This window comes from Halichoerus grypus, chromosome 2 (genome assembly GCF_964656455.1).
Source record: "Halichoerus grypus chromosome 2, mHalGry1.hap1.1, whole genome shotgun sequence".
In the NCBI taxonomy this organism is placed as follows: domain Eukaryota; kingdom Metazoa; phylum Chordata; class Mammalia; order Carnivora; family Phocidae; genus Halichoerus; species Halichoerus grypus.
Genome location: NC_135713.1, coordinates 14,917,124 through 15,205,481, shown reverse-complemented (window position 1 = coordinate 15,205,481; position 288,358 = coordinate 14,917,124). Strand labels below are relative to the sequence as shown.

At 35.6% G+C, this 288,358-nt stretch overlaps 1 long non-coding RNA gene, 1 other non-coding gene and 3 pseudogenes across 2 annotated transcripts; 1 reads left to right on the top strand and 4 right to left on the bottom strand.

Annotated features, from left to right (window-relative positions):
* Positions 1-30,756: 30,756 nt before the first annotated feature.
* LOC118546096 (U4 spliceosomal RNA) lies at positions 30,757-30,878 on the bottom strand (annotated as a pseudogene).
* A 16,303-nt stretch (positions 30,879-47,181) lies between these two features.
* Positions 47,182-239,850, bottom strand: LOC118546092 (uncharacterized). Its single transcript, XR_004922433.2, has 4 exons — positions 239,571-239,850; positions 204,314-204,418; positions 123,242-123,334; positions 47,182-47,317 (listed from the first exon to the last, which is right to left on the bottom strand). It is a non-coding gene; the product is annotated as an uncharacterized LOC118546092 (long non-coding RNA).
* Positions 69,924-70,060, top strand: LOC144381213 (U4 spliceosomal RNA). The gene has a single exon (XR_013446106.1). It is a non-coding gene; the product is annotated as a U4 spliceosomal RNA (small nuclear RNA).
* On the bottom strand, positions 98,099-108,098 carry LOC118546094 (keratin, type II cytoskeletal 8 pseudogene; annotated as a pseudogene).
* On the bottom strand, positions 215,629-216,956 carry LOC118546091 (SWI/SNF-related matrix-associated actin-dependent regulator of chromatin subfamily E member 1 pseudogene; annotated as a pseudogene).
* Positions 239,851-288,358: the final 48,508 nt, after the last annotated feature.

The window sequence follows — 288,358 nt, the reverse complement described above, 5'->3', positions numbered from 1 at the left end:
AAAGCTTGTTTTTACTCTATGACAACTCCTGTGGGTGTCCAGGAACTCAACTCATGTGGGGGCAAATCCTTGAAATACCTTGTGGCATTTTCTAAGAGATATTTTAACAGAGGTCCATTTAGAAATAAATACAGAGGGTGATTAGTCTTGAAAGATTACTGTTAATTAAATAGGCAACAGTGAGGGGCACCTGGGTGGCTCAGTCCATTAAGCGTCTGCCTTTAGCTCAGGTCATGACCTCAGGATCCTGGGATTGAGCCCCATTGGGCTCCCTGTTCAGTTGGGAGTTTCCTTCTCCCTCTACCCCTTTCCACCACTTGTGCGTGCCCTCTCTCTCTCAAATAAATAAATACATAAATAAAACCTTTTAAAAATAAATAAATGAATAAATGAACAACAATGAAATATCAACGTCAGGAAGAACTGTGCATTGGTTTGGGTTGGGTGTGGTGTTCACAGAAGTGACCATGAGTGGATGTACAGTAGTGTTTCTATTTCCCATGAGTGGAATATAGTCTCAGATGGTGTGTAACAGTCTGTCAATTCTGACTCTATTTCTTTTCAACATGATCTTCTGGTACCTACTATCTTACTTCATTCACATTCTTCTCCAATGTAATCCAACATCTCCTTCCCTACACTTTCTTCAGCAGGTTTCTCTTATTTAGTTTTAGTGAGAGTGGGGGGATACATAGGATTATTATTTGCTTACCCTTTATGCTTTCTAGTTTTATTGTTAAGGTCTAATCTCTTTTCCTGACATCTCTGAGAACTTTGACTTTCTCTAGATTCAGTTTTGTCAGAGTCTCTTTTCATATCCTCATAATTCATATTTTTATTATTCTAGATACTATATTTGTGCCTCTGAATGGTTAAGAGAAGATTATCACTGAGTTGAAAAGAGGAAAACCCAAAGACTGATATTTCTAGCTCTATTACTAATAAATTATGTGTAAATAATACACAGATTTCTCAGAAAACAAAACAAAACAAACAAAAAATGACATTATTCAAGAGTGTATCTGAAGGAAAATATCTTACATAGGTTAAAATTTTAATTATGAGATAACTTATTTAAGTGTTTTCTGGATTATCTATGTATTACTTTATGTAATTAATATTTATTAAGGACCTATTATATGCTAAGTCTTGTGGATACAGTAATAAAAAGACAATAAAGGAGTCCGTTCCCATGGAGCTTACTTTTGATTAAAGGAGACTTAAAAATAAGTAAACAAAGATTATAAGTAGCTTCATTAGAGGTAAGTATAATGGAGAAAATAAAAGAAAGTAATAAGGGGTGACTGGAGGAAGGATCATTTGGATTATGTGGTCAAAGAACTGAGGTTAAGACAACCCTGGAGCTAGAATTTGAATGCAAGGGAAAGTGAGAAAATTATTCTCTGGATAGAGGAAATAGTAACTAAAAAGTCTTCAAGGAAAAAACAGTTTAGTTTTTGTACTAGCTTGCTATGACTGCCATAATAAAGTACCACACATTGGTGGGCTTAAATAATAGAAATGTAGTGTTTAGCAGTCTGGCTGCTAGAAGTCTGAGAACAAAGTGTTGGTAGGGTTGCTTCCTTCTGAGAGCTCTGAGGAAGAATCCATTCCAGGACTCCCCTAACTTCTGGTAATTTGCAAGCAATCTCTTGTGTTCCTTCACTTGTAGAAGTTCCTTCACTCATTCTGCCTTCATTTTCACATCTCATTCTCCCTGTATGCATGTCGATGTCCAAATTCTCCCCTTCATATAAGGACACCAGTCATATTGGATTGGGGACCCACCTTGTTCCATAATGATTTCATCTTAACTTAAGTAATAATACCTGCAACAATTCTGTTTCCAAATAAGTTAATATTCTGAGGTTCCAGGAGTTGGAGTTTCAAGGTATGAATTTTATGGGGACATAGTCATACCCACTAAAGATTGTGTAAAGTAAGCTTTTGCTGTAAAATAAAACATCCCAAAACATAGTGGCTTTAAACAATAACCATTTATCTCACCCATGATTTTATTTGTTGGCAATTAGATCTGGAATCAGTTGGTGGCTTAACTAGGTTCTTTCATGCATTTGTGTTCAGCTGATGGTTTAATGGAGCTGCTCTGCTTCTAGAGTTTGGCTGGTTATCAGTTGATGTGGCAAGTACAACTAGGCTAAGTGTCTTTTATCACCCACCAGGGTAACCCAGAGTTATTCACACGTTGGCATCAGGTCCCAAGAGTAGCAAAAGAGAATGCCCAGTGTGCAAGTGCTTTCCAAACCTCTGCTTATTTTAATTTACTAATGTCTCATTGGCCAAAGCAAGCCATGCCCAAGTTCAATGGGTCAGGAATTAGATTCCAACTCTTGGGAAGAGGATCTGCAACATGATATGACAAAGGTCATGATGCAAGAATATGACAAATTTGTGGCCATTTTTATAATTGACCACAGATTATCTCAAGACCGGAAATAAGATTTGTATGAATATCTACCTGTTTCAGTGGAATCATTTTTTAATTTGGTAATGTAAAAATAAATTTAATATTTTCATTGTGTATGTGAAAAAAGTGAAAACAGAAATGATTAAAAAAAAAGCCAAAAATTAATTCCCCCATCCTTGCTTCCATAACCCTGTCTCCCTGTGACCATGGGAGATGAATTTCATTATCTGCACATTTTTCTCCATGCAATGCACATAATTTATAATATACGTGGTATCAACCATTTTTCCAAGCCAGACTCAAAAGTTTAAGATTCTCTCAGTACGATGACAGAATTATAGATGCAATCAGTGGCTCTCAGTCATACTAGCTCACATTTGAACAGGTTTTGGCTATTTATCTTTATCCTCTTTTAACCTCAATTAATTACCACAAAAGAATCTGCTTATAAATTTGCCCCTTTACTCTAAAAGTATTACATTAAGAGTTGAGGGTTACATATTTAATTGACTTAGTTCTTAGCTTCAAAAAGAGGATTCAAATTCTTTTTCCATGTAATGTACTAATTTCCATTGCACTAATTTCCAATGTTTTTTTGCTTATCAATGACCCAGTATCTACCCATTCCCTCATATTTCTAAGAGTAGCCTGATTCCTTGCTAGAGAATTATATTTTCCCTTTTGAGGAGACTTTGAATGCCCTCACATAAATAAGAGGTGAGAGTTAAATTAGATCTATCTGACTCATTGCCTTGGGATTTTCAATCTTGAGATAAATGATCTAATGATGAAGCAAATAAAACAGAAGTTCATTACTTGTGGAAGCTCCCTAATGGGATTATTGAGTAATTTCTTATTCATAGCCCTCAGAGCTGCCTAATGTTGTCTTTTGTTAATCCTGGTTCTCCAGTCTCTCTGATTCTGCAAAATACCTATTTTTCTAACCAATTGTTTTTCTCCTCAAGTTAACCAGGATAAATTTCCATTACTCATGTACTCTTACAAACTAAATGATTAGGGTTTACTTATTAGGAAAATGTAATGCCTATGAAAATTCTACTTCTTCTGTCATGTTGAATAATATAAAATTATATTTAAATAATAATTAATTTTGAGTGAAAACATACTCATTATAGAAAATGTAAACATCATCTGGTCTTGTTTTTACTTCCAGTTTCATGAAAAACCTACTGACTTGTTTTAAAATTTCAACTATCATGATTAGAAATTTCCATAAGAATATAAAAATATAACCTCCAAGTCATTATTTCTATTTCCTGTCACACTGTCTACACTGTATAGTCTTTACACTGAATAATGTAATTGTGTTGAATATTTGAGCAACTAATGGGGATGATTTGAGAATCAGTATGCTATAGGCAGAGGGAACTGAGGCAGATAAAAAAGTTATATTTGATATGAAAATGCCTAGGTTGGGAAATGGAAAGTTTTTATTATAAAGTGATGTAGCAAAGAAATAATTTTGATTAAAAGGGAAAAAACGACTAGACATTTTCATATACCATAAAAATATCTCTAAGGCATTTTAAAGACTTTAAATAATTTTTTTTGCCATTTAATAAATAGTGACCAGGAAATCAAGTACATATGTTAATAGTTAATAAAGTCTATCAAAATGTCAAAAGAGTTGTAAAAAAAAACCAACCTAAAGATAATTTTAAGATAGCAATATAGAAAAATCTGCATATGTATTTAATTGTTTTGTGATGTTATTTTTGTCTGCATTTGACTTCTCTATTTTCTTTTTTTTTCCTTTCCTTTTCTTTTTTTTTTTTTAGAGATTGAAATTGAGCAGGAGTGTGTGTGCAAGCCGGGGGTGAGGGGAGAAGCAGAGGGAGAGGAGAGAGAGAATCTTAAGCAAGCTCCATGCCCAGGGTAGAATCCAATGTGAGCTCAATCTCATAGATCTGAGATCATGATCTGAGCCAAAATTAAGAGTCGAACACTTAACCAACTGAGCCACCCAGGCACCACCTGACCTCTCTATTTCTAAAATGTTGTATGTGTAACAAATAGTTATATGATGTTTATCCAATAAAAGGTGTATGTAGCCAGCATTGATGGGGTACTGCTCAGGTGCTAGCTGTTGGTCCTTAGCATGTATGTCATTGTACTAATTTCCAATGCTAACATGTGCATTTCTTTGCTAAAGTCTTCATTTGGTGGCAGAAATCTGCCTTACCCATGCATACAACAGGTCAGAAATGCCAGAAAAAAATTTTTTTTGAACATGCCTTAACCTATGATCAGTGAAGAAATATCCTTACTTTCTTCACCCACTGGATGGAGAAACTCCAAGGCACATACTCTGGTTTTCTGGCAAGATTAAATCCCAGTCATTCATGGTGCTATTTTCCTCGGTACTACATTGTTGTTAACTACCTGTACCTCCCTTTCCACTTCATGTGTCCTCTACCTTTGGGGGTTTCTTGGGATGACTTCCAAAGTAAATTAATTGCACTTGAATCTTTGTCTCAAGATCTGCTCCTGGGCAAAACTAAATTCAGATGAAAGGGAAATGTTTTATACTATTTGATTTAATCTTTCCAATAATTGTTTGCCATACATAATAGAAATATGTAACATTTATTTAGTATATTATAATTTACACAGAACATTCCTTATATTGTGGCATTTGATACTAATTTTTTCATTGCTCCTCTTTGTAATGCATGCACTCATAAAACTAACTTTCCTCGTAATTTTCCAAAATTGCAGTTCCATCCTCCTATGTTTTTGTTCATGTGGTTCACTGTGACATGAATATTCATCTCTGTTACGTTCAGTCCCAAATTTCAGTTCATTCTTTATGATTTTATTCAGGCAGAAGTAGATTACTAAACCATTTTTTCAGTACTTGTTAGTGTATGAATCTACTGGAATATCTTGTAGTTGAGTTAAATCAAGTTAAAGGCAAGGTATAATTTATATATTTTTTTATTACATCTAGCAGATTCTAGGTCATTAGTCAATAATTTCAGGTGGGCCAAGCTTTAGTTCCTGAGTTCACTATTAGAATTTTGGTTTGTTAACTTTACTTTTAATACTTTTAATTTATTAATTTTTTATTGTACATTCTCATAAGATTTTCAGTCCTATGTAGCACAGGTCAGATATTATTGTAAAGACTGTTTATGTACATTACATCCTCAGTAGATGAAGGCTTCTAAAGAACAAAGACCGCAAAAATTTAAAAAATAGAAAGTGAGAATTTTTCTGCTTGCATGCTTGACTCTAGAAATGTAATATTATATATTTATAAAGAAGTGAGGGATGTCGAGAAACAGATTTGAAATATGTAGCTTGGGAACTTGGAGTAAAATTTAGAATGTTGGCCTTTATTTCCATATAATTTAAAAGGAGTATCTTCCAATTATCCATGATATAAAATGCCACACTTTAATTCCAGACTTAGTGACTACCGATTTTTAGTTGACCTCTGGGCCATTTACCATTTCATATCTAATTTGAAAATATTTATAATGAACATAAAAACCTATTAGTGCACAATTCAGGCAACTCTAAATTACTAAAGTAGTTTTCAATGAATTTAATATAAGTATATTTTAGAGTTATATATATATAAGGACCAGTAATTCAAAATTGAAAGAATGCTCTTTCCAAGACATTTTCTGAAGTGGCCAGTCTTATTTATATTGGCAATCAGTTTCACCTGATCACCTTAGCAGTTGTAATAGCTGTCTGCTGAGCAGTGGTAGAAACAATAAAATTGTCTTTTTTAAATCAAAATAATTACTTAGAAGGCTGGATCACTTGTTCATGTGGTTCAATGCACCTTAATTCCTGGCCAAGGTGTGAAATAATTAGGGGTAAATTCCAGCCCAACCTTGGCCCTTGTATGGGCCATATCAGAAAGGGGTACTCTTTTCAATTTGTGCAAATATGCTTTGATTTCCATTCTTCCCATAATAATAACAATTTTTTTTTTTAATTTGCAAGAAGGTATAATGAATAACATGGAAGCAGGGGTCGCTTCAGGAGATACTCAAGAATGAGTCAACATTCTGTAAGGAAATCTAAAAATAAAGCTAAAGAGAAATTCTGCCTACTATAGTCGTAGGGAAATACATGGATTCACAATGTCAAATACCTGCAAGGCAGAGAGACTAAGTCTTCAACTGCGAATGGAACACTTATATTATCTAACATCTCCAGCAGACAAATATAAGACACTTTAACAAATTACATCAGTTCCTGAAATTAAAGATAAGAGAAACTATAATATAAGAAAATGAAAACATTTTCTACCTAGGTCTAAGCTCCTCATCTTAAGGCCAAGCAAAAAGAAATGAGTGCAATGAAGTGAGACTCTGTTGGGAAGTCAGGTTATTACTTCTTCCAAAGCTTCAGGTTATTTATAATCAAAAAACACATCTACTTGGAGATTTAAAAAAAAAAAAAAAAGTCAGTCAACCATGTACTCGGGAAGATAGAGAGGTAGTGTACTATTTAAGATATTCTTAATGATGTGGAAAACTGATATAAAAATTTTCTGATTTGTGTGTTTTATTAATTTGTTCTAATATGTTCTTTTTTGGTAACCTGTAGATGAGTTCATTTTATGTTTAGATCTCCCACGACACATTGTTCACGTTTTTTTGTGAACTATATTTAATTTTTAACTTAATCAAAAGCCAATAATATTTTTAAAAATATGAAAATTATATAAAATAGGGGCACCTAGCTGGCTCAGTTAGAAGAGCATGAGATTCTTGATCTTGAGGTCATGGGTTCTAGCCCATGTTGGGTGTAGAGATTACTTAAATTAAAAAAAAAAAAAAACCTTCAAAACAATTTTAAAAATAACGTAAAATATAAGATGTCTGAAGACATTGTTAAACCCACACTTCTGCTTTCTAAGGCTTACTTTCAGGACACTAATGTGAAAAAAAGGTTTCTTCCAAGAACTAAAAGGTATTTTGCAATCACTTCTCATTTAAATTGTTATTAAACATATGCTAACACTGAAGGGATTTTATATTGAGTTGAAAATTAATAAATGGTAAAATTGGATGAAACTATTTTTCTTGACTAAAACGTAAATCTTTCTACACTTGAAAGGTACTTCAAAAAAATCTTAGTTTTCCAACTACATGGTAACTACAAATTGAAACAGGAAAAAAACAACAAAAAAAACCTAGAGATGTGCATTTTTGACCAGCCATTTTTGACTTACCTTTAATATATAGATACATCTTATCCTTAATAATAACTCCTTCCTAAATTTCCCATATTGAAAATTAGAGTCCATTATGTTTTATCTTATAATTGATCATAATTCAGTTAGAAAGAAATTAAATATTTAGTAAAAAGGTGGAAAAGTTATTAAAAATCCTGTAGCAACTCATCACTAAAAATATAACTTTTCTAGTGTTGAAAACAAGACACCAGGTCCAAAATGGAGTCACTTATGCTAAGCCCCATTATCACCAATCCAAAACAGTTTAATTGTGGTTTCTATTCTCCCAGAAACTTAATTTTAAACCAGTCAATAGGGAATCGCCTGGACAGCACTAGTTAGGTCATCTGCCTCATAGACCACTGCCAGTCTGCAAAGGAAAATAACCTTGCAACAACCAACTTGCTTTTTGCTTAATAAAATTTCCTTGCCCCACTCTCTTCTGCTTATAAATATCTTTCATTTTGTACAGCTCCTCAGAGTTCCTCTCTATCTGCTGGATGGGATGCTGCCCGATTTGAACTGATTTTTGCTCAAATAAATTCTTAATATTTTTAATATGCCTCAGTTTATCTTTTAACACAAAATGGAAATGACCTACATTGAACGATGTTTTCCCGTTATTTATAAAGAGGCACTATAAAATCAGTAAACCGTAAGTTAGAATTTGATCAATATGGAACTATAAACATTGTCTTTGCATTTACCTGGGGAAATAATACAAAATGTGATACAGGGCGAAGTAGAGATGTGTTGCCTACATATTAAATCACCACCACCAACAACAAAATGATTGAAAATGAAACTTTGGAGATACAATTTTAAGTGTTGGAAAAACATTTAATAAATGGAAATTAAGACATTGAGAGTAGAAACACAAGTAAAAATAAAAGGTCATATGTTATAAAAGCTGGAAGGACCATCCACTTTGAATGTGTTTCGGTAGGAGAGGTTCATGCTAGTTGGCATAATCAGAAGAAACTTCATGAAGAAATTGAGACTTGTTTTAAATTTGGAAGAATGGATAACAATAAAAGATATTAGAAAAATAAAACAAGAAAGAAAGAGGATCTGTGAACTATAAGTCCTGGAATTGGAGTGATTGGGGATTTTCTTTCAGACTGATAAGGATCCACCACAAGCAGAAGATGCGTTATTTACCTTCCTTCCCTAAAAGAAAGAGAAAGACACCCACAGTCAAATCTAACCACACAGAAGGCCAGAAGCTATTAGCAAATAAAAAAAAGAAATATCCAATTAATAGTAATTCAAGAGTTTAATAAAACCAATGCCAAAAAAGAGTTATTTCAAACTAAATTCAGAGAATGTGTAACACCCCAAAAAATATAGTAAAGGAAATGGAAAAAGAATAATTTAAATTAAATATAATATCTTGAAAGAGGTAAAACTAAATCAACTAGATACATGAACTAAGTATTTGAAAATTTTATGATTTTTAAAATAAAAAAAAGTATTGTTGGACACTCTGGTTTAAAAAAAGGAACACTTCTAAAGAATAAATTTGCTGGCAAGAGATAATGGACAGGAATTTTACAGAAGGGGATAAAAAGTTTTAGGGAACAATTTGGCCATATCTAGTGAAACTGAAGATGCACATTTCACACAGATGCTAGGTATTAGAATATTCATAGCAACTTTGTTTATAAAAACAAAGCACTTGAACCAAAGAAACTCTCCCTTGTCATTTGAATAGATAAATAAATTATGGATATTCATAAAATACTGAGTGTATTAGCACAAAAACACTTTAAGTGGAAAACACAAGTAATCAAAGAGACATGCAAACTTATCCATATGAATTTTTCAACACTCGAAATTATACGATACAAAGCTTAAGGATAGATACATATTTGGTGAAAGAGAAAAAGGCCTGACTAATAGAGAATAAAGTGGTTATTACTGAGGGTGGGAAAATGCAATCAGATATTGGCAAACTGGATATTTCAAAATTCTTTCCTTATTCTGAATTGTGGATATGATGTATTTAATTAATAAAGCAAATCTGGAGCTACAAAAAGATGAAATAAACTTTGATTACACATTTAATATACATCAAGAGATATCTAATATAAAAATAATGAATTGAAATTATATTTAGAAGGTGTATGAAGATAGATTATAAAAAGTTATATAAACTAAATGAAAAATGAGGGAATGATAGAATAGGAAATTTATTGTTAAATAAATCAAATATCTAATGATCAGGAGAAAATTGCCCATATTCCTAAATCTGAAAAAAAATGGAAAAATGAGGTATACTTTCTTACCTATAAGAATGAGAAATAAGATACTGACTTCTTTCAACAATTATAGGAAAAGGAGGAAGAAATATGAAACATTAAAGTAACTTGAGAAAGCCATCCAGCACTATTTCATTTAACTATACATCCACAAAACATGAGAGTCAGTATTATTACTCCTGGGAATCAAATCTAAAGAAATAAATTTGCTGGGTCATAATGAAAATGAGATACAGCACATCGTGCTTTGTTTTTTGTTTTGTTTGTGTTTTGTTTTGCACAGATTCTGGAATCCATTACTTGCTATTTGTGCTTGGAAAATTTACTTAGCATCTGGGTTTCTCAGTTTCCTTATCTGTCAAATAATTGTGGTACTTTTTGAAACAATTATGTCATTTTAGTGTTATTGAGAAGAATATCTAAGAAGATATATATCTAAGAAGATATCAAACATATACACAAGGTTGTTAATGTTGATCCTAGAAATGGGAAGTTTGTCTGTAAAAATGTGGGTGTTAATGATGTTTAGAAAACACAGTATGTGTGAATCTGTAGCATTCACAAATGTTATACATTCCAATATGATCTGTGCTTATATATACATGTGAAGTGATGAATAAAGGGATTGTCACTAAGAACGAAAAAGGTAAAAACAATTAACAACTCTAAAACAAAGAAATAAAAGTTTAAAATTTTAAGATATGGAAGAAGATCCAAGTAAAACAATAAACACAGATCTACTTTGTTGAGTGATGTGTTTATGATGTTATATTTTAAAAAAATCTCTTTAGGTTGCTACATTCTTTTCATTTACTCTAGTTTACTAACATAGTCTCTCCCCCACCCCCGATGGCTTCTTAACACATCTCAGTCTAATCAAGTAAACACATCATTTAAGTGCTACTTATATTACTCCTTCAGAAAGACTTCTCTGACTTTTTCATGCAAAGTTTTTTTTCTTCATTTTTTTATGACCTCATTTTTAGAAGAAATTTTCAAAAGAATTATTAAGAAAGAAACTAAAACAAATAAAAATTGCTATTACCAAACAAGTGGTAATTGTCTAAAGTGTGCTGGAATGGACTCATAATGCCTTGTGAGGCATTAAATTTTCAAGATTTCATGTTGGTAGTTGCAACTCAGTCATAAATGAGTTTATTTGTTTTCTAAGGCTGCTGTAACAAAGAACAACAAACTGACTGGTTTAAACAACAGAAATCTATTGTGTCACAATTCTGGAGGCTAGAAGTCTGAACTGGAGTCGTTGGAAGGGCTAGACTCTTCTGAAGGTGCTGGGGAAAATTTGGTCCAGGCCACTCTCCTAGGCTCCGGTAGTTCCTTGGTTTGTGGTAGTATAATTCCAATCCTCACGTTCTCTCTGTGTAACTATTTGTCTCTGATGAAGTTTAAAGCAATTTTGGAAAACCATCCATCAATATTTTATTAAATTATAAATCTGTTACCCAGTCACTAGGCTCTTGTCCCAGATGCACCTAAGAATTGGAGACGAGAGACCAGAATGGGGAGATAGAGTTTATTGAGTTGGTAAGTACAGGACACTTTCAAGAGTGAAAGTGGGCCACTACCTGGGCAAGAGTGGCAACGGCCCCGAGTAGCTCTGGCTTCACCCTTTGAAGCCTGGTTTGTGTACCTGTAAATGAGGCTTTGATTGACAGCTGGTGGTTATATAACGTTTGGCCTCTGCACATGCCTCCCTCCATCATGCATTCTGTTATAATTGTATTTATCTATGTATTGTATATTTATGAGTGTCTAATGAACTTCTGTTGTGACCGTAAAGGTAGTGAAGGACAAGTTGCACCTTTTGTGCACATGCTCAGATCTTAGAAGTCCCCTTGTTGCTTTTAAGCCAGTTTTGTGGCTAGGCTTTTCCTGATCTGCTAGCCCTTAGACGTGATTCTGAAGGTATGGCTGTTAACCTTAAGGGGTGGGTCAGTAACTGCTTTATCCCTCCTCACCCATGCCTAACTACCTAAAAATCCATTAAACATAAGACTGTAATCTCATTCTTGGGAATCAAAGGTTTCCGAGGAACACCATTTATATTGGATTAGGATCCACCCTAATGATCTCGTTTTTACTTGATTACCTCTGCAAATACTCTATCGCCAAAAAAAAAGGTCACATTCTGATGTCCTTGAGGTAAGGACTTCAACATATCTTTTGGGGAACACACAGTTCAACCTTTAACAATGAAAATATTTATACCAGGGAAATTGGCAAATTTTACACATAATGGCTTCTTTCCTAAAGCCAATTATATTTACCAGCATGCTACAGGTGTATGTATTATATGTAATAAATAGACTTTATTAAGCATTTGCTTTTCTCTTGGGAAGATAACATGAGAAACAGAGAATGAAGTAAGTATTAAGAATGCAAAGCCACTCTCCTGACAATAGTTAAGGGTACTTTTTTTTGAGGTGTACTTGGGGCATCAGATCTCCCTTGCTTAGATAATTCTCACACAATTCCTTTGTACCTATGACCTTCTATTCTAATTTTCAGATAATTATGTTTTATTTTTAAACATTAACTGGTCCTGAATTTTAAGAATTTACTTACCTGTTTTTGTTTGTTTATTTGTTTTGTTTTGTTGTTCTAACCATCTTAAGCTTTTGAGACAGAGTCCAGTGAAATTTATTAAGCTTGGAAATAATAATGATGGGCTAGCGTAATAGAATAAAATAGAATTAGCATAAGTCAGCATAGCAATAAAGTATGGCATTACTAATTAGATTTATATTTGTATTGCTACTCATTTTGAACTAAAATAAATTTTTAACTAAATGTTTACAAAATAAGTTGTTGATGTGTTAGAATCAACGCAATCCTCCTTTCCCCCAAAAGGCATTATTTCCAGGTCATTAATTGAAAAAGTGTCACTTTCTTTGACTTCTTTCAAATTTTGTAGTTGTGAAAAGTTTAAACCTTTTAACATTGATCATACTGAAAAAGATTGCATTTTCTAGATTTCTTTTTGAAATATACATATGAAGTAGTTAAGTTGGAGGGATACTTTATTTATGAAAATATTGCTTATACACTGTTTCTAAAGACCTCCAACTAAGGAGTGATTGACACAAAATCCATTGTTTGTTAAACTATGAGGAGAAAGGAAGACAAGGAATAAAATATATATTCTCCTATGGAGAATGAAATTAAGTATGACTGCTAAAGTTTCCTAGTGGGCAGAAAATAAAAATAATTTCCTAGTATGTATGTGTTTCCTTCCCCATTTCTTTTCTTCACACCCATCTTTCAATGGATAGGGAACTTGTTTTTCTTTTATTTGTGGAGAAATCTATATTTTGAAATGAATCCCTTGGAAGTGAGAGTATATAAAAATGTGTTAGTAAATTTACAAATAGGACAAATAATTTATTCACCTAATAAATATTGAATAAGCATCTTCCGTTTGCTAGTCCCTGTGCTAGTTCTGTACATACCAAAATAAATTAGATCATCTTGTCTATGAGAAACATACCATCAATCTATAAAAATAGACAACCAAACTATTACAATATTACATATAAAGCAATAAGTGCAATCAGACACAGTAAATTTTATAATTTTTATATATTGAATAAAGCCAAGGATTCAAAATAAAGCAAAGAAATTAAAAACTAGATGTCTCTTAACTAAATCAAAAATGAAGATTTAAGGCGATTACCATGGTGTGGGTCATGGCATTTATTCTTCTGAAAAACATTTTAATAAGTGATGTCCTGTTAAAATTATTTCCCTTAGATAGCATTTTAATTCACTTGGGCTTCTCAGTTTTGTACTCTAAAAATGCAGCACACAATGCAAAATATTTCATAAAATCATGATTTTTTTTTGTAGTAAAACATTTTTTTCCCAACTGCAAGAAACAGAGATGGACTCAGAGAGTATAAAGTAAAAATGTTTTATAATAAGTGTATCCATAAAAGGAAACTGGAAAGCCATAATCAGAAAACACCATCTCTAGAAAATAGGTGAGTGCTCTTTCTTGTTCTCTCTTTTATCTCTCCCCTTCTCTCTCCTTCTCATTTTTATGAGATTCTCAACAGTTCTCTACTGAAATTGCAATTTCTCCCTGCACTCCCACTTAGTTGTCCTCTCTTTACTCAGCCTCCCTGATATTCATTGTCTGTGCTTCTTCCTACCTATAGCTTGCACCCACCTGTAATGGCTGTACTGTCCTCTCAAGCAATCAAGACCATTCCATTCCATCTCTCACTGCCAGGACATGTCCCCTTTAGATCATTGGTCAGATTTCGGGAAAGGGGACTGGATTTATCCAGGTTCAAGCACTGTGACACGTTTCAGTATTTCATCATGTTTCTGGACTGAACAGCCTTCATTATCATGGAACATGGGTCTGAGAACTAGTAGATACATTCTGAATACATTGAAGTGTGATTTTACCTTAGAAATGTAAGAATATCTATAATACTATCAGCAGAAACTTAATTTTTTACATTCCAAGATATGTTTAGGGAACTTCAAAAGAGTTGTATTTGAGAGAGCATGCATTCTTGTATTTAAAAGTTTCTACAGGACCATCAAATCTGTAGGAGTGGACCTACGTTTATAACTGATCCAAAGATTCACTGAGAACCTATGTTCTTTATACCAGTTTAGTTAGCTTTAGAGACTATAAAGAAGGCAAAGTGACTCAGAGAAAAAGGGTTTCATTTTGATGTCCCACAACATGTCAAGCATACTTTCCCAAGCACTTTATCCTGCTGGCCCCCTCTCATCAAAAAGAGACAAGCCTGAAGCAAGTGCAGACTACTTCAGCTCAGGGAAGTCTCTTCTCCATTCTAGACTTCTTTACATACCATGGTTTTCACATGTTCCCTATGGGTCCATGTGCCAAGGCCAAATTTGCCAGTGCATCCTGAGTCTGGAGGTCAAACTTCAGACAATTAACTAGGTACCTGAACAAGTTTAAGAACCAGCTGACATGGATGGAACTAGAGGTTATTATGCTAAGCGAAATAAGTCAATCAGAGAAAGACATGTATCACATGACCTCACTGATATGAGGAATTCTTAATCTCAGGAAACAAACTGAAGGTTGCTGGAGTGGTGGGGGGTGGGAGGGATGGGGTGGCTGGGTGATAGACATTGGGGAGGCTTTGTGCTATGGTGAGCGCTGTGAATTGTGTAAGACTGATGAATCACAGACCTGTACCTCTGAAACAAATAATACATTATATGTTAAAAAAAGAGGAAGAAGAAGAAGAAGAAGAAGAAGGAGGAGGAGGAGGAGGAGGAGGAGAAGAAGATAGCAGGAAGGGAAAAATGAAGGGCGGGAAATCTGAGGGGGGAGACGAACCATGAGAGACTATGGACTCTGAGAAACAAACTGAGGGTTCTAGAGCGGAGGGGTGTTGGGGGATGGGTTAGCCTGGTGATGGGTATTAAAGAGGGCACATATTGAATGGAGCACTGGGTGTTATATGCAAACAATGAATCATGGAACACTCCATCAAAAACTAATGATGTAATGTATGGTGATTAACATAACATAATAAAATAAAATTTTAAAAAAACAGCTGAAATCACTAAATCCAGGATTTCTGTAATGATGAATGGATAGACTTCATGGATTTTTTGAACCCCTTAAAAAAATACTTGTACAAAGGTCTGGGTATATGTCCATTTACCTGGGGAAAGAATAAAAACTTCCATCAAACTTTCATGGTGCAAAGAAAAAAAAAAAAAAATTAGAATCTACATTACATGCTGCAGGAGTTGACTTAAAGGTTTATATTAGACAGTCTTAAAGGAGCCAAGAGCAAACTCAGAAGTCCACAGTGCTTATTAGACATTGCTTTCTAAAAGAAACAGTCCAAAATAGTAACTAGCCAACACTTCTTATTTAACAGATAACTAGTGCAATGGATCAAAATCCCTCTAGAGTTAACACTGCTGTGTTCAATATAAATGTGATTTAATTGTACATTAGAAGTATTTGCCTATGTTTTAGACATTTTATTTCTATAAATCTTCCTTTTTCCTCTGAAGGTAATGTCTGTTTGACAGTAAATTCAACCCTTAATCACAAAAGGCTCGTTAATATTTACTTCTATGCTCATATTGAAGCATGATTTAATAATGATATTTGTATCTTTAGAATTCTCTAGCCTCCTGTCAAAAAGACCATGTCTATCATGTTGATTTGTTTCTAACATCCACAGGTTAATGATCAGAGACAACACAGGCAGTACAACTTCTAGTATCTTTTGTTGCAATTATTTTCATTGAGGACTATTAAGCAAAACAGATTTTGTCTATTTGAGTTGCCTGTAAATACATAACTCATTATTCTTCAATTGACTAAACTCATTTGGGAAAATTTACAAAGATAAAGCCTGACAAAAATGATTGATCACCTTTTTTCATAGAAGACATGTTGATGTATTTCAAGAAGAGAAGACATGTATATTATATCGAGCGTGTTTGTTATTTAGGAAATCTTTTAAATTATTTTTTAATGGACTAACACATTTTAATTAAAAATAAATTATTAATAGCTATCAAAGCCTTGTAAACTACTTATATATCCAAAGTTCATAACATTTCCTTTTTTTTTTAAGATTTTATTTACTTATTTGAGAGGGGACGAGAGGGAGAGAGAGAGCATGAGCAGGGGGAGGGAGAAGCAGACTCCCCACTGAGCAGGGAGTCTGACCCGGGGCTGGATCCCAGGACCTGGAAATCATGACCCGAGCTGAAGACAGACACTTAAAGAACTGAGCCATGCAGGGGCCTCAATAACATCTCCATCTAAATAGACATGTTGAGAGTCTAAAGTAGAGCATTTTATATTTTTGGATAAGTTTTATTTCAAATAGGTGTGTACATATGAGTGTTTTAGCAAACTATAATTCATTGAGTAATTTCTACAGAGAGAGTTGTCCTACTATTCCATTTGACCAAAATTTGGATGTAGACTTTTTCTAAATTTATAAATGACAAATTAGAAAACACATTCACAAAAATGAATTCAACATGCATGTGGAAGAGTCTTTAGGATGTGATTTGGTTATTTTATAAATCAATGTATTTTTTTTTTAATTTATTTATTTACTTGAGAGAGAGAGAGAGAGTGAGCAGGGATGGGGGTGGGGCAGAGGGAGAGGGAAGGAGAATCTCAAGCAGACTTCTTGCTGAGCTCAGAGCCTGACGTGGGGCTTGATCCCAGGACCGTGAGATCATGACCTGAGCCAAAACCAAGAGTCAGACCCTCAACCAACTGAGCCACCGAGATGACCCTAAATCAATATATTTTTAAATTTATTTTTACTATTCTTTTTTTTTAATTTTATTTATTTATTTGAGAGAGAGAGATTATGCACGAGTAGGGGGAGGGGCAGAGGGAGAGGGAGAAGCAGACTCCCCACCGAGCAGGGAGCCTGATGGGGGGTTTGATCCCAGGGCCCTGAGATCATGACCTGAGCTGAAGGTAGCTGCTTAACCGACTGAGCCACCCAGGCACCCCTCTTTTTATAATTCTTAAAATCCGTAGCCATTTTCTAAATTTTGATGTTTGTAATATATGCAATACCAGACATTACAGCAGAGACTACTTGATTATATTTAATATAAATAAATTAAAAAGTAAATTAATTTTCAATATTTCATGTGCCAAGCCCTGTGCCATATAACACCAGGCTTAAGAAGAAACCATGCCATATGGGCTCTTTCCAGATTTAACACACCCTGCTTTACAATGGTGCATTCATTGAGCTGAAGGTAGCTGCTTAACCGACTTAAAGATGATAAAGTTTAAACACATCCAATCGGAATTTTTAATACACTGCCAACTTCTACTTGAGTTGTGTATGTTAATAATACATATTCAAATATGAAATATATCACTGTGTAAGAGAGGAACTTTTCAATCAGGTATTACTTCAACAAATATTTTTGCATATTTACTACCTAAATGTTTTAGACTTTAGCATCACAGTGAGAAGAGCAGTCCATGTCTTCACAGAACATGTAGGCTAATGGGTGATACAGTTAAAATAAGAAATACACAAATACATAAAATAATTATAAATTTGGGTAAGAATTAGACCTAAAACAAACAAAAAGATACAAGCTAATATGAAAGCGAAAAAAAAAAAAAAATCATCATCAAATGGAGTGGTCTATAAGAAAGCTTTATCTGCGGTAACAGCCTGTGTGGTTGCACTCAGACACTGATTTTTCACTCATGAGCTTGCAAACTGGCAGTGACTTGGTTAGAAGTATATTGAGCCAATCAGGCTTCTTTAGGACTTTGGCCCTGAGCTGTTTTGAGCAACGGAAATATTTACTGGGGTGCCACACTAAGGTTATCGAGTATCTTAACAAATGGCATAGTATCCATTCTTTTGAATTCATCTTAGTCCTGAGTCTTAGTCTTATTCTGAGTCTTATAAGGTCTGTGTAAATAATAGCAGTTGTCAAATTTTTTTACACACAATCACAAGCACCAGTTCACTTTTCTAATCCTACAAATTTCATAATTTCCAGGATCTCTACTTTCCCTTTTATCTTTTCTTGTTCATAGGCCAGTTTTGAGTGTGTGTGTGCGCTCATATTTTTTGTAGCATTTTATCATAGAAAGCTAATCAACCAACACTCATTGCCAACATTTTATTAATTTCCAGGTTTAGTAGATATAATAGGTTTGGATGTTATAGCTAAATTTGACTCCTGGTAAAAATTTATCTTTGGTCAGATTTGGTAAATCAAAGAAACTACTAATTAAAAGGTAGAGTACTAAAGCCAGGGACACCCCAGACTTAGCTAGGGTGGCATATTAGGTGAGCCCATGGAAACCAGTCACTCTTAATGAGTACTCATGAAGCACTTATTCCCTTGGTATTGCCTAAGCTCGTGCTAAATTTTACTATGAAAAATGTCTAGTCCAGACAGCTTTCCATGTTTCTGACTCTCTCTTCTAGATGGCAGTAATGTCTTACATGGAAATGTACTTTATGTTGTTCATAAAATATTAATACAAATGCCTGGAGGTAGCTAGTTTGACTCAGTAGTCTAGAGCTCTTTTGGCCAGATGACTCATTGGCCACATTTGACCTATGCCCTTCTACTTCTTAACTTTTTTAACATTCCTTTTGCAAAAAATCATTATTCAAAATACAAAGGAGAAGAAGGTAAGGTAAACTTTAATAAAAATTTTGAAAACAAAATTTTAACCTTATTATTGATAACAATGAAGTTGATACTACTAAGAAGAAATTTTATACCATGATAAATGTGGGGTACAATGATTTTTCTTCAAGATACTGACTTTGAAGAATATTCATTACAATACTGACAGCTAAGTCTGAATTTGACTTTTAACCATTGAGTAATTCCTGAGAAATATTTAGATGGTACACCTCAAACTGACAGAAACTCTCTCTTATACTTTTGTATTTATGCTTAGTACCATGTACCTGGTACAGTGCTAGGCCCCATCAAACAATTGTTGATTGGTTGGACAATAAAGAATTTACTTTGAAAGGAAGACAGCACAGCCATGTGCTTCTGAAAGTCTTGAACAACTTTAAAATCCCCTTAGCAGGCTTTTTATTGAAAACTCTCAGGGCATTTGTAGAAAGGACAACGGACAAGTGCTGTCCAGCCCTTATGCCTTTAGCAATGCTCCTTACTGAGTGCACTTTTACTGCACTCTTTTCTATTTCTATGATTTTGGAGCTGGTGAGCTGGGAAGTTGGGGGGTGAGGGGCTTTCAATGCCATGGCTTTGAGAAAAGTCTTGAGTCCCTGAAAGTCATCATCCCAGTTGTGTCTCTCATTAGCTGGGGGCCTCAGGCCACTTATTCTTAGCTCCCATAACTCTGAGCCTCAGTTTACCTAACTGTTAAAGATGGATAATCACATCTACTTCATAGGATTATAAGAATTAAATGTCTCAGACCTTTTATATGTCTTCCCTTGTGTTTTTCTCTTTCCTATTTACTTATTTATTTATTTATGGAGAGCAGGGTGAGCAGGAGAGAAAATAGGGGTTTTTGAAGTGAAGAGGGAATGAGTTTCTTCATCTGAAAAGGAGTCATTATTGAACAAACAACCCCCACAGGGCTGACTCATCACTCTTCTTAGGGAACTCACCTTCCAGAGTTGTGAAGAGACCTCAAGTACTTGGCAGAGCTAATATTTAGGGAGAGAAGGGCATCCACTTAAGCTTCAGCCACCTCAGTCTTATTCTAATCCCGCATACCATCATCTTAAGAATGTCTTTCCAATGGGGCTCACAGCCCTCCTCTACATCATGGTCACTGTGCTCTTCCATTAGATGCCCTAGTGAAGCCAAATTGCTTCCTGATAGAGCAAGCCTGCTGTATGGTCAACCACAACTAAGATACACTCTCTAACAGCTCCAGTTCTGATCAGAAACCAGACTGGAAAATCACACTTGTGCCTGCTCTGTCTAAGCCTAGTTTTGCTCAGGGCGCTTTACTTGATGGCTGGAACTGGCTTGGAGAGTGGCCTGGGTAAAGTGAAGAGTCACTGAGACAGCTCAGGTGGACTGTCAAGCTCATATCCTTTCAGGTAAAGTAGGTACTGCTGATAATGCCCAAAGACTTCAAACATGGTAGGTTTGGCTTTGATATAGTCCACCAATGATTCAGTGACCTCCACTGCCATCAAGCTTCAGGCATTCAAGACCCTCCATAATCTACCCCAATTGACCTTCCTTTTCTATTAGAAATAAAGCTCCTTAAAGGAAGGGGTTTCTTATCTTTTCATCATTGTAGCTCAATTGCCTACATTAGCATGTGGGATACTATAGGTAGTCAATCAGTACTTTTATTTTTATTTTTTATTTTTTTTAAAGATTTTATTTATTTGACAGAGAGAGAGACAGCGAGAGAGGGAACACAAGCAGGGGGAGTGGGATAGGGAGAAGCAGGCTTCCCACGGAGTGGGGAGCCCGATGCCGGATTCGATTCCAGGACCTCGGGATCATAACCTGAGCCAAAGGCAGACGCTTAACAACTGAGCCACCCAGGCGCCCCATCAGTATTTTTAAAAATGAGAAAAAGGAGAAAGGAAAGAAATAAAAAAGCAAAAAGAAAAAATATTAAAAAAAACAAATACATGATTGAATTAAATTATTTCAAAGTGTATATGGAAAAAATAGGTTAAAACATTTTAACACTTTTTGAAAATACTATTTTAAAAAAGTAAATATAGATTGAATTTTCCATGTATTAGAGCACATTACATAAATATAATTGAAATGATATGGCATAAGCTAAAAACTAACCATGTAAATAGCCAGAATTGAGAAATCCCAAAATAACATTGTATAATGTTTACAATAAAAGAAATTGTATTAATGTATATAAAAAACATTTCTGTTTTGAATGGATGAGAAGACAAGAATGACTCAAAAAAAAAAAAAATCAAAGGAACTAAAATTCCTATGCTTACGTTCTTCTGCCAAATTTCTATCTTGAAGAAGATTGTTTGGGGTGGGGGCGGAGTGAATCTCGAAAATCTTCTGGAGTCTCACTGCAGGAGAGTGGAAAAATTTCTCAACTATACAACCATGGGTATAAAATACGTGTTCCTTTTCTGACCAAAAATTATATCAGGAAGAAAAGAATATAATGCCCAAAGAAGGGGGGGAACCCCAAAACTGAACAAATAAATTAAAGAAATGCTACTCTGAAACTGTAAGTGTATAAATCATTTTTCATGCTTTCTCTAGTATGATAATTATATATAAAATAAATTACATGCATTGTGGTTATTTTTTTTAGTTTCTATCAATTGAATAATATTACTACAAATCCAATACATTTTAAAATATATGGCTTTAGGTGTCCAATTTAAAAGAATATGTATTTGAAAAATATTATTTGAATGAATTAAAACCTGAAGAAAAAAGAAACTGATAGAAAGACTAATAGAGATCTTGTATATAAGACTGAATTGACATTCCAGGTTTAATTTTGTTTTGATAGTTTCATCTTCGCATTAAAAGTCATTCTAATTTCCTTGGTTGAAAAGACAGCTAAAAGGGAACTGAGCCACAAACTTCCCAATTTGATTGTCTTAATCATTGTTTTTAATTTAAATTAAACTGAATGGCTAGAATAGAGATTTGTAATGAAATTTGTCTGATCATGGGCACCGCTCTTTCTAATCCTATAAAAAGAAAGAATGAGACTTAATTTCTCTTAATATAGACACCAGATAAAGACTTGTACTTCCTTTTAGCTATATTACTGCACAGAAAGCATTCAAATTTTGACTTAAAACTTATCTATTGTATACTATTAATTAGGACTTAATGTGCAGGTTCATTAAGGATATGCAACCACTGGATTTATTTTGGCTTTTATTTCAATTGCAGTAGCTATAATATAAAATCTATTATCCTGCACTTTTTAAAATTACAATATGTCCTTATGTAGTTTAAGTTAAAAAATGATCAGGAATGCATGTAATGTTCCTATTGGTAATAACTGGTTATACAAATCCAATTTTATCTCAAATATTCATAAAGGTAGGTTCATATTTTAAATCTCATTAAATTAAAAATTAAAAGACACAAAATTATCAACCAAGAAAAATGGTTTTTATTCTCTAGTTTCATCTTGATAATAGACATTTATTGTTCACTTTCTGTTTTAAATTATAGTGTGCTGACTTGAATCTGACAATAGGCTTTATTTAGTTTAGTATGTGTTTCCAGAGGTAACTGTAACATTCTTTAATACCTACTAAGATAGTTTCTCATATGATGAAACCCTTATTCCTAGATCTGTACGCTATGAACCAGGTGCTGACGCAGAGGTTTTAAAAGTGGAAATTAGGGGTGCCTGGGTGGCTCAGTCGTTAAGCATCTGGCTTTGGCTCAGGTCATGATCCCAGGGTCCTGGGATAGAGCCCCACATCAGGCTCCCTGCTCAGTGGGAAGCCTGCTTCTTCCTCTCCCACTCTCCCTGCTTATGTTCCTTCTCTCTCTGTCAAAATAAATAAATAAAATCTTTAAAAAAAAAGAAGCGGAAATTAAAAAAAAAAAAAAAAAAATCCTGATTGGAATTCAGGTAAAACCATCCTGCACAATTTTAACAACATACAAACAGGCAAGGTTATAAATGCAATACAATTGCAGCAAAGTGGGATAATTATATCAAGAAAGACTGTTGTCCTGTTGTATTGATTCCTATCAAATTTGTCACTAGATACTAAACTTTATGGGGTGGTCATTGTCAGTCACTTTAATTCCCGGTTTAAATAAGTGACTGCATTATCATTTTCAATTACATTGACATTATTCATTGTCAGGGACATCTTTGGAGGAAAATAAACCTATATCTCTAATATTCCTTTTCTGGAATTGAAGAAGTGGAGTCAGGTCATGGGAGGTGTTCTATCAACTGTGAATAGGGCACAAACCTGAGGATTACTAATTATAGATGAAATTTCAAGAACTTCTTGGAGTTGAAAACATTTGATTCTTTTTGTTGTTTCATCAGTTTTTTTAACTCAAAACTGAGGAAAAAGCAAAATAATAATGAGAGACCATTAACACTAAGCACAGTGTTCTCAACCGCCAGAGTTAAATACAGGGAAATTTTTGAAATATATTAATATAAGAAATAAACTTGGTGTATGATAAAAAACTGATTATTTAAAATAAAGGTTTGGGGGCGCCTGGGTGGCTCAGATGGTTAAGCGTCTGCCTTCGGCTCAGGTCATGATCCCAGGGTCCTGGGATCGAGTCCCACATTGGGCTCCCTGCTCCTTGGGAGCCTGCTTCTCCCTCTGCCTCTCTCTCTCTGTCTCTCATGAATAAATAAATAAAATCTTAAAAAAAATAAAAAATAAAAAATAAAAAAAAGATAAAAAATAAAATAAAGGTTTAACAGCAACAAACAGCATTTTTAAAAAGCACTCCTTTTTAAGGGACTTTCAAAGAAAATCCAACTATCTCACTTCTTAAATGGTGAAATTAAAGCTCAGAATTTAAGGGGTACTTGGCTGGCTCAGTTGGTTGAGCATGTGGCTCTTGATCTCAGAGTATGAGTTTGAGCCCAATATTGGGTCTAGAGATTACTTAAAAATAAAATCTTAAAAAAAAAAAAAACCTCAGAATTTAAGACATGTACATCCATGTTCTTTCTACTGTATCATATAACAGTGACATTAGGTTGCTTGCTATTCTGCAGTATATTAATACTAAATTTCACATTGGCTAAATACCATTTCTTTGATAACTGAATCAGCTTACAATGTTTTCTTTGAAAGTCTACCCAGTTTGTGTAAACAATATTGGACAGATCAGTAATGCATGATAGAGTATGGATATATATGTATCTCCATATATAATGTCTCCATCTTTATATATCTATTTACAGTCATAAATTCTATTTACTACTTATAAAATTCTGCTGGTCCTTGATCTTGGAGGGATGGTAATTACTTTTAACTGGATGTGGGGTAGAATTTTTAGATAGATTGACCTGGACAAAAATTTGATTATTCTTATAGCTAAAAATGTAAAAATGACCGAACAAATTCAGAATCTACCCAAGATATATTCAAGAGTTGAGGAAAGAATAAGACATGGAGCAAATTAGAAGGCAGTGATTAGAGAAAACTAAGCCTCTTTTACATATTGCCCTGCCCTTGATCCATTCTATACACTATTTATATTTCTATGGACAATCTTAGATGACTAGAAATTAGATTATTTTATGAAAGCTTCCATAATGGTTACTGTTATTTGGTAAGTTAATGTCCCTAAGGAAGAAATAGATATTTGTCTCTGTTTTCATTTTACAGGGAAGCATTTTCACCTATAGCACTACTAAGTTATTAACTTTTATAATTACCCATTTTTCTTGGATATTAAGGATTAATAAGCAATCTTCTAAGAGAGAGAAAGTGGAAGAAAGTTCAAGATGCCCAGAGTCCAAACTTCCTTTTTAGTTGGGGTCTTGTGAGATGGCATTAAAGAAGGGAGAAAAGCATTTCTCTTTTCTCTGGTTCCTTCTCTTGTTAAGAAAAATGTTTCTTCTTCTAGGGGCTCCTGGGTGGCTTAGTCCATTTAAGTGGCCGACTCTTGATTTCAGCTCCAGTCATGATCTTAGGGTCCTGGGACTGAGCCGCCCCCCTCTCATTGAGCTCCACCTTCAGCAGGGAGTCTGCTTGAGGATTCTCTCTCCCTCTCCTTCTACCCCTCCCCCCAATGCTCACTCTTTCTCTTTCAAAAAAAAAAAAAAAGTTTCTCTTTCTGAGGAAGTATCTCTGGAGCTTATTCCAGTGCAGAAACTGCTGTTCTGATGGCCAAAATTAAGTGTTCTTTATTTTGTCCAGCTTTGAGTCATCTTCAGCAAGTATCACTCTTCCATATCAATTGTTCTGATTCCAATAAACAAGCCCCCATCTTCATCTGTGAAAGTCCTTGTGGAAGCTGTACTCAAAGAATCATATTGTTTGGATTGTTTTGGTTTTCAATTGGTTGCTCCAGGCAAGCTTCTGGAAACTGATACTTTAAAAATCCAGATCGTGATAATCTGAGCAATTTCCTTCATCTCAGACTTTTGCTGTGTTTTCTCACATGAATGAAATAAACAAACAGATTTTGTATTAAAAGTATCAAACTGACAACTTCCATAATTATATATACATTCTATATGAATGTCTTTGCTAACATGTAGCCAGATTGTGAGTTAAATTTAGCTTAATTTAAATTAAGACAATTTTTTCAAGGTTTGAAATAAGATTTTTTTAATTCATATGTGATACAATAAAAAATTATCCCAGATAATCATTCTCAAAAGTTGCAAATGTGTTCTGATGGATAGAATATGTTTATGTTTCAATGCTTTGTGTATTAAATATTGAAGTGTTGCCTCCAATACTCTCTATGGGTTTATATTTTGCTTGATTGTTCAACTTTATATGTGAAAATAGCCTCATAAACATAAAGACCCTAAATTTTGCAAATTCTGATATAATCTCACTTTATTAATGTATTTGAAAAGATTAACAAAAACTATTTTGTAAACAACTAATCATCTACAATGCCATCCTCTTTACTGTTTTGAATTTTCTATTTTCCTCTGTAGTTAATCTGAACTAGGCCCACACAAGTTTCCTTTATAATCAAATGTCCCTTGTTATGGGGAATTTTTTATCTTCTCTACATACCTGCATTATATTATTTCCACCTAATTCCACTCTTTGCTAAACATGATTTAATCAGATGTCTTAAAATCCTGAATTTACACTTAATAAAGAATTTTTTTCTTACTTGATAATTATTGCTTCATTCAAATTAAAATAAACAACCTATTACTTCAGAAAGTGTGGTGGACAACATATCGTATGGAACCTGACATTGTACACTGTCCCAGATGAAGCCTCTTCACTCTGGCTGTGGGGCTGTCTTACATGTATGGTGATTTTACTTAAGACCACAGTCCCATATGTTGCATAATTATAGCTCCACAGATAATAGAATCTGGCCAGTATGACTTGTCTCCGTAATGCTTTAACACACTCTGGGTTACAAAGACCATATCCTGTACTTATACCTATAAAAATTTAAACAAAGTGCTACATTTGCAATTACAGATTAAAATACATTGTGATCACTCATAGCTTTTGCTCTTACTTAGAAAAACAAGGAATTTGAAGAACACAGTTTGTATCGCAAAATTATAATTAAATCTGCAAAATATACGACATAAATTTTTAAGTATATTAATGTGTTTTTCTAAGTCGTCATCTTCTTCTTCTTCTTCTTCTTCTTTTTGGCATACAATTAGTGGCTTTTGGACTTTTTTTTTTTTTAAGATTCTATTTAATTTGGTGGAGAGAGTAAGAGAGCACAAGCAGGGGGAGCCCCAGAAGGAGAGGGAGAAGCAGGCTCCCCGCTAAGCAGGGAGTCCAAAGTGGGACTCGATCCCAGGACCCTGGGATCATGACCTGAGCCAAAGGCAAACGCTTAACCGACTGAGCCACCCAGGCGCCCTGCTTTTGGACTATTTGTAACATTCACCATTACTTTTGGAAGCAAAATTCACATTTGTACATTATTTAAAGCATCATTTCATTTTGTTTTATATCATGTTTATGAATCTCTGAATCTGTGTAAGTTTGTGTCTATGTAGGTCTGTACTTGTACTTGTGTGTCTGGGTATATGTTTGTATGTCTGTGTGTGTATTAGAATTACTTAAAATAGATACCAGATAAGGATATACACATTCAATTACTAAAAGAAAAAACATAAATTTAATGATGAAAGCTAAAATAGTGCTCAAAAATAAACTTTAAAATGCTTAAAAAAGTATTTGTATTCTCAGTTCCCTTTATAAAAAACATTCCCAGAATAACTATTTTCCTTTTTTAGTGGCTATTGTATATTTCTTGATAGAATGAACAAAATAACACCATTATTCTATGTTGAAATTTGTTTTAAACTAGAATATATCAAATGATAATAATTTCCTCAGAATCATTTGGAAAGCAAACATCCAATATAGGTACTTTATGAATATCACCACCCATTTGCTTTTCTCTTTCCTTCAAGTTGAAATTTGTGTGGCAACTAAAAGCCTGAAAACTAATGGGATTTGCACTGTGGTTGGTACATCAGAGCACTGCTTTTAGAATTGACATTCTGTGGGAAATGAAGTAAAACCTATTATGCAACAAATTATACAATTTAAATAAAGAAGCAGCTGACCATCACAAGGATTTTATGTGAGAATCATAGCAAACTGCACAACTTTACGGAATCAGATTTCCAATGGATTTGTTATCAGCTGTGGGAGATTCACAGTGGCAATTCAATTACCACTACTTATAGGGAGTAATTGGCATTATTCAATGATTCATAAATCAGGAAGCATTCCATCTAGCAAATAGAAAGGAGGTCCACAAAGCTGTAGAAAAGGAAAAGTTTTTAAAGGCAGAAAGGAGGTGAAAAAAGGAAATGATTAGCAAAAAATGCATTGTTTTAAGCATGGTCATTTTCCAAAGGGGAATGGAAAGGTCTCAGGGGATTACCTCCTAGTGTTGATCAGGTAATTCCAGGTTGACTGGTTAAAGATTCCTGGGAGAAGCTGAAACTGCAATTAGGTTAAGCATTAAGTCTTGGTTTGCTGATGTGGGGCTTAGCAAAACTGACACCATTTAGAGACTGTCATCTCCTTTTTAACATCATGCATGGATGGCCAGAAAATAATCTTGGAAAAGACAAATAGTGTAGGCCTCAGAAAAACTGTGTGTTATCAGTTTGGGACTTGAAAGGGTAACATTCTAAAGAGCAAGATTATTAAGGGCCCCCGGATGGCTCAGTTGTTAAGCATCTGCCTTCGGCTGGGGTCATGATCCTGGCGTACTGGGATCAAGCCCCACATGGGGCTCCCTGCTCCGTGGGAAGCCTGCTTCTCCCTCTCCCACTCTCCCTGTTTGTGTTCCCTCTCTTGCTGTGTCTCCCTCTATCAAATAAATAAATAAAATCTTAAAAAAAAAAGCAAGGTTATTAATCCAAAGCCTCAGAAGTAATAAATAATTACTTCAGTCAAAGCAGTCTGAACTAAGTGAAGTTAAGGTAAAGGGGAAAGACAACACCAGAAAGGAAAGAAGGAAACATAACCTGAAGGGAATTGCACATTATGGCCAAGTGCTTAGACTCTGCTTTTACAACAACTGGGAAACGCAAAGCTAAGTCACTTCTTTAGATTGAGAAATTTAACAGGATCTTTGTCCCTTTAAAATTTTTCAATCTGATCTCCTACTCTGTAATGGAGCAAGACAGGCAATAATTCCAGTCTCATAAGGCCTTCCATCTCTGGAAACCATTTTCTTCAATTTTTGCACAAAAACTAGCCAACTCCTGTCTGCACTCATCTCTATCTTGTAATAACCAATAATAGTCACTATACACTATTATTTTCAGGTTTTGAAATCACTTCACCAAAATCCAGAGGTTTCAGAGGCTTCAGTTTTACCTTTTTTTTTCAGTTTCCTAACACGAATCTCCAAGTTTTCAAAATTCAATTTTATTTTTTTTCTTGTCTGCCATCTCCCAAATACCATGCCATATAGTTTAGGTTTTTGGCAATGCGTGAACCCAATAGTATGCTAATAAATATTTAACAACCAGATATCCATAAAATAAAATAAAACAAACATAAAAGCTTTGATTTGTGAATATTTCTTTGGTGTTAATACTTTTACCATGGATATTTGAGACTATGCTCCATCTATCAATGAATGCAGAGTTGAGCTCTCTTGATGCATCAGTAGGAGGCCCAATATGAGACAAACTTTTGGTATATTTTTTTTACAACTTTCTGTATTAGTAAAGGTAATAATACACACAATTCTAATCTAGGTTGTATTTGCTGCTTGAAATGGTCCTATTAGTTTCACATCTTTTAAAATACAACTTTGCAGTTCCTCCGGGTGTGTTTCTTAGCCATTTAAACTCACTTACTTTGACCAAGAGAATGTGCCAGTTCTGAGCGTCTGTCTCAAGAATCATTGTACTTTTATTCTCTACTTTATACCTATGCCTTCACTTTGAGAGCAAGCTCAGACCAGCCAGCTGAGGGATTTTAGAAACATGAGGAAGACAGTTGAGACATCAGCCATGAAGAAGCATGGACCCCCAGCTCTCAGAAGCCACCACCCAGAAACAGTAGCAAACCTAGCTGGGACCAAATTCAGCCCAGGTGAGTTGAACCACACTGTCTCTGTATAGACCACACATTTGACCCATTACAGATGGCCAACAATCCCAAATGTGATATCCATATCACACACTACAGTGGTCTAGAACTGAAGCTTAATTTTATTTCTCTCTTTCTGTACACACACACACCTCAAGCACTTTCTTGACAATTTGAGGAAGTTTATGTTTGTTAAAAGTTGACTATCGGGGCGCCTGGGTGGCTCAGTTGGTTAAGCGACTGCCTTCGGCTCAGGTCATGACCCTGGAGTCCCGGGATCGAGTCCCGCATCGGGCTCCCTGCTCAGCAGGGAGTCTGCTTCTCCCTCTCCCGCTCCCCCCTCTCATGCTCTCTGTCTCCCATTCTCTCTCTCAGATAAATAAAAAAAAAATTGACTATCAACAAATCTTATTATTTAATGCATTTGAACAATATTTCTATCAGATATTTCTTTTTCTTTTTTCTCCATATCTATACTACTGACTGTTAACTGAAGTAATGGCCTAATTTCTCAGCATCAACCTGGCTCCTTTCATTGCCTTGCCACTTATTTTCTTCTTATAACTTTGTCCTAAACTTATTCGGTGACGTTCAAATGTTCTTTCCAAATAAGGAAGCAAATTTATTAATGGAAACCCCTCTTTCAAGTACCTCTTCAGGTTCAGTTTGCAGGTGCTCAGTGAAGAAACAAACAATAAACAAATTAACAAACTTCCCTTTCAAAGAAATTTACTTTTTAGGACATAGCCATAGATACACATGGGTTTTTGTCTTTGCACAATTTCACCAATTTTCCTTGCTATTTTTTTAATTTTTTTTTAATTTTTAAGTTTTTTTAATTTAAATTCAATTAGCCAAGGTATAGTACATCATTAGTTTTTGATATAGTGTTCAATGATTCATTGGTTGAATATATTACCCAGTGCTCATCATATCACGTGCCCTCTTTAATGCCCATCACCCAGTTACACCATCCTCCCACCCACCTCCCTTTCTGCAACCCTCAGTTTGTTTCCCAGAGTCAAGAGTCTCATATGGTTTGTCTTCCTCTCTGATTTCTTCCCATTCAGTCCTCCCCCCAACCCCTATTGTTCTCTGTTCTACTAAAGTTCCTTTAATAATAGTCTTATATGGAACACTAATCTTTGAGAAAAGTTTTCAATTAGCAATAATCGCGCCTCGGATAAACCTCATTGGCTACGATACTGCCACTGCGCAAAGCTGGAACACTAATCTTTGAAAATTGTGAAATGCCTCAAGAGTTTGCATTAGACAATGTGGTGATCAGACCCCAAGGTGACTTCTAATAATCCTTGTCTTTGGTATTGACACTTTTGTGGGATTCCCTCTCACTGAGTGTGGGCCAGATCTGTGATTTACTTGTAACCAACAGTATATGCAAACAGGATGGCTTGACACTCCCTTCACTTCTTGATGGCAAAGGTGGTAGGAAGTCACTCCCATCATTACCTTTTATAAGACTCAAACTTGCTAGTAAATCTATCTATCATATCTATCTATCATCTATCTATCAATCTATCTATCATCTATCTATCAATCTATCTATCCATCTGTCAGTTGTGGGAGAGTCTTGTGTTGTATGAATGGAGGTCTTTGTCCTTGGATTCCCCCACCAGAAGATTTACATGGGGATCTGTGCTCCAATGAAGACAGCCAGAAGGAAAGTAGTAAGCACAAAGCAATTTACTAAAGCAAAAGTACACTCTCAGGGTGGGAGAGTGGGCAGGTTCTGGTTGATGGAACCAGACCCTAGGTTATTTTGGGATTGGATATTATTGGGTCTCTCTGGACTGGGAGGAGGTCTGACATACAGTGGGGTGGTCTCAAATGAAGGCCCTTCCAATCGTTTGGGAAACTCCTACAGGTTGGGAAGGGGAGTTTTTGACTCAACGAGGTTTGTAACCCAACCGTCCAGGCAGCCTTTCTCCCTCCACCTGGGAGGGGCTATGCCCTCAAAGCAAATGCATTAAAATGAGTGTAGGGGCTACCCTGGGGCAGAGGTGGAAGAGGAGAGCACATGCTCTGCACCTGAGCTCTTTGGTCTGTCAGCCCCAAGGTCTCGGAAACCACACGGTCAGGATATTGTGCCCTCCAGCTTTTAATAGGTAGCTTACTTATCACCTTTCTTGCCTCCAGTTCATGTTTCTGTCATTCACCTTCAAGAACTTGGGACTCTGCCCCTGGGCATTCTTTCCACTGCTTATATCTTTCTTCTACCTAGTCTATATCTATCTATCTATCTATCTATCTATCTATCTATCTATCATCTATCATCTATCATCTATCTATCATCTATCTATTGGTTTGTTTATAACTTCCCTTTAATGTCTTTGAAGACGCAAGCTGCCATGAATGCTGTCAAAAATAATAAGAACAAGAAAGAAGATCATTCTCTAGTAGATCTTTCAAACAGAAACTTCAATTCTGGCTAACACATTCATAGCAGCATTGTGAGACCCTAGCTAATATGCCTGGATTTCTAACCCATAAGTTTGAGAAAATAAATGGGGTTGTTTGAAACTGCTAAGTTTGAGGTAATTTGTTATGAAGCATAGAGAACTAATCACAGCATGTCTCCTCCCAGAGAGAAAGAATATATTTTAGTTAACTTTGATGAAGTCCAGAAAACAATTATCCTACCATCATCCTTTTTAACAAACCCCCATCCTCATAACTTTCTGCAGGTTCTTTAATTATATTGACTTAATTATGTTTTCAAAGAGTTTGTTTTTTCTTCACATTTCTGATATTTCAAATATTTTATTTTGGTTATTAAAAGTTTATACAAGCTTAGTATTTTTTCACACTCATTTTGTAATAAGATATTTTATGATTGATAGTTTTACTAACAAATGCATGAAAAGGAAATGGCAATTTATAAATTGTAATTCTAAGTTAATTTCCAATTTAGAAAACAGAAATTGGTTGTTACAGTAAAGTCACAATTTGGGGGATATACAATATTGTTTCATTTTTAATTTTCTGCTCATATAGTTGATATAAAATCACTTAATTGGCCATTGAATTTTAAATGTGTGTGTGTATAAATAGCAGAGCTAGAGTGAACCTATGTCTAACTCTAAAACCCATGGTCTTAGACATTAGTGCTATTTTATCATCCTTATATTTACATTCTTTGTCATGAGTATGATAGAATTAATGTTATCTATTAATATTAATTAAATTTGTATTCAACTATTTTAATTAAATCTGATTATGGTTATTATTTATTTAAATAATAGTTATTGAGCAGCTACTATATATTTTTTTTTTTTTTAAGGATTTATTCATTTGAGAGAAGGAGAGGGAGAGAGAGAGGGGAGGGGCAGACAGAGAGAATCTTCAAGCAGACTGTCTGCTGAGCAGGGAGTCAGCTGTGGGGCAGATCCCACAACCCATGAGATCATGACCTAAGGGGAAGCCAAGAGCCAACACTCAAATGACTGAGCAACTGAGGCACTGCAGAGCTATCACTGTGTTAATACTGTGCTGGGGGTGGAGAGATAAGCAAAAAAGATTGGTTTCCTGCTCTTATAAAACTTAACACTGTATGGTGATCAAAGATAGCCACGTTAATCAAATAGTCATTCTAAAAAATGGTTTACAAATTGGTATATAAAAGCTAAAGGAAAACATCTGTGGTTCATTGATAAACCATGTGTTGTTTAAAGTACATTGCTCTGAGTTGTCTGACTCTGATTTTGGTTCAAAGAGGATTCTGGGCTTTCTTTATCTTTGAGCCACTTTGTGGTTATCCAAGTGCTAGATAACTGATGCACTTGCAAATAAATGTCTGTAGACATGCAAATAAATTCTGCCCAGTGGAGAGACTAACCTTTTCTTCCCACTCCTCTGTTCTACTTCCTCACCTGATGGAAAAATGGCAGCCAGCCATTTACAAATTTACTTCAGTAAACTTTGTTTGGCAATCTGTGTTTTACCAAGCCCTCCACATGATTCTGATGAACAGATACGTTTGGGAACCATTTCATAGGTGATAGAGGCTTCACATTTGTGTTTTGATGGAATTTGGAAATTAGACCTAAATTGTACTAAGAAGAGTTAGTGGGGAGTGATAACGTGGCTGTCAGGAATAAAAACAATTGGAACTATTCTGGCTTAAAAGAGGAGAGGAGATAAGATAACTATGGGGGGGGGGGGTAGTAATATAGTTAAGGGTTAGTTGCTTGATGTTTGTTGTTGCTTTTTTAAACAGATATTTAAGGATAGTTAAAGGCAATAGGAAAGGATCTAGTCTGGAGAAAAAGTCTGAATATAAAATAAAATAAATGTATTATAACTTAAAAATATTCTTAAGAAGACTGAAGAAGATAAAGTCCAAAGTAAATATTTTCAAGTTCACCATTAGAAGAGAATTGCTATTTGCTTTTAGTGAAGATTTGGCAAAGTTTTCTGTAAAGTGTAAGTATTTTATGCCTTGAGGAGCAGTCTTTGTTAAAACTAGTCAACTTTGCCATTTCATCACGAAAGCAGACATCAACAAGTAAGAGAATGGGCATTGCTGTGCTTCAATAAAACTCTTACTTGCCAAAGTAGGCAGCAGGGTCATTTTTGGCCCATGAGCTAAGTTTCCAGCCATTGCTTAAATGGAACAGGAACAAAAGAGTAGAAGATACTGAGCTATAAGAATGCTCTTGTGTTGGTATATTTGTAGAATAAAGATGGAAGGGGTTGGCTTTTTCTGATTGTTACCATAATATCTGTAATTTAGGTGACAAAACAATCTATTGATCTTCTGTTTTGAGAGAGTGATTACAGGAGAACAGGACATATTTAAAAGTAATCAAAGCATGAGTTGATCTGAAAAAATTAGGAGAATTTCTTGGTGTGTTGAGGGTAATCTGAGATTTGTAATCAAAACTTTGCCTGCTCTGTTCAAACTTTCTCTAATAACTCTCGTCTGGAAAAAATAGAAAGTTGAGTTCAGTAGAGTTAGAGTGTTGCAAGTTAAGTGAAAACAAAACAAAAGGTAAAAAGGGGCAAAGGGCTTTTACAGTATTTTCAATGCTGTTATTGAGCTTGTGATCTGTAAAGTCTATGCTACACAGGAAGAGAAGAAAACCCTCCCGAATTACGAAGTATAGAATACCAATGGACCTAATGTGTCCATAAAGTAGAAAGACCGTTCTAGTGGTATAAAACTGAATAAAAGAACCTCATTTAAAGTGAAGTCAGAAAAAAAAAAAAATAATGAAATCGGGAGGCCAGAGAGGGGGCTCTCATGCCCTACAAATTCTCATTAACTGCAGTCCCCTACAGGAAGAGACATTGCATTCCCAACAGCAAAAAACCTACTTCACTACTTTAGCAAGAAGGAAGAATTTCTTCTTGCTCAGCAACAAACTCAGCCAGTTAGAAAATTCCACAACTCAGCCAATGAGAAACCATTACTACCCAGAACTCTCACTTTCCTCGATGGACTTTCAAAGCAGCCCCTCCCAACCTCCTCCTTTTCTTTATAAAGCAGCAGTTCCTCTCCTTTGATCTCAGGGCTTACCTATGGTTTGCTGTAGCTTACGTGTCCCAAATTGCAATTCCTCTGCTATTCCTCAGTAAACCTATTCCACTGGTAAAATAACTGGCTATTTTACTTTTAAGGTTGACAGTGGTAAACACTGTGAAAAAGTGAAAAGCTTGTGAGTTCCAGAGAAATAATTCTAAGGGGGCAAAGACAGCTACATTAAAATTATCTATGAATGTTTTAATTTATTTTTATTTGGAGGATAATTTAAATTTTATTTTGACTGTGTTTTACATGATTTAAGTAACCATCTTTTATTTTATTTATTTTCTTAAAGATTTTATTTATTCATTTGAGAAAGAGTGAGAGAGAGCAGAAGCCGGGGTGGAGGAGAGGCCGAGGGAGAAGCAGACTCCCTGCTAAGCAGGGAGCCAGATGCAGTACTTGATCTCAGGACTCTGGGATCCTGACCTGAGCCGAATGAAGGCAGGCACTTAACCAGCTGAGCCCTAGTGATCATCTTTTAACCAAATATTGCCAAGCTATTTTTGTATCCTTTGATACATGTTTAAGATTACGTTGGGCACCTTCAAATAGCCGTGCTAATAGGAAAAAAAAAATCAGTCATACTCAAATCATGAATGAAGCTTTTGCCATGAGTGAAATATAAGTAGTGAGAGGTCATACTGTACTAATGAAAGTTTCATGGAAGTTTCATTAGAGAAAAGAAGTGAAAAATTAAGAAATCACACATTGACTAGGCTTCTTTAACTCAAAATAATCTGAAGCTTAATGATTTATCTTTGATTAAGCAACATAAGCATTATATTAAATTTTAATTTAAAATGCATTATTTTTGTAGATTTGTTTGTATTAGTATGATTATATGTGTTAATATGGCAATGTTCTGATGGTTATTTGGTTAAAGATTGTTGCTATTTGCTTACACATATCCCAGTAATGTAATTAAAATGATTTAACTAAAAAAGGGGGACAAGTTTGAACAATGATGTTACAGGTGATGCAAACATTTTAGGTAATTTAAAAATATCAAATGTTAGTTCAGATGATGATAATTATGGGTCATATAGTGAAGATGCACATTTTTATGTAAATTAGAAAATAAACCTTAAAATAACTCAAGCTGGCTTCGTTTGGTGCATGCCACCGTTCTTGGCTACATTCAAATCCCTTTGGAATGCAAAAAGCCCTAATGAAAGCTATGATTAACTAGTTACATAGTTCATAACCGAGGTCTAATTATAAGTTTAGACATCTCCTTGCCTAACAAAGAAAAAGTCATTGCTGCTGACAGCTACATAAGCTGTAAAAGCTGGGAAATGTCTAAGTAAGGGCATTTAAAACAGCCGTGACATTGTCAAGGTAAAACCCTGCCGTTTCTCTTAGGTGAGGTGAGAGAAGATGTATCATTAAGTACACAACAAGACACATCTTTATGTGCGAATTCACCAATTCTCATAGGTAGTAAAATTATAACTGCCAATTTTTTAAACAAAGCCTACAACTCTTGGAGTTTTAAATAGAAAGTAATGCATTGCAATCACAAAACATTCACAAAACTTTTCTTGGGAAAAACTGTCTTCACACTGTTTTTTATTTCTTTGTATGATATAACTACACTCCTCCAGTTTGCAAAGACAGCTACATTAAAGAGCAGAATCTAAAGGTGTCTCTGTGGCAGTTTGATAAGGTAAAAATAGTTTATAACATTAAACATTAGGTGTTAAATTCCAAACTTCTGATTGAAAGACATAGAGTGAAATTTAATAAAATTTTGTATCTGTCTTTATATCTAATTATATATATATATAATGTTATATAGGTATAATTGTATATTTTATAGTCAGAGATAGCCAATAGTCAAAATATGTTTTGTAATCAAATATATATATATGATAGTACTCATATATATAAATTATATATATCAATTGACTATTATGTACAATACATGATTATTTGATAATATTTGCCTATAAAATATAATCATAAAACTAAATATATAAAGAGAGAGTATGATAACTTTATTGTTTGGTTTTTGTGTTAAATTTTATCACTTAAAAAAACAAATTAAGAAATAAGAAGCCCTAAGATTGAAATGGTTTTACTTTAGAGCTTTTGATAAATTCACTCTGTAAAATAAATTAGCAATTTGTAGAGGTTTTCCACTATGTGGCTTGATTTATACATTCATTCAGGAAATGAATATGTAACAGTTAATATGCAGCGGCACTACCTTAGGCCTGTTGTTCAAGGTTGTGGAACAAAATAGACAGAACCTCATGAGCCTTTCAGTCCAGAGGGAGCATTCATTGGCCAATGAAAAATGTCAACCAAAGATAGCCTTTATTTTACTAATACTAAAATGCATCTTTTTGGTTTTGTTTTGCATTTTAACATCTCTGAACTTAGGATTCATCGTCTGTTTAATAGTGCCTTTCTGTTACTATGGTCCAGGAAGCCATTTTTTAGTAGTCAAAATAGAAGTAATTACCACTCTCTGCCTGTGGGCACATTTGGTCGGGCAGTTCATATATCACTATTAGTGGAATCATGTTTTGCATGACAAAATTTCTCAGTCCTTAGGGGAAAGGAATTCACAGACATAGCAGTGCCTCTCATATTAATTAATGTAATTAATTAGTCTAATTAACTAACATAAAGGAAAGGGGATTTCCCTTCAACTTATAAGTATGAGCAAGAGATGCATGTAAGGATCCGGGGAAGAGAGCAGGACTGGAATTGGCTTAAGTTGACAGGAAGTAGAAATAATGAGGCAGTCCTATTTGGTGTAGACACAAGCTCATGTAAGAGCACATATAGCTGTTATTGCTGGTGGTAGGTCTTGAAAGGTAACTCCACAGACATTTCTGTACACAAGATATACAGGATTATTTAAAGAAGGAAGAGGAGTCCTGATTATTGATCACTTCTGCCGAAATTAAGAAAGTGCCAACACCAAACTTGCAAAATGTGAGCCAGTGGTTTCATTTAAAATCCAGGAAACAACGATAAAGAAATCTTTGGAAAAATAAAAGATTTCTTTTTTCTCTGCATTTGTCAATTCTCTAATAGCATTCCATGGAAAACATGGACATCACTAACTGTGAATCAAAAAACAAAAAATTGGACTGTGAATTCAAGGAAGGCTTAGGGATACCTGCACCAGTTTATTTTGCTTATAGTTATGATTTTTTTATATGTACAAAAGTCATAAATGTTGAATAAAATTCAAACCGTTCTTTTAGAAACTTTAAAATCAAAATTATGAGTGATACAAAAACAATAATTCATAGTGTGAAAAAGTTGCTGCTTTCCTAGCAGTATATAAAATAATTCTGGTCCTTCTAGTCAGATAGGAACATAATGAAATACATTATAATTAAAACATCTGCTTAAAGGAAACAAAGTAAGGGATAAAACTGTAAATTAGGGAATGCTTTGTAAAGATTGTCTGGTGACATTTCTGATGAAGTGACATTTATTTTTGAGATTTGAGAAATTAGAATAGTTTGCTTTGCAAATACATGTTTACTATAGAATGATCCAATTGAGCCATTTCTGAGGGAAAAGGGGCACTCTTAGTAATTATGCTGGGATTGTATACAGAAAACCAGTGACTATGGTCACAGTAAACAAAGTGTGGGGGGAAACAAAGGGAAGGGAGAAGAAAATGTAAAATAATGAGGAAAAGGTTGGCATATAGGAGCAACTTAACTGCTGTTGTAACATTTAATAAGATCGGGTGAGAGGAATTGCTGCCAATGGATTTAGCAATAATTATTGAAAAAAATATATGTATGGTAGAAGCTGCCTCCAGCCAGTTGTGGACAGATAAGTTAAAGGCAGATTCAGAAGTTGAGAGACTGTGGGTGGTGATTCTTTCAAGAAGTATGCCCATGAAGGGAATGAGAGAAATGAGGGGGAAGATGGAAAGCATCTCAGAATCAAGAGGGAGAATCATATTTATTATTGCTATTATTTATTTTATTTTAATGATAATGTCCCAGAAAGAATCTATATTCTTGAGTAAGAGGTACACAAGATACATTAGGAAGGGAGAACTTGATTTAATATATGATAGCAAGAAGCAAATCTCTTGAGAAAGTGACAAAATTCAGGTATAAAAGCTGGGATTGCTTTCAGATTGCTGAGACACATTGTGGTATCTGAGAGTGAGATATCACCTTGCAGACCTCCAACTGCCAAAACCATGATTTAACAACAGGGTGGTAAGGACAAAATTAGAATACAAAAAGGAACAGAGAGAGAGAGAGAGAGAGAGAGAAAGAGAAAAAGAAGGAAAGAAGGAAGGAACAAAGGAACGAAGGAGCTATAGTAATAGCTACCTCTCACAAATTGATTGCATCAATATAGATTGGATCTGATTCAGTGGTTAAGAGTGAAATAACCAGAAAACTGCAAAGTCAACTTATTTTAACAATCTTTATCACTAAATTGCAGTGCACTAACTTATTTAGGTTAAGAATGATCTATTTCAAAACAGTTGCTATTATTTTTGCTTGAGATGGAAGTTAATCATTTGTGGAAGCTCATCATACAGCCTTTTTGTACTGAATCTGATATTGTTCAAAATTAATTATTGACTTTTCTGATTTAGAAAGTTGAAGAGTGATAGGCAAACACTATAGATTTTTAGAAATGTTCTTTTTTTCCCTGTGGTTAACAGGAAAATATTCAAGAGGATCTGGTTATGTAGAAAGGTTCTCAGAGTATCTATTGTCTGGAAATAAGACAGTAATGCAGAAAGATATCTTTCCTGCTGTTTTCAATCAGGCTTCTCTCAGTATTGTAATAAAAATAAGACAGTAATGATTGTTATATATACAAATAAAACCCCTCAGATTGTAATCATGGAAATGAATATTGACTTGTCAAACCATAGCCCATGCTACCATATATGACGGTGGGAGATTGTAGAGTTTACAATGTACCATGACTAAGTGAAATTCAATTTAATTGGAAATATGTGTAAATTTTATTATATTTTATGAATATTTGAACTGATAATGATGAAGACTTTTGACCTCACCAGAATTAAATTATAACAGCTGTGATGTCTCAATCCCAACCCATGTCAAATGAACCCAACACTTAGAACATCTGTTCTGCAATAAAAGAAGGCTAATTGCCTCAATCTCAATGACATTCGAGTAGAATTGCCAGATTCCAACAGAGAGCAAAGAAAGGAAAAGCAAGTTGGAAGAATTAGTATTCACTAAAGCAAAAGCCTTCATTTTTTTCTAAGAGAAAAATGTTTAAGAATTCTGCAGTGAACTACTTTATAATTTTAAAATGTTTAAACATAGTTGGAGTATTTGTTTTCTAAATAAGTATATGAATGAATGAATGAATGAATGAATGACCCAGCATGGCTTCTGGCATTTCTCAAGTTAGACTCCCAGGGTTGGGGCACAAACCCCTATCTAAATATAAACATGTAGACATTAGGACAAGTTCTGCTTTATTTTCAAACTCTTGCCACAAATCTATTTTTGATACATAGACTTTCACCAGGTTACTCTTCCCCTATCTCACTCACTAGCCTTGAGGAAAAGTGAATCATCTGTAGCTCAGCATAGAAGAAGCTTTGTGATCTAACTTAAGGTGTTCATTCCAGATTGTTTGCATCACATCACATTCCAGTGCATGGGCTCTGGATTCTGGACTTCCTATCATTAGTCTGTATGCATCATACTTTCTCCTGTCCCATGCTTTCTTCTAAAGTTAGTTTATTTGCTATCCAAAACTCTCATAATATGCATCACTTTCTACTAACAGAATTCTCCTCAACCTCTTTCCCCACAGCCTAATTGTGGTCATTCACATCTTCTATCCCATGTATTATATGCCTAAAGTTCCACTTACAACTTCTTACTGTAATTATACACAATAATTACTTCTGTCTCTCCTGGTTGAATTTAGTCTTCTCTTGAACAGAAACTGTGGTATTCCATTGTATAACCTTAGCACCTAGCACACAAACATGCATTCAATGGACAAGCATTTGTTTATTACATGAATGAATTCAATTGAGAAGTATCTTTGTGTGGTGGAAAAAGCATACATATTTTGGTGTTAGATCATCCTGGATTAAAGTTTCCACTCTATCAGTGATCAGTTCTGCTATATTATATAAGAAAGGTAGTTTCTGATTCACAAGTATTGATTCATCTCCAAACCTGGATTAATAATGAATGGGACTTGGTAAGTTACTGGAAATCAGGATAATGTTGTTTAATGTAACAAATAATGCCTCAAGCATAAGGAAAATAAGTAAACATTATTTTTTCCTCTATTTCCATTACTAATGTCAACTTGGCCTACTAAGGGAAAAAAAAAAAGAACTTTAAAGGGAAATTTGACCTCTCAAAAATGAATGGATAGAATTAGGTGACCAGTATCCCTCTCCAGGGTTGCCTTAACTTGTGATTATTAAATCATTACTTTAGAATCTGTTAAAAAGACAGTTATAATTCCTCATTTAATAGAACTAAAATATTTATAAAGTAAGACACTTGTTAAGTTTCCAATCTTAAAAGATTAAAATGCCTTTAAACTTATGGATATTGAAAACAAATCTTTAGGCTCTTTTGGTTTATAATCTACTTTAAGAGCCTCTAATATATCAATAATAATGTACAAAAATAATAGTATATGATATGAGATTGATTTTATAAGGAAAAAAGTTAACTTCTACATTGAGTTTGATAAGAATTGATTAACAATGTAAAATCTTTGCCACACTAACACTTTTGCAAGACTTTTAAAGTCGGAGGCAAGACAGAACTTTGGCCTAGCATATGATGTGGCTGTTTATAAATAATTTTCCTCACTGTTGGGTGCCAATAGACTCAGGACCACTCAGCCAAAAAATTACAAAATTACTACCTTTTGTGATCATTTTTGTCATTTAGGTTTTTAGAGAACCTGCAGCAAATACAACTGCTATTTTGACAAAAACATGTGTTTGGCAGAAGCCACCATCTTAGATTTGGAACACAGAGTTTTTGAATTGATTCCTTAATTTTTTTTTTTTTTAAATTTCCAAAATAGGTAATGATTGCTATGGATGACTGAAAATGTTCTATAAAGTTTCTTGGAAAAAAAAAAAAAATTGTAGATTTTTTTGGGAAGTGGTTTTGTTTTTCTGTAATTTTTACAGAAAGAAAATTCACTGATAAAAATATATTTCTATGTTAAATATATAGTTACCATATAAATCAGCAATTCCACTCCTAGATATCTACTCAAGAGAAATAAAAATATACATGTCAACATAAAAGTTGTACACAAAGGTCCATAGGAGTATTATTCATAATTTTCAAGAAATGGAAAAAACCCAAATGTTCAATTGATGAATGTATAAACAGAATGTGATGTATACATACAATAGAATATTATTTGCAATAAAAAGAAATGGAATACCAATACACACTACAAAATAATGGTATGTGAAGGGAGCCAGTCATAAACAACTACATAAAATTCTATTCATATAAAATTTCCTGATTTTGTTTACATAAAATTGACAATTCTATAGAGACAAAATGTCAAGTTATAGTTGCCAGAGATTAGAGATTAGCGAGGAGAGAAGGGAATGACTGATAACAGCTATGAAATTTCTTTTTGATAATGATGGAAAAGTTCTAAATTAGATTGTGTTAATGACTGCACAACTCTAAATATACTAAAAAGCATTGAATTGTATACTTAAAACAGGTGAATTACATTATGCAAATTACATCTCAATAAAGCTGTTTAAATATATATATCTTTCAAAGTTTAAAGGGGTTTAGTATATTGAGTAGTAAAACTGTTTTATATTTTAACAAAAAATCTTAAGAAATTAATATTAGCTTTGAAAGATAACAGTAAGTCATCTGCTTAGACATCTTTATTCTAAAATATTCAAGGTTTAATATTTTTCATGAATCTATCCTCATGAATATTAAAACATAACCCCTACAAATAAAAACTAGTGACTAATTTGAAAGATATAGAAGTTTAAGAGCTTTAAATTTTATTTAAATTTTCCTATAAACTACTTAAGTTTTTTTTTAATACATAATGAGGTTATTTCTAAGTAGGTTTTTGCTTCATTGGAGTAATTGTTAAACAAATGAAATTCAAAGAAATAAAATTGGCTATCAAAAAAATGTTTGCATTCCAATGGAATCTGTATCCAACCACATTTCTTTAAAGATTTTCATTTGCTCTGGCATCACTCTTGTACTCCTTATTCTATGGCAATCTGGCTTTGTTCCTATCCCATCACTAAAGTTTATGGCTATATAATCACGGACAGCTTACTAGGTCCATTCAAGACCAAATGTTTTCAGTTTTAGCTGGAGACATATTGGTATCATCTCTGGCGGGAACTGTGACATATTTTATTTCCTAGGAGGTCACTTCTGTGGCTTCAGCTAGTTCTAATTGTCGGTTATCTGAGGAAAGCTCAATTTCAAGACCACTGAGCTTAACGACTGTATTCAGGTTGGACACTGAGTGCACCGTGTTTTTCTGGTCCTGTAGTTTTTAACCCCATAACAGAGGCTTTCCTCCATAACAATGATCTGTTTAACTCATTAACCTGAATTTACCTTACTCTTATTTCCATACAACCAAATTATGTGTCCTTGTCCACATTCCTTCCCTTGTTGGTTTCCTACCCACTTTTTCTGTTCGTAACAACTTATCCACTGTTCACCTTCCCTAATTTAAAATGTATTTTATGAGTAATCATTCTCACACCAGAATTACTAATGACTGAAATGTCCCAACATATGGCACATAGGACTCCCAGGTTATGATAACCAATGAACTAGAAAAAGAAAGTTTTCTTTCAACAGAATCTATGTGCAAATCTCGATCCAATAAAATTCACCTGAGCTTTCAAGAGAAAGGACTCTGTGGTGTAAAGCTGACTTATTGTGACTACTTTCTGGCTAAGCTCTCTATGGGGTTTTCACATAGAATGAGTTATCAAGTAAAAATAAATAAACAAATATGTATATATTTGTCAATATTTTGTCAATAATTTCTGTGGAACTGGTAGCACAGTGTCTTGAAAACACTGGTTCACCCAGGCAAGAGAGATGTATTTCTCCCTCTCTTCAGATGGAGCATGTTATTTCACTTTAATGATGCTAATGCATTAGGGGGAGAAAAAGACTGGTCACTTTAGAGTTTATGCTGCACAGCAAGGAAATGTTGGTACATACCTACAGTGTTTAAACAGGAGCCAGATTAGGGATAGCCTTAAGTAATAGAGGATCAGCATTTAAGCAAAATACTTTCAGAATTTCATAAAATAGTTAGAAGGTAGTTTTTTATTTATTTTTATTTTTTTAATTATGTTATATTAATCACCATATATTACATCATTAGTTTTTGATGTAGTGTTCCATGATTCATTGTTTGTGCATAACACCCAGTGCTCCATGCAGAACGTGCCCTCTTTAATACCCATCACCGGGCTAACCCATCCCCCCACCCCCCGCCCCTCTAGAACCCTCAGTTTGTTTCTCAGAGTCCATAGTCTCTCATGGTTCATCTCCCCCACCGATTTCCCCCCCTTCATTCTGAGAGGGGAGTTTCATAGTAGCCTTTGGGTTTAAACAGAGAGCAACAATTACACTTCAAAGAATAGGTTTCTGACTCTGGGTCTTGAGGTCTTTTTAAAAACCTACCTTCATGGGGCGCCTGGGTGACTTAATCGGTTAAGCATCTGTCTTCAGCTCAGGTCATGATCCCCGGCTCCCTGCTCAACGGGGAGTCTGCTTCTCCCTCTCCCTCTGCATCTCCACCACCACTTGTGTTGCTCTCTGTTTAAACCCAAAGGCTAGTATGAACAGGGATTCATAGAAACTCCACTCTCACCCATGAGAACTGCATTATCTGTTGTAATCTCAAATTGGGAAGCTATCCACTTCCTTACCCGACACAAGTCACAGTGAGTTTTAATAGCATTCTTTAGCCTCTCTCAAAACACGAAACTCCCTCTCTCTCTCTCCCTCTCTCTTTCTCTCTTTTTCCTTTTATTTATAGCATCTGGTCACAAAACAAAATTCAAGTACTCTTCTTTGGCAAGATTTTATGATCTCTTGGTCACTATGACTCATTTCCTTAGGTTTTGAAAACTGACTTACTTTCTCTCTACCTAAACAATACACACTGTCTTGCATTTGTGCTTCAGTGATTATTTGGATGATTTATCTATTTTAATCATTTCTTATTGAAGTAACAACCTCCAAATACAGTTACAAAAACACAACTTCTTTGTTTTTTTGTTTTGTTTTGAGATTGCAGATGAGCTATAGCTTTTCTGCAATCTTCTCATCTCTAAGGAGTTCTTGTACTTTAATGCAGGCCAAAAGGCTGCCCACACCTGGGATGTGCTGTTCTCATGGTCCTAGTACAGGAACAGAATGAAACAGAACCAAATCATGTAAGTTCATTGAATGCTTCAGTACATATCTGGAGAAAATTATGTCTGCTTGCATACCATAGGTCAATGTATGGTTAAGCACAAGTCAGTAAAGTATACTCAGTCTCCAAGGAAGCATGGCATGGGTTGGAAGAGAACAAAGAACTGAACAGTTAGTACATTCTACCATAATTCCACCCTCTTGGCCAAAAACATCTGCTTTTTCTTAGTGCAATTAAACCCATCCTCTCTGAGAGATTCCAAGTGCCTCATCCAATTATTGTAATCAGACTTAAAATTTGGAGCTGATGATCTGCCTCAGGTCAGGATGCAGTTTTATTTGATCCAACATCTGTGAGCTGAAAAATAAGATACTGTTTTTTTACATCACACGCATGCACACAGGGTCACACCACAGAATGGTGGAACAGTAATAAGACAATGATAATAAATTATCACATCTGGAAAAGAGGAAAAAATAGACACGTACAATTCACTGGTCAATAGCAGTTCTGAAGACAAGGCAAACGTTGTAAGTCCCCCTTTCTTGAAATACGGAATATCCCTTGATGACGTTCTTGTTTACTCTAGGAGGGACTCCCGGAGGCATTGTTCTCCAGGGCTCTGCTCTGTGGAAAGTCATTCCTTTTTTATAAGCCTCCTGGGATACTTTTGAAGAGAAAAGAAGACTATTAACTTTTAGGGGATTATGCAGTATTCTAAGCATGTTTCTTGTACTTCGGAATTTTGGAACTCAAAGGTCATATTTTCATTTCAAGCAGTCACAATTTTCCTTAATCTAGACTGGTAGGATTTTAGGCAATACAACACACTCAATTTAAAAAAAAATATCTTATTAATTGATTCAACTCCAAATGTTTATATATAGATGCCTCTCTCTATCTGATTAGAAATACCTTGAGTTTCTCAGGCTTCCATGGGATAATATCCTTGCTGTCTTTCCTGTAGCTATTCTGTTTAACTGAACAGAATTTCCAAGTGCAAAGTGATTCTAACTATATATTTTAACAAAGGGTATGATGACCACAGCATCCTTGACTTTATATTTATTTTTAAAAATATTTTTATCAATCCTTTCACTGGCTAGAATTGAGAAAGAGTTGTTTCTTCAAATCCTTATAGTCCTGATACTCTTCTCGTTTTCTTTTTAAAATTTTGTTTGTAAGCAGATTTTTCTTTTCCTGGGCCAATCTAACTTTTGCAGTATTTATCCAGTGCAGCTAATAATAAACAATTCATGCCGCCCGTATTCTCTATTGGATAAAACTTCATTTCCCAAGTAATAAATTTATTTGACAATTTTTCTGTCTTGCAAGTTATTATAGGTGATAGTCATACCCAATGTTTTTCTTATGCATAATGTGGTTGCAAACTTCAATAGCATTTTCCTCATGAGTTGGTATCTAGAACAAAAGCTTATGTCATATATTTGAGGTGTTTGCTGTAGCAGCTTGCTTTTGTTGTACACATTTTTTTTTTAGTCAGCTCTTGCTTTAGAAACAAACAACACTAATATTTTAGGACTTACACAGACAAGTATGTTTTTATTGTTTACATTAACTGATGACTGCAGATGAGATGTTCCTTGTCTGGCTTCTGTTGGTAATGCATGGCTTCACTGGCCTTCTCATTCCAGAATTCATGCTGAAGGAGAAATCCTCATTTAGGACCTGTTATATACATGGCAGAGGGCAGACTTTCAAGATGCAGCAACAGAGAGCATGTAATATATTTCATTGGTCTACATTCCCCTGGTCAGTGAAGTCTTGTGCTTAAAGTCAATTGGCAATATGTTTTACTTATAGAGAAACATGGCATAACGTAGAGAAAAATTATTGTGAATCACAATTTAATATCCCTCACCATTTCTTATGGGTTGAATTGTGTTCCCCCAAAATTCATATATTGAAATCTTAATCCCCAGTACCTCAGAATGTGATGGTGTTTGGAGATAAGGCTTTGAAAGAGAAAATTAAGTTAAAATGAGATCATTAGGGTGGGCCCTATTCCAATATCACTGGTATTCTTATAGGAACAGGGAATTTAAACACAGACATACCCACAGGGAGAATGCCATGTATCAGTCTGCTCAGGCTGCCATGACAAATGGCTTAAACAATAGAAATGTGGTCTATCACAGTTCCAAAGGCAGGGAGACCCAGATCAAGGCACTAGCAGATTCAGTCTTTCTGGCTGGCAGTCATCTGCCTTCTTGCTGAGTCCAAGCATGTCTTTTTTGCTTCTCACCAGCCCGACCTTATGACCTCATTTAACTTTAAAATCATATCCATAAAGTCCCCATCTCTAATGACAGTCACACTGGAGTTTAGGACCTCAACATGAATGGAGCTGAGGGCCACAGTTCAATCCATAACATACTGCATGAAGATGCACACAGAAGACAGACATCTATCTACAAGCTGGAGAGAGAGGCCTCTGTGACAGATCTCTACCATCTCTATCTCATACATCTAGCATCCAAAACTGTGAGAAAATGCTTCTGTGTTGTTTAAGCCACCCAGTCTGTGGTACTTTGTTATGGAAGCCCTCGCAAACTCATACACCACCCAAGGCCACCTCATTCTCCCCTGCCTCAGTCATAGTTCCATAGAGACTGCCCCCTTATGCAAACACAGGATATTCTCATTGCAGGACACAGCTCAAGTCGGAAATTCCACATTTCAATATATAGCCTCTAACAATACATTTATGTTCCTCCAGCTCTGTTTCTCTGTTACTTTCATCACATGGTACTTGCTTTATAATCTTTCAAGACCTCCAGAATATTGATTATTTTGTATCATATGTAAAACACTGAATGCTCATCTATTAACTTTCTTTCCTAATTAAACAAATTTATTTAGTGCAACATGAATCTCAAAGCAAGGAAACATCTGGTTCCTTCCTCCCTTGCCCCTCCATTGCACTTTAATATTCTTAATATGGCCAATATGGTTTAGTTATAGTGATATTTGTAAGGCTAGAATTCTACTTAAATTGCTTTAAGTAAAAGTGGATGATTAAAAGAAATCTTAGGGCGCCTGGGTGGCTCAGTTGGTTAAGCGACTGCCTTCGGCTCAGGTCATGATCCCAGGGTTCTGGGATCGAGTCCCACATCGGGCTCCCTGCTCTGCGGGGAGCCTGCTTCTCCCTCTCCCACTCCCCCTGCTTGTGTTCCCTCTCTCGCTATGTCTCTCTCTGTCAAATAAATAAATAAAATCTTTAAAAAAAATAAAAAATAAAAAATAAAAGAAATCTTATAGAATGTAAGAAGTAGAGTACCACCTTCCTCCGACTGAGTGGAGATCTAGCCACCTGAACTGGAGTTGTCATAAGTTCCCCATTAACACATATTTTCCTCCTCTTTTCATTTGTTTTCTCTTAGCCCTGTTAAATTAATTAAACAAGGAGCCCATTACACTGAGGTAGTTCTAATGCTGAGGAGGCCTACATCAGCAAACCAAAATCAAAGCCTCTAAGTGCCTCAAGGTCACAAAACCTTAGAACAACCAATCACAGATGGCCAACTAGACGTTGAGCTATAGCCAATCAATCATTCCCTAACTCTGCTTTCATCTTCTCTCCTTGTCTTTCCCAGGTCCTGTCACTGGAGTTTGTCTAACCACTTGCAGCTTGGCACTACCCTCCTCACATTGTTTTTTGCTCAAATAAGCTCTTAAAGTTTTAATATGTCTCAGTTTATCTTTAAAAGCCCATATTAGCATATACAATTCAAATTGAGACTGATCAAGACAGGGTTTTGTCAGTTCCATTTACTGTTGTTTTCCAGTTTCTAGAACTCCATGAGGAATTTGTAGGTGCTAAATATAAGTGAATACAATGCGGGAAGAATACAGGGATAGCCACGGGCATGGCCCATGACAAATGTAACTGAAAGTTTCCAGTTGAGAGAAAAAGTCAGTGCTGACTATTGACCAGGATCAGAGAGCCTAAGGCCATCTTGCTGGCTGACCTACTAGGTAATAGCTTTTTATTTCACTGTATTGTTCCTTGCCCTTGCCTTGAAGTTAAAAGCTAAATGAGGAGGAGAAACACGAAGGTATAAAGGACATTTACTCATCTCTCCCTAGTGCAAGGAGCCAGTGTATAGTGTTGCGGAAATATAAATTAAAACAAAATCTCCTCTCCAACCCAGAAAACTTCCTCACAAAAGTAGAAAAGAAATGAAATGTTTTATTATTGAATAATACTTAGACTAGAGTACAATGCATATCACAGGCAATTTGCCAAAAGATTGCAAAGACCAAATAAAATCATACCCGTTTATATAGCCAAGCAGATGTAACACATTACGTACATGTGATAAGGATTTGACAGACCATTTGTCACACATAAATCATCCTAAATTCACATGTTAATTGGAGTGATCACCTGCTAGGTATTTGGCATTGTACAAAGGAAGCACAAACTTTTCATATTTTTATGACAGGAAATATGTTTGCAATCTGGAGTGAGTTGCCTACATAATTTAGACTCCAGCTCTCCCACAGAAACTGGGAAATAGGGACACTATCTTCCTTGATAATGACATTTCAAAGAGATGGCTCCCAGGTCATTTCAAAGACATTCCTGGATCCCAAAACTGAGGCTTACTTAGCTTTTCAAAAGATTGACATACATGTGCCCCTTCGAATCACTGTGTTTGTATTCTTTGGATAAATACCTAGTAGTGCAATTGCTGGGTTGTTGCGTAGCTCTATTTTTAACTTTCTTTTTTTTTTTTTTCTAAAGATTTTATTTATTTATTTGACAGAGAGAGAGACAGTGAGAGAGGGAACACAAGCAGGGGGAGCGGGAGAGGGAGAAGCAGGCTTCCCGCGGAGCAGGGAGCCCGATGCGGGGCTCGATCCCAGAACCCTGGGATCATGACCTGAGCCGAAGGCAGACGCCTAACGACTGAGCCACCCAGGCACCCCTCTATTTTTAACTTTCTGAGGAACCTCTGTACTGTCTTCCAGAGTGGCTGCATTCCCATCAACAGCATAAGAGGTTTGCATTCCCACCAACAGTGTAGGAGGGTTCCCCTTTTTCCACATCCCCACCAACATCTGTCGTTTCCTGACTTGTTAATTTTAGCCATTCTGACTGGTGTGAGGTGGAATCTCATTGTGGTTTTGATTTGTATTTCCCTGATGCTAAGGGATGTTGAACATATTTTCAGGTGTCTGTTGGCCATTTGTATGTCTTCTTTGGAGAAATGTCTATTCATGTCTTCTGCCCATTTCTTGATTAGATTATTTGTTTTTTGGGTGTTGAGTTTGATAAGTTCTTTATAGATTTTGGACACTCGCCCTTTATCTGATAAGACATTTGCAAATATCTTCTCCCATTCTGCTTGTTGTCTTTTAGTTTTGTCAACTGTTTCCTTTGCTGTGCAAAAGGTTTTATCTCGATGAAGTCCCAATAGTTCACTTTTGCTTTTGTTTCCTTTGTCTTTTTGATAGCTTAGATCTTGAAGAAGCATCCCTGAGCCGATGCCCCAGGGGTTCCTGTTGGCTCCAACTGTTGTTTTGACTCAGAGCAGACCCAAATTTAAGAGATGATCTGTTCCATTCTAAATATATGACTTAGGTCATATCATTTCTCTTTACTCTCATTCACATATTGTTTTCAATAACAAAGGTTTTGCTTCCCCAGTTCTGACTAATTTTCAGAATAAAATGGAATGTGAAAAGAACCTGGAGTTAAATTAAAAAAAAAAAAAAAAAAGATTTACATACAGTCCCAATAGTTTATTTTTGCCTTTTTTTCCCTTGCCGCAGGAGACTTATCCAGTAAGCAATTGCTACAGCTGATGTCAAAGAGGTTACTGCCTTTGTTTTTCTCTAGGATTTTGATGATTTTCTATTTCACATTTAGTCTTTTATCCATTTTGTATTTATTTTTGTGTATGGTGTAAGAAAGGGGTTCAGTTTCATTCTTTTGCATGTAGCTGTCCAGTTTTCCCAACACCATTTGCTGAAGAGACCGTCTTTTTCCCATTGGATACTTTTTCCTGCTTTGTCAAAGACTGATTGCCCATATAGTTGTGAGTTCATTTCTGAGTTTTCCATTCTGTTCATTGATCTATGTGCCCGTTTTTGGGCCAGTACCATACTGTACTGATCACAACAACATTGTAACTTGAAGTCCAGAATTGTGAGACAGGAAGCAGTCAAAATCCTAGAGGAGAGCATAGGCAGTAACCTCTTTGACATTGGCTATAGCAACTTCTCACTACATATGTCTCCTGAGGCAAGGAAAACAAAAGCAAAAATAAACTGTTGGGACTTCATCAAAATAAAAACCTTCTGCACAGCAAAGGAAACAAAACTAAAAGACAACTTATGGAATGGGAAAAGATATTTGCAAATGACATATCCAATAAAAGGTTAGTATCCAAAATATATAAAGAACTTATAAAACTCAACACCCCCCCAAAAAATAATCCAATTAAAAGGTGGGCAGAAGAAATGAATAGACACTTTCCCAAAGAAGACATGCAGATGGCTAACAGACACATGAAAAGATGATCCATATCACTCATCATCAGGGAAATACAAATCAAAACTACAGTGAGCTATCACCTCACACCTGTCAGATGGCTAAAATTAACAACACAAGAAACAACAGGTGTTGGTGAGGATGCAGAGAAAGGGAAACTGTTGGTGGGAGTGCAAACTGGTGCAGCCATTCTGGAAAATAATATGGAGGTGCCTCAAAAAGTTAAAAATAGAGCTACCCTATGAGCCAGCAATTGTACTACTAGGTATTTACCCAAAGGATACAAAAAGTACTCAAAGGGATATATGCACCCCGATATTTATAGCAGCATTATGAGCAAGAGCCAAATTATGGAAAGAGCCCAAGTGTCCATTGACAGATGAACGGATAATAAACACACACACACACACACACACACACGCAGTGAAATACTACTCAGCCATAAAAAAGAATGAAATCTTGCCATTTGCAATGACATGGATGGAGCTAGAGAGGATTATGCTAAGCAAAATAAGTCAGAGAGACAAATACCATATGATTTCCCTCATATGTGGAATTTAAGAAACAAAACAGATGAACATAGGAAAAAAAGAGAGAGAGAGAGTGGCAAACCAGAAAACAGACTCAATAGAGAACAAACTGAGGGTTGCTGGAGGGGTGGTAGGTGGGGGAATGGGTTATGGGTGATGGAGATTAAGGAGGGCACTTGTGATGAACTGTATGTTAACTAATTGGAATTTAAATAAAAACTTGAAAAAAAGAAATAGAATAAAGTAGGACGGAAAAGAAAAGATTTACATACAATTTAAAGAGACAAAGAAAGATTTTACAAGTTCCCTAAGAAAAATGCTCCAAAGAAGGGAGGGGAGGAGTGTTTTTCCTTACTTTCAACAGGGCTGATTAAGCTTCCTATTTTTAATTTGTATTGACCATTAAGGATAACAGCCTCAAGCTGTGGAAAGGGTTGAGAGGTTATATTAGAGCAAATTCAAAAGGTCACAGCTCTGAATTGATGACCTGGGACTAGTCACTTTTGGTTACCGTGTTTATGACCTAAATTACTGTATAACATTTTATTTCTTATTAATAACTCAAGAAATCATGAAGCTTGCAGGAGTTTTCATGTGGGAATAGGAGAAAAAGTATAGTCAAAGAATAGAGTTGCGGGACAGTGAGTAAAAAAAAAAGATGCTTTTAGAATTATACCTTTTATATGTTTTTATAATTATATTAACTATAGTACCCGTGTGTGCATGTACACACACACACACACACACACACACACACACACTATTTCAGAACATTTTGTCAGGACCTAATGAAGAGTGTGTGCCACCCAGGGGAAACTGGTTTCTATATTTTTAACTGCTTAGTTTTACCAAATGCAGCCATAATTTTAAAAAATTATGTCATTGAAAAGCAGGTTAAGTGTATAAAAGTATGAAGACAAAGAAGAAATAATGTGCATTATTAGTAAACCCCATGTTAACTATTTTTTTTCTTCAATGCTAGGGAGAATGAATCTTTTTTTCTTCTAGAAGGGAGAAGCTATATTTGTGTCTTGTCCCACTCCCCTTGCTGATGCCACCCTACAGAGCAAGACATTTATTCCTACTTAAAGAGAAAAATCAGAGGTCATAAATGTGACAGCTAATCTTCATATCTTCATATTGTGGACCCCCAATATACATATTTTAACCCCTCATGATATATTTCTATGCAATCACACTAAAGTGTATACACACACACACACACACACACACACACACACACACATGCACTGAGTTATACTATGCTGTTTTTTGGTGTTAAGGTAGGTAGCTGTTCAGTCATATTGTCTCTATGAGACAAAGCCACACTGAATAAGAAAGTGCTCTCTATTGAGAGACTCTATAGAGCTGACTATTCATCGAAATAGACAAGTAGAAACCAACCTTTGGGATCACAATAATACTTTCCAAACCACAATACAGACTGGTGGCTCTGCTTGGAAGTCAGATAACTCCATACTTCTTTGCAGTGGAACTTGGTGATAAGCATGTAGAAAATGCTTAAGGCAAATGAGGAAATGGGGTCTTGACCCCCAGCTCAGTTTAATTTTAAAATGTTAATTCACCGCCTTATAAAGGAGACACAGACTCACTTGACTGGAACATGGGCCACAGTTACCATTTTTATCACAACTCAACTCCCACATTCAAGCTCAAGAATATGATTCTTATACTTTATTTCTACATGCAGTTTCCTGATTGTGTTAGTCCTCAAACTCTTAGTTGTTTTGCACTCCAACTGCTTCTGTAACTGTTAGTTCCACATGAAACAGGTGCATCAAGAAGAAAACAACACTTTTGAACACAATCTGCTTTAATTACTAGAATATTGTCTCCTCTACCAAGGACAATTTTATTTGCATGAGCCTGTCTTGGAATTGTCAGGGATGATGGCAATCACCTAATTCCACATCTTCTACAGTGCAGTTCCTCTCCAGCTTCTGGTTATTCCCAATGCAGGAAAAATCTCCAAGCCCCAAAGCCTCCCTTACCTAGAGATTGCTTTGGGTTTCAGCATACAGATGATTTACTTTGGGAAGTTTTCCCTGACTCCTCAAGGTTAATTTATGAACCCCTCATAAGTACTATCTGCTATATTTCTTTAGTAAAATCCTGCTTTACAATTAGCTCTTTCTTTCAGTGTTGCCTGCTAGACGGATTTCAGATTCTATAAATAAGGACATTTGTTGATCTTGTTCTTTATGATAATCTGCTTCCAGCACAATGTCCCTCCTATAATAGATGATTAATAAATATTTTGACTTGGTCAATGAATAGTACTATAACCTCAAATGTGACAAATCTTTTGAAGATAGTATTGAAGTCCAAGGGTCAAAATTCTTTCTGAATTTTGTACCAAGAATAGTGTCTTTACACAGATGGCATGATTACTTGTATATTAATAATGTTTTCTATTTTAGGTTGGATTCTTGGAAGATTAGAATTAAACATTTGATTCACACATGAAATATGATTGTACCCACCTTATTGATGGGCCCATTTTAAACCTTACCCTTGTTTAGTTTTCTTTTTAAAATTTCTCCTTTATAATTCTCACATTTCTCTAGTTATCTTGACATTAATAAATATTGCACATCACCATGAAGTGCCTGAAATTGATATTGAAATAAATTCGGAGTATGTTTTAAAAACTTAGAAAAAACCATAATGCCAGAAATAATGCATTGACTTTTTTCCATACAGAAAAACTAGTCCGTTTCCTCTTAAAATGTAGAATTATTTATGAAGGTTTTTACATTGTTCCAAGGAAAATACTGAAACTAAAACTGAATAAAAGTTAAAATTGACCTTTGCAAAAGACATGAGCTAGATTTTGCTAACAAAAGGGAAAAAATCCTGTTTTTAGTTTTTTCTTAATTTTTTAAAAAGTTTTTATTTAAATTCCAGTTAGCACACAGTGCAATTTTAGTTTCTGGTGTACAATGTAGTGATTCAACACTTCCTTACAATACCCGGTGCTCATCACAGCATATGCACTCCTTAATCCCCATCACCTATTTCACCCATCCCCCCACCCACCTCCCTTCTGGTAACCATCAGTTTGTTCTCTGTAGCTAAGAGTCTGTTTTTTGTTTTGCCTCTCTTTTATTTCCCTATGTTAATTTGTTTTGTTTCTTAAATTCCATATATGAGTGTAATAATATGGTATTTGTCTTTCTCTGCCTGACTTATTTCACTTAGCATACTCTCTAGCTTCATTCATATCATTGCAAATAGCAAGATTTCATTCTTTTTTATGGCTAATATTCCATTTTCTGTGTGTGTGTGTACCACATCTTCCTTATTCATTCATCAATGGACACTTGGGCAGTTTCCATAATTTGGCTGTTATACATAATGCTGCTATAAACATAGGGTGCATGTATCCCTTTGAATTAGTACTTTTGTACCCTTTGGGTAAATACCTAGAAGTGCAATTGCTGGATTGTAGGGTCGTAGGGTAGTTCTGTTTTTGACTTTTTGAGGAACTTCCATATTATTTTCCAGAACGGCTGCACCGATTTGCATTCCCACCAACAGTGAAGAGGGTTCCTTTTTCCCATATCTTCACCAACACCTGTTGTTTCTTGTGTTGTTAATTTTAGCCATTCTGACAGGTATGAGGTGATATCTCATTGTAGTTTTGATTTGCATTTCCCTGATGATTAGTGATGTTAAGCATCTTTTCATGTGTCTGTTGGCCATCTGGATGTCTTCATTGGAGAAATGTCTGTTCATGTCTCCTTCCCTTTTTTAATTGGATTACTCATATTTTCAGTGTTGAATTTTATAAGTTCTTTATATATTTTGGATACTAACCTTTTATTGGATATGTCATTTGCAAATATTTTCTCCCATTCTATAGGTTGCCTTTTAGTTTTGTTGATTGTTTCTTTTGCTGTGTAGAAGCTTTTTATTTTGATAAAGTGCCAATATTTTATTTTTGCTTTTGTTTCCCTTGCCTCAAGAGACATATCTAGAAAGAAGTTGCTCGGGCCAAAGTCAAAGAGGTTACTGCTTGTCTTCTCTTCCAGGATTTATATGGTGTCAGGTCTCACATTTAGGTATTTAATTCATTTTGAATTTATCTATGTGTAGAGTGTAAGTGGTCCAGTTTCATTATTTGCATGTTGCTGTCCAGTTTTCCCAACGTCTTTTGTTGAAGAGACTTTTCCCCATTGGATATTCTTCCCTGCTTTGTTGAAGATTAACTGACTGTATAATTATGGGTTCATTTCTTCTATTCTTTTCTATTGATCTATGTGTCTATTTCTGTTCTAGTACCATACTGTTTTGATTGCTATAGCTTTGTAATATAACTTGAAGTCTGGAATTATAATGCCTCTAGCATTGTTTTTCTTTTTCAAGATTGCTCTGGCTATTTAGGGTCTTTTGTGGTTCCATAAAAAGCTTAGGATTGTTTGTTCTAGTTCTGTGAAAAATGCTGTTGGTATTTTTATAGGGATTGCATTAAATGTGTAGATTACATTGAATAGTATAGACATTTTAACAATATTTGTTCTTCTAATCCATGAGCATGGAAAGTTTTTACATTTCTTTGTGTCATCTCCAATTTCTTTCATCAGTGTTCTATGGTTTTCAGATTACAAGTCTTTCACATCTTTGGTGAGGTTTATTCCTAGGTATCTATCTTATGGGTTTTGGTGCAATTGTAAATGGGATTGATTCCTTAATTTTTCTTTCTGCTGCTTCATTGTTGGTGTATAGAAATGCAACAGATATCTACATTGATTTTGTATCCTACAATTTTACTGTATTCGTGTATCAGTTCTAGCAATTTTTTGGTGGAGACTTTCAGGTTTTCTGTATAGAGTATCATGTCATCTGCAAATAGTGAAAGTTTGACTTCTTCCTTACTGATTTGGATCCTTTTATTTCTTTCTGTTGTCTGATTGCTGTGGCTAAGACTTCTGGTACTATGTTAAATAACTGGTGGGAATGGAAATCCCTATTTTGTTCCAGACTGTTGAGGAAAAACTCTCAGTTTTTACCCATTGAGGATGATATTGGCTGTGGATTTTTAATATATGACGTTTATTATGTTGATGTATGTTCTCTCTAAACCTACGTTTTATTGAGGGTTTTAGTGTGGATAGATGTTGTATTAGTCAAATGTTTTTTCTGCATCTATTGAAATGATCATACGGTTCTTATCCTTTCTATTAATGTTATGTATCACATTGATTGACTTGTGAATATTGCAGATAATCTTCCTGCCCTAGAATATCCTGCACAATCAGCTAAAAAATAGAAAAAAAAAAAAGTACTAGTAAGAAAAAAATAGTGTTTTGATATGGTATATGGCATAACAAGGGATAGCTTTTTTAGACTATTGTGACTTCAGGAGAAATTTAAAATTTAAAGTGATAGTATGTGTGCATATATATGTACATGTGTGTGTTTTTCAATAATTTCATAAGCTGTTAAAGTATTTTTGTCTTGCTAATCATGATGAGAAGAAGATTCCTGTTCATGTATCTCTATTTTGCTTTGCTTATTTCCAGATATGACGTCTCTTTAGCCACTAGATTTCAAAAGGTAAGTAATCTCCTGGCAAAGTATTTCCTATGACACACAAGATCTTTAGTAGTTCCCAAAATAGCCCAAATTTCAATGAGGAAAACATACTTCATTGATTTTTCATTTTGTGTGAATTTTCAATAGCTGTTGTTTTATGTATGTTTTAATGTAATTTCTGTGACCATAGAGTGAATTGGGGGATGATAAGGAAAGTCATTTACAGTTTTTCAGCCTGGAAGTGTCTTATTCTTTAAAACAACAAATGGAAGGTCAAAGAAAGACTTCACATTGCCTAATTACTATTTATTTGTTATTATTATTATTATTATTATTATTATTGTTATTTTTCTAGAGGGAGGGAGAGAGAGAGAGAGAGGAGAGGGGAGGGGCAGAGGGAGAGTATGAGAGGGAATCTTAAGCATGCTAGGCATGGAGCCCAATGTGGGGTTTGATCTCACATCACTGAGATCATGATCTGAGCTGAAATCAAGAGTCAGATGCTTAACTGACTGAGCCACCCAGGTGCTCCACTTAGTTACTATTTAAAACAAAACACTTTTTTAAAGATTATTTGACAGAGAGAGAGAGAGAGAGAGAGCTCAAGCAGGGGGAGGGGCAGAGGGAGAAGGAGAGAATCTCAAGCAGACTCCCCACTGAGTGTTGAGCCCAATGTGGGGCTTTGATCTCATTGAGCCAAAATCAAGAGTCAGATACTTAATTGACTGAGCCACCCAGGCACCCTTAAAACAAAATATTAAAAGTCAGTTGCATTACACAACATTGCCTAGTATGCATTCACTGTAATAGCTCTTTCTTTCACATATCTGACTGTGTTAAGCTAAAATCATCACATAAGTTATTTTCTTGTTTTCAATACATAATAAGAACTTAAAAAAAATAAATAAATGAGGGGCGCCTGGGTGGCTCAGTTGGTTAAGTGTCTGCCTTTGGCTCAGGCCATGATCTCAGGGTCCTGGGATCAAGCCTGGAGTCAGGCTCTCTGCTTGGTGGGGAGTCTGCTTCTCCCTCAGCCCCTCTCCCTTGCTCATGCTCTTTCTCTCTCTCTCTCTCAAATAAATAAATAAAATCTTAAAAAAATAAAGAAATAAAAATAAATGATATAGCAGTGAGCACACCGCACGCCCAAATTATGGTTCGTATTACCATTCTTCAATGAAAGGAACTAGTGCTTCTTAGAGAAAGATCTGATTCTAGGACTGGTGTTAGAATATACAAGATAAGTAAAAAATATTTTATAATAACTGTAAGGAAGTGCTAGAATACACACACTAATGGAGATATGTCAGAAGGACAGAGATACCAACCAAGAGAATTGCTAATGGCAAAAGAAGGAAAAATTTGAGCAGGAAAATTTATAAAAATCATATTGGGTTAACCCAATGTATAAAATAAACATCCCTAAGTCTATATTGTTATAAATGGATGAATAAACAAATAGGGGAGAATAGACTAATCTCCTGTGCAGAGAATTACAACCAATTTATGACAATCATCCTCAGGGAGGTGGCACATAACTCCCTACTCTTGAAGTGTGGCCTGCAAAGTGGTTTCCTTCCTAATAATACAGTATGGAAAGGGAGAACAAGATCTAACTACTGTGGAGAAACCTGACAAACCTCATCAAAGCAATAATGGTTAACATTGGTCATGATAATTCCTCTTGATAGTATACACCTTTGAGATGATGTGATAAGAATGACATTTTCCTCTGTGCCCTTCCTCCCCTAAAATCCCATGACCACAGTCTAATGATAAAAAGAACATCAGACAAATCCCAGTTGAAGAATATTCTACAAAACAACTGACTAGTAGTCCTCAAAACATAAAGTTATCAAAAACAAGCAAAATCTGAAGAACTGTCATAGCCAAGATGGGCCTAAGGAGACATGACTAACCATGTGTGGTATCCTGGATGGGATCCTGGAAGAGAGAATGAACATTAGGTTAACGATAAGAAAATAGGAATAAAGTATGGACTTTAGTTAATAAAAACATATTAATATTGATTCATTAATTGTGATATACATTCCCGGTAGTAAAATGTTAACAATAGAAGAAGCTGGGTATATAGTATCTGGGAACTTTCTATACTATCTTTATCATTTTTGTGTGAATCTAAAACTCTAAAATAAGAAGTTTATAAAAATATAAATGATGAGATGGCATTTAGAATTATACATTATGTGTTGAGCTCTTAAGATTGGTTACTGTGGGCTACGAAAAACAGGCATTTTCAATATGACATAATAGTTTGGGTTTATTTAAACTTAAAATTATTAATAGAACAAAACAAAATGCTCAAAATGATTTATGATCTATACTAAAGATAAAATATGTGATAATACAAATTCATCAAATTAAAAAAAATAAGATAAAAAAAGAGATTTTTGACAGCCATTTTCAAAATGAAAATTAGAGACAGATAGACATGGTACAACTGGGCAGAGATACATAAGAGATTAAATGGCCAGCCCCAAGCTGGATTTGATATTGGTTTGTTAAAAATGTCAATACTCTATCTGCCCTGGATTGAAGAAGATGAGGCAGAGTACATATAGACCTACTAACATTTTTTTTTTTTTTAAGATTTTATTTATTTGACAGAGAGAGAGACAGCGAGAGCAAGAACACAAGCAGGGGGAGTGGGAAAGGGAGAAGCAGGCTTCCCGGCGAGCCAGGAGCCCGATGCGGGGCTTGATCCCAGGACCCTGGGATCATGACCTGAGCCGAAGGCAGACGCTTGACGACTGAGCCACCCAGGCGCCCCTAGACCTACTAACATTTTAACATCATAAATAAAAGTTTTACAAAGTTGGAAAATAAAAGAAGATCCACAGGGTGCCTGGGTGGCTCAGTTGGTTAAGTGACTGCCTTTGGCTCAGGTCATGATCCTGGAGTCCCAGGATCAAGTCCCACATCGGGCTCCCTGCTCGCCGGGGAGTCTGCTTCTCCCTCCGACCCTCCTCCCTCTCATGCTCTCTGTCTCTCATTCTCTCTCTCTCAAATAAATAAAATCTTGAAAAAAAAAAAAGAAGATCCACATTTCAGCATGAAAACTATGGAAAAATCATTTTTTTTAAATTGTCAATTTTTTAAATGATAATTTATATAACCTTAACACAACAAATTAATTTGAAATCAAATTGGTCTCTTCTTGACAATGAATTCTACTCTCATTTCAAAGCTTTGTCTCCGATAAAAATAGGAAAAAATAGGGGCGCCTGGGTGGCTCAGTTGTTAAGCGTCTGCCTTCGGCTCAGGTCATGATCCCAGGGTCCTGGGATCGAGCCCCACATTGGGCTCCCTGCTCAGCGGGAAGCCTGCTTCTCCCTCTCCCCCTCCCCCTGCTTGTGTTCCTTCTCTCACTGTGTCTCTCTCTGTCAAATGAATAAATAAATAAAATCTTAAAAAAAAAAAAAAAATAGGAAAAAATAGTGTTCCATAGGATTTTGTGAGGATTCGTAGTGCCTGGCTAGATAAGATTTAATAAACACATGCCTCACTGGATGAGACTAATTGCAAAGCAAAGAAGGAGTGTCCAGAAAACTGGGCTCCCTTTAAGGTTTCCTGGCTGAAAACAGCCGGATCCTCGTTGCAACTCAATACACTCATCCAGGGAGTAAATGGTTGACTTAGAAGAGACATTTATCTTTGGAGGTCATGCACTCGGCACACTCCCTGTCTGCACACCCATCAGGAGCTCAGCTTGTTCTATTCACACAATACTCCTTAGACCACTGTCCTGATTATTACAGTTTCACATTCCTTCTTGTTTTTCTTATTCCCTTGTTGTATTGTTAATCCTCACAATAAAGGTGGAGGCAGAATCTGGCTCAGGACCTTTCACCACTAGAGCCTCTGGTCCCCACACCCTCTCCTTGCTCCTACTAAGGTGTCTGGAGTAATCTTTTCATTCGCTGCCTCAGGGTTTGTTGGCCAAACCCGATAGTATTTGAAGTTACTTCCAAAGCAGAGTACCACGATCCTTCTGAACCTTCGCACAATTATTGAGTTTACGTACACTCCTTTATGGAGACTTTAATGAAGGTCATCATGTATTTGGAAGGAAAGATTATATCATAAAAATTTAGAAATAAAAGCTTACTGCATAGTTGTCCTTGTGCTTTGGTTGTGGAAATAGATTGCACATAGTAAAATTTGACATTAAGGCTATGTCCTTTACTTGCATGTCTTGCATAAAGTGAGAAAAAAATAACGCACTCCAACTAGTCAGCTAGTCATAACACCTTGGCTATTGTAAATACACTTTTACCTACTTTATTCAGAACAAGTGTGGGTAACTACAGAAACTGAGAAAAATCTCAACTGTTTTTTTTGGTTTTTGGTTTTTGGTTTTCCTGTGAACTGTTTTTCTCTTATATTGGGATTTTTTGTCATGGCACAAAGGAAGGTGAAGTTGATTATTTTGTGCCACAGCAAACTAGCATAGTGACCCAAGCAAACTGTCAAGGGCTCTTTCTATAGACTATTTCCCACAGTTTGCAAAATATATAAATATATATGTATATATACATATATATATATATTTTAAGATTTTATTTATTTATTTGACTGAGAGAGACAGCAAGAGAGGGAACACAAGCAGGGGGAGTGGGAGAGGGAGAAGCAGACTCCCCGCTGAGCAGGGAGCCCAATGCGGGGCTCGATCCCAGGACCCTGGGATCATGACCTGAGCCTAAGACAGATGCTTAACGACTGAGCCACCCAGGTGCCCATATATATATATATATATATATATTTTTTTTTTTTTTTTTTTTACAGAGAGATACACTTAAATGTATGGGCATTAATATAAATGAGTACTTAATGCAGAGTAGGGGTGAATTGGTCTTTATCATTTTCACTTTGTGACTCCTTTTATGTCTCATAGTTTTTATTGAACAATTTGTAACATTTGGTATGATTCTCAGGATAACAAAATTAGCAGTAGGTTTAAGGAAAATGTAACTGATTTCTGTCTGTGCTAGGAATCAGAGGATAGCAGCCCTCTACCACCGTTTTGAAGGAAACGACAGTCAGGGTAGAAGGGTTCATGTGGAAAATGGAGAAGAACGGTCTTCCTACAAGGTAATGTTAAATCAGGACAATTACAAAGTAAAAGCCACTAAACATCCTACTGTATTTGCTCAGTGGGTCCTCAGTTGGTTTCAGAAGCCCTGAGATTATTTTTTGTGTGTACATCTCCCTGCCACTCATCTGATTTGCATCCATAGAATAATCCTTTCCATCTTTATTTTTTAAGATTTTTATTTATTTATTTGAGAGAGAGAGAGATAACAAGAGAGAGCACAAGCAGGGGTGGCAGGAGAGGGAGAAGCAGGCTCGCCGCTGAGCAGGGAGCTTGATGCGGGGCTCCATCCCAGGACCCTGGGATCATGACCTAAGCTGAAGGCAGACGCTTAACCGACTGAGCCACTCAGGTGGCCCAATCCTTTCCTTCTTTAGTGAAAACTGAAAAAAAAATATATATATATATTGCTTCCCTTTTAAGCTTTTGAACTAAGTTTGAAAATCTTTTTTAAAATTTCTACTTATAGTTATTTAAACAACTTTTAGGTGACCTTTGAATAATGTTTGGTTCGTTTATGATCTAATAAGTTTCTTGCTAGGTTAGGATTCTAAGCACACTACCTCCACTCTCAAGTTTTTGCCACCTAGACTTACTTTAAGGAATAATTTCATTTTTTATGTACTAATTTAAATTATATAGATTATTTGTTATTATTTGACCAATTTGACCAAATCAGCAATTTCATATGGTTCAGCTAAAATTTCCAATTACTCAAGTGTCCCATATCTTTTTTTTTTCCAAGTGCCCCATATCTAATAGACAGTTAAATACTGCCCTGTGCATTCTGAGTTAATTAATCTTGGTCTTTATTGAGAGAGCCTCAAGAATCAAAACTGTGCGCAAACAATGAATCATGGAACACTACATCAAAAACTAATGATGTAATATATGGTGATTAACATAACATAAAAAAAAAAAAAATCTAAACTTTGTCTAATGAGCTTGAGAGAAGTACTTCTCTCCCAGAGAGGTTAAAGGGTGACTTTAAGTGATTGAGGGGAGGAACAGAGGAGGCTTATACACCTCACTTAATCTGCCCTTAGTTCCTGACTAGGTGTTTCGACTAGAGACAAACACATGTGTTTGAGAACCTATACAATTTCAAGCGATCCCCTGTATACCATTTTCATTTTTGTAAAAACCTATTTTACAGAGCAGGACCATAATAACAGGACACAAACTGAACGGGATGAGACTCCACTCCTGGAAAGTAAGGTATCTGTGTGAACTTGATCTAGCCTAGGAAAAAGCAAAAGAGAACATTAATTCTTTTTACAGAGAGCTGTTGATAAAATATTAATGGCAAAAGAGGGGCAGCAGAGAAGTATAGGCAGAACAGCTCAGTTTATGATCCTGATAGAAAACAGTGTCTTCTGGACTGACTACAGTTCAGCTTCAGAGATAAGCTGTAATAGTCTACACGAAAGGGAAGTGATACGGAGAAACAGAAGGTCAGACAAGAGGCCTGGAACCTTCATGCTGTTCTCCTCCTAAAATTCTCCTTGCTCCAAATGATATCAAGATCATGCTAAATTCTTAAGAAATAAATACTACAATCTCAACATTTAAAGGAAACTTCATCTTGTCTAGAATTCTGGATACAGATAGAAGCTCAGAGTGTGGAGATTTCTGCCTGAGGACTGTCTGCTTGTTTTTCTATTTTTTCTCTTTTCTCTCACTGATATAAGGTAACTGATGAAAGAAAGGAAGAAAATAAAGAGAGAGAGAGAGAAAGAAGAAAGAAAGAAAGAAAGAAAGAAAGAAAGAAAGAAAGAAAGAAAGAAAGAAAGAAAGAAAAGAAAGAAAGAAAGAAAGAAAGAAAAACACTGCTGTAAATTTAGTCTGAGGTTTATATTGTGACAAGATAATGGGGCACCAGACCCTAATCCTGTTGAAGAAGGAAGAGAGTGCATAGTAATCATCAAATATTTTGGGAAGTGCAGCAAGAGTCCAAATGGGTATCAGTTCAATTCTAGACCAGTTATTTAAAAAAAGGGAAAAAATGACAAAATGTTGAGGAGAAACAAAAAGTAAGGCACATCTCCATTAATCTCAAAGTGACCACTGGAAAGTGTAGAAGATATAAAGTTATTCTTTATTTTTATTTTTTTTTTAAAGATTTTATTTATTTATTTGACAGAGAGAGAAATAGCGAGAGCAGGAACACAAGCAGGGGGAGTGGGAGAGGGAGAAGCAGGCTTCCCATGGAGCAGGGAGCCTGATGCGGGGCTTGATCCCAGGACCCTGGGATCATGACCTGAGCTGAAGGCAGACGCTTAACGACTGAGCCACCCAGGCGCCCAAAGTTATTCTTTAAAAAGCGTTTAAAGCCAACAAGATTTATAAACTTAGAAAGATAGAATAAATATTTCTCAAAGGCTTTCTTGCTTTTTATTAAAATGAGAAAGAGAAGGAAGAATTAGAAACATGACTGAATATGAAGAGAATTTCACTCACTGCAGTAAGGAAGAAACTACATTTAATATATTAGAGTGGTTTATTCCTTGGACAGAAACTTCTAGAATTAATTCCTGTTAGAATATCTCCTCTGCATAACCTTAATACATTAGTTGAAATTTCTGATACCAGAACTGGAGACAAGAACAAGCACTAAAAGTACATAACTCTCCCAAACAGTTATAAAAGAGTTAACATCTCTGTATGCTCATCTCTTTTCTTTACATTGTCTCGACTTAATGTACATTTTATTTACTGTTGAACAAATCTTATCTTAGGAACTATATGTACACCTTTTAAGAGCAACAACTGAGCTTTATATTTCTTCCACAGTTTATTGACCATAATAGAACCTTCTTAAACTTTTCTGAAAAGCAATTTATTTTTATCTCTATAATGCTTTCTATAAATAACCAGTAGGTTACTGCTAATAATATAATGTTGACATCAATTATAGCAGGAAGTTTACTTTATCTTATTAATAAATAGTTACAAGATTCTTAAAAATGAAGTAACAGATTGGAGTGCTCTTCAAGGGACTTGAACATTGGTATAAACATTTAGCAAGATTTTTTGGAATTCTAATGCTTTTCCAGATCATTTATCTTCATCCTAATCCATGAAAATTATGCATCAAGATGATTATAGGTACTAGAGGCAATTACATGTGCCTAACCTATTAAGAGTACTCTAAATTCCACATAAATTAAGTCTCTTTCAAAGTGTTAATTAACTAAATGTATGAAAACTTGATTATAATTTGGCCTCTGGCATTTTGAAAATTATTAATCCCCTTAAATTATCTTCCCTTATTACTTCCCTTTTACTGAAATTCTCTAAATACAGTAAAAGTATAATTCATATCACCACCACCAACAAAAAAAAGACAATTTGCCTCTCTTGGATTTGGAAATTACACAGTTGCTTTCAACTAATAGTACTTACCGTCCAAGAAAATCAGTTAATGACCCAAAGCCAAATTTTAGGAAAACAGTGTATGAGACTTTTAAAGTGGAACTTATTTTCACAAAAAGGAAAGCACTGTTTATTTCCAAATTCACAATTATGAATTTTGGTCATACATTATGGTTTGAAAAAATTTCCCTAGGAAGGAATGTGAGAAGGTTTAGCTAATGGCAACTTACAGGAATATCTTTTCTCTTTTATAAAAGGAGATTCTGGGGAAATAGACCCTACATTCTCTCCATTATAGCTCTTCAATTTATGAGCAAGGCCATAAATTATCCCCCACTTAAGTAAGGGCACATTAAATAAGCATTAAATAATGAGGAGAGGGGGTAGTTTCTTTTCTTTTTTTGTTGAGTACTTGAATGATCTACACCTGACAATTCAGATTAATTGCATATTTGGTATATTTCTATCTCTATCCATAATTGAAAGCATCAGTGTAACTTTCACAAGTCAGTTACATATGATTAGAGTCATATTCAGGGGTGCCTGGGTGGCTCAGTCGGTTAAGCTTCCAACTTTTGGTTTTGGCTCAGGCTGTGATCACACAGTTGTGGGATCGAGCCCCGCATCGGACTTCACACTCAGTGTGGTGTCTGCTTGAGATTCTCTCCCTCTGCTCCTCCCTCACTTGCATGCTCTCTCTCTCTCTCAAAATAAATAAAATCTTAAAAAAAGAATTATATTCAAATCATATTATGTGATCCCTTTAAATTTGTTTCTATTTGTTTTTAATTTTTGAAAGATTTTATTTATTTATTTGACAGAGAGAGAGAGAAAACGAGCAGAGGGAAGGACAGAGGGAGAAACAGACTCCCCACTGAGCAGGGAGCCTGATGAGGGACTTGATCCCAGGACCCTGTGATTATGACCTAAGCCAAAGGCAGATGCTTAACTGACTGAGCCACACAGAAGCCCCTTAAATTTGTTTTTAAATGTCCATTTTTAATTCTTACATTAATTTATATTTGCTGTAGACATTTGGCAAATCATGTGAGGTCCAAATAAGAATACAGAATACCCATAAATTCAATGACCCAGAAATAACACTTCTAACAACTGTTGTTAGTTGAATGTCTTCCCTGAAAAGAGCTATTGAAGCCCTCACTCTCAGTACCTGTGAGTGTGACCTTATTTGGACATAGGGTTTTTGCAGGTGTCATCAACATGAGGTCATTTTGGATTATGGTGGCCCCCAGACACAAAGGAGAGCATCCTCTGAAGATGAAGACAGAAATTTGGAGTGACATGTCTACAAGCCCATGAACTCCAAGGATTACTAGCAACCACCAGAAACTAGGAAGAGGTCAGGAAGGATTCTTCCTTAGGATTCAGAGGGGTATGGGCCTATAGACCCTTTAATTTCAGACTTTTAACCTCCAGAACTATGAGAGAATCAATTTCTGTTGTCTTAAGCCACCTAGTTTAGGGTACTTTGTTACAGGAGCCCTAAGAAGCTGATACTTAGTGCATGCCCTGCTGAACACTTATGGACACTATTATCAATGCTATTTCATAACTTGATGTGTTTATACATTGCTATAGACAGAATGTTTGTGTCCCAAATGTTGAAATCTAATCCCAGTGTGATGGCATTTGGAGGTCAGACCTTTATGAGTTTATTAGGTCATCAGGGTAAAGCCTTCATGAATGGGATTAGTGCCTTGTAAAAGAGACCCCAGAGAGCTCCCTTTCCCCTTCTTCCATGTGAGGACATCAGACCAGGCACCAAATCTGCTAGTGCCTTATCTTGGACTTTCCAGCTTCCAGAATGAGAAAAATGAATTTCTGTTGTTTATACATCATCCAGCTATGGTATTCCATTATAGCAGTGGAATGGACTAAGATGTAGGTATATCATAAATACTAGTTTAGGTCATCAAGTGTTTTCTGTAGAAATAAGTATTCATGATGACTACTTTTAAATAAAGAGGTCATCCTGTGGTTATATGGGCATTATCCATTCATAGAATTTTAAGATTTTTTTCTTTTGTATGGTACTTTATTAAGTAGATTTTTTTATTATTATGTTATGTTAATCACCATACATTACACCATTACTTTTTGATGTAGTGTTCCATGATTCATTGTTTGCATATAACACCCAGTGCTCCATGCAGAACGTGCCCTCTTTAATACCCATCACCAGGCTAACCCATCCCCCCACCCCACTCCCCTCTAGAACCCTCAGTTTGTTTTTCAGAGTCCATAGACTCCCATGGTTCGCCTCCCCCTCTGATTTACCCCCCTTCATTCTTCCCCGCTTGCTATCTTCTTCTTCTTCTTTTTTTTTTTTTTTTAACATATAATGTATTATTTGTTTCACAGGTACAGGTCTGTGATTCAACAGTCTTACACAATTCACAGCACTCACCATAGCCCACACCCTCCCCAATGTCTATCACCCAGCCACTCCAGCCCTCCCACCCCCCACCACTCCAGCACCCCTCAGTTTGTTTCCTGAGATTTTAAGTATTTTTTTTTAATATTGAAGAATGAGTCTTAATATTTGGGGAACTACTTAAAGCCTAATTAAATTGAAAAATATTGATTATTTCATTATTGACAAGTACATTTGGCTTTGGAATTAAATTTAGTCATAGTAGCATGTTCAAATTTATTGTAGCTGATTAATTATACCTTCTTGGATTATTTTATTTTATTTAGAAATTGTTGATTATTCCATCTTTCCAATTCTGAAAGAAGTTTATTAAAATATCTGACTATAATTATAATTTATTGACATTTACATATCAAAAATATTTTACATATTATCCCCTTTATGCATTTTCTTTTTTTTTTTAAAGATTTTATTTATTTTTCAACAGAGAGAGAGAGACAGCGAGAGAGGGAACACAAGCAGGGGGAGTGGGAGAGAGAGAAGCAGGCTTCCCGCTGAGCAGGGAGCCTGATGTGGGACTCGATCCCAGGACCCTGGGATCATAACCTGAGCTGAAGGCAGACGCTTAACGACTGAGCCACCCAGGCGCCCCATCCCTTTATGCATTTTCTATGTAGTTTTATGCATATATGATGTGATGCATATCTCCTTTCTAAATCATGCTTAAAATTATATAATTTTAAGTTATATAACATCTATCTTGGACACTTTTTTTTAAATGTTTATGCTTTCTTTAGTATTTCATTTCGGTATCGTAGCCAAGGAGGTTTATCCGAGGCACGATTATTGCTAATTGAAAGCATTTCATTTCTTAAAGTTCCTGTAAATAATATAAAAATGAGACTTTTTAAAACTATCTGACAGGGGTGCCTGGATGGTTCAGTCTATTAAGTGTCTGCCTTTTGCTCAAGTCATAATCTCAGGGTCCTGGGATCGAGCCCCACAGCAGGCTCTCTGCTCAGCAGGGAGCCTGCTTCTCCCTCTGCCTGCCGCTCTGCCTACTTCTACTTCTGCTTACTTTTTCTCTCTCTCGGCCAAATAAATAAAATCTTAAAAACAAAACAAAACTATCTGACATAACTTTTTTAGGGGATTTTAACAAGGAGTACTTATATCTTATGTCACATTATTGTTTTTTGCTTATTTTAGGTTTATTATTGTCTTCTGTTATACCGTATTATTGTTGATTTGATCAACTTGCTATTTATGTCATCTCTCTCTCTCTCTCTCTCTCTCTCTCTCTCTATATATATATATATATATAGGTAATTTCTCCTATATATTTCTTTCTAATTTGCATACTTTCCTTTCCCAATGGTCATGATGAAATATATTTCTACATTACTATAAGCAAAAGAGACATAATATCTTCCCCTACCTTTACTCTCCCCAGCACACCCCAAACCACCACATAAAATGAGCTATTTCTTTTTTTTTTTAAAGATTTTATTTATTTATTTGACAGAGAAAGACATAGCAAGAAAGGGAACACAAGCAGGGGGAGCAGGAGAGGGAGAAGCAGGCTTCTGGCCGAGCAGGGAGCCCAATGCGGGGCTCGATCCCAGGACCCTGGGATCATGACCTGAGCTGAAGGCAGACGCTTAACAACTGAGCCACCCAGGCGCCCCTAAAATGAGCTATTTCAAATGCTTCTCTTCAACACCTATTTACAAAGCAATTTTTAAGTTAATTTTCTTTCTCTATTTCCTCTTCCCATATCCCATAATTCTAAGGTTTGGCTACAATACTAAGTAAAACAATTAGCTCTCAGCCTTAACTAGGCTTTACCTGATGATATGTCTCCTCTTTTTTATATGTTAATTTGTTAGTTACACAATTCTATTCTTCCTAGCACTGCCTATTTCCAGTATCTCTATTGTTATGGATTGAATGTTTATATCCTCTCAGCCAAATTCCTATGTTGAAGCCCTAAACCCCTAATGTGGCTGTCTTTAGAGATGGGGACTTTAAGAAAGTAGGTAAATGGGGTCCTAAGACTGGGGCCTTGATCTGATAGGTGTAGTGTCCTTAAAAGAAAACACACCTGGGGTGCCTGGGTGGCTCAGTCAGTTAAGCCTCCGACTCTTGATTTCGGCTCCGGTCATGATCTCAGGGTCCTGAGTTGGAGCCCTGTGTTGGCTTTGTGCTGGCAGCTGGTTGTGGAGGCTGCTTAAGATTCTCTCTCTACCTGTCCCTCCACATCTCCCCAGAAGACACACCTGAGAGCTCTCTTTCTCCAACCAACAGTACACCAAAGGAAGGCAACTTGAAAACAAGCAAAAAGGTGGCTGTCTTGAAGACAAAAAAATAGCTCTCACCAGAAACTGGCCTTGCTAGACCTTGATCTGGGGCCCAGTAACCTCTAGAACGGTGAGAAAATAAATTTCTGTTGCTTTAGCTACCTAGTCTGTGTGTGTGTGTGTTGTTTTTTTTTTTTTTTTTTTTTTTTTTCCCTTATGGCAGCCCTAGGAAACTAACACATCTATGTTCCAGGCTCTGTTAAAAAAAAAAAAAAAAAAAAAATCAGAGGACTGCTAGCTAGGCACAGGATGCTTCTATTTGAATTCTTTATCCTTTTTACCTCTTCGTTTAAGATGTTCTCCTTTCAAATTTCCATTGTTATTAATAAAGCCAATCTGCATATGCAGGCCTATCTTTGAGGAAAAAAAACTTCTTCTAATATTAGAGCTACCTTGATTCCACTTTCTGGAATACTTTTTATTAAGGTTTCCTGATTCTGGCTTCCAAAACTCTAATGTTTTGTTTTTTCTTCAGGATTGTTCTGGCTTTAATATATTCACTCCTTGTTCATCTAGTTCAAGGGTTGATAATCTACAGCTCAAGGGTCAAATCCGGCTCCCTGCCTGTTTGTGTCAATAAAGTTTTATTAGAACATAATCATGCTCATTCATTCTAGTCTTATCTATGACTTCCCCAGGGTTGTGTAGTCATGAGAAAGACCTCATTGCCAGGAGGGGCTAAAATATTTATTATTTGGCTTTTTACTGAGATATTTTCAACCTCTGATTAAAATCACTAATTAAATTGTGTTCAGTGCAAACAGAATAATCGTTACGAAATGAATTTCCAAAGCTCTCAGAAAGCTCTTATTATTTTAATTTAATGTTGTTGTTTTTCATCTGGTCCTATTTCACCATGTGCTGATATTACTGTCTGAAGATCCACTTATAATTTCTCTCTTCATCTGATAGCCCTCTTAAATGTCTCATTCTATTTTTTTGCCTACCCATGATGTTAGTCAACTTTGAGGTTCAGGTGAAATTGGTCAGGTAGCTTTACTGGCAACAGACATTGAAGCAGATGGGGATGTTGTGTGCATCAGATGCTGGTGATATGTTAGATAGTCGGACAAAAGGAGAATTTCTAAACGGATCTAAGATAGGTGAAAAATTAGTAGTACGTTGTAGGGTTTTGGGAATTCATAATTTGTGGTGGGAGAGCATACATTTCTGGAAGTCGTAAAGGACTTTACTGTCTCTTTCATGAACGTGGTGTTGACTGTAGTCTCCTTCCTTTATTTCTGAAGTTTCTTTGAAAATCTGAATGTAACATTGATGTTTATAGAGTATTACATATAAGGCTTTGGACTTTCCTCCTTGGTTACAACTGGTCAAATCACTCCTTAATGTATTGCCACAATATATAAGACAGGCAGTGTCCATAGCAAACAGTAGCATACATTTTATTTATTTATTTATTTATTTATTTATTTATTTGCAGAGAGAGACACAGTGAGAGAGGTAACACAAGCAGGGGGGAATGGGAGAGGGAGAAGCAGGCTTCCCGCCGAGCAGAGAGCCCGATGTGGGGCTCAATCTCAGGATGCCGGGATCATGCATGACCTGAGCCGAAGGCAGATGCTTAACGACTGAGCCACCCAGGCGCCCCAGTAGCATACATTTTAAATCAAGATATGTATGGTCAGGTTTTACGGAGTGTGAAAAATGCATGGAAGCAGAAGTGGGATATCATTTAAAAATATGAGAACTGAGGGCGCCTGGGTGGCTCAGTCGGTTAAGCGACTGCCTTCAGCTCAGGTCATGATCCTGGAGTCCCTGGATCTAGTCCCGCATCAGGCTCCCTGCTCGGCACGGAGTCTGCTTCTCCCTCTGACCCTCCCCCCTCTCATGTGCTCTCTCTCATTCTCTCTCTCTCAAATAAATAAATAAAATCTAAAAAAAATATATATATATATATATATATATGAGAACTGACACATTGAAGAGGGAGAGGTGGTTCTAGAAGGATGATTATCTCACTTTTATGTTTCTTTCCTTAACTTCTATCTGTAAGTCAGCTACAGAATTCCTGAACTAGTAGAGAAGCTGTTGGGAGCAGGTGGAAATGAAGAATTGGTGCACATTGGACTATCTGAGTATTTGGACAGACAGGGTGAGTGCATTTTCTTTGGTGTGAATGTAGAACTGGACCAGATATCCTTAGTGCAATGATCAGAATCCCACAATTCCTAAAGAGCACTTGACCTAAAGAGCTCCATGGATCCCAGACAAAGAAGGTACACCAATCTGTGTGTGTGATTATACATCAATCTGCTCATGATCTCCAGGCTCCCAAAGCATCTCCAGGATCCTGTTAACACTGTGGTTCAGGGGCGCCTGGGTGGCTCAGTTGGTTAAGCGACTGCCTTCGGCTCAGGTCATGACCCCAGGGTCCTGGGATGGAGACCCGCATCGGGCTCACTGCTCGGCCAGAAGCCTGCTTCTCCCTCTCCCACTCCCCCTGCTTGGGTTCCCTCTCATGCTGTCTCTCTCTCTCTCTCTCTCTGTCAATTAAATAAATAAATAAAATCTTTAAAAACAAAAACAAAAACAAAAAAACTGTGGTTCAAATTCCACCTTAACTCTTAGCCTGAGTTAGCATAAGGCTTTGAAAAAATATATATATATTGTAAACACAATGTAAGGCTAGCTTTAGGCTAAATACCGGGGATCCAAAAGAAAAATAAAATAAAATTTAAAAAGATACAAATGTGACCTAGAGGTAGCACAGGGAAAAGACATACATCTAGAGTCACTTTTCAATGTCCTATAATATGTGCTGCAGTAAATGTTTGCTTAGGTGTTATCAGAGCATCAACTCAGGGCTTGATCAAGTTAGTAACTTTGCTGAGAAAAAAAAATCCAGTGGTTTCATCTATTTTATTTAATTTTCTTTGCCTAGGTTTAAAAGCCATGATAAATTCTCAACTACACGAAGTCTGTCTTTCTAATAGAATAGAATTTAAAATCTGTCACCATGTATTATTCAAAATTTTATTTATTTTTCTTTTTATTTGATCTTGATGGCAAATTTCTGAGGGAAACGTCATATCCTACAATCTTTACTATCACCTCAGAAAACAAAACAGATCAATATATCAATTATAATTCACTAAATTATCTGTAAAGCAGCTCTGAACAAAGGATCCAGTAAAGTTAGCTTTTGTAGTATTAGAGAAATTATGGGCAGAAATAAAAAGGAAATTTCTATGACTGCCTGGAAAGCCAGAATTTTATTTAACTTTATGTTACTGGGTGAGACAGATCACATTACCCTTTTAAGTAAATTAAATTCTCATGTCTTGATTTGTACAAACTAACAGAAAAAAAGATGGGATTATTTTGATGGCTTTTTTTTTCCTGCCTAGAAGGAATGAATCATTGAAAGTATGAGATCAAAAAGAAATATTGCAAATAGAATTTGTAAAGAATAGAAATAATAGGGCCATTGTTTCCATAAACTAGTGGAAAACACTCTTTAAATGTTATGAAGTTCTCAGTAGTTTTAAAAATAAAGTGAAAACTAAATCATATTGACTTCATAGCCTGCAGTGGAAAAACACTGAGCCTTAAATATTAACATTTGGTGCCTTTTCTTGTCCTATTAATGTTACAATGAAGACCAACTTCAACTAATCTGTCTTTACACAGTTCAATTTTACAGTATAATTCCAGACAAATGGACTAAAATAAACTAAATATCTGTACACCAACTTCTTCTCAGCAATGATTTATTTCTCTAATAAAAAGTCACCAGTATCCTCTATTTTGAACAAATATGATATAAATAACATAAAGTACGAAAAACGAAAAAAAGGAAAAAGGCCAACATATTGTATATAGGAAATGGTTTTGGTATCATAGGTCTAAGATCTGAGGGATTGAAGTTCATTTCAATCTACACTTGGGTGAATTGGCCCAAGAACCCTGGGGGTAAAACAAAAACTTATTACTGCTAGAAAATGGAATTGGCTGCACTATTTCATTTTAGTGAGAATTTGTTAGACATGATAAAGTATACACCATAAATGATTGTGCTATCCTGATTATCAAGACTGTAGTTCTGGTTGTTCTTTAAAATTGTAAAACAAACAGAATTATGTGTTCCTTCTATTCAATAGCATTTCTGTTATAAAATCATATTAAATTTGGATTATACTGTTTTGCATTATCATGCATTTTCATCGTCACATATATATAAGCAAAATAGGAGTAGGATGTTTGCCAATTTGTTTCAGTCAGTATTCATATTTTAATTAATATTTTTCTCTCTCTACCACTTGGTATAACATATGCATAACACGTTCATACAAATAAATGAAATATAGGTATATTAGTTTTCTATGGCTGCCGTAACAAATTGCCACAAACTTGTCTAAAACAATGTATATTTATTACCTCACATTTCTGACACAGTATTAGCAGCTAAAATCTAGAATGCAGGTCCACATTCCTTGTGGAAGACTCCATTTACATTCTTATTTCCTTGATGGCTGACAAGTGAGGGCCCTTCTCAGCTCCTAGAAGCCACCAACGTTGCTCAGCTTGTGGCCCCCATCTTCATCTTCAAATACACAATGGTGAGTTGAATCCTTCTCTCACTTCAAATCTCCTCTCCTGCCTCTTCTTCCATCTTTGTATTTCTTTTACTGAGTCTTCTGCATTCGTCTTCCACTTTTATGAGCCCATGAGATTACTTATATTGAACCCATGAAAAAATCCAGGATAATCTTCTGCCTTAATTCTATCTGCAAAGTTAATTGTGTCATTTCAAGTAACATATTCGCAGGTTTCAGGGATTAGGGTGTGGACATCTGAGAGAGGGGCATTATCTTGCCTACCACAACAACTTTCTTGAAATTGTTAAGACTTCTTGAGAATCTAGCTTTAGATTAAAGAAAGGGAAGTTTGTCTTTTAATCACATTCTTTTAACAAGCAATTTGGGCAAGTTGCTTACTTTTCCAGAGGCTCAATTTGTATACTGATACAGATTTATAATCTACCTCTTAATGTGGGTTTGAATATATTAAGTACTTTCAAAGTCTTAAGCACAAGATGGCAGCACAAAGGAGAAATAATCATTTTTTCCATCCCACCTATTCTCAATCTCTTTCTTTCTCATTCCTTAATGTGTGTTGTCCCCAGAAAATAGTATTTTCCTCTTCCTTTTTTTTTTAATCTAACAAATTATTCTGTCTAAATTCATTAATTCACAAGGCTGGCTGGCCTCTACTAAATGGCACACAATTAGGTGCAATTTGATATCAAGCTGAACACATAATTTAACCTCCATCTTCCGCATCTATCTACCTCCTGCATTTGATGCTTAGTGAACGACATTCATCCCATGACCAAGGCTATCCTTGACATTTTCCCCTCCATCACCAGTCTCAGCCAGTTGTTAAATTTCCATAGATGCTACCAAGTAAGCTCTTTTTAAATCTGTGCATTTCTATGACTGTTGTCTTATACTGGACTTTATCCTGGTTGTCTAAACTCTTACTATTATTGCTCACTAACACAAATAAATTTAAATGATGCTTTTTAGTACTTGAGTTGTTTGACTTCTCAGGATTATTCAACACTTTTGACCATTCTGTCCTCCGAACACTCACTCTTGGCCTCCGTGTACCAAGATATCCTGCTTCCTTCATCTATCATGCTGTGCTCTTGTGATGGTTATTTTATGTGTCAACTTGGCTACATTATGATGCCAAGATTTTGGTAAAACACCAGTCTAGATGTTGCTGTAAAGGCTTTTTTTTTTTTTTTTTTTTTTAGATGTAATTAACATTGACAACCAGTTGACTTTGAGTAAAGCAGATTACTCTCCACAGTATGGGTGAGCATCATCCAAAACAAGAGAAATTTCCTATTGCGAAAGCAATTCTGTTTTCAGTCTTCGAACTAAGACTGCAAAATCCACTCTGACCTGAATCTCCAGCCTGCTGGCCATAATACAGATTTTAAACTTGCCAGCTTGCAAAATTTGCTTGCATCATTTTTTAATTAGTCATTTTATTTTATTTTATTTTTGAATATATTTGCTTGAGTTGATTTCTTCTATCATCTATCATCTATCTATCCAAAATAACCTAAATACAGAAATATATATTGTTATAGAATAAGATACATTAATTTCCCCAAGTAGGAAAAGAGACAAAGCTGGCTATACCATCTAGAGAAAAATAAATATAGTCTTAAAAGTTAAAAAGAAATTTTTTTTCTCATTTTTTCTCTCATTTCAATCACCAATTCCCATTCCTGTTGATTTGAACACCAAAATATCTAAAAATTCTTTACCTCTCCCATCACTTCTGACATAATCATTGTCTATCCTAGTCCAAGCTTTTAACAACTTGTTCTACATTCATTCATTATTCTTCTCCTTTAATTTATCTTTCCTTCTATAGTATCTCTTTGACTTCAGAGAAAATCCTAATTCTTCCCAGCCTGTTTTTCCAGCTTCATTCCTTACTATTTCTCCTGTCCCATTCTACTAATTCAGTCATTGTTCTTTATCCTCTTCTTAAGGTTTGCTTATGCTCTACCCTTTGCCTGGGACACTCTTTTTTCCCCTCCACCTACTTCACTTCTACTGAAATTTGTATCTCACTGTACACTTACATGTTTAGATCAGTCTTTAGGTTATTCTGTCATGCTCATTGTATTAATTTCTGTTCATTTTTAGCATTCATCAGACTTCATCTCACTAACTCAGTATTTCTCTGCCCTTTTAGACTATAAACCTCACAAGGCCAGGGGTTGAGTTGGCCTTATTCTCGCCTGTATTCCTGTGGCTAGCACAGATAACTACATATGTTTGGCGCTCAATGCACTTTTGTTCAAGAATGAGATAATACATGCATGAGTGTGTTTCTCTCGATTTCTTCTATGTTGATTCTCTTCAATTTCGTCTTTGCTCTGTTATTAGAGTCACTGTCCTGACTATAAAATTTAACTTATCAACCCCCTTATTAAAATAATTCTATGGCTCTCCATCAATTTATTTTTTTAACATTATTTATATATTTATTTATTTATTTGAGAGAGAGAGAGAGCACGCATGAGCAGGAAGAGGGGAAGATAGAGAAGGAGAAGCAGGCTTTCTGCGAAGCAGGGAGCCCGACGTGGTGCTCGATCCCAGGACTCCGGGATAATGACCTGAGCCAAAGGCAGACACTTAACTGATTGAGTCACTCACACGCCCCTCTCCATCAATTTAAGAATAAAGTTTGCCTAGCTTACTATGGCACATTTGACCCTTCATGGTTTAACTTAGGAGAAGAAATATATATTTAAATAATAAAGAGCCCTACAGCTTCATTTATTATTTTTTTTTAATTTTAAGATTTACTTATTTATTTTAGAGAGAGAGAGAAAGAGAAAGAGCAGAGGGGCAGAGGGAGAGGGAGAAGAAGAGAAACAGACTCCCTGCTGAGCATGGAGCCCGAACTAGGGCTTGATTCCAAGATCCATGAGATCATGACCTGAGCTGAAATCAAGAGTCAGGTGCTTAACCAACTGAGCCACCCAGGGGTACTTTTACAGCTCCATCTTTTACCTTGTAATTCCAATAAGGATAAAGCAGACAAAAGAAATGACAGAATTGAAATTATGAAAGTAGCAGGTTTCTTAATAGATTCCTCTGAACTTGAACAGCTTTCCTGGGCACTGAGGACCCAGAAAAGTTCCCAGATCTGAGGAATCATAGAGTAGAGGTAGTTTTTTTTGTCTTATTTCCTTTGTCTTTAACTTTTCTTCTCTATCTTGCACAGCCCTCAATACTTACCTGGCCCTGTCTACACACCATCACCTCCTGCCTTCTTTTATCACACTGCTGCCTGAACACAGCAGAGCCAGTTCTTGCCCTAGCTATCTCTTCTTCATTAGTACCAAACTGATTTTAGTTGCTCAAATTCACCATATTGTCATTCATTCAACAAATATTAATCAGATACTTACTTCATATCAGATAATTTTGTATGCTTGAGATACTTTAGCAAATAAGAGATCCCTCCTAACTTGCATTCTAGTATCATTCATAAATATCTTACCTGGACTAATATCTTTTAATAAGATACAATTTCCCCAATTCTGTATGGATAACCCAATACCACCTTCAAAACTCAGCTTAAATATGATCTCTCATGGGATATCTTGCACATCTGTTCTTTCAGTTTGATGCAGAACATTATTACAACACATAATATGCAAAACTGTAATTACTGAATTACCTTTCCATCCAAGACTATGATCCTTCTGTGTGAAGACTTTGTTATCATCATCGTCATATCTACAAGCTCCATTCCTGCCTCAGATGAGGCTTTTTCTTAAAATTATAGACAACACTAAATCACCTTTAAGCTCTACATTTATTCCTGATCACAGTCACGGAGAAGAGAGAGTGGTACAGATAGCTTGGGTAATAGACTACTAAGGGAAACGTTAAAAATGTTGTTGTTGTTGTTGATGTTGTTGTTGTTGTTGTTTGAGGGATAATAGTAATAGAAGTGTCTTTAATAAGACTGAAGCATGTGTTTTTAATAGACCTAATTTGAACAGACCTTAATTTGAGACTATAAAGAAGAATTTTCCTTTTACACCTCATCTCTCAAAATCTTTTTTTGTTTTTTTCTTTCCCCTATGGATGCTTACATTGGTATTTTTTTTAATTTTTTTATTGTTATGTTAATCCCCATACATTACATCATTAGTTTTAGATATAGTGTTCCATGATTCATTGTTTGTGCATAACACCCAGTGCTCCATGCAGAACGTGCCCTCCTCAATACCCATCACCAGGCTAACCCATCCTCTCACCCCCCTCCCCTCTAGAACCCTCAGTTTGTTTTTCAGAGTCCATCGTCTCTCATGGTTCGTCTACCCCTCCGATTTCCCCCCCTTCATTCTTCCCCTCCTGCTACATTCTTCTTTTTTTTTTCTTTCTTAACATATATTGCATTATTTGTTTCAGAGGTACAGATCTGAGATTCAACAGTCTTGCACAATTCACAGCGCTTACCAGAGCACATACCCTCCCCAGTGTCCATCACCCAGTCACCCCATCCCTCCCACCCCACCCCCCACTCCAGCAACCCTCAGTTTGTTTCCTGAGATTAAGAATTCCTCATATCAGTGAGGTCATGCTTACATTGGTATTTTTATCATAGACAATTAGTTCTTTTTATAGACTTATAGACATAATAGTTGTGATTTCTTCTCATGTTTGAAGGCTGAATGAAAGACTAACTCCCTAGACATTTCCTAATGAGCAGGGAGATATATACATAAAATTTTCCTTTAGCTGACTCAGTTTCATAAGTTCACATCTTCATTTTTTGGTCTCATCTAGCAGATTAAGGTATAAATCAGCATAATAGAGTGGGCAGGAAGTGGATGAGTAATTTCAAGAGGGTTTCACTTTTATCTTCCCCAACGGTAGAATTAATCCATTCATCACCAGCTAAATTTTCTATGTCTACTATCAAAATATGGTTCAACTGGTAAACCCAAATAATGAAATCCATATTTCAGAATCTGGCAAAATTGTGTGTAGTTTAAGAATAAGAATTGACTCACTTTAGCTCAGCAATATCCATGGTTGAGGTCATTTTTTTCCTACCTGTTTTGTGTAAAATAAACAAATATAAATGGCCAACTAGTTTCCCACCACTAGTGAAAGTACACAAAACTATTAGTGCTTTGCCCTGGTGATTATCCATCTCAAAATAAAAACGTAGTTGAGTAACAAAGTTGACCTGTTGATACTAAGAACATATCTACATCACAAATAGCATAGCTGTTAAAAACACAGAGTCAAACTGACTGGGTCCAAATCCTGGCTCTACCCCATATAAACTGTGTCTCCTTGGGCTTAGTTTCTTCACCTATAAAATTATGAGATTAGTGAAAACTCTATGGTAGAATAAAGTGAGGATTAAATGAAATAATTGATGGGAAGTTTACAGCACAGTGCTTGTAACAGAAAAATACACAATAAATATAGAACTTTATGATGTAAACTATGAATATTAAAACCGAATTGAAGTGAACTTGTTTATTCTGCCTAATCCTCCAATATATACTGGTGAAGTGACATCTCCTTTTTTTGTCATTTCCAGACTTTGCTAATAAGGACCCAATAACTGTTGATATTAAATGTCTGTATGAGATCCTTTAGAGGAAAAAACAAATCTTATTAATGGTGATATAACCTACTTATATATAGTTATCCATCCTGGTCTAACTAAAGCAATCTAGATTAATGTCTGTTTTCATGGTATGATAATAGCATCTTTTTATATTCTAAATATGATTTTATTTGGATGACAAATTATATGATCACACTAATTTTAAAAGACATAGAATCATATTAACATTCTCTAAGCTCTCAATTAATTTTCCTTTTGTTCTAGCATATATTCCACAGATAGATTTAAACAAACTATAAGAAAAATCTGTTTAATAATCAACAATTCAATTGGTCATGTGACTGCTTACGTGGAATTGCCTCCAAATTATGACCTATTACATTATTATTGGCAGTCTAATTTCCATAAGATTCCAAATCAAATATTCCGAGTCAACATAGTTCCAACTCATGAACCAACAACCCACAAAAAAAATTTCATTAATGCCATTCCACTAATAGGGGAAGCATTTTTGTTTGTTTGTTTTAATAACAGTGACCTGGATAAAGGGAGATATTTCAGAATTACATTTCTATGATAATAAGGCTAACATATTAATGTCAAAAGCCCTATATCTAGGGTTGTTTTATTTATTTTTTTTATTTTTTAATTTTTTTTAAATTTTTTTATTGTTATGTTAATCCCCATACATTACATCATTAGTTTTAGATATAGTGTTCCATGATTCATTGTTTGTGCATAACACCCAGTGCTCCATGCAGAACGTGCCCTCCTCAATACCCATCACCAGGCTAACCCATCCTCCCAACCCCCTCCCCTCTAGAACCCTCAGTTTGTTTTTCAGAGTCCATTGTCTCTCATGGTTCTTCTCCCCCTCCGATTTCCCCCCCTTCATTCTTCCCCTCCTACTACATTCTTCTTCTTCTTTTTTTCTTTCTTAACATATATTGCATTATTTGTTTCAGAGGTACAGATCTGAGATTCAACAGTCTTGCACAATTCACAGCGCTTACCAGATTTTTTTTTTTTTTTTTAAAGATTTTATTTATTTATTTGACAGAGAGATAGCGAGAGCAGGAACACAAGCAGGGGGGAGTGGGAGAGAGGGAGAAGTGGGCTTCCTGCCGAGCAGGGACCCCGATGTGGGACTTGATCCCAGGACCCTGGAATCATGACCTGAGCTGAAGGCAGACGCTTAACGACTGAGCCACCCAGGCGCCCTATTTTTTAATTTTTTTTAAAGATTTTTTATTTATTTGACAGAGAGAGACACAGAGAGAGAGAGAACACAAGCAGGGAGAGTGGGAGAGGGAGAAGCAGGCTTCCCGCAGAGCAGGAAGCCCGATGTGGGGCTCGATCCCAGGACCCTGGGATCACGACCTGAGCCGAAGGCAGACACTTAACGACTGAGCCACCCAGGCGCCCCTCTAGGGTTGTTTTAAATTCATGGGTTACATTGCTATTGCTATTAATGAAATCCTCATGTTTTCTTAAGAAAATTAGATGATTGTATTATGTATTTATGTGCATAAATGCACGTTTCATGTTTTAAACTGGGGAGTTAGAGGATTATGATCTATGCTGGGAGGCAATTCTCCATGGTTCTCTTGCATTTCTGCATATCATATGACCAGAGACACTGATAGACTTTTTCTAGACTATATTTCTTGGATGTTTATATAATGACTAGCTTTATAAGACAGAGATAGTGTCTCCCTCTAGAGCAGAGAACAAGTATCTTAAAGTTTAATAAAGACAAGGTCTACCCTCTGGCAAAGTTTGGGAAGATTTGATGGCATCTCATTAAAAGTTTGGTGTGTCCTAACCTCAGGGTTTCTCAGCTATGATGCAAATAATACTTGGAGCATCCATCTACACCACCTGCATAGCTTCCATGGGATTTGTGGTGCTTGGGAACAGCATGAATATGAAGCTCATGTTGCCTCTTCTTCTTTTTTTTTTTTTTTTTTTTTTTTTTTTAAGATTTTATTTATTTATTTGACAGAGGGAGACACAGCAAGAGAGGGAACACAAGCAGGGGGAATGGGAGAGGGAGAAGCAGGCTTCCCACCGAGCAGGGAGCCCAATGCGAGGCTCAATCCCAGGACCCAGTGATCATGACCTGAGCTGAAGGCTGACGCTTACCGACTGAGCCACCCAGGCGCCCCAATGTTGCCTCTTCTAATATAGTAATACAGTCCATTGTCCCTGACCCAGGAGTCTTGAATTTTGGAAACTGCAGTACTTGATTAGCTTACAAATCAGTAAGTTTCTCTCCATTGAGTCATAATAAGAAACATATTAATATTATGTATGTGACATTTAAATTTTTATGACAAGTACATTTACATATTCCTAGGGATACACACAACACAAACATATCTGTGTGTGTGTATTTGCAATATATACTTTTAAATAAGTTATATTATTTATAAATGAGTTCTATTCCACAACTAAAAAAGTAGGAATTATGATCTTATATAAATATTATAAGAAATAATTTTGATTAGATAACAGTGATTTTTTTTCTTTAAGGTCTAGCACAAATACAATTTACTAACAGCATTCTGAATAATTTCCTGTAATAAGCTTAAAAAAGAGGGCACCTGGGTGGCTCAGTTGGTTAGGCGACTGCCTTCGGCTCAGGTCATGATCCTGGAGTCCCGGGATCGAGTCCCACATCGGGCTCCCTGCTCAGCAGGGAGTCTGCTTCTCCCTCTGACCCTCCTCCCTCTCATGCTCTCTGTCTCTCATTCTCTCTCTCGCAAATAAATAAAAAAAAAAAAAAAAAAAAAAAAAAAGAAAATCCAGACACCTTCCCATGAATTTATCACCATGCTATTAATGGATAGAGAAATTCCATGAAGCAATTTAAAGAGAATCAGGAAAGTCTATAAACTAAAAAAGATATATTTTGTTAGAGACATTTAAAAAAGAAACTTGAATGTTAAAATCTTAATTTTCACAAGGATATTTAATTGTCCTTATTAAATTTTCTCTTACATTATATACTCTGCCACTTGTACTACAAACTGTTGCCATTTCTTTACCAATGCTTATACCATTAGTCTGTACCAATTCTTAGGCTAATATATACCCTTGCATGCTTTTAACTCTCAAATGTCACTTCAAATTTTGGCAGACATACCTCTCTGGTATGTTAATATAAAATTATAATTCCAAATATTGGGTTTAACCTTGGCATTAGATTTAATGAAGAAAGAAAGAAAGAAGAAAGAAAGAAAGAAAGAAAGAAAGAAAGAAAGAAAGAAAGAAAGAAAGAAAAAGAAAGGGGAGGAAGGAAGGAAGGAAAGAAGAAAGGAAGGTAGGAAGGCAGGAAGGTAGGAAGGCAGGAAGGTAGGAAGGCAGGAAGGTAGGAAGGAAGAAAAGAAGTTGTTGAAACAATTTATTTTGCAATCTCAAAGTACTGGGTTAGCTTTTACTCTTTGTTTAGAACCAGAAAACATGGAAAAAGCTTGAGAAATTAGAAATTATTTATATAACACCATAAAAGTAAAATTACCCTTACATGTTCTGAATCTTCTCATCAAAATTAAATTGATTCTTATTTATTAAATTGTGTAAAGGTCTCCTGCTTATTCAGAGTTTTCAGTAATAGCTTTATTCTAAGGATTATCCGGTAAATGGAAGAGGGATATCCTTTACCATTCCTTCCAACAATTGTGGGTTCTACTTCCCTTCCTTTTGAAGCTAGCTAGCAATGTGACAGCCTTCAACCAATAGAAAGGATCTAAAAGGATGCTCTGTAACTTCTGACGCTGGGTCTTAAGAGATCTACATCCTCTGCTATCAGCTTTCTTGGAATGCTCCATTTAAAAAACTCCACCATGCTGTGAGGAAGCCCAAATAGCAACATAGAGAAGTCTTAAAAGCCCAGGGAAAGTGAGGAGTTTAGATCTACAACCCTTTTCAACTGAGAGTCACCAGGCTTTCCTGCTGTAAGAACCAGGTGAGCTAACAAGCCAAGATTAAGAACCAATTCCTGGTCATGTGATTTGGGCCATTTAGGACCGTCTAGCTCCATTGTGGCCACTGCAGTCAAAGCCATGGGAAGCAGTGAGGAGCCATCCCTGTCAGGCCCTGTCTGAACTATAAAATCATGACAAATGCTTGTGGACACTTGAGGTCAATGGCTACCAAATGTTTATGGAAAGGTGTATATGTGAGCCACTTATGATCTTTGTTGCACATTTCCTTTTTTTGTTTTTTGGTTTTGTTTTTTTTTGTTTTTTCTTTTATAACCCTTTAAAAAATGTAAAACTTCTTTTCACTCACAGGTAATACATAAAGAACCTATAAGCAGAGTTTGACCCATGGGTCATAGTTTGCCCTCCCCTGCTTTAAGCCACTAAATTTTAAGGTTGTTTGTTACGCAGCAATACATAGCCCAAACAGACTATATCATGTAACCTTTGGATTATTTATGTTCTAAATGATGCACTTGTTAAAATGTTTCTTGTAGAGAATTGATTATATTCACCTGAAGATCTAAACTGAATTTTCATAGCAGATTCAATATTATCACCCACTTCAATCAAATCACTCCCACTTTTTCCTCATTCACCAAATAAAAATATTAAAACAATATAAATTCTTTTACTGGTTAAAGATGCTTTACCCTTTCAACAAAAATTTGTTGAAATTAATAAATAAGAAAATAAATACGAAATATATAAATAAGAAAAATAACTTGTTATCCTAATAGATTTATTCTAACCATAATGCTGCATATCATTTTTTCACCAATCTTCAACACAGCATTTTTCTCTTTTGATTTTAATCATTTAGATATGTATATTTTTAAACTATTATCAGTAGATGCTCACCACTTTTGCTTGTCCTCTTTTGTATGCTATCTCTGTTAAGGACATCACCATCCTTGATTTTCTCAAGCTGGAAACATAAGGGTTAATTATCCTCAACACTTCTCTCTAACTCCATATAGTCAAATCATTTTTGTTTAGCTAGATATGATTTATAATTATTCTTCTCCATCATCCCAACTGCCATTGACTTTCATTTAATCCTTCATTATTTTGAACCGAATTTTTGATATATATTATCTCTGGCCACCAATGTAGATGCAACACAGAAATTCATGGGAACTTGCCTTAAAATTCTTAATATTAACTAATGGAAATTCCAGTCCTTATTTATTAGACATGGCTAAGACCAACTATACATTGAATAGATTCAATATCCCTTGCATGCAGGAAACTCTTTTTCTCTTTTCTTTTTTCTTTAATTAAGATTTTATTTATTTATTATTTGAGAGAGAGAGGGAGAGAGGTTGAGAGAACGAGTGGGAGGAGGGGCAGAGGGAGAAGCAGACTCCCTGTGGAGCAGGGAGCCCAATGTGGGACTCAATCCCAGGACCCTGGGCTCATGACCTCAGATGAAAGCAGACGCTTAACAGACTGAGCCACCCAGGCGCCCTCTTCTTCCCTTTCTTTTTCCATCATCCTTGTTATAACTTGAGAGTCTGTTTATCAGCTACTCACTTTTATCTACCATCTCTCTCATATCATCCAGGAAGTCCTTAGACATTAGGCAATGACAACCATTTTTTTTTCTTTACTTAAATTTCTCTAGATAAAAGTATAAATACCTACTACTTTTTATTTTGTCCCAATCTATAAATCCATTACCTTTAAAATAACTCCCAGCTAATTAATTGCCTTTTTAGTATGTAGACATTATCCAGTCACCACAAATCCCTGTTGCCTAAGGTATAAAGTCCTACTCTGTAGCTCAAACTGCATGCTTTTTATTGAATTGTCCCCAATGTAGCTTAACAATTAAATCAATTAGTCTTCTCTGATTGATTCTTAAACATCAACCATAATTACCTCTTTAATATACCTCAAGTAAGACATTTTCTTTCAATCTACTAGCCTTTGCACAAACTGATTCATTTCCCCCCCCCTTTCTCCACTTAACCAATCCTGATTCAGTCTAAATTTCACCTCCTTTTATAAACTGTCAAGACACATGTGAGCAGAATTAGTTGCTCCATTAGCTTTGTTTCCACAATATTCTTTGCATTTCTTATATAAACTCTATATTCTGATTAGATTTTGATTTCCTCAGGGAAAATGGCAGTGTAGTATTTACAGATGTTTGCACTGATTATTATTCACAGGTTCTCTCTCAGTGGAAGAACCAATACAAGTTGTTTTTTTTTTTTTTTTTTTCCCCTCAAATATCAACTTGCTTTGGTCAAGTTGTTAAAAAAGAACACTGCAAAAAAAAAAAAAAAAGAACACTGCATTTTTACTGATGTCCTATAAAAGTGGAGTTAATAAATAAAATAAACCTCTTTTTACACTAAAGTCAAAAATAAAATAAAATATACAGTGAAATACTCAGGGATTCTTTCCTCATAAAGATTCTCTGTTTATACTAATGAAAGTCAAATACACCTCAAACTTGATTTTTTTTTCATTCAAACGTAATCAGATTTTACCTGACATCACTGGATACCTGTATGATTTCTGTTATTATAAGGTAATTTTAAGAAATTACAAAATCACTGCAAATCAATAATCTGCATACTGTTGTAGGGAGAATTCTAAACCGTTTCCTTGATATCCTTCCGCTGATGATACACTGTATAATCCTCTCCTCTTCAGTGTGTCAGTGTGGGGGGAATGTGACCTGCTTCTAACAGTAGAATATGGCAAGGTGTTTGGATATTATGCCCATGATTAAGTCTTACATTGCATAAAACTGTTATCAGAATAGAGACAGAGAATCTCCTGCTGACCTGGAAGAAGTAATCCAGCATGCTGTGAATTGCCTATGAAGAGGGCCACATAGCAAAGAACTGCAACTGACCTTTATTTTTACTTATTTATTTATTTTTTTTAGAGGGAGAATGTGCATGCAAGCAGGGTGGGGGGAGGCAGAGAGAGAGGGAGAGAGAGAATCTTAAGCAGGCTACAGGCTCAGTAAGGAGCTTGAGGCACGGCTCGATTTCATGACCCTGAGATCATGACCTGTGCTGTAAATCAAGCCAGACACTTAACCAGCTTAGCCACCCCCACACTCCTGAAGTTGACCTTTAGATGTTGAGGGCTATAGTCAAGCAGCCAGAAGGAAAAGAATTTTCCTAACAACCTGAGTGGAACTGGAAACAGATTATTTTCCAGTTGAGCCTGCAGATGAGAATGCAGCTCAGTCGGCCACTTTATGACAACCATGTGTGACCTTAAGCAAAGGACCAGCTAAGCTGTTCCTGGATTCCTTACCCACACATAGTATGAGATGATACATGTATATTGTTTTAGGGCACTAAAATCTTAGCAATTTGTTACGCAGTTTTAGAAAACTAAGAGCAGTAATAGGATTCTAATACATATGCTCTTGGATGCTAAAGTCAGGTGAAGTGCCCTTCTTTAGATTTCACCTAATCTAGAATTTTTTCAATGCTGCAGTATAGGAACTTCAGGATACATGGAATCCCAGAAACTATTCAAAGATTACTTCGATGACCTTTCATCCCCGCTCAAAATGTTATTTAAATAAATTCATATTTGACCACATTCCTTTCAGTTTCCTGCTTATAAGATTCCCCCCTTTTCCTTTGTTTTATTGCTTTTGACCCCTCATTGCTGAAGCTTATTTACTCTAAAGCTAAGTGATCCTAGCCATAGATTCACATAAGCATGTTCTTTATAAAATATGCAAGAGTAAAGATTTTAGCCACAATTGTTTAAGAATGGTGTCTCTCCATAACTTTGGCCACTAGGCTTCACAGTCCCCTCTTGCAGGTGATTTTAAAATGGCTACAGTTATTTTTGGGATCCAGCTGTGGGAAGATGATTTGGGGCACAGTTAGTATTTAGCCCGATATATTTATGATCAGAGTAGCTTCCATATATTTTAAAGTTATTGCCAAACTTCCTTATGTTGGAATGTCCTCCAGAAACATTTTTATGGCCTGGACTTTTGACTCATACAAAGTGGTGAAAGAAAGGTTTGTACAATGGAGGCTTATACCACTCATTCTCTTAATTTTATCAGAGAAGAAGCTGCTTTCACAATACTTAAATTTGTTGACTCTTGCTACCTTGTAATTTTTAATATATTTTTATTTCAAGTTCATCTAGCTGCCAATTTGGATTTTTTTTTTTTAAGTGTAATGAGATTATCTGCCTACTATAAAGCTGTTCGGGCATTGCATTATGGGAATAAAACCACTTTAAGCATTCTAAAATGTATTTTCAAAATTTGAGAGATGAAACCCACACAAATGAAATGCTAAAGATTATTCCAAACGTTGATATGGCTCAAATATGTCTTTCAACTGCAATTCTAAAAGACATCTTGTAATCTTTAATAAAACCCATGAGAAATAACAGATGCCTGATTTGGACACTTTATGAAAGGTATCTCTTTTGTTGGCTTTATATTTGTTTATTGAAGAACAGAAAAATTTAGGTTAAAAATAAGTGGAATATGAAGCAATAATGATAAATATAAGCAGTAAAATAGGAAATATTTTGATATTAAGAAGTAAATTGTAACAAAAAATAGGTAATATTAAGTACAGTAATTCATTAAGAAGAAGAGATAAATTCTAAAAATAATTAATGTATAAGGTCTGGGTTTTGAGAATCCATTTATCTAAAATGATTAATCATAAAAACATATAACAAAATTTAAAATGCATTGTTCATTGGGTGTACCGATACCAACGGCAGTAACATAAAACTAATAAAATGTTATCCCCATAAAGATATTAAAGACAAAGTAGTTAATGAGTGAAAACTTAAAATTAGTCACTGAAGAAGAAATTTTAAAAGACCCTGAAATCTTACAGTTCATAAGTCAAAAATGTTTGATAAGGATTTCCCCAAATTTAACAACTCTAAAAAATTACATGACATAAAAATTATTTGAGACCCAAAGCTACTTTTCTAAACAATAATATTAACAATAAAAAATATGTCAAGTGTACCAAAGGAAAGACTTTTCTCTTTCCTTTAAAAAAAAATATAAAACATTTTCATATTAGGAGGTGATCACAGTGTGTAGTTAACAATATTATAAAAAAAGTAATATAGAGGCATGTCAGGCAGTTCATTAATAAAAATATGCTATTTTTTCTAGCTTTTGAATGTATGAGCCTCTTAAAATTTTAATGTGTTGTGATTTCTTTTCTCATATAAAATATATAGTCACTTTCATAATACTTGTATAGCTTTTTCTTAAAATAGTCCTCTTATATACCCTTGGAATCTATACCAACTTTGGTGTAGAAAGTGAAACCAAATGTTTTCCTTATAACTGCATGTTTTTTTCTGGTAGGAGGCAGTGGATGTTTTTCTGTTCACACTTTGAGCAAATACAGTTAGGAGTAAGGACATTCAGTCTGGGATTCATTCCCTCCTTCCAAGGCAGGTCAACTGTTTTCCAGCAATCACATTACACAGACACAGGGACAGTGTTGTTCAAAAACAAAAGTTTTTGAATAGAGGGTTCTGAAGGGAACTTCACAAGTTTTTAATATTCCATCTGTTGCAATAACATGAAAGGGAATGGATGACAGGGTGAGACAATGATTTACTTGAGCATAATACATAACAGTCATTGTTGGGATTATTTTTTTGTTATTTTTCTTTCTTTCTCTCTCTCTTTCTAAAGGAGGAGAATAAGTAAATTTCTGGTGAATGCTAGGGAAGCTTCATGTCTCTGAGGTGAATTTTGCAAAAATTCTCTTGAATCATTGATACCCTTAATTTAGTGCTAATGGATATGCTAGAGAATTCTGTGAAACATGCCATCAGAAAAGTCAGACCCAATTTCTGAAGAAGCTATTGATGCATGAGTTCTTGAAGAAATAGAGAAGGCAACAGTTTGTTAGTGTTTACTGATTTCATGGTATTCACTAGTTTCAGCCAGATTTTGATTCAAAAGGAAATATTTACAATGACTTCTTTGGCTGTTTTCATCGGTATATAGTTTACATGTGATAAAGTTCACCTGCTGACGTGTACAGTTCACTGATTTTAAGTAAATTTATGGAATGATGCAAGCATGATCATAATTTAGCAACACTTCCCCATCACACACTCTCCCCCCAACCATGTCTTAGCCTTCATCAGCCATAGGCAGCAACTAGTCTACTATCTTTCCTGATAGATTTTCTTATTTTGGATACTTCATATATAGAGAGAATCATGCAATGTCATCTTTTGTGACTTCTTTCACTTATCATAATGTTTATCCTCACTGTAACATATATCAGTTCTGCATTCATTCTATTGCCAAATAATATTCTAATGTATAGATATGTCACAATTTATTAATTAATCAGTTAATGGACATTTGGGCTTTCCAATTTTCAACAAGAATAATGCTAGAAAGTTCCAACAAAAGTGTGGAGGCAAAAAAAAAAATAATGCTGCTATGAACATTTATACACATATGTTTGTGCAGACATATGTTGTCTTGTCTATTGGGTAGATGCTTAGGATTAGAATTGCTGTATTACATGGCAACTCTATTTTTAAACTGCCAGTTTTCCAAAGTAGCTTGCACCAATTTATTCTTCCACCTGCAACATATGTGGGTTCCAATTTCTCTCCATCCATGTCAACACTTGTTACTGTCTGTGTTAGAGTTCTCTAGATTAACAGAACTGAGAGGCTATAAAAGGTGGTTTATTATGAGGAATTTGTTCACACAATTATAGGAGCTGAAAAACCCTACGATCAGCTCTCTGCAAGCTGAAGACGCAGGATAAGCTGTGATATAATCCAGTCTGAGTTTCAAGATCTGGAAACAAGGGGAGCTCATGATGTAAATCCCAGTCCATGAACAGGGGAAAAAGAAATGTCCTAGCTCAACAGTGAGTCAGGAAAAAAAGGGACCAATTCCAACTTCCTCTGCTTTTTGATCTATTCAGGCCCTCAATGGGTTGGATTATGCCTACTTATAGTGGAGAGGGCAATCTGCTTTATTGAGACTATTGATTCAAATACTAATCTCATACAGAAACACCTTTACAAACACAATCAGAAATTAAGTTTAACCAGATAGCTGGGCATCCCTGATCCAGTCAAGTAGAAACATAAAAGTAACTATAACATTGTCTCAATTTTATAGCCATTCTGGTGAATGTGAAGTAGTATATCACTGTGGTTTTTAGTTGCCCCACCTTAAGTAATGTTGGGCACCTTTTCATGTGCTTACTGGCCTTTTGTACATTTTTGGATAAATATCTATTAAAATACTCTGACATTTTAAATTGGATTATTTATCTTTTTATTACGGAGTACAATACTTTAATATTTTTATTAATAGACTATATATTTTTAGAACAGTTGAAGGTTTACTGAAAAATTGAGCCAATAGAACAGAGAATTCCCATATATTCCTACCTCCCCTTGCAGTTTCCTTTATTATTAATACCTTATCTTAGTATGATAATTCTGTTACCATTAATAAAGAAATATTGATACATTATTATTCACTAAAGCCCATCATTTATTTGGACTTCTTTTTAAAATATTTTTTCCTAATGTACGCAATTTTTGACATCAAAATTAAAGTAAATTTTTCAACCATTTTCTTTTCCTGTGGTTTCCCCACAACTTCATCACAAAGAAGGGAGCAGAATATATTTCTAAAGATAATAATGTCAACAGGACTTTTAATATATTTGGATATAGACCTATAGCAAATGAAGTTTGAGCTTTGTGGTCACTTTCATGAACCCCTCCCTCCCAATGCCCTGAGTGAAGCTCTAGCAGTGGGTTCATGTGATCATAATTTTTTTTTTAACTTAGAAAAGTTAGATACATACATATTTTTATAAAGAAGACTCCAAGACCCCCAAAAGTTGGATGAGGCCCCCCCAAATTCTTTATTATTCTATAATGTATGACAACACCAAATAGGTTTGGCATCAAATTTGCCATTGTGCATTAAAGATTTCCAGTTACCTATATTAACTGGCAGTAAAGGTAAGGGATTCCAATCAGAGAAAGCCCATGATGTGGGGCTCAAAAAAGAGTCATAGGAAAATATGTCATCTTTAATTATCCCTAAGGGGAAATGCCATATGCTTAGGAGAAAATGGAGAACAGGACAGCATCAGATGCACTCTGCTTGTTTGGGTCATTCTGATTCTGTTTGAATATTATCACTTCTTATGATTAATATTAGTCCTCTAAGGAATAAAGGCCCTTCATATTTAATATCTATCAATACATTTTTTATCAGGTCTTTTGAGCACATTTTTTCTTACATTATTCATGTCTACTCAAAGACTCTTGTGAGAAATTCCTCCTGAGTCTTAGTTTAAGAAAGTATAATGCTATAGGGCATATAATTTTATTTTTATCTTATGAATATGGCCAACTGTATGAATTATAAAATTTCTGAGATGGTTGCTAGACCAACTGTCCTAACCCTTGTTTGCTCACCTTCTGCATCTAGATTTACAGTATGTTATTTTATTTCATATGATAAGCTTTTTCAAGGCACCTTAAAATATATTTTAGAATATATTGGCATGACATAAATAGAAGTGTGGTATAAAAAACATAGATAATAATTAAATAATGAATACAAATGAAATTAAGTCATGGAATAAACCTAGCTTTATGGGTATGTCTCACTAGTTTTCTGGCATAGTTTAGAAGTTGAGAAAATTTACCTTAACTCTATTTTGCTATTTAAAATAAAGCTTCTTTTTTAGTGAGAAATCCGTGCTATTTCACATTCTAGAATTTGTTTTACCTAAATACTACTTCCATTTCACCCAAGTTCTATAACCTTGATTTTTATTTCTTGATTGGTTGATTGATAATTTATTGTTTTCACATATTAAGATCTTTTCACTACAACTCAAGACTCACCTGTCCAGCACTAGGATTGATCTTGAATCAATCCTGAGGAATATTTAAAGCATTTTGCCTATATATTTAGTATGTCTTGATTTGCTTATGTTTTCAAAAATCTATCAGTATATCTAACATTGTTATATTAGCACTCTCTGTTTTCTTAAAGTTTTTCTTGATTTTGTAACTCATTTAGTTTGTGCAGAAATTGAAGGCATCTCCTTAATTCAACCCTTCTTGGTGCCTTGTTCCACCCTTACCAAAACACTCACTCTAAACTAGATTGTTTCCCATACTCCCAGCCAGACATTAGATGGTTTATACAAAGCTTAATCCCAAGAGGTTCCCTACCTAGAATACCTTGTTTGTCCTGTCTAGAAATGAGTTGTTGTCTTGTGTTCATTGAGTCCTTAAAGACCTGCCCCCAAAATAGATTAGTGCTATTGGTCCCAGCTTTCCCATCTCCATCGACCCAAGCCACTAGGTTACAATAAGCCCAAAGAATTATGACACTGTCACCAACTTGTTCTCTTTCTTGAGGCGAATAAGCAAATAATGGAATTTATTCCAATTGTATAAATTTCTGTTTTGAAATGAGAGAGTGTTTCCATGTAGGATGGCAAAGAACATTCACAAGTTTAGGGAAACTTGATGTTTCATCTCAAAACTCTAGTTAAGGGGCCATGGAGTTCATCAAGTTACAGGAAACATCCTGATCGTCTTTTTGTCATTGTTTTTGTTTTCCATTTTTTAGGACAGAAAGATGATGAGAAATATTTTTCTGAAACTCAGACTCTCTCTTCAAAAAGTAGAACTGTAATAGCAATGATCTAGTCCAAGTTCTTCTTAGCTTTTCTGTTAAACATGCACATTTGTCCATGAGAGCTCTGCTTCTGTGGAATCTTTGTATCTTTTACACAAGAAATTTGGAAATGCTCTCACCACCAAATGTTTCCACAATTTAGACACTTTTTAAATTCTATATCAAACATTGATTTTTCAGAGAGAAAATAGCATCACTAGAGGCTTACTTATTACTGTCAGGTCAGATTTGTGTGTTTTTACACCAATGACGAAAAATCAGGGACCCTGTATTTTAGAGACAGTGATGAGTCCTAGGAATAAAAACACTCTTGCCCATGAAGGCAGATGTGCTACAAGTAATAGATGACAATATTTCAAGACTGAGCAAATACCATGGAGTGGAGATTGATAGATACAAAACCTGTAACAGGCAGATCCTTTAGAGAGTTTATGTATTGAACATTCCATAGCATTTTTATATTACAGATTGCTACAGTCATCATATTAGTCTGCTGCTATTATGGAAAACTTTCATAATTAATCATCAGAAACTATGCTAATAAATAGAAGAGGGAAAAGGATATTTTCTTCAAGGTTGTGAAATATATGATAGCATGGTAAATACTGGAATGGCCACAGACCTGAAAACAATGTCGTGTCATGACCATGATTTGTTTCTGGGTGTTCCATCATAAACACTGCCCTTTACACTTTGCACAGTGTACTTTGCACAGTCTACTTTTAGTAACAAAATTAGTACTTGTTGTGATATATTAAATCTTAAAAAGTTGAAGACCCAGGAGCATGCAAAATAAATTGTAAGACCTAAATAAATAATTTGTTAGTCGAGAGACCTGGTAATATTGCAAAAGCAAGCATCAGTGGTCTAATTCAGCAGTGGTGTATTTCTTGCTCGTAACGAGTACAGTCTGAGTTTGGTATCACTTTGTAAATTTTTTTCCAGGAATTCAGCTGCTTCTACCATATTGCTTCTCCATCTCAAGACATGGGCTCTTGGACAGCACAGGAGCCTGAGAGAGCACTTAGAATGCTCACATATTTTCTTAAACAAATCATCCTAAAAATGACACAGTTTACTTTTTTTTTTCTTTTTTTTTGACACAGTTTACTTTTGCTTACATCCCATTGGTAAGTACTGGGCAAGTGTCCCACTAACTACAAGGGGGCTTAGAAATGTGGGCCACACAGATGCACAGAAAGCTGAGAGCTAGAAATATCAATGATACTCCCAGACAGAAACCTGAGATGGTTTTCTAAGTGAGGTCCTGTTGATAATATGGTATCAATTCTGTCTAAGATATTGCTATTTTTGCTATCATGTTTTTAGATTTTATTTTGTATTATAATACATTTTTTTTTTTTTTTTGGTCAATCCTGCCAGGGACTGAACTATTCCCTGATTGAAATATATATTAACTTCTAGGTCCCTACGTTTAGAGAAATTAATTTACTTATATAAGAAATCGTAAGATAACCTATGAGTGTAATACATGCTATCCAGATGTCAGCATTTTCTGTGTAATTTCTACAGAAAACATGCTTTCTCACTGTACTTTCCCACCCATGGATTGCACAGAGATGGGACAGAATTAGGTATATAACAAAAAGGCAGTGATGGATAAGATTTAAAACCAGTCTGAAGCAACAGTTATTTCACTCTGCAGTATAATTTCCTCACCTCACCCCTACCACCAAAACAAAGGCTGCTAAAATTCAGCAATTCTACAATTCTGTCCAAGCATTAACTATGGATTGCACTGAGATACTTACATTAATTTCCTAGCCAAAGTTCTGCTTTCCTGATCACTGGTCAGTCATTCTCTCTGAACATAAAATAGAAAGAGATTTAACATTTTTAATACCATCAAGAAACATATAACTTTCATTCTTCTTAAATTGAATCCTTTTATAGTGTTCCATATCAGGAATCCACAAGGTTACTTAAATTGAATAAGGTTCTTTAGGGAAAAAATAATCCGTTATATAAATTTTTTAGTTTTTATTTCTCTTGTTTTTTCATGACTATAATATTAGGGCTAAACTTATTTGATTAATCCAAGCACACAAATTTTTATTTCTATTTAATTATGGTGTCAAGCATTTTAGGTTTAACAGTGTTTTAGGATTTAAAAACTGAGTAAAAACTTTACTTTTCAAAAATCATTAAATATTAATTTAGAAATATCTCTATATTGGGGCGCCTGGGTGCCTCAGTTGGTTAAGCAACTGCCTTCGGCTCAGGTCATGATCCTAGGATCCTAGGATCAAGCCCCACATCCAGCTCCTTGCTCAGCTGGGAGCTTGCTTCTTCCTCTCCCTCTTCCTGCTACCCCGTCTGCTTATGCTCTCTCTCTCTCTGCCAAATAAATAAATAAAATTAAAAAAAAGGAAATATCTCTATATCCAAGGAAATTTTGCTTTTAAATTGATGCATAACCAAATTTTGCTACAAAAAGCATATCATGATACATTGAACCATGCTCTAGTTTCAATTTGGAAAATAACCTTGGGGGGAAGAAATGGGGAGATGATATTGGCAGAGCCATCTGAAGCTTTATTTGGGAAAGGACATTTAAATTGGCTTTTAGTTGTGGGCATCGGCAAGAAGGGGTAGCCAGGGCAGTAGACTCCCCACAAGGGTAGGTTGAGCACTGGGACTGAGCCTCTCAGGTGGGTCTCCTCTTCCCAACGCTCCCCTGCACAGCTCCTTCCCTCTATGGCGTCCACAGAAGCAGGAAGGCTGAGAGAGACCACAGAGGCTGTTCACCTGAAGAGGACATCAGACGACTCGGACACCAGCCTCCCATTGCGGATGTCTATCTTCTTCACAACCGCAGCGTGGGAGTAGCTGACGCGGCTGAAGGAACCGGAGTGAACCTGGGCCAGAAGGAGCTCAGGCTACAGGTGAGGCCAGGGCTCATGAGGCCCCCGTAGGCTGAGCTCAGTCCACCTGAGTGCAGCTGATGGCTTTAGTATGGATACTCATGTTCTGCATCCCAGACTCCAGTCGGGTCTCCTCACCCTCTAGTGGCTTGTGGTAGGTGGCGATCTCCATATCCAGGGCCAGGGTGACGTTCAGAAGCTCCTGGTACTGGCACAGTTGCCGTGCCGGGTCCTGCTTGGCTCGCTGAGGAGGCGACCTCTATCTCGGCCAGCTTGGCATTGGCGTCCTTAACAGCCAGCTACCTGTGCTGCTCAGTCAGCATCACCGATGGCTGCCTCCAGGGAAGCCCTCTGGCCTTTGAGGTCCTCAGTCTCATCCTGGCGTTGGCTAATATTCTGGTTCATCTAAAAAATCTCTGTCTCTCTGCGATAGAGGTCATCCCGGTGCTTCCTAACCAATGTCTGCAGCTCCTAGTACTTGATCTGGTACATGGTCTTGGCCTCAGGCCGGCTGCGGTTGGTGATGTCCTCCTACTGGTCCTTTGCCTCTACAATGATGCCGTCCATGTCCATGTCTATGGACAGCACCATGGACGTGTCAGAGATCCGGGACTGCATCTCACGGATCTCCTCTTCATATATGTGCCTTCAGCTGATCTCATAGGTCAGCCCTTCCAGGCAGGATTCCAGCTCTACCTTCATCCACATCCTTCTTGATGAGGACAAATTCATTCTCCATGAATGCATGCTCTTTGATCTCCTCGTCTACTTATTCTTGAAGTCCTCCACCAGCCCTTGGAAGTTGCCAAGCTCCATCTCTGGCTTCAGCCTTTCCTGGCCCAGTGTGTCCAGCTGCAGCCAAAGGTTGTTGATGTAGCTCTGGAGCATGTTGTCCATGTTGCTCTGAGCTGTTTTCTGCTGCTACAGGAAGCTGCACTTGGTCTCCAGAATTTTGTTCTGCTGCTACAGATGCCATACTTTATCGATGAAGGAGACAAACTTGTTGAGGGTCTTGATCTTCTCCTTCTCCTGAGTATGCACAGCCTGGATGTTGGGGTCCACCTCCAGCTTAAGGGGGCTGAGAAGGCTCTGGTTCACTGAGACAGCTGTGATGCCCCCCATACCCCTGGCCTCACCATATCCCCCAACCATCTCATGCTGGTGCCCAAGCCACCCCGAAGCTGCCGCTCCTGCCCACCTGGGAGAAGGCTGAGGAGCTGATGTGGGGGCCAAGTATGCACGTCCACAAGCAGCTACTGAAGGCCTAGGGTCAGAGGTGGACACCTTGTAGGACTTCCAGGTCACCCTGATGGATGTGGTGAAGGCTGGAGTAGAGGCAAATAAGCTCAACCTGACAGAGGTTTGAGAAAGAGTCAAGAAGCTGCTTCTAGGTCAACTTTGGAAAAATTTTGAGCAATAGATATCAACATTATAAGTGATTTTTTTTTAAATTTAGTAAAAATTTAAATTAAAATATACTCTTTTATAACTGAATTTTTCTTAGTTAATTTTGGACTTGGAGTAATTGTATTGCACATTATTTAGCACCTTTTTATATATTTTACTGTTCTTTATTACTTTGGGTTTTCTAATACCACCTTTAAGTTTAAAAACAATAAAATCAAGTCTGATATTAATGTTCTAAATTTTCGTTCCGTGACCATTGATTTCTCCAATCCTTTATCCTGTAACTTATCTATTTGTATGTAAAAGTTTTCAGAGGACTCAGACTGTAAAATACAACACTACATGTGTCCAGAGTTTTAGAAGTAGTTTATGTGTAAAACAATGGTGATGTCAGTTGCTGATTTGGCAAAACTAGTTGTTAATAAATTTATCAATCTCTTTGCAAAAAAAAAAGCTGAATTATAAACAAATTGATGCAATCACTTAATGTTTATGGTAGTACACTGTTGAAAAGGCATGTTTCCCCCCACGTCTTTGTGTCCATTTTTTATTAACACTGACTCCTCCCATGCATTTTACCAAGTGAGGAAGCATTTATTTTAATGCTAGATCTGAGAGGCAGAAATGGGAATGCAGATTAATGTTAGCAATATCTACCTTCCTGAAGAAAATGAGATCCTTTTTTTATTTTAACTCCTTATGCGATAGGTAATATAGGGGCATCCTTCTCTAGAGATGTTTGTGATTGTTCACATCTGCTTATAACTGGTAACATAATACTAGTATTAGTAAACCCAGTTACCTCTTTCTAACACAGGGTAAGCATCAATAAAGGTGACCCATTGCCATGGATCTTGGAAATATCTCTATTGATCTCAAATTTGAATAAGGTCTTTTCCTTGAAAAACTGAGATTTCTGCTGGAATTTTAGAAGTGTATTTATTTGTTCTTTCTGATATGCTACTATAAATGATTAATTTATTAATGGCATTTTTGAAAATATTATCTGAATGAACTTTTCACTGATAATTATTATAGGTGATTTTTTCAACAAAAAATTTTAGGATATAAAGAAAACTTAGAAATGTCTTGAATACACCTCAGATTTTATAGAATGATTTTCTTTTCAGGGGATTCATTTTATATTGCATATATTACACTCACGGAAACATATACTAAGTTTGGCAAAAATTATTAAATGTTATGAAAATCTATAAAATTATTGAGGATTTAATGCATTTATTTTCTTATACAAAACCATTGATGATAGATACAGATACAAGCATGTGTTTTTTAACTAAATATGCTTTGTTTCTATGCTATTTCCTTACACTGGGTAATTTAAATATAAATATTTTAAGAATGAGAATATTTATCACAAATATTTTTTTTTTTTTTTAAAGATTTTATTTATTTATTTGAGACAGAGAGAATGAGAGAGAGAGAGAGCACATGAGAGGGGGGAGGGTCAGGGAGAAGCAGGCTCCCTGCCGAGCAGGGAGCCCGACGCGGGACTCGATCCAGGGACTCCAGGATCATGACCTGAGCCGAAGGCAGTCGCTTAACCAACTGAGCCACCCAGGCGCCCTATTTACCACAAATATTAATGAGCAAATATTTTTAAAAACTTTTCCAAAAGTAAAAACCTGAAATGCGCAAATGTGCAGCTTTATCCACAAGTTGTTGTACCAGTTGTAACAGTAGTAAATAGTTGCTGTTAAACCAACCGTTACGGATATTGAATCAAACTGCCAAAATGTCCTACACTTAGAGTATATTGTTGGATTTAGTCTGCCAATATTTTTAGAGTTTAGTTTCACATTTGTTCGTAAGTGTTATTATACTGTAATTACTTTATTTCAAACTGTCTTATTAGTTTCTGGTATAAAAGTTTTTGCTAGCTTTATAAAGTGACAAGGAGCAGGATTTCTCTCTTTCAACTATCTGGAATGATTTATAAAATTTTGGAATTACTTGCACCTTAAATGGTTGATAAAACCTCGTGATAAGATCATCTAAGCTGTATGTGTATGTTTGATTACTAATACAATTTATTTAATTGTAATAGGCTTATCACATTCAGGTTTTCTATTTCTTTTTTCATCTGTTTTTGAAAGTTTTTTTTTTTTTTTTTAATAGATATGTGTCTGTTAGATCTACATTTTCAAATGTTGGCATAATTTGTTTATATCCTCTCTTTTTAAAAAAAAAAATATTTTATTTCTTTACTTGAGAGAGACAGAGAGAGCAAGTGGGAGAGAGAGCACAAGCTGGGGTGGTGGTGGGGGGAGAAGGGGCAGAGGGAGAAGCAGATTCCGCACTGAGTTGGGAGCCCGATCCAGGGCTCCATCCCAGGACCCTGGAATCATGACCTGAGCCAAAGGCAGACATTTAACCGACTGAGCCACCCAGGCACCCCTATATTCTCTTTTATTATTCCTGACTTAGTTTTTGTAGCTTTGTTCTCTGTCTCTGCCTCTCTCTGTCTCTTATCTCATAAAAAGTATGCTTGTCTTATAAATTCATCTCAATTTCCAATATTAAAAAAATATATAAGGATAATATTAGCCAACATATTTTTATTTTGTAGAAAGTTGTGAGATAGTAGGATAAAGGGCCAAGCAACATTTGCAGATAAAAGGTGAATGCAAACCTCATACAAATTGTTAATCCTATAAATAGATGAATAGATGATAGATCAGATAGAATTTAAAAATATAATAAACTTGAAGTTAGAGTAATGTAGTTTTAAGCTACTTTAAATCAGTTTTATGACAATTAGCTTGATAATGTTCCTTTACTAAGATAATTATGTACATTTTACACGGGAACTCACTCCTGTATCCTAAACACTTCAGCAAAGATAAATGCATTTTTTAAATAAATTCTATTATTAATCTATGGAATTTTATCTTTCCATAAATTAAGTTGGTGATATTTCACTTAAGTAAGTAGATGTTTCCACCAGCTTCTCAGTAGGAATAGAGCTAGGACTAAGAATAAGGACTCTGTTTTACCAGATGATCAGGAATGTGCTAGAATTCCTTCGGGTCATGAAGATCATTTAACTCTTAAAGGGGATTGGCTTTGTTTTCTTTTAGAGTCTTTATTTTTATGTCTAGCACAGGAGGGTTGAAGAGGGTGAAAAACATGGCTTTCTGTTTAACAATCAGTTAGTTCACCATTCAAAATCATTTTGTTCCATTTTCTTCAGGCAATGATAGGCCTGAAAGAAATGTAGGGTTTTCCACCAAACTACCTTTATTGAATAGTTGGAATGATTGACAACTCAAAAAACTTTTTTCAAATATAGTAATTAACAGCAGTAATCCTTCCACACAGATGATCTGCTATCAAAAGCATCACAAAAAGGCATCCCAAACTTGAAATGATGGCTTAGGTAAGTAAGGTATGAAAGTCAGAACAAGCCAGGCACTTTATCTCTCAAATTTTAATGATGGAGAAAACACACTTTGAGCTTTCCTTGAGAAATAGCAAAACCTTAAAAGAAAATTTTAAAAAAAGAAAACTTTGAGATGGTTCTCAACAGATATGGGATGGTTATGCTCAAAATACTCTATCTTATGTGATTAAATATTTCAAAATAAATAATGAAGCAAGTTCCCTTTTGTCTGAAGTCTTTATTTGTCCCCATGTTATTGGCTTTCCTTTTTCTTTCCTTTCTTTTTCTTTGGGATTTGCCAAGATGTCTGTTTGCCATTTTACTAAAGTTATCATCATTTTGTTTTTCCATATACTGTCACATGGACAAACTCTTTTATTTCTGTGTGGACCTTATAATCATTACAGTTTAGGAAATTAATTTACCTTTTTACATGATGAAAAAAAAGAACTCTTCTCTTTCTATTAGGCCAACATTCTACTGCACTGAATGCTTGCACTTTCAAAATACAAGTTAAACTGTTCTTTATTTACATGGCTGTTTAAATGATGCATGGTATTACATATTGAAGTTTGTGGTGAAATTAATTGCATGTTTCTAAATATGTGACTGCTCTATCACTTTCACTCCTGTAAAAATGAGATGTTGATTTTTACCAAATTTCCCTTGGTATTAAATCTTTAGCATAAATGAATATAATTGCTTTCTCATCTAATAGAGCTATCTCCATAATACAGAAGATATTCTTTGGTGTTAAAGTAATGTCATCTAGTGAACTTGGTCTAACACCTCTTTTCAGTAAACTCTGACAAATTTAAGTTTTGGTGCAAGTAGGCTGTTTCAATTTCTTTCTCTTCTTTCAGTATTTTGCTGTAGTTGCTGAATAGTTTCTTAGCAAGGAAAGAAAAAGGATTAACTTGACTAAAACCCAGTTAAAATGCAAATGAAATGAATTTCTGGGCAATAAAGCATGCATTAAGCTGTAACTCTAATGAGCATAATAGTAAAAAGTCCCTGGAATATTTTATGCACCTCTATCTATTTCATCTTTATGTTCATTTAGATGTAAGTCTTCCGATAATTTTAGAGGTTTTGCATTCTGCTTGCCACAAACATGATTAACAGGTTTATTGCTCCGTTTTCTCCAGAGATGGCTTCAAACCTACTTAATTTCACTCTCCTGAAACCAAACCACGAAGCCCAAAAAGATTCTTATCTGACTTCTAAGATTTATGCTTATTTCATAGGGATGACTGAAATTCAATATTAACGGCAGTATGTAATATACAATAGTTAAGTGTAGTTAAGAGGCTCTGACGTTTGTTTTGCGATGAAATATTTAAAACAAAAGAAATTTAATGTTTGTGTTATATTGGTGTGTTAATTATTAGGGTAGAGATAAGAGGGAATGATTTCTTTACGGAAACAGAGACACTAGTTCCTCTTATCAGCCTGCAGATGGAGGATAGCCTATCCAGGAGGGCTGCAGAGGAGGGGTCATTTTGGTGATAGATTTTGCTGAGTTAGGTATTCCTTTTGTTGAGCTAAGCCCAAGTTTAAGCAAATGTAACTAGGTCGTTTCTTTTACCTTGTTAGGCTTATTCACAATGTTCTCAAAAGCCTTTTAAAAATTCAGAGGATTTTAATATATTATCCTATAAAATAATTGTATAATCTATTATTATAATAGATCATAAAAGAGTATGGTTATTATAGAGTAAGTACTATTCCAGAATCATAAAATGTTAATAAGTGTTCAAGGTCAAGAAAATATAGCATAGGTTGAGAGTTAAGTCTATAGAAGCTGGTACATTACGAGTTGAAATAGCTGCAAAAGATTCATGAAGTCTATTCTATGCCAAGAACAGTATCCCTGAAACTAATTTAAATGATTAGTTTTACTTTTTTCATGTTCATCCGTTAGAAAGCATATGGTATAGCCTCAATGATTACAGCAATATAAAAGGACCATTTGCTACTCATGGCAATGTTGTGACTATGAGATATAGGGTCAAATAGAACAAAAGAAAAGCAGTCTTAAAACTAAAAGCCATAGAAATGTATTATTTAATGTGCATTATCCACTTTCCATACAGTATGCTTTTTGATACTGAAAGAAGGTATTTTGGCCTCAACTCTATGTTCCCATATTAGATATATAGAGTTGGTGGGGCAAATGAGTTACTGAGTAGGTGGCCCTCTCTACTAATCCTATTTGATCGACTATCTCTGGACTCTTTCTTTCCAAAGCCAGATTATTAACTTTGCCAATGGCCCCACAAATGAAAGAGCCTTCATCAAGTATATGCTCTGTCCTCTAGGAAATACAAAATGCAGTGCTGCCTGGTGACTCAGAAAGCACTTTAAATACTGAGGAAATGTAACTCTTTTACTGTCCTATTTAAATTATTCTTTCTACAGTTAAAATTGAACTGTTATTCTATCATAAAATATGTACCTGTATACTCATTTGCATTCATAGAGTCGTGGAGTCCTTAATCTTCACTTCCTTGAAACAATTAATTCTATTCCAGTCATGCTCTGGGTACTGCTCTTTCCTGCCATCCCTATCTGGCTCCGCCTCCACATTCTTTTTGAGTTCTTCCCTATTATTAAAGAGAACAGAAACAACATGAATATGCACTTCCTGTGCTTATCTGAGGCAGCAGTGCTCTGCCTCCATGAGATGTTTCTTCTTCTAATTTGTAATGTAGTATTTATTCATTAAGGTAATGTACTATTTCAGTCATTCATGGTGGTGGTCGACAGTCTACATTCTTGCAGAACTGTGTAGATAGATTATTGGCTCTGACACAAGAAGTTTAGGTCACTTGACTAAACACCACCATTATCGTTCGGCTGTCCAACACTTTTCCCTCTCACATCCATGTGTGTATAAATCACCCTGTATTTGTTAGAGAACTTCTATCTTCATTGAGTAGGATATTCTTCTAGTAAACCTTCAGTCATGGTGCCAACATCCTGGCCGACATCACCCACCTCTGTGATCAATTCAGGGATGAGCACATGATTGGTGGCTTGATCAAACACTTCCTAGTAGCTATTCTACTACAAAGGGAAGGGATAATTTTTTCTTTGTTTTGATGTAATTTATTTGTATAACCCAATATCAGAATAAGAAGTCTTTGTTCTCATATTATTTTTTCTATCTAGAAAAATAGCATAAAACACACTGTTGGTTTGAAAGTACCTAGGAGGTAATGGGAAATAGGTCCTGTATTCAGAGGGAGGGAGAGATGGAAGAAAGAGGTAGGCCACCCCATATTGGTAGGTTGCAGGTTTAACAAGCAAGGGAACTTACATACAAGGCTTGTCTTGGATGGCAGTAAGACAAATAGATCTCCCCACCTGCCTTCCAAATCTTAAAAGTTTATATAGAAGTCTTAACTGGGTTCAGTCACATATACTGTCCATATGGTCTTAATACCACATCACTATCACAAGGCTATGTCCTTGGAGCACTTTTCTGGGAGCAAGGAAAGCAAGCAGAACCCACATTCCAAGGATAGGGTCAGGGTGAGGAGCCTCCAATTGCCCACAGCCAGCTCAAGGGTCAACTAGCTGTCACTTCCTCTTCAAAATCTCCTTCAACACTCTACCCCTCATGACTGGCTCTTATAATCCCACATGCCCCCTTTTCCAAAATGTGTCTTGAGCAGTCAGCAAAGGGATTCATTAGCATAGAGGTGGCTATCTGGCTACATTGGAGGCACATGCAAGAGAAAACTTGGATTAAGACAATGACTTCCAAAATTAGTGACAACTTTTTCAACCAAGATCCAGGATCTGAACCACTGATTTATTAAATTCCCTAGGCTGGGGGTTGGATCACTCATGGCTTTCATATGTATCCTTATGTGATTTAATAAAGATAATAAATTAGCAGACTCATCAAGTAAGAATAGACAATATTAGGTTAGGGTGATGGCACAGGTGTCACATTGTGAGCCCATCCTGTTTTGGAGGACAGCTTTTCTCATTAGAGGCATTTCAGTGTTCAATAAGGACAGCCTTTGTTGGCTATTACTCAAAGTTTGATGAGTAAATTTGGTAAGGGTTTTGTATGTGCTATAACATCTTCTACGCCAATGGAGGGAACAAAGATGGCGGCCAAATGATCATACCAGTGAAAGACACAATGTGCCTACCTGGCTTTAAAGAGAAAGCTTGACAGCCATTGTTATTGTGGAGCAGATTCCACCTCTGTGTCCAGGAAGAACCGAGGGTGTGATGGTCCAACCACTCAGGTGCAAACCACATTTTGTGCTGCACAAGCATTGGATTCCATTTAGAGCTACCAAATAAGTATCTGGAAAGTGCAACCAGGCGGTGCCAAATGAGTCAGTTTCCCTTAACGTGACAGAATGACTACACAGTTTCAGGGATATCCATCCCATGTTTCCAGTACAATTGGGTTGATTCTGTTCAGAGGGATTTTTCTGTTCCCAAAAGAGGAGTTCCCAAGGTGCTCAAATATCCATGACATGGAGTAAGCCATTCCCAAACCTGAGCATAGCCACCCAAGGTTCCAATGGCATTATTTCCAGGACCTTTTTAGTCAGCAATTTGATAGACTGCCTTTATAGTTTGTCTGGCAGAGAAAGAACACTCATGTCCAGTGTTATTAATACTATGTGCTAATGGCGAGCTTTCTGGATCAGTATTGGTAACACCACATGAACTAAGAGTACTAGCCCTAACTTATTCTTCTTTAACATACTATTTAAGGGCCTTCTGGTCCTTTCCTTAGAGAGGAGATACCCACCATGGCAATTCTGAGGAGCTAGAGAGAGGCAACATTTGCCTCCATATCCAAAAGTTCGATAGATCATTTTCTTGGGCATGTGAGTGGGCCCACTGTAGGAAGGTATTTCCATCAGGTGATAGAACATCACAGGAGCAGCAGAAGTCTAAAGCCAAAACGACATATTTGATAGAAACTTGCATGGGGAGGTCTTCCTCTTCTACAAGAATTACACTTGTGGCCTGATCTTTAGATGGTGATGTGGCTGCAGCTTTAGGAACTGACCCATATGTGCATACCAACATTGTTGGCCGGGGTGGGGGTGGGGGGGGAATGAAGAGATGTCAGGCATGAAGAGATGGACTGGGGGCAGGATATGCCAGACCAGGACCCCAACATTCTCCTTTCTTTTGATGGTGCATGTTTCATTCCAAGCATCGCTTGTTTCAACAGGTCTGGCTATAGCAGGACAACAAGATGTGAGTGGATACTGAGTAGTTTCCCCTCATCCAGGAGTCAGAAGTAACTCACCCATCTTGGCAGGACAACCCATTGCAATGCCAGTCGATAATTCCTTTTCCAAGGGTGATGACACTTGGGTGTTCTCAGCAGCATAGCATGTTGATCCATGTTGAACTGAGGCAATGGCTGTCCTTTGTGTCTTCCACACCTTTATGGTGTTGTGTGCCTCGGCAAGGGTCCCCGGTCTAGTATATGGGGCAAGCGGGCCCTGCTGGTCGATCATTCAAATGCATTAAAGCCTGGGACAGTACTTTTGTCTGCCCAGCCAAGGTGGTTTTACCTGTTAACAATTTAATTTACTGCTTTAATATTCCATTTCTCCTTTCAACCAACCCTGCTACTTGTGGGTTATAGGGGAAATGGAACCTGCATTCCATGGCATGCTATTTTGCCTAGTCTTACACATTATGACCTTTAAAATGTAATTCCTGATCACTGTGTATTCGATGAGGGTATCCACACACAGTGTTCAGTTTCTCTAGTCCCCTAATGGTAGCAGACTAGTTAGCACGAAGGCAGGGGAAAACTTGGGTTAGGTTAGATGTTAGTGTCCACAACCAAGGCATATTTAGAGACCTCACTCAGAGGGAAGAGGCCAATATAATTAATTTGCCAATCCCACACCAGCTGGGAACTCCAATGGATAGCCCCAGATTCTTTTGGCAGTTGCCTTGGGTGTTGTTTAGAATACACTAGACACGCTTACTGCATTAACCAAAATACTGTACTTCAAGGACAATCCAGCATTGTTGGCAATATGCCATCTTACATGTGCACTGTGATGGTCACTCTTTCTATGCATCCAATCTGCAATATCTACTTCAGGGTCAGTAGATAGACTCATACTTGAGCTAAGGCATCAGCACCCTAATAACCAGGGGATGTCCAGTGCCTTATGAGCTGGGACATGAAAATGTGAGCACTGCCTTAGTCTCTTGTAGATGGACCCAAATGTCTTTGCAGATATCTTGCCCCCATAAGGGCTTATTTATGATCATCCACCCCTTGGCTTTCTATTGCCCAAGCCTGAGGGCTAATCCTCTTAGAGCTGCTTAACTCTCAGCATATAGGGTTAACAGCCAGGGCTCATAAGTAGTCACCAGGAACACTGCTCTGAGCTCAGCGCATTGGCTGCGGCACTTGTCGCTATGTGAGAAGCTCTACATAAAGGAGTACCATGCACACTACTAGAAACTGTTGCTCTACGGGGGTGTAGGGTTTCCGCCCCCTTCCAGAGCTGAGACCAAAGTCCCAGGGTCACTTGCGCTTTGCTAATCACAGCTTCTGGGACAACAGGGTCTTGCCCAACCACATAACTCCCCAAAACTTCATGGTGGTGTCTGGGCCTTGAATTTTCTGTGGGTTCACTGCCCATCCTCTCCCTCTCAAATGCTCCAGCAAAGCCTGCAAGCTCCACCTCATACCTGCAGCAGAGGCAATCTTCACATGTTAAATATGATATGATCAATATAATGGGCCCATTTTACTGATGTGGGGACAGAGAACAGGATCGGTCACAGGCTACCATCATATGATGTATGGTAGAATTATGCAGGTAACCTCGGGGGAACACTGAAAAGGTCCATTGTTATCCCTTCATGTGAAGACAAATTGATCTTGTGACTCAGTGCATAATGAAAACGGCATTTGTTAAGTCCAACACAGCATGATACACTCCTAGGACCATGGTCAAGGCACCTAAGATGGTGGCAATGTCCGGCACAGTCATACAGATGGGGAGAGGGCACTACCTTATTAGTTCTTGGTAGTCCACTGTCAGCCACCATGAGCCATCTGTTTCTTTTATTATCCAGACCAAGCTGTTGCAGTTCTTGGATGGTTTCCCTTATGTCCTCTAGGCAGTTTATATTATTTGTCAGTAACCACTCTACACAGGATTATTGGTTTTCAGTTGGTGCTTCCCCTCAGCACTGGTTTAACGACTCTAACCCAGAGGCAGAATTCACCAATAGAGGTTTGCAGAATTTGACCTTGTGGGATATCAATGTCCAATATGTTCTCTGGTCTTGCAGAGATAAAAACACATTACTGGGGGGATGCCCAATTTTTGGTGTCAAAAAGACCTTCCTGACTATAACTGTTTATCCTCTGTAAGCACCAATGTCACTGAGGGGGCCAGAAAGCTTCTGAAAGTCACCATGTATTAGACTACATTCAGCTCCAGGATCCACCAGAGCTATCACCTTTGTGCCCTCACCTGGAGACAATCTTGAACTGCATCCTATATGCAGGGTGTGGGAGGCACCTACCCTGAATGGGACTATATCCCTGAGACCTCTGTGGGAGCAGGTGGGGCATCAGGGACGATAGGGGCAGGTGAGGAAGGTCTGAACTGTTTTTCAGGTTTTAAGGCTTTTCACAGGCCAACCGACACAGTGTTGGCTTGTTGGTCATCTCTTCATGTAGGGTCACTGTAGCAATGAGGTCAAACCACAGTTTTTTCTGGGTTATTTTTGCCAGACCCTTTACAAGTGATTGGGATAACCTAGATCAACAATGGATCGCTCAACATTGTAAATATCTGTCCCACAACCGGGCTCAGCGTGGATACCAGCATCCCATATTGCCTCTTGGGGGTTAATAGGATAATCTTGGCTCTCATTCTTGCTGTGATTATGGCCCAATCAGGGCTTCAGAGGTGTAAACATCCTGCTTCATTCTCAACTCCCTAAAAATGTGTTGTGCCTCCTTTATATATTTCCAGGGAGATCCCACATGCTCAGGGAGATCCCCCTCATTGGGCCATGCCTCATAGCAGGCTAGAACAATCCATTCCATAAGGGAGCAAGTATCTTGAATCCCCCAAGCACCATGCAGGTGCTGCCGGAGGGCAGGGTGTGTAGAGATCTTTCTCACTTTCTCTGCCTCTTATTCGGTCAGAGAAATACCATCACCTCCAGTATCCCACAGCTGCCCTAACTGAGCCTGGATACTTGCCCTGGCCTTTTCTCTGGCAATTAGCAGCTATATCAATAATCAGTGGGAGTATATTCTCTCATCGTGAATGTTTCCTAAACTGAGGTCTGTCCCACTGGCTGGGGTTGCTATTGCTGTGCTTTTGTTTTCCTTATAGATCTGGGGTAGGAGGGCACAGGACGCTCTATCCCTCTCACTATTAATTACCACAACATCCTCCTCTTCGCTCTCATCACTTTCCTGGAGATTCCACTTCTTAGCGTCCCAGTCAGGCTTAATCACAGGTTCTATGACCTCACTCCCTGGCATATGTGCCCTCCTAGCTTTGCAAAACTGTACACTAAGGTCTCTGACTTGTCATCGTTCCCACCCAACTTGTCTGCCAGCTCTGAAGCTAACAGAGTAGTTGGATACCTGCACGTCCTTCTCTAACTTCAGCTTTTCTTCCAATTTGCTAACTCAAGGGTCAGCCTCTAGTTGGGCATAGGTGGCTGCCGATCTACCCACTGTAGAGGTCAGCCCATTGTGGCAGCCATGTATTTCTCTTCTTTGCTGCAGGGTGCTATGTGTAGTTTCCTCCAACAAGTGGATCAAACTGGCTGGTGTTGTCAGGCATCCCCATACTCACGCTGTGGTCCACATATCTGACATAAAGACCACACCTCCCAATGGCCAACTCGGGGTCTCCCCAACAGATGCCTCATTCCCAAGGCCCATTTATTTGGTCTCCTGGCCAGTTTGCCAAATGTTGATTCACAAAAAGAAATTTCCCAGGTATAATCTGAAACTGACTCTGGAGAGGGTAAGGGATAGCTAAAGAGAAAGACCACTCCAGATTGGTAGGTGGCAGGTTGAATAAGCAAGGAAACTTACATATGAGGCTTGACTTGGGCAGCTGCAAGATGAATAGATCACGGGGCACCTGGGTGGCTCAGTCATTAAGCGTCTGCCTTCAGCTCAGGTCATGATCCCAGGGTCCTGGGATCGAGCCCCACATCGGGCTCCCTGCTCAGCGGGAAGCCTGCTTCTCCCTCTCCTACCCCCCCTGCTTGTGTTCCTGCTCTTGCTATTTCTCTGTCAAATAAATAAATAAATCTTAGAAAAAAAATATATGGGGGCACCTGGGTGGCTCAGTCGTTAAGCGTCTGCCTTCGGCTCAGGTCATGATCCCAGGGTCCTGGGATCGAGCCCCGCATCGGGCTCCCCGCTCCGCGGGAAGCCTGCTTCTCCCTCTCCCACTCCCCCTGCTTGTGTTCCCTCTCTCGCTGTCTCTCTCTCTCAAATAAATAAATAAAATCTTTAAAAAAAAAAAAAAGAAAAAAAATATATGAGTAGATCGCTGCATACCCACCCACCCACCCACCAGAATCTTTAAAAAGTTTGTATACAGGCCTTAGCTGGGTTCAGTCACAAATACCATCCAGATAGGCTCAACACTACTTCACTATCTCAAGGCTATGTCCTTGGGGCAGCTTCTGGGAGCAGGGAAGGCAAGCAGAACCCAAATTCTAAGGGGGAGCGGGGTTGGTGAGGAGCCTCTGATTGCCCAGGTCCAGCTAGCAAGTCAACTAGTGGTCATGTCCTCTCAATGACCTCCTCTAACACATACAGTTTTATTTAATAGTGTACCTGTTACACTTTGGAACGTTAATTTAATATGTTTTAAGAAGGAGTACAGGTTATAATTATTAACATAAAAATTGATGCACACAGTTTGAAATAAAATATATCTCAAGAGGAGTTAAGGAATGTATGAGAGTGAAGGAATGTATGATACTTTTCTCATAAACAGATAAAATATTACTTAAAATTAAGATATGGATCATTCTTTCAATTAATGAAAACAGGGTGATAGTTGTAACAATTTGATAAATTCACTGTTTTACTACTAACTTTTTCCTTGCAGCACACTATTTTCCAGGTATTTGAGATTTTGAATGAACACTAGATGTATTCAAGCCAATTATTTAGGACTTGATCATACTGGCTAAAATAAATGTTAGCTGGAATGGATTCAAAATATTACAACAACAACAACTTATCATCCTGGCGATTCATAAAAAATTTTAATCAATATAATTCCTCTATAACTAATGGGAGGAAGCTAAATTTAATTTAGAGATCCTTTTTTAAATATCTGATACAGCTTATCATGTTAATATATGCTTATTATGCTAATATATGGAATATAAAGCCTAAGAAATGTATTTAACTCAAGATTCCTTTTTTTAAAAGATTGTTTATTTGAGAGAGAGAGAGAGCAGAGAGAGCAAGAATGGGAGTAGAGGGAGAGGGGAAAAGGGAAAAGGAGAAGCAGGCTTCCTGCTGGGCAGGGAGCTCATGCAGTTTGATCCCAGGACCCCGGAATCATGACCTGAGCTGAAGGCAGAGGTTTAACCAACTGAGCCACCCAGGCGCCCCTAACTCAAAATCCCTTATGAAACAACACCATTGCAATGAGCAAGGAATCACATCACCATTAAAAACAGGAAGCTTGCTGGGCTCTGTCTCATAGTGCCAATGATCACAGGGGCTCCAACGTTGTCACTGCTGCCCTTTACCTTCTCTTTTTCACAACTGTCTTTTCTTCCTCCAAGTCCCAGCCTTCTACACAGAAAAGACCACCGTGTCCTAATTGCAGGCATCTCCAACTTTAATGCTTTTAGCTGGAATCTTCTTGGATTTGCATCAAATGGGAAATGGAATCTTTGCTCCTTGAAAACCACAACATGGGGTGGATGACAGTCCTCGACAGGGGCTCATCTTCCCCCGAATGTGCCTGGACTGTGTGAAAGGTCACTCAAATGAGGGAGTGACACAAGGGTGTGGATGTCAGGGAAGCCACTCATGGATGTGGATGACGTAAGCAAGTTCTCAGTCCTCTGCGGGTAAGGATGTTGCGGGGCACCAACATATACAACCATGCCCCAAAGGGCAAAAAGGTGGGCTGTGTTCTCTGGCTGTGCTACCACTCCTGAGAGAGAAATTTAGACTGAAAAAGAGTAGTTGAGAGGCTTCAAATGTACAATGTGAGAAAGTGTGAGTTGTATATTAGTGGATAATGATGAAATCTAACAGTGAACACTTTGAAGGAAAGAGAGAAGAAACGGAACTTAAACTTATTTAAATCACATAATAATTGTCAAATGGAATGCATTTGTTTGAAAAAAATTATTTTAATATGTGATAATAACACTCAGGGTAGAGAATCCAGGTTACCCTGGTTGCTTTTCCAACTCCTGTTACCCATGCTTCTCACCTGCACTCACCTCCCCTCACTGTTTCCCATGGGACTCGGCCAACACTGGCCGATGCTTCCTCTCTATGGAATGTGTCTTCTTCTAATGTTAATGTACTTTTGTTCTTTGTGTTAATATGTCACATGGCTGTATGAATGGTGGCAGTCTATATTTTAGATTCTAGCCGAAATATATGTGGGTTAGTAGCTAGAAGGTTGACAGGTTAAGTCACCTGACTGAACAACATCATGGCAATGGGCCATGAAAGCCTATCCTTAGACAGGTTTCACAGCAATGTGAATTGCTATTTAATGAGAATAAAAGAATAAAAATATTATTCTGATACCCCACAGGAATTTACATTTATTTAGGATAATCTTACATTGAAAAATATTCCAATTCCAACTGATACTGGGTCTGAAGTGAATGATAAATGTCCCCACTCTATCCTCATTATAAATAAGGCTGAGGCAGATTTGCCTCATTGTTGTGAAAGAGGGAAAGACGTTCTTTTCTTTGCTTGACCTACATAGAACAGTTATATGCTAAAAGACCAAATTAGGTCTGGTGAGGACTTCTCAATAATAAACAATTTTTGAAATTTTAATGATAAGATATAAATCGTGGTTTACAGGATTTTCAAGAGAACAGATTACTTCTAACTGTTAATCATATAATGTTTTGCCTCTAAAGCAGGATGGATTATTTTATTTTATGAGCAAATTCATCAAGGATGTTGCAGCTGCTAAAAATTTGCTCCTTCTCTAGGCATTTCTCTTTTGTCCATAACTTTACACTGATTAAATTTAAGTACGTCCTCTCCCACCAGTTGTAAGATCTGATTCTGTCCTTTAGTCCTCTGAATATTGAGAGGCTTAACTCTTGTCTAACATTACTCACTCACAAAATGAAAATTCAAATTAGTAGTTTGGCTGGACTCCTCTATCTGTTAACATAATATTGCTGGAGAATATACCCTACTCATTAAACCTTACTGCCATCATCCAAGCTTCCTGCTAAGGCCCTTCTTTTGTTCTGTTACTTCCCATCTTTCTTCCAGAGATCTCGTTCATGTGTTTGTGGACGCTATACTTTTTTAATGAACTCTTCAATGCAGCCATCATTCTTCACTTTTCTTCACAAGTACTTGTAATATACCCCTCAGAGAGATCTTTAATGATGCATTTATATAAGTGGACCATTCCACCCCATCCCAAATAGAGACTGCCTTGGGATGAGCTTTACAAATTTTACAAAGTGGTGCACATCGATCATAGTCAGCATGGGGTAGCCCAAATTCAATTCTTGGTTCTGCAATATAGAACTCTTTGACTTACACGCCACCTGTAGGAGACCCCTCTTGCACCATTTCTGGTCCTTTCTTCCTCAGTCATCTCTTGTTGCAGATGTGACCACAGTAATAGCTCTGCATGACTGTGACCTACTGCCCCAGTCACCACCTGGCACGCCACACTGTGCTTCAGTGTCACAAACTTCTTGTTCCAGAATATCTTTTGGCATCACTGTGAGAACTTGCTTGGTGTCCACACATGCACACTCTGAGATTGTGAGGTCTTCATGCCATGCAGGATGAAACTTGGATGAATAGGAAATGAGAACCAGAGGACAGACAAATCCTGCTCCTTTCTGTTCTCCAAATGAAAGTCTTGAGATGATTTTATGCAGTTTCATTGGAACTGTGTAACGCTGTGAACAGCTCAAACTATATCCTTGACCCTTACACCATGAAATTATACATCCAAGTAAAGTAATAGCACACATGTCATTCAGTTTAAGTTCTACTTAGTAGGTAACCTATGCAAAGACAGTATCAGAAATGGTCCTAGAAAGCAGATCCTCAGGATAAGAGTTTGTACCTGAATTAGTAACAAGCAAAAGAGCAATGAGGTTGTCTGTGAAGGAGGTGTGTGGTGATACACCTGGCATTCGATGCCATCACAACTAGTGTGGCTTTTCCCTGTGCTTACACAGGGTGGTATAAGGAGGAAAGTGAACCATTGTGATGCCCATTTACTGTGCACTTGGCCAGTATGGGAGAAATAAATATAAAGATGGCAGGCTGGCTTCAGTTAGCTTACTGAAAGCCTCAGAAATGAAAAACGTTAGGCTAGAAGCAGCAAAATTCAACTAAATGAGAAAGCCGTAAGAATTGTTTTAAGTTTTTATTTAAATTCCAGTTAGTTAACATACAGTGTAATATTAGTTTCAGGTGTACAATTTAGTGATTCGACACTTCCATACAACACCCGGTGCTCATCCCAGCAAGTGCCCTCCTTAATCCCCATCACCTATTTCACCCATCCCCCACCCACCGCCCCTCTGGTGACCAGCAGTTTGTTCTCTTGAGTTAAGAGTCTGTTTCTAGGTTTGCCTCTCTTTTTTTTTTTTTTTTTTCTTTTCCTATGTTCATCTGTTTTGTTTCTTAAATTCCACATATGAGTGAAATCTTATGGTATTTTTCTTTCTCTGACTGACTCACTTCACCAGCATAATATCTTCTAGCTCCATCCATGTCATTGCAAATGGCAAGATTTCATTCTTTTTTATGAAAGCCATAATATTCTTTAAGGTAACTTTTAGCAGATACTCATCTTCTATAGTCATGGAGAAGTCTGTGCTGAAAATCAGGCCCAGCTTCAGAATATAAGTGTACTTGGCATGTAAAGTTTTGGCAGATCTCTTATGTCAAAGTCAGGCTACCTTGGAAAAGAAATAAGACTCAAACCTGGAATAGGCATATGGATGACAATCCCAAGACTCTTAAATTCCAAGTGTCCCTTGAACACTCAAGAGTATTCAAAATATGCACATTTAAATCAGGGTAATGAAGGACTGTATTCTTTGAGGGATTAAGGTCTATATATCCCTAATAGGAAGTAACCCTGGCCAGGCAAATTACCGACCAAGATTTAGGGTAATCTAGAACCTGTGGTGGAGGCAAATGGAGATGACAGATATTAATTACAGCCTGTAACCAGCTGAAATGTTGAGGAATGTAGCTTGCTGAAAGTTTTTTGGTTATTGCATATGGCTACTACCTTTGAAAAGACGCTGTGGTTAATTAAACTTTTACTTTCACTCTTGTAAAATAATTGTGAACCTCTTATTCTCATTAAAATGGTATCCAGATGTTGTACCATGGGAGCCTACTATAATAAAGGAAACATGCAGGTCCTAGTGGTACAGGGGCTAAACTGCATCAGACACCTCAAATACAGCATTTCATATATACTTTGCCTTACCTGTCTTGTGACAGCTACCCCAGTTATCTTGTTTTGCCCTAGCTAGTCCTTTCTGGACACAGGGCAACCTGGCTGCACCTGACTTTTTGCCAGTTCAGCGTGAGTCTCACCTAATTTCCTAGATCTCACCCTTGATGCTGTTACAGGAACTCCTAGATATCCACTCCTATATTTCCTTGGAGGGTAGAGGAGTTAATGGCAAGACGATATGTCTTTTACCAATGGAGGAGCAGAGCCAGTGGATAAATCCTTCTCCCTTTCTTTCCCAGGATCAGTGTCCCTGAGATGTATTTTACCATGGTACCTGCCTGTGGTTGGGACAATTGCTCACTTACAGTGGCATCCATTTTGATAAAGTGATCTTATATTGGGCCACCCTCCTCTTGTCCTTTAGTCTCCTGGTTATTCCTTATGTTCTCTGGGATTCTGATTAGTGAGATGACAGCACCAGAGATGTTTGCCTCAGATTCCACTTTCTGAGAAACTCAGGTCAAGATATAATTTAATAAATACAATTAAATACATTACCTTAAATTAGCAAATAATACTAGTGTGTAGAGAAGATATTAAATCCAAATTTGTCTAATTTTTTTTATAATTAAGTTTTTGTAAGCAACTCTGCTGTTTCTGATTTCCTAATATGCTGCTCCCTTCTCTGAAGACTAATTTGAAAATAATTGTCAAACAACCCTTTGTTGCAATAACTGTACTAGCAAAAAATGTATCCAAAGGATTTACTCTAAGGAGCATACAAACCATTTTATAATTGTGATTCTTATCTCATTATGTATGATAGGAGGCAAACATCAGAAACAGATGTATAGAGTCAAGATAAATAATTTAAATAAATTATGATACACAGAAAGGATGAGATGTTATATAATAATTGAAATTCACTATCTGGGAGTATACGTAATTATCTGTAATATGTTCCCAGGAGAAAGTTTGTTAAAACTTGGATATAGTGTGTGACTTTCATTTTAGAAATATACCAAAATATTAATAATAGGTACTTATGATTTTTGTACAATATTTTATTGTTTCAGAAATGCTTTTTTATGTTTTTCCGTTTTGTATGGTAAAATCATTACTTCTAAATCAGATAAGTAAATTCCTTATTACCATAAATCATCTGATCCTTATATTTGTGTGACATTTTATCTTTGAATACTTCAGTATTTTTTATAATAAATGATTATCTCTTTACATATTTCACATTAAATAAATGTCCATGACCTTCATTAACCAAGTGGTCGCCAAATATTTTTTTTTTTCTTATCAAGTAATTCAAAACAGACTGAATCATAGAGCTCCAAAAACATTGGTATATAGTTTAACCAACATTTCCCAGAATCCATAATGGAAAACAAGTGGCATATTATAAGCCTACAACAACAAGTTGGCATATTCTAGAAATATGTATGCAAAGATTATTAAAATATAAGGAATAATATCAAGACATTGGTTTTACATTTACTTTTCATATATCTATCTGTCTATCTAATCTTCCACATGGCTACTAGGAGACAACTTTGTAGGAAATTAGATATAGTGTTGTTCAGGGACAAAATAGAAAAAGAGAGGTACGTTTTTGATTTGCTGAAATCACATGTATAAAACATGCAAACTAGATTTAAAAAGGTTACTCACTTAATTGCCGTATCTTCCACACCAAGATTATGGTAGGGAGGTTGCTTTAGCACATACCTTAGTTTCTACTTTGTAGGGAACTATCTACATGCCTTCAACTACCAAGGGTAAAGTCCAGTGATAGAGATTAAGGTCAGTTTGCAGAAATTATAATGATTGCATTCAACTGTGTTTGCTAGCATCTTTCTAGCTTTTTCTCAGCCAATAAGAAAACCACAATTAATAGCTGCCTAGACCTTTGACACATTATTTTTAGAAATGTCATGGTCAATAGCAACCAAACCCAGATAGAACATTTCTTGATGCTTCCTGAAGCTCAGGCAATAGGAGAGTTAACTGACAATGGATCTGAAAACCAATATTACGTGCTTAAAACAGTTAATACAGAAATATGTATCTTTTGTGTAAATATCTTAAAAAGACAAGCCAACTGAAGAAGTTACCACATTTGGCATTGATTGACATTTCAATACTACCTACTAGATTAGCAGAACCTTAACCCCTGCTATCTTTTCTCATGGACTTTTGAAGTTCAGACGCCTGACCAAGTATACACTTTAAGATTGGCATCATTAAAAAAAAAAAATGTATCCCTGGGTAATATATTATCAAAACAGAAGAGTGAAAGCTCTAACCTTAGTTTCCTAAGTAGGATCACAGATTACAATATAATATTCTAACCAATCTGATTAGGTTTAGTGTTTTTGTTTTTAAGATTTTATTTATTTATTTGAGAGAGAGAGGGGGAGAGAGAGCACAAGTGAGGTGAGGGGCAGAGGGAGAAGCAGACACCCCGCTGAGCAGGGAGCCCAGTGGAAGGCTTGATCCCAGGACTCCAGGATCATGACCTGAGCTAAAGGTAGATGCTTAACTGACTGAGCTACCCAGGCGCCCTGAATAGGTTTAGTTTAGTTAAGAGAGCCATAGTTTGGTTGTAGAGAATTGAGGGGTTTTTTTCGTTTTTTTAACCCACTAAAAGAAAAAAAAAAAAAATTCACATGTATTTCTGAAATGGGGCTATATTTCTGAAATGGGTGCAACACTTTATTTGGAATGTCTATGATTAGAACAATCAGTCACAAATCCCCAGCAATTGTAAGTAATAGTATTAACAACAACAAGCTCCCAGAATTAAGCTAAGTGATTTTCAATATTTAAGACTATTAACAATCTTGTTAAAAATGTTGGCTCTATAAATCTAGAGTAGGGCCTAGGAAACTATCTTTTAATCAGGAAAACAAGTAACTCTTTTTATATAAGTAGCTTAAAGATATCGTAAAGAAAATTAGACCTAAGTTATTTTTTTGTGTATGGTTCCCAATTTACTATGATTATATTTTTCTTAACCAGATTGAAAATATTAATCTCTATTTGCATTCACAGGTTACTTTTAGCATAATGTTTGGAGAGGTGTGTAACGCTATATGGCTATTTATTATTATAACTCATCATCTATGTATTATACTTATAATTACCCAAAGTGCATGTACATATAATGGTATTTTTCTAAAGTAGAGCTGATAGCGACTCTGCCAGGTTCATAAGGCAGAGGCCAACCTCACTTTTCATATAAAAATAAAAGTATAGGAACCTTAAATAATATACTTATAACTTCACTTACTTTTTACTACAGGGAACTATATTGTTAAAACAAAACCAGCTTATGTTACTGTGGTTTTATGTCTTCAATTATTAGATTCACACAAATCTTGGTTATTTGTGTGAGGGTGGGTGCTATATCCCTAACACCTAGAACTATGCCTGGTAACAACAAAAAATAAAAAGAAAGAATAAAAGTAAGAAAACAGAATTTAAAGGAAAGAAGTGTATCTATATGTGTAATGATAAAAGCAAAATTTTCCCCCCAAAGGAGAAAGATATTCAGTGTACCTCATGTGTTTAAGTATAGTTATATCTTCTTATCCAAAAGTATTTTCCTATACTTAAACACCCTCAGATACCTATTTATTTTCCATTATAATCCATTATGAAGCACTTTTCTTACCCTACAGTGAATTTGAATTAAAGTGCCATATGCTGTTCTGAAGAGCTTGTTTCTAGAAAGTATTTGCTACAATTATGGGCACCCTTTTCAATTTGTGTTGCCACTCCTATAGTAGAACTGGAGGCAAACCACATAAATGTGATTTTATGTGTTCATGTATGTATGTGTGTGTGTTTTATTGACCTATATCTGTACCTTTGTATATGATTAATATTTTACCTATATCAAAGACGTGTTTCTAAAGTCATCAACTTATTTTGTTCAAATGATTAATCAAATAAAATGAAATAGAAATGTAGATATATTTTAATAATCATGTTCATAATTTTAGAACATTAATTCTAACTCTTTATGTGTAAAAGAACAGCATAAAAATATACGTTTGAAGACATGTAAAATTTGAATTCACTATTCATCTTCTGCAATAACAAACTGGATTCTGTAGGAATTTTTCAAACATTCCTTGGTGTGCGTGCGTAAGTGTGTGTGTAAATTAATTTTCCCATTTGATTTTAAACAGGGAATATTGTGTTGTCATTCATTTGCTATTACACAGTCCCAAATCACCCTGAGTTATTTTTTTCTTTCCTGAAAAATTTTAGCAGATGCTCCTTCATAGTAAGAGGAGTTATATTAACATTGTTATGCTTAAAAACTATTTATGAGCCAAACTGTGGAAAGAGCCAAGATGTCCATCGACAGATGAATGAATAAAGAAGAGGTGGTATATATATACAATGGAATATTATGCAGCCATCAGAAGGAATGAAATCTTGCCATTTGCAATGACGTGGATGGAACTGGAGGGTATTATGCTGAGTGAAATAAGTCAATCAGAGAAAGACATGTATCATATGACCTCACTGATATGAGGAATTCTTAATCTCAGGAAACAAACTGAGGGTTGCTGGAGTGGTGGGGGGTGGGAGGGATGGGGGTGCTGGGTGATAGACGTTGGGGAGGGTATGTGCTATGGTGAGCACTGTGAATTGTGCAAGACTGTTGAATCACAGATCTATACCTCTGAAACAAATAATACATTATATGTTGAAAAAAAAAAAAAGAAGAAGAAGATAGCAGGAGGGGAAGAATGAAGGGGGGGGAAATCGGAGGGGGAGACGAACCATGAGAAACTATGGACTCTGAAAAACAAACTGAGGGTTCTAGAGGGGAGGGGGGTGGGGGGATGGGTTAGCCTCGTGATGGGTATTAAAGAGGGCACGTACTGAATGGAACACTGGGTGTTATGCACAAACAGTGAATCATGGAACACTACATCAAAAACTAATGATGTAATGTATGGTGATTAGCATAACATAAGAAAGAAAAGAAAGAAAGAAAGAAAGAAAGAAAGAAAGAAAGAAAGAAAGAAAGAAAGAAAGAAAGAAACCTAAAAAAAAAAAAACTATTTATGAGTCTTGGAAAACATTTACTTAGGGTAAGGAGAATGGCTTTTGGGATTTCATCTTATTGAATTTATATATTTTTTTAATCCACATAATCCAAATGTTTCACAACTTCATGATTCAAAGCTTTTAAAACAACTCCTATGAGTGTTTTGTCTCAGAGTATAAATATTTTTGTAGAGCAGATATTAAATGTGCAGTACAGTTGAATAAATGTTTTATCTGGAGACTGTGTGTACCTGTAAATACATTTCTAGTCATGGGCTGAATTAAAGTAATTTGGAGTGGGCAGGGGAAAAGAGAAGAATTATACAGATTTGTACTACAGAAGGGTGGTCCATTGAATTAATTCCTATGCCCTCTTCAAATCCACAGGCTGTCCTCCCAACACTTATTCAGTAGCTAAGGAATTAGGTACTGCCTTACCTCAATATTTGAATGATCCTCTCTTCTCCAGAAACACAGGGGGACTTTTCCTTATTAGGAGTAATCAGAGCTGTCAATCCCAAAGTCTTGTGACTTAAACAAGAAGAGAACTGTTATTTTTAAGTGAAAGGATATTTCTTACATGCATCCCTGAAAGAGAGTTTCCAACTCGTTACCAGACTGACATGACCCCGCTCCTTGGTGAGTTACCCATAGAGGCTACAACACGTGACGTTTTTGCACAAATAATCTTTATTTGCAGCAAATAAGGAGATGACAGGGAATAATTTCCAAAGTCATGACTCCCTGAGCAAGGTGAGTGGGTTCTTTTAATTTAGGGTTTAGGATGAATATTTAGAAAGGGGAACTTTGTCATCGCATGTAAAGGTGGGCGTAAGTTTATGCAGGCATATTTAGAAAACACACCTGTAGTGCACCCTGTGCATCCTCTGTTACGTTAGTAAAGCTTGTGGTCCTCTTAGGGCAGAGACTTTAACATTATAATGAAGCAGAGGTAACTTCAGACACATCTTGGTTCATGTATGCAAATGTTGAGTTGGTGACTGGGCTGGAGCTGGTTTAGGCTGGCTTAGGCTGGCCAGTTCTTGGTCTGCCAGTAGATAGCCTGGGGCTAATCTGTGGCCTAAAACCATTTGGACTGAGGAATGTAGGGCCTTGCTAGTTACAGGCTAGAACCACATCAGTTGACCTTCAATCAGTTGACCTTCACTCCTGCAGAGACTGCTAGTGTATTTGTTAGTGGGGCCTAAAAAGAGACAAGAGCTGTTTAGGGAGAAATAGTTCTCTAAAAAACAAGCTTTACATTTTCTGTAGTTTTACCCTTATTAATTCTGTTGGGCATGGTTTCAGTGCCTCAACTCTAATAGTATCTTTTTGTGTACTTTTTATTGCTTCTAATAAAGTAGAAATTTGCTGGTACTAAAGAGCCATGGCTATATAGTCAATAGATTATTCTTCCAATGGCTAACAATTAAAGAGCTAGTGGTAAAATGAGATTTGTAAAAATATGAAATAGAAGGTAAATTCCTGTATTGCCTGCTGTCTTTTATTGTGAAGTTAAACACTGATTTAAAATATGGCGAAGTATGGGGTGCCTGGCTGACTCAGTGGATGGAGCATGCAACTCGATCTCAGGGTTTTAAGTTCAAGTCCCACACTGGGTGTAGAGATTACTTAAAAATAAAATCTTAAAAATATTCAAGTTAAAAAAAATAAGAGGTAGAAGGGTGTTTTGTCCCTCCTCTGTGTCTCCCTCTGACAGCTACTAAAGTAAAATTAATATAAAACACCATTAAAAATAACATAGACATTTCAATTAACTAATGTGAAATATGGAATGAAAATGATATTATTTAATATTTTTCTATCCCAAGCTAGATGGACTATACCATATATATTTAAGACAAGAAAAGGGAAGGGGATAGTCACCAAGAAGAAAATGTATGAAAAATGTTCAGAAGAACTATTATTTTGATAAACTAAAACTATTAAGGCAAACAGTTCTTAATTTTTTCCCAAATTGTAAAAAGCTTCAAAAATGAGCAAAAGTTTATTCAATGTCCTGTCTACTGTACTCTTTTAAATTATCTCTGCTTTTCACTGTCTTTAGAAATGCAAATCATGACCAGTGGTATTCAGTGGATTATTGCCCTATGAATACTAACACATTTTGTATTAATTTGTAAATTTATTTTTATTTTTATTTTTTAAGATTTTATTTATCTGAGAGAGAGAAAGAGCAAGGGGCGGGGGCGGGAGTTGTGCCGAGGGAGAAGTAGACTCCCCACTGAGCATGGAGCCCCACTGCAGGTCCTCAAGGACCCTAAGATCATGATCTGAGTCAAAGGCAGACACTTAGCTGACTGAGCCACCCAGGTGCCCCCATAAATTTATTTTAATGCCACTAATGGGGTGTGTGTATGTGTGTGTGTGTTTTGAAATTGCCTTTGAACCAATTGTAATATCTTCCTGGTTCCTTCATTCATAAGTTAAATAAAATATTTGACATTTATTCAACTTCTATAAAAATTATTATTTTACTTTTTATCTTTAACAAATATCATAGACCACATAGACATTGTAAAGTAATCTTTATTATGATAAAACCACAAAAAGATATGACAAATGATCTGGAAGAGTATAGGAAAGAAATTAAATAATACCAAAAAAACTGTAGTGATATAAACTGCAGTGGAAGCCCACAGAATTGAACCAATAACACTGAAGTCAGAGTCAGTGACATGGAGAATACCTTGAGAAAGTAATGATGCAGAAAAGGAGGAAAGCATTAAATAGAATAAATGAGATATTTGGAGTGGAAAAATTTTTAATAAATAGAGATATCACTGAATTTTAGAATGGAATTAAGTAAATAGGCCAACAATATTTAAAGAATATTAATAATAAAGAGGAAGTTTTCTGCTGTTCAGAGACAGAAATCACATCTCTTGTGTGAGGAAAAAAATCAGAGTGACCTGAGTTTTCACTGGGGAAAAAAAAAAAAAAAAACAGCAAAAGACAATAAAAGAGAAGTTAAGAGAGTGATGTAAAATATAGAGAAATTATTAAATTTCAGAAGAAAATGATAACAGTTTCCCCAATGAAAGTAATGATTTGAGGATATAAGTGCAGATGTCAATGGAGTCAGCCCAGGACAGAGGAGCTAAGATAATTAAACAAAGTAACTCCCTGACAGATGACTGGATATGCCAACCAAGATCTTCGCGGTATCAATATCTGTGCAGAAGAAAGCAGACTTAAACAAATGGGCCACATATACACCTGTGGCTAGGAAACAGGCCACGTATACACCCCCAAAAGAACTAAGAGGTACTCACAGGAAAGTGTGGGGTGATCAATTTAAGATCAGCAGCTGATAGGGTGAAGGCCTTTGCATACTCCAATCCATGGAAGTGGGTGAAGGAAACTTGGGGATATAGTAAATATGACAACTAGCAGGACTTTTCAAGACAGGACTGAAGACAAAAGACAGAAAATCAAGTTCAACCTAAGCAGGACAAGGACCATAAGGGCAAAAGAAATGGAACTTTCAAATAAAAGAGGATAGAAAGAGAAGAGGACCTCTCACAGTGCATTGAGCTGTCCCTTTGAGTATTGATGAGCCCAACAGAGGCAGCTCTAGCATTGTGGAATTGAAAGTCTATCCTTACCCGCACCACTTCCTCCTGCTACAACATATTTCTTCTAAAATTTGGGAACATCAAGTCCCTGTGAAATAAACAACAGAAAAGGATTGCATTTAAATCCCATAAAGATTTTCTTTTGTTAGAGAAATGTAATTAAAACAAAATCTCTCCCCAACCCCCAAACCTCTCCAAGGGTAAAAGAGAAAGAAAATAATTTCATTATTGAAGAAACATTAAGCCAGGATGTGAAGCACATCCGGGCAATCTGCTCAGAGAAGGCAAGGCAGAAGGAAACCTCACCCTTTTATATCGTCAAACAGCTGCAACCCATTACACACATGTCCTCAAGATGAACAATAACTAATCCTAAAGTAAGAGGACTTGACAGCACATTTTGCCACCCATAGGTCCTCTTGGATTTTGGGTAATCTGGGTTGACCATCTGCATTAAGTAATTGGCCTTATGCAAGGGAAAAAATACAAACAAAATGCAGTACTGTAAGTTGGAGCAAGGCTCCCACAGAAATCAGGAACTGAGAGATAGGGTCTCTATCTCCCTTGATGATTACGTATCAAAGAGATGATTCTAAGTTCTTGAAGAAGACATTCCTGTGTTCTAAAGCTGGGAAGAGGTTTATTTAGCTTTTAAAAGGTTTGCATACATTTCAAAGACACAGAGAAAATGATCAAAGAAAAAAGAGGAGGGGAATATCTTCCCTTTATTCACCTGGGAGAATGAAGTGTCTTTTTCTGTTGTTGTTTGTTTGTTTTCTTAGAGCTTTCTACCTCCTACTCAATTTTTAAATCCAAACAGCAATCACCTACATGTAGAGAATCAATGATAAATGGGTGTCATCTAGGATTTTTTTTTAAATAACTACATTTTCCAAAACATACAAACAAAAATGATGAACGTAATGTCACTGTTTTACATTTTTACAATACTTTTCAATGCCTGGCTTAACAGAAAATTGCTGCATTGTCATGCAGAAGAATTTGAAGAAAAATACATGTATTGTATATGCTATATATTAGAATGGGGTGGCATGTTTGTCTGGCCTTGGATTTTGGCAAATGTCAGGTTGGGGACCCAGGCTTCAGTGCCAGAAGCCCAAACTGCTGCCCCTTGTGGCTCCTGGAAGGCTAGATTGAAGCCCATGCAGGTGTGGTTTACCCCCACGTTCTGGTCTCAGTGTTCCCTACCCTACACAGTCTTTAGGCCTACCCTCGGAATCAAGTCTGGGGCTCCCAGGTGAGTCACCACTGTGACTCTGGGAGGAGGGATGGGGAGGCACGGTGTCCAAAGCATTGGGATTCACGTGTGGTGTGAGCCAGACTCTTTACAGGCAAGTCTTGGGAGGAGGGGCCTTCAGAAGCAGAGGCAACCAGGTATTTCTCATCCCAGGACTCTCCTGTTAGCCTAACAGAGTTCCTAAGAGCCCATGAGATTGGGCTTCCACTGGGAAGAGGAAAAATAAAAGCTGTATATTATATAATATATATGATATAATACTATATAATGGATAGTGAAGGTGGTTCTCTTGATTACAAAAACAAAACAAAACAAAAACAACACACGGACAAGTTATTTAAGCCAGAATAGGTGTTGTATCCAGGATAGGACCATGAGAAAATAGGGTAGATGTGTGGGTTCGTGAATAGGAGGAAATAAGGAGAAAAATTGTTTTCCTCTAGGTATTTGAGTGTCTGGAATGCTCCTCTAATTTTGTTCAAATGCAAAGAATTTTAAAACTAATCACAATGTACTACACTGTGCTAGATTGTTTTCCCAGGGTACTGATAAATGTAAGTGTTTAGCCGATAATCAGAATGGCAGTTCACATCCAGAGACTCTTCTGCTGTTCACAGCCAAGAAGATAGGGGGATACATGAAGTGGAAAGAAACTGGCATTGACCTTAATACACACTTGGAGGTTTCCAAATAGATCCAGGATCACATCAGACTGGGGGCAATGATTAACTGTAGAATTTCTTGATTTGGCTTCCAGGTGGTTCTCCAGTGGATGAGGGGGAGAGTCTTCCTAGGAGCAAATCTCCCAACCGATTGATTTTTTCCAAGTTTCTTTCTGCCATTATTCTATCTTCCTTATGAAATCTCAATGATCAATAACATATATTTCTGGGGCGCCTGGGTGGCTCAGTTGGTTAAGCAACTGCCTTCGGCTCGGGTCATGATCCCGGAGTCCTGGGATCGAGTCCCACATCGGGCTCCCGGCTCAGCGGGGAGCCTGCTTCTCCCTCTGACCCTCTCCCCTCTCATGCTGTTTCTCTGTCTCTCTTTCTCTCAAATAAATAAATAAATAAAATCTTTAAAAAAAAAAAAAAAAACATATATTTCTGTTTTCTCTTCAGTATGTTATAATGAATAGGTCTTGAAACAGACCACTACTAAACACATTTTAAAGACTAATATTCAATTTTTACATCAGAGACTGTGTATCTGTGTGGGTATGCAGTTATGTGTGCAGAAATACAATTTTTACACTTTGACATAAAAACACAACAATTTATATACCTCTAGAGAGGAAGATGACATCACTTTAAAGAAAATAATGAAAGCAAGTGTCTTAAAATTTTCAAGATGGGACATATAATTACCATTGTCATCCACTAGAAATATTATTGATAGATATAATTTGTTTACTTTGGAAACTGGGCAGTGGTTATGGAATTTAATGTAGGGGAAAATATTTCAGAAACAGACAAGAGGCATTAAATATTACAGTGTTTAACAGTGAAGTACTCAATATCCTAACTATATAGTGATTAACACTTCCAAAAATCATCATTGCAAAGTGACATTTCTCATTACATGTTGGCTTCCGTGTATGTGTATTTCACAGAATATAATATACTGATTATCCTAGTTAGACTACTCTCAAATTATATTTAGTTTTATATCTTTATTTAGCCAACATTTAATAAAATGTTTTAATTTACACAGTTAATTTGAAAATATCACTCCACTCAAAATAAAAAAAAAAAAGCCATATAAAAAAATAGAAACTATGTTTGATCCTATCATGTAGATACAACCATTGTTAATAGTCTGCTATTTTCCCTTTGGGTAAAGTTTACATGCAGTGCCAATTGCATTTTATGAGAATTGACTTATGCCAATTTTTATTAGTATATTATAAAGTCTCAATCACCTCTCTAGGCACAAAATTCAAAATAATGTGAATCCCCGCAAATTAAAATTTCATTAAAATTAATTAATTTTGAAATTGTCAGCCTCAACAAATTGCAAAATTTTTTAGATGTTGCCATGTTACACCACTACTTAAGCTGAAATAGAGAAACACCCGGCTTTGTAGGACAAACCTTGAATTAGGGAAGGTTTGAATTGAGCCAAGTATTCAGACTTGCATTTCTCACAAACATGCCACATTCCTGAGTATATTTCCATTTCTTTGCTTACATGTATAGACTATGAGGTTCCCAGTGGAACCTCAGTCAAATCTCCCTGAAGATCTCCTGAGACTTACCAAGTATTTATTTTTTTAAAAATTTTTATAGTGCATAAGAAGGTATACTTTAAAACTATGACTATTATCCAACTTACATCAAAAATGATTATAGATATTTTAACAAGGTAGTAGATATCATAAAGTATTTAACACAATATCTGTGAAGACTCACTTTTTTCTAGAAATGCTACTTCCTTGTTTTTACTATTTATATTGCAGAATACAGGGTGATGTGTCCATTGAACTTGCCTCAAGTGATGTAATAGAGTTGTGATTTTGGATGGCTTTGTGATCCACAGTTTACAGTCTCATTGGAGGTAATAAATAGTCTCAAAACACCATTTACAAAAACTACCTGTTAGTGAGCAAAGAGCTTGGCTATTGGTCCTAGTAAACCTGTTAGAAAAAGAAAAAAAAAAAAAAAGGCAGCTATGCTTTGTTGCACTGAATTGCTTTGACATGTGAACAAATCCTATCATCAACTGATGGATGAAAAAAGTATAATGTCAACATGTCACTTGACATTTTCATAGCAAAGGAAAAAGGATCGAAAATATACACAAAAATCCTCCAGTGGAGTTTGTTTTCTGGTATCTGAAGTAATGTTCATGTTATTATGCTTTAAATTATGTACACATATTTCTTGTGCTTTAAAGAAGCATATTCAAAGTGTATTCCAGCTTAAGGAAGTAAGTCTTACTGCAATTTGACAAGGTGCTGATCTGTTCCATCATCTGTTTTTTTCACTTTACACGATGGCATGAGCGTTTTCTTCTGTGACAACCTGATTTTTGTAACAACACCACTACTACTATGGCTGGCTCCTACCTCTGTCATCACCCTTCTCCCTCAGTTCAGGATAAAGACACTGAGGTACAGGGATATACAATGTGTCAAGGTAACATATCTAGTAAGTAGTGAACCCCAAGATTTCAGTTCATGTGAGAACTCTCAGTCATAATTACTAACAGTGTCTCACTAATGACTCCTAAAATTCTCCTATAAAGATGTACCATAATTCATTTGAATGGATATTTAGATATTTTTTCAAATTAACCTTTTGTAAATAATAATATAATATATAATTATACATAATATATCATATATATACATAGCATATAGCCTTTCTTTTGTTTCCCTTTTTTTAAGTGAAACCAAGTTAATGCAGATTTATATTCCAGGATGATAAGCTTTATCTCTATAATAATGTTTATGTATTTTACTTAATATATGGTTTCTTTTAAAGTGATAAATTCTCACCCCATGCTGAATGCTATTTTTGATGAAATATGTGCAAATGGTTTATTTTATATACTTGTGAAAATAACACTGATTGCAGACTAAGCACTTTAAATATGATAAGCATCTTACTGCAAAAACAGGAGATGTGGAGTCAAAATACTTCACAAAGTAAGCATAAGAGCTGGAAATTAAATAGGTAGAAAATTCATATTCTTTTTATACACGTTAGATTTTTGAGCCCACATTGGTCTTAAGCATTTTGACAAAGTACAACATAAAGGATGATTAAAACTCTCCACAGTGTAGGTATAGAGGGTACATACCTCAATCTCATAGAAGCCATCTATAAAAAACCTTCAGTGAATATCATTCTCAATGGGGAAAAACAGAGCTTTTCCTCTGATGTCAGGAACACAGCAGGGATGTCCACTATTACCACTGCTATTCAACATAGTACTAAAAGCCCTAGCCTCAGCAATCAGACAAAAACAACAAAAAAAATAAAAGGCATCTGAATCGGCAAAGAAGTCACACTCTCACTCTTTGTAGATGACACGATACTTTATGTGGAAAACCCAATAGACTCCACCCCAAAACTGCTAGAACTCATACAGGAATTCAGTAAAGTGGCAGAATATAAAATCAATGCACAGAAATCAGTTACAGTTCTATACACCAACAAGATCGAAGAAAGAGAAATTAAGGAGTCGATCCCATTTACAATTGCACCCCAAACCTAAGATACCTAGGAATAAATCTAACCAAAGAGGCAAAGAATCTGTACTGAGAAAACCATAGAATACTCATGAAAGAAATTGAGGAAGACACAAAGAAATGGAAAAACGTTCCATGCTCATGGATTAGAAGAACAAATATTGTGAAAATGTCAACGCTACCTGGAGCAATCTACACATTCACTGCAATCTCTATCAAAATACCATCAACTTTTTTCACAGAACTGGAACAAATAATCCTAAAATTTGTATGGAACCAGAAAAGACCCCGAATAGCCAAAGGAATGTTGAAAAAGAAAACCAAAGCTGGTGGAATCACAATTCCAGACTTTGAGCTCCATTAGAAAGCTGTCATCATCAAGACGGTATGGTACTGGCACAAAAACAGACACATAGATCATTGTGTCTTAACAAAACACACCTTTGATGTTGTTTTTTGATGTGTTAAAAAAATTTATTATTAAGTTTTAAACAATGGCTTTATTATGTCTGTACCCTCATTATTCAAAAGACAAAATGATATAAAAATGTACAAAGATGTAGACAATTTTATTAAGAATAAAAATGTATAACTGTAAGTTTATAGATTTTAGTAATAATGTAACTTTTTTGTCTACACACACACAGAGACACACAGATACACACACGCACAGCCAGGTATAATTTGTACTCTCTAACCTTTTTGAATATTTTTCATCATTCTCCTATTCATTCATTTTGTGCATGTTTCTATTTCTTGCCTCCATCTTATTTTTTTCTGTTCCAATTCTAATCTCTCCAATTTCTGCACATATTTTTTAATTTTTGTATGAATTTTTGAAGTTTCTCTGAATTCTTTCAGAACAGATGGAGTATAAATCGAAGTTTAACTCTGATGGAGGAGTTGTCAATCACTGTCTCCATTCTGAAAGTCTCAAGACTAATTCTGTTGCATCAATTACAGGTGCAGGTGGAGGTATGAGTTACCCATCACCCTTCCATTAGGTTTGCAGGATACAACTCCCTCTTACTTGATAATAAGGGGACCCTGGGGTATTGTGTGAGGAAGCAAGTATCCCAATGGTGAGAAAAATGGTAGGACAGGAGGTATCATGAACACTATGTATTCAGATAATGAGCTGCTGATGCTTAGAAAGAAAGCACAGCTAGCCCAGTCCTTGAATTTTGGCAGTGTCTTTTTCTTGTGGGAATAAGATTTGGGAGATTTATGTGTGCTGACTCGGCCATCGCTTTGCTCCTGGGCTATCAAATACCAGACTCTACATGATTATTTGCCATCCTTTCTTCTTGTGACAACATCTTGCTTCTCCCAATATTTAAACCCTAGAAGTTAGCAAGAAGAAATATATATATACATTCATATTTCTACAGAAGTAAATAATGGGGGGGGAAGGATATATAAGTCACTATAGCAATACAGTCTGAATGTACCGTATTTTACAGAGCTGTCATTTGTCACTATAAAACAATCATCTTCTAATCCCACCTCACATTAATTTCTCATACAAACTTCAATATTGGGGATTTCAAGAGATATATGGATATTTTCATTTGGGAACTCAAAGAATGAGACATTATTTTCTATATAATAATGTTTTTTTTTCTTGTTCATGTACCGTATGAGCTCTGTATACCTTAGAAAGATGTCGTTCCCCTGTGCCTTGCCCAAACACAATCCCATTCCCTTTGTGATGAACCAAAACAAATTACAATATTCCATAAATCCTTTAATCATTATTTCCTCTGGGACCAAAATAAAGCGTGCTGGCTGGATACGTGTCTTTTAAGAGATGTAAACACTAGGGGCGCCTGGGTGGCTCAGTCGTTAAGCGTCTGCCTTCGGCTCAGGTCACGATCCCAGAGTCCTGGGATCGAGTCCCACATCGGGCTCCCTGCTCCGCGGGAAGCCTGCTTCTCCCTCTGCCGCTCCCTGCCACTCTGCCTGCCTGTGATTCCTCTCTCTCTCTCTGTGTCAAATAAATAAATAAAATCTTTAAAAAAAAAAAAAAAAAAGAGATGTAAACACTGTAAAAACACTATTTCATATGCTCAGTGGAATTGACTTGAGTGATCATAGTAAACCAGAAACCTGAAAGAACCTCAAAGTTATAATTAAAAAATACATTTGCAAATTCTATTAAGTTAATTTGTTCTCATGGTTGTGTCATTGATCACATTATCAGAACCTTATCTATCAAAGGACAAGGCAAGGTCACCAACTGCAAAGACTACCAACACAAACATTTGTCTGCATATGAAAACTTTCCAGTATAGATTATGTGCAAACAATGGATTTCAGTGGAATTCCCACAGAGCTGCCCTGTGGCAATCATGGGTCAAATGCAAGCCCAAAACAGATCCCATGCTGTAATAACAGGATGGCACAGATCTTTAGTTAATGTTGGCTTTCATCCTGCCCCCAGGTTCCCATATGGATGTATGTGGAGGCAAAGCTGTCAGTTATATTCATGTTAATGAGAAATCCGAGATGAAACATACACTAACTTTTTTCCTTTGCTTCTCTATATCACAACTGAAAAAGCAAATTCTATCACTAAACAGAGAACTTATGAACTAACAATGAAAGTGATGAAAAATAATCAGCTTATAATTTTACATAGGGCATTATAAAATGTATTAAACAGGTATTACTCTTGTTTTTTAAAGAATGTTACATTTAAAATGCAAAAATGTAACAGAGTTTTAGTTCTTTACATGAAAAATGTTAAAATCTCTCTTCCCTAACCCATTTATGGGACATGAGATTTGACAAATTTTTTACTAGAATGTTACATAACGACGATACTCTAGCTTCCCATAACAATTACACAAAACCTGGTTTTAGCATTATGGTCTTTGTTTAAATGTTACGAGTCTTGTGACAATTGTCTGTAGGCGCATCTTGACACGGTACTTTTGAAGACACTATGAGTTGTGTTGTTTCGGGTCCCTATATGAACATCTCACTCAGACTTTATTACTCCATGAAAACGCTGTCTTTCCCTAAAAGTTTGGTAAGCACCTTTTAGACTCCTGAAACTCAGCATGTTTATGTTCTTGCTTTCCCTGTCACGGAACCTAGCACAAAGATCTCTGTTCATTTCCAGTTCCTCCTCTCGGGCTAGGTTCTTTGGAAGAGTTATTTTCTTCTCACTCCATAGCTTTTTTTTAAATCATCATTGGATTTTTGCCTCAATTGCTCTATGATTTTATTATAATTGTACCTTCTGTTACATGCTTCCTCAAACAGTTTGACTGTATGCTCACTCTTTGCTGGTATTATCTCATTTATTTATTTATTTTTTATTATGTTATGTTAGTCACCATACATTACATCATTAGTCTTTGATGTAGTGTTCCATGATTCATTGTTTGTGTATAACACTCAGTGCTCCATTCAGTATGTGCCCTCTTTAATACCCATCACCAGGCTAACCCATCCTCCCACCCCCCTCCCCTCTAGAACTCTCAGTTTGTTTCTCAGATTCCATAGTCTCTCATGGTTCGTCTCCCCCTCCGATACCCCCCCTTCCTTTTTTCCCTTCCTGCTATCTTTTTCTTCTTTCTTTTTTTTTTTTTTTTTAACATGTAATGTATTATTTGTTTCAGAGGTACAGGTCTGTGCTTCAACAGTCTTACACAATTCACAGTGCTCACCATAGCACATATCCTCCCAAAATCTATAAAGAACTTATCAAACTCAACACGCAAAGAACAAATGACCCAATCAAGAAATGGGCAGAAGACATGAACAGACATTTTTCCAAAGAAGACATCCAAATGGCCAACAGACACATGAAAAAGTGCTCAACATCACTCGGCATCAGGGAAATCCAAATCAAAACCTCAATGAGATACCACCTGACACCAGCCAGAATGGCTAAAATTAACAAGTCAGGAAACAACAGATGTTGGTGGGGATGTGGAGAAAGGGGAACCCTCCTACACTATTGGTGGGAATGCAAGCTGGTGCAGCCACTCTGGAAAACAGTATGGAGGTTCCTCAAAAAGTTGAAAATAGAGCTACCATATGACCCAGGAATTGCACTACTGGGTGTTTACCCCAAAGATACAAATGTAGGGATCCGAAGGGGTACATGCACCCCAATGTTTATAGCAGCAATGGCCACAATAGCCAAACTATGGAAAGAGCCAAGATGTCCATCGACAGATGAATGGATAAAGAAGATGTGGTATGTATACACACACAAACACACACACACACACACACACACACACACACACACACACACACAATGGAATATTATGCAGCCATCAAAAGGAATGAAATCTTGCCATTTGCAATGACATGGATGGAACTGGAGGGTATTATGCTGAGTGAAATAAGTCAATCAGAGAAGGACATGTATCATATGATCTCACTGATTTGAGGAATTCTTAATCTCAGGAAACAAACTGAGGGTTGCTGGAGTGGTGGGGGTGGGAGGGATCGGGTGGTGGTGTGATAAACATTGGGGAGGGTATTATCTCATTTAATCCACAAAGCATTGCTTTGCTACAACTATTATTATTTAGGTATTTATATTATATACATTTTAGAGGAAATTGGTGGTAGCAAAGTTAAGTAATTTGTCTGGGATTGCATGGCTAATGTTGCTTAGGTCTCTGGCTGGATTCAAAAGCTGTGACCCTAGATAGTGCTCAAACTCTACTGGAAGTCAGGAAAATAGCATACATTCTGTTGTAAAGGAGAAACCTGCTCATTTTCTCCCTCCCTCTTCCCCTTCCTTTCCTTTATCTCTTTCTTTTTTACCTTTCTTGTTCTTTCATGTTTCCTCCTTTCTTTCAAGAAATCTTATTGAACCAACATTCATATTATGTGTCATCACCGTAAGTCCTGGAGGAAGAGTAGATGACAGAGAATGAACTAGGAGACTGGGTGTTTCCACAAAAGAGAAAGGCCTATTTCACCCTATTCATCCTCATCTTCAAATAGGAAAGTTAAAACTTAATACACATCCTCTTATAATTTCTTTAATTTTGCATTTCTAAAGTATGGCAAACAGCTTTTCTGTTTTACCTTTGAGGGCATTTTGGTATTTATGAAACAGTTTTAGAAGATCTAGGTAAAGAAATCAAAGATCTAACCTTGCAGTGAAAACATTTCCCATGTGGACATGTCTAACTTACAACATAGCAGCCAGTGAATTACATGGTGGCTAGAATTTTTGGTTGTCATATGACCCTTGCCATTCTTATCTTTTTACCCCAAGCCTAGACTGTAAAATGTTCAAGTGTCATGAAGGCTTATTGAGTAACAGGAGAGCTATAGGTTTAATGTTCCATTTGTGGCCTATTCCTTCTGCAAAATTCTGACAAATGTGGCTAAAGGACCTTGCCCTACATTAATATCTCTGGTTGAAAATGCACTGTCATCTTGTGATTATGCATAAGCTCTTGGTTGCTGTTTTCTCTCCCTCTCATTTTCTTTGTTACTTACTTTGTTTCAGAAAGCATTATTTTTGAAAATTGTTCCTTCAGAATTTCATTTAGCTACTGACAGCTCATCTCTAATTTTTAGATTCCTTCTTAGTAGTGATAATGTGTCTTCCTGGATATTAATGAGAATATTCCTTTGAGTGTCATTTCACAATTTAAAAATTAGTGGCCTGCTGCACATGCCTAATCTCTTCATTCAAAACATTGACTCAATGTTGTGTATTTTTTGGCTCTCTCCAGCCTTTGGCACACTATTTTGTATTTTTAACATGGGATTTTTATCCCCTTGAAATTGTACATAACTGACAAAAATGATATCCAAATACATTTATATTTTTTACAATATATCTGATAAAAATCTATGATTACTTATATATGTATCATTAAAGTGATCTATTTTATTGAACTCTGTGTAAGGGTCATAATAGTTACAGTAATAAATATTTATTGAGTTTTTATAATTTTTATAAAGTTTTAAGTGTTTGTGTTTATTAACTCGTGTGTTAAGCCTGCGGTGTAGGTCTTACACCTGGTTACATTTTACTGATGAGGATTGAGTCAGAAAGAGATTAAATAGAGAGAAAGTCCCAAGTTGGTAAGTCAGAGACCTGGTTCTAATAGGCTCCACCTCACTGCTACACTATGCTGGGTCTTAAGGCACTGAGTTATCCTACTCCAAGACATACGCTTACTCTACACAGTGTGTTGCCACACTGAGTGAAGTCAGTCACTAGCTTAAACTAACTTCTGAAAATTCCATGTTGCAAATGATTTAAGGAAAGAAAAGAACACCACTATTCTCATTTCAGAAATGTTAAGTGCTCAGTTTGCTTCCAGATAGCAGATACATAGGATCATATGTAAACATGACTACATAGAATACTTGCTTAGTTAGATCTTCCTTTGTAATTCTGTAAGATTTTTGCATTGAATCTTTCTTTTTTCTTTAACGTTAATGATTTTTTACCTCAGGAAAGGCTTGACGAGATTAAAATAGATATATGGCTCCACAGAGGAAGTTTCTATAGTAACAGAAAATACATAGAAGAGAGAAGCACCAAAATGTAACATTCAATTCACACTGAAAGATGCATTTATTCTATTTATAAATCTAATACCATGTTGGATTCAATGTTAATTCCCAGCTTCAACAGTCTATAGTTAATTTGTCTTAAAAGCCGATATATTGTTGGTTCTTGAAAGATAACTGATGTGAATACATTTTCATTTTCTACCATGAAAGGGAAATGTGGAAAACTAAAAGAAACAATGTTGAGACATGCATTTACATTCTTCATAAGGCTCTCTTAACACCCCTGCTGAGCCATCTATCCTCCCCACCCCTCATCCCCTACTTCCCCTCACTCATACATCAAGCTCAGAAGGAGTCTACTTTAAAGAAAAAAAAAAAAAAAAAAAAAAGGAGTCTACCTTCCCTTCTGCCCTTAAGCACTCTGCCTATGAGGACATTTAAGCTCATTTACCACATTTCTGACCAGATATGCAAGATTCTTTTCCTTGCAGAGCACTTACACATCCTAGTTTGACCCAATCTTACACTCCTTTTTTTCCTCAAATAATCCTTCTATTTTCTGGAACTTAAAATCTGTCATAACTACAATTATTAAAGTGATCTCCATCTGTTTTATAAATCCCCCTTTAACTTTTGCTTTAATTAGAACCTAGTTATGCCCTAAGAGCAAAAATTCCCTTTTTTTGAAGTCTTAGCTGGTGTGTGTGTGTGTGTGTGTGTGTGTGTGTGTGTGTGTGTGTGTTCATTCTCCATGTGGCTGAAGATGGCATAGGTAAATTCCTTACAATGCATTGCTACTTCTTGGATATTTTTCGTCTTCAAGAACACCACTCTCTTTGAGACTATACTTGAAACTATGTATGGACTACCTCTCTTTGCTGTACTAATTAACAATCTTTCCAGGGATTTCTTCATTTTATAAAATATTTTCTCTCTTGATTTACTGTCTTTATCTTTATTTCTCCTGCACACTTGGATTACAATTAGGAATGCCTCCATAATTGGTCCAACATGTGATCTTATATACGTAATACTCTCCTCTAAATTTGTTCTCTTGATCTTCCACATCTCAGTTAAGGACCTTATCATTTATCTAGTGAGATCACAATCTGGGAGCCTTCCCTGACTCTTCCTTTACTTACACCTCATTACTTACTCATCAGCAAGTCCTGTAATAGGTAGACATGTAGACGCTTTTAGCCCATTTTAAGCAGTTTGTATTTTATTCTGAATATGATTATAATCCACTGGAAATTTTTGAATAGGGAAAAGGATTTGACTTGTTAATCCATAGAGAATTGACTGAAGTGGAACCCTCATGGAAGCAGGAAGAATTCAGGGAGGTTATTTCAATATCAAAGTGAAGTAAGATATTAGTACAGATTTGGGTAGATTTCAGTAAAATAGGTGAGAACTGGATGCCCTTCCAGATGTCCATTCCAATCTGGCCATCTGGGTTCTCATGACAATCCTCAAATACAAGGAGCTCACTCTTTCTTTAGGGCTTGCCAGTTTGTTGTTCTCTTGCCTTTGAGATATTCCCTAGTTCTTTTGCAGGGCATCAAGGCACTTCATACAGTCTGTTCAACATCTCCTCAGAGAAGCCATCTTAATACACCTTTAAATACTCCCCATCTGTCACAGTCTGTTTCACAACCTGATTTTACTTTATCCCACATATATGATATATGTAACATATACATATAAAATACATCAATCATATACATGTGTGTATACACACCCTTATATATTATTAATATTATTATGTAATGTATTTATTTCTTTCATGCCATTTACAATCAAATGACTCATAAACTCTGGACTTCTGATTGTCTTTTCAATCACGAATCTTTAGCACCTACAACATTGACTAAATAAATGGAAGGTTTGTCAAATTTAGAGCTTGGAGAAAAGGGTAGAATATATTCAAGTGGGTGTAATTTATACCAATTTATTTTTATTTTTATTTTTTTTAAGATTTTATTTATTTATTTGACAGAGAGAGACACAGCGAGAGAGGGAACACAAGCAGGGGGAGTGGGGGAGGGAGAAGCAGGCTTCCCGCGGAGCAGGGAGCCCGATGTGGAGCTCGATCCCAGGACCCTGGGACCATGACCTGAGCTGAAGGCAGACGTTTAATGACTGAGCCACCCAGGCGCCCCCCAATTTATTTTTTTATAGGTAAAAAAGCATAGACCTGGAGAAAAATAACCAAAATATTTAAGACTGTCACCAAGTCATTTCATAGTGAGGCCTAAAATAAATTTTCAGTTCCAAATCTATACTACTTTACAACGCATTAAGCAGATGGACATTTTATATATGTTTCAATGGGAAGACAATTGGCCATGAAATGAGATGCATCTGTCTCAAAACTCTGTAACCATCTTTTATTTCAACTATGAGATCTTGGGAAAATCATTTAAATATTTTGAGTTTTAGTTCTTCAATCTGTTAAATGACAGTAACAGAATTTCCCTTGCAAATTGGTGGCAGGATTTACCAACTTTCTATGGGAAGTGCCTAATAGTGGACACATGTCACAACAAACTTAAGCGATAGTTTTACGGTGGTGTTGGTGGGGCTGATGGAGTTGCTCTTGATTATCACTGCTACTTTGAGCCCAATTTGAAATGGTCAAATGTTTTTATTTACAGTAGCCCCTCCTCCCCCCCGATCCACAATTTCATCTTCCTTGGTTTTTGTTACCCACAGTCAACTGTGGTCGAGAAGCAGATAATCGTTTCCAATGTACTGCAGAAGGCCAGTTGTGGCCTAACACTACATCGCAATGCCTGCGTCATTCACCTCACTTCATCACATCACGTAGATATTTTATCATCTTGCATTATCACAAAAAGAAGAAAGGTGAGTAATAAGATATTGTGAGAGAGAAAGAGAGAGACCACATTCACATAGCTTTTATTACAATATATGGTTATAATCATTCTATTTTACTATTAGTTATTGTTGTTGATCTCTTACTGTGCCTAATTTACAAATTAAACTTTATCACAGGCATGTATGCATAGGAGATAACATAGCATATGTAGGTTTCACTACTGTCCACGGTTTTCAGGCGTCCACTGGGGGTCTTAGAATACATCCCTTGTGGATGAAAGGGACAAGTGTAGTTAGCTCTCTAATAATGGACCATACTTCTCAGCATGGCTATCTTGTAAAATTGTGCCGGGAATGAATGACATATTACTCATAGAAAAAGCAGTTTCTGTTTTATTATGAATAAAATATGTTTCTATTTATAAAAAAAAAGATTGTATCTTTGCTTCTAAGTCAAATAATCCTTCTGTCAAGAATTTAATCAAATCATATTCATCCCTTTTCATTTGAATTTTATGCTATGGATTTATTCAATCATATTAATATCTAGTCTATTATTATCTAATTCTGACTTTTTTCACTAACAAATAAATTGCTTAAGAGTATATATACATATATATATATATATATATATATATATGTTTTTTTTTCACAATTTCAGATGTGGAATTTAATTTAAATTCATCTCAGATTATTTTTCCTGGAAGTATCTCCTGTACAACATATTTAGGGCATTTGTTTTAGCGTTCGTGGTGCAGAGCTCTCCCCACACAACCCCAGCTGTCAGAAAGCAGCCATGTCATTGTGTGTGAGTGTTGTCTGACAGCCTAATGGATAAATGACATAATTAAACAATTTTATTATATTAAAGATTTGTGACTAAAGTGTTTTAGGGTTATTTTATTCCCTATAGTAAATGATATATTTTAGAAACTTGGAGTTGATGTTCCTTGTTTAACCTGTCAATTTTAGTTCCGAAATCTACAGTGGTCAGAAGCCAACACCATAAGCATAGCTCTTTACATATTTTGTACATTTTTTCTTGAATTAATAACTTCCGGGATTTGATCACACACTCGTGCCTAACTTAAAAATATTGATTACGGATATTGGATTTCTCATTAAAGATATCCTTAAGAGGGAGTCAAGTTAAATATAGCCTGTGATTGACATTCTTCATTAAAAACTCCTCTATTTCTTTTTATTCTCTGGAACTACATAGCTTTCTTCTCCTTCAAACCTCACAACTAACTCTTCTGATTGGCTTTCTCTTCCTCTTCCTTAAAGATTCAGTGTTCTTTTCTTATGTTCTTTATTATCTGCATTCCCTCCCGCCTCCAGAAATTATATTTGGGCTTGAATGTTTAATAGTCACCTCTCTGTGGGTGAAAAATTGTACAATAATAGGAAGACTAGGTTTTACTTCCATCTCAAAATATTTTCCAGTGCTCCATATATGAATAACTCTTGTTGAGAAGGGATGAAGTCCAAAGAAAATTTCCGGGAGCAAAACAATTACCACCACAGCATAAGAAAAATTACCCTAAGCATTCCTGTCCACTGGTAAAGTAGTACTGCTGGTAAATTCAGGAAGCAGATGCTTTTGTTATCTGTTATCAATGTGTGTGCATTCCTTTAGTAAACTCTCTCTTCTGAGGACACAAACATATGTATGTATATGTGCATATATACATATATTATCATGCATGTATTCATTATCTATTAAATACACATTCATACTCATACTGCATTTCATTAAATTTAGGATGCCATTGATTTTAAGTTGTGCCATTGTTTTATTTATCATTATAAGTATCAATGTATAATATTAATAAATATTTATTATCAATTATAACATTAAATTATAATATGAATACATAATAATATACTACATTATGTAATATGGCATATATACACACTACATATATTATATGTACATATATGTAATATATATACATATTTATATATATATTATATATAAATACTAAACTATGTATGTTAGTGTAGATAATTCTACATATATAAACACTATATACATATATACTATCAATATATATAAATACTATATATTCTATTTCCACAGACAGTTGGGAATTCTACAAGCACTGGACATTTTTCTGGCTGGAGGTTTTTTGTTTTGTTTTGTTTCGTTTTGTTTTTTTAACAGGAGCTTGGGAAGATGGGATGATGGAATTAGGTAACAGATAAAAGAGCTATGTAGCAAGTCAAAGTATATACTATTTCGTGGAAAGATGGAATTCTATGCAGTGTATTGGGGAGGAGGATGGAGGGAGAAGCTGATGTCTTTCAGCAAGATACTGGAAAAATTAAAGGATGTCACAATACATGTAAAGTCAGAAAGAGAGAGAAATAGTACAGACAGATTTAGACCTTGAAATAATTACTTAGGTTATGGTAAAACGACACTGGATGGATATTATATTCATTTTCTATTGCTGAGGTAGCCAATTCTCACAAATTTATTGGCTGAAAGCAACACAAATTAATTATTTCACGGTTCTGATGTTCAGAAATTCCAGGTGAATCCAGGTGGGCTCAACTAGTACCTCTGCTCAGGGTCTCTCAAGATTAAAATCAAGGAATCGTCTGGCCTAGAGTTTATCTGGTAGCTCTGAAGAAGCTACTTTCACGAAAATTCGGGTTGTTGGCAGAATTCAATTCAAAGCAGTTGTAGGACTGAGGTCCTGTTCCTTTGCTGGCTGTCCACTGGGAGTTGTTCTCAGCCATTTGCATTACCTCATTTATGGTCTCCATCTTCTTAGTCAGCAACAGCAGTCACTCCCCTCCTGCCTTATCATTCTCACCTCCTGCAGGAGAAAGTTCTCTGCTTTTAAGGATCATGAAATTAGATTGGGCCCAAGGGAATTGTCCCTATCTTTTAAGTTCCATAAACCTAATGGCAATCTTCAAAGTACCCCCTACATATTTGGAAGGACCATTCTGCCTATCATGTGTATATACATCATGCCAAAATTGTAGAACCAGAATTTACTGAAAAATGCTAGTCTAGCTTGACGTTAACACAATGAATTTGAGTGCTTTATTTCTTCTCATCACTCTGTCATTTGAGTCCCCTCCTCATTCCCTAATGCTAATATAACTGAAATTATAATTTTCTGTCTTCTACACTTCATTTTGCTCTCAGGAAGACTGGAGGTAGCATCTTGTAGAATATGAATCATGTTTGCATATTTGCCTGAAGGGAAACCATGCCCTCAACCCACACTCTATTTACATAACTATTAGAGTTCTGCACTTTGGGGATGTTTGTCATTAAATAGCACTAGTGCATTGATAGAATATATCAGCACCTTTGCATTTTTGTTTGGTAAGTTCTTACACACTTGTGGAGCTAAATGAAAAATATATTTTTAAAAATTTGGCATATGTTTATTCATTTTTGAACAAATACTTATATACAGCACCTGTCATGGTTTCTACCCTGCTCTAGCTATAGAAGGTTCAGCAGTTAGATAGATAATGTGTCTGGTCATTTGGAATTTACATTTTAGATATCAATTTTTGATAGATTAAAGTGGTGAGGGAGAACAAAAAGTTTTTTTTTTTGGGGCGCCTGGGTGGCTCAGTTGGTTAAGCGACTGCCTTCGGCTCAGGTCATGATCCTGGAGTCCCTGGATCGAGTCCCACATCGGGCTCCCTGCTCAGCGGGGAGTCTGCTTCTCCCTCTGACCCTCCCCCCTCTCATGCTCTCTGTATCTCATTCTCTCTCTCAAATAAATAAATAAAATCTTTAAAAAAAAAAAAACATTTAAAAAAAAAAAAAAAAGTTTTTTTTTTTTTTTTTTTACTTCTTAAAAATCAAATGTTTGATGTACCAGCTAATAAGTAAAATTAGTTTTAGAAGCACTGCTTTTTTAAAAGTGCAATTAAAGAAAAAAATTGGCAGTTTTCCCTCCACTAGCATTTCAGAGGCTATTGACTTATTGCTTGAGGCTACAAGTAGCAATTTAATGATGCTGAAGGTATTTTGTTGTGGCAATTAAATTATATCAGTCTAATTGGTGTCTATTTAATATTTTCACCCAGGGTTTTACATACTGGTGGAGGAGCCTAGGTCATGAGCCATAGTATAATATCACAGGTAAGTCTTTAAAGAAGAACAATGTTGGATGGCACATGCTACCATATATCAAGCTTTATAATTCAACAATAATTTTAAGAATTTGCATTGGTATAAGGGTAAAGAGATTTTTTATTTTTATTTATTTTTTTTTTATTTTTTAAGATTTTATTTATTTATCTGAGAGAGACAGCACAAGCAGGGAGGGAGGGGGAGGGAAAAGCAGACTCCCCTGCTTAGCAGGGAGCCTGCCTGATGCAGGGCTTGATCCCAGGACCCTGGGATGATGAACTGAGCTGAAGGCAGATGCTTAATCGACTGAGCCACCCAGGTGCGCCAGATTTTTAAAAATCAGAACTATTAGTCCACAAATAGACCCATACTTATGTGAGCCCTTGATTTATTAAAAAAAAAATAATAAAAAGATGGCACTGCATGACAGTGGTAAAGGATAGTCTCATCAATAAGTTGTTTGGGTTCATCCATACCTATATGAAAGGAGAGAGATACTTTACCTCACACCACACATGCAAACAAACAACAATAAATTCAGTAGACTATGGGACAAAATATGAAATATAAAACAGTAAATTATAGATATTTGAAGATAACATACATTTCATGACCATAAGACTGGCAAAGACACCAAAAGGAAGAGATTGATAAATTAAAGATTAAAGATAAGAACTTCTGTTCATGAAATTACACTACTAAGGGAATAAAAAAAAATCCCCAGGGTGGAAAAATATTTTTGGAATAAGTATTGCCAACAAAATACTACTATCCAGATCATATTGAAAATATATGCAGAATGTCTTCAAATAAATTAGAAAATAGAAAAGTAAATGGTCAAAAGGATGGAAATGGCAGTTTACAAAATAAGAATAGCTAAAATGTCAATGAATGTATGAGAAGAAAAATGAAACTTGACATGATGTGTCACTACGCAATCACTGGAACATGAACACATGGAGTATGTGGGGTAGTGGGGTTGGGGCTGAAAATACCAAGGGTCGGTGAGGAAATGGAGCAATTAGAACTAACGAACATTACTGGTGTAAGAAGTCAATAGTTCGACAACTCCACTCTAATGAACATGTGTATAGGCTGTGACTCAGAAATTTCACTCTGGATATAATAGCAATGCACACAAACACAGACCACCCAGACCAATAGGTGTGTACAGGGATACTCATAAAAGCAGTATTTGTATCATCCCCCATCTGGAAAAACATATTTATCATAAGTACACTTGATAAATACATTTTGGAATATCCATTCAATGTAATACTAAATAGATTTTAAGTGGACTAACTAATCCAACTATGGCATGAATAAATCTTGTGAAAGATCTTGATACACAATAATAAATATTGTATGATCTAATTTATATAAAGTTTAACAACAGGCAAAACTAAGGCATGGTGGCTATCCCAATGGAGAATTTGTGGCAGGCTACATAAGGGCTGCTTTGGAGTTCTGGAATGTTCTATTTCTTTATAAGGGCAGAGGTTACATAGGTGTGCTTACTCTCCATTTAGAAATTGTTACTGTATACTAATTTGTGTAAACAATGGTATATATGATTTGTTACTTTATATGTGCTTATGTCTGTGTGCCTATATTCATGCTTTAGTTCAAATTAAAGCAAACAAAAATGTACAGATTTTGGGCTTGTATGAGCCAAGTAAATTTTCAATCCCTAACCACTTACACATTATTATAACATTGGAGAAGTTACTTTAACCTCTCTGAGCTTGTTTCCTCATGTGTGAAATCAGGAATATATTACTTAACTAAAATATCTGTGAATAATGAAATTACTAACATCTTTACATCTTCTCATCTTTTCTTGTGTATTATGTGCAGAATTCCATCTAACACTCATGATGATACCATGAGGAAAGAGCTAACATAGCCTCTACTTTAGGCATGAAGACATGTAGGCTTCAAAGTAATTGATTATCTTGCTTACAAGTCTTACAGCAAGCAAGTGAAAAAGCCACGATCTTTTTTTCCTATACTGTTTATCATACACCTAAATCTCATATTAAATGGTGCATGCTTTTGTATTACCAAAGTGATCAGGAATCTTTGGGTGGCAGATAGTGGAATAATAGCTCAAATTGGCATGGGCAAATGATGGAGATTTTATAGCTAGTAACGAAATTTGCAAAATAAGCAAGTGCCTACCTGGGATCTAGCAATGCCTGGAATAAAATAATATCCCACTAATATGTATCTCACTGCTTGCTGTTAATCCACAGAGAAGAATTCTAAGCACATTGGTTTGGGTCCTAGACCCACAGCATGGTAGTATTATGACTAGCAGTCTCTAGTGAGACAATAGGGGGGAGAAACAGCTCCTTAAATGTATACGTGTGTGTTCCCTGAATTGTATTTGTATATTGGGGATGCGTTCTGGGAATATAAATCATACATGCCCACCACAAGCACTAGCATGGAAAGAGTCAAGAAGTGTCAGTTTTTACCATTATTTGCATCATGTTCAGAAGAAGATATCCTTATCTTTATCTTCTAAGCCTTTTTCATATTTTATTTAATATTTCATATGTCTTTTCTTCCATCGTATTCTGTCACTTCTCTACAAATGCTGTGGATACGATTTTTATTTCTGGAATTCCCAGAATTTAAGGGTCTTTTAGACATTTTCTTTGTGGTCATCTGTCTTCAATTGAAGAATACAGAGAAGATATAGATGGGAAATTATACGTCTTAGGAGGTAAAATTGTGATCCTTCCCCCACAGACTCCATTTTATCCAAGATGAGCGAAAGTGACACTCACCTGGTAGTAAGGACGCTAAATAGGGCTCATCCCTGATAACATTTTTATAAAAGATCTATGGCTTTCTCACTCTCTTTGTCATTAAAATGAGTTTCAAACTGCTGACAGTAGGGCTAAATCAGGAATGGAAGTCAGATTGATCATATAATTGCTTTTATATAGAGCTCCTTGGCATGTCTCTGTTTGAATATGAATCTCAAATTCAAAATCCAAAGACAAATACTCTTTTGCTTATTCATTATCAGAGATTAGGCATGTGGGTTTAGCTAATCTACAGCTATCTCTAATGTCCTAATGGCCTAAGGAAATTAATGACTTCCTAAATAAGTCAGAACAGTAGGGGGATGTGTTAAAATAATTGTTCTCATCCTTGGCTGAGCAGTAGAAATGCATTGGCAGCTCCTAGAAATATGATGCTAGCCTTCATAACAGACCAATTAAAACATAATCTCTGAGTGCATGTCCTGGAAATAGCATTTTCTAAATTGCTCCCTAAGTGATTGAAAATTTCCCCAAATATTACCTAAATCTTAAGAGAAATAGGATATCTAGTTATAAACCACTGCATTAATGCCAGGAAGAATTGAGCTTAATAAATACTACTTTTTTTCCCCCTGTTTACTCTAACATAATTTGGAAATATTTTTATTTTATAGCACTTGAATTTTTAAGCAGAGAGGAGAAATGGCTTGGATGTCCCTCCTCTTCAGTTCATGACACTAATGAATCTGAGCACAAATGCTGAGTCAAACCTCTGTCTTTTCATCATTTGTCTCAGCTGAGTAGAGAGAAAATGGACACCAGTTAGGGAAAGGAAGAAAAAAATTCCAAAATGCTGAACTTGCTTCTGTTAAAAGTAGAACCGATTACTGGCTTTCCTACACACATAAATGGTAGCTAATGCTCAAGCAAGTTTCAAATTACAGGCACGAGCTGGTCTTACACGTAAGTCTTAATCACCTGTGGCGGTGTCATTCCCAGGTCATAAACATGCTTTGTCAGCAATTACTTATTTATTTTTTCTGAAGAGCCTGAGACTATCATTTACAATATGCCTATAATTGAGAAAATAATAGAAGAGACAAGAAAGGAGAAATTCATGGTTTATCTTTGGATCATAAATCTTAGTGTTTTAAAAATACTGGTTTTTCCTATTTAATCTTAAAAGCATTCATTGATTCCTTGAATTTTCCTTTAGAATGCAAGCTCCATGAGAATGAGAGCCCAGTCTCTGTTCACTACTGTATCCAGTCCAGATGTGGTGCTTAGTACTTGCCGGGACTGAATGACACTTTAAGATGGTGTGATTTTGTTGTTTGACGATCTAAGATTTACCTAGGGACTAACAACTACAGAATAATTCATTAAGTTTATTTGTTAGACTAATTCAGCCTCGAATAAATAATAGATATTCTGTAAGAACATCAATAAATAACTGGGGTAAATAATGGAAGAAAACTGACAGCTGTAGGTCATGAGGAAAAGTTATAAATGTTAGGAATAAATTTAGGTGCAGAAACCATATTTTTTTATATTAAACACTCAATTAAGGATCTATTAAGAGAAATGTACAAATGGAAGAATGGACCTTACTCTTGCTTAAGAAATCTCAAGGTTTTAAAGGTGTTTTAAAATAATGTATAATTTCAAATCCAGCCATTCAAAATACCAGACCCCCCTACCACATTTATATTTATATTTTATTTAGGAGTTTATATACTTATTTTGTCTGACAGAATGTACTGGGAAGGAATAAATAGGGAGGGGGTTACTTTTTATCGTTTGGCTGGCTGATTAACTCAATTTTCCTTTTAAATGCTTTTAAAAATGTCTAAGTATACATTTTATTTTTTTTTTAAAGATTTTATTTATTTATTTGACAGAGAGAGAGACACAGCGAGAGAGGGAACACAAGCAAGGAGAGTGGGAGAGGGAGAAGCAGGGTTCCTGCAGAGCAGGGAGCCCGATGCGGGGCTCGATCCCAGGACCCCGGGATCATGACCTGAGCTGAAGGCAGACGCACAACTGACTGAGCCACCCAGATGCCCCTGTAAGTATACATTTAAAAAAAAAATTAAAACATAGTATGACATATAAGTCCAATGTATACTTTTATAAACATCCAGTTGCATCAAAAATACCAGACAGTAGCATATGATTTTCTAATTATAATGAATATGTAATTTAATATTTTTTTTTCACTTTAATGCCTCCTCATGGTAATTTAATTATGAGAAACTGGCTATTTATCTCTAATTAACAAGGCACATTTAAATTGATTTAAAGATAAAAATGGATGACATTAACGTTCACCAAGTTCATGCTTTATACCTGCGTTCAGATCCAGATAACATATGAGAAATCTTTCAGGGTAGCCGTTTGTCTGAGCTTTTAACTGGCCTTGAATTATCTTGCACAGATGGCCAGGTTGTTAAGCAGATAACTGTTTCCTTGACCTTTAAAATCTTTGTTTTTCTTCTCATAATTACCTGTGGTTTATAATGGACCAAATTCTCCATTTTCTATAACTAGCTTTTCTATTTCCATCATGTGTTTGTTCTAAAATATTACTTAAACAAGGAGAAAGAGCACACATATTTATAAGTAAATTTCAATAAAATGCATTTTCTATTGGGTAGGGAATTTTAGAGTGGAATAACTTTTCAGAATTAAAAAACATATCCATTCCCTAGCACAGTGTGTGGCTGGGACAGACACCTTTCCTCTTCCAATTTCCTTAAACTAAAATTTATACCTCCCATAGATGTGATAAGAAGGGAGAATAAGAGGGGTCATAGTGAGAATAAATACCTTATTTTTTATTATTATTATTATTTATTTATTTGACAGAGAGAGACACAGCGAGAGAGGGAACACAAGCAGGGGGAGTGGGAGAGGGAGAAGCAGGTTTCCCGTGGAGCAGGGAGCCTGATGTGGGGCTCGATCCCAGGACCCTGGGATCATGACCCGAGCCGAAGGCAGACGCCCAACGACTGAGCCACCCAGGCACCCCATAAATACCTTATTTTTAATAATGAAGACAAAGGACTTTTTATAAAGGATCTACGATTTGATCTGGTTGTATAAAGGATTGTTTTGAACACTTATCTAGGCAGTGTGTCCACGTGTGTCCTAACATTTCATGGAACGCCTGTGTTTGCTCACTGATTGTGCAATGCTCAGTGACCATGTCAAGCAAAGTCCGAAAAATAGATTGGTATTTCATGTCAATTAGGTATTCCTTGTCTACATGTTGATAGAAGTGTTTGAAATTTCACTCTAATGGGTTAACTTTTGCAGATTCTTGGGTGATATCTAAGCAAAGCAGAAGGTGACAACAACTATGACTTTGAGGGATTTGGGAAATTTTCTGTCATGAAGAATCTAAACTAATAAAATCTCTCAGTAATGTCTCCCGATCCTAGGTCCACCATTTCATATGACACTGTTGAAGCAAGCCGTTTCACAGTTTGAGACTATGAGAATCATAAGGTCTACATGAGTCACTTGGCAGCTTGAAAGGACACTGTGGATAGGATCTACCTCACTAAAGTCCGTGGGGAATGCAGGGGAACAATGCAAAATAAACCCATTAGAACATTGGAAATACACCTGGCAGAGCATGCCTCGGAATACCCTTTGACTCTTATTTGTGCAGTCCCAGGCCAGACTTATTCTTTACTCATCTTTACATTCTGCACCTTGCCATCTCCTCATGCTAGTGCTCACATCATCTGTTCCTGGTCTGTTCTATGGTGGAGACTGGTCCCTATCTCTCCAATCCATATACACCTCTTCTGCTCTGAATCCTGGCTCATAACCCAATTATCTGTGTTCTTTCCTTTCAGGTAGCATCCAAAATACAGCAGACTAATTGCCTCTTTCTCAAGTCATATGATATAATTGTTTTCTCAAAATTTGATAAGCCAAAACAGTTAGTATTAAGATTTTTACATTTTGCAAGATATCAAATTATCCCTTTCAACCTTAGTTGCCTTATCTTTAACAAAATACATATAAATACTTACCACCATTTTTTAAAAGATTTTATTTATTTGACAGAGAGAGAGAGAGAAAGAGCACAAGCAGGGGGAGCAGTAGGAAGAGGGAAAGGGAGAATCAGACTCCCACTGAGCAAGGAGCCCAATGTGGGGCTCAATCCCAGGACCCTGGGATCATGACCTGACCTGAAGGAGGACAAAAGCCACCCAGGCGCCCCATCACCATTTATTTAGCTGCACGCTTCCATATAACTTAATTTTTTAGAAATGGACATTTTGTGGTAAACATCACAAACACAGTATTTTATCCTGAATGATGTTGGATTGCTTAAGTAGACCCATTTAAATGTACTCACCTTAGGGCGCCTGGGTGGCTCAGTTGGTTAAGCATCCAACTCTTGATTTTGGCTCAGGTCATGACCTCAGGATCATGAGATCTAACCCGAGTCAGGCTCTGTGCTCATCCAGAGTGTGCTTGAGATTCTCTCTCTCCTTCTCCCTCTGCTGCTTCCCATGCTTTGGCGCTCTATCTCTTTCTCTCTCTTCTCTAAATAAATAAATAAAATTGCGGGGCACCTGGGTGGCTCAGTCAGTTAAGTGTATGTCTTCATCTCAGCTCATGATCTCAGGGTGCTGGGATCGAGCCCCGCAGCAGGCTCCCTGCTTAGCGGGAAGTCTGCTTCTCCCTCTCCCTGCCCCTCCCCCTGTTTATTCATGTTCTCTCTCTCTCAAATAAATAAAATACTTATTTATTTATTTATTAAGATTTTGTTTATTTATTTGACAGAGAGAGACACAGCGAGAGAGGGAACACAAGCAGGGGGAAGGGGAGAGGGAGAAGCAGGCTTCCCGCGGAGCCCCATGCAGGGCTCGATCCCAGGACCCTGGGATCACGACCTGAGCCAAAGACAGACGCTTAACGACTGAGCCACCCAGGCACCACCAAATAAAATCTTTAAAAATAAATAAATAAATGCACTCACCTTCTCAATAAGTAATATCACAGGGTGGTGAGGGTCAGAACTTGGAGTCTGTCTGGATTTATATACCAGTTCTGCCTCTTAGTAGCCGGATGACTTTTGGCAAATTATTTAACATTTCTGCTTTCAGTTTCCCATCTGTAAAATGTGGAGTCTAACAGAGGCTACTTCATATAGTTCATGTGATGATAGCATTGGCGTAAGTAAAGCCCTCGGGGTGATACCAACACAAAGAAGGTGCTGTGTTTACAGTAACCATATCCGTTATTCAAATTCCTTTTTGTTTAATGCCTACTATAGATCCACATTATCTCTTCTGATACCACAATCTATCAGATAAATTGGGATTTTCTGATTCACAGACATTCAAGCCCAGAGATATTAAGAGATGTTAAATGGTGAACTCCAAAGTCTGCCTTTTGTCTTCCCATTTATATTTATAAATTTGTTTAGTTTTGAAATAGTTTTCAAGTCTTCAGTAAACTGTATTTTCCTGCTTTATTAAGTCCATTGCTGAAAGCTTTCAACTTTCTAAGAGTTAGTATTTAACTTGCTGGTGAAACCAGATTGTCTTGCACACTTCATGCTGGAAATGCAAAGGTACTTTTTTTTTTTTCCTAAAGCAAGTTAATCCTTATTTTGATCTCAGTTTCTTCAATTGTATAATGAATTACTTTGAATGGATGATTCTTAGATCCTTTCTAAGCCTAATTATTTGTGCTGATATAACCTATATTTGTATGTGTCCTCCCCTATGGTCTTTGGTTAAGCTCCACCTGCGGTTTGGGTGGACTCATATCATATCAGTAATCATAGCATATCAATGTGTGATAATTGGCAAAACATTTCCACTGGACATTATAAGCATTATTTATGTTAGCCTTGATCTAAATGAGGTTTAATCTTTTATATAGATACTAACATATATATTAATACATATACAGGATGGTTTTTAAAAAGCTATTTTATTAAATATACATTCTTGGAATTTGCAGAGAAAAAAGGTAAAATTATTATCATTACATTCATTCTCAATATATGCTTTTTAACTCACTACAGAGTTGTTTACTCATCACTGAATTATAATTACCTCATCCAAAATAGTGTAGTATACTATAATGCTATTATGTTATAATATGGACTTTTAAGTCATTTACCTCTTATACATTTATAATGTGATCTCTCTCATCTAGTTGCATGGTTTTAACAACATCTATGTGGTAATGGTTCCTAAATCAAGAAAAGTATGAATATATATGTATATTTTCTCTATCACATACTCTTCTCTGGCTTATATGTCCTAATGCCTAAATAATATGTCACTTGGATGTATCAGAGTGTCCAAACATTACAGCCAAAATTTTGATTCCACCTCAAAACCTGTTTTTTCACATTATTTCCCATTTAAATAGTAGCACCATCTTTAGCTCAGGTAAAAATTAATGGTTTTTGTTTCCTTCTCCCCCCTTCTCATATGCAAATGATCAGAAATTTCTCACCTCTCTCTTTCTCTCTCTCTTTTTTTTTTTTAACAAAACCTACCCTATTATTTTTAAATTCTGTTTTTTTTGGGGGGGGGGTTAATCATTTTTTTAATTTAAATTAATTAACATAGTGTATTATTAGTTTCAGAGGTAGAGTTCAGTGATTCGTCAGTTTATATAATACCCAGTGCTCATTACATCACATGCCCTTCTTAATATCCATCACCCAGAAATCTCTTTTCTCATGGTCCAACAACATCTGACCCCATCTTGCTACCTCTACTGCTGTTATACTGGCTCAAGCCACTATCTCACACTGGGACCATGGCAATAGCCTTTTACCAGAACTTCCAGATTCCTCCTTTGCCCATCTCCAGTTCCAAGTTCTCTATAGAACAGCCAACTCAACTTACTGAAATTGGGAGTTCTTTGCACCAAGCGTGCCAAATTTCCCCTTTAAAATTAGAATGAATTTGGGGCGCCTGGGTGGCTCAGTCGTTAAGCATCTGCCTTCGGCTCAGGTCATGATCCCAGGGTCCTGGGATCGAGTCCCACATCAGGCTCCATGCTCGGCAAGAAGCCTGCTTCTCCCTTTCCCACTCCCCCTGCTTGTGTTCCTGCTCTCGCTATCTTTCTCTCTGTTAAATAAATAAATAAAATCTTTAAAAAAAAAAAAAATTAGAATGAATTTGATATGTCTTACCATAACCTGCCAATGAAATCACCTAGGATATAGTCTCTCCTTCTTCCACAACCTTGTCCTCCATCGCTCACCATCATCCAATCATCCTTCAATGCTTAATATGACAAGAAAGTTCGCACCTCTGAGTCACAGGCATTACCCATTTTTCTAGCATGCAACACTTTGCCTCTGTGTCTCCTCACGGTTACTTCTCATCACATATTCTTTTAAATGCTCCCCTTCCTAAACCCAGTTTTATTTATGTCCAAGATTTCTCACAATGTGAAGTTCACTTAATTTATCTCTTTGTTTACTTGGGTGTTTTATATCTTCTGCTAGAGAAGGAAAGTTCACTAAGATCAGTGATTATCTTTGTCTCAACTTTAGCACTTTATCTCCAGCATCCAGATTAGTGTCTCACAGAAAACAAGCACTCAAGATATATTTATTTAATAAATAAACCACTAGCCTTTTATTTCTGTAAATTTATAAGCTATTATTCGGTTTCTTTTTCCAGATAACTGTCCTAAGAGTACTTTGAATTTCTAGGTGATTTGGGCCATTTTCTAAATTATTGTGTTCATATGGAATCAAAATTCTGTTATTCTAATATGACGGTTGCACTAATATTATGATGTATATATTTATGATAGATTTTATTTTTATCTCATCACTCAAACATTTGTAATAGTGCCATTATAAAAAAATTAATAGGTGATATTTATCTTCTAATTATGATCATTTTGTCTATGGGAAGAACATTCTAAACACTAATACACACCTAGATTTGTTATGTTGTACACAATTCTTCTTCTTTTTTTTTTTTTTTTTAAAGATTTTATTTATTTATTTGAGAGAGAGAGAGAATGAGAGACAGAGAGCATGAGAAGGAGGAGGGTCAGAGGGAGAAGCAGACTCCCTGCCAAGCAGGGAGCCCGATGCGGGACTCGATCCCGGGACTCCAGGATCATGACCTGAGCCGAAGGCAGTCGCTTAACCAACTGAGCCACCCAGGCGCCCCACAATTATTCTTCTTTTAAGATGAATTTTATTATATGCAGTAAAGTTAGAGAAAATGAAATCTATTTATACCAGAAGATTTCTCATTAACTTAGCCTTTTGACTTTAGAAATAATAACAATATAATAAAACTACAAATTTTATAATAGTCCCTAAAAAATAAAAGTTGGCTTTTCTCCTCCATAAAAAGAGGAAAATGAAAAAAAAAAATTAGTTGTAACATTATTTTGCATGTTTCATGAAAGCCACCATTAAACATTGGGAATTAAATGGCTTAGACAAATGTTTTTGGCAAATACATACATACATATCAGGACAATGCCTTATTTGGATCTGAAAGACTAGGATCCATTTCTATATCAACCAGCTTCTAACCATGTTGAGTTCATGCAAATCTACTTAGCTTTTCATTGGTTAAATTGTAACAACACAACCTGTAAAGCTCTAGAGAGGATGAATCATGGGCATAACACATGTGACACTCTGCCTATCGCAGATATTTAGTAAAGACCCAATTTGTATTATCTATTATCATTAGTTTATTTTTGCTGGAGGCATCATCTGTCATTGGATGTATGCTATTGGTTGCACAAAGATCTCATTAGATTCTCATATACAAATGATCAGAAATCTCTTCTCGAAGTCCAACAGCACTGACCCCATCTCACTCCGTCTACTGCTGTTATGCTGGCTCAAGCCACTATCTCATACTGGGACCATGGCAAATGTTACCTTAAATAAAGTTCAGATCAAAGGCAAGCTTTATGGAACCAATGCCAATCATCACTATGCAGTACATATGACACATGGACATAAACGACACTGGGCGGTTTGTTAGCAATGAACAACTAAAGAAAACAAAATGACAACCTAAGGTACTTCAATTCTCAACTGAAGTCAGAATCTGAAACCCTGCAACAATCCTGCTTTAGAGAATTTCTGGTTGTTATCCCTTTACTGAAGCAAGTGAATACAGTTCCTGATACTTGATGTGCAACTTGAGAACACAGGAAGCAATTAAACATAGGTCACAGTACTCCTTTGCTCTGTGACTTAAGTTGATATCACTCTCCGTGTTTTACTAAGGAGAGAGATGGATTATCTCACTTGAACATCACAGAATCCACTTTATAAATGATATTGTGCTTACAGGACCTGATAGGCAAAAAATACGAGGTACTCCAGCTACCTTCCTTGAATATATGCTTCCCCCCCACCCCCCGAATAAATGGGCCTGTTACCAAGTTGGAAACTGACTTGTCAAGCCAAAGTAAAAAAATCGCTGCTACACTCTGTGCTGATTCTCCTACCAAAAAGAAAGAACGATTATTTGAGGGCCTCACTGATTTTTAGGGGAATGTTTGCAATGTTTGGTTGTACTGCTCTGACCTATTTAAGGCTTTGAATAGGTCCCAGAGTAAGAAAAAATTTATTTAACTGGTCTAGGGTGCAATTCAAAGAAATTTTTCACTTGGCCCTTATGACCAATTTGATCCAGTTCTACTCAAATTGTATGTGGCAAAATGCCAGGCAGTATGCAGCGTAGAGTCTGTAGTGAGCTATGATAGAATATGCACAGGTCAAGTGCCTGGGTTTTTGGAGAAAAACCATACCCTCTTTGGTAAAAACAACAACACCCTATTCTTATAAGAAACTGCTTCTGGCTTGTCCTTTGGCTCGGATAGATAATAAGCACCTGACCACCAGAAAACAAAAATTCATGCAACCTTATCTTTCTACTGGGAATTGGGTTTTAGCTAACACACAAAGTCATGTGTTAAGTATATCTAACAGAATTCTATCACTTTGTAGTTGTTAGTCATCCTGTGTCTCCAATCATCTCAACGTTAGCTGAGGGGACTCAAGAACAAAGTGCCATGGTCCCAGGAATAGAGGTGTCAGACATGATACTGAGGTACCGAGCCTTCTCCAGACACTTCCTGAGGTGTTGATTGGTCTTTCAGTATACCAGTCAGTAGCCAGTAAGGAAAACACAAACTACTCTAGGTATTTTAAACAGACATGGATTAAATATAGGTGCTGGGAGCCAAAATACTCAGTTGATTTCTATGGTTTGCAAAGAGGAAACTTGAGTGGTAAATGTGTATTTTAGGGATATTTAGTGTCTATTCGATACAGGTACCATTGGCATACATTTGTTTCATCTTGTATACATTTTTTTTAATTTGTGATTCAGTAGTTTTTTTTTTTTTTAAAGATTTTATTTATTTATTTGACAGAGAGAGGCACAGCGAGAGAGGGAACACAAGCAGGGGGAGTGGGAGAGGGAGAAGCAGGCTTCCCGCGGAGCAGGGAGCCCAATGCGGGGCTCCATCCCAGGACTCTGGGATCATGACCTGAGCCAAAGGCAGTCGCTTAACCAACTGAGCCACCCAGGCGCCCCTGTGATTCAGTCAATATTTTTGAATATGTACAGAATATATTTCAGGACCTGTGCTGAATTGTATAAATTCAGAAGTGAACATGATAGACACAGATCCTCACTCAATGAAACTTAACTGTATGCCTTTCTGTCAGTTGTATTAATAGCAGTAGTACTAGCAGCTGTTCTCATTGTCATAAATTCAGAGTAGGTTTGAGGAAGTAGCTACTATTTCGGTTCCAGACATGGTGAAAACGCAGAACTTTTGAGACAGCATGATGTGGAGTCCTGAGCCTCTTAGTATGAAGCTTAGCAAAGCTGGACTAAAAATACAGATTTGAGGTTATAGACTTCTCACTCATGTTTGATGGCCTGATTTGGGATCAGAGCAACCAGGGAAAATATAGAATGACTTTCTCTCACTGAATGAAAGCAGGGGGAGGACTGAGTCTTACAGAACACTACCATGGTATGGGAAGCAATTGTGGAAAAGTCAGGACATAACCAGGGAAAGGGGTGTCTAACTCATATTTCAAAAGCATATCAGAATTTTAATCTCCTGGAAAACATTTCTGATCCATCATATACCAAAAATTTGATTTGACTCAATCTGTGCTAGTATATAAATATCTCTGATGGGGAGATGGTATAATATAATGATTAGAACATGAGTTCTGGAATTAGATTGTTAGCCTTACCATTAACTCTGTGATATTGAGCAGCACATTTTGCTCTTCATATCAGCTTCCTTGTCTGTGACATGGGAATGTTAGAATGCCTACATAGTAGTTTCTTTATAACAGTTACAGTTAATATGCAAAACATGCTAAAGGTCATTTTGATTCCAAGTAGATTCTCAGCATGTGTTAGTCATTAATTTTGCACTTTTACCTACAGGCATTGGCTATAAATATCTACCTTTATATTCATCTTCTCTAGTGTAGTGACTTATTTATGGTACTTGTTCAATAAATCCTTGTGGAATTAGGTGATTTATAATTTTAAAGTTTATTTCACCATGCCATTTAAGATTCATGGAGCTAACATTTGGAAGAAGTCATCATGGAAAAGCACCACTAGCTAAATTACCAGGAAAGTGGATTTACAATAGATCATTATGAATCCAAAATAAAGAGGAGCTCTATATCCCACATCATCACCTCTAACTACAGATTTGATTTCTACATCAAACAGCCACAAACTTCCATTTGTTCCTGAGTTGTTGACTGACTATAGGCAGAATTTCTTGAGAATGTTTTACCTTTATTCCTGGTAAGTGCCATACTGTACTTTGAGCTTACATGTTTTCAGCCTAGCCAACAGAATTTATATCTGTTACATTTATGTCTGTTACCTTGTCAAATTAAGTTGTTCCTTATGGCTATGAAGATCATGGGGCATACTAATTCTGTCAGAATATCTTTGAAATAAAAAATAACCTCATAAGAATTAAGGCTCTTTATCAGGTTTACTTTCTTGACTGCTTTGCTAAGAAACATTTCTGAGATCATAATTTATTTTCAATATCCCAATATATATGGTAATACAACTGTTACTGATAGGAGGCCTGAAGTCATAATCTTTTTTTAAAAAGAAGCTAGTATTCTCCATGTAAAATTTTAAATCAATATTGTGTTACATAATTATATAATTTTTATTTCCTCTCCCACATCTTTTGTCTACCCTTGTCCATTTTTATCAATGCCCAATGCCCTGTAGACTGACTTCTATAGACTATATTACCCAGATACCTGTCTCTAGCTTCCAATTGGATTGGGCCAATAGAAGGCGGTGGCAGGAGATTGGAGGGAGAGAGAAAGAGAGAATGAGAGAGAGAGAGGAAGAGAGAGGGAACAAATTAGGTATTAGGTGTTAAGGGAGAAAACAGTATTAATCTCCCATGCTTGCTCCTATCAGACCATTATATTCATACTGACTATGTTCATCCATCTCCATCTATGGCCAGAGATTCCAGAGCATCCCTTGCTCCTTTAGACCCAGTTGTATTAATGGTTTCCTCAGGTATTTCCACAGGTATTTCATCATCTTCTTGTTGGCCTATAATTCTATAAGGGGTCCCTTTAAAAACTGTCTTAAGTTACAATTTTTCTGCCAATTATCTGATTGCTACAACCACCAATTTATGTATGTGTATATATACGTATGAAGATATTTCTGTTGAGGATCCTGGTATCCTGAATTTAAGCAATATATTATGTGTCCTGTGAAAATGTCTTTATATAGCATTACATTTTTGGAAAGGAAAAAAGAACTATTATGTAAATTATATTTTACATAATATCCCATTTTTAGACAGTTTAATAGAAACAAGTTTGTTATTTGTATTTTACATAAGGTCTCATATGGTGTGGTGACATACTTTGATTACCAAATCATTTTTTTGGACTCTCTAATCAGTAGACTTTAGAATCTTTGCTAAAGACATTTTCCTACAAAAGAAATATAATCTATATGGATGCATAATTTAGGAAAAGAGAGTTAATATTTTCACAAAACTCAAGGGAAACAGGAAAAGTAGAAGTGGACGAAGATAATAAAAGAAAAAACAATTAACTTCCACCAAGAAAAACGATAGCTGAGTTGGTTTAGAATGACATCATATTTCACAGCTGAATCATTGGCATGGGAATATGAGATAGGTCACGACGACTCCTCATTACTCATTCAAATTCATATGACTTAAAAGTAGGCTCACACTTCTAATTGGTGTGGGATAAAGTTCTCTGCACAATTGCTAATTTATTTTTATTCTAAGATTTACTCTTGGGTTTTTCTACTTTTATACTTTTAATAGAAATAAGGAGATGAAATTCACAGAACTTGTTTTATTAACCAAAAGTGGCGTATTCTACTTACAGGGAACTGAAATGATCTTCTTCACAGTTATATACAAATTTTTTTTCTCAATTGTACCATTAATTAATTGTATACTTTTCAAGAATATGAGGTAATGAGTAGATAAATATGCTGTAAAAATATATACATTTATTAATATAAACATATTAATCTGTTTCAATATTCCCCTTTCATTTTTAAATGTGAGAGAGATGGGGAGGGCAGAGGGAAACAGAGAGGGAGGGAGAGAGAAAAAACTTAAGAAATATTTTATTGAACCAACTTTAACCTCTAAAATAGACTTAAAGAGATTAAATTATTGTTAAAATCAGTAGTATGACTTGTATTACACATAAACTGTGGGTCCTTTCTAGTATCCTGAGTACCCTTCAAATGGGATTTTCTCAAAAATTTAAAAAGGGAGGGATATATAAATTTTATCTTTCATTCAATTTCCTGAAATTTTAGCCACATAAATTTTCTAGTTGATGTCTCTTTCAATAGATGGGAATAACCCTTTCAATACAACATAGAGTGAGGGAGATAATTGAAAAAACACAACATATCTGAAAATATTTACCTTGCAATTAGATCTTGATAAAAATGCATGAGGGAAAAAATGCCTAAATTTTTTTATGTCAAAGGTATTATGGTGATACTCTAGCAACAGTATGTGAAACCCTAAATTAAGTTTAAATACATGTAGAATGGGATTAAGAGTATAGAGACTGGCTATAGGATAGCATCATTTACTTTGCAGAGATGTTTGAACTTAATAATTAGATCCACTTCATTTACCACTGTATATCATGCAAAGATTGACCAGATTTTTTGAGAATTTTTAAATTAATTTTTTATGAAGAGGGTACAAATAAAATCATATAGGATGGCTAATGTTATTATGCAAAGAAATTATGCTTTTTTATTGTATGGGCCTAATGAAATATTTGTTTTTAAAGTAATTTAATATTACATGATAGAACATAACAAAACAAAAAAATGCTGCAATAAAAAATAGACTAAGAAAAATTCTCATAACAAAAATTTCTAGTAACATTTATTTGCATGAAAATATATTCATTTGTTATGAAAACCATATCATTACATTAAAACATGTTTTTATATTTTTTAACAATTTTATAACATGTTTTTAAGTCTTGAGCTGCATGGCATGTAATTACATTTATTGAAACCATTATATACACTACGATTTATAGATGTGCAAGATACTGGCACAAGAAAGCTCACTTTCTACAAAACTATCTTCGTGTATAAAAGAACCATCCATTGTATTCTTTTTAAGTTTTTCATCATCTGCAAATAGCTTTAAAATAGAAAGATTCCTAGCAATTAACTTTCTTGTACTCCAGAAACAAGCAGTCTAGGAGTTAATTTATTCTAAATGACACGCTGGGCTTGTTCAGTGGAAATTACTACTGATATAATTCGCCATGTGTAATTATTTTATTAGCATGGAATAATGGGGAAAGGCAGGGGCAAGCATTCTTTAAAAAACAATTTAAACAATACAGGTTTCTGTATTTATTCTTGGTATTGAAAGAGCTAACCTTTTCAAATACTTTAAAATCCCACCACGGGAGAGAGAGAGAGATTTCCACAAAGAGAAGTTCCAATTTTGACTGGCTGTGGACCAGCTCAAAATAATAGTTTAAGCCAAGAGCAACATGAACTCAGCATAAAATATTATGAAAATATGATATATTGGCTCCTTCAGTTTTTTCTCTTTTTTCTTTCCAAATTTTTATTAAAATATCATTTAGTTAACATGCAGTGTGAATTTAGTTTCATGTGTTGCATTTAATGATTCAACACTTAACAACACCCGCTGTTGGCTCCTTTCAATATCAAGTGATCATAACAAATCCTCAAATCTACCTGCAGCTCCCTTACCTGTTAAGTCTTGAATCTTTCCAGAGTTCTGGAGGGTTGAAATTTCCTCCTGTGAATTTCTCCCTATGTATATTTAATTTATGATTCACTCTTTCAGCACCTTCAATCTGATAAAAATTTGTATTAATATTTAAATCTCATCTACTGGACCCAATCATTCTTTTTTTTTTTTTTTTTTTGTCTTAGTAAGTATGTGATTGTTTTCATTTTCATTTGGGTTGGTTATCTGGGACTTAGAAGGAATAAGCAATTGTGTTCAGTCTTCCCTTTTTAACTCAAAGGCCAAAAATATACTATAAAATATGTAAATTAAATTCTAGTTAAATAAAACAGTTCAAATAATTGAAAGTTATTTTAATAATAATTTATTATTTGCTACTGAAAAAACGACCTCTTCAATTTTCCCCCATATTTCAACCTGAGTGCATATGTGTTTAGTGAAGTAGAAATTATATAATCATATAATTTTTCTTTACAATCCCTCCCAATTGTAACACCAAACTTTATCATTAAGTTAAGATACTGGTCAATAAAAAGACCTTAAAATGAAACCATTTGCTCTAAAATGATTGCCATCTGAGCAGCACTAGAATTAAACACCTCAGATCTTTCCTATAGACTTAAATCTAATAAAAGACATTGACACCTTAAATAACCATCACCTGCACTTTTCCAGTCTTGGTACAAATCCTACATATCATATATGACTTTTAAGATTTTATTTACTTATCTGACAGAGACAGAGACAGCGAGAGAGGGAACACAAGCAGGGGGAATGGGAGAGGGAAAAGCAGGCTTCCCGCTGAGCAGGGAACCCGATGTGGGGCTCTGTCCCAGGACCCTGTGATCATGACCTGAGCCGAAGGCAGATGCTTAACAACTGAGCCACCCAGGCGCCCCTCATATATGACTTCAAACAGAATAATTAAAAAAAAAAAAAAAAAAAAAAAAAAAAAACTTAGCCTTCTCCAATATTTCATTTCTAAAAATCAGTTTCTATTCCTTAGAAAATTTAAAAAAAAGTTCAAAAATTTACCTTATATATTAGATATAGCTATTAAATTGCAACAATAAAAATTTAAAAGCCATATATTTGGTAAAATATTTGCCCTGTGTTAGGCTAGAACAACTATATAAATAAGATTCATTGCCAGATAAATCCTAGAGGTTGGATTTTTTTATCTCAGTAGTTTAGAACTATAGCATTTTTTTATGTTGAAATTACAGATGTAGAAAGAAGAAATCTTCTTTTAATTTGGAGTAAATCAAAGATAAATTGGTTAAAGCATATGGACTTTGAAAATTCTCATTGCCTTGAACAATTTTATCCTTTGAGGGAGACATTTGGCCCAATCCACCCTAAGTGGTTCTCTTTCACTCTTCCTCAAACCAAGCCATCCTATTATAAAATTCAAATGTGTATTTATGTCTCTAATTATTAGTCTTAACTGACTTACTAAGGATTTTTCCATTTGTCTCCATGGGATCTATTGGTAAGTACATGTTACCACTATGGTAAGAATAATAATTTATTAATAAAATTTTACAGCTATCTAGAATTCTAATCTCTAAAGCATTTTGAGTAAGCTGTATTCTTATATTAATAAGGTCACATCTTCTATTAGTCAATCAATAACCAGTTGATTAGTTGGCTAGTGTTGTGAGGTTAAACATTTTACTCAAACTACATTCAGATACTGGAGAACATGTAACTTATTCTTCATAATTGATCTAATATCCTGTATAGTCACCATCACCAGAACAAAAAGAGAAGAAAACATTAAGTTAGTACAAATCACTAATAGTAATTTTGAAAAGTATTTGCTTGGTTAACTTATTGGCTCTCTATTCCAATTATACTATGCAAGATAATGTGTAACACATATGAGGTTGAATGTAGCTTATGTGATCTTGTGACACAGAAGATAGGGTCTTCAGAAGCAAAGGATATGTCCTTGCTCATTCTGGTCTCAGATGATGAATAAATAATTACTCGGTGTTTAGAACTGTGGCTGCTAATCATGACTGTGTCCTTGTAGATCTCTGGGTTTGTTGGACTTCTTCTCCCTGTTGCTCTGTGACTTTACCATATTACCTGTGATCTTGAAGTCCTTACTCATCAAGTCCTCTTCATTCTGACCCTGAATCCTCTTGCTAGATACTGGAACTTTTGGCAGTTGACCATCTCATTGTGGTCATATATCAGAATCTTTGTTTCTCTTCTTACTGAACTCAGGCCATAGGCCAGTCATATTCATATACTCTCACCAATAGCTATTTATAGCTATTAAACTACAATAATAATCATTTATTATTGGTCACAGGGAGTTTTGCTAAAGTCTCCCAGCCTCCTTCCAGAGACCCATGGAGCCACACTCTTAACCATAATGTTTTCATTCCATTCCATTCATATCTTAAGATTCTAAGGTGTCTCTTGACCCTACAACTACCTTCCACTGAATAGAAGGAACAAGGAGCTTGGCATCTGGTATATTTTATTTCTTTCTTTTTCTGCCTATAACCCATCAAGAATGGAAGAGGTAGCTTGTCTTCCTTTTTCTTCATGCCTAGTAGAAAATTCTCATCTACAACAGTGCATAGAATATCAGGTTTTTAGGGTTTTTCTTATACTAAAATGGGTAACAGAATTGATAGTTACAAAGAAGAAACAAACATTCTGCTTGTTTGTTTGTTTGTTTTCTCAACAATGTCTGGATATTATGTCTTCTTTATCACTAAGGAGGTCAAGAATGCAAGCTTCTTTCTGAGCTGTGGAAAGGAGAAGGGACAGGGCAGGAAAGCTGCAAGAAAACATGGCTTAAGTAGAATATTAATATGCAAACATTTAATATTTGCAAAACTGCAGTTTCCTTGCATTTCTTCCCTTAGCAGTTCCTTTATTCACTCAATGGCTATTTTGCAGAGTTTACTGTTGTCAAAGCATCCTGCTGGGCTTTGTGGAACATACAAGTTGAATAAGATCTAGTTCACCTTCTCGAAGAGCTTACTTTTTTTTTTTTCATTTAAATTCGATTAGCCAACATATGGAACATCATTAGTTTCTGTTGTAGAGTTCAATAATTCATCAGTTGTGTATAACACCCAGTAGAGCTGATGAGGGAACAGAAGGCAAGCTGAGGACAAAGCAGAAGCTGATACCCCACAACCACACACCCGTCCGACATTCCTCAGGCACTTCTGGCTGCCCTAAATCTAAGGAAAGGAAAAACAACTTATAGAGATCACAATCCTGCAAAACATGAGTCTCTCTCAGTTTACAAATGTCTTAGCGATCTACAAGAGCAAAGCATTTCTATCAATAACCTAGCTTCCAGACGAAATGTAGATATAATTAAATGTCCTTATAATCTGCCGCCCATTGACAGATACTTGAAGCCAGCAGAGTATAATGTTCCTCCAGGAAGTTCCCAACTATCTTCTTGTTAATGCCTTGCTAGTGGGAAAAACAACCTTAACTTGACAATGGCAAGGTCTAGGTATCCTGTGAGTCTTTAACATATGAAAATCTTTTTGAAAACCTTCCTTTTCCTTACCTCTCCCAACTCCCAGTATATAATCAGCCACCCCTCACAATCGCGGTGCAGCAACTCTTTCTGCCCATGGGTCCTGTCCCAGTGCTTTAATAAACCACCATTTTGAACCAAAGATGTCTCAAGAATTCTTTCTTGGTCGTCGGCTCTAGACTCCAACCCACTGAACCTCACCTATATTCCAAAACCCTATCAGAGCTTACATTTTAGAATAAATATACAATCTAGAAAATGCATACAAATTTTCTTCTCAGAAGAAAACTAAATACAAAAATTTGTTTTTCATCAACTCTATATGATCATATATTCTATGAATTTCTTTTTATATTCTTATTATAATCAAATTTGTGAATTATCACTTCTGTAACTCCTCGATGACAAAAGTGATATGCTAATAAACCTCATTTTGCACATATTTTTCTAAAAAGAGAAATTAACTTTAGAGTCATTAATTAGAACAGTGATCTGTGTGTGTGGAGAGAGAGAGAGAGAGAGAGAAAGAAAGAGAGTTGTTTCATTGCTTTTTTTTTTTTCTTCCCAAATGTGGCAGTGAACTTCAGACACCCCCTTAGGTATCAATTAGTACTTGGCAATATTTATCTATGTTTCTAATTCTACTTGACTCAGTTTTACTTAGTTATATTCAAATGAGGACCAGTAAAGAGCCCCATGGGCAGAAATTCTTTGAAATGCTGAAAAGACAGTTTCTTATTACACACAGCAGTGGAAGCTTAGATAAATTAATGTAGGATAGTGCTGATGAATTAAACTTGGTTATGGTTTTGTCTGAAAATGTTCATTCAGTTTTTCAAATACTTGAAGAAATAACATAGTCAATATGACATTTTCAATATTCTAGTACCTTAATTGAAAGGAATTAACTAAGTACATTTTAATATGTATGTGTTTCTAATTACTTTTAAAAGCTCATATGGATTGTCTATATGACATTTTTTTCCAGAGGGGTATAGAAGCTTCAAGAACTTATCTAATTTGATTACAAATGAAGATATTATATTCAATATACACTATAGAATTTCTAAGAGAACCATCTTGTATATTTTACTTTCTTCAATAAAAACCTAGTGGAGGGGGCAGTCTATGATGGCTGAGTGGGAAGATCATAAACTCATCTCCTCCCACTTTAATGTTGGATTCTGTGATGTTCTTAAGCTTCTTATTGATTATCTTCTACCACTTTCTTATTACACAAACACATTCTTTACTTAGAAACAATGATATATACAGGAGGCCATAATGTGCGGAAAATAGAATTAATGTAAGCCACTGTTACAAATACACATGCTGAAGGAGCCACAGATTGAATTTCAGCTGAATACCCCAAGAAGGAAATAAGGTTTTGTTTTAAACACAAGAGGAGACAGTTAAACTGACAGCTTCAGCACCTTTCTCTACCATGGATATGAATACTAGGTTCCTGCCTCTTACCCGCATTTAGGAAAGGGCTATTTTGTTTTAGCCTAAGTTGGGAAATGGTAAGCTCTTGAAGAGGGGTGAATTGGCATGTATTCTCTCTTTGAAGAATAGTCTTTTTATTATTATACACAGCCGCGCGAGTTGGAAAGAAAAGGAAAAAGAAAAGCACTATTTGGATTAGCAGTAGTCAAGCAGAAATAGGAAAAAAAAAATCCCTCAGTAAATCTAAATATGAATACTCTGAGTTTATGATTATTTACCAACTTTTGTTTGCAAAAAATAACATGTATCTGTACAAATTATGCTAAATGTTGGATCCAGGAAAAGTGCACAGCAGAGAGGTAATAATAAAGCTCCCATTTTTTTTTTTAAAGATTTTATTTATTTATTTGACAGAGAGAGACACAGCGAGAGAGGGAACACAAGCAGGGGGAGTGGGAGAGAGAGAAGCAGGCTTCCCGCTGAGCAGGGAGCCCGATGCGGGGCTCGATCCCAGCACCCTGGGATCATGACCTGAGCCAAAAGCAGACACTTAATGACTGAGCCACCCAGGTGCCCCATAAAGCTCCCATTTTGAGTCCTTACAGTATCATATTAATAAATATTGATTAAGTTATACATGAATGCACATATATAAATTAGCTATATGTAGGTCAAAAGATAAGATATTTAAGCGTTCTAAATTAATTAAGGTATGCAAGCTAAAAATTAAATTATTTGTGACAAAGTAATTGCTGATGTCAACATATTTAATGTCTTAGAAAGGTTTGGAAATATGTTTGATGTAGCCTGAAATGCAATTTACCCCTTTCTCTCCCAGGGTATTACACAGAAGTAACAAGGAAAATAGAAAGAGGGAAAAGAGGAAACAGAATTTTAAGAAAACCTAGATTCAAACATGTATTATGGCTTCTGGAATCAATTGAGATTTGTGAGAAACAATAAAGATAAATACTCTTTAGGAGAAATAGTCATATGTTTACATGTATTTTGCATGCTGTAACTAGCAAATATATACAGATCTATATAGATGCTTAACATGGGTCTATAAGCTTTTTATATGCCAGGGTATTTAATCCTTGTATCCTCTCTATGAGATAGGTGGCATCTTGCACATAGGGAAATTGAGGCATAGAGACATTAAGGAACTGGATTAAAACCATATAGTTCAATGGTAAGCAGGGAAAGCAGGATTCAAGCTCTAACAGCTTCACTCTAGAGGCTACACTTGCAACCACTGAACAGATTGTCTTTCCTAAGGTTGATGTCAAAGGTTATCCAAATACTAAATTTAATGATTTTAGTAGCAAAAATTAGCAAAAGCATAAATGTTATTCCTAGACAATTTGTTTTAATCAATCATGCCACACTGATTCAATGGGAGACTGTGAAATAAAATGAGGTAGATCGACATGTACTGATGAGGACTAACCCACAAAGTATATAGTTAAATAGAAAAGCAAGGTTCATAACATCGTGGGGTAGCATGTTTTGGGGCAAAAAACACATCTGTGTGTGTGTGTGTGCGTGTGTGTATACATATATACATATATACATATATATATATATATATTTTTTTTTTTTTTTTAATGTGAGAGATCACCAGAATAGTTTAGAAAGGACTCATATCCATGACAGCCTCTGAAGAGGGAAACTACTTATCTATATATAAGAGATTGGAAATACTGTGAACTTTCAAAAAAGAATTTTAATTCTGCACATGATCAAGTATTAGACCAAATCTTTTTATTGTTTTTAATTAATAGATGTTATTTTTAAAGCAGGTTTCAGTACATGGAAACAAGGCTCCACATTAAAGAACAAATAGACTTTAATTCTCACAAAAGAAAGCCCAAGTATATGTGATGAATTCTATCAAATATTGTAATAAGAACTAATACCAGTTCATCATGAATGCTTCAAAAAATATATGTGAGGGAACATTCCCAACTCATTCTGTGAGGCCAATATTATCAAGATATCAAAACTATGCACAGCCTTGTAAATATACTAAAATCACTGAATTTAACATTTAAAAGAATGAATTTTATGATAGGTAAATCATATATCAATTTTTAAAAATGAGATCAATTAGAAGCAACCATAATATGGGAAGTAAAATAAAATTTAAAAAATCTTCATGCTCAAATATGGCTTTAACAAAGGAAGAAATTAGTAAATAGCCCCAATATTGACAGATAAGATAAATATTTTAATTAAAAAGTACTATAGCATATTGATAAAGATTTAAATATTTATTGAGAAATATATAAAGAAATAATAGAAAACTACATCTATAAAAATCAATTGCTTAAGCAATAACATCAAGTATTAAGAATCAATAAGTACTAGAGACGGAAAAAAATCTAAAAACTTCCCACAGAGGAAAATCCAAGCCCAGATAGCTTTACTGATAAGTTCTGCCATATATTTAAAGAAGAATCAATACCAATTCTTCACAAATTCTTCCAAAATACAGAAGAGGAGGGGGACATTTCCCAACTCTTACTATGTGGCCAGTATTATCCTAACAGCAAAACTAGATAAAGATATCATAAGAAAAGAAAACTAGTTCTTAACAAATAGCTAACTGAATCCAGCCACATATAGAAAGGTTTATAGATCATGATAGTAGGATTTATTCCTTGAATGCAAGCCTGCTTCAACATTTGAAAAATCAATGGAATCCACCATATCAATTAACTAAAGAAGAAAAATCACATGATTGTGTCAGTTGTTGCAGAAAAAATTATTTGACAAAGTTCAATGCCCACTGATCCTAAAAAATTCAGCATGCTAGAAATCTAGGGGGATTACTTCAAATTAGTAAAGACCATCTACACCAAAACTTGAAGCTAACATCACGCTTAATGTTGAACGACTGAATACTCCCCCCCACTAAGATTGGGAACAAGACACGCATGTCCACTCTCACTATTTATTTTCAAAATAGTACTAGAAGTTTTTAGCTTGCAGCAATAATGCCAAAAAAGGAAATAAAAAGCATACAGTTTGGAAAGGAAGAAATTAACCTGTTCTTATTTGCAGATGACATGATTGTCTATGCCTAAAAAAAGAGGTCTCTAAATAATAAATGGGTTCAGAAGAGAATTTTTTTTTCAAGCTGCCACCATGTCGACCCATCCTTGAACATCTACACCTGTGTATTTTACTTTCCCTCCTGATACTATGATAAATGTGCCTCCTCCTCTCGAGGGCCAACCTATTTCTTGCACACCAAGTCTCATGTCCTGCCGCAGTTATGAGGGGCATCACCAGGTTGTTCTGTATTTTAAGTATGTTCCTTTCTACTGATTCATTCACCTCAGCATAAAATCATGACATTTTGGTCTTCAAATAGCCTCTCTTGTCTCTACTACCTCTCCAGGCACCAGTCCATTTTTGGCTTCCTTTAACATGCAGACACCTCAAAAAGTTATTTATATTTACTGTTTCCAACTCTTCTCCTGTTTTCTCTAAAAATCTCTTAATTGCAATATTTTGCCTCTAGCATGCTAACAAATATAATGGTCACGAATGCCAATACTGTGAAGCCCTGTAACCATTAAGTCTCAACATTTTTGTCTAACTAGCAGTATTTCTCGAGTTGATGATTTCATTTGCCTTGAGGAATTTTCTACATTTGGCTTCCTGGATATTACATTTTCATGATATTTTTAATCACTGGTCTCTATTGTTCTCTCTTTTGCTGGTTCTTCCTCATCTTTCCACTCACTTAATTCTAGAGTCCACAAAATTCAGACATCGAACTATTTTCTTTCTTTCATCTTCTTCTTTTTTTTTTTTTTTGGTCCACATTTATTGCTTAGTGATTTCATCTCATTCCCTAGCATTAAACACTATGCACACACTGGACTCTGCCTTTATTAGTATTGGTTCCCCAAAAAGAGATCTTGAGAAAAGGATTCAAGTACAAGTAGTTTATTTAGGGAACAATCCTGGTGGTGGTAGGGGGTGGGGGACATTAGGCAAATAGAGAAGTTAGTTAGGAAACTAATGGAGGCAAATAAACTTGTCATTAAACAAGTTTTCCGTGGAAATAAAAATCCCATTGGGGAAACCATGAGAATCAGAGAAGCGCATATGCCTAGGTTGTCCCACTGGAAGGGTGAGAGAACAAAGGAGGACTTATTCACTCTGATCTGTCAGTCCTTGATTGAGAGCTCCTCCAAGAGGATGTTAGTTCCTCCACAGTTTTGACCAGTTTGGGCTTCTGCCTCCACCTGTCAAAGAACCTAAGGCAAAAAAAATCATAGCTGCCAACAGTTGGAAACTGTGTGAGTTTGCAAGTATATGAAAAATGTAATCTCTACTAAGATTTCTAAGGCATCTCAACAGTATGTTCATCGTGGATTTCCTGATCTCATATATGCCCCACATTTATTTCTCCTGCAATTCCCCCATTTCATGAAATGGTAATTCCAACCTTGCAATTGCTCAGGACAAAAAGATCGGAGTCACTCCTGAGTCTTCTCATTTTCTCACACTACCTTTCCCAACCCCATCCAATCTGTCCACACATCCTGAGGGCTTCTCTTCCTCTGTCTCTCCCTTTCTCTTCTCTCTCAATCTCTCACCTTTCCTTGGCTACCCCCCAATCGGAGCTAGCATATGGTGACAATCTTCTAACTCATTTGTTTCGTTCTGCTATAGTTTCCTGTATGCATCCAAAATGATTCTAAAAACTAAAACCCATAGTGTAATTCCTCTGCTCAAACCTTCTAGTAGCATTCCACATCACTCATAATAAAAACCAGTATCTGCAAAATGCCTACAAAAACCTCAATAGATGTGTCCCCAGGGTAAACTCCCTAAACTCATCTACCACTTACCTATTTGCTTGTTCCAATCCAGCCACACTGATCTCTATGCTTTGCCTTGGACAGGAGAGCACAATCCCTTTTGGTACCTTTGCATGTGTCAATCTCTCCTCAGAATATTCTCACCCCCATCCACCAGCTCCTTCACCTCCTACCTATTTGATTATAATACTTTCCCCAAAAAACACTTAAAAATTTTAAATCTTCCCCAGTTCCCAATTCCCTTTCCTGTATTTTATTCTCTTAGCACTTACCACTGAATATAATATTATATAATATTTAAATTAAATACTTTATGTCCTTCTTCATCTTAGAATAAATGTTGCAGGCAAGTAGTCCTTTTTTCTGTTTTATTCATATATTTATTCTCCAAACCTAGAACAGTTTTTAGTGCTAGTGGGTCCTCAAATAAATATTCATTTTGGGAATGAATTCACTGAATTGTATATTTATTTGAAGATTAACTGGAAGACTCTTGAAAAACAAATAATTTTATTTCATCCACCAGAAGAAAATGCTTTATATTCAAAGGTGTTTATAGAACACACAATAATCTTAACACCAAAAAGCATATGAAAACAAAAACACCTCTGCAATTCATTTTAAATTCAAAACAATTTTGCATCTTATTATAACTCTTTTATATTAGTGTGTCTGGTTTCCTTACACTTTCCATTACTATTATTGTGGTTTTATAAGCAGAGATTATACCTAGAGTGAATTCACAACACATAAAAAAAGTAGGCAGTAAAGGAAATCAAATGAGGGAAATTTCATTCACTGTTATCATCTGATCCTGACTAGGAAAGAATTATAAGTTATGTTTAGTGATAGTAGAAAAGATATTTAATATATTTGCTTAATAGAAATATTAATCATTATATTACATTTCCTTAAAAATTTCTCTCAGAAGTAAATGTGCCTTCCCCCCCCTCCGTTTTGTCTGGATTGTGTTGGATAGCTCTGTGTAGTGGAAAGCAAAAAAAGCAAAATATATATGCCGATTGATCTCTTTGGGTGAATATCTTTTTAAAGTAACATGCCTTTAGAAGAGCAAATATATACTCACACCAATGGCACTTTAACATTAAGTTAGGATATTACTATCTCCTACCTTACTCACTGAGAGTGGTAAGTACCAACTGGGCCAATGTACATAAAGGGACATTGCAAAAAACAAACGTTTCTAGAGATAAAACCAATTACTAAAATTAGACACCACATGATCTCTAGTTTTTGATTTTTTTTTTAGCATGCTCTTTATTGTTTTTAGTTTATTTCAAAGAGTGTATTCTTCATGCAATGCCCCGTATAAAGATGTACATGAGGCCGTGGTCAATATTAATTCTTAGTTTACTATATGAATGATTAAAAATAGTCTTGACTTCAACAAAGATTAAACAAAAATGTCATCATGGGAAGAGCAAGCCATCTGAAATGTGATTTTTTTTTTTTTATTGAAGGACAAAAATGTAACAAATATAAATGTAAAAAATATTATAATGCCAGGCCACTCTATTGTAAAAAAGAGTCGCTATCTTGTTTGTGACCTAGTATAAAACTTATAATGATGGATACTTTTAATTATTTTATTGTATTTTCTGATTATGTCTTAAAAAGTCATTGAGTAGTTTCTCAATTAATGCTCTATTAAAACTAAGCTAATTTTTATATTAAAACAAGGAAGTTCACAGTGAGTCTATCATCTAAGTAAAACTCAGTATCTTTGAAATGTTACAGATTTACATATTATTATTATAAAAATTCAGATATAAAAATCTTATGGCTATGAATATTTTCTTTTTATTTATTTTACATGACACATAAAAGATTCTATTAATTTCTTTTTTTTTTTTAAGATTTTATTTATTTATTTGACAGAGAGAGACACAGCGAGAGAGGGAACACAAACAGGGGGAGTGGGAGAGGGAGAAGCAGGCTTCCTGCTCAGCAGGAAACCCCATGCGGGGCTCTGTCCCAGGACCCTGGGATCATGACCTGAGCCGAAGGCAGACGCTTAACTGACTGAGCCACTCAGGTACCCCTATTAATTTCTATTATTTATTCCACTTAAAGCAAATAATTTGAGATATAAAAAACACAATACAAAACTTTTCTATTGGTTGTTTTTTTAGTATACATTCCCAGATGAAGCAGGTTGCCTGTGAAGGATGGTTGTTTTTTAACATTTTTGGTTGTTTTTCATTTGTTTTTGGTTTTTTATTTGTTTTTTTTTTGTTGTTGTTGTTGTTATTTTAGTATTTAGTTTTGGGTTGTTATTTTAGTTTTGAGTTGTTATTTTAGTATTACATTCCCAGATGAAGCAGGTTGACTGTGAAGTATGGTCTATAATGAACAGTATTTAGGCTTCCAAAGTCATCATCATCAAGAAATATTTCATTTATGATGACCGAGGCAGGAACATCATGAGGAATAAGGCATGTAATTACATACAATGGTTTCAGACACTGTTTCTATTCAAGAAATAATATCAGAAACAGACTTTGTTCATTATCAATGATATGATGAAGGGAGGGAAAAACAGGGCAACTACCCCAAATGGATCAATTTCTGTCGTTCGAAAATATTTCCTGAGCACTTTCCTATTAGACTCACTACTACACTTCTCCTCTTCAACGTATTACTCTGCTAGGCAATGTTCATTGGGTGGATTTGTCAGAGCATGATGTCAGACAAATATTTCCATCCTGACATGGTCCATATCTTTCAATGTAGAAACAGAAATTGGATCATAATCTTGAAGATTTCCCTCATATATGAGACTAGCAGACTGTATTGGTCACCCTGCAAAAGCAGGGAACCCATCACCACAAAATTTTAATGATATCACACCTGAATTAAGAGGGTATGAAGAGATTTATTACTCACGTAATGAAGCTTTCTGAGGAGAGTAGGACAGGTCCCCAAGCAGTCCAAAAATAGCTTGGCAGAACAGGGAGGGGTGACTTGCTTAGGGTTTTATGGTTTTTAACAGATGAGACTAGAGTAAGGATTCCCTTCCATGGATCATGACTTTTGTGGTTTGAGCTTCTTATACCAGCACCAAAAGAAGCACCCAGTCTTTCTTATCTGCTTGTTCAGATGTGGGGCAGAAGGGAAACAGGAGTGATAGGGCTTAGAAACTTCAGTCAAACATCAATAATAGAGTCAATTTATTAAATTTAACCCCCGATATTTAAAAGAAAACTGAAATATGTCATGTTTCATTTAATTTAATTTGAACTTGCTTAATTAAGCCATTATGGTGCACTATGAGGCCTGTAGCCTGATGCTGGTAAAAGAGACCAAAGTTCCATTGACTCCTTATTTAAGAGCCCAGCATTTTGTATTTTGAGAATTTAAATAAGTGTCTTGGTAACTGTCAATAATGCCTAGAACTCCAAAAGGCATAAGTAATATCTTGAAGAGGACTTGTGTAGGTGTGTTAGAATGTGTAGAGACTTGTATGACCTCGATTCATATTTTGAGTAGCTGTAAGGCAAGAGACTTTTGGAGTTCTGTACCTTGGAGGTAGCAATCTTGAATAAGGAATTATTGTTGCTGCCATTAGACAGACCACCTAGCCAGACCACTGGCAATGGTTGAAGAATATGTAAAAATTTGCAAATGGATTGTGCTTTTTGTTTTGTTTTGTTTTGCATGGACATTTGGGGCTAAGATAACTGCCTAAAATCTGAGGAATTTTGCTGACCATTGGTTCTTATTTATCGGGGACATCTGATCTGGTTAAGGCAAGAAAACCAACAGCTCTTCAACAGACTCCATCACATGTGATTTTGGTGCTGCTGTCCACTAAGTATACAGATTCCTTTTGCTGTTGATTTAGTTGATCTCAAAGGACTACCAAAGAGTTTGGGAGAGGACTTACATCCACAAGTACCATACGGTAGGAGATATCCTGCTCTTCTGGAAGCAGCATGGGAAGAGGGCTCAGGTTTGGCTCTATCCTCTTGTTACAATTTACATGTTAACAAAGAGGACGTGATGAATGCATCAGCTTGCAGGGTTCTGATTTCAAGTCCCAAAATATAAAGGGAAGTTAATATGGAAGTTCAAAGTCTCAAGGCCTGGGGAAATCTCTGTTCTAGGAGGATAAAATATGAGTGTCCTTGTCATTCTCACAGCATATAGCATGGGACAGTGTTTTGACTAGAAGTTCTTGAACAACTTATAGCCATCATGGATAGTCAAGGGTCAACTCCTGAGGGTATGAGTGGAGTTTGCCAACTCTGTGTCATGAAGAAGTCTCTGGGATACTAATGGAAGTGACAAAAAAAGCCTAAAAGATGTTGGATTAGTTTAATATCATAAGTGCTGAGTGGGTCAATAGTTGTTTCTTAACAATGTCTTGACAAAGCTGCTGAAGAGCTAGGAGTTTTTTGTATTTCTTAATTTATAGCTTGAAGAAGACCTACATAATACATAATATTATTCTGATTCTTCAGGTAAGAAATCTAAGTTATACTTGCATGCTTTTGGTTTTTCAGGTCCAGCACTCTCTCATAGGCAATAAGGCTCTTCCTGAGCCTATGATTTCAGCCTCTAAATTATGCCATGTGGAAAATCTTTGATAGATGGGGAAGAAGTGATGAATTCATAAACAGGGCAACACAATATTGTATAGATTTTAGTAATGTACACAATTTAGTACAATATAATTCAGTAATATTAGTGGACTTGATTAATAAAACTTTATATTCACTTGTCTGAAGTCCACTTGCCTTATTAGAGTTATATATGATTTTGATTAATATATATTCCTAAATCTTTATGGGTTAGTTGCCCTCTTGACATATAGATATTTTTAAAGATTAATATAATATGCTTTTGTTTCAAGCAGCTTGGGGTAACCTAAAAATCTTATCTCCCTCTGTCGTTTCATCCAATTTCATCAGAAAATCCTATTAGCACTACTTTTTTTGTTTCTATTATCACTACTTTTTAAAATATGTTCAAATGGCTTTAAATAAATAACTACAAAAGCTAAACATGAATAAAGTATTATATAAATTCATTGAAGAACTGAAAGTTGAAACTGATTTGCTTATTTGTCATGTAAGGAAACACACACTAACAAAGAAATTCACTGAGTGGACCACTAAGGGAGAAAAGCCAAGGATTTTATAGGTAGGAAGATGAGGTTCATGATCTGTTAATTAGGGTTGAGAAGTTTGTAGTCTGGATGAGGTGGAAAATGTACCTGTCTGCACCTGGTTGGTTCAAACGAATCCCGTTGTTCATTGGCCAGGGAAGACTATTTGCATTGGTCCATTGAGGATCTGGTGAATGGGCTAAGTAAAAGTACCCAGTCATTGCTCAGCCTCATCTGGTAGGTTACTCAAAGTTCAACATTATTTAACAGTTTGAGTACACTAAGACAACATTCAGTTCTGTTGCTCCCTAGACAACTGCTACTGTACATGGACATTAATCTTGTTATAAATCTGAATTTCTCACTAATTACTCTGCTGTTGCCCTATATAAGATATCATCATTATCACCTGGATAATTACAATAGCCCCCTAACTGGTTTCCCAGCTTTTGTCTTTGTTCCCTTACAAAAGTGATCACTGAGAAATGTAAGTCAGATCTTGTCACTTTTCTGTTCAAAAACCCAGATTTAACTACTCATTTCAGTTGTAGTAAAAGCTGAATATCTTACAATGGTTTATAATACTCCAAAGTTTCTATACCACCACCCTATGTATCTGAATTACATTCTAATATTCCCCCATCACTTACTTGTCCCCATGCACATCTTTTTTACCCCTATAATACTGCCACTCTAAGGCTTTGAACTAGCTGCTCCCACTGCTTGGAACTTATCCCCTAGATATTTACTGGCTTACCCCTTGACCTTGCCAAGTCCTTGCTTAGGTATTATCTTCTCTAAGGGGGCTAACTTGGCCACCCCACATAAATTTGCAAATTATTCACTGTGTACTCAATTTTTTTTCCTAAGAAACTCATAATAGTTATCACCTTCTAATATACTATATAATTTACTTATTACATCTACTTACTATGCATTATACATTTCTTATCTCCCCACAAAGGAACTTAAACTACACAAGAAGTATAGACATATGCTTTCTGTTCAAAAATATTTCTCAAGCATACAAGTGATTAACAGATGTTTCAGCAAGCTCTCATAATTTAGCAAAACAGCATAGATGAGGTCATATTATAAGTCCCCAAATTTAAATAATTTAAATTATATTCTCTGACAATAAGCAATAAAACTGAAAGTTAAAAACAGAATATCAAAGCGAACTTCCCCAGATGCAAATTTATTAAATAAAACAAGTCTTACTTAAATGAATAAGAAAAATAAATTAGTAATATAAACTTAATATGTATGTTAACCTCTTTTTCCCTTTGAGATACTTCTTTTTGTTGTTGTTCTGTTTTTATATTTAAAATTTGTGGTTACTTTTTTGTGAGTAAACTTAACTATATCCAGTTTCATTTTTTTTCCAGATATTCTGATATGTTTGATTCACTTTTAACTTGATCCAAATGTTGCTTAACAAATTTTTAAAACTTTTTGCTGGAATATTTTTTTTAATATTTCAGCTATTAATTTCTACAAGTAGTGTACCATGATTAAATAATCTCTACTGTTTCTGCTTTTGATAAATATTAAGTCTTTTGTGGCTTGATACCTAGCTATTTTTGAAATAGATATTCTAATGGTCACTTGAGAAGAAATAGTGACTTCTGCATGGTAGAACTATGGAGTGGGTAATGGAACAACATGTGCTAGTTGTATTTAATGCATCTTATTTGGTATGTTTGAAAAAATGCTAATTTGGTAATCAAATGACTAATTTTTAATTACAAATTTTAAATTAAAATCCAAATTAAATTAGATTGAGTTAAAAATTATCCATATTAATTATAAAAACTAAGTCATTAATAGGAACAAAACCCCAAGTTTGTTGAACATTTTTTGTTGTTGTTTAGCATTATAAAAACCAATGCCTGTGATTTATGGAAATATGAATAAAAGGTATTAAACTTAGCCTTTGAAACCTAGGACCTTTATGCATATCAAAGAAAGTTACCATAATCTCTTCATATTTTTTTATTTATACAAATATGTTTAATAAGGGGATTAAAGCTTTTTATATATAGTTTTAGAGTAATATGAGAAAATTTTTCTTTAACTCATTGTTATTTTGTTCCCCAACTGTAATAAATTTAAAAATTCATAGCATGGGGGCTCCTGGGTGGCTCAGTTATTAAACATCTGCCTTTGGCTCAGGTGATGATCTAGGATCCTGGGGTGAGCCCCGCGTTGGGCTCCCTGTTCAGCGGGAAGCCTGCTTCTCCCTCTTTCTCTGTCTTCTGCTCCCCCAGCTTGTGCTTGCTCTCTCTCTAATTAAAATCTTTAAAAAAAATTAAAAAAAAATTCACAGCATGAAAATAATATGTATAGTTAATAAGAAAGCGTATGAGCAAGAAAGTCTCTAGAAATCAAATTCAAGTCTTGGGGCTCCTGAGTGGCTCGGTCAGTTAAGCATCTGTGCCTTTGGCTCAGGTCATGATCAGGATCCCTGCTCAGCAGGGTGTCTGTTTCTCCCTCTCCCTCTGCCTCTCCCCCCCAACTCATGCTCTCTCTCTCTCTGTCTCTATCTCTCATACAAATAAATAATATCTTAAAAAAAGGAAATAAAATTCAAGTCTTAATTGTTCAATAGAAACTGACACTATAAATATAAAATTATGTTTTAAATGGTGTGTGTGTGTGTGTGTGTATGGTCCTATATTGCATTGTATGCATTATCAGCAACATGAACAATTGACAACTGTAATTTGTTTCATCTCTTCTTAAAATTAAATGATCACCATATATTACAATAAATTATCACCACATAGTGATTTGCAATGGCACCATTGAAAAATACTTTGTTAGAATAATTATATTTTCCTCAAAATTAGCCCACAGCTTGATCAGGTCTATATTACTTGTATTTTTCTAGAGCTAAAATACACTCTCTCTTTCTCCCAGATGTGTAGTGGAATATATTTCTGCTTTGTTACTTCTGGTACCATCACTGAAGAGGCATAGGAAATAGTTATTATCCACCCAGGAGATAAACAAAATTCTTGCTAGAAAAATATTGATTTACTTAAGTGAATGAGCTAGACCTGAGCACTAAGGGGTCAGCGTTGGAAAAATCAATTAAATGATCATGTACAAATGAAAGAATTGATATAATAATAAAAATAGTATTTACTGAGCAATTTCCACACATTTTCCTAAACTGTTATGTGCAATATTTCATAACCGATGGGTGGATTTGAATTACATTCTGTCTGAAACTTAGCGTATGCAATTAAACTAAGATATTACCTTTTATTTGTCTAGGAGCCCAAATTGTCAAGTAGTTCACTTTTCAAAGAAAGACTGCCCTGAATTTCAGTTTCCATTTATAATTTGAATGATCATTAAATGTAACTAGATTGAGTGAATAAGAGAATCAATAAAAAGAGGATCCCTTCTTATATGAGCTTTTTGTTCAGAATTAAATTCATGAAGAAAAATCACTGATAATTGAAATTCTCATTGAATATGAGCAAGCCATATTAAAATAAACTAAAAAGTCTAATCCATCTAGCTTTTCTCTAGTGTTTAAATAGCTTGTTGTATGCACGTATATGTGTGTGTGTGTGAGTGTGTATATTTTTGCTTGAGAAATAGATGAAGTTATTGTCTTGTTTTGGGTAGCCTTACTGAATTGGAGAAACAATAACTAAGGCAAAAGAATCAATTATCATACTCATGATGTTTTTTTCTGGTTATTACATATCCCCAGGGCTAAGATCAGCTGAAGAAACTACTGACTCTTGAGTCTGAGGTCATGTTTACTTTCATACAACTCTCATTACGATCGCATACAAACTCTCATTAAAGGGTGCAGTGAGTGGAAGTATTTGCATATTATTTTATTTCATAATATGTTTGGCCTTTTCTCCTCCATAATTCCAGGATGACATTTTCATCAATTAAAAATATGTTGAGAGGGGCACCTGGGTGGCTCAGTTGGTTAAGTGACTGCCTTCGGCTCAGGTCATGATCCTGGAGTCCCAGGATCGAGTCCCGCATCGGGCTCCCTGCTGAGCAGGGAGTCTGCTTCTCCCTCTGACCCTCACCCCTCTCATGTGCTCTCTCTCTCTCTCATTCTCTCTCTCAAATAAATAAATAAAATCTTTAAAAAAAAATATATGTTGAGAATACTATCAGGATTTACAAAACAATGTAGTCTGTTAACATTTGGCCTTCAGGTGTATGTGATACCTGTTACTATAATACACTCTTAAGTGTGTAGGGACTTAATCTATTTAATAGAAATCAATCTGTGATTTGGGAAGGTGGGAAAATAAAGGAGAGGATTAGTTCATCAATGACAGAATCTGAAGGGAAATTACACCAAGAGACACAGTAATAAGTGAGTGTCCCAGTACTAGAACACTGAATTTGTGTTGGGAAAGAATTCTGAATTTAGTGAGTTCTCATGGGAGAATTTTGGAAGGGGCCAATAGATTGGGAGATTTAGTTATTAACAGTATTATTAGAAAAGATGGCGGGTGGAGAAAAGGATAATAAATCCTGGTTGGTTAGTTTCAAGATTTCTAAGAACTTCCCAGATAATAATCATCCATTTAGTTATGGAAAAATATGCAAACAAATATTTCTTGAGGCACGACACAAGGGTCATGCAATATTCAATCGAGCTACTAACTTCAGCCAAGATTCAATTGAATGCAAATTTGCCTCCATCTGTCATTAAGGGTGATTAGCAAAGATGTTGTGCAGAATGTCATGATGTAGTTGTACACTTAGGTGCTTCCGTTCATAGAGCCAGAATGAAGTCTGCATTCTAGACATTCTCGCCAACGGGCCAGACATGGGGATAAGACTACTTTGGCCTTTCAGACCAGAACAACCACTAAGGGGATAAATTAGGGAGCCTGGAGATTGCAAGTAAAATGACATTCCCTCTCTTACTAATTGTCTTTGAAAATGGGCTGTTTGGATGAGTACTTTGTTCTGGACAGTGTCTAGACACATCCCTCTTCACTAAAAATCAAGTATGTAAAGGAGATACTGTCATTTAGCTGCCTCCTTTCCAGTTTCCTTTATTTATGAAAATAGGCCAAAAATGCTAAAAGAAAGAAAAGACAGCAAACTTGACAATGTACACAATAAACTGTCACATACTGTTAATAACCACTCTCCCTGACTCATCCCCAGGCTTATTTATCTGTCCAGTCACACATTCGTCTGTAAAGGAATATCTTCTATGTAAGACAGGAGTCACATTTCCCAAGTTTTATACATTTCCTTACTAAGATGTGATCACAGTATTCATATCAGTTGGCACTTTGCCTTGTCTCCCCCTAAATTTATCATAGGATTTTTTAGATTAATAAATATAAGCTGCCTTGTTTTATTCCATTGGCTGCCTAACATTCAATTGTGTGGATATGATTTGATTTATGAAATTATTCCTCTTCTGAATAACACATAAGCTTTTTGCACAGATTAGCTATTATAAAAATACTGCATTGGCTCTATTTATACATATATCTCATGCTCTGTTCTACACAAAATAAATATTTCTAAGGGGAACTGTTGAACACTAAGAAATACACGTTTAATATTTAATGAATAATAGTAAGTTATTTTTCAAAGTTGTGATTAAATTATACTCTCATCAGCAATGAGAGATACTTCCAATCATTTCCCTAATGTCTTTCCAAAAGTATGTTCTAAGTACTTTTTTGAATTTGCCAGTATTTTCACTTAAAAGCTTTCTCTATGTGTTTACATTCTAATGTTTAAGATAGTTGAGAATAATTTCAAATATTTATTGACCATATGTATATCTTCTTTGACAAATTGCCTCCTGTTTTATTTTTGCTTGTTCTTGATAGTTCAGGCACAGTATGCAAGGGATTGCCATTAGAAATTACTTTGCTTCTAAACCAGAAAACATTCTCTTAACTATAGAGAACAAACTGATGGCTATGAGAGGAGTGGGGTGGGGATGGATGGGTTAAATGGGTGATGGGTAATAAGGAGGGCACTTGTAATGAGCACTGGGTGTTGTATGTAAGTGTTGAATCACTAAATTCTACTCCTGAAACTAATATTACACTGTACGTTAACTAACTGGGACTTAAATAAAATCTTGGAGAAAAAACAAAAACTAAAAGGTAATTGAAATTACTCTAAAAAAAAAAAAAGAAAGAAATGTACTTTGCTTCTGAATTAAAGGGAAAGAATTCAAAAATGGATGGATTGATTTGGACATTCAGTAGAAATACTGACTGTAACTCCAGGTCCATAATCTACATTAACATTTTGGTTTCTCATGGTACCGTACACTCAACCTTCAACCAAATGTTAGTAAATTTGCAAAGAATAATAGGCTAGAGAATTAAGCAGGGGTCAAACCAGCTAGTACTTTGTAAAGCACTTTAAATCATACTAAGGACTTTAGTTACATTATGTGGAATATCAAAATATATTCAGAAGAGATATATCATGAGTAGGTGACTAATTTTAAAAATTCATATGTAAAAAATAAACAGATTGTATATGATTTAGAAGGAAAATATACTTGCCAGTGAGAAAATTTTACCTATGCAAATAAATTAGGCAGGTGACTTGGAGTCTGCTAGAGGGAATGGAGATCAAGGGAATTGGACTGGGTTTGGACAAACTGAGAAAAATTGATCAGCAGAGTTTGTATATGGGATGGGAGGAAGAAAAAGAATTAGGAGTGATACCTCGCTTTATGGTTATGTAAGGGTATTATTTACTAAACAAGACAAGTTCAGTAGAGCATATAAAACAAGTTAAATGGGTAGACATTTGGATAGGTTAATGTGAGCTATATCTAAATCCTATTTTAGTATTCTGTAGGGAAATGATTAAATATATCAATACAGATTATTTCTTAACTTCACAGAATCACTAATGGTGAATTCATTGTAAGTCATAAGATGTAAGACAATCTAATTAATTAGGTATATTTATAGATTAAATTACATTGCTGACCCTGACTTCAAAAATGACAAGCATTTTCCATTAAACAAATTATATTTTAAATATATATATCTATCCATACATATATATATTTATAATGCCACTGTCCAAATTATTTTATCAGATATTTTAATATGGAGGACACAAAAGTGAAAGCTTACAGAATTCCAAGTAAATAATTATCTTTACAAAAGTTTTACATTTTTTCTGAAGTCTTTTGTTCCTTGGATTTTTTCTTTTTTTTCTTTTGCAGTTCAAGTGACTATATTTACTTTGTTAAAACAATTATCTTTCAACAAAGATGTTAGGGATATAATCAAAGTGATTTTCTTCTGTAATTTTATTGAGTATAAAAAATGTTTACATTACCATTTAGTCACCAAAAAATATTGCAATAGGAAAGGGAACACATAACATGTCTGCATACCTGGAAAAATAATGGCAAAGCTTACTAAAATATTTTAAAGGTAAAGAAGTAAAGATAGGAGGAAGAAAAGAAGGAAAGGAAGGGTGGAGGGAACGAAAGAAAGGGATATATATAGAGAGAGAGAGAGCAAGTGCAATTGTTCTTTAATATTTCTTTAACAGAACTTTCCTTCTTTCTGATTCCTCTTGAACATCAGCTTTATAACCCAGGGTGCAGTTAAATATTTTAAAAGAATATAAAACAGATCAAAAAGGTTCTTCCTGAAATTAAAATGGAATAGATCAATGAAAAGGATTTCTTCTTGCAAATCCCTTGCTTTATAGTTTATCATTTCATTTTGCTGTACAATTACAGTAGCCTTTGAGAATTTGATGTCATTTATGCCTAGTCTCTCATTTACCCTTGGTTTTTAAATTCTATTAATCCTATTTTATGCTGTGTTCTACCCTACACATTATTTTATTCTCAGCAAATTTTCTATATGTAAAATTATGTATTTGCTTTGTTGTCAGTATCTTTCCATTTCCTTTTCTTTCATGTGTACTGATAAGTTTTGGTTCATATTTATTTAAATAATGAATACCTTTAGTGCTTAAATCACTTATTTGAGATATTAAAAGGATCCGTTTACTTATAATTACTTATGTTCTGTTTGTACTGACTCACCTTTGGAACAATCTTGGACTGAAATGATTAAATGAGCTCACAGGATTTTATTCTCAATGGATTGTCATTTAACTATTGACATTTTAGTTCATATCTTTTTAATATGTCATGGTCTCACTATTTAGTGTGATATGACATGTAGGGCTGCCCTAATATGACCATGGACATTTATCTGGACTGCCTGGACAAGGAACTAGCTGGAAGCACTTCAATTCTCCCAGCAAAAAAAAGGGCAACCCCCAAGCTAGTTTCCCACACGACTAGTGACTTGTCCCCATTGTGTGTACCTAAATCCAACTCCCAACAGATTCCTAGGTCCATAGAAAGCAGGGCAGCTGTCACCTAAACTAAAGCTTTAGTTGCTTCATTAGTACATTTGTCCTCCCTGACAAAGTCACTGTCCTTTTGAACTAAATAAAGAAAGGAAAGGAACCAGAGGCTGGGTTTCTTTTTCTGGAATGCAAACCCATGCCTTTGACCATCAGCACACCCTGACCCTGGCTTATGTCTTTCTGATTATAAGGAGAGTCTAAGACCTAAGTCATCTCTATTTTACTACCCCTGATTTGTAAGTTTCTTCACTAAAGCCTTTTTTTCTTAGTCCTTCAATACAGGGGAATCTGACTTGTGAAATACACAGGACCATAGTAATTGGTGTCACCTGAATGATAATTTATGTAAAGTGAGTCATTACTCATCCTGTTAATCTATTACTTTCCCTCCAAGCATCAACACTTCTCTCCATGCTCAGACCTAGCCATTCCCTTTCTTTTTATTTTACTGAGTAAACTGAATTATCAGAAAAGAACCACAATCTTCCATCATCCCATCTGTGCCTGTGAACTTTGCTTTCATTTCTATTGTGAAAACTTTCAGTGACTTCCATCTCCACATAGCAAAATGCCTATGAGTTTCCAATGGCCCGTAGGGCCTATGAGATCTGGCTCCTGTTACCTGGCTCAACAGTCATGGGATAGATATCTACCTTTATTGTGCCCTTTGCTTGGAATATCCTTCATCAGATATCCACATGCTGCACTTTCTCATGTCCTTGAAGCCTTACTCAATGTCACCTTCTCAATGACATATCTGACCCCTTTCTATTGAAAATTATACCCTTCAATCTTTCTCTCTCCATATGTCTTCCTCTCAATTTCTACATAGCACTGAAAAGCCTCCATAAATATATACATTTCCTCTTTCTCTTTCTCTTTATCTGTCTCTCTCTCTCTGCCTAGTTTTCTGTGTAACTCCAAAGGGATCTGTAATTATCAATTTATCCTTGGTCCTTTTATAGAATATTGCCTAGTACTTAAAAAAGATCCTCAATAAATACTTTTGATTTTAATGTTACTATTTTTTCAACAGAATAATTCAGTGTTTTTTTAGTGAGTGATACAAAATAGCAGTAAGCATAAAGGCTCACACTAAATTTTATAATTGTTCTCATATATTATGATAATTTCATATATTTGATAATGTCACTTATTTTCAAGTTTTTTAAAAATTATTTTATTTATTTATTATTTTTTAAAGATTTATTTATTCATGCGGGGGGAGTGGCAGAGGGAATCTTTAAGCAGACTCCCCACTGAACGCAGAGTCCAATGCAGAGCTCCATCCCACCACTCATGAGATCGTGACCTGAGCCGAAAACCAAAAGTCAGATGCTTAACCTACTGAGCCACCCAGGTACCTACATATTTTCAAGTGTTTAAAAAAATACTAGGACACATGAAAATTTTTATTGAAAAAATATATTTTACAAATACATACAAAATATATTTAACAATAATTTTGTACCCAAATAAAATATTCAAACACACATACAGAACTCACTGATTCTTCATATGCCTAAGCAAATAGGAACCAAGAGACCAACAAAATGTTGTGAAGATATAGTAACTGAGTAATTTATATTTGCCGATACCAGTCTTGTGGGATTTTTCTCTTGTTAATGCAAAGTAAAAATGTAATTCTTAAAAAAAAATATTCAACTATTTAAAATAATTGATCAGTTCACTCATTAATTCAACTAGACTTTGTTGAACACAACTATATCTACTCTGCTAAGGAAAATAGCAGTACAAAACTGAGTAAGACAGAGATACTTTCCTCTGAAACCTTAAAGTCATCAGTTATTTGAAAGACACATTTTTTAAGGAGGAGCTATTACCTGATATAAGTGACCAGGAAGAAGCTTTGCAAGATGGCATTAAACTTAGTTAATTTGATATAGTATGAAGTTAAACTTTCTGCCTTGTAAATTGAGTAAGTGTTAGTTTGTTTGTAAGTGCCCTTGAATTGATTGGATTTGAGAATCTGACTCAACACTAAACATCTACAAGAGATGTCATATGTAGTCTATATGTCACGCTTACCATCTGAAGTATGTCAGCCTGGTGGTTGGAAATTTGCAGTGGCATGAACAACATAGTAACTTCCTGAAAGTAAGTTATCTGGTAGAGCAAAAAAGTCTTTTTTTTTTTTTTTTTTTTTTTTTAAGTAATCTCTATGCCTGACATAGGGCTCAGTCTCAAAATCCTGAGATCGAGAGTCACAAGCTCTATGGACTGAGCCAGCCAGACACCCCAAAGGGACTTTAACTTTCTATCTGGATAATCCTTTTAACAAAAAAAGAGATCAATACCCATCTGTCAAATTCACCTAATATTGCAAGGAAATAGGACGAAAATGAAAGGAAATAATTACAATTATTTTTTTTAATTACAATTATTTTTAATGCAAAGACACAAGGTCTTCAATGTAAAAACAGGAATTTAGCTTTTGCATTGACTTCTACAGCAATTATTTGAACTATTTCACCTAAAATGGTGAAAGAAAATAAATGTGACGATTTTGTGTTTCTAATAGTTTCCTATTGCTGTATAACATTTTTTTTCAACAACTTGGTGGGTTCAGAAAACACCCATTTATTATCTCATAAGTTCTATAGGTCAGGAGTCTGAGCACAGCTTCAGTGTGTCTTCTGTTTAGATCTCATAAGACTGAGATCAAATTACCAGCTTGGTTGTTAGTTCTAACCTGAGGCTAGAGGTCTTTTTCTAAGATCATTCAAGTTAGTGACAGAATTCAGTTATTGCATTTGTAGGACTGGAGTCCTTGTTTTCTTACTATCTATAAGAGGGCCAGGGATGCTATCAGCTCCTAGAGATCAACCCAGAGGTTTTTGTCAGATATTTGTAGGCTCTCAAGGAAAATATTCTAGGGAACAGAAGAGTAAATTCAAAACACCGGAGACAGAAAATGTTTAAGGCCTTAGAGAGGGGAGGGGTGGATGCGGGAGGAGAGGCCTTTGTAGCTAGAGTCAAGTTAGTGAGGGAGAACTCATGGAGATTGATTGACATTGCGAATGAAAATGAGATTGATATTATTATATCAATTAGAGAGGTAAGGTTTTTTGTTTTGTTTTTCCTTCTATGTTAGTAAGTAAGCTGCAGGAATATTTGGGCATCATATATATACAGGTTTGAATCAGGGAAGCAGTTTTATGGAATGAGAAATTTATTATAAAAATCATGTATTGCCTATTTTGTGAACAAGCTGGAAAAGTAGGTCCAGAAAAAGGATTTGGAAAATCGAGGAAAGTCACAAACCAGTTTTTCAGAAGTACCAGGATATACGGGCAAAACCTAAGTTAGGTTAAATCCCTTATTACTGACTTTTTTTAAAGATTTTATTTATTTATTTGACAGAAAGAGACACAACGAGAGAGGAAACACAAGCAGGTGGAGTGGGAGAGGGAGAAGCAGGCTTCCCGCGGAGCAGAGAGCCTGATGCGGGGCTCGATCCCAGGACCCTGGGATCATGACCTGAGTTTAACCAACTGAGCCACCCAGGCACCCCTATTACTGACATTTAGAGCACAACCAGCATTTGCTTCAAAGAATGTAGACAGGTTGCCATTTTAAATTTACTCATATGATTTTAAAAATAATGCCCTTCTTCTTTACTCAACTGTAGGATTGATATGGGCAGAGGACATAATCATTTTTTTTAAATATATGCCTGAGTCTTAGCACAATATCCAGAATTTACATTGTACACTGAATAAATTAAAATATTTAAAATTTCTAGGCTTCATTTCATGCAATGTAAAATAAAAAATAGTTAAGTCATTTTCTTTTTTAAATTAAGTCTCACTTTTCAGTGTTGATACAAGAATTAAATACAATAAGGATTAAGTAACAACAGTACCTGGCCCATAATAAGTACTGAACATTGTGAAATCAGTGAAGATCTCAGAATGATTACCTTTTAAAACATCCAGTCAGGGGGCGCCTGGGTGGCTCATTCGTTAAGCGTCTGCCTTCGGCTGGGGTCATGATCCCGGGATCCTGGGATCGAGCCCCACATCGGGCTCCCTGCTCTGCGGGAAGCCTGCTTCTCCCTCTCCCACTCCCCCTGCTTGTGTTCCCTCTCTCGCTGTCTCTCTCTGTCAAATAAATAAATAAAATCTTTAAAAAAAAAAAAAATCCAATCAGCATGTATTTAATGAATACCATGTCACCGCATTGTGCTAAACATTGAAAAATGAAATCTTTTAAGATGTCTAAAGCACATAATGTTATTATTACGCAGAGCTGTGAAAATCGCATGGGATTGGATTTACAGACAGAGTTTTAAATTTTCCCTCCCTGACTTCACAGGCATCTGAACTTGGTAAGTTACATCTACTGTCTGAACATCAGTGTTTGTATAAATATTTTTTTTTTTAAAGATTTTATTTATTTATTTGACAGAGAGAGACACAGCGAGAGAGGGAACACAAGCAGGGGGAGTGGGAGAGGGAGAAGCAGGCTTCCCGCTGAGCAGGGAGCCTGATGTGGGGCTCGATCCCAGGATACTGGGACCATGACCTGAGCCGAAGGCAAACGCTTAACGGCTGAGCCACCCAGGCGCCCCTGTATAAATATTTTTAAGTGGTGACAATAATCTGTATTTACAAGAGTTGTGAGGATTAAATGACTTAATATTTATAAAGTCCCTTGTCTAAGGAAGACACTCACAAGTATTATTTTTATGTGCTATTGAGGATAAGACGAATCTTCAGTGAAAACAGACTTAATGACATTCAGTACGTTTCATAGTTTATGTTTCCTCAGAAGATAATTGGTTACAAGACAATTCAAATTTAATGTCTATACTACCCATGCATCATTTTCTAAAGTGCCCCCAAAAAGCCTATTTCTCAAATCCTGCACCCATAGACTGACACTGACTTAGTAGTTTGAAACTAAAATAAAAATAAATCCAAGAACAGTTTTTATATAGGGAGATAGATCTGTTTTATCAACTAAGAAGCAGGTAAACTATAACACATCAAATATTACCACCCCAGGAAGTGGAGTCTGGATATTCCAATTAATTTTAATGGAAAAACTGAATATTTGAAAGATTGCACAAAACCTTATGTGCAAATGATGACATTTCACAACTCATTCATAAATACTTCTAGAAGAGTCCATGTATCATTTGAAAGTACATGTCAGTGCAATCTCATCTAAACCAAATGGCATTTTCAAAAACTTTTATATCTTTATTTAATGGTTTCTTCCAGCCCTGTAAGTATTAATAGATTATCAAATTGAAAGATGTTTGTTCTGACCTTCACATATCTCCATTTCTCTGGTGGTTTAATGTCTCTTACGAAGTACCAGAAGTGCATTAAGTCATTTCTCATTTCTCTATGATTCCATGATGCCAATGTCAAAAGAAAAATGCTGAATCAATTGATGGGCAAAAACCCAAATAAAAACACACAATAAAATATTTCCTATTTTCCTCTGACACCTTAATTCAAAATCCTACAACAGAAAAACATCTAGATATTTCAAATTTACACTGTTTTCCTGAGAAATTTTGTTTAGTTGATTGTTAGACACTTGGTAGAGAAGATTAAGCTATATATTTGTATACTATTTGTGTATATATATTTTAGAAAATGAAAACAAGACATTAAAGGGGCGCCTGGGTGGCTCAGTCGTTAAGCGTCTGCCTTCGGCTCAGGTCATGGTCTCAGGGTCCTGGGATCGAGCCCCACATCGGGCTCCCTGCTCGGCAGGAAGCCTGCTTCTCCCTCTCCCACTCCCCCTGCTTGTGTTCCCTCTCTCGCTGTGCCTCTCTCTGTCAAATAAATAAATAAAATCTTAAAAAAAAAAACAAGACATTAAAAAAAAATGACCGAGGAACAGAGGTTTGGCACATAAGAAAAGATGCATGAGGGATCTTTGAAGTATATGCCACAAAGTTATATTTGTAAAACAAACCACAGCTCATCATCTTGGAGGCATTTTTAATTAAGGAAAACTTGGAGAATGTGCCCCCACAAAATGAGGAAACTATAGAAGAAGAAGTAGACATGTTAAGAGGCTAAAGAAGTTCGGCCCAACAGAGTAGTCATGGGAAGTACTATGAAGCTAAGTTTGCACTCAACCAGGGAGTCAAGAGTTTAGATAAAGTCAGAAAGGGGGAGGGCTATGAGAAGTCTACAAGAGAAAAAAAAAAATGTTAAGTAAATTTTTAAAGAAATCAATTAGAACATAATGTGAGAATTAATATAGGAATAGGCTTACAGAAAACTAACAAACTGGAAAAGAAAGATCAAGTATTAACTTCAGCAGCATAAAGAGTGAGAAGAAGAAAAGTCAATAACGGACTCAAACTCAGCAGTGGACAAATGTTTACATACATGCAGTATGTCAGAGCACATGTGAGTACAAGTCATGGAGCTAGACTGATTGGGGTTGAAACTCAAATCTGCAATTTACAAGCTCTATGACCTTGGACAGATTCTCTGGGCCTTGGCTTCCATATATGTACAATAATAGTAACTTTATCATTAAGTAAGTTCCTAGATATGTTTAGAACAGTGCTTGACACTGTTTTTTCATGCTGATACCTAATGGATTAACTAAATTTATAAAATAACTCATACAAAGAAGATAAAATAAAAGGCATATATCTATAAAAGAAGTTGCAGAATTAGATATTTAATCACATTGACAAACAGGCAGTGGATTATTCCTTAAAATTTTTGAATTGATAATTTAAAAAATTATCAATATTAAACAAATTTTAAAATAAAAGGGGATATATTGATATTAGGAAGCTTGCCATGGGGCGCCCGGGTGGCTCAGTTTGTTAAGCAGCTGACTTTTGATTTTTCCACTCAAGTCATGATCTCAGGGTCTTGGGATCCAGCTCTGCGATGGGGCTCTGTGCTCAGTGGGGAGTCTGCTTGAGGATTCTCTCCCTCTCTCCCTCTCTCTCTCTCTGCCCCTCCCCTTACTCTCCCTCTAAAATAAATAAATAAATAAATCTTAAAAAAAAAAAAGAAAGTTTGCCACAGACTTTAAAGTTTTGTGTGTGTGTGTGTGTTTTTTTTTTTAGTATTTCTTTTTTTGGGGGGGTGTATTTTTTTTATTATGTTAATCACCATACATTGCATCATTAGTTTTTGATGTGGTGTTCCCTGATTCATTATTTGCATATAACACCCAATGCTCCATTCTGTATGTATCCTCTTTAATACCCATCACCAGGCTAAGCAACAGGCCTAGAAGGTACAGAGGATTGTGTTTTTATTAGAGACCTGTAATTTATCTGATAATTATTAACCTATGTCCATGAGTTATATTTATAAACAATTAAGATATACTTCGGTAAATATATTTTTGAATCATTATTTGTAAAGAATTTTTATGTCAGATTGATTCCCAAACACATAACGAGACTAAAGAGAAAAAAATAGATGAGGAGAAATACTGTATATTTATTCTTGGAATAATTCTCCATGAGATTTCCACACATCTTTTAAAAACATTTGTTCCAGACTATCTTTTCAAGGATACTTTTGTAACAAACAGCCTTGGATAACAGAAGTAGGTTTCTTTCTAGGGCAGAGGACAGATTCATTTTTCTGACTGGGATAACAAAGATAACACATCCCTTCAAGGGTAAAAGTTGGGCAGGTTTCTAGCTACATTCTTACAAAATTGTGTTTTTTTCTGAGTTTGGGATTCTTCAGCTGTGATACAAACCTATTATTTGTACAAAATCCACTGAGGTTTCTCAGTGGGAAAAATTCCTGTGGGAACTGGGAACAGGGCAAAGGTATGCAAATATGAATGGCATGCAGCAGCGGGGCAAGCTATATTGTGAGGAATAAACTATATTGTTTCTGACCCTGAGATCTCCTCTTCTAATAATATCTATGAAACTATGTCAGGCTAACCTGTTAGCTTACTCATAGGGTAAAAATCTCATTCTCTTCACAATTCTTGACTTTTTTTTTTTTTTTAGAAGAGGAAAGATTGATTAAAAGATTAGTTGTATGTATGTAGCTAAAGCAACGAAACCGGTCACTTTGCTTGGGTGACAACAACTTGACTTCATTGGACTTGATTGTTGAAGTGGTTTCAGGCCATCCTGAGTTAGGCACAAACTCTTATTTTAATTCTGATATAGTTCATCCTGTTTGTGATAGGGTGCACGAGATTTAGAGTAGTTTTTAGAGAGCACAGGAATGTTTGGATGGTGCTATTAAAATAAAGAGAAAAGGGGGAAATAGAATATTTTTAAGATTAATTTTAATTTTGTAATCAAATTATCACACATATAGATAATAGTACATAAAGGTGCATAAAAAATTATAAAAAAGAAACTGCATTACTACCACACAGACCATTCCTAACATTCCAGAAGCCCCTAGCTTCTATCTCAGTTAATCCCTTTATTCTCTAAACCAAAGATCAACACTGTTATGATTTCATACATCAAGAGTAGTATGAATGTAAAAAAGAGACATTTGAGGGGCGCCTGGGTGGCTCAGTCAGTTAAATGTCTAACTCTTGGTTTTGGCTCAGGTCATGATCTCACGGTCATGAGATCTCCCACATGGGGGTCCACACTCATTGGGGAGTCTGCTTGAAATTCTCTCCCTCTTCCTCTGCCCCTCCCCTGCTCCTGCTCTCTCTCTAAAAATAAAACAAATAAATCTTTAAAAAAAGAAAGACTCTCTCTCTCTTTCCCTCTGCCCCTTTTCTGCCCCCCTCTCTCTCTCTAAAAAAAAAAAAAGAGAGAGAGAGAGATAGAGATACTTTTGACCATTCTGGATATTTTAATCTGACCTATATTCCATTTTATGTAATCACTCTTCAGTAGAAGTTAATCAATTATTAAGCATACCTATTATATTCTTAATTAGAATATTGTGCTTATAAATTCTAGAATATAATTTTGCTTATTACTATTTCTGCAGATTTTCTTAATCTCCTTCTTTCATAACACATAAGACAACGTTTTTTTAAGTCTCTCAGATAAATTCATTATCAAAGTTCATTTTGAGATCAATTCTTTACTCATTCTTTTGTTTTCTTCTTCTGTTATTTTATAATCTCATATCCCTGATTATTTTTGACTGATTAATAATTATAGTAAAATGGAAGAAAAAATTAGCCAAGGATCATGCTTTCTCTAGAAAACATTTAGGATTGCTTTAGGCAGGAGGTAAGAGACTTTAGCAATCCCTGATCACTTCAATCTCACTGTAGCAATTGACATGTTTTGAATCTTGGCTTTAGTTCCCTCAGAAGGCCTTACTATTTCTAATATCTTTATCTTAATGGGTATCACTTGGAGTCCTAATCCGAAAATATATGGTCTTTACTAAGAATCCGTTCACTTGGTAATATCTGAACTCCAATTTTTATGTCTCTATATATGACACACTGAAAAGTTCTATTCATTGACTTAATCTCTCAGCTACTTCCTCCTCTCTTTCATCCGTGTTTCCTGGAGCAAGCTACCCAAAATGTTGGACTAATTTCCTTCTTTCAAAATATCTTGATCCCATAATTCATCCCTACTTTTCAAGTTCTAAGAAGATTTGTTCTTCTGTATTCCCTAATCCAACATAACTGGAAATAAAAATTGGAGGTAATTTTTCCATAAAGGACAAGGGATGAAAGACAAACGGAATGAAAACTTTGTAACTATGATGTTGCTTTCCTATGACTGCTGTAATAATTTCAATAAACTCTGTGGTGGCAGCAGAAGTCTTCTTCTCATAGTTCTGGAGGCCAGTAGCTTGAAATCAGTTGCAGGACCATGTTTCCTCCCAAAGCTCTAAGGGAGAATTTTTTCTTGTCTCTTCTAGCCTCTGGTGGTTCCAGGAGTTCCTTGGCTTGTGGCTGCATAACTCCATTTTCTGCCTCTATCTTCACATGGTCTTTTCCTCTTCCAGTCTGTTATGAGAAAACTTGTCATTGGATATAACACCACCCCAGGATAACACAGGATATATTCATCTCAAGGTCCTTAATTATATCTGCAAAATGCCTTTATCCAAATAAGGTCATAGTCATAGCCTCCAGGCATTTGAATGTGAACGTATCTTTTGAGGGGTCACCATTCAACCCACTATAAATATGGTGAAACTTCATCCAAAACAATCTCAGGGTATAAAATGTTTTGAGGAATGTGGGGTTTTAGGATTTAAAGTCAAGACATGAAACTTAACCACAGTGTTAAATGAAGGATTTTAATTACATTAATTAAATATAATGAGTTTTTTCTAATAAACTGAAATGTAAAAACAATAAAATGGAACCAGTTTTCTTCTTTCATTTGGATATCAATCAATATTTAGTTTTCTTTATACATTAAAAAATTCATAAATGTAAACACAGTAAATTACATACATTGCAAAAAGTTATAAAGTGCATAATTCGGGTGGGCCTTGTGTCTGGGCCTGTGGGGGATGGTCCGGTACTGGGGAGGGCTGGAGTGTGGTTTCCCAGGAGCTGGCCTACAGGCTGGAGCCACAGGGGCTGCCTTACATTGAAATGAGCCTACCGCTTGAGCCTAGGGGAGGTGGCCTGTAACCTGGAGCCTCAGAAGCCAGCCTGTAGGTGTGACCTACCAGTGGGGTAGGTGGGGAGCCTGGGACTAAAGGAAACATCCTGGGGGCTCAGGCTGCAGAGGCTGCCCAGACATTAGGGTATACCAGGGGCCCTTGCAACTGGGGTGGGTCAAGAGCCTAGTGTTGCTTGTCAGCTTTGCTCTGGGCCTGTCTGGGAACCTGGGTTTGCAGAAGCCTGCGGGCACAGGAAACATCTAGGACACAAGAGCTGGCCAGTGCTGGGGCAAGCCATGAGCCTGGTATCACCAGAGCTAGATTCTTTAGAGTACCAGGAGCTGGTGTCTCAGGAACTGCCTGGGGCTGTGGGAGTCATCAGGCACCTGGAACCAGTTTCATGGGAGCCCTACAGTAGTCATTTAAGGCTGGGGGGTAGGCCTCGTCCTGGGGTCCATGGTGAAGCCAGATTCTCATTTTACTCTCTTCCTCCCTTGGGGCAGGTGTCTCTCTCTCTCTGTCAGGCTGCCTGGGTTTGGGTAAGGGGTGATGGGGTAATGTGAATCTATTTTCCTACCCTCCTTAATGCGTCTTTTTTTTTATTTCTGTGCTTCACCCAGGTACTACAATCCCTCACCTGGAATAGATCCTGTGAAGCTATTTTCATGTGCCCATGATTGTTCAAATTAATGTTTCTGGGAAAGACAGGCAGTAGAAATCCCTATATTACCATTTTGCTCTACCCTTTTGTTTTAAAATTTCAAAAGCAAAGTAGCATTGCCCCACAATGGACAATGTTCTATCAGTGCTTCCTAAAAATATTTTACTTTTGAGGGAAGAGTCATTTATGAAAAGTCAGCATCCCACTGCCTCACTCCAGGCTTGCTGTTTACCAGTGTTTGACATATGTTAAAAATGAGAACTTAATAGGTTATAATTATGCTCTAGCTGTGTCTGTGAGTAGGAGAGTGGCATATACAAAGTCATACAACTGGCAATTCTCAAACATATGCAAAAACAATTTTGTAAAATGAAATTTGGAAACAAGATTTAGTAAGGAAAATTCACTAAAGCATATCAGTAAGCTGAGGAAAAATACTGAACGGCCAGCTTAATTCAAGACAAATTCTCATGAACTTACATTGCCAAACTTTGTAGACTTATTGAAGATGAACACATACTACTTTGAGGAAAAACTCCATTTAGGAAAATGTCTTTTTCTCCTCTTCTTAAAAGAACTGACTTCTGCAAATCATGAAGCAAAACATTTCAAGGTTGTTTGCTTTACAGATGTAATCAGAATGCCTCATTCTTGGACATTTTTCTTGTCTTTTGTTTTCTTTTTTCCTTTTTCTTCCCCGAACTTAACACACCTTCAAGTTCTTAATCCACTTCCAAAGTTTCATGACCATGTTTTCTAGGTCAGATCTCTTTCCTGGGTTCTACATTTTCTTTAAATTACATGTTCTATAGCATTTCCAGATACCTAGATGACATAGTTACATCTTACCTCATCCTCCTCTGCTGGACTCTCTTCTTCCAGGGTTTTCTTCTTTGTTTTTTTTTGTTTTTTTTTTTTAAGATTAAATAAATTTATTTACTGGACAGACAGAGAGAGAGAGAGAGAACACAAGCAGGGGGAACAGCAAGCAGAGGGAGAAGCAGGCTCTCCGCTGAGCAGGGAGCCCGATGTGGGGCTCAATCCCAGGACCCTGGAATCATGACCTGAGCCAAAGGTGGACACCTAACCAACTGAGCCACCCAGGCACCCCCAGAGATTTCTTCTTCTGATTAATGATATCCTCTTCCACTAAGTAACTAAAAAGAATGTGTCATCTAAAGTAGGTTCTTCACCCAGTCACCCCATCCCTCCCACCCCACCCCCCACTCCAGCAACCCTCAGTTTGTTTCCTGAGATTAAGAATTCCTCACATCAGTGAGGTCATGGTGATAGACACTGGGGAGAGTATATGCTCTGGTAAGCACTGTGAATTGTGCAAGACTGTTGAATCTCAGATCTGTACCTCTGAAACAAATAATGCAATATATGTTAAGAAAAAAAAAAGAAGAAGAAGATAGCAGGAGGAGAAGAATGAACGGGGGGAAATCGGAGGAGGAGATGAACCATGGGAGACGATGGACTCTGAAAAACAAACTGAGGGTTCTAGAGGGGAGGGGGGTGGGAGGATGGGTTAGCCTGGTGATGGGTATTAAAGAGGGCACGTTCTGCATGGAGCACTGGGTGTTATGCACAAACAATGAATCATGGAACACTACATCAAAAACTAATGATGTAATGTATGGTGATTAACATAACAATAAAAAATTAAAAGAAAATAAAAATAATAAAGTAGGTTCTTTCCCTTGCCACTGAACCTGAGTCCATGACTAAGGACCCAAGGGGATCTCTTCAGAGTGTGCTCTTGTGCACACTCTCCCTCCCCTTCTCTTCCTCTGCAGCTTCCACATTTCCAGTAATCTCTCCCACAAATCCTAACCTTGTTGACCTCTCTGATCTTCAAATTTGATCTCTTCCACTCAGCATTGCTCTCTGGTTCTGATGGAGAACGTTTACCTGTAATAATCACATCCCGAAACGTTCCAGGCATGAAATGGACACTAGCAGCGTTCATCCCTTGTGTTTCCCTCCTCCCAAAAATTATTATCCTTCGCTCCTTGTTATTTCAAACCTGAAAACACTTGTGTGTGTGGTACATGAGTGTGGTTTTCTAGTTGTTCAAGGTTGGATGGTAAAGCTCGTTCTTGTTATTCCATCATAGCCAGAAATGTTTACTACTTAGATATGGACATATAGAGATTTTATTGTTTCTTTTTAGAAAAGCAATAAACATTTTAAAACAAAAATCTGTTCCACTATGATAACAAATTTTATTTATTCATTTCCTTTAGCTCAGTGGCAACTATAAAGAAACAGGAGGAAAAAGTATTAAAAGGACACAGAACATATTGAGGGATCCTGGCCAGGGATTTAAGACTGTTAAGACCCAGCACACGCAATGATCTCTGTTCTCAGATGTCATTGATCTGGTCTTCAGCAGGGTAGGAAGCATCCTAGGATCTCTATGTTAATGGTACTCAACAAGTTTGGCATGCTTTGGAAAGATGGAAGGAATTACTGCCCATCATAGTCTGGTTTGCTAATCCCATCTACTAACTGAGGGGCCTGAATACTCTTGACGTACCTTCTTTTTTCTTGGCTTGCAGTTCTATCAGATTATTTTGAATGTTTAAACTCAATGTTACATAAATTATTATATTACCATATAAATCACATAACATCATATCAATACATTCTAGAACTTTATAATACTTTCCAAAATTTGATAACAATTTTGGGGTATATAAGGGGTTTACTTCCTTTGAGAGTGTTAGTCATATGCTTAACTGCCAAGGGGGTAAATATAATTACACTATTAACTATATTTGAGAAAAACATTTTTACAAGAAAAGACATTTTCTTGGTGGAAAAGATTGTTTAACCTCCTTCAATGCATGACAGCTTTATACTCACTGGCATGTACATGGAGAATGAGGCATCCTTAAGAAAATTTCATTTCACACATTAGAGTATGAAGCAAAGTGCTAGAACTTAACAGGGAAATAGATGCACAATTATAGTTGGAAATTTCAATACCTCATTCTGCGCAGCTGATATTGAAAGTAGACAGATGGTGAGCAAGGATATATATAGAACCTATCAACCTGGTTAACCTCATGGACTTTTATTCAACATTTTGCCTAAGAACAACAGAATATAGGTTTTGCTATAAAACCAAGAAAAAAAGGTTAAACAAGATAGACCATATTATGGGCCATAAAACAATTCCCAGTATTTTTTTAAAAATTAAATTATTCAAAAGTATATTCTTCAAAGAAGATAAATGCAAATTTGAGAATAATAACTGAAATATATCTGAGGAATCAATAAAACACTTTTAAATAACAGATTTCAAAGAATAAATTACAAGGAAAATTAAGTATATTTTGAACAGAATAAAGAAAAATTTTAATGTATACAATTATCTGGAACGCAGCTAGAGCAGAGTGTTGGGGGAATTACAGCACTGAATACTTGTATTAGAAAAGAATGCACGTATCAAATGCTTTAGTTTCTACCTTAAGAAAAAAGAAGAATATTTTAAAATAAATCAGATGGAAAGAAATAATAGCAGACATCAACAATTTTAAACAGAAAAAAATAGAGAATTACCAATATCCAGAATGATATAAGAAACATCACCTTATTTCCTACACATTATAAATGACAATAAGTATATTGTGAACAATTTTATGCCAATATATTTTTTAAATTAAAAAAAATGGAAAAATGCCTTGAAAGACACAAACTACCATACTCCATTTGAGAATAAATAAGTAATGTGTTTCCCTATATCTATTAAATTGAACTCATAATTATTTTTTTCAATAACAAGTGCAACAAGAAAAACTTGATTTAGAGATGGATTCACTAATGATTCTACAAAATTTTTAAGGAAGAAAATGTAAAACTTTATACAAATTGGTTGGAAGATAGAACATGAGGAAAAACCTTACAAATCATTCTGCTATCAAGATTACAACTTTATACAAATTGGTTGGAAAATAGAACATGAGGAAAAACCTTACAAATCATTCTGCTATCAAGATTACACCGACCGTAAAACAAGACTTCACAAGGCAAGTAAACTACTGACCAATATTCCTAATCAACATAGACACAAAATTCCTTAAGAATGTTTTAGAATATAAAATGCAGGGCTACACATCATGACCATGAGTTTATTCAGCTAGTGAATGCAAAGTTGACTCATCAATTGAAAATCAAGCAATGTAATTCACTATTTTACCATAATACATACATTATGCACATAGTAAAAGGACACAATCATCTTAAAGTTGAAGAACAAGCATTCAACAATATTCAACATTCATTCACTAGGAAATCTCTTAGCAAACAATGACTATAAGGAAACTTTTTTTTTTTTAACCAGATAAATGGTTATCAACAAAATTCAACACCTAAGACCATACTTGATGGTGATTATTTTACACTCTCTCGTTAAGACTAGAGGAAAAGCTAGGATACTCAATCTCTCCACTTTAGGCTTATCCCGAAGTTCCTATGCTGTGCAGTAAGACAATAAAAAGAAAGAAAGCTCATCCATATTGGAGAGGGAAAGTAAAAGTCCTGTTATTCACAGAGGACATGAGCATGTATATAGAAAATTTTAAGATTTTTTTTATTTAGTTAATTAGAGAGCATGAGCAGAGGAGGGGCAGAGACAGAGAGAGAATCCCAAGCAGACTCCATGCTGAGTGTGGAGCCCAACGTGGGGCTTAATCTCATGATCTGAGCTGAAATCAAGAGCTGGATGCTTAACTGACTAAGCCACCCACGCACCCGAGAAAATTCTAAGGAAAATATAAAACTTATGAGTTTTAAAAGATCAAGAGATAAAAGATCTATAAACAAAACAAAAAATCAGTTTTATCTTTATATACTAGCATTGAATAATCTATTCAATAAAGTAATAATAAATATTTAAAAATTGGGTTCACAACAGCATCAAAAAGAATAAAATAGGAGTAAATTTAACAAAGAGCAAGCATTATACAATGAAAACTATAAAAATTGATGAAAAAGCACCAAAATATAAATAAATGGAGAGACACTCCATGTGAATGAATTGAAAGACAGTATTATGTTAGTTGTCAAATTAAACTGTAGGTTCAATATAATCCCATCCAAAATCACATCATTGTGTATATGTGTGTGTGTGTACCTGTGTGCACACATGCACGTGTATGTGTGTGTGTGTGTGTGTGTAGAAATTGAATGGTGATTTTAAAATTTACATATAATTCAAAGATCTAGAATAGCCAGAACAATTAGAAAAAGAACAAGTTTGTTCTAGTAGGTATGTCTCAAATTTTCTACCCAGGGCTTAACCAGTCTTGATGGATTTGCATTCCTCTCCCCTTACAAGGTTTTTACTTCTCAAACTTTTTAACACTGATGTTTATTTTATTGAAGTAACAGAAACAATTAGAAGAAAATCTGTATACACTCTCACCATCAGAGATACTAATAAACTTATGTCGTTACCTTTCTTTTTCTTTTCCTATTTCAATGCGTGGACTACCCATATCTAAAGCCACTCCCACTTGTCCACTGGATCCTGTCTCCTCTTCTACTCAAGCAGTGAGACCTTTCCTGATCACCTTATATAAATAAGCAAACTTGCACCATTTCAAATTAAACTCTACATTTTTATAGCATTTTAAACCAAGATAGTGTATATTTAGAATGTTGAGTTACCTATTTTATTAAACTTTATCTTCAATTTACCATTCCATTAAGTGGAAACTTTGTCTTTTTACTGTTATGTCTTCACTGTCTAGACTAGTTCCCAGCATCTGGTAGTCTCTTAATATCCTTTTCAAGGTTATCACTCCATTAATTGTTTGGTTTTTCATTTACATCATTAACATCACCCTCTCCACTAATTATCACCATCTCCATACACTCATGTTACACTATAACTCATTTTAAGCAAAAAATACAGAACAAAACATAACATTAATTCCATATTATAGATATCACCCCATTTCTCAGATCCATTTTTTTTCAGCTGAACTCTCTTAAAATGTTTTTGAATACCCTACAAATTCTATCATCTCAAATACTGAAAACTATTTTGTGTTTCTTTCACTGCTTCTACTTTTGTCCAAGAGATAATATTCTGTTATCTGGATTATTGTAATACATTTTTAACTGGTCTCTGGCTTCCATGCCTGGACACACTGAAATGCTAGATTGATCCTTTTAAAATATAGTAAGTCATTCACTTGCTTGAAATTTTTTGATGTGTTTTCATCTTACTTGTGGTAGAGGCCAAAACCTTCATTAAAGCCTCCTAAAGCCATATGCAATCTATCCCCCCACTGGTTTACTGACTTTTTTCCAATCTTACCTTTTGTGAGATAGCAAACACACAGCATCAGTGTTGGCCCTCAGGTGTGCTAAAATAGCTTGAGCTTCAGGGCTGTCTGTTGTTAAGAAATCCCAGTGCTTTAACCTGTAAAATACATAATTAGCAACATTATTTTCAATAGACCTTGTGTTAAAGGCACCAGAATTTTTGTAAATTAATTTTTGTAAATTTTGAGAAATTATTGTTGAACATGTCCTTTAAAAAAAAAAATTCCCAGGGTGCCTGGGTGGCTCAGTCGTTAATCGTCTGCCTTCGGCTCAGGTCATGATCCCAGAGTCCTGGGATCGAGCCCCTCGTCGGGCTCTCTGCTCAGCGGAAAGCCTGCTTCTCCCTCTCCCACTCCCCCTGCTTGTGTTCCCTCTCTCGCTGTGTCTCTGTCAAATAAATAAATAAAATCTTTAAAAAAAAAAAAATTCCATACCTTTAATACCAAAGATTTATTTTAAAGGTCATGGGAGGAAAACTTAAAAATTGAAAAGTGATCAGTTTCTGTAAGTTTTTGAGGGAGATGCAAAATAATTTCTGCTACTTTGGCACTAGTGAGAATAATGTGGTTAGTTGAGTAGGGGTTATTCATTTTAAAAGGTTAATTAAAAACTGCAGTGTTTCTAAAGGAAATTTATTTGCTATATGGGGAGCAGTAAACCACCTTAGCTGATTTGAATTTCAGAATTTGAAAATAAGAAGAGTAAATATGTTATAGGTTCTAAAAATGATAGGCATGGCAACAAGTACCAAAAATTTGGAAGACAAATACAGTTCAAAATAAGGAAAATTTTCTATTAATGGGACCTGTCCAAAGTTGACATGACATCACAAGGAAATGGTTTTATTTTACTGGTTGTATACTAGGAGAGCCTAAATGACTATTTGGCAAAACAAACAAACAAACAAACAAACAAAAACATGCAATTATCAGTTGAGTAGTCAAAATAGAACATCTTTAAGGATAATATCAAACTTGAAGTTATTTTATTCTCAGCATTACAAGTATCTTTAGGCCTAAAGCATTTAGTAATGTGCCCTCATCCTTGCCTTACCATGCAGTCCTTACAAATCATACTGAACAGGTTTCCCTTTGAGATAATAAAACTACTGACTTTTTGAACTATTTAATTAAGTTACACATAGCACAGTTTTAAAACACATAGGCCAAATGAACATCATCAAATAATGTTTAATAAGTAAAATTTAAGTGGAACTAAAATGCAGGTGTTAATTATGCTAGCCTAAAGCAAGGTAAGCAATAACAGTTAATATTTTTAAAGTTTGTAAATATTTAATAACGTATTAGAACTGTAAGGGAAGTCTAACTCAAGAGCAATCAAACTTGTTCCATATACATGAACTAAAATTGCTTTATGTAGTAAAAAGGAACTATTTATCCTTACTTGTTGGGTATTGCTTCTCCCTTTTTAATAATTGTTATTAAGCTCAATTATTTCATATACATTCATGAATATATTTCTTGAGAGAGAAATGCTGTGTACATTTGAAGTTATGTCAATGATAGTCTCCTACTGTTTGAGCTTTTTTAAGTCCTAAAATCCTAAAGAAATTTACCAACATGAAAAGATTATCTTTTTTCCTTAGCATCTAGCTTTTGGCTGTGGAAGTCAACTTCCTCTTCTCAAATAATTTTATCAAATGAATATTTTAGCATGAATTGCCTCATTTTAATAACAATTTGGATTTAAATGATGATGAATGTTTTGAAGTGAAGTCTAGTATCTCCATTTCACTTCTGAAACTGTCTTGCAGAGAGATTGGGACCATGCCCAGTGGTTTTAATTTTATGGCATCATTAACCAACCATACTGGATTCACACAATCTGATTTCAAATATAGACCAATCATCTATAGCTCTGTGGCCCTAAGTGAATTTCTATATCTAATGAGTTAAGGATCTTTATTTGTAAAATGAAAATACTACATCTTGAAATATTATTGAAAATTAAATAAGAGTACAGGTAAAAAAAAAAAAAACAAACAAACAAACAAACCCTAACAATGTCTTTGAATTAATTTTGGCCAATTTCATAAATTTTATGAATTCTAAGTCTTTTTCTATCAGGCCCTTTTTCTCCTACAACTTCATGTAGATAATCTAGACCAGGAATCAGAAAACTATGCAGAGGAGCTTCATGTAACACTGTCTGCTTTTGTAAATAAAATGAATGGAACACAGTCATGCTCATTCATTCATTTTTAATTTCCCATGGCTACTTTCATACAAAATCGGATAATTGCAGTACTATGGCCCACAAAGGCAAACGTATTTACTATCTAGTTCTTTAAAGTAAAGGCTTTCCAATCCCTGATATAGAGCTCTAGAGAAATCCATGAATACGCTTTTATTTTACCCAAACTTCTGATGAATTCATACACAACTATTTTTATCATAACTTCATTTCCTCTGTTTGAAATGGTTTTAGAAACAAGTACATTTACAGTTTCTGATTTATTACTGCTCCTACAGTTATTAAAACTAATAAGACTTCAACAAGTTAGTAGTCTACAATTGATTGTAAGTGCATAGTATAGATTTGTGATTTTCTAAGATTTAAATTGTACAGATATAGTAACATTTTTACAGCTTTCTCAGTTTTAAAATGTTTTGGAATTTTGGCTATTATCCAGCTATCAGCTGTTAACCTACTTGTCCCTCTTTCAAGGTTCTTTTACATTTATTCTATGGCAGTTGATCTGATTCAATTTTGGATCTCCTCTAGATCAAAAAAGAGGAATGAAGCCAGATCATCCTTTTGTAAATACAGAAAATTACCCTCCTCCTTTAGATGTGTGGGAACCCTACACAGTAGACAGGAAGAGACTCAGGCTGGGGCCTTTGTGCAGGATGTAACTTACCTAGATCTGAACAGTAACTCTGGATAACATTATTATTATTATTATTACTATTTTTATTAGATTTACTTTTTTCCTCAAATTTCAGCCAACTTAGTGAGGTGGTCAAATTTATTCGCATGCAGATAAGAAAAGTATTTCTTTATAACTACTCTACTCTCTTCTGTATTATTGCAGCTCCATCATTATTATTCTAAATAATTTAAAAATTTTACTACTGGTATCTTTTCAATTAATTTTGCTAATTCGTTTTGTGGGTTTTTTCCCCCAAAACTCGAGATCTAGTTTTCTTTAGTTTTATATTTTAGTTTATTTTATAATTAATTTAGTGATCTTATTTTTAATCTCTTTCTATATAGTTTTGTGTATGGCTCCCTTTCCTTTTTATCTTAATGCTTAGTTTCCTTTTTTGAAAAAATACTGCAGTTTGTTTTTTTATATAATTTTATCTATGTTGATACTATCAATTCTATTCTGAGCATCATTTTAGCCAAAATCCTTTTGGCTTTAACACATAGTAGTCATTTCAGTGTTATATTCTTGAAAGTGTTTGCCGATTATTGATTTATTCAAGCATTAGTTATAAAAGACTTATTGATAAATATTGATTTACAGGTGAGAGGATTTATTTCTGTTATGAATTTTAAGATACATACAAAGTTCTATGGGTTAGACTAAGCTAATATCTTCCACAGAAATACTATCAGTAGTTTTTGATCAGTTGGTTGTCCATTGTCAAGATAGAAATATAATAAGAAAGCAGATTGCATTTCTAAGTAAGGAAAAACATACAGATTAGAACCATATTAACTAAAATCGATCCATATAGTATTCTATCACTTCTGGAATTCCTTGTATTTCAATATTAAAATCTTTATAATTTGCAGGTCTTACTTTGCAATAATAGTTTTATTGTAAGATATATAAGAAGGCTTGAATTAATGATGGCACACAGTATTTTCCTAAGTAGATTCATTAGTGTTAAGATATCATCCTCCCATACTAAGTGTATACTTCAGAAAATGCAAACAAAATCTAAATTGTACTTTTGTAAACTTGAAGTTAATAATTTAAATGAAAACTTAAAACAAAGCAAAAATAAAAATAAAATAAAATAAAATAAAATTCATGTGGAATAATAACCACATGGTAATCTTTTAAAAGAGTGTTTTGTGTTAAAACAGATCCTTGGATTATAACAATGAATTTTTTTTATTTTATTATGTTATGTTAATCACCATACCTTACATCATTAGTTTTTGATGTAGTGTTCCATGATTCATTGCATATAACACCCAGTGTTCCATTCAGTACGTGCCCTCTTTAATACCCATCACCAGGCTAACCCATCCCCTCACCCCCCACCCCTCTAGAACCCTCAGTTTGTTTTTCAGAGTCCATAGTCTCTCATGGTTCGTCTCCCCCGATTTTTAAAAACTATTCCCTCTGTATAGATAGATAGATATAGATTAGTATACAGAGCAACTAAATGACATATCTATCTATCTATCTATCTACTTATCTAGTCAGTTTATACTAGCATAAGCAGTTTACTCAGTAAGTTGTTAGGTCAAATGGAACAGTTTGTTAAAAGAAAAAAGAAAACTATATCATTAACTCTTTACTTATTCAAAGTGAAGTCCACTAGTCAAATATTGAAAGGAAAAAGATTTCAAAGCATAGAAATTCTTAAAAAAATAATTGAACATCTTTAGAATATTCAAGAAAATGTAGAATTTCTACATATGAATCCTAAAGATATACTCAAAGACTAAATACATAGATGCACACATATATTGTTCAACTGAATCACACTACTAACAACAAAGAATTTCAATATGGAGAGATTATATAAACAAAACCATAAAAGGCAAACTGTAAAATAATTAACCAAAAGATATATGGTGGGTAAATAATTTTAATACAAAAGCTGTATGAAAAGAAGTTAGCATTTGAATTATAAGATGCTTAAGATGATGTGATACCCCTTAAGTTTTAGCTCAGCATAGGGACACGAGCTGGAGTCTATTTTTCTCATCCCCTACTGCTGAGTGTGGTAGTATAACTAATAACTGGATGATCAAAAGCAAGCAGAAGTGATATCTATGGGTCATGATCTGATAAATTAACGTTTTTCCTCTTCACTTCCTTTTTCTTCCTTCCAGCTGCCTGGGAAATGGGAGGAAATGGAACAGCATCTCGAGCTTTAAGGTGAAGCCATGTAAAGGGAAAAGCAGCACCAACCCCATCAACCCTGGACAGTCCATTCACTTCTTGCATTAGAGAAAAACAAACTCTACTTTATTTAAGCTATGGCATTTTGAAACCTGTTTATTTACATATTTATTTTGAAACCTCTTTATTTATCTTACACTGAACCCTAACAAACACAAATAATAGAATCTATGGGGACACAGTTCTGAAATGATGAGAAAATGTTTCACCATTTGTGGAAGGAAATTTTATAGTATACACAAAAAGCCTTAAAATATTAATTCTATTTGAATTAGCAATTTGAGTTTTAGAAAGCAATGCAAAAAACAAAACACAAACAAACAAAAACCCCATAAGTACCCAAAGATGGTTGTGCATAATAGGAAAAAGAAAAGAAAAAGTGTCCATCAGTAGAGAATTGACTGAAGTCATTTTGCAGCATTTGTTAAGGTGTAGTGGACAGCTGCTATTTCTGCCTTAATAGCCCCATTCTCCCTTCTGGTAGAAATCTTTTCCTCTAGGGATTCATTTTTCTGTTATAGAGCTCCAAACCTCCTGTTTCTAGAGTATTTTGGGAATATAAACAGCTTACAAATTCCTTAGGAGCAAAGTTAGAGAATCATTGCTTAATTAGAACCATAGAACACACATACACTATTTTATACTCTAAAACATATTTATTGTTTTGGTAGGATTTTAGGAAAAACAACTATAAAAGCTAACACTCCTGCTGCAATTCAGGATTATTAGTTCAGTCTTTTCTCTTTTCAGTAATTAAATAATTCAGTACAAACGAGAGCAACTGAAATTTCTTCTGACATACAGTCTTTTGAATGCCATCTGAATGACCAGAGGGAACATTTTGCCCTTTTTCTACAGACTATTTTAAAATTTCCTATTTCAAAATGTGATATTGTCAAAGGATAATATGTATGTGTTGAAAACAAATATACTATTTTCCCTTTTGGGTACTTTTGTTTCAACTCTATGCCTACTTAAAGAAACATTAATTATAATAATAACCCTACTTCGGTTTGTCATAGTCTCAGAAGGATGTTTTGTTTCCATTTTAAAAGGAGGCTTTCAGATTCTTCAGGAACTTTAATTTTCACAGGACTTGAATTTTTAGTAAATACGGGTGATGCTAACTTACAAACACAGATAAATTAAATGATGGGACCTAGTAGAATTCTTCTATTCAATTCACTGGAAGATATTTTCTGGTTTTTGTTTTTGTTTTGTTTTTTTTTAAGATAACATTTGTTTCTTTTTTTTTCCTATTTATTTATTTATTTATTTATTTTTTGATGTAGTGTTCTATGATTCATTGTTTGCTGGAAGATATTTTCAAGAGAAATACAGGAAAAAAGTTCTTACTCTCATTCTGGTTTTCAATACATCTTACTTGATCAATGCAAAAAGACTTTTTTTCCATTTGAACACTTTTGGACTGGGAAAAAGTCTTAGAATGTATCCCATCTGTCAACCATGAGACAGTCATGAGAAAGATGCCATTTCCTGAATACATACAGATGTGGTTATAGTTGTTCAAATTGTTGTCTTTACAGTTAACTCATTTACATTGTTGGCACTACACATGTAGAATTAATTACCTCTAAATGTCTTCAGAAAGATTACAGCATGACTTGGACATAAAACTAACAGTGACTTTTATTTATCTCTAGCAGGAAACTAGAGGAGGGGGTCACTGCATTCAAACAAAGATAGTGGCATAAATTTGACATTACTGGAATGAATATTTATGGCTGGAGGAAAGACTGCAATTCTTTATTGCAAAGCACAAACTGGGTGTTTTGTGGAATCGAAGAATGGAAAATAGACATGTGTAAAAGAAGCTGGGTCACAAAAGGACTGCTTGTCACATGATGTGAAATATAAGTGAGGGCTTACAAAACTGCAAGATCTTTCATACGAAAGCAGTTCACACCCATGATGGGCTGGGAAGATAACAAAAGAAAAACTTTGTGTCACAATTTCATTGTTAATACGTTTTCTTATTAGAGGAATAAGAAGGAATGGTGTAATTTATAATAATGTAATCATATTTTGTAAAATATGGCGTTCAAACCACAACACATAAAAAATAAAGACAAGAAGAAAAATTCAGAGTGGCCTCAAAATTCTCCCCAATGCCTCTCCAGTTTCAAATTTATTTCTGGGAGCTCAGGCATACCATCTAAAAATTAGATTTTTAAAAAATGCAATACATATATGTACATGTACTCTGCACACATAGGCATTACACATGTGTGCGCACATCTTATCTGCACATATATATGGTTCTAGGTACACACATGTACATATGCATATACACACATAGAGTATGTGTATGTGTATATATATATATACACACATACATTATATTTTACTTTTCCAGATGATCATTTCTTTTAAGAATAAATTTCCCATCACTCTCGTTAATTGGAAATTTTTGAAGCACAAAATGAAAATATTCAATATTTCAAGGCAGAAAACTATAGCAAACCATTTTATTTAGAAAAGTTTATCAAAGGGTGACACATTTCATTGTACAGTAATCATAAGTTTTGTATTTCCACATTTGTGTGAGGAAAAATGAGTTAAATTTAATAGTTTGCTAAGTACATACAGTAAAAGAGAGTGCTTATGAATTTATTTCCTGCACATCACGTACTATGAGATGGAGACAGCACCTGAATGCTCCCAAGCTGAACACAGAGTCAGTTCAATATTCTTAACATATTAGAAGTGATAGGTCCATGGCAGGCCTAGTGCTTTCATGAGCTGATGAATAATATGCTGGTGTGAAATAGACAGGAGCTCAGCACTGAATCTGTCTCAGGAACATATGCTTAACTTTTAAAATTAATGTTATGTTCATTCTCTATTATTTAACATTTTTCTTAGTTTTTAAATATTAATCCTATTTTATCATCTTAATTCAGCAATGTTTCATAAGCTCTGAAGAAATTATTTTAATGAGAGTCATAAGATTGTTCTTATTCTTTAACATATTATTTTTAAATGGTTGATATAATGGACATTTTCTATTTTGTGCTTAATTATAAAGAAAAATAAACCAAATGAGAGGGAGAGGGAGAGAAATTTAAACTAGAGTTGGAACAGAATAAGATCAAAATGAGAATAAATAGTAAATATATTAACCCATGTCTGTCAGCATAGGATGGTCATGATGAGGCTACAAATGATCCCCTAAATTTCAGTGGTTTACAACAATTTATTTCTCTCATACTACATTTTTTTCATGGACTTTTCTCATATTGTTTCCCAGTTTCAAGCTGATGAAATTGTTTCTATTTTGAACACAGCCAGTATGGAGAAAAAGAAAAAAAGAACATGGCTCTACGCACAACTCCAACCACTGGTTCAACGTTCTCTTAAAACCTCTGACAGAGTGTGACTATGGTTCTCAAGTCCAGTTTCACTGACAAGTTACATGGCCAATATGGTTTCCCCAGGAAGAGTTAATGGATATTTGTGGACCTTCATATAATCTATCACACTCAGCCAAAACAGAAGATGGGCCTTGAAAAGAGTAGTGATGGTGAAAATGCTTTCATTCATTCATTTAACAAATAATTACTGGCCTCCTATTGTAGTTAAGACAATATGATCAGTTCTGATGATAGATTGGTGAAGACAGTCATGGACCCTACCCTGAAAAATGTGTATTGTCACAAAGAATATGTACATTAAATGAAAATTACAATAATGCATGATGAATGTAGTGATAGACTTCATTACACAGCTGGGATGGAGTCAAGTAGTGGATTCAAAAGATACTCAAAAATAGAATGTTGATGCCTAATGATTGGCTGGATTTTTCATATAAATGACAGACAATGTTCACAGCAACTTTAAGGTTTCCAGGTTGGAAATCGGTTATACCATGACACTTTTTAGTTTAATAGAGCACAAGGAAGTATAATTATTGTAGACAAAGGGCAAAATCATTCTGTATATATTAAATTGTAAATATGTTTGAAACACCAAAGTAGTATTGGAGATTAAATCTCAGATTGAAACTATATTATGATGAAATTGATACTTTGATATTCTAATTGAATATTTTAAATGCTAAATTTGAGATTGCTAGCCTGAATTATTTCAATGATTGTAGTATACCTGACAGAATTGGGGATTTCTAGGGCACAGTGGTTTGATAGGTAAATACTGAATCTTGATTTTATGATAGTTTTCCAATTGTACAAATTTGGAATATTCAGGTAGAGTTACATAGTTGAAATAAAATATAGAGATTTAAAATTTGAAACCATGAATTTAGAAGCAATATCTCATGAAAGGGAAATAGAATGATCTAAGAGCAAAAGGCCTGAATCTTGACTCACACAGAAGAAGAAAATAAGTCAGTGATGGAAAATAAATGCAAGGTAAGAAGGACTAGAAAAATAGAACTAGAAGGTTAATAGAGATGATCAATAATATGAAATATGAAAATTCCTTTTTATTCTCCCAAATCCCATAAAACCTAAAAAAAATTAAAAGTGTCATCACAGGATCAAATAATTTCAAATAATTTGAAATATTTAAAGTTGTGCCAAAAAAATCTGCACAAATAATCCCTGGATTCTTAATATAATAAAAAATAATTTTTCTCATGCAGACCCCTGCAGGAATTTTTTTTTTATCATTTTTTTTTTACTATGTTCAGTTAGCCAACATATAGTACATCGTTAGTTTTTGATGTAGTGTTCAACAATTCATCAGTTCCATATAGCATACAGTGCTCAACATATCACATGCCCTCCTTAATACCCTTCACCTGGTTATCTCATCCACCCATCCCCTTCCCTTCTTTAACCCTCAGTTTGTTTCCCGGAGTCCAGAGGCTCTCATTGTTTGTCTCCCTCTCTGATTTCTTCCCATTCAGTTTTCCCTCCCCTCCCCTATGGTCCTCTGCACTATTCCTTATATTCCACATATGAGTGAAACCATATGATAATTGTCTTTCTCCCCATGCAGGAATTTCTATCCTGAAGTTTTCAATGGGACTCTTCAGGAACCCAGATTCTTCTGTTATGAATCTACTTTTATCTGGATCATCATGGATCTCCACATCCAGTGCGTAGATGGAAGAAGAGATAAATGGAGAATTCCAAGGAATATTTTATTGCAAGAATAAAATGAATAATTTCTGTCACATTTTATTGTCCAGTATTCTATCCTGTGGCCTCACCTAGATGCCATGGTAGCTTGGAAATGTAGTCATAACCTAGGCAGCCAATTCCCAGCAGAAACTCTACATCATGGAAAGAATGTCCAAATCTTTGGTGATAACTGCCCTCCCTTTCATAGGAAATAATAAATTAGTGTAAGTACAAGTACAATAAAGCCACAGTTCAAAACAGAGTAAGGGAAATATATACCTTTCAAAAATGAACCTGGGCTGAACACAAAGTCAATGCATAAATAGATCTAGAAGGATAGTGAGTAAAATAAAACACAGATTAATGTGGAAATATGTGTAGTGGTAACAGAGATAATCACACATACCCACATAGGCACACACACATGTGCACACACATACATATAAATGCAAGTATAAATAAACTGGAAACAAAGAAAGAAAACTAAATAGTTGATAAAAATGAAGAGAAAAAAATGTAGAGCCAGAACAGTAAGTCGACCAATCATTTATGCAGTTGACAAGGTAGCCAGGAGGAGATCTTAGCTGAATATGGTTTCCGAAGGCTGCAGAACTGGGATTTAATGGTTATTTGGGAAAAGAGATGTGGTCTTCTACCAACACCAAGGAGGGAGTTGGAATTGAGAGCCTAGCATGTTGGGGCTTCTGAAAGGGGTTGGCATTCTATGTAAGGATGAATTGTGAAGCTTCACAAACCAGTCTACACTGTGAAAGAAAAGGGTGATTTATGGGAAATACTATCTTATCACTGGATATGAGATGAAATTGAACAAACAGAATAGCAGGTATAAACATATAACTAATCATTGTTCAATAAAGCATTTGAGGCAGAAGTAAATTCCAAAAATTGATCTTAAGGAGTACATCCATATGTCACAAGAAGGCCAATAGGAGGTAAATAGAATTCATTTGGCCGATGATGAGATTACAATAAAAAGTTATCAACTTTTTTTTTAAGTCAGAATTTTTTTTTGTTTTTTTTTTTTAATTTAAAGAAGTATTTAGAACACATAAAACAAGGCAACATTTATTCTTTCTTCTCGTCTTCCGGGGTGGGGTCTGCGGGCGGCTCCTCCACTGTGGCCCTGCGGCTCTCTGAGCCGGTGTTACTGTCACTGGTCCCTTCCTCAGCCATACTGTCCACCCCCTCCTGCCCGCTCTCCTTGTCCTCAGGCGTAGATGTGCCTTCTTCACCATGCTGTTGGCTTTCCGTCGCTTCTTCAAGGTGTGTCTCCTCTGTCCCCATCGGGATGCTCTCGTCCTCCTTCTCCTCGGTCTTTCTAGCAGCTTGCTCTTCCTCAGGAACTGCGTTCAGCTTGCTCTGCTGCTTCTTTCCCTCTTTGCTCCTGCCTTTTTCGAGCCTGTTTCCTCTGCCTGTGCAATTTCAGTGGGAATTTTTTCCATATCCACTTCTACTTTCAAACCACACAACGTTTTAAGTTCATTGTTAAATGAATCTGTGCTTTCCAGGAATTTCCTCTTCTTTTCCTGGTGTCGCTCCTCTATTTGAAGAAGTTCAGCTTCTAGTTTTCGCTGATAAACCATTAAGGGCTGGCCCTGTCGTTTGAGGACCTGCATTCTAGCTGTTGTGACAACTGACCGGACGTCTGGCACCACTCTAAGGATTTCACTGATGAGGCGGCGGTTTCTCTGGAAACGGACAGCGGCTGTGTGCTTCATGCAGAAGCCATCATCACAATCATCTGGATCCTCAGCAGGCTGAATGCTCATGGACGGTTCCCCTTTCTCCACGCGAGACTGTCTCTGTCGCCTTTCTTCCTCTAAAGCAGCTTCTGCACGACTTTTTGCATTAATGTAAGCCAGGTATGCGGGGGAATTATGATAGGCCTTCACAGTCATTGTACTCTATCTTTTCTGCTTCGTATTCGTTTAAATACTGTTTTTCTTCATCAGTGAGATCTCGCCACATGCCACCCATAATCTTGCCAATCTCCCACAACTTTAGGTCAGGGTTGGAAGCTTTTAGTTGGTCCCAGACCTTTCTGCTGCACCTCATGTAGGGCACCAGCGGCTTATCTGGTGGCTTGGGGGCTTTTGGGATCATAATACCGGAGGATGCCGTGACCCGGCTGTCGGTGCCCGGGTTCCCTCCCAGCCGGTAGTTGTTGTAGGTGAGATGACTGCATGGATTGTATCCCACAAACCCTGTTGTGCTGGGCATTTGGGTTGCAGGAGCTGGGGTGGGAGGTGGGGCATGAGATGGTCTTTTTGACATTTTGGAAGATTAAGTTCTCAGTTCCGTAGGAATGAATCTGAGACACCGCGGGCGGAAAAAACGCCCGCAGCTCGGGCCTCGTTTCCCTTTGTCCCGCGCACGCCCCACCCCTCGCGTCCGGAGCCAAAAGTTACCAACTCTTAAAAGAAATAATGCACCAGGGAAATATAACAAAAATCTAAATCTCATGATAATAACACAATTCCTTTTAAAAGATTTGAACTTCTAGAGAAAACACATTAATGTACAACAATAGTTGTAGACAGAAATTTGCATGGCTTTCAGTATTAACCACATCTAGCTAACCCTTTAAAGATGGTATATCTGGATGGAATGGAAGAGACTGTTAAATGTACTCTGCATTCTGAAGTTTAGTTCCACTAATCAGTTCTCTCCCTTACCACGTTCTGAAGCTTATTCTAGAAACACTTGCACACAATAATAATAATTGTAACGACAACAACAACAACAATAAAATGTAGCTTTGAGTCAGGCAGGTCTGGCTACAAACTTCACCTTCACATTTTCCCAGCTATAGTTTATTCTTATGTAAAATTGTACTAATAGTAAATACTATGCAGGACAATTGTGAGAATTGATAAAGAGGCAAAGAACTTCATGTCTATTTAATAAACACTTGAAACAACTCTGTTAAAACTGATTCATAGAATTTGCTCTTTGTATATACTCATAAAAATAACACAATTCCTTTCAAACATTTTTGTAATATGGAACAATGATTGTTTTACCTGGAATTAAAATTCTACTGTGTTCGGTCTATTCAAAACTGTTATGTATTTACAACTTCTCTATGTAAGGGTTCATGGGATGACAATTTATGTATCATTAAAATTGCCACATTTATTATTAGTACATTCTACAGGATAGAGTAGCAAAAAAATGTTCAAATTTTCTTTGTTTCCAGCTAACAGAACTACAAGTTTTTTTCTTAGGTTAAAAAAAATATATTTAGTCACATCTTAGGCTCTGGAGTGGAGTAGGAAAATCTTGTAGTAGGACACTAGGTTCTGGGAGGAGTATGACCACAATTACATGTGTTGAGCAAATATATTGGTTAATCTCTCTACTTCTTGGTTTCCTTATCAGTAAAAATAAGAAGGTCTTGGAGAGCCTTCTAATTAGACATTTAGAAAAAAGAAATATTGTGTTGATTTTCACTGTTGAATAGTTTGGGGACTTCCATGCATACCCTGACAGAAAGGTAAGCATGAAGTCCATTAGGAAATGGAATATTCATATTGTGTATAACAGCGAAAAAGAACTAAATAATGTACTCATAGATGTTTGTCTTATAAAATGTTCATGAGAATAAAGGCTATTTATTCATCTTTAAGTACAGAGCAGGATGTGTAAGGAATGGGCAACAGCTCCTCAAGCTTATGCAAAATGCATAACTAAATTTTTCACTAAAAATATGTAGCTACATACTCACAAGGTGAGTGAAACTTAGCCTCATTTAGCTAATGAGAGCTGTAGCTGCATATTTCATATGAAACAATGTAGGCACATTCTCATAGAAGTTATTTAAAAGAGCAGATATACAAAAATATAGAACACAAGTTACCCTATGTGACTCAGGAATGACTTAAATATCAAGAGAGTGACTTTACATCTAATATACTACTTACTCGTCGGAGTGTTTAATTGTATTTTAAGAAGCTAATTTATTCAATATGACTCACCTTTACATTATAAAATCAGCACTAGTTTGCCTTCTGAAAAGAATATGATTTTATTTTACAAATTGTCAGCATTTACCTGATTTTAATTTTTAAAAAGTAGTTGGCTTTCTAACTTAAAAAAAAAAAAAAGAGTTTATACCTAAGATTAAGATACTTTTATGTAAAATTACATCACAAAAAATATTAATTTTAAAACCCTCTGCACTAGCTTATATAATAAGGTGGATGAATTCAGGTAATGTATAGCTATTCAAAATATTTGTTCTTTCAGCCTCCTTTGGACATGCAAAACACTTGTAAATGTGTTCAATCTTACAACTACTGCCCCGATACAGAACAGATACAAAATGCAAATTCTCTGTGGAACTAAGTTTTCCTGAAAAGGAGCAAACATGCACAAACTTTCAGTTATGCAAGAGGAAGAAGTCCTAGAGATTTACTATGCAGCATAGCACCTATACTTAAAAATTATTTTGTATGCTTAAAAATTTGCTGTATGTATAGATCTTATATGAAGAGTTATAATAATAGTAATAATAATAGAGGGAGGGAAAAAAGGAGGCAGGGGAGGAAATGGAGGAGGAGGACAAGGAGAAGGAAGAAAAAAGGGGAAGAAGAAAGAGGGTGGGAGGAAAGTTTTAGGGATGATAGATGTTTATGGCATATATTGAGGTGATGGAAATAAAGTATATACTTATCCCCAGCTCATCAGTGTATTACATATGTACAGCTTTTTGCATGTCAATTATACCTCAATAAAGTGGTTTTTTAAAAAAGAAAAAAAATTCTAAAATCCCTGTAGCTTCATTCACTTAGTTTACTGACCTGGAATAAAAACTACTCAAGAACCATGGTTCTAAATATGGTTCCTGAAACATCAGCATTGCCTGGGAACTTGTTATAAATGGAAGTTTTCAGGCTCAGTCCAGAAATACTGAATCAGAAGCTCTGGGCATGTCTACAAAACCCTCCAATTGACATAGATGCGAGCCAGAGTGAGAACCACTATTCTAGTGCAGGATGGAGAAATAGATCTCTATATAAGAAGGGTATCTCTGGGGCGCCTGGGTGGCTCAGTTGGTTAAGCGGCTGCCTTCGGCTCAGGTCATGATCCCAGGGTCCTGGGATCGAGCCCCACATCGGGCTCCCTGCTCGGCAGGAAGCCTGCTTCTCCCTCTCCCACTCCCCCTGCTTGTGTTCCTCTCTCGCTGTGTCTCTCTCTGTCAAGTAAATAAATAGGATCTTTAAAAAAAAAAAAAAGAAGGGTATCTCTATCATTCAAATAATGAAGGACTAAAGAGTTAGGGAGTTTTCAATCTTGTAAAAATAAACTAATAAATAAATTCACTTTTCCTCACTCTATTTTTCAGAAGTATGTGGTTGGCCCAACTTTCAGTAAGGAAGTTCTAGATCCCTCTGAAATTACTTGAGTTTGTGTCTGTTACTCAGAAAAATTACAACTGGATAATTGGAAGAATACTGTCCTGGGAAATTGGATAGAAGAGAACTCATCAACATGTGTGGTCACTATTAGTTCAAACCTTTATTAAAAATATTGCAGGATGAGGGGCGCCTGGGTGGCTCAGATGGTTAAGCATCTGCCTTCGGCTCAGGTCATGATCCCAGGGTCCCGGGATCAAGCCCCACATGGCGCTCCCTGCTCCACGGGGAATCTGCTTCTCCCCCTCCCTCTGCTTCTCCCCCTGCTCATGCTCTCTCTCTCTCTCTCTCTGTATCTCTGTGTCTCGAATGAATAAATAAAAAAATCTATAAAAAAAAAAAATATTGCAGGATGAGAAGAGTTCAAAATGACAGTTTTGGGGAGTAAAAGGCCCAAAGCACTGACATGGTGGATTGAGGAGCTGTAGTTAAAGCTCAGTTTTAACCGTTCAGATTTCAAAAGGAATAGAGAATGTGAGGGTTCCTCATTATACAGGACCGGCTAGACTGAGGCTGTGGTTTCGGCATTAGTTGGTCCAACTGGGCTTAGCAAGACTGGAGGAGAAACAGTTAGGAGCCTACCATCTTACCAAGGCTTTCAGTCCTTCACCATCTTTCACACTTGCATAAAATCTAACGTGAAAGAATTGTAGGAATAAGCCCCCATTATTTATTTTCAATCACGTAAGAGTTACTATAAGAATTTTATATCATTATTATTGGTTTTTTGAAATTTTAAATATAAGGTAATACCACCATATGTTGTGGGTAGATCAGCACATTTAATCTTCCAAGTATTTGTAGTATGATTTCTCATTCCATATTTTATAAACATAGAATGGTTAGCTACAAGGGCAGTTTCAAACTAAAGTCTTAGGCCAAAGAACTTCTTCTTAGCAGTTCATCTAAACATCTTTTTAATAAATTGAAAAAAATAATTTTAAACATGCTTAGAAGTACTTTATACCAAAGGTAGGAATTAAATAACATTTATTTTATTAATTTAATTATCTTGTTATGTCTCCATTTCTACTAAAGATCCAAATAAAAATGATCAAATAAAAATCAGTAAAAACAGAAAACCAACTGCAATCCATTAAAAATACCACTGATTATTATGTGATGGGGAAAAAAATCTTTTGGTTTTCTAGAACTGCAGATTCTTCAGAATATATCATGTGTCCAAGCTTTTCTAATCATATGGAATATATAATATTGAAAATGAGCTATTCTTTCCGTTTTAATTTTAGAAATACACACACAGAGAGAGAACTAATTTAAATACTTTTTCTCAAGATAGTTCTTAAAATATTACATTACTGGATTACAGATGACCAGTAACTAAGATATAATGCTATAAATTGCTATACTTAATCTGGTAAGGGTAAGTGTTTTGTACACAATGACTTAATTCAAAGAATGTGATTTGATATGGGCAAAGAACAAAGTTAATCACCATGATCATCATCATATCTTAAATAACATATAATTAATACTGTATTGCTTCTTCTCCAGGTGAGTATAGATTAATGTAATACATAGCCTGCTACTAATTCGAGAACGTCTGTAGATGAAGTAGCTTAGAATATGACTTTCTCTGTCATATTTTCCCTGGGCAGCTGGAGAGCAAGAGTCACTAAAGTGATTTAGCAGTCAAGCTCTCCATTCTCCCAACCCTTCACTAGACCAAAAGTAGCAAGATGCAAACCACTCTTCTTGGAGAGCTCAAGTGAAACTATTTCTTTCTTTACTCTTTCAAGTCCAGAGGAGAGCGTATGATTTACTCCAGGGTTAAATCAGAATTTTACTGGCAATACATGAGTAAAAGCTTAAATACTGTTAAAAATTCATTGCAATATTTTCTCATGCATCAACCTATGTTAAGTAACATTTTCAGATTTCTTGACTAGTTAAAAGTCTTCAATGCTACTTGCAACTCTCCTAATAATTAATAATACTACAGAAGAGAGAATGAAATTCTGTTATTTCTTTTACCACTTTCCACTCATTTTTAAAATTATCCATTTACTCATGTATATGTTAGATGATTCCATTGTTTCTTTTCCATCTCTCCTTATACTTCCTTAGTTAAGGCACGTATCAATTGGCATTATGTCAAAGAATCTGCTCCATGTCTCTCCCTTTAATTCATTTTGGAATAATGTCCAATCTCCTTATTACATACTTTAAAATATTCAACATTTTCACACTGTCACACATTTGCAGAAAGAGTGTTTTAACAAAAAACTTATTCCTCTGCTCCTTAACTATATTGCATGTTCTTTATTTGCACATGGTTGGGAACCTCAAGTTAACATACTAAGACTCTGTATTCAGAGTTGAAGAGTCTAATGTATGTATGTTCCATCAAACTCTTCTGTTTATTTTTCTTCTCTTCTTCCTCCTCTGATTAATATTGTAACAACCAATAATATCTATGGATCTCCTAAGTTATAGGCAATGAACCAACTAATTTATATGTACAATACAACATAATGAAAGATGAACAATTATTATTAGAATGTGTGTGTGTGTGTGTGTGTGTGTGTAGCAATGACGTTTTTAGGACCTTTTCTTGTATTAACAGGAAAAGTGATCATTTCTTTAATAATAGGATGAGCTTTTAGTTGTTATCCTCTCAACATTTAATTAGCCCAAGTAAATAAAAAGTTACAAATAACTACAAACAAAAAAAATTCCAAAGAGCTTAATTAGTTTAAAAAATATAAATGAATAATTCAAAATTTTCAGTGAATTTCCAAGCATATGATTTGTTTTGATATGCCTAGTTACTTTGTGGTATAGGTGGGACATTATTAAATTAAAAAGTTTATTTAGCTAATATGGAAGGAGTTGAAAACTGAATCCAAGTTATCTGAAACTTGATTAAGGGACTGATTATGCTCTGTCAAGCAACTTCCTGGACAATAATGCTGTAATATATATTTCCTAAAGTTCACCATGAATTTAATTACTGAGTGCAAACATGAACTCACAATAATACTTAAAGAGAATTTATCTCTGAAGGACCTTATAAAATCTTAAACCTCTTCTATTTCACTGACAGCATTAGGATAATAATAGAAAGGGAATGTATAGTTCTAGTCCTTACATTAATTCTGTAAATTGATATTCCTTATAACATTGAGAAAGCAACCCAGCTGTCCTAGACCTTGGTTTTCCCATCTGTGTAACAGAACAGTTGATAATTCTCAAGAAATGAAATACTGAATACTCCATTTGGCTGAAGGGACATGGAATTATGATTTGGCAGACGGCAAAAGAAAGCTTGCATCAAAAACCTCTGGCTTTAGATGATGGGCTTAAGGTCATAAAGTTACAGAAAACTTGATAAAACTGAAGCTACTCTTCTTATTTGTGCAAAATACTAAAGCCATCCTGAGAGACTCATAAACTATGCTTGTCCTTTATGAATTTCCTCTCATTTTTTTTTCATTATGGGAGTTAAAAATCACACTGTTGAATAATGATAATTAAAATTAGCATAAAATCACATGGCACTTCAAAGCACTGTACAAAATCAGTTGAGGAATAAACAAATAAGCTCAGAGTTAGTAAGAGTCATGTTTTTTAAACCATTTTGTTTGATGCTTTCTTAGGTCACAAATTTTCCTTTTTGCAAAAGACAGTATATTGTTTAAGAGTGTAAATCCCTACAGAGCCCCATTGAGAACAGGGAGAAAACTGCTTCTAAATGAATTACTCAACCTCTGCAAGTATTTCTTTTTAATTTTAACATTAGGTAGATGATAAGAATACTTATCTTTTGTTCTAATCTTTCTTTAAAAATGTCTAATTTTGAAATATAGTGAATATTTTCAATAAATATAAATTTATATGTATTTTTAAACATTGTAAACACCTGCAATCTGTCATATTTAAATTAATTGTATTTAATTATAATTATGTAATAAATTATAGAAATATTTTAAAATCTTCTACCTGTAATCTGATTTACATACTTCTCTAATAAGCAAACACATTAAATAGAGCTCCCTTGAAAATGATAATTTCAATGATGCACATCTGGGGAAGAAATTGGCACTGAAGATTTAATGATTTTCTAAAATAATTTCCAAGCTAAAAGAGAATATAACATTTCTTGGCATGCCTGTTAGAATTGTTTAAATGTAAGAGGCATATGATAATATATTCTATTTTCTTTGGTTTTACCTAGTAAGGAAAAGCATCAGAAGAGCAAATTAACACAAACTAAAAAAAGCTATTTGGGGGCACGTGGGTGGCTCAGTTGTTAAGCGTCTGCCTTCAGCTCAGGTCATGATCCCAGGGTCCTGGGATCAAGTCCCACATCAGGCTCCCTGCTCAGCGGGAGGCCTGCTTCTCCCTCTCCCACACCCCCTGCTTTTGTTCCCTCTCTCGCTGTCTCTCTCTGTCAAATAAATAAAATCTTTAAAAAAAATAAAAAAAGCTATTTTGATATCCCTGAGTATAAATAAGAATGAAAAGGTCATTGTAAAAGATTAGCTTCAAATAATAGTGTTGAATAAAATAATATAAGGTGTCTGTAGGTCTTGTTTTATTGATTTTATTTCCAAAACATTAGCCATAAATGATGGAATTAAATAATGTAATCACCTTACACTACACACACATATTAAGGTCAATGTATAAAAAAAAGAAAAAAAAAAAGAAAGAAAAATCAGGGCAAGATTGAGAAACAATTCAGAACAGAAAGTCCCATCAAGGACATGATAATGTCTCCTAAGATCTGATCTTTGATTAAAATGAAATACCTCCATTCTGAAAGGAAGATGAATCATTTACTTCCCTTTCTCTTTTATTTGAATCCACCCAACTATGGTTATAATGCAAAGGAAAAATGCCTAAAATAAAGATAGTTTAGCTAAAATAGTAACTTAGAGAAGTTGTATAGCAAGGGTATGCTATACATTTTACAGCTAAGGAAACATAGCCCTAAAGAGTTTATACATTTATATAAGATTGCACAGCAAACCTCAGAGTCAAAGCTAGCATTGTGTCCTGGAGACCAGTGTTCCTACTATATATTAGGTTGCTTTCCGTACAAGTTAATTAAGAGAAATTTAAATAGGGACTCTTTCATACTAATGACAACAGGTCTTAGAGCTGTAGCTATAAATCCTGGTTCTGGGTTAACTACACAAGAGTTATCTGGAAGCGGGAGTGGATTTTATGCAATGAGTTTCTGGAGCCCACCTAACATTTCACACAGCACAGGAATCCCCATCTTTAACACCCTCCCAGGTCTTCGCTCTCAGACATGATGGGAGCCATTATTCTGGAAGACTGTTCAGTGGAGAAGTTTAAAACTAACCATAATAAAGTTTTTGTTGTTGTTGTTGTTTGTTTTTAATTAGAAAAATTGGTCTAGGTTTTCCCGGAAAAAGTCCTGAAGTGAGGATTTGAGTGCAAAACTTTGAATGGGGTTATTTGTTCCTGAAAGTTCAGAGAGAAAGAATCAGATCAGTAAGAGAAGGGAAGGAAAACATAATAGTGGTGCAGTGGCCATTGTAGACAATGGGAACAAGGATTCTGGGTTATTGATCTATCAACTCTCTACCATTGATTAAGAGCTCTTTCCAGGGCTATTACTAACATTTCCCCTCTCTCTCTCTCTCTCTCTAACTCACACACACACCTCTGACTCTCCCTGAACTAAGAGGGTTACTATGGTCACAAATAAAAGCCCTTTGTCAGAGCCATCAGCGTTTGAAGTAAAAAGCTTTTGTCATGCAGAGGAATATGTTGAAGGTATATAGGTGGGGCATTGACAGTGTTTGCTACAGAGAACTCACTGTAAGTAATTTGATGGCTCACATAAAAGAACTGCAATTTGTGTATGTGTGTGTTTATCCACTGAAATCCAATATAAATAATCTATAGTATGGTGAGTGTGTCTTTGGTATAGTATTCACAAATTTAGCAAAATAACAATCCAGGACACTCAGTTAAATTTGCATTTCAGATAAACAATGTATCCTTTTTTAGAAAAAGTATGGTCCAAATATTCTATGAGGCATATTTGTAAAAAAAAAAAAAATATTCATTGTTTATGGATCCTCTATTTTATCTGACAACACTACTTTGGCTTTAGTAAGGAACTGACTTTGCATGATTATTAGAGCTTACTGTTACATTTAAGAACGTTCTGAGAATTCTTTGACCCCAAATCCATTTTTACCAAAACAGTTTAAGTGAAGATTATGTAAAGCTATCGGATATATTATAAAAATTAAAGGAAGCTCTCTTTCAGTGCTGACTACCTCTACAGTAGAGGTGAATGCAGAAATGCACTTATAAATCTTAAACATTTCAGAAATATTTGAATTATAGTTATTTATCCAATTGCTTTCTGGTGTTGCTCTAGTAGAATTTTGCCAATTTGGTGAGGTGCCTAATTCCTTTTATTGCATCAAGAGTAAGGAAGACTGGCCTGTGAAGTAAATTTCAAACCCATGAGTTTCAAATTTACATCTACCTACTATGAATATGCATGCTCCTTCAGGAAATAAAGATAGTCAACATTCAAAACTGTGGAAGAATTCTGTAAATAACTCATTTCACATAGATTTCTAAGTATGACGTTATTTTCTTTCAAAAATTGATCAGCATCTTATATGTAAACCAGAAACATAATCCAGGTACAATAACATAGCATATCAGTCCATCTTTCAATTTGATGGAAACATATGCTTACACCGAAATTGCTAAGAGCAGTAGCAAAAAAATCAAGGGAACAATTTAAAATCATTATTATTCATGGTGGACAATATTGATTGGGCATCCATTTCTGCTCCATGGACTAACTCTATTTCTCCAACCAACTTACCTCTCCATTAGGTACAAAAATATCTTGAAATCTATTATAGTCTCCTTAGATCTCTACGTGCTCCAACTTTCCTAATCCTCTCAACTAAGTAGATAAATTTGACTCATTACTTATGGAAAAAAAAAAAAATTCAAATGGAAATCTCCAGTTTCCCACCACCAGATCTATATAAATAATTCTACATTCACATTTGTGTTCTTCCATCCCAGTACCTCCACTTTCTAAATCTGATCACACCCTTCCTTACCAAGAACATTGCCCAAGAATTGTCCTTTCTTCTGTGTCAACATCTCTTTTTGTACTGGATCATTTATATTTATATTGGATCAATTATACTGGATCGATTATATTTATATTGATGCTCAAACTCAAGTTACCCTATCTTAAAAATATTTAAAAAAATAAATATTTCTCCGTTGAATCTTCATTTTCATCCAAGGACCATCTTAATTCTCTGCTATTCATTGTCTATATTCTCCTGACTTATCTGTCCTTGCACTATCCATGTCTTAATTTATTTCCCATTTATGATCCCTTTTAATCTTTCTTCCTTACTATGCCATGGTTTTTATTTTATTTTTTTTATTTTATATTTTCACTAATCACTGGTGGCCTCTATTTGATTAAATCCAGTAAATACCTCTCATACTTTACCAGTCATTACACTGTTGATGGCACTTTGGTTTTTTATTTGCTTGTTTGCTTGTTTGGTTATTGGTTGGTATTAACTTTCTATCCTTGGTTTCCATGATATCATACAAACCTGAATTTCCTTTTACTTTCTGAATCCTGGTTTTCAGCCCTATATGCCACTGTTTCCACATCAGTAGATGTTACAAGTTACACAGGAAGATATCCTTGATCCTCTTCCCAATTCTAAAGACTCTTTCTAGAAACATGTGTTTTCTACCATGTTTCTAAGTTACATTAGTATGCTGAGAGGAGCCAAAAATATATGTCCAGCAAAGACTGTCTTCTAGGCTTCAAGCTTCAATTTCAATATGCAAATGTTACAGATTTGTTTTGATGTCTTGTTGGCAGATCAGTGTCAGCATAGTCATCCATCCATCCATCCACCCATCCATTAAACAAATACATATTGAATGATTACTATACATAAAGGGGATAAGGCAAAACAGAAAGAAAAACAACTAAACAAAATTCTGTCTTATGTGCAGTTAAGGCACTATTTTGAAGAGTGGAACAGACCAAAAATTATTAGTATGTTTATTAATTTTTTATTAGTAACATAATATTAGCTGGGGAAAGGGTGGCAATGTTTGGGTGATGATTGAAATTTTAAATGAAGTGTCCAGTGTGTAAAAAGTGAAACAGTGTTGAGGCTTCCTGGGGGAAGGCCAATCCAGTCCAAAGATACAAGTGCAAAGACCCTGAGGCAGACATATGATAGTTTGTTTGAGAAATTACTGGGAGGCCAATGTGCCTGCATTAGTGTTATGAGAATGAAGACTAAGCAAGGAAGATAGAAGAAAATGAAATAATAAAGTTAAAGGAGTAATGGGGGGCCTGAGTAGTGGGCCCCCCCATTATAAGTTTGGGTACTATGTAAGATGAGAAGTTAGCGGGGTTGAGTAGAGGAATAGCAAGAATTAATTACATTTTAACATGATAATTTTTTGGTTGATCTTTAGGATTGAAGAGGTCAAGGGAGAAAGTAGGCTGAACAGTTAGAATGCTATTGAAATAAATTATTTAAAGAATGAAGTGCCTCAGATTAGGGTGTTAACAATGGAGGTGCTGATAAGTATTAAGATGCTAATATTTTTGAAGATTGAAGTGTTAGTTTTGATGTAGGTATAAGAAAAAAGAAGAGTCAAGGACAATTTCAAGATTCTGTATGTTGCTATGTATGTTTGAAAAATTGGAAGACTTTGACACTTACTAACTAGATTAAAACTGAAAACTGACATGAAATATTCAAATTATTCACCAAAACTTAATTCTTGTCTAGTGTTTCTTTTCTTAGTATATTGTATAAATCAGTTACTCAATCCAGGAAAATTAAATCATGCTGATATCCCTCTTCCTGAGAAAAATATTTAAAAATTCAAATAGGATTATATAAATATTTAAAGATACACTTGATATATAAATGTATATTGATAAGTTAAATATATTAAATATTTGATATCTATATCTCATCAATCTATATAAATATGTAAAATATATTTGAATATATAATATAAATAATACATATTTTCTTATTTGAATGCAGAGACCAAACACTGACAACATGAAACCAACCCCCTATTATTATCTTTAGTCCAGTCTATTACAGAACGGACTTAATTAGCTTCTCCACATCCATTTTGCTTTCTTCAAATTTATATTTTAAATCAAATAAAGAAAATGTTTTGAAGTAGAAACTTTGGTCCTTACCTGAAAACCTTGTGATTATTTTCCCAGTTTCCCTTAAATTCAAAAATTCTTAAATTGACCATAAGAACCCTGAATATTCTCATTGCCATTGCCTCTCCAGCTTGATCATGAACCAAACTATCCTTTTGTTCATACATTCCAACCATGATAATTTCCTTCCGGTTTCTCACATACAGTCTACTCTCTTTTGCATAGTAGGCTCTTCACATGTGCTATTTCCCCATATCTTTCAGTCTCCAATATGGTGTTTTCTTTGTATGAAAATGCAATTTCTGAACCCACAGAACAAGTTAAGTTCAATAGTCAAGTATGTTTATAGCATCTTATGTTATAGTTATTTATTTACCAACTTGCCGTACGGACAGAGGCCCAAATTTCTTGATAAGATATAGATCTGCACTTATAATGCATAATTTGTTTATTAAATTAATGAAGGGGTAGATTTTATATTGATTTTTGTTTCTCCCATCATATCAATTTTAAGTGCTTTCATGTGGTTATGCATTAAAATGTACATGTCTTAATTTAATGTATTATTGAATATATGCATTAATTCATAACACATTCATTAAAATATCTACATTTTTATATATGCATTAATTTAATGATTACTTTCTTTTTTTTTTAAGATTTTATTATTTATTTGACAGAGAGAGCACAAGCAGAGGGAGAGCGAGGGAGAAGCAGGCTCCCTGCTGAGCAAGGAGCCCGATGTGGGACTCGATCCCAGGACCCTGGGATCATGACCCAGGCTGAAGGCAGCCGCTTAACCGACTGATCCACCCAGGCATCCCTAATGATTACTTTCTTAAAATTATATAGTTTTTGTTGTTGCAAGGTAGCAACATTTTCCAAGTTGTGTTTGGAAAACTTTGGAGGATTATGTAGTATGTTTACCAATGCAAAGAAATTAAGAAACACTGAATTAAATAAGTTTTAAAAATATACATTTCTAGGACAAGGGTTCTCACTGTCTTGATATAACAAAATGCATTATGAATCTCCAAGAGGGAAATAAAACATGAAAAATTTCCCCAACTAAATGCCCATGGAATTTCTAATACTAAGATTTTGTTTGATAAGAACTTACAATAAACTGTAGACTGGCTAATATATGAACATAGAGTATCAGAACAATCTGTTCATTTATTTCAAGGGCTAAATCAAAATTATGAGGATACATTAAGTCACAAGTGTTCATTTAATGATATATAAACCCATGTTGATATAGCCTAGAAGGAAAAAATGGAAAATTTGAGTAAAGAGATATAGGACCAAGAGATAAGAGCTAAAACAGTAATGAAGTCTCCTTTTCATTTTCTATATGAATAGTTCACTATGAAATTTCCTAGTAACCCATAATCTTGATACATGATGAATTTATCTGATTTTTTTAATGTCATATTCCTTTACAGCAATTTAAACCATAAAGGACTAGAGAATTACTTCAGATATTTTGGATGTCTTTAAATAGAAGGTAATTTCAAGGAACATATATTCTTTGATTACAAGCTGAATTCAAAAATAAGAAAATGCCCTGGGAATATGGCTCAGATCAATCCATTAAATTGTATATATGAGTTTTTCTTTTTTGTTTAAAAAAGATTTTATTTATTTATTTGACAGTGAGAGAGACACCGAGAGCAGGAACACAAGCAGGGGGAGTGGGAGAGGGAGAAGCAGGCTTCCAGCTGAGCAGGGAGCCCCCATGTGGGGCTGGATCCCGGGATCCTGGGATCATGACCCCAGCCAAAGGCAGACACTTAACGACTGAGCCACCCAGGTGCCCCATGAGTTTATTTTCTCACAACGTACTTTAAAATATTTTGCTTTCTACCGGATGCTTTATGTTCTTTACATGGGGTGGAGGGTGGAGTGGGGAGGGAGTTGGAGGGGAGCAGAAGAATCTTAAGTATATATATATAGTGCTTGAGAAATGCATTCCATATAAATATTTTTGTAAATCGATAAAAATAAGTACCCCAAGAAAATAAAAAATAAAAGCATTGTCAATTTACTATACTATACTCAGCATCTGATAAGACACCTGAAAAATTCAAACTTACATCCTGATAGATCTTTTAAAACACTGTGTGAACTATCTTTGAAATTTACTGAAATGAATTGATCCTAGGGGAGCTAAGAGCAGGACCTTGAATGAGAGCCAACAAACACTCTATAAATATCCATAGGCAAGGTTAAATCTGAATATTATTTCTTTTAAAAAAAGAAACAAAAATCACAAGAATCCCTACCTGTTAAAATATTTTCCTTGTTAACTGTTCATCTTTGCCCTAATTTATACATAGGATTAATTTTGCTTTACGAATTCCTAAATGTATAACTTGCACATATACCTTGAATGCCATCCCCTTCTCTTACGGAGAGCACCTCTCCAGAGAAACAAGTGTATATCATTTTGCATTTCTATGGCTTTCTTAAGGTTATTCTATAAACGCACTTTTTCTGTGCATAAAATGTCAATTAGGATCAGTCTTGCCTCTCCTATTGACAGTTCTTGATTTCTCTCTGCAGGAGTTTTCCCTGAAGATCATCCATTTTCAGGGAGTTCCTCAATCTCACCATTTCATCTGGACTTTGGTTTGCTTATGTTAGCAAAATATACAAGACTCATATATTATTTTTAATTGAGTTTTTCTTAAGAGGCTATGTTTTATAAAATCTATTTTAAAGTGTTTTTAATATGTTTAAAATATGATCCTAGAATGCTAATTATTGCTTTTTATGGTATTCTTTGAGTCAACAACTTTACAGTTGTTCCCAGTCCCCAAGGAAGATTTGATGACCAGTTCAAAACCATACACCATAATTTATGTGATTTGTTGCTCCTTTTTTTTAAGTACTCAATACATTGGACACCTAAGTTTATATGATTTTTTTTTTTTTTTACAAGAATAGGATTGTGAACATTAAAGTTGATTTCAAAGTTGAAGAAATTTCATTTTTACAAAAAAAAAAAGTGATGAGATCCTCAATGTTATAACCTAATGGGATAAAAATTAAGCCTTAATATGTAAAAAAAATTGAAACATTTATACTCTACCATGGAACAGGAAGTCTCTCATGGTATTTAATCAAATGACAGATAATTACTTGACAGCTGCATTATAGGACAAACTCTGACACTAAAAGAAAATGTATTCCAATTAATTATTGAGGACCTTTTGACTCTGATATCTTACAATTATTTCAAGAGTCTATGTTGAAGAATGAATAGTGAAAATTCTGTTTCTAGAAATCCCACATACTAAAAAGCAAAAACTATCACCATAAAATTAAGCAGAAAATCACTGTAAATACAAAAATATTTTAATTATTATCTTATATTAAAAATAAGAGCAACAACCAAGATTCAGAAACAAAGAGGGAGAAGGAAACTGGACTTGCAAGTGGAGATAAAACTTTAAGCTCCTAAATGAATTTGCTAATTTCAGTAGACTAGAGGATAACATTTTTAAAGTTTATCCCAGGGGAACGAAAGAGGCATGAACTGTAACAATGTTAGTATTTGGGAAGAAAAAATCCACGACTAGCAGCCATAGAGCCAAAAGGACAGTCCTATTAAGAATTATGTGCAAAAACCAGGATGACCGCAAACAAATAAGTTCTCATAGAGCTACACAATGTCTGACGAAAAGTCACCCTGAGAATTTTAATCACAGAATTACTCTCTAACACATCTAATTTTTGAATTTTTATTACCTATTAGCCCCAGACTCAAAAAATCATAATTAACTGAAAGTGGTCCAGAGTATGTAGCAAACTTAGTACTTGTCATAAAAAAAATGCAATACTCTCTGAGGAATAAACTCAACTCAAGTTTACAGGTTCCATTAACTGAGCTCAATTGAACATGAGCTCACAATAGAAAATTAAAAAACAAAAGGAGGGGAGCCAACAGAAATACCACCGGTGCAATTAAGTCCTTGGGCTCCAGACAGTGAACTTATAGAAAGTAAAATAAATGATGGAGTTAGACATGGCAGATATATTGATAAAATGCCCATTAGAATGAAGAAAATAGGGCACCTGGGTGGCTCAGTCAGTTAAGCATCTGCCTTCAGCTCAGGTCATGATCCCAGGGCCCTGGGATGGAGCCCCGCATTGGGCTCCCTGCTCAATGGGAAGCCTGTTTCTCCCTCTCCCTCTGCCTTCTGCTCCCCCTACTTGTGTGCTCTCTTTCTCTCTGTCAAATAAATAAAATCTTTAAGATTTTGGAAATCTTATGGAATATGGAAAAAAAAAGAATGAAGAAAATAAACACTACAAAAATGTTATGTTTCTAATAATTCAGTGGATAATAGTACTGTTTATGAAGGAGAGAAAGAATGGGGATATCAAAGTTGTAGAGAATGATACTGTGTTTTTTTGTTTTGCTTTGTTTTGTTTTTTTGAAAAGTATTTAAATGTGAAAAATCTTTATGATACCCACATGGAGATTTAAAATAACAAACTGAAAACTGGGCCCACTGACAAATGGATTGTGACTTGGGGAGTGGGAAAACAAGACAGAAATCATAACTTGCAAAATGTTTCCTGACTCACAAGATAGATGCATTATTCCAGACAGGCCATGATGTCCATCACAAACATCACGGAGACATCCTAATTGAAGAGGAGCATTTCACAGACTCAAAAGATAAAATTGCTGAATGTTCCAGCAACTCCAGTTTACAAATTCTGACCATTCTCTCCTTGGACAAGCCTGTGACAAGCTCTGATCATTCTGTTTCTTTGGAGTACTCTTCCTTAACTCCCCCTTTTTGAGAGGTCTCATGGTTTTCCATGCTGTAGGTCTTCCCTTGCTTCTGCAAGTGAATAAACCTAACACTGTTTCATTACAGATGTGTTTCTGTAGGTCTCTGGGCAATGGGCTTTATCAATTACCAGTTTTGTGAACTATCAGGGAAGTTCATAAGCCTGGAGTTTGAAGAAGGGTTTGACCTGGTGATTATGTGTAACATTATCACACAGATGGTAATTAAGGCCTTCAAGAAGGAAATCCCCATACAGCACAACAGACAAGTGAAGAATGTTGAGTCCTGGGGATGAAAAGGAAATAATTTCAAGAAGGAGAAAGCCATCGGCTGTGTCACATGCTAATGCAAGAGTGACAAACATGAAGAAAGGGAAATACTCAAAACCGGGTTTGATTGAGTATATGCACGGGGACCAAATTGGAAGGGTAGGCAGTGAATGGGGTTGTGGGGGTATGGACAGCATGTAGACAATATTTTCTAAGATGCTTTGTTGAGAAATAAGAGAATAGCTTATAGGAAGGAAGAGCCATATGGATAAGGATTTGAGTATATTTGTATGCTTCCGGGGGTAGCTCAAAACTTAGGAAATTAAAAGGATTATACAAGGAGCCACGTTTCTTTAAAAGGTAAGAGTTGATGCAATCCAGGGCACAAAGCCGGGGTTATCTCCTTGTGAGAGGAGGGAAGCTGCTTTAGGTGTAAGAGAAGGTAAAGGTTGAGACAAGTGCAATTGCAGAGAGTTTAGAGGTGGAGAGAGGGCATGGGATTGATGCAGTCTTAGTTGTTTCTTTATTTTCTTTTCTGAACACATTAATTGTGTGTACAGAAGGGTAGAAGTTAAAAGGCAACAGAAGAAAAATATGGAAGAATGTGTTGAGCTTCCTATTGAAAGTAAATATTTCCAGGCAATGTAAAAAGAATATTTGAGATTTGAGATAATATTAAATTGATTATAATATATATATATATAAATTGATATATATATATATATAAATTGAGATTATAATATTAAAATGAAATCAGTACATTCAACTTATTTTTTCATGAGGATCATTCAACTATTTGTACATATGTCTAGGGAAAGATGACAGGAAACCCCTCAGGAATTGACTATCTTAGAGCTTAATTCAGTAGTCCAGGTGAGGGAGGATACACTGCAACAGTAGTGACTGCAACAGATACAGGAGAAGTGAAAGATTTGAAAACTTGAGGCAAATTTAGCAACAAGAATGACATATGATAGAGGAAGGTATATGTCACCAGACTTTCAGCTAAATCTACTTCTTGAATGGCTGTGCTATTTATATTGATGGTGAATTAGATAAATGGAAAATGTCAGTATTTGGTGAGTTCAGTTTTAGAGATATCAACTTTTAATGGAATGTGTTTCTTAGACACATACATGTTTAGCTTGAGTGTTTGTTTATTCAACAACTACTTAATATACTAAAGCTAAATTGTGTCATTTGCACTGAGGACATAATAGAGAACAAAACAAGTAAATATATAAGCATATATACAAACAAAACAAGCATATATTCTGGTGGCTTTGTATTTTAAAAGAGATGTCTGGATTACAAATAAAAATGTGAGTGATACCAGAACAAAATCATGGAAAATTCCCATGTGAAGGAAGGTAATATCCAAGGAAGAAGTTGTGGAATGCAAAGAGAAGAGGATGCCAAATAGAATCTTAAAAATTCCCAATACTTAAGAGTAAGGAAGATGAAGGGGCGCCTGAGATATTTTTTAAAAGATTTTATTTATTTATTTGAGAGAGAGAGTGAAAGAGAGAGAGAAACAGAGCAAGCATGAGCCGAGGGAGGAGCAGAGGGAGAGAGAGAAGCAGACTTCCACTGAGCACAGAGCCTGCTCCATGAGGCTCAATCCCAGGACTCCACGATCATGACCTGAGCTGAAGGCAGACACTTAACCAACCAACTGAGCCACTTAGGTGCCCTACAAGATATTTTTTAAGATAGTGATTAAAATAGTTGGTTATTGGGGTGGCTCAGCTGGTTAAGGGTCCAACTCTTGGTTTTGGCTCAGTTCGTGAAATCAGGGTCGTGAGATCAAGCCCTGTGTCAATCAAGCTCCATGCTCAGTGCAGAGTCTGCTCAAGATTCCTCCCCCTCCCTCCCTCCCCCTCTGCCCCCCCAACTCACACTAGCACACATTCTCTCTCTCTCTCTCTCAAATAAATAAAATATTTTTAAAAATAAATAAAATAGTTGACTATGGTGCCCATGGAGATGAGAATGAAATGTGAATAAAGAAGAAAGGGACAGGGGCTCCTGGATGGCTCAGTCGGTTAAGCGTTGCCAGCTCAGGTCATGATCCCAGGGTCCTGGGATCGAGCCCCACATCGGGCTCTGAGCAGGGAGCCTGCTTCTCCCTCTCCTTTTCCCCTTTCCCCTGCTTGTGCTTTCTCTCTCCCTCTGTCAAATAAACAAATAAAATCTTAATTTAAAAAAAAGAAGAAGAAAGGGAAGGATGGATGCCAATTAAAATCCTCTTTTAAAATCCGAAGATCATCATAAGAAAAAAAGAAGAAAGAAGGAAAGAAAGAAAGAAAGAAAGAGAAAGAAAGAGATAAAGAAAAGGAAAGAGAGAAAGGAAAGGAAAAAGAGAAAGAAAAAGAAAGAGAAAGAAAGGGGAAAAAATGTTCTAATACAGGACTTACCATGTATTTCTACTAGTCAGGATAGGTTAGGTTCTGCTTCAGTGCTAAAAGCAATCACACAAAAAAATCTCCAAACTCTTAGCAGCTTAAGAAATCAAGATTTAGTTCTTGCTCCTATCATAGTCTGATTGGTGTTTAATGAGTAACCATCCACACTGCAACTAAAGAAGCACGGGCTTTTCCAATTGGTGACTCTCCTGCCCCAAAGGGCCTACTCAAAGTCCTCTGCTGGATCCTGCATTCAGCAATCATTTTTAAAGAAAGAGTGAGCCATGGGTTTTATGGGAGACTCTAGGATGGAAAGTATTATATATCAATTCTGATCATATTCCAACAGCCAGAGCAAACCCTAGAGCACTAACCCAACTATAGTTCTCCCGGGTACCCAGGAAGAAAAGATAGCAAGATGAACATGTAGCCAGTCCCCATCATGATAGAGTAAATTGAAGTCACCTGTGTCTATCATTACCTTGACATTAAAATTCACAAGGTCAATAACCATATCTATTTATCTTTAAGGTGATCATTATATCAGAAGTGAGTGGGAGGAAGTGACTTCACAACTCTAATAAATAGTGATGTGGCGTAACAAAGGTATAAATTGCTAAAGTAGCAAAAAAGGAGGTAGTAAGCCAGCATACTGCACTTGAGATACAGCTCAAATTAAAGGGGAATTTTGACAAAAGCTGGCCTTAAAGAATAGGGAGTCTATTAAGGAAGGACAAATCTGCTTTAAAAAAAAAATGATTATCCTAAATAATAATTCATGTATGACAGTAAAAATCCTCCAGGTATTATTTCACTTAGCAGGTACAGGATTAGGTAAAGAAAATGATGATATGTATGGCTTTTTTATTTTTTTATTTATTTTTTTTTTGTATGGCTTTTTTAAATCATAAGAACTGCCAAATTAGAAGAACATATTAATTCTTTATAAAATCCATGAATAAAATTAATAGCATCCATGAAAATACAATTTATGTGGAAAAAAATCATGTCACAAAAGAAAATAAGACCTTGTGTTAGCCATTAATCCTGTACTAGACTCCTGTGGTATAAAATCTGTTGCCCTAACTTTGAAGACTTGAACTTAAAATATATTAGCATTAACACTGACAAATTACAGAATATATGTGTGTACTACAGAAAAAAATATATGTGTATGGGTCCCTAGCTCTATGCTCCCAAAAGGAGAGTTTTAGCTTCCATTCATTTGCTTTAGGCATGCGGACTTTATGCACTGTGATAAAAAAAAAAAATGCTAAATAATGTATGGGAGAGAGTCAGCACACACCACTTCATCCTTAGTCTTCAAAGTATTGCTCTGAGTTATGCTGCTTATTAGAGTATCAAGGGAAGCCAATTTTCAAAAGTGCCCACATAAATATGTACACAAATCCTAAACTGGTGTTGGTAATGGGTCCTTAGGAGCACAAAATGGATAATGGCACAACAGATACCTATACACATATGTGAATGTTTGATTTAAAAACCACTGTTGGCTATTATTTCTAAAATCTAGTTGTACCGTGTTATTGGCCAATCACACTTAGAACTGACTCAATGTATACAATATTTTAGACTAAATAAATTATAAAAAAATTCTCACTTCCTTTAATTTATTATTATATTAGATTTTATGCAATTCATATTTGATATAAAGTGACATTTTTATTGACATTGCACACTTACATATGGCTAACAGATTATTATTTTTGTGACCATGTTACATTGAGTCAAGTTAGGTATCAATTTTGATTAAAAAGACTATGTTAGATTGTCATTTTGCAGATTATGAGAACAAGGATGTGGCAAAATTTTCCACTGGGATTTTTCTTTTCTTTTGCTTTGTTTTTAAAGGCTTCTGTCATAAAGTAATGTATTTAAAGCCATCAAACAACTTCAAAGCTGACATACTATTTTATGTATCATAAAATGTTATGATTTCCAGCAAATTTAAGAACACAATGTATTTTATAATCTATGAATAAGAAAAAGCTACACCTAATATTTCTATAAAAGCTATAGAATTATAACTTCATAATAGTAACTTCAAGACATGAGGTTTTTCTTGCATACTCAAAGCAGTAGAATTATCTTTGATGAAACTAAAATACATTTATTTTCATGAAACACTGAATTTACTGTTCATATCTCATGATGTTCTCTCATATAGATAACAACAAAAAATATTCTGTGAAGAGCAAGAACAACCAGTCCTGTGATATTGAGCTGTTATTCATAGCGGTTTCCTCAAAAATGAAAATTCTGAGTAGAATATATGTTTATATCTCTCGTGACTACATTTCAATTACATTTGAAAGATTACTAATTGACCATAGAAGAGTAATTTAAATATAGAATTGATATAACTAAATATATGGAGGTTCACATCATGGATCATTAAAGATTGTTTTCAATTAAAAATGTACTAAACTAGGCTCTCTGATATTTCACAAAAATTTCCAGCTTACCTCACAGTGCTGCTCTTAAATTATATAAGTTAACAGATGCAAATCATTTAGAGACCTCCAAAGGAAACAAAATTATTTTAACTATTTCAGTCCCACTGATTCATCCACACCTACAAAGCATGAGTCTATCTGCTTCATACTTGTCTATGCATTCTCTTATTTATATTTCTAAAAGTGCTGTACATTCCGATGCCAATTTTACTGGTGCCAAAATGGGGCTCAGGCTTAGATAGTTACATAAATTACTCAGTACTAAAAAGCAAGCAAGACATGCTGAGGATCTGAATCAAAGCTCTATATTAAAAACAAACAAACAAACAAACTATATTTCCAAGGGAAGCACATTTTTTTCTTCCACCACAGTCCCCTTAGATTCCTTTCCCGAGTTCTGCACACTCATACCTCCAGTTCTAGATGCTTTATTTCCAGCAGCTTCATCCTGAATTCTTCTTCAGAGGGCTGCTCTTGGGCTCCTGGAGCTGCCTCACTAAGAATTCAAAGACCACAGATAGTGCCGGAGCAGGCGTGAAGGGTCACACCTTGTAAGAAAGCCTAGAAGAATTACCCATAAAGTGCAATTCCTACTCGAGGCCTGTCCAGGGTCAGGCTAAGGCTGAAACTTCACATGAAACTGGGCTCCTGCCTCTGTCGTCTGCTTCTTGATTCTGTTTACCAGGCTCTATTGATTTCTCCTGATGGAACTTCCTTTAAAAATCACTGGCACCTGGACCTTTATCCCAAGGTCTACTTTCAGAGAATAAGAATCACCTGGAGAGGCTGTTAAACCCAGGTTCCTGGGTCAAAGGTTCCTGGCCCCAGATTCAGTAGGTGTGGAAGGGAGATCTGAGAATTTGCACTTCTAACAAGCTCTGAGTTGATGATGATCATAATGGTCTATCACTCACAGTATGGTATCTTCTTTGTAGACAACCTAACCCAAGATAATGTCCTAACAAAGTGGTTCCCTACCTTCCTTGTGAATCCCAATCCCTGGAGGGCTTGTTAAAACACCATGTGAAGGCCCTTCCTCCCAGTTTTATATGTGTTGCTAAGCACATTGCATTTTCTAGCAAGAGTATCACGCTTTCAATTCCAAAGAAATTCAGTTTCAGTTATTGAGATGAAAAGAATTACCTTTTCATTGCTGATAGTAGAAAATGAAAAGTGGTTTTATAAAATTAAAATATTTTCCTATTGGGGTACCTGGGTGGCTCATTTGGTTAAGTGACCGACTCTTGATTTTAGCTCAGGTCATGATATCAAGCCCTGAATTAGGCTCCACACTCAGTGGGGTGTCTGCTTGAGATTCTCCCCCTTTTCCCTCTGTGCCTCTCCTGCTCGCATGCTCACTCTCTCTCATTCTCTCTCTCTAAAATAAATGAATAAATCTTAAAAATATATAAAATAAAATATTTTCCTATTAAATTTTATTCGAGGTAATTGTTTTTCTGTTCTAATTTTTATTGCTCAGTTACTCCAAAGAAGAATAGCTTACTTCTCACTAGAAGGATTCTATATTATCATGAGCTCCCCGGTGGTGTTGGGCTAACTGTGGTTTGTGTGAAGAAGAGGAAGGACAGAAGGGAACTTTTGAACTCCACCCATTTGTGGCTCAGATGAATGTCAGTTTTGACAAAAAATGTGCAGCCATCAACAGAATGATAGCATTTTTGGTTGCAATGTATATCTTGTTATATTCATTCACATCACTATAAAAATTGATAGTGCATTTTGTGTGTGTTGCTCATTATGTGGTATTATTTTTCTTATTACTAAATAATAGTCCTTTAGAAAGGCACAAGGAAAGACTAAACACACACACACATATACACACACAACAAAAACAAAAATCAGTGACTTTTGCTAATAGAAAACAGGATTCATCTTGCACATTCAAAGTTAAAATGTTCAGTTGAGTTTATTGAAATAAAAATGTTTACTAAAGTGCCTAAGACAAGTAATTATTCATCATGTTAATAAATTAATACCATACTGTAAATGTATATGTATTTAAAGCTGTCAAATTCTCATGGTTATTTCTGCTTAAAGGCATTTTTGTTTTTAAAAAAAGATCTATTTAGTTAGTTTTAGGGAGAGACAGAGAGAGAGCACGAGTGAGAGGAGGGGCACAGGGAGAGAGAATCCTCAAGCCAACTCTGTGCTGAGTGCGGAGCCTGATGCAGGGCTTGATCTCACGACCCTGAGATCATGACCTGAGCCAAAATCAAGAGTTGGTCTGTCACTTAACTGACAGCCACCCAGGCACCACTCCTTAAAGGCATTTTTAATACACAAAACATTTCATTGTAGTTTACTCTCACCCTCTATGTCTGTATAGAAGCACTGCTATGAAAAAATGCCATGACCACATAATAGCTTTCTAAAAAATAGTCAGTGACTATGAAACTTCCATGAAGAAACCTATTAGCTAAAAGATAGCCCTAGTGTAGCAGTGATATGAGTTTTATTTGAATAGATACGGAAATTTATGACCCAAGGATCATAAATTTAACATCAGATATATTAATATACTTGAGACTGTCAATGTCAAGGATCATATAAATGCTATTATTTGTTTAGGATAAGTAGAGTCAGTTTATCAACATTCTTTTTATCCATCTAGTATAATATCTCTATATATGATGTATTGGTACAATCCATCACAGGGTTCCATACACATACAAATAACTTGCAAGAAATGAGGCAAATGAAAAAAAAAAAAAAAGAAAAACAGTAAAAACTTTACCTTAGAATTTCAATTTTTGTACAAGTTGTGCCATATGACTCCTTTTCTGCTTCATTTAGACATTCAAATGTGACATTGACATTTTATATCCTAAGAAGCAATATTTCATTTTTAGTACAGGTCAAGGGATAGTAATGATAGATTTATGGCTGTGCCAAGATCATTATATGGATAAAAATAAAGCAGAATCTCAAGAAATCCTTAGTCAGCTCTTTACATAGCCTGAACCTTACATCTTTGGAGGTGACTTTGATCTTAATTCTTGTCCAGGGCATCTCACATCACAACTACATTTGTCTTGTTTCTTATATAACATCTCAGTTTTGGGAAATTTTTGCAAAACCCTTTTGTGAAAAAACTGCCTTGAACACTAGGGACAAATGAACCATTTGTGTCCATGTCCCATTTAGAGTCAAAGACCATGCCGAATACATCAAGGGAGACATGAGCAGCTGGAATAGTCCAAGCTAGGAAGTACTACGCTATGAAGCAGTGGTTGAAACACATTTTCCCCCGAAACTATTTATTATTAGTCATCTTGCACTTATGAACCAGTCTCGATGAATAGGTATATTTTTATTTGCAATATGTATAATTTTGAAATGATCCATAAATATTAATTAACAGCTTTGTATTTTCTAAATGTGCATTGTATGAGTGGGAATATTTTCTGGAAAATACAATATAAATATATCAACCTCAATTAGAATGAGGTACAATGGTCAATAAATTAGATATTCACACAAATCCACAAAGGAAAGCATTTCTGCTTAGTTATAGGCTGCTTTTTTTTTTTTTTTTGCATCACTAAAAACTATCCAAATTTTTGAAATGAATACATTATTAAGAAAATATTCATTTTATACATGTATAGAAGTGCATATATTTATCCATGCAATGCAATCCTGGTGGGTACATGTGTCACATAAACATAGGTTGAATATGGATTTTATGCTTGAGGAGCTAATCAGTTAGCAAGTGTAATAGAGCATGCCAATAAAAAGACAAAATTAAATAGAAGAGTGATCATTGTCCTAAGATTTTCAAAAATAAGCAGGGTATAAATCTTACTCTATTATCACGAGTGTTGATTTTCTTCATTTTTCTCCAGTACCCTACATAAAATAAACATTTTATACCAGTGGTAGTCAGATTGTAAAATATGTATTCGTTGGAATGCATTTGTTGTTTGTGAGAAAAAAAAATCATATGGAGCTAACTTTCAAAAGGAGGAGCTGATTTGTCATCAGAGGAGAAGGGGTCTCAGCACCAGGAAGGTGGGGTTTCTTGCTCTGCAAAAGAACTAGAGGCTGGGACTGAAATGCTGATAGCTGGGGTTTAGCCCCCCCTCACCATTGTCCTCTCTATTTCTCCCCTGAATCTGCACTGTATCTCTCTTTCTCTACTCTCTTTGGCCCCCTTATCTCTGTAGTATTCTGGTTACAGTAGTTCCCTCTTATCCGTGGAGAATGCATTCCAAAACCCCCAGGGGATGCCTGAAACCACAGATAGTACTATAGACAGATAAATGATTAGATAGATAGATAGATTATAGATAGATGATAGATGGATAGATAATAGAGAGATGATAGATAAATAGATGATAGATGATAGTTTTTGTCTAAGTATATATATATATTTTTCTAAATATACATACCTATGATAAACTTTAATTTATAAGTAGGCACAGTAAGAGATTAACAACAATAACTAATGATAAAATAGAATAATTATAAAAATATGCTCTAATAAAAGTGTTGTGGAAGTGTCCTCTATATCCCAAAATACCTTATTGTACTGTTTTTGCCCTTCTTCTCATGATGTTGAGACGATAAAATGCCCACGTGATGAGTTGAAGTGAGGTGAATGACGTAGGCACTGTGATATAGGGTTAGGCTACCATTGACCTTTTGACTATTTGTCAGAAGGAGGATCATCGGCCTCTGGACCTTGGTTGAGGACTGGTAACTAAAACCGCAGGAAGAGAGATCATCGATAAGGGGGTACTAGTATATTGGAAAATACACCTATCGAAACATTTTGAGAGAACATTATAAATCTCTATGTCCACATAGTTTGGCTGGGATCAGGTGCTCATATCAAGTCTGAGCACTTGTACCTGAGGTAGCTAGGAATATAAAATGATAATTTATTTAAATGGTTGCATTTATGAACTTTTAGAGGTTTGTCTTCTTTTGATTCTTTTAATTTACATCATTTTGAACTTATTTATTATTATTGCTATTATTTTTAGCACTAATAATAATATTTTATATAGTATGGTATACACATTGTACATAATTCAAATTATACAGAAGAATATATATGAGCCACACATTCTCCTCCCATGACCACTGCCAACCACTAAGTTCACTTGGATGGAAGCAAACACTATTAAATTTTATGAATATATTTCAACTATACTATAGATTATTATGGACTGAATGTGTCCTCCCCAAATTCACATGGTGAATGCTTCATCCCCACTGCGATGATATTTGGAGATGAGATCTTTGGGAGATACTTAGGTTGAGATAAGGTCATGGGAGTGGGGCTCCAATGATGGGATTAGCCACCAGATCGCTCTTTTTTTTTTTTATTTTTGCATAAAGAGCAGTGAACCACTTATATCATCCCAACCCTTGACACTTGTTAGCCATTTACAATAAAGGTTAAAAAGTCTATCTTATCAACACACAAGATGTTAACTTACTCTTTTTTTATGCCTTTTGTGTTTCATTTTATGGATAAATGATTAGAAAAATCACCTATCAATTTACTTTTCTATTTTAACCAATACCATTATCACCAACAACATTAAAATTAATGCTGCATACTTATGATTCTTCATATATATGAATATGTCTCTAGGATAATTCATTTGAATTGAAATGTTATGATTAATGGTAAACAATTTAAATTGGTATATTCTGTCAAATTGCCCTTGACAGAGATTTTACTCTCATGAGAGATTATATTTCCCCAATCCTCCACCAGGACTGTATTCTTTTTGACATTTACTAATAACTGAAAAGATTCATTACATTTATTTTATTATGACTGAGGCTGAGAATCTTTTCATATGTTTAAGAAGATATTTTCTCTCTTGATAACTGTTTGCTCATATTGTCTCTTTTTCTATCATGCATTACTTTATTGTTTTGTACTATTTCTAGCTTAAAGATATTAGTTTTTCTCCTTTTAAAGCGATGCATTTATTTTCCCCTTAGTTGACATTTTTGTTTTAGATTTGTTAGTGATGAGTTTGAATTTGGTCATGCAAAATATTTTGTATTTAGATAGCAGAGGTATATGCTCTTGTTTTTTAAGACCTCTGGAATTTTTGTTATAAAATCCTTCAGAACTCAAAAAATATATATATGTATTTTTTTAAATGCAATCACACATTTCTTCCATTATTTCTAATTTTAATATTCAATAATTTTATTTAGATGATAATCCAATAGTTTATTTTGGTGTAAGACGGGAGGAAAGGTTTCAACATCTTATTTTATTTTTTATTTATTTATTTATATATACATATATTTTTAAAGATTTTATTTATTTATTTGGCAGAGAGAGAGCAGGAGAGCACAAGCAGGGGGAGGGGCAAAGGGAAAGGGAGAAGCAGGCTCCTGTCGAGCACGGAGCCCGATGTGGGGCTCCATCCCAGGACCCTGGGATCATGATCTGAGCCAAAGGCAGTTGCTTAACCAACTGAGCCACCCAGGCACCCCTCAATATTTTATTTTTTTAATTAGTGAGGTTTGTTACAAAATTGTCTTATCTTTATTGATTTGAAATCACATATTTCCACCTGTAACTATATCTGTTTTTAGATGTTCTTCTATTGAGTTTTATGTCAAGATTGCACATTTAAATATACAATTTGTAGTGTCGGGTGATATCTTTTGGGGCCAGTGCCCCTCATGACCTTCTTCTTCCTCTACTTCCTCCATTTCTTCTCCTTCTTTACCTCCATAGTGTAATTATTATTACTTTTTCTCATTATTCTTAGTTTATTTTTATTTCCACAAGATCTTCAGAGGCAGTTTGCCATTTTTCCCAGACCCAGGTGTGCATTTATTAGGAAAAATTAAATTCACACATTCATACAGGATGCTTTTTCAAGCATAAAATTCATTTCTTGCTCACAGCAATATTTTTTCTTTGTACTATTTTTGCAAAATTATTGTTTAATTTATCCTTCAATATTTAAAAACTTATCTTCAATTATATCGTCAGTATATTTTTGTTATCTTACGCATTAAATATTTGGTAGCCTAACTTTCTGGTCTGAGTTGTGGAAATATTTATAAACATGAACTATTAGAGTAGTAAATTTGCTGTGTCCATACTTTGTGGCAATTTGTTTATATGTATTATTTCTTATCCTCACAACAGTTAGTAATGCATAACTTTACTTAGCTTTGATCTCTGTACACTCTTCCTGGGGAATTAACTGGAAGTGATAATTGCTAGTGGACTAGTCCTTAGAATAATCTTATGCCTTGTTCCAATATATTTGCAAAGGATTCTCAGACCCGCATTCGTAGAGGTTTTTATTTTCCAGCACCTACATAGCCTTAAACCATATCTACGAAATTCTCTCCTAAAAAAAATCCATGGATTCTACTTACTTCTATTAATTTGTAGCCTCTGTTTAATTAATGTCTTTTATAAAAAACAAAAACAAAACCATGTAATAGAGGTGGGGCAGGGGAAAACAAAATATTACCTTACCAATCAGTAATGCAGAAAATTTTATATCTGTCATCCAATGTGTATATTCAAATAGAAGCATTACTCACCAGAAAGGTTAATTTCTCTTCAAATATTAAAATTCTATGATGATTACTATATATACATATATTCGGCAAAAAAAATCTTTTGCTAATGAATTTTTATCATTAAAATGACATTAAATACGCCTGGGTGGCTCAGTTGGTTGGGCGACTGCCTTCGGCTCAGGTCATGATCCTGGAGTCCCTGGATCGAGTCCCGCATCGGGCTCCCTGCTCAGCGGGGAGTCTGCTTCTCCCTCTGACCCTCCCCCCTCTCATGTACTCGCTCTCTCTCATTCTCTCTCTCTCAAATAAATAAATAAAATCTTAAAAAAAAAAAAAAATGACATTAAATAAAATGCTTCTTTTGCTTGTATATTTGAGATTTTGATTTAATTTTCCAATAAATAACATGTTTATGCACAACCGATCTATCTTATTTTATTCATGGGTTAAATAAGCTAACTAATAAAAGTATACATTTGCAAAATGACACTGATTGTTTCTCCTTCCCAAGATAACATGTTGAGAAGAGTCTATGCATTAGCTGATATGAACAATATGGTTGGGAGAATTTCAAGGAAAAGTTGTAACACAAAACCTGCTTTTACTTGAGATATTTCAGATTTACATGTATATCTTGGCATGAAATGTTAATATCTAAAAACTGATAACTGAAAATGAATAAAAATAGCTATCATCTAGTAGTTTATTTATATCTATTAACTAATGAAGTCAAATTGTGGTCCTAAATAGACATTAGTGAATCAAAGCAGAATGTCATGCTTTCACTTAAAGAATATACGATTATAAGATTCTCTCTGGTATATGAATATGTGCCATATAGAAATAGAAACAATAGCAATACAGATATGTAATTGTGTATATATTTGAAAAAAAAAAACTTGTTTTACTCACTTTTATTCAGATTATAGCAAAAAGAAACATAAAAAGTATATATTACATTTAGTAAGAATAAAATTTGGAGACATTTTAAATAAATTTTTAATAAATTCATTTAATTTAAGCTTGTAACTATTCTTCTTAACATCAATTTGTTTCAAAATATATAGATCGACAAGCTGATGGCTGACAGAATAAGTTACACATTAAATTTAACTTGATGACCAAATATAACAGCAAGAGAGAGCCTATCAGTTGGGGGAGAACATGTGAATAAATTACATTTTTGACAAGCTCTCACAAGGATGAAAACACATAAGCACGCTCAAGAAAATAATGTGTACTTAGAGTGGATAGTGACATTAGGAAAATGAATGCAGGTTTTCAATTATGGTCTACTTTATTTATTTATTTTTATTAAAGTTGGTGATTCAAAGTTTAAAATATAAACCAACACAATTTCTCAGAAACAATTTTGCTGTATTACTGCAAAATTTGCTCTGGAAAGTCTTCTTTTTTGGGGGGGGGGAATCAAATAAGACAAGCACTCAGTTCTGGGATAAAGTTGAACCCCCTAGTATTTAATAAAATGAAGAGAAAAAACAAAAATATACTAAAAACATTTTTTAAAAGAAAAAAAAAAAAAAACTCACCGAGAAAACCAAACAAGAGAAATGGAAGAACCCCATTTTCAAAACGTAAGGAGGAGAAAAATAAGATTTTGTGGATTTGAGAGAATTAGCACAAGTTTTGAGGCATCTAACTCTGCTACCTTTTACCAGGCTTGAAATTAATAACTTGGAGAGTTTTGAGAATTTCCACTAATATTCCCAAATGTTCTCAGTGGGGAGAAGTAAGGTAAAAGGAAAAGAAGCTGTATAATTATGTTTACCTTTTCCTCTGCTGGTAGTAAAATAGTAGAAATATTTTACTGGGGACAATTAAGTGAAACAGGTATATACACACAAAAATGAGCCAGAAATTTTATGTCCAATGCTATAGCTATAGATTATATACCATGAATATCCCTGTAAGTGAGTAAGGATTGGGTTTGTAGTGAAGATGGGTTAATATGTAAGTGAACCAGTGAAATTCCTCATCCTTCTACCTCCAGGTCACATGAAACAAACAACAAAAACAAAGGCATCATGTCAGGGAGATATTACTTTCTCAATGAAACAAGCAGGTCTCTGCATGTCAAGGGGTCACCAGTATAGTATTGGAGTAAGAGGCAATCTCCACAGACAGGGCTAGATCATGAGTGAGATTAAATCTAAAAGGAGGTAATGATGAGACACAAACAGAACCAGCAAAACACAAAGCAAAATACATCCAGATAGCATGCCAAAGACCGCCAAAAACCTACCCTAGAATAAAATGTAACCGAAGAATAGGAGGACCTTCCCCACAGCAGCACCCACATATGGATCGAGTTAATAAGAAAAAGTGTCAAATAAGAAGAGAGATGAGAACTAATAATGAATAGAACGGCGTAAGTGGTCAGTAGCAAGCCTCGGGAAACAAGTTCAGTAACTAAGAACATTTATTCCAGAAATCATAAAAACTTAAGAACTTTAAGGAACAGAATAGATACAGTGGAAAATCAAACCAAAACACAGAGATAAAGCTTCATATAAATAGAATTAATTCTTATAGAAAAGAAAATATGGCCATATATAAATATACATATATAATTATGAAAAAAGATGACTGATAAAAAAGATAAATAGTGCCCCTAAATTGGAAAAGAAAAACATTAAAGAAGAGTATGCTACATTTAAGAATGTTTGGTTAGAAATGTTTCTCTTCTCTAACATACACTAGTAAAATAAGAAAATTCAAAGATAACTTTAAAAAAAACTAGGTAATTTTTGACTAGGTATTCAACTAGCCAAAAAATCAAAAACGTATCACAGCCAAATGATGAAAAATCAATCACATATCAGACTTTTCTCTATAGTATAAACCCAGGAGAAAATAGTGCAACACCTAAAAAGCTTTAAAGAAAACACATTTGTTAAACATTATGGTCGTATGTATTCAGAGAAGAATACGTATGTATTTGAATATGGGCTAGAAGGATGGAGAAACTCAAGATGTAAGACCTACAGTTAATGGAGGGTACAGAATACTCTGGGGAAACCCAGAGCTCTTCCTTTAAAGGCCTATTGGTGAGGTGAAAGGCCATATAAAAAAAAATAATATATTAAATCAGTTACAACAACTATGTGTTATCCTCTATTGATTATAAAATTACATATAAAAATAACAACTCTTAGGACCTCGCTCTGTTGCTGGGAAGACTGCTGTCAGACTCTAAATTCAGAAGGAAAATAACATTTGATGGATGTGTGGGATATGTACAGAAAGCATATTTTCCTGCAGTGGTTAAGTCAAGAAAAAGGTTGTGTTAAAAAGGGCCATGTCCTCTAACTTGAACTTTTTCTTCCCTTGGCTGACACTGTGCTATAATTTTTTCTTCATATTTCTAGAAGCTACTTTTTTTTTTTTTTTTTTGGTCTAGCTGCTAAAACCACAGAATCCTAGTAACATTTGGGGTCTATTTTTTTCTGCTGCAACTTCTTTGGGAAGGAACTAGGTTTTAAGTGTGATTCTCTATAATTTAAAAATATTTTTTCACATAATGGTAGATAATTATACAGATGTTTTAACATTTGAAACAAAACATCTATTGATTACAATGAAAAAATTACTTTTTGGTAAGAAATAGATTAGCATAGTGGGCAGAAAACTTCATAAAAGTAATGCTTCCAAAATTTGTTGCAAGGATACCAAATTGATGATTGTTTCTTTTTTTTTTTTTAGATTTTATTTATTTATTTGTCAGAGAGAGAGAGAGCATAAGCAGGGGGAGTGGCAGGCAGAGCAGGGAGAGGGAGAAGTAGGCTCCCCACTGAGCAGGGAGCCTGATGCAGGGCTCGATCCCAGGACCCTGCGATCATGACCTGAGCAGAAGGCAGACACTTAACCGACTGAGCCATCCAGGTGTCCCTCGATGATTTTTTCTATTCCTACACATGTGAAGTATATTAAGAGCATTTGCAAAATATATATATATATATTTTTTTTCTAAGTCACTGGTAAAACCAGTACGAGGTCATAAACAAAAATTAACCCCTATCATTAATCAAAGTTATACTTAGTTCCATGTCCATGAACCACCCAAAATAATTTTATAAACAGTTACTCATCCCATTCTATGGAAAATTTAGCTTAAGGAATTGGGGTGGAGTTCAATTTAAGGGATACCTAGCAGCTTTCTTCAATGAAGCAATGAAGAGGGATTAATCTATGTATCTTTCCATTCTATATTGCCTTGAAGGAGAAACACAAATGAACAGTAAAACCTAATAAGATGAGATTTTACCTTACCATAAAAATCCCAAAAGCTATCAAAAAGGGAAGCATCATTTTTTTTCATGTAACCCCCTATACCAACTACAAAGGACAACAAATACCCCACTTCACAGGTGAAGAAATTAGAGCTAGAAATTACTATTTGCCTAGAGTTGTGAGGTTTAAACTGATAAAGCCTATAACTGAGTCTGGATTGGACTAATAGCAAAGCCTAAGATTTTTTTTTTTTTCTTTCCTTCCTCTGCCAGAGGTGACCCATCATGTTTAGGCACTTAAGGAGGATAGAAGGACACCATTACAAGGAGGCTCAAATGACCTTTCCAGATGCCTTCCAAACTGAAGATTCTATAGAAGAGTTACCGATCAGGATCAACTCTATAACGGTTTTTAAAGGGTATCAAAAGACTGAAAACTAAAAGAAAGAAATAGCCAGAGACAGCAGAAGTATTATTTTATTGAACAGGCATTAGATAGGCAAATATAGTCAACTCCTGATTTTCTGGCTTTTGGGTTGAGGCTCCTGATGACCAGCTGTCCAACTCTCCCATGAAGACTCCGTGATTACTACAGGAAATATGAGCAACGGCAGTACCTTTTTTGCAAATGACCAGTACTTTCATCGTTTTCATGCTATGTGCCATAAAATTCCCAAAGCCAGTATGCAACATTTTCTTTTTTTTCTTGTTATTCTCATAATTAATATTGGTCATCCATATCAGCCCCTTGAACTGCTTCTGTATCTATTATCAGTGCTTCTATGTTTCTACCAATGTACTTATTTTTTTAATGAGTCTTTTTCTTTTTTTTTTTTTTTTTTAAGATTTCATCTATTTATCTTACAGAAAGTGCATGCATGTGAGTGGGGCGGGGGGCAGAGGGAAAGAATCTCAATCAGACCCCATGCTGAGCAGAGAGCCTGACAACGGGGCTCAATCCCACCACCCTGACCCTGAGATCATGACCTGAGAGGAAACCAAGAGTCCAATGCCGAATTGACTGAGCCACTCAGGCGCCCCTAATGTACTTAATTTTGACACATTCATCTGATTGGTGTTGGATTAATTTATCAGGTCTCCTTTTAACAACCCTAAAATTTATGAGGTCTGATGATCAATCATCATGACGCTACCTCTTTAAGCAGTGGCCCCAGCATGCAAATATAAAACTGACTTTTAAGAAGTCTACTGACATTTCAGACAATCCCTTCTAAGTCTGAAATTTACAATATATGCTAACTTTTTTTCAAACATTCCTAATTATTTTTGTCTGTTTTTTTTTAAATACCAGTTTTTACATGAGTCTGGGGTGCTAACATCAGAAGAGAGGATAAACTGTGAGGTAATGTCACAGGACATAGTCTTGCATATAGGGGACATAAATGAATTTGTTGAGTGACTTGACTTAGAGGTGAAGCTAAAATACAAACGAAAACAGTATATTTGGTCAAACCAGAAAGTGAAATCAAAAAGTGAATTCCAACATTACCTTAATGTTTCCAGCTCCATCTAATGTCATTCTGCTAGTCAATAAATAAAGATGCACTCAGTATGCACCGGGATGGGTAGCATTTGCCATTAATCTGACACCAAAGAAGTAAAAACTGAATAAAAACAATTGAGTAAAAGGGTGCCTAAGTGATTCAGTTGGTTAGGCACCAGACTCTTGATTTCAGCTCAGGTTGAGATCTCTGGCTTTTGGGATAGAGTCTCCTGTGGGGCTCCACGCTCAGTGGGGAGTCTGCTTGAGAATTCTCTCCCTTCCGTCTGCCCCTCGTCCCACCTGCACTCTCTTTCTCTCTCTCTAATAAATAAATAAATAAATCTTAAAAAAATCAAGTAATTTAAAATAATAACCAGACCAGGTTGACTTAGCTATGTTAAGTTTATCATATTTAAGTTTCCATTCATAATTTAAAAAAAAATCAATGTTCAAAAATATGTTATGATGGGGGTACAATCTGGACAAAAGATAAATATAAAGGTAACTGAATTTGTTGAATGCTTTCATATTGCATTATTGTTGTGTTACATTTCAAAAATTTTACTGTTTTTCAACTAGAAGCCTATGAAGCTCCTTGTTAATTTTTTTTCTTGATACAGGATGATAATATCGATATCTGTAACTATAATTTTAAGTTTGTTACAAACAAAATAAAACTAACATTTTTATATTTGAGGGGAGCTGAATAAGCTCTTAGATAAAAAGTCTGTCCACCATCTTTGATTAACATGGATTCTAGCTGTCTTCACTGTAGTTCTCTTGCAACCTCATGCACTTGAAAGAGCCTTATTATTTTGTTTTCTTGACAGTTGAGAGTAGACTATCTGACACCAGATTTTGAGCAAAAATAGAATATTCTATCATCTGTCATTCTCAGTATGAAATTGTATGTCATTAGAGCATTATTAAAAATGATCTGAGTTCTCCTGTCCAAGAACATGGAATGCTTTTCTAATCATTGTCTTCTTTTATGTCTTTCACTAAAGTTTTATAATTTTATAAAGGATTGAACAACGTTTGCTAGATGTATTCCTAGGTACTGGGTATTTTCTATCTCCTGTTTTGTAAAAATACAATGGGCTTTTGTATATTCATCTTATTTACATTTGATAAATGTAATTTTTGTTAATTTTCAAATATTTGCTTTAAGTTTAAAATACCTCTCATTAGGTTTACCATTTGGACAATCACCAGGCTAATAATTTTCAAATTATAAAAATTTAATATCTTCCTTTTTAATAGCTGTTTTTTGTTTATTATTTATTTTCTCATTTTTGCACTGGCATATATATTTCCCTTAGAATGTTGTAACAGAAGTAGTAAAAGCAGATTGCCTTGACATGTTTAAAAACATGCTTTTAACATTTCAGCTTTACAATTTATTTTTTTATTTTTTTTAATTTAATTTAATTTTTTAAATTTTATTACATTATGTTAATCACCATACATCACATCATTGGTTTTTGATGTAGTGTTCCATGATTCATTGTTTGCATATAACACCCAGTGCTCCATTCAGTACGTGCCTCTTTAATACCCATCACAAGGCTAACCCACCCCTCCACCCCCCTCCCCTCTAGAACCCTCAGTTTGTTTCTCAGAGTCCATAGTCTCTCATGGTTTGTCTCCCCCTATGATTTCTCCCCCTTCATTTTTCCCTTCCTACTATCTTCTTTTTTTAACATATAATGTATGATTTGTTTCAGAGGTATAGGGCTGTGATTCAACAGTCTTACACAAGTCACAGTGCTCACCACAGCACATACCCTACCCAGTGTCTATCACCCAGCCACCCCATGCCTCCCACCCCCCCACCACTCCACCAACCCTCTAGCTGGCCTTGAAAAAAGCATGGAAGATATTAGAGAAACCCTTTCTGGAGAAATAAAAGAAATAAAATCTAACCAAGTTGAAATCAAAAAGGCTATTAATGAGGTGCAATAAAAAATGGAGGCTCTGACTGCTAGGATAAATGAGGCAGAAGAGAGAATTAGTGATATAGAAGAACAAATAATGGAGAATAAAGAAGCTGAGAAAAAGAGAGATAAACAAATACTGGATCACGAGGGCAGAATTCAAGAGATAAGTGATATCATAAGATGAAACAACACTGGAATAATTGGGAACCCAGAAGAAGAAGAAAGAGAGAGAGGGGCAGAAGGTATATTGGAGCAAATTATAGCAGAGAATTTCCCTAATTTGGGGAAGGAAACAGGCATCAAAATCCAGGAGGCACAGGGAACCCCCTCAAAATCAATAAAAATAGGTCAACACCCCGACATCTAGTAGTAAAACTTACAAGTCTCAGAGACAAAGAGAAATTCCTGAAAGCACCTCAGGACAAGAGATCTGTAACCTACAATGGTAGAAACATTAGATTGGCAATGGACCTATCCACAGAGACCTGGCAGGCCAGAAAGGACTGGCAGGATATATTCAGAGCACTAAATGAGAAAAATATGCAGCCAAGAATAGTATATCCAGCTAGGCTGTCACTGAAAATAGAAGGAGAGATAAAAAGCTTCCAGGACAAGCAAAAATTAAGGAATTTGCAAACACGAAACAAGCCCTACAAGAAATATTGAAAGCCAAGAGAGAGCCTAAAAGTAACATAGACCAGAAAGGAACAGAGACAATATGCAGTAACAGTCACCTTACAGGTAATACAATGGCACTAAATTCATATCTTTCAATAGTTACCCTGAATGTAAATGGGCTAAATGCCACAATCAAAAGACACAGGGTATCAGATTGGATAAAAAAACAAGACCCATTGATATGCTGTTTGCAAGTGACTCATTTTAGACCCAAAGACACCCCCAGATTGAAAGTGAGGGTGTGGAAAACCATTTACCATGCCAAACACCAAAAGAAAACTGGGGTGGCAATCCATATAAGAGATAAATTAGATTTTAAACCAAAGACTATAATAAGAGATGAGGAAGGACACTACATCATAATTAAAGGGTCTATCCAACAAAAAGATCTAACAATTGTAAAGATCTATGCCCCTAACATGGGAGCAGCCAATTATATAAGCCAATTAATAACAAAAGCAAAGAAACACATTGACAACAATACAGTAATAGTGGGGGACTTTAACAGCCCCCTCACTGAAATGGACAGATCATCTAAGCAAAACATCAAGGAAATAAAGACTTTAAGTGACACACTGGACCAAATGGACTTCACAGATATATTCAGAACATTCCATCCCAAAGCAACAGAATACACATTCTTCTCTAGTGCCCATGGAACATTCTCCAGAATAGATCACATCCTAGGTCACAAATCAGGTCTCAACCAGTACCAAAAGATTGGGATCATTCCCTGCATATTTCCAGACCACAATGCTTTGAAACTAGAGCTCAATCACAAGACGAAAGTCAGAAAGAACTCAAATACATGGAGGCTAAAGAGCATCCTACTAAAGAATGAATGGGTCAACCAGGAAATTAAAGAAGAATTAAAAAAATTCATGGAAACAAATGAAAATGAAAACACAACTGTTCAAAATCTTTGGGATGCAGCAAAGGCAGTCCTAAGAGGAAAGTATATAGCAATACAAGCCTTTCTCAAGAAAGAGGAAAGTTCTCAAATACACAGCCGAACCCTACACCTAAAGGAGCTGGAGAAAGAACAGCAAATAAAGTGTAAACCCAGCAGGAGAAGAGAAATAATAAAGATCAGAGCAGAAATCAATGAAAAAGAAACCAAAAGAACAGTAGAACAGATCAATGAAACTAAGAGCTGGTTCTTTGAAAGAATTAATAAGATTGATAAACCCCTGGCCAGACTTATCAAAAAGAAAAGAGAAAGGACCCAAATAAATAAAATCATGAACGAATGAGGAGAGATCACAACCAACACCAAAGAAATACAAACAATTATAAGAACATATTATGAGCAACTATATGCCAGCAAATTACATAATCTGGAAGAAATGGATGCATTCCTAGAGATGTATCAACTACCAAAACTGAACCAGGAAGAAATAGAAAACCTGAACAGACCTATAACCACTAAGGAAATTGAAGCAGTCATCAAAAATCTCCCAACAAACAAGAGCCCAGGGCCAGATGGCTTCCCAGGGGAATTCTACCAAACATTTCAAGAAGAATTAATACCTATTCTTCTGAAACTGTTCCAAAAAATAGAACTGGAAGGAAAACTTCCAAACTCATTTTATGAGGCCACCATTACCTTGATCCCAAAACCAGACAAAGACCCCATCAAAAAGGAGAATTACAGAACAATATCCTTGATGAACATGGATGCAAAAATTCTCACCAAAATACTAGCCAATAGGATCCAACAGTATATTAAAAGGATTATTCACCACGACAAAGTGGGACTTATCCCTGGGCTGTAAGGTTGGTTCAACATCCACAAATCAATCAATGTGACACAATACATTAATGAAAGAAAGAACAAGAACCATATGATCCTCTCAATAGATGCAGAAAAAGCATTTGACAAAGTACAGCATCCTTTCTTGATCAAAACTCTTCAGAGTATAGGGATAGAGGGTACATACCTCAATATCATAAAAGCCATCTATGAAAAACCCACAGCAAATATCATTCTCAATGGGGAAAAACTGAGAGCTTTCCCCCTAAGGTCAGGAACACAGCAGGGATGTCCACTATCACCACTGCTATTCAACATAGTACTAGAAGTCCTAGCCACAGCAATCAGACAACAAAAAGAAATCAAAGACATCCAAACCAGCAAAGAAGAAGTCAAACTCTCACTTTTTGCAGATTATATGATACTTTATGTGGAAAATCCAAAAGACTCCACCCCAAAACTGCTAGAACTCATACAGGAATTCAGTAAAGTGGACGGATATAAAATCAATGCACAGAAGTCAGTTGCATTTCTATACACAAACAACAAGACAGAAGAAAGAGAAATTAAGGAGTTGATCCTATTTACAATTGCACCCAAAACCATAAGATACCTAGGAATAAATCTGACCAAAGAGGCAAAGAATCTGTACTCAGAAAACTATAAAATACTCATGAAAGAAATTGAGGAAGACACAAAGAATTGGAAAAACGTTCCATGCTCATGGATTGGATGAACAAATATTGTGAAGATGTCAATGCTACCTAGAGCAATCTATATATTTAATGCAATCCCTATCAAAATACCATCCACTTTTGGGGCACCTGGGTGGCTCAGTTGGTTAAGCGACTGCCTTCGGCTCAGGTCATGATCCTGGAGGCCCTGGATCGAGTCCCGCATCGGGCTCCCTGCTCGGCAGGGAGTCTGCTTCTCCCTCTGACCCTCGCCCCTCTCATGTGCTCTCTCTCTCATTCTCTCTCTCTCAAATAAATAAATAAAAAATCTTTAAAAAAAAAAAAATACCATCCACTTTTTTCAAAGAAATGGAACAAATAATCCTAACATTTGTATGGAACCAGAAAAGATGCCGAATAGCCAGAGGAATGTTGAAAAAGAAAAGCAAAGCTGGTGGCATCACGATTCCGGACTTCAAGCTCTATTACAAAGCTGTAATCATCAAGACAATATGGTACTGGCACAAAAACAGACACATAGATCAATGGAACAGAATACAATTTATTTTTGACAAAGTACCAATAAATATAATTTATCAAGATAAGGATTTGTTTAATCCTATTCTGAGCTTGTTAAGGGTTATTAACATAAATAATTATTGAATTTTATTTTTTTTAGTTTATGGAAATTATATTATCTCAGATTAAAATGCATTGAAAGATTTTCTGTTGTGAAGAAAACTTGTATTCCTCAAATATCTAACAATTAGGATTAGTTAACTTCTTTATCTGTTTAAGATTACTGCATCAATGTTTATGAGCCAGGAATTAAGTAATTCTGACTGGGATCAGAAGCCCATGTTCTTTTTTTTTAAGATTTTATTTATTTATTTTCGAGAGAGAGAGTGCATGTAAACAGGGGGAGAGAAGAGGAGGAGACAACCCCCAGCAGACTTGCACTCAGCACAGAGCCGACACCTGGCTCCATCCCAAGACGCCAAGATTATGACCCAAACTGAAACCAAGAGTTGGCTGACCAACCCATTGAGCCACCTGGGCCCCCCCAGGAGCCCATGTTCTTAGTCACTGCCTCATGGTGCCTCTCCGTTACCCAGGGATCACACTAGTATGTGTGTACCCGGAGATATTTGTCTGGTGTATGTATGGATGTGTATATATAATATTATATTATATTTTATATCACTATATATCATATTATATTTGTTATGTAATATATATTATAATGACATAATATAATAATATATATCATATTATTATAATATAATATATAAATTATTAATTTCAATTTTATATTATTGAAATTAATACAACTATAAATCAGAGGAAATGAATAAATCAAATGCTTATCATAAATATATGTCATAATATTGGACTAATTAAAAAAACACATCCTCATACATCTACATATATGCATACATTTACCTCTACACCTACACCTATGCTTACATCTTCATGAATGTGTGTGTATATCCATCTATCTGTCTATATGTATGTTAGCATGGGTATAACTTAAACACATAATATTGAATTCTGCAGAAAAAAATAAATATATAGATAATCACAGCAATGGAAATTTAAGCATTCATGTATAAATACTATATATGTTTTATAAATATACATGTATGAATGCACATTAAAAAACAGAATTCTGCTCTGCCCTTGGAGAACAGAGTAATGGAGTGAAACAGGGAAAGCTGACAAAAAGAACTGATTTTGTATGTATTTCATAACTTTATATGTATTTATATGTATAAATATATGAAGTGAGAAGATGATTAATGACAATAATGGGTAAACTATGAGTGTGTGGGTGTATTCGCTTGAGTATCAAAAGTTTATATTTTAAATACAACTACAAAATAACTAGAATATGAAACATGAACTTTTGAGACAATTGGTAGTTTTATCTGTCCTCCATTCTTTAATAATCTCTGAATTGTGATTTAATCTCAGTGTCTGGAATAAAAAGTTTAGTAATTTAGACATCTTAAAAATTAGTGACACCAATTATTTAATTGTCTCAAGATAATTGTGTGTAAATTATCAAAATGGTGCCATGTTTCAGTTTAATGCATTTTCTATTTCTTGGCTTCTTATACAATACTTTAAACACTGAAAAAAAATGCTTTAAAGTTAATGTAATCATAGTTTCTTCCCTGACTCAATATATTCTCCTTTCTCATGGATACAACACAGGTTTTTCCTGGATTGCATTTAATTTAATTTAGACTAAATTTAAATTTAGATTAGACTCTTAATTTATGGGGTTCCTGGGTGGTTCAGTAGGTTAAGAGTCTGCCTTTAGCTCAGGTCATGATCCCAGGGTCCTGGGATCAAGTCCCACATCGGGCTTCTTGCTCAGCGGGGAGCCTGCTTCTCCCTCTCTCTCTGCCTCTCCCCTGCTCATGCTCTCTCTCTCTCTGTCAAATAAATAAATAAATCTTTAAAAACAAAGGCTCTTAATTTAGGCTTTCTGGTTTGGGGGTTGTTTTTAAAACTCATGAAAGAGGGGCACCTGGGTGATTCAGTTGGCTGGGCAGCAGACTCTTGATTTCAGCTCAGGTCATGATCTCATGGGTCCTGGTATCAAGCCCTGTGTGGGGCTCTGCACTCAGCAGGAAGTCTGCTTGAGGATTCTCTTTCCCTCTCCCTCTGCCTTTCCCCCCGACTTGTGCATGTGCACAGGCTCTCTCTCTCTCTCAAATAAATAAATAAATCTTTTTAAAAAAGTGTTTTTCTTACACATGCAGACATTCTTATTTTGTACATTAGTATCTGGCACTTTTAGCAAAAACTGTAACAGCCTCCTAGAATCCACTTGGATTCGTTCAGACTATCTCTTCACCTTACAGTGAAGGAGAACTGTGAGGAATTTAAAGGAAAAAGAAGTGAGGAGGGCGCCTGCAGGTGAGTCTCAGGATAAATGGCTGAGTCACTGAAACTGAAGTAAATGATGAGTTCTTTGCCTCACATCATTTCCATTTTAATCTGCTTGAATACAAATAAAACACTGAAATAGAACATGTTCTAGAGAATGTATATTTGGGTACTTTATTTCTAGTCAGTTGAATTTAATTCTATTTATGGTTTAAAAATTCCAACTGAAATATGAGGAGTGGTGATAATAGCAAAGTGGTCACTAACTTGCTGATGAGGTACATTCTCGCATTCTTCTGCTTCATTTGCAAACTCTGTAAAATGAATTCTGTTCTCTGACAGGTCACTTGTCATTCTTTCCCATTGTATTAGAATACAGAACACTTCAACTCAGCACTGGGAATAATGCAGCTATCTTATTTTACATTACTTCTTGGTAGTTTATATGACAAAAATCTAATCTACAACACATTTCAATATGTCACAATTTTAATGAAAAAGGGCTACCTCAAGAGCATTAATATAGCTGCAGCTAGTAATCGTGGGGCACTGGGTTTAAATGGGGAGCCAAGACATGTGACCTGAAACTGTAATATTACCACAGATCGGTAATCATATGTAGTATACGCTGTTCATCCTCAGAGTTAATTTAAATCAGCAAAAGTGGAGCTTCATAAAATCACACTTTAGAGCTAGGTAAGCTCTTATAATAACATAATATAATCCTTTCATTTAATAAATGGGAATGCTATGATGTTCATAAAAGGTTATTAACCTTCTCAAGACCATTCACATAGCCATCCATAGTAATATATTATAATGCATAATATATTTTTTTATAATATCTGTATTTACGTAACAGTACAATTAACAATAAAGTAAATTTAATATTATAATGCATTAGTTTTCTTAGGCTTTGAGAAGACACTTCCCTTTGGGTGGGCTTTTTATCATTCTCAAAACAAATTTAAGAAATAAAATTTCCATTTAAAGCATAAGACATCAAGTTAAATTCAAATTTCAGATAACCAATGACTTATTTTAGAGTAAGTATACCCTATATAATATTGGTAAGATACTTCCACAAAAAAAAAAAAAAAAAAAAACTAACCCTATATCTAAAATTCAAATTTAGGGGATCGCTTCTCGGCCTTTTGGCTAAGATCAAGTGTAAAATTCAAATTTAGGGGTGCCTGGGTGGCTCACTTGATTAAGCGTCTGACTCTTGATTTTTGGGTCAGGTAATGATCTCAGGGTCCAGAGATGAAGCCCCGAGTTGGGCTCCATGCTGAGCGGGGAGCCTGCTTAAAATTCTCTCTCTCCCTCTCTCTCTGCCCCTCCCTGCTCACATACACACTCTTTCTCTCTAAAATAAAATTAAATGAAATAAAGTAAAATAAAATAAAATTCAAATTTAACTGAGTATTTTTATTTTCTTAATCTGGCAACCGTAGCCCAATCTCCAGCTACCTTTAGAACCTCAGAACAAGGGCACCTGGGTGGCTCAGTCAGTTAAGTGTCTGCCTTCAGCTCAGGTCATGATCCCAGAGTCCTGGGATCAAGTCCTGCTCAGCAAGGAGTCTGCTTCTCCATCTGCCCCTCCCACCATTCTCTCAGTCTCTCTTTCTCTCAAATAAAAAAATAAAATCTTTAAAAAAAAGAACTTCAGAACAAGAATGAAAATCTAATTCATAAGATAGTTGTTAGGTTTTTAGTAATTTGTAGCTTCTTATATATTATACCCACTAACCCTTGGTTGGTTTTTGTATCGTGAATATATATACACCTACATTGTAACTTTTCTTCTATTTACTTAAGTTATGCTTGACTATTCATATGTGAATAGTCAAATTTTATTAATCATTTGTTTTATACTTAATAGTATTTGTGTCTCATCCTTCTCTTTTGAAAAATCTAAAGAATTTACATATATTTTCTACCAACAGTTTGAAGGTTTATTTTTTTTAAGATTTACATCATAATCCACATGACACTGATTTCTGTATAAAGTGTGAGATAGAAATATAATTTTTCCTTTTACATAAAATAATAATTTTTCCTAGCTCACCTCTCCATTCAAGCAGCATGTCATTTCTCTCACAAACTCATGTATGCACAAGGGTGATTGTAAGCTCCATGTTCTGTGCAAGTTTAGTTCTCTCATCAAGAACTGTCAAAATCCCAGATGTAAGCAAGACCTGAGATTGGAAATAAATACTTCCATCAAAAACCTTCGCATAGGGGTGCCTGGGTGGCTCAGTCGTTAAGCATCTGCCTTCGGCTCAGGTCATGATCCCAGGGTCCTGGGATCGAGCCCCGCATCGGGCTCCCTGCTCTGCGGGAAGCCTGCTTCTCCCTCTCCCACTCCCCCTGCTTGTGTTCCCTCTCTCGCTGTGTCTCTCTCTGTCAAATAAATAAATAAAATCTTTAAAAAAAAAAAAAAACCTTCACATAAACTGAAGTCTTTATCCAAGACACACATCGTAGCAGGAAGCAGGAAATATACCTCCAGGTAGCAAATGCAGTCAGACCTGGCTGAAGACTTAAAAAGAACAGGAAATGGGTGAGATAAAGCTGTTTTCTTGAAATATAGTTATTTGGTCATGTAAGTGTAAATAGCAGGTAGTGGACGAAATCATATCTTGCATGCAGTTTAATGTTGTTCTCCATAGCTACTAGGGTGTCCATCATCACTGGAACTTTCTGACCTGGGGTGGGAAAACAGTCACTTCGAGTGAAAAATTATAAAAGATATTATTGCTTCAATTTTGAGGCAGAAGTAGATGCTAGTAGACCAAAGATTGATTATCCAAAAAGCCAGGTTCTGAGGTTGAGCTTGAGATGAGATGTTAGAAGTCTACACAGTGAAATGTATGATATTCTGCGGAAAAAGTCGCCACTGAAAAAAGTGCAGGAAAAGTTCATCTTCCTACAACATAGTGAATGTGCTCCAAAATGGCTGTTGCTGATGGGTGTTGTGTCTGGAAGCAGCTGTTCCCTCATCTTCTTATCTTGCAATAACCCATGTCTGGTGGTGCAGAGCCAGTGACTCAGCAAAATCAGTCATGTTGGAAGAGAGGAGCCACAGCCTTGATCTTTCTTATAAAGCAAGTTAAGAATGCAGTATTCGTTGTGTTCCTTAAAAAAAAAAAAAAAAAGAAAGAAAGAAACTATAAAATACTAAAAAATAAAATCTATAAATGTGGGGAGGAATCAGAGATATCATAAAATAATCTAGCTGTGGCAGATGACAGATTAAGCTGCCTCGATGGGTATTATGCTTAAAGAAGAAAATTACTGTTTACTTCTGGCATAAGAAATAATTCACAGATATCTTGGACTATTTCCCTGTGCTAACTAGTTTTAAATTTGCCTTCAGATTTCAGGTAAAATTGATGCTCTGAAAGAAGATGTGCATGTTTAGACTCTCAAATGCCTAACATTGTACATCACAAATAAAGAGAAGCACCATGAACAGCTACTGAGCAGTGAATTTAGCCTTTTATTTATTTCAGCTGTTTCAGGATTGCTTTTAATTGGAGGTTAACACTGAGGCAAAAAAGGCAGAATGAAATTCTTCAGTCTTCACCAAGAATCACTATGCACACCAATAGCACAAGCAACAAAATGAAAAAAAAAAGGAATAGATAAATTGGATTTAACCAAATTTAAACTTTTGTGTCTCAAAAAAAAAAAAAATGCCATAAACAAAGTGAGGAGAAAACCCACAGAATGGGAAAAAATATATGTATATAACATGTCTGGTAAGAGACTTGTATCTAGAATATATTAAAAAAAATAATTCAATGATAAAAACACAATCCAGTTGAAAAATAGACAAAAGATTTGATCAGACAGTTCTCCCAATAAGATATACACATAACCAGTAAGCACATGAAAAGATGCTCAACATCATTAAACATTAGACAAACACAAATCAAAACCATAATGAGTTATCACTTGACACTCACTGGGACAGCTGTAATCAAAAACACAGATAATTAAAAAAAAAAATGTTGATAATGATGTGGAGAAATGAGAACCTTCATACACTGCTGATCAAACGTGAAATGGAGAAGCTACTTTGGTAAGGTTGGGCAATTTCTCAAAGGTTAAACAAAGAATTACCAGATAACTAAGACAAATGAAAACATATGTCTACACAAAAACTTGTACACAAATATTCATACCAGCATTGTTTGAAATAGTTAAAAAATGTAAACAATCCAAACACCCATCAACTGATGAGTGAATAAATAAAATGTGGTATATCCATACAATGGAATGTTACTTAGCAATAAAAAGAAAGAAAGTATGAAACATGCTACAACATGGATGAACTTGGAACATTGCACCAAATTAAGCTAATGTTAAAAAGAAGACCCAGGCCCAAGGTGGAGTACAGCAAACTAAGACTTAATTACAGTTTCTAACTCTCCAGGAGTGGAATTTTAAACCAATCAGTCTGGAATTGTTCTGGTCATCACCAATGAGGTTATATGTCACATGGGATGAATTTGCAAAGAAAGATGAATTTGCAAGATGAGATCCCCTGCATTTCCCAAAGAAAGATGAATTTGCATGCTGAGATCCCCGCATTTCCCCCTATGGGAAGATGACCTGGCCTGAAACAATCCATGCTTTTTCTTTTGCTAGTAACTCTTGCCCCCCCCTTTCCTTCCTATAAAAACCCATTTTGTACAACTCCTCAGAGCTCCCCCCTCTACTTGCTAGATGGGTTGCTGCCTGATTTATGTATTGTTTAATAAGGCCAATTAGATCTTCAAACTTACTTGGTTGCATTTTGTTTTTTAACACCAGTCACAAAAGACCATATATTGTATAATTCCATTTATATGAAAGATCCAGAATAGACAAATCTATAGAGACAGAAAGTAGATTAGTGGTTGACTGCAGAATGGGGTTGAGAGAAGTAGGGGTGATAATGGGCATGGGATAATTTTGGGAGGGAGTGGTGATGGAAATGTTTTATAACTGATTATGGTAATGCTTACATAATGCTTACACAGCTCTATGAATATATGAAAAACTATTGAATTTACCCTCTAAATGGGTGAATTTTATGGTATGTGAATTCTATGCCAATAAATGGGTTACAAAAAAAGTTAAAATAATAGGGCCACTATAGTCCCATCCACAGTGCCCACAGGCTCAGTGGAGCCCAGAGGCAGAGCCTCTAGGGTTATCTCCATCAGCTGGGAAATAAGCATTCTCAGTAATACCCCATTCAGTTGCAGCAGGTAAATGCGGGCTGGATTCATGATGAGAACTTGCCCCATTAATTTCAGGTAATGCCCTGTGACACAGGAAGAACACATTCAAATTCTTTTGAAGGACACTCTAGAACATTGAAAGCCTATCTTCACCCATCGTGGAAGATCTGTCAAGACTGGTTTGGGGTCAGTATGGAGAGAAAGATGTGAGCCATCATTATCCAAGGTTTAAAAAAAAAAAAAATTGCAATTAAAACAGCCTAAATAAAGACACTCTCTAAGTGTGTAATCAGGCCACAGTCACCAGATGTGAATACAGGAAAAGGAGTTCAGCAAGGGGATGACAAAGGCAAAGCACCACCTGAGATGGGGGATTTTAATCACAAGGATCATGTATGGGATGCATGGGGCTTTGGCTCTGGATTGAGACAAAATTGATTAAATAAGATACTGAAAGTCAAAAGTCCATGAAAAACAAACAGGAAATCCACAGGAAGTATAGAATCAGCATTCGAGTTTGTCCAAGATTGAGACAAAGAGCTAACAAGATCTGCAGAAAGGAACAAGGCAAGATCAAAGCCAGTCTGAACACCAGCGCACCTTAACTAGCTGCAAAAGTGCAAGCCCCGGACTCTGGCAGGGGGTCATGTTGTCCCAGGCATAGTGGCCAACCTTGGAGGTACACCTGAGCTGGCCAACTTGGGGGCCTGCGGCTGTTGATCACTGATAACAACAGCCTGGCTTTTTAGTCGAGGTGGAGAAACAGCAACAATTCTGTTTTCAAGCTGAAGCATTTCTCTGACCACAGTCAATAAAAATTTCCATACTTAATTCGGCTTTCAAGTGTTTTTCTTCTGTTCGATATTCTGCAGTAACAAAAAACTTCTTTACTATAGCAAAACAAATAGCATTGCATGCTAACTATGCTTCTCAAGTGAAAATATTTCGTGTGTGGAAGGCTTACTACTTTGAATAGTTTCATCCTGCTAGTGTAATAGCAATTTTCTCAAGATCTGTAGGAACCCAACTGGTTTTGTCTGAGTCTATTGATTAATTCATTAAAAAAAAAAAAAAAAAAGGAGCAAAGTGTTTTATTTCTGATACATTCCACACAGTTAAGAAAAAAAAAAAATCTTTTTGGTTTAAATGTTTATTGATGGATTAAATTATTCTTAGAATGGCTATATAAACTGAAATATATCATTAACTATTTTTTGAATGAATTTATAGGATGAGCAACAGGAAAGGAACATAAATTAGAATTTTAAATGAATAAGAATGAATATTTGCACCTTTTTATTTCCAAGTTTATGAATATTTGTGAATCGGAACTTGAGAAGGAAATGTCTGCCTCTCTTTTCCTTTAATAGCAACAATATAATTTTCCTTGTGTTAGCTAAATGTCACTTCAGATATAAGGATGAAAAGGGATAAAGAAGGGAAAGAAGATAAAAGAAAGAAGGCAACAATAAGTAAATGAAAGCAACCTTTCATGCAGCTTTAGAGAGACTCATAAAGAAACTTTAGATGCTTTTCTGCATTTCTTTCTCTCAGATCCTTGCTCCTATTTCACCTTAAACATAAGAAACCATATTGCAATGAAATTCAACTTGAATAGAAGCTTCCTCATTTACTATTACCATTCTATGAGCTTACAAATGTTGGAAATATGCAGAAGAGCTTCTATATTACTAAAGAAAAATTTCTGATATTTTCTAAACATAATTACAAGCGTTTTAGAGCCTGTGTAATCAGGTCTCTCACAAATAGCTGGGCTATTTTATTTGTACTCCCAGAATAGATAAGCAGAACATTCATAAACCTCAAGGAGAGGGATCCTCTTAACATTTTAAGGAGTCTACTCAAATTAAACATCTTCAGTAAACAACATTTATTAACAGGGAATGTGAATTTTTTTTTTTTTTTTTTTTTGAGAGAGAGAGAGACTGAGAGCTTGAGTGGGAAAAGGGGCAGAAGCAGAGGGAGAGAGAGAATCCTAAGCAGGATCCACGCTCAGAGCAGAGTCGATGCAGGGCTGAATCCCATGACTCTGAGATCATGACCTGAGCCAAAATCAATAATCAGACATCAAACCAACTGAGCTACCCAGGTATCCTGAAATATTTCTGCATTCTTAAAACAACTTGCCATTTTGTTTAAGTCAGAACTTACAGTCAGGATCTGCAATAGTTTTAAAAGAGGGATTTTCAGTTTTCCCTGTGAATCAACAATTTATCATTATAAGTCTCCATACCAGTATTGTTCCTGGAACATGAATATTAAGAGAAAAATATCATTAAAAAAATTAACACACTTCTCCTGAGGGAAAGAACTGCTTCTTTATTCAGAAAACAAAACAAAATAAAACAAAAAACAAAACAAAATCACAACACTAAAGTGAGTCTCCACTGTGCATACATAATAAGGAGAGGTATGAACCAAAGGCAGTTAAATTTGTTTTTTAAATATAAAGTAATAGGGGTGCCTGGGTGTTTCAGTCAGTTAAGCGTCCAACTCTTGATCTCAACTCAGTTCTTTATTTCAGGGTGGTGAGTTCAAGCCCTCCATTGGGCTTCACACTGGGTATGGAGCCTACTTTAAAAAATGTAATAATAATAATAAAGTAAAAAAATATGAAGTAGCCTACTGATACCACCTGTAAGGTGGTGGGAAGACACATCTAGAGAAGCAGATCAGGAGAAAGAGGACTAAAAAAACAAAGCAAACAAACAAAAAAAACCCACCACCACCAAAAAAACAATATAGCATTTTGTGATATTATAACTACCATGGGCAGGAAGCAGTAACTTAGTTGTGGAAAATGGCCAGTGGATTTGTAAACAGTGTGATATAATCACAACCCGATCAATCAGAATCTTGAGTAAATGAACGTTACGTGCAAAATCTTGCGATACAAGACTTGAGGTAGAGAGTAGGTTGATAATGCAGTGCCCTCAACTTGGATAGGAGGCCTTTAAAATCAACCCTTCAGTCCCATGGTTTCCTGATGTCATCATTTCCAAGGTGAGTTCAAGCATGTATCCAGCAGGCTGGAGAAGAAATGATGACAAAGTATTCTGGGTCACTTGTTTAATTCTAGAAGCTTCTCTCCAAGCTTGGCTCTTTGTTATTGGACATGTATATAAATAGCATAAAGATTGAATGTGTGATAAAGTTATTGTATGTGTTTCCAGAAGAGGTTGTTCAAGATGTGTGTGTCTTTAATATTCCAGTATAAGTAACACGATAGGCTTACAATAAAACTAGGCTCTTAGCAACAGACCATGAACTAAAGTAAAGATTCCAGGCAATTTAAGAAAGATTTCTCTCTCCACAAAAGCAGTACCTGAATTCTTCAATCCATGGCCCTCATTTCCAATAGCATAAACTGTCTACAGTTTGTTGTCATTATGGAAGATGGCTATGTCATGAGTGAACTATGCTTCATTACTAAATATCAAATCACATAAGCAGCAGCAAAGGGGAGCCAGTGGTTTAGGTAAAAAGCAGGTGGGGCCAGAGTGTGGGTTGCCATAGTTTTTGGTGAAGTTATTTCAGATCTTAGGGGCAGAGCTTTGCACTTAACTAGACAACCTATTTCAATTTTATGATAAAATTTTCTGAGTCTTTCCACAACTTGGAAAACATGGGTTCCATTGCAGGATACACATTTCAGGTTGAACATATCCCTTGTTGGGATAGCCTGTCTGTACCAGGAGCCAGTAATGGTCTAGAAGTGGCTACTAACTGTGTATGTATGTATTCAGTACCCGCAGAAAGTCTTAGTCCAAAGCCCAGAGACCAGAAATTACTAGCAGCATCTTATTACCAAAGTTTCACACTTGTTGATATTAAGACACCTATTAATTTCATAGCACCTGAGGGGAAAAGCAAACTAAATTTAAACATTTCTTTCTGGCTACTTAAACTGTATTCAAACTTTCTTATTACAGATAACCTCATTTAAGTTTGCTAAATGTTAGTTTTGTATAGGTACTTTCATAGAGCTCCCTGGTGTAGCTTCTTCCAATATCCAAGGTGCCCAGTTATCTGCTGGGCCTCCTTCTCGACAATGAGTACTGATGGAGCCAACACTTTATCCATTAAAACTGTTGAATGTCTTTGGGGCTGCTAACAAGAAAGTCACTAAAGTACCAGAAACCTGAATTCCATCCTCTTTCAATGCCTTTTAAACTTTGAGGAGCTGAATTTGGAGGGGGGGAAACAAAACAAAACAACACAAAACAACAGCAACAACAAAAAACATTGAAATGGAAAAATTCTAAAGATACCACAGAAGACATAATCCAAAGGTATAATTGCCCACTCTTCATGTTTTGTTTTGTTTTTTTTTCCTATGAAATTCATTTAGTACATGAGACACTTCTGGCCTTAATCTCCCCTTTCATATTCTTTCCTTGGAAAACTGAGTGGTTTATTTGATTGGAAAGTGTTAGAAAAGTAAACTGAGTGTTCCTGACTCAACAATTTCAAAGAACAAGGCTATTGGAACACTTTAGGTGGGAGATAATCCTTATCATCTTTTTAAGATAATTATTTAAAATTGAATAATAATCGTTATAATTATTATCTCTTATTAATGTAGATGAAGTAAAAATTTTAAAAAGAACATTTGAGAGAAATCAAACATGCATAGTCAACTAAAATTTGTCAGAATTATGACTACGATAGGAAAAATAATCAACAATTCCTTCACTCAAGAAATCTTTATCTATGGTCTATTGTATGCTAAACTTCGTTCACGACACTGGGAATACAGCTGTACTAATATAATGGTAGTAAGTGACCGTAAAGAAAAGGAACCTACACATCATAACATGCTAGGCAGTAATAAGCATTATCTGTAAGTATAAAATGGTAGGGAGGAAAATTTCAGGGTTAAGATGTTAAAGCAAAGACCAAAGATATAATGAAGATGAAGCCATGTATTGGGGGTAGGGAGCAAAGCTGAGTGAAGGAACATTAGCAAAAACATGATTTTCCTGTGTAAGGAGTAGCCCAGAGGACCATGTAGCTACAGAGCAGTAAGCAGAAGAAGGTGACCCGAGCTACGTCCGTCAGCAAAGTGACTGGGGCAACACTAAAATAGAGTCGTGTGGACCCACATCACCATTTATTAAATCACTTATGTTTTCTTATATTGTGTCGTGTGTTGCTGAGCATTGGTTGAAACCAGAATAACTCATTCTATAACAAAGGTGGGTTTTTTGTTTGTTTTTGTTTTTAAGATTTTATTGATTTATTTGAGAGAGAGAGAGAGAGTGTGAGAGCACACAAGTGGGGGGGGGAGGCGCAGGGGGAGAGGAAGGAGCAGACTCCCCCTTTGAGCAGGGACCCCCACGCGGGGCTCAATCCTAGGACCCGGGGATCATGACCTGAGCCGAAGGCAGATGCTTAACAGAATGAGCCACCCAAGTGCCCCTCAAAGGTGTTTTTATATTGTTTTGTTTTGAAGCTTTCTAAAGTAGTTCCTTCTACAATATCCTTCTGGCCATTTAAGTAAAGTAACGTGTGGAAATACTGCAATGGAGCAAAGTCTACTGGGATAAACTGTGACATGTTGACACTGAACAGTATATTTTAAAGAATTTGGTAAAACATCTTTTAGGCTATGTCTTAGCCAACTGGAATTACCTAACATCTTCCATTCTTTCTCTGAAAAACACTCAGATGGTAGTGCAGGTATCTCTTTAAGATCCTGATTTTACTTGGCAGCATTATCCACAGTAACCAAACAACGTTAAGTGTCCATCAATGGAAGAATGGATAAATAAAATGTGGTATACACACACACAATGTATTTAACCTTAGAAATGATGAAAATCTTGTCATATGAGACAACATGAATGAAACTGGAAGATATTATGCTAAGTGAAATAAGCAGGTACAGAAGGACAAATAGGTCATGATTCCATTTATATGAAGTATCTAAAATACTCAAACTCATAAAAACAGAGAGTAGAATAGTGATTGCCAGGGACTGGGGGATGGGAGAGTTGGGGAGCTTCTGTTCAAAGGGTGTAAAGTTAAAGTTATGCAGAATGAGTAAGTTCTAGAGATCCATTGTACAACATTGTGCCTATAGTTTGTTAACTATAATACTGTACTGCGCACTGAAAAATTTGTTAAGAAGTAGATTTCATAATTTTTTTACTATAATAAGAAATAGTAATAAAATGAAAAAAAAAAAAACAACAACAACAAGAAAAATCCTCAAAAATGCCATGGCTCACTGGACACTTGCACTGGTAGCCTACTATCTATGACCATCTACATACCTTTGTTTTCACCAACTGAGTTGTTGGCTTACCAAAAGTCAGTTGTGTTATTGTCACACTTGTTCATGTCAATTGTATTTTTTATTATAATTATTTAATGTCATTTTTTTACAGTGTGTTCCAGAGGAAGGGCTTTGACTCCATGTAAAATTGTTACTGAATCAATATACGATTATAAGTTTAAACCTTAAGTGAAATGTTTAAAGTATCTATGTATTATTTTAATTTTCCATTTTATTTAACTTTTGAAATTAAATTAGTGTTTATCGGTCTCAAAGAAAAGGGTTTCCACCACATAGTGTCACTGTTTGTCATTTCCCCTGATTATTTACCATTAACGATTACTTCCTTTGGATCTTCAGAACTCTGTTTATTTCTAGTGGTCCATTCAATCAGTACAATTGCTGAGAGTCTGAATATCTTAAACAGTATCAGCTAATATCTTAGGAGTGACAAGCCTCCCCAAACTGACCTCCAGCTAGAGAGCTAGACCCTGATAAGATGGGCCATGCTGCAGATGCCTGGAATGGAAATGAGGAAGAAAAAATATTATAATATCACCATTTCTCCTAAGGCCTGGTGTTGAAAGAGCAAAATATTTACGTTTAGGAAAAAGAAATAAGGCTTCTTAGTGGGATGTTAAGAAGGATGTTTTATTTCTAACTTGTTTTTTCTAAAAAAAAAAATGAGGAGGGGAAAAAAAAAAAAGCTGGAGGATAAAGAGGCAATCAAGCCAAGAAAAGTCAGGTCCAATTAAATTATGTAAGCCAACAGCTAACTTTCGTGTGTGCGAGCTCACAGCTGGAGGGCACCGAGTTCACTCAGATGTTCCCTCCAGCTCAGGCGCAGGCAAAAGGCAACTCCAGGGAGGTTACAGTTTGAAAATATTTGAGCAGCTAAATATCGTTTATTGGCCTTAAAATGTATTTCCTATTAGTTTCTTAGGAAAGGAATTTCTAAATTAAAACTATGCACCTCTGGTTTATATACAATGGTCATTAAAGTTTTAAAATAAAACTTTTCTGAAGTCTAATTAACATGTACAACTTCGTCACATCATCTGCCCCAATAAATTAACTGTAGGGTCCTCTACATTTCATCTTATTCAAGTATTACCATTTCGGATATTAATTTTCAAAAATCTTATTCTGGATGCTAAACCAAGCATATAGAATAAATATGCTTTTTAGGAAATGCAACATTTGAAAACTATCACATGGTTTCTAAAAGTAAAGCAAACTATGCGAGTATTAACATGATATGTCATCAAGGAAATAGAAGACTCAAATAAATTATAAATGTCAGGAGTGTATATTGTCAAAGTAAATATTAAGGACAATTGCACTATTTAATGGGAACAAGGTTTCATTTAGAGGCATTATAAATTTATTAAGAATAAAATTTTACTTATTCTTGGTGGGCAGATAATCAGAAAAGGAATTTAAAGAAAGGAACATAGGTTTTAAATATCTGTATGAATTCTGATGTGGTTTTAGTGAGGTAGAGACTGTTTAAGTGTTTACAAGGGTCAGCATCTTGAAGCATTTATGATTGTAGTGTGATATATCCTTTGTTAGCAAAGGAAACAAGGGAAAAGCAGCAACAATAGTGACAACAAAACCTCTGGGAAAAATGGCATACTTGGGGCTTTTGCTCACATATATGTGACTTATTACATTTTCAGCTTGCCTGTGGAGCCTGTAAAAGACCTTTATGTTTAACACAGAAGATAAACATCCTTAGAGAAATCCTAGAGGAGGAGAGTAAAAATAATATAAAAAATAAAGAAAGTAAAGAAAATAGCAGAGATCAGTCTCACAAAGAAAGTGATAGCCAGAGCTTCAGGCTATGATTGTGGAAAAACTAGAAAACAAATCTCAGTGTTTTAGAAAGCTGTTTTAGCTAAAGATGAAACCATCACTCAGTTCAAAATGCTAGATGACACACATCTCCTCTATCTCTGGATCTAGATCCATAAAATCAATAGTCATGGGTGTAACTTACAATTACAATTTACTCACCAAAATATTACTATATTAAGAAAAGAGTTTGTTGAATGTCTACAATCTGGGTTTCTTGATTTCCTCCCTCCTAGAAATAGCTGATATTGCTGATGTTCAGGGTAGACTTGGATATTACAGAATATGCACGGTTCAGTTGAAAATTTCATTCACAGTGAAATAAATTATTTTGTCCAGTATTTAACTCAATAGTAGCAAAATTTAATTTCCCATTTGGAATCAACTTTCACCTACTAAATATAGACTTGGAACATATGTATGTACACATATACCTATAAATATTCACATATGTATATAAATATATATATATGTATATCAATATATAAAAATATGGTTCTTTACAGAAGTCTGGTGTCTGTTATGTGTTATTGTGTGTATATTTGTTGTTTTTAACTTGCTACAAATAGGTCTTTGCATGTGTGGTGTTAGTACCTACTAGTATTTGTAATATACAGCATATATGTGGGCAAAGGATATTATTGTGTGTGATTATTATATATATATATAACCATATATCTAGGTAAAATATTAGGCTATCACTTTATCTATATTCTTATTTCTATATAGTTCTGAACTGCCTCTTTCTTGACCCACTATACAACTGCCCCATCTCCTCCAGAACACCCATTCTCCATATTTGTTCTCCAGAACACCCGTTCACTTTATTCAAGAAAGATCATCTTCAAATCATTTTTCATATTCTACAGTAAATTTGGAAAAAGACTAAGAAAGAGGAGAAGATTCATCAATCAAGTATCGTCATGTTGGAAATAGTGATTCTTCCAGGATCTCTCACATTTTCTATACGATTTCCACGTAGATGCGCTGACTGCCCTTGCCTTTCACTCTTTTCCAAAAATATCTGTAAAGTGAATAACCTTGGTAGGTAGAGATAATGGCTTCTTTTGAAGCAAAGGGCAGGTGTGCTTCCCATTTGGTTAAATAGATAATGTCTTTCTCCAGAACAAAAGCAGGGAAGCTGACTGCCCAATGTAAAACATTTTGGAACTCACCAATTCTTTCCTGTAACTCAACACACTATATGGGCAGGTAGCTTTGGAGCTTCTTCATATAGACCTGTGAGAATTCATTCTCAGGGGAGCAGCATAGAAATTCTGATAACTCTGATGCCTCTCATTGCTGTGAATGTTAAGCAGTCATTTATGTCTCTCCCAGAAATCTTGTGTTCTCTTCTAGAGGCATCCACGAAACTTGACGGTTCTCAGGTAAGGTAAAATCTCAGACATCTCATAGTTCTTGGTATCTTCATAGCCTGGAGTCCATTGCTTTAGCAAGGCTCATAAAGCCTTTCCTGATGTAGCCATCGCTTGATTATCCAGCCTGATCTTTTGTTCTTGTTAACCTCCCCCAATCTGCCTTGCCATAATTAGACCTTTATACAACTATATTCCTACTATTCTGGCTTATTTTTATTTTGTCTCTTCTTCTATACTACTCCCTTTTTCTTTAGACATGCTCCCTGATATTCCACTTATATATGGATAAGAATTTCATAGGATATATTCATCTTTTATAGGTACTTCCTAATGCTGATTAGATTCTCAGCATATTGGCCATTTAGCATGCTCTTTGGTCAATGAACATTTTTGAACTCCTTCCCCACATTTTGAAGAATTTCAAATTATGAGTGCATAATTTTGCAAGACCGGGACCTATAATTCAGTTTTCCAGTCTCTTTTATAACTATGCCAATTAGATATACCTAATTCATAAGTTAGTGAACCTGCAAAATTAGGCCACATAGAGGTTCCATCCTGATGAAGAAGCAACAGGGATATTCAGCTTTTAGATTCAACAGCGGCAACAATATTAGTGGTTGGGTCCAGAGTCTGGTACCAGTAATGGGGTTTTAATGTTCATGCTCCCTGACAATAGAAATAGAAATGTGTCACATGTATCACCAGCATAACAACCTGTGGATACTTATATAACATATATTAACCCTCTTACTTCCAATTTTGATTTTCAAGACAAACTAGAACTTCAGTAAATTTAAACATTTTTAAATAAATAATTCTGTTTAATTTTTATAGAATTTTTTCTATTTTCAGTAAAGAACAGTGACAGAAAAAAATAATTAGTACCAATAGTGCTGTGGGTAAAAGACTTTCACAGAAAAAGGGAATGAAGAATTGGTTATTGGACTTGCTTGGGTGTGGTGATGATGAAAAGCATGCTTTTATTACAAAAGGGAACAGTCTGGCCTGACTTCATTCAGAGTTAAGCAGTGAAATTATCACCTGTGCCATTTAGAAAGGTGCAAAATGAAGGCAAGACAGGGAATTATATATATCAACTGATAAAAAATATTATCAAGGACATGAAGAATTAAAAAAAAGCTGAAGAGTTGTTCTGGTTGTTTTTAACTGTACAGAGGAGCTAAATAAAAAGAATGGAAAGACTTGAATTCTGAGTTCAAAACAAAGTCAAAGGCAAAGACACTACCTCTCCCCTGAAAGAATCTTATCTCTTTCAGATATAATATTCATATAGCCAAAATTCACACAAAGGATTTGCTCCTTTGGGCTGCCAAGTTAGATCAGTTCAATTCCTGGCCTTGTTGGATTTACTACATGGAAGTTCAGTCATTTATCAGGAAAGATGAGACAAAAACGTCATAAAGGGATCATAAGAAAAGATTCATGGGACTCAAACCCCAAAACCCCACTGATCATATTTTGCCAGCCAAAGCAGTTCTGTGTGTACATACTTTTAACTATTTGATGGAGTCATTTCTGCATTGCTTTAGAATGCTGAACTAACTCATTACAGCTGCTGCAGGTAACTTGCAAGGAGAATCCAAATATCTTCATTTTACCACCCCCAAGGTCTCATTTTTTTTCCGGTCCTATAATAAGAGTAAGATCAGCATTTACCTTGGGGTCCAATTGCAAAGTCAAACCCAGGAAAAGATAGCTTATTTACAAAAAAGAAGAATTGGAAGATTTCTTTTTCTATATCTATACATGTGTGTGTCTCTCTGTGTGTGTACTAAAAAACAAAATATGCACTCTGTGTGTGAAATTTATAAATTCTAAATAAGCTTAACCAGGAAGAAAAATATAATTTTATATTAGACAAGACATTGATTTTAGTGCAGTAGGAAACAGCCTTTACTGATGGCTGATCTTCAAAATTCTCCGAAAGATTGTCTTTGAATGGTACAACCCTCGCTGCTCAATTCTCCTGGGAGTTAAATACTTTACCCCTCAGGCCTTAACCATGACATACTACAGACTGGGAAGAAAGTTCTGGCCCCTTGTGTCAAGTTGGAACAGAATATGATGCCATTTTTCACTCCAAAGCTTACTGCAGAAGTAAGCTAAAGCTGCATCTCACCCAACACCCCACCCTTGCCTATCCCTTCCCCCCTTCTAGTTCACTTTTCTCGCCTGAGCATTCTGTCAATAAATTACATGTATAGAAAACCCAACCGAGGTTCTGCTTCTAAAGAACCCAACCTAAAACAATGTATATGAGGAGAGGTCCTAGGAAACAGAGACACAGTTTGGGTTTCCAGAACTTGGTCATCTTTCAAGTGGTTGCAAATAAGGATACCATCACTGATGGTCAGGAACATGTTGATAATTCTAAGTATGTGATTGCAATGCAATTGCTAGAATTTTCAACTATGACCAGGAAAGAGAAACAAGTGCAAAAATGGCCTGCAATGGTTTATGTAACGGTGTGGCATTTGAAAGATACAGTGGAGCTAGCAATTAATGGAGACTGTGGAATCAGTGGGATGTTGGAGATCACTGTGGATACACTGAAGAGAGAAAATGACAGGCTCCATTCAATTCATCATGAATTTAAGGCAAAGTATTAAAGTCAGTGGAATATTAGCCATCAGAAAGGATGAATACGGGCGCCTGGGTGGCTCAGTTGGTTAAGTGACTGCCTTCAGCTCAGGTCATGATCCTGGAGTCCCTGGATCGAGTCCCACATCGGGCTCCCTGCTCGGCAGGGAGCCTGCTTCTCCCTCTGACCCTCCCCCGTCTCATGTGCTCTCTCTCTCTCTCTCTCTCATTCTGTCTGTCTCAAATGAATAAATAAAATCTTTAAAAAAAAAAAAAAAAGAAAGGATGAATACTTACCATTTACACTGAAGTGGATGGAACTGGGGGTATTATGCTGAGCGAAATAAGTCAATCAGAGAAAGACAATTATCATATGGTTTCACTCATATGTGGAATATAAGAAACAGTGCGGAGGATCATAGGGGAAGGGAGGAAAAACTGAATGTGAAGTCATCAGAGAGGGAGAAAAACCATGAGAGACTCTTAACTATAGGAAGCAAACTGAGGGTGGCTGGAGGGGAGGTGGGTGGGGGCATGCGGTTGGGTGATGGGCATTAAGGGGCACATGATGTGATGAGCACGGGGTGTTATATGCAGCTGATGAATTATTGAACTCTACATCTGAAACTAATGATGTACTATATGTTGGCTAATTGAATTAAAAAAAAACTGCCTTCAGATTTTGCATTTGTAATAAGAGATAATTTGTTTGCAGTGAATACATCTGATTTTAAAAAGCAAATAATAATAATAATTATTATTATTAAAGTCAGAGGCCCTCATTGGCAGTGTTTAAAATGACCCTCTCAACTCTTGCAATCAGAGGCCTGATGATACTGAAAAATCAAGCTCAGGATGTAATAATAACATGGATTTTTAGTCCAGATGAAGTTTCTATGACAAAGTCAGGGTCTTAAGAAAAAAAAAAAAAAAAAAAAAGTGGAATGAACAGATACTGACACTGATATGGGGAAATCTGGGTAGAAAAACTTGAGAACTTTGAACACTGAAACCTCTGGGCAGGCAGAAATGAACCTCCTGCCCCGACACACATACTTTATTTGAGGACTGTACTCTTCTCCCTTGCTTAGAGATTATGCAGAGGCTTTAAATGAGGCAAATGATTCACATGGCAGGGATTGGCATGCCACTTCTCCTGCCACTTATTCTAATAATTAAGATTTTTCTTTTCCAGACTTAGTCAGGTGTAATTGACATTTAACATCATGTAAGCTTAAGGTGTATAACGTAATGGTTTGATACATGTATATATTGCAAAATGATTACCAAAATAAAGTCAGTTAACATCTCCATCAGCTCACATAATTGCCACTTTAATTTTTTTGTGGTGAGAATGTTTAAGATGCACTCTTTTAGCAACTTTCAAGTATATAATACAGTATTAACTATGAACACCATGTGGGATATTAGATCCCCAGAAGTGATTCATCTCATTACTGGAAGTTTGTACCCTTTGATAATACACCCCCATTTCCTCCACTTCCCAACCACTGATAACCACCATTCTACTATGTTTCAATGAATTGGCTTCTACAGATGTCATATATAAGTGAGGTCATAGACTATTTGTCTGACTTATTTCACTTAGCATAAAGCCCTCAAAGTCCATCTATACTGTCACAAATGGCAGGGTTTTCTTCATTTTATGGCTGAATAATATTCCATTTTATGGCTGAAGGTATATAGATTAGATAGAAAGATAGATAGATAGATGATAGATAGATAGATGATAGATAATCTCATATTTTCTTCATCTGTTGACTAACACTTAAGTCATTTTCATATCTTGGCCACCATGAATAATGCTACAATAACCATGGGAGTGTAGCTATCTCTTTGAGATAGTGATTTATATCCTTTAGATATATAGTCGGGAGTGGGATTGTTGGATCATATGGTAGTCCTATTATTATATTTTTAAAGAAACTCCATACTGTTTTCCATAGTAGTTGTTCTAATTTTTATTCCCACCAACTAGTGGACAGGGATTCCCTTTCTCCACACCCTTGCCAGCACTTGTTATTTCTTGATGTTTTTTATAACAACTATTCTAACAGGATAGAAGTGATATCTCATTGTGGTTTTGATTTGCATTTCCCTGATGATTAGTGATATTGAGCACATTTTCATGTATGTCTTCTTTGCATGTGTTCTTTGGAAAAATGTTTTTTCAGGTCCTCTGACCATTTTTAATTACATTATTATTATTATTATTATTATCATTATCATTATTATTGCTATTGAGCTGTATGAGTTATTTATATATTTTGAATATTAACTCCTTATCAGATATATAGTTAGCAAATGTCTTCTCCCATCCCGTAGGTTGCCTTTTCATTGTGCTATATTTTTTTTGCTGAGCAGAAGCTCTTTATTTTGGGCAGTCCCATTTATTTGTTCTTGCTTTTATTGCCATTGCTTTTGGTGTCATATCCAAAATAAAAAAAAAGAAAAATCATTGCGAATGTCCCCAATGTCAAGAAGCTTCTGCCCTATGTTTTCTTTTGGAGTTTTATGGTTTACCAATAAGTTAAGTTTTGTTTGTTTGTTTGTTTGTGTTCCCACAGAGATCTAACTAAGGAACAGCTAGGCTTATCAAGGGAGGAGTGATATTATGTATACGGGTACTGAACCTGACAAATAGGTATTACCAGAAACAAAGAGAACACGCCTAAGAGTGGATCCTGAGGAAGCTGGATAAGGAAGATGAAATATAAAGCTGGAAAAGAAAAAAAAACCTTTGTTAAAATAAAGCACTCTCTAAAGATACAGCATTTGATGTTCTGGCAAAGTCTTGGGGGACAGTGTTGATAAAGTGCTGGAGTAGTTCTTGGAAGTTTGACAAAAATGAAATACATAAGTAAGGAGGGCTACATTAGAATATGAAAGAAGAAATACAAAGGTTCAGATAATTGAGAATCCTCTAAAAGATCCAGTATGTAAGATCTGCAAACTCACTGGCCGGTAGTGGTCCTTAGGAATCCCAGAGCAAAGCCTAGTTACCAAGTGATAAGAAATGTTCAGTACAGCTTGTTCCTTGTGAGCCTGAGCTGATGGAGTAAATAAGAAACTATGTCAAATCCCAGGTGAGATCCCAGAAAAACTTGTCCTCCTCAAGGACTTCAGAGATGGTGTTTCCCCTCAGCCACCAGTCTGGCACCATGGAAAGTGGCAATGGACTTCCACAACCTAAGAAAGTAGCAGCTCCAATCCCAGCTATTATGCCAGATACGGCATTTTTACTGAAACAGATTACCACGGCATTTGATACGTGGTATATAGTTTTTGACCTAGTCTGTGCATTCTTTTCCATTTCTGAGAAGAAAGAGGGCAAAAAGCAGTTCACAATCATCTCATTTGGATGGCGGTATATATTTACATGTTGCCCTAGGACTCTGCTATTTATCTAGCTCTCTGTCACAACATAGTCTAAAAAAAGCTGAAATCTGGAAATTCTGCAGAATACCACCACTGGTCTATTCTAGTGAATCTGGTGTGTTAATCAGACCTCATGTTCTGAATACCTTTGGGAGACATGTGCATTGTAGAAGATGAGAGATAAGTCTTACAAAGTTTTAAAGGCTTGCCTTATTGGTGAACATTTTAGCATTCTAGTATTCTTGTGCATACTATGGACATCACTTCCATATGAAGTACCAGTTATTAAACTCCTTACCACTAAAAAAAAAATAAGTACAAACATATCAGCTCCTGCACTTTGGAGGCAGTATATTCTACACTTGGAAATACTCTTAGATATTTTCATCAAGTGACATGAATGTATGTAGGTTTTGAGTAGAGTCCAATGCAAGTGCAAGCAGAATGTCACTTTGGCCATATGACCCATCAGATACCACAGTAATAGCCATATCCATAGTAGAAAATCGTTTTGTGCAATGCTCTCAGCAAGGTACAGAAAAAGAGTTTTAGTGCAAAACCATAGAATTCTGTTACCGTCTGCAACAGAAAACTATGCAGCATTCAAAATCAGACAATGGCATGTTAATAAGAGTTGGTAGAGACTGAGCAACTGACCATGGCTTGCAAATGACCTTGTAACTTGAGCTTCCTATCACGAGCTATTCGCTTTCAGATTCACTACATTTTTGAGTTGTTGAGTAGCCATGACAGCATCCATCCTAAGATGATAGTTGAACATTTGGTACTGGGTATATGTAATCTGTATAAATAAGTGGTCCAAATACTCATGTCAATCATCACTATTATACCAATACTGTTGCCATAACTATGGACTCATGGAATATTCTTTACGTGAGCTAAGGGTACAATAAAATTACTAGATTTGGTTCCTGAATGAATTAGCCTGTATGTTGGTATGAACTAAAAATGGTCTGCTATGCTACAGACATGCATAGATATGGTGTTAGAGCCACTGAGAAATAGATTATTCTCCAGAGGATGGCCTTTTAGTACTGCACCTGGTCATCCCCTTGACGTGGAGAGAATGTGTCCTCATAAGGATACACATGGACTCATGTGCATTTTCAAACGGTTTGGCTGGCTGGTCAAGGGGTCCTGGAAGAAGAAAGATTTAAAACTGGACCAGATGTTTGGAAAAGAATCATATAGACAGACCTATGGCACAATATACCAATTGTGCATGTCTTTGTTTAACATATTCCAGAAAGCATCTACTGTAGAAAATTCACTGAAAAAAAAAAAGAAAAAGTGAGCAGAATTATTTGGCCAAGATATATGAGGCTCAAGATTTTTGAGTCTCTTTCTTCAGCTACCTCACAGATTGTGCAATGGAATACGCAGGTGGCAGAGATCAAGTCCATGCCAACACTCATGAGTGTGGACACCCTCTCACCAAGGCTGATCCAGCTATTGCTGCTCTTGAATGTCTGACCTGCTTGCAAACAAAACAAAACAAAACAAATACACAAAAACACACAAAAAAAACACAAACACACACACACACAAACCCAAACAAACAAAAATACCTGACCTCCCAACAACCTGTACACTTGCAGAGACCGACAAGACACTTGTTAGCAAGTTAGTTACATCAGAACAGTTCTAAATTTTACTTAAAGCTGCATTTTTATAGCTTCTTGCCCTTTCTTCTTACTTCATTCCTTTATCATTTTTCTTAAAAGTACTCCTTTAATAAATCAAATATTCATAAGTTCCCATCTCAGACTCTGCTTCTAGTGTATCTGACCTAAATCAAGCACATTTAACAGAGATTAAGATTACAATATGCTGGTTTAATACACAGACAGATGTTCTAATTGTTTGCTTGGTTGATTAGCTGAAATCTCTACTCAACTGTGGCCTTCTAGAAATGAAGTTGAAAGACAGAAATTGCTGATAGAAAAAGAAGTAATCTAAAGACTTAGGGAAATTGTAATGTTATGAAATCCCTAACTATATCTCTTAAACAAATCCAGGAGATCCTATTTTCACCTAAGATTTATAAATATATTGGTGAGAAGAGTGATTCCATCTTTACCATTGGCCACCATGATTGTTTTCTGTAAAATGTGTTGCAGCTGAAACAAGATTCCTTATTTCAGTAAAGACAGAGAATTTTTGAGCTGTTGAATCAAAGTGATAGCAGTTAACCTTCAAAGGCAAGGTGAGCATGACATCCATAATCAGGTTGACCACTGCTAGAATCTTTGGTGGTGGATAATAGATCATTAGGTTCCTAATTTATAAATGTGTGAATAACCCACAAAGTAATACTTGATCTACTTAGCAAGGAAAACAACCCTGACCCAGATTTGAGTTGCCTTGAGAACGACAATAATCTTTCACTTATTTTCCAGACCCACTTCATTCTCAAAGGCAGAGTCATATGAAGAAAGGGAAACTTTGGAGCTGGGAAACTTTGAAGAAATATACTCTAACAGCAGTAAAACTGTGCACTGAGTATCTACTCAATAGATGATATGCTTTCAGGATATTCCTGGGTGAAAAATTCATCTGAGAAAGAAAACGTGCAGATACTATGGAGATTACTTTACAAAGACCATGACCTAAAGCTAATCCCTTGGGATACAAAACACCATAGTAGTTGAATGATTAGGGTGGGGATTTAGAAAGTTCAAGTGAGAAATGGAGTTTTGAACCGAATATGGAATAAATTAGGTCCATTGGAAACCAAAGCTCATGTTAAGATGATTTCCCCATTAATCCTTTATACTGAGAGTTAAGCTGTTGGAAAAGGATTAACCGTATGTCTTGGATAAAGGGGAGCCAAGGAGTGGATGATCATGATTAAGCCCTTGCGGGGTCAGGATTGGTGGAAAGACATTTGGGTTCATCTGCAACAACCTGAGACAGTACTCACTGCCTTCCAAGTTCTGACTCATAAGGCAGTGACACCCCTTTGCAATCTGGAAGCTGATGCCCTAGCTTGGTTACAAGCCCTAGAAATTTAGTCTTCAGGTGATAGCATATTGGATGCGTAAGAAGGGTGGCCTCTGTAGCACCCAGGTGAGTTGGAGTATTACCAAGGATGTAGGATTGTTCTTGAAATACAGTGACTTATTTAATGTAGTAACAACATGTCCTGTGTATTCTAAACAAAGTCCAAGGCAACTGCCAAAGAAGTCTGGGGCCACCCACAGAATTCCCAACTGGTGAGGAACTGGTCAATTTATAATATTGGCCCCTTCCCTCCACATGCAGTTTCTAAATATGCTTTGGTTTATGTGGGCACTGCTACTGGCCTAACCCAAGCATTTCCCTGTCATTACACAAACCAGGCTGCCACCCTTAGGGGATTAGAAAAGTTAGTACCGTGTATGGATACATCCATTGAAGAGACGGTGATTGGGGGTCACTTTTCAAAGATCATTATGTGCAAGACTGGGCGAAAGAACATGCCATTGAATGAAAGTTCCATCTCCCCTGTAACCCACAAGCAGCAGGGTTGATAGGAAGAATGGAATAATAAAGCAGCTAATGAAGTTACTAATTAGTAAAATCACCTTGGCTGAGGTTCATATACATATAAATGATCAATCAGGAGGGCCTTTTACCCCACATGGCAGACTAGGGACCCCTGCTGAAATACTCAGTGCTGTAAAGGTGTGCAAGTGGTGCCCAACAGCCATTGCCTCAACTCTCACTGGGGACCAATGTACTCATGCTGCTAAAAACACTAAGCCCCATCACACCTGGGAAAGGCATTATCTACTGGAATTTGAAATGGAATGTCCTCTGGGATGGGTGAATTATTTCATACTTCTGGGTAAGGGGGAATTACTCAGTCTTTTTGTGATGCAAAGCCAGTTACCTGAAGGCAAAATTAAGTTACATGAACATGTAGTTCACCTTTCTCGTGTACTTACTCCTTCCAAGATGTCCCCATTGCCAAAGCTCACACCTTTAGCTTCTTGGAAATTTAACTGAGAAGGAACATTTTAAAAAACATGGTTACACATATAAGATAATTTTGCGTTATTTGCTGACATAGTTGGAAGTGAATCTTGGGACATAATAATTACAGTAGAGGTAATTATGCTTGGAGGGGTGAAGACAGTAGGGGAGGATGATTTTATTTTGCATTGGATAAAACTTTCTTGTCCTTTTCACCTGGAAGAAAAGACAATCCAAGGTAAAGATTTATGGGAGTTCATAGAGGAAGATTAATGGTTTTGTCACTAGTTACGAATTTTTAACAAAAGCTGTTATGGGATTAGTTAAAAGAACATTTTTAGAAAAAAAAATGGCATCTGCCCAAAGCTTTCTTTCACACAGGAAGCTTTCAAAAATTAGATCAGTAAGATAATCTACCCTGTGGAGGTCAGTCAGTCTTTTTCCCCATCCTTATTGCTTTTGAAATGGATGTACAAACAGAATGCCCTTGGTGTCGTATGTTCATCAATATAATTTTCCTATCAGCAATTACTGATCTGGCTACCAGTCCTATTGAGTGCTCAATATTGCCAACAGTGAAAGAGAAACTAGCCACTATCTTAGTACCAAGAGCTAATGGGGCCAGTTGATTCCATTGGATCCTGTCCTTCATGGAAAGTACAACAGATACTTATTATATTGTATTGTAATTTGATTTTTGTCTTCCCTGCTCATGATAAATTCTTTATAATGTCATTCATTAAGCTACCAAAATGTCATATTCACTACACATTTTTATGCCTAACTTTTAATATTTCTAAAATATTTATTTTGTGGTGGAGAATGTTGGAAATAGGTAATTTCCTTGGGATTTGATGATCTTAGTGTATACCGTATCACCTACAAGAAGCTGGGTTTATGAAATAGAAAGATATTTTTTGAAACCTTGTAAGTTTGAAGTCATGTCCTACAGGATATGGCACATGTTCTGAATCAGAAAGTAATATGTTTCACTGGCATGCATATATATATATATATATATAATTTTTTTTTTTTTTTTTTTTACTTCACATTTGCCCCATTATGGTCTCTACTGGATTAGAAATCTTAAGTTGTCTTAAAGAAATAATTCCACAAAAGGAACAGAAAAGCATTTATTGAATAAGAAGTTCAGACTGACATTTGGGTATCTTTGCCACTAAAAAAATAAGACTATCTACTTCTATTAGTCATCCATCTACCATTTCCATCTACCCTACTGTCTGTTCAAGCTGCTATAACAAAATACTACAGACTGGTTAGCTTATAAACAACAAAAATTTATTTTTCATAGTTCTGGAGCTTGGGGATTCCAAGAATAAGCCCAGAACCCTATTCTTGGTTCATAGCTAATACCTTCTCACTGTGTCCTCTCATGGTAGAAGGGACTAGAAAGCTCTGTGGAGGTCTCTTTTTTAAGGCACTAACCCCATTCATGAGGGCTCCACCCTCATGACTTAATTACCTCCCAAAGGCTCCAACACATAGGGGCATTAGGATTTCAACATCTGAATTTTGGGAGACACAAACATTGAGACCAGAGTACAATCTCTACATATAGATATAGATATCAAATGATTGCTCTACATGTGTGTTCTATAGGGTGTGTATGAACCCAAGATCCCTAGAATGCTTCACAAACTCTCATATTCACTATGAGGTAGAAGTTAAAGGAGTTGTACCACAACACTGTGGAGGGATGTAAAACTAAACAAAGGTAGAAATGTATTATAACACCCTGAGATAAGGATGCTGAGATGTTCACTGAAGATATTCTTTCCCTGTCAGTATAATAAATTATGTATGTATTTAAACTGACGTCCCCCCACCCTTTCCAGTATTTTTTGGACACAATATAAGCACACTTTCATTTTTTCAGAACCAGTTAACTCTCAGTTAATTAAGAACATTCTAACTTTTTTGTTCTTACGGCTTTGTTGTCATTGCTGCTGTCTTGCATCAGTTTAGATGAGTTATCTTGGCAAGCTAAGAAGCAGGCAGTATTTGATAATTGTCCATATAAACTGATGACCAGCATTACATACATTTTTCTCTGGGAAAAATTTAACTTATGAGATTCTATGACTCTCAAAAGTAAAAAGCAGAATCTTACTTTTCTAATATTTGGCTGTGTCTCAGGCAGGTCATGTAAAACACTTCAGTTAGGCACTTCTCCACAGAACTTCCATTCAGAAGCTCCTGCCATGTAGAAACAAGTCTTTCACTAAGTTTATTTGGAGGAATGTAGCAGCAGTGGTATCATATTCTAGGCCCACCTTGAATGATGAGAGCAATGTCTATGCTCAGAAGAAGCAACAAAGATTCTTCGCGGTAATAATCCTGTGATGCAATTTAGACAACAGTCCTGGCTGAGCACCTGCCAGACTTGATTCTTTTGGATTTCCTTGAAAATTTGCACGTGACTTAATGCCATTTAATAAATCTCTTTTCTAATAAAACTAGCTAGTGTGGGTTTGCTATATTCAATTCAGAAATGGTAATAGTGTTACTCTCTTATGCCCCATCAAATACGTTGCACCACTCCTAAGATCCCCTTATTGTATTGTATTATAGTTTCCTGTCTCTGTCTCTGTCTCCCCACTAGAATACATTTAAACAAAGGTAGGAAATAAATCTAATTTCTTTTACAAAAAAATTTAATATTGGCACTTAATACAGAGACTGGCACAGATTAGGCTCTGAAAAATATTTATTAAGTGACATAGAATATAAAGTTGCTAACTTACATATAAATATTAAATATTCACACATTTGATTTTTATTTGCTCCATCATAATATCACATTATGTTTTCTACTGGATAATTACCTTATTCAATATATAATAGGACAATAAATAGAAACAATGCCATATAAATGTTTCTGTAAGTGTTGCATTCAGCAAAATTTACTTTAAAAAAAAGAGGGTTGGGGTGCCTGAGTGGCTCGGCCGTTAAGTGTCTGCCTTCAGCTCAGGTCATGGTCCCAGGGTCCTGGGATTGAGCCCTGCATCAGGCTCCCTGCTCCACAGGAGGCCTGCTTCTCCCTCTCCCATTCCCCCTACTTGTGTTCCCTCTCTCGCTGTCTCTCTCTCTGACAAATAAATAAATAAAATCTTTAAAAAAATTAAATTGGGACGCCTGAGTGGCTCAGTCGGTTAAGCGTCTGCCTTCAGCTCGGGTCATGATC